Source organism: Maylandia zebra, linkage group LG13 (assembly GCF_041146795.1).
Source record: "Maylandia zebra isolate NMK-2024a linkage group LG13, Mzebra_GT3a, whole genome shotgun sequence".
Taxonomy (NCBI): Eukaryota; Metazoa; Chordata; class Actinopteri; order Cichliformes; family Cichlidae; genus Maylandia; species Maylandia zebra.
The window spans coordinates 32,309,431-32,597,788 of NC_135179.1; the positions used below are offsets into that span (position 1 = coordinate 32,309,431).

Genomic DNA, 288,358 nt, shown 5'->3' on the forward strand with positions numbered 1-288,358 from the left:
CACGCCCAGTTTCACACCTTGGCTCAGGCGATTAGAGGATCATTAGGGGTCCTTTTGTCCCTCTGTGGGGGGAAACTCCCACTGTGTTTAAATCTGGGACTCTCCACCATTTGACCTTAGAACTGAAGAAGCTTCTCGGATGAGAGGTGAAACGTCTTCAAGCAACTTAAAGAAGTCCAGACGCTTTGCTTTGCAAGCTCCTTTGACTACGATGACCTGGATGACTGAGAACCTTCACAGACATATCAGACTGATTCCAGACAGATATGCACAAGGAGGAGGGAAAAAAAAAAAAAAAAAAAAAAAAGAGTCCTGATCTTAATTTTACATATTCAGTCACAAAAGAAATATTGTAAATTTTGAAAATCATATCTGTCATGTGACTTGAATTATATTAAAATTTAATATACCGCTCATTTTTAATTGATGTTTGCTGCAGGGATTGCATTTGCTTCATTCCACTTTGAAAAGATTCAACAAAATAAGCAATTTTCCCAAACCTTTGTGTGCAGTTGTTTTACTGCTCAAACTCCTTATTTAGCTTCCTATTCGTACAGGTTTTGGGCCCCACTATAGTCGAAAGAGTCTAGGTTTTAAAGGGTTTATACATGAAGTACTGCACTTTTTTGGTCAACACATCCATTCCATTTGTAAGAACATTTGTATCCTTAGAGATGTGCTTTCAGCTGCTTCACAGTGTCGTACTATATTTCTTACTATTTCTGTGCAATGAAAACTAGCACCACAAATTCTCTCATCATGTTTATTCATATTTAAAGTAAAGCTAAGATATGCTTGCAGAAATAATTACATAAATAAAAATCCCAAGATGCAATTTCATGTATTATTTTAAATAATCAGACAAATGAATTCCTAAATTACTAAAACAAAATAAAACATTTACCAAGCGAAAATTGTTTAGTTGAGGTGCCTCTGATGACAGTGGCACATCATCAAGATACATGACATCAAATGGCATGGTGTTCTTTCTTCAGTTACAGATATTCTGTACTTAAGTGGAAGTACAAATACTAATATTAAGTTAAAATACTCAATTAACTTCTTTACTCAAGTAAAAAATTACAGGCTCTGAAATGCACTCAAAGTATGAAAGTAGGATCTCTTTGGAGGACGCCTCTATTTTTGTGTAAAGCTAACTGAACCTTTTACTATATTAACATAACAATAAAATAATATCAGTATATGCGACTACAACTTTAGTCTAACTTTTTAAAAATTCTAATTATGCTAAGCTTGCCTCCGAAGAAAAAGAGGAAAATAAACATCTATTTTCTGTTGCCTACGTTGTAGAGGGTAACTGCCTCAAACGGGTGGGATTCAGCACGTGGGGAACACTAAACTGGTTGTAATGGCTCAGTGTGAGGAAAAGAATCATAACCCCGAACCCCAGTAGATTTTCTTAGTGTACAGGCTGTGATCAACTGACCTGTTGCTCTTTGTCGATGTACACAGCTTAATTCAACCAGATATCAGCAGATGTTTCAGGAGTTGTCCTGGTCAATGGTCCTAATCTAATAATCATCATTAAAGGTCCAAATGAATCTCTGCAACACTTGATGTAACCTTACTCTCACCATGAAACCAAAGCCACTGTGTACCAATGTACTGTAAATCCATCACAGTGCAGCAAACTAACCTGCTCATCCTGCACTAACCTGCAGAGGATTTTCATGCAGCCTTTAAATAACAGTTAGCCTACCTCGGTCTGATTTGCAGCACGTTTTACTATATGAAAAAAAATCCCATAATGTCACATGTAATTTAAAAACATAAGGACCTACACACTGAACACTCCTTACCTTTAAATCTGGATATGGTAAAACTCTTCGTTGGATGTTGGCTTCATTTTGTGTTGACATGATTCCATACTGCTTTAATAAATTTGAGGTGTGGACTGCTGGTGTTGCATTGTGTTTTTCTACAGCATTGACAGCGTTTGGCATTACTTTCATGCTGAAGAATGGAGCCCTCGTTAATCAAATGCTTTCCTTTTGATGGATCAAAACCCGACAGTACTTTTTAACATTCATAATTTCATTAATGTTGACAAGATCTCCAACATCACCGGCTGAAATGGAGCCTCAAAACATGACAGAACCTCCGGTGTTTTACAGATGGCTGCAGACACTCACTGCTGGATCTCTCTCTGAACATATTGTTAATGGACTGAACCAAAATTCTTACATTTGGATTCATCACTCCATAATACCCGTTGCCCCTGATTTTCAGTCCAGATCACATGTAATTGGGAGGATAAATGGCCTGTTCTCCAATGGTCCACCTAGAGTGACTCTCATAAGTGAACAAAAGACATAAGTGAACAGTACACTTGCTTGGCACCCACTATAACTATTTTTTCCCAGTAACACTACTACTACTGATAAAAATAACAAGTTTAATATTTTTTGCATGTGAGAGTGTCAATTCTTGATTATTCATATCAAAGATAAATTACTGTACAAAAACAGTTTCATGTGAACTGGGCACTGATGACAGGGCATTTTAACAGTGTTCAGGCTGGCCTGAAGGACACTACTCAGGCTCTGAACATGGCAGCACACAAACACATCCCAAGCACCAGATCCACAGAGGCAGGAGTCTACCATAGCCAACAGATGTGCAGACTGTGCCCTGGAGACTGCTCAACACATAGTAGCAGCATGTAAGAACCAAGCTGGGCCCATATACAGAGTGCCACAACAGAGTACAGGAAATGTATGTATGTACGTAAATGGTAAATGGACTGGTTCTTAAATAGCACTTTACACAACTTCCTCCATTGGCACAAGCATTTTTTTCTGTGCTTGAGTGCTTTCCATTTTTTATTCACACTCCAATTGATGCATTTGGGAGCAACTTGGGGTTACCCAAGAATATTTGACATGTAGACTAGTACCCAGGGATTGTACCACCAACCTTGCAATTAGTAGATGACCTGCTCTACGTCCTACGCTACAGCCACGTTATATACATACATATATACAAACTTTCTTTTTTCTCCCAGGGATTTTTTCATCACTTTGTACTGTTATTAAAAACAGCATTAACGTGCAACAGTGGAGGTCAGGAAGAGAAAACTGCTTACAGAATTGCTAATAAAGTAAATCAGAAACCACAGTGATGGTGATTCTACCATACAGCCATACCTGAACAATATGACTTTAATGTAAGAACCAGCAGAAGAAAACTTTATGGTCTGATGCATTTTTGGTCCTAGAGTTACTGAGCTGAAACAGAAATTTATGCTTCTCAACATATCAGTGATGGACCGAAGAATATGTTTGATAAAACAGCAGCAAATTTTGGAAACATACTTTGTAAGACCTGGAATACTGAAGATGGAAGAGAATAATGATCTTAAACAATAGGTTTCACCTTGATCCTCACATCGTTCAAACGAAACATCACTGAATATCTGTGGAAAGACCTTAGAAGTACAGGCACACAAGGAGCTCCAATTTCTTATCAGCCAGTGCTAGCAAAGAGGATGGACCAAAATCCTCCAAACAGGACCTGAAAGAGTCTCAGAGGTGCTTCACGAACCATTTGCAAGCTAGTTGCCAAACTTGGTATTATTAATTGTTGAGCACACAAGGTGTGTTGCTCAGATAAGATGTAGGCAGTATCAGGTTCTATATCAGGGGTCTTAAACTCCAGTCCTCGAAGGCTGGAGGCCTGAAACTTTTCCATGTGTCCCTGTTGCAACACATCTAAATACAATTAAGTCATTAGGAAGACTCTATCGAACTTGAGTGCATGCTGAGGTGGCCATTCAGCTATTTGATTCATGTTACAGCAGCTCATGAGTGAATGAACATAGTGCAATAAAGTACTTTTAGAAGTAGATTTTTCCAAACACTTACATTTACTAGAGTGGGGTTAGGGGTTGCCACTTCAGCATGCACTCAAGTTCTATACTCTTGCCAATGACCTAATTTTCCCAGGGGTTGCACCATAGCTTTATAGCACATACAGCAGGGAGTTGTGCACCCCTGGCGTAGGTGCTATTAAGAGCTGGACTTGCCCAGATCACCACAGAGCAGTGTCAAAACCAGCCAGTAACATAAGCTACACCCTTGCATGTGCTGCAGTCAGTTCTTTTTTCCATTTGATTTTTCAAACTTCTCTCTTCAATGACTTTTCAGTCAAACTCATCAACAAGTCTGCATACCAACCTGTAATTGTTAACTAAATTAGGCAAAGATACCCTAGTAGAGAAGAACTGGAGGTTTCATTTGAAAATTCTTCTCTAAATTCCTGCTTTTTGGATCTCAGCCCAGGTTTTCCTGAGTAAGCTACTCAAATCCCCAAGTTTTCATAAAATGTTCTGAGAATCTCAGTCTCCCTGTTCGACATGGTCTCCAGTTGTTTTCCCCCAACACGCTTTCTAAATCAGGCGCTGGGAAATACAGAGGAAAAAAAAAAAAAGCATTCAGTCAGTCACATACTTTCAAGCTCCATTTAATGTCCTAGCAAAAGGAGAATGTGACTGCCCTAAAGAGTGAGTAAAATAGAAAGTGCATTTTTTGTTCACTGGAGTTCAACATAAAAAAGATCAAAGAAGTTTCTTTTATGTCAATGGAGCAGAATATTCTTAATTTTGTAGAAATAGCAAAAGAAATCAGTAAAATCAGTTGGGAGCATTTGGTGGTATGGTGTAGATCAAAGGCACATCACAGCTTTGTATCTCACTGGGGATTGTTGCACACGCACAGAAAACACACATACACATGCAAAAGCCTTCAAAGTACATTGCCCCTGTGGCTCTGACGCAGTCTTGCTGTGATCTACAGTCATGTCGATGGAAAGCGGTCATGGAGGAGTTCTGAGAGGCAACAAATGTTTATCCAGAGCATGGTGCTTTTAATTTGGAGCCTGTAAAAGTGATAACATAGCATTTAAGAATGTCCATCTGAACCTTATTCAAGTGGATATGATCCTAGAGAACGCAGACGAGCATGAGCAGAGGGGCTTTTTTAAAAATCTCGGATTGTGTTACCTGTGTGTGCGTTTTTTTGTGTTTTTTTAGGATCCTTAAAGACCAGTACATCCTTGGTTACAACTGTTCTTGCTCTAACAGTCCAAAAAAAAAGGAAACGAACATTCAGTAAACATTCTTCTCTTAAGGTAGTTCCCTTATATAATCTGTAATCTTCCTCTGCCGTGTATACATAAACAAGTTTAATAACATACCAATCAGTGGTTATTTCACAATTGGAAAAAGCACAAAATGTTTACACTCCTTTACAGGTAAATAAAAGTTTCTGTCAACTCTTTAATAAAGGCGTAGCATAGATCAGAGTTCCTCTTGTCGCCTTCGCGTCCCCTCGTTCTCTGCTATTCTAGTTAGACCTTTACATACAAATATGGACAAAGTGATGGCTCGTGCTCTGAAGCCACCAAGTCTATGAAAGAGGAGGAAGATGATAAGGAAGAGGAGGGTAAGGGCTGGAGATGCTGGAAGGGTAAGGAAGGGGGCAGGTGGGAAGGGCTCATAGCTGGCCCTCACTGCAGTGGCTGTCCTGACTGCCACCGGGCTTTTCTGTGTCCTGACTGGGTAGCTCTTTGAGGATGAGGGCGCTGCTCTTCTCTGTAAACTCATCACCGTCGGGCTCCAGTCCGTCAGGGCAGGGCAGCTTCAGGAGCTCCTCTCTGAGCTGAGCTGTGTGTCTCTGCACAAGAGATGAATTAGTGTTAGAATCCTGGTTACTTCTTTGGCCTTAATTTGTTTTCCCACGTCTCACGTGAAGAGTTCAAAGGTGGCTATTGTAACAATTTTGAAACCATTTGGGACAAAATTTAACAGCGAAACAAACCCGAACAACAAATCGTGACATTCCTATTTACGTTGAAAGAGGACAATGATGAAAAAATGATACCCGAGTCTTGGTACTGAAAATATTGAGAAGGAGACTTTTCCAATAAACTGCCACTAAAGTTGTACACCAGGGAGGGACCAATGTTCTAATGGGTTTTTGCCATGCTAGTATCTGTGGGGACACAGAAAACTGCAGTACCACTCCTTACGGCATCAGCTGCTCTGAGTTGGTGCTAGTTGGCTAACATGGTAAATATCTGCAAATCAGTATTTTCAAGTGGGCTGAGACTGTGCCTCTCATTGTTAAACATCTGTCTTAGTTTCTGGAAAGGTTAAGTACCACCAGACACTATCAACAGACTCCTTCTCTAACCATCTGGGTGGGCAAACAAACATTTAACCTGCTGAACAGTTTTTAAAAACTATGTTCACATCAGAGTTTTTTGCTACCATTTTGCTTTCACTTGGAAACAAATAACTCGCATCTTTCAACAGACAAATATTTTTGTGTTTAGGGAAAGCTGGGTATTCTTGTCATCGTGAAAATGACAAACTCATTACCACCACTGACGGGCCTGAAGTCAGGCCATTATGCTCCAGCTGGCGCACCGGAGCAGCAGACGGCTCAGAATGGGGTTTCGGGAAGCAGATTTCAAGATATTACTATAATTCTGTGGTGGTTATAGCAAAAGTACCACAGAGGAAGAACAGCAAATGCAAATGCAAATGCAAAAAAAAAAAAAAACAAAAAAAAACGAGCAACAGCTTTACTTGTGTCAATGATGAAGTGGATTGCTCACGCCAAGTAAAAGATAAGCATAATGACCCGTTTATGCTCACTGCTGTCACCACATTACAATTGCTGGTCTGCAGCATGATCTGCTGTCATTTCGACTTGCCATGGACCTTTTATAACTACCTCTTGTAACTTGTGGCACATAGAGTGAATGGGCTGGGGAGGCAAAAGTGTGATTTGGCTGGTCCTTTCTGTTATTTTAGTGATATATCAAATCGGAGCTCAGAGATTCACAAAATACAGAGTGGGAGATGCTTTGTCTGAGCTATGACACCCAGACCAAGTGTGCAGCAAGTCTGGCTGGAGTGAATCTGATCACCGTGAACTAAGCTCCATGTACATTTTATAGTTTACATGTCTGCGAGTCAGCTAGGGTCCACTTGGGTCTGACTTACATAAATTTTGTCTTTAGAAATTGAGCAATCGTCTCTGAACCGGCCAGTGTTTCTGTGACCGCAGAGAATTTAGATTATATTGCACCAACTCCACACGGGTACTTAAAGCAGACTTCAACTGCCTATATTAGTAACAAGTACCCATGCTTTGTGTCACCACCTGTCCGTGACCTCAACAGAGTATAATCCCGGTTTAACAGTCATTATGGCAGAAAACAAGTTGCGAAGGAAAAATAGTAATTGTTACAGCAGTACAGGAAACAGTATTCAACAAAGGAGGAAGCCACAGCAATAGAGAAGGACAAATGAAGACAAAGAAATGTGAAAAAAGGAAACAAAAATGAGTGGAAATGCACAAAAAGCATGATCAATGACTGTAGTAAGGACTTTATTACTTTCGAATATCTTTTAAAATCTATTTCACTACAAAGAAGCTCTGACTTGTGTCCTCTCTGCAGCAGGGGCTAAGCTATAGAATCAACAAGTACATAAATGTACTTGTTGCCAGTGGCGGAGGGCTTTCGCTTTGGTGGCCTCAGAATCTCATCTCTGATTTTTGCGGATGATGTGGTTCTGTTGGCTTCATCGGGTGAGGGCCTCCAGCTCGCACTGGAGCGGTTCGCAGCCGAGTGTAACGCAGCGGGAATGAGGATCAGCACCTCCAAATCTGAGGCCATGGTTCTCAGCCGGAAAAGGGTGGAGTGCCCACTCCGGGTCGGGGATGAGTTCCTGCCCCAAGTGGAGGAGTTCAAGTATCTCGGGGTCTTGTTCGCGAGTGATGGGAGAAGGGAGCTGGAGATCGACAGACGGATTGGGGCTGCGGCTGCAGTAATGCGGACGCTGCACCGGTCCGTCGTGGTGAAGAGGGAGCTGAGTGTAAAAGCGAAGCTCTCAATTTACCGGTCGATCTACGTCCCTACCCTCACCTATGGCCACGAGCTGTGGGTAGTGACCGAAAGAACGAGATCGCGGATACAAGCGGCGGAAATGAGCTTCCTCCGAAGGGTGGCTGGCCTCTCCCTTAGAGATAGGGTGAGAAGTTCGGCCATCCGGGAGGGGCTTAGAGTAGAGCAGCTGCTGCTCCACATCGAAAGGAGCCAGCTGAGGTGGTTCGGGCATCTGGCAAGGATGCCCCCTGGGCGCCTCCTGGGCGAGGTGTTCCAGGCATGTCCCACCGGGAGGAGGCCCCGGGGCAGACCCAGGACACGCTGGAGAGATTATATCTCTCGGCTGGCCTGGGAACGCCTTGGTATTCCCCCGGACAAGCTGGAGGAGGTGGCTGGGGAGAGGGAGGTCTGGACCTCTTTGCTTAGGCTGCTACCCCCGCGACCCGACCTCGGATAAGCGGATGAAGATGGATGGATGGAAGTACATAAATGATAAGCAGCTCAAAACATATTTGTAACACTGCCCCTAAACAAAGCTTTAACATATAGATGTATCTGTAAATCTAAACAATACATAATGCCAATTCAATATCAGTCAGTTTTCAGATAACAGTGTATTAGTGTTGCTGTAACCTTTCTTTTCTTGCTATACTACAAAATAAAGGCAGAAAATGAAGCAGAACCTGTCATTTTCAGCCATGGAAGCTTCTTATTAAATAGAGCTCATTGTTATTTAGAGAAAGGACTTGTTATGTGCAGCCTCAGTTTGCGGGTGGGGGTTACAGTGTTACTTTGTGTGTGTTAGAAACTCCTGTTTGTCTCAAAAGGAAGTCAGGTGGGGACAGGAATTAGGCCGGCCGAGTCCCTGTCCCCTGCAGGTAGCTCACTGCTTATTAGTGCGACATGCAGGAGAGCGCTTACATGCACTGCTGCTGGCTAGCTAACTCTGTAAAGCTTCATATCTGAAACACAAGGCCTGGCATCATCCAACAGAGTGTGAAGTCAGTGTACAACAGCAAAAAAGTGGTCAAAAAAATCTGTAACCAGGATGTTTGTCAGTCTCTTATTATATCAGGATTCTCCTTCTGAATGTAAAGTCACAAAATCATACTGTTCCTTGATCGACCCTAGATTTCAGGGGAGCGCAAAAGGAAGTGTATATATGTGGCGGACATATTGTCATCATGATGTACGGAGAAACTCAAGCATACAATTGAAGTGAAAGTGAAGATCTTTATCATTTTAAACATTTTGAGGTTTGGGTGTTTATTAGCAGCAATTTCCTCACTGACATCATTACTGTTCTGCTGGATTATCATGTTCTGATAGGTCACTTGCCAAAGTTTGCAGTGTTAAAAGGTGAACTAAACCAAAGTGGATGAGACTAAATTCAGTAACTGACAGCAAAATTAAACAAATATTGTATTAAACGTCAACACACTTCAGGATTCACATAAAAAGAGCTGGCCATCCACAAATTAAAGAGCTGCTGCTCTTCCACTAGTCTGCATATCCAAGCGCCCTTGGGACACTTAAAGGCATGGAATAAAGTCTTGCATGGATGGATTATAGTAGAAACGATAGATGTTTTGAGTACCCAAAGTAGAAAAGAACTATGTAAGTACTGGCAATATCTTTACCTTTAAAGCAGCAGCATGATGGGACATGGTGCGGCCGACCCTCTTGTCGCTGCTGTACTGCTGGATGTCAGCGATCCACTCCTCACACTGAGACATGATCTCTGTTCTCTTCAGGTAGAAGTGTTTATGGATCACCTGCAAACACACAACAACACCATTTATTCAAAAGAGAATAAACTTTGTTATGAAACTGTCACTGGCTCTGCCGTGTATGTTTACAGAAACATTAAAAACATTTAGCACATTAAGAAATAAAAAACAAAAACAAACAGGACTCCAACCTACTGATAGCTACCCAGGTTCTAACACATAACTGAAACAACGCATTCCTCCACAAACGAGGCACACTCTAGTCTCAAGAGTCAGGCTGATATTATTTGTGCAACACTGCTTGATGTCAGCCATCTACACCCAAGTCTCTTGCTTCCCTGCCCCTACAGTCAACTTCCTAGCAACAGTCGCCATGGCTGTGCTATCAGTATGCAGGGAGTGCGGTGCTAGATGTGTCTGTAGCTGCTATTTGTTGCTATTGGAGGGAGGGGATGAGTTATCATGGTGGCTGCTGATTTGCTGTTTATTAGAAACAAAAAGCAGAACAGGCAGCAGAGGGGGTTTAGGGAATGCTTTAATCCATCTTTCCTTTCTACAACTCCCTCCTCTCCATCTCAATTCCATCTTTTCCGCTCAAATGGTATAACTTTAGTATTTCTTCTCTTATCTGTTTTAGGCAAACCAAATACCAAATATCAAGAATATTGTTGGAAAATGTATATATTCCATATAGATACAATTTCTAATAGTTTTCTAATCAAGTACTTTCTAATAGTACTTCACCCTATTTTTGATGCAGCTAATGTACTTTGCCATAATTTAGTGATTCTTTTTAAAATTGTAAATTTAACATATGCTGTAATATTATACATCTACACAAGCATACTTCACAGGCATTCTCTTTGTCCTCAACAGACACACATCAATGTTTTAACATCCAACCCCATGTTAACTACACCTGACAACCTGCTGCTCCATAATTCAAGCATGTACTCTATAAATAGTAAGTCACAACACTGGACTCTCAAACATTCTTGTGCCAAAAATCAAATATTACCTATGCCATTAGAACTTTTACATTTACACAGCTCAACAAAATTGGTGGTAGGAGAGTGACGACAGTATTACCTCCAAAACCACAATATGCAGATTTTTACTGGTTTACTGGTTATGTGGTGAATGAGATGCTATCAATATGAACTCCATGCAAATAAACACCGCACAAGCTTTAAATATTCAAGACATTTGTAGATGGGAGATTATAGTTTTCTCACAAGGTCACAAAAAAACATTTCCCATTGAATATGTTCAAATGATTCTCACCCAGTGTTCACTGTCTTTATTGGCTAACTGACTAAAATGTCCAGAGTATGAGCTACTGTGATTCAGCCCCATGATAAGAAATATAATGTTCTTGGTAGAAGAAACCCTAAATTAATAGATTGTGCTGTCTCAGTCACTGATACTGGCAGCACAAACAACATTTTTTGGTAAGATAAGTATACTATTAGTACAAATACACCAACTGCTGGCAAGGAGGTCTACAGCACGCAGGCAACTTTCTCAACTAAGCAAATCAATTGTTTCCATAAAATCAAATGTAGAGAGAATTTTTCAGAGACTCTGGCTCAAGCAGTATTTGATTGACATGCTGAGCTCATATGGTAATCACAGCTTTAGAAGACATTTTCTGTGATGAGGAGGCAGCAGTGTTCAAAACAAGGCCAAGATGCTTGATACATGCAAGAAGCTGATGACAGGGCTGGAGAATAGTGGAGCTGTTTCTAGCTTAGTCAGAACAGCAAACGTGGATACAGTGAGGCAGAAAAGTATTTAGTCAGCCACCGATTGTGCAAGTTCCCCCACTTAAAATGATGACAGTGGTCAGTAATTTGCACCAGAGGTACACTTCAACTGTGAGAGACAGAATGTGAAAAAAAATCCATGAATCCACATAGTAGGATTTGTAAAGAATTTATTCGTAAATCAGGGTGGAAAATAAGTATTTGGTCAATAACAAAAATACAACTCAATACTTTGTAACATAACCTTTGTTGGCAATAACAGAGGTCAAACGTTTACTATAGGTCTTTACCAGGTTTGCACACACAGTAGCTGGTATTTTGGCCCATTCCTCCATGCAGATCTTAATAATAATAATAATGGATATTTTATTGATCCCCATGGGGAAATTACTTGTTTTTCTCTGCATTTGACCCATTCACTCAGTGAAGCAGTGGGCAGCCCACTAAGCAGGCGCCCGGGGAGCAGTGTGTAGGGACGGTACCTTGCTCAGGGGTACCTCAGGGTAGCCGTTAAGTGGATTCGAACCGCCGACCTGCCGATCATGGGGCGACCACTTTACCTACTGAGCTATCCCTGCCCCTATCTTCTCGAGAGCAGTGATGTTTTGGGGCTGTCGCCGAGCAACACGGACTTTCAACTCCCGCCACAGATTTTCTATGGGGTTGAGGTCTGGAGACTGGCTAGGCCACTCCAGGACTTTCAAATGCTTCTTACGGAGCCACTCCTTTGTTGCCCGGGCGGTGTGTTTTGGATCATTGTCATGTTGGAAGACCCAGCCTCGTTTCATCTTCAAAGTTCTCACTGATGGAAGGAGGTTTTGGCTCAAAATCTCACGATACATGGCCCCATTCATTCTGTCCTTAACACGGATCAGTCGTCCTGTCCCCTTGGCAGAAAAACAGCCCCATAGCATGATGTTTCCACCCCCATGCTTCACAGTAGGTATGGTGTTCTTGGGATGCAACTCAGTATTCTTCTTCCTCCAAACACGACGAGTTGAGTTTATACCAAAAAGTTCTACTTTGGTTTCATCTGACCACATGACATTCTCCCAATCCTCTGCTGTATCATCCATGTGCTCTCTGGCAAACTTCAGACGGGCCTGGACATGCACTGGCTTCAGCAGCGGAACACGTCTGGCACTGCGGGATTTGATTCCCTGCCGTTGTAGTGTGTTACTGATGGTGACCTTTGTTACTTTGGTCCCAGCTCTCTGCAGGTCATTCACCAGGTCCCCCCGTGTGGTTCTGGGATCTTTGCTCACCGTTCTCATGATCATTTTGACCCCACGGGATGAGATCTTGCGTGGAGCCCCAGATCGAGGGAGATTATCAGTGGTCTTGTATGTCTTCCATTTTCTGATGATTGCTCCCACAGTTGATTTTTTCACACCAAGCTGCTTGCCTATTGTAGATTCACTCTTCCCAGTCTGGTGCAGGTCTACAATACTTTTCCTGGTGTCCTTCGAAAGCTCTTTGGTGTTGGCCATGGCGGCGTTTGGAGTCTGACTGTTTGAGGCTGTGGACAGGTGTCTTTTATACAGATGATGAGTTCAAACAGGTGCCATTCATACAGGTAACGAGTGGGGGACAGAAAAGCTTCTTACAGAAGACGTTACAGGTCTGTGAGAGCCAGAGATTTTCCTTGTTTGAGGTGACCAAATACTTATTTTCCACCCTGATTTACGAATAAATTCTTTACAAATCCTACCATATGAATTCATGGATTTTTTTTTCACATTCTGTCTCTCACAGTTGAAGTGTACCTCTGGTGCAAATTACTGACCTCTGTCATCATTTTAAGTGGGGGAACTTGCACAATCGGTGGCTGACTAAATACTTTTCTGCCCCACTGTATGTAGCAATATGTAGGCTTCTGATGAATCTGTAGGGCAAACACCACAACACTTCACATGCATGTGAAATATATCGCTACTATTTAGACAAAAATAATGCAACAAGGAAGGTTTCCAGTAATTATATCTGTGCTCAACCATGAAGGCAGTTGATTGTGAGGATTCCTCTCATCCCACTCATCAAAGTGTCACCTTCCTATGTCAGGAATCTAGGTGCTGAAGGTTATCCTGTACGAGAAATGACATGTTGTACTTAGGCAAGTTAGAGACGCGACAGAATCTGTCTCAAGACAGATCAGCTGAGCTGCAGCTGAGACCACCGTGTCAGAATACACTACTGCATCTTCAGCACCAAAGAGGAGTTTTACAAGGTCGCTAGTCAATGACTGACACGAGTCTCGCTCTTCAATTCACATATGGTTGTCCTCTTTTCACATAAATGGACTCGACTCCCTGCTCAAATGAGCATTCCTCCCTGTTCAGAATGTGCACATCATCACTGAAACAATGACCACTGGCCTGTAAGGTGTAAACAGATTATGGTACGCTTGCGTGGTGAGGTAGCTCATCTGAGTTGTGCCACCTGCTTAGCCAGAGGTTGTTTGGTTCCTGCATGTTTAATTCACTATATTACTTTGTGCTGGAGCACCAGATCCTTGGGTTGGACTAAAGTTTGGTGATGTGTGCTTTAGGGTTTAAAAGCCACAGAGATGTGTTTTGAAGAGAAAAAAAAAAAGACATCCCAATATTCCTGACACATAAGGGATCGCTAATAGTCTTGGTTTAGGCAGTGGTTGTCGTTCTCCTGTCCTGGATTGCCTGGATTATTTTTAGGTATCGTCATAGCTGTGACAAAGGTGGAATAACAACCTTTACTCAGGGCTTTTTTGATAAGATATTCTTCTGTTAGCCTGGGGATAGTGTTAACTCTGTGTTGTAGCATTCTGATAAATCCCAGTTTGTGCTTCAATGCATGAGAGTCAAACCTCCAGTCAACCAGCTGGAACACTCTGTGTCAATGTCTGCCTCAGCTGAGGACATGAAGGTGCTAAAAGGCCAGTGGTGAGAAAAGCACATGGGAGTACCTCACCAAGCTTCATTAAATTTCCTTGCGCCTAACGTGTGTTATTGCTCAGCTGGGTGGCATTGTCAAGTCCTACTTATGTCTCCTCAATATCTTTTGCTCCAATACTCCATTTCACCTACTAGATGTCACAGATTCATTTTTTACATTTAATTTGAGCATTTACTTCTGTATAAAGGCCAGAGGGGTTTCTACTGTTTCGCCTTTAAATGTCACTAGAATACAAGCAACATTGATTGTGGATACATGCCAATTATGTCCTGCAACATAATTTCCTGATTTCCTGGGACTCTGTGAAGAACATGGAGAGGAAAGGCAGTTGGTCATAGTGATATACCTGTGCAGGAATGAAGAGGTCTAGGAACAAAACGCAGAAGATTTTTTAAACCATACTGTTTAACAATTTTGGAGACTGAGAAGATACCTGTGGAATGGAGAAGAAGTATGATGATGCTGACTTTCAAGAATGAGGGTGATGTGCAGAGTTGTAGTAACTAGAATGATAAAATTGATGAGCCATACCAAGAAGGTATGGGAAAGAGTTGGTGAAGCTAGGTTGAGAAGATAAGTAACAACTGGTGAGCAAAAGTATGGCTTCATGCAGAGAACACGTTAAACATGGTATTTGAGAGTTTTGATGGAGAAGTACAGAGAAGGTGGAAGTAAACAGAATGTCAGAAGGGGTTGCACTGGGTCTGTGGAAAGAATGCCAAGAGAGGAACTTGGGGATTACATCAGAGATGGGTCTCCTCTTGTTTGCAGTGATGATAAATGAGGTCTGCCTGAGCAGAGTGTCTGTGGACAATTATGTTTGCAGATGACATTGTGATCTGTAGTGGACATAGGGAGCAAGTGCATGAGACCCTAGAGAGGAATGAAAGTCAGCAGAAACACAACAGAATACACTGTGAATAAGTGTCAGGGGTGATTTGTGACAGGAGGACAGACTGTAGTGAGACCTACATGGTCTATGGCTTAGAAACCGTGGCACTAACAAAAAGACAGGAGGCCAAGCTGGAGGTGGCAGAAGTGAAGAGCCTAAGATTTCCATCTGGAGTGACCAGGATGTACAAGATTAAAGATGAGCATATCAGAGGCATATCAGGTTGAGTGTGTTGGAGACAAAGCCAAGGGTGAGATTATAGTGATGGTTTGGACATGTATAGACGAGAGACAGTGGATATACTGGACAAAGGATGTAGAAGACAGAGCTGCGAGCAGGAAGAAAAGAGGAATGTATGGATTATTGTATTGTAGGAGGACATTCAGAGGGTTGATGTGACAGAGGATGTTGTCAGGGATAAAAATAAATAAACAAACAAACATAACAACAACAAAAAAACATCATTGATTTTATACAGTACAGTTTTCTAAAAGTCAAATCTTTGGGCATGTTTGCTGGATGACTGTGTACATAAGCATTTCCATAGTCATAAGTGTTACTTTATGTGAGTACAAGGTATTTTCTGTCTTTCTGGCCATTTGATTAAAAAAAAAAAAAAGATGAGTACTGGGTACTGGTACAGCTCACCCAGTTGAGAAGACGACTCATTTACTAAAATGCCGGTGAAGGGTCCCACGTTGGTCTTTTTGGCATGTCTTCTACTCTCTTTCCTGTGCACTCTCAAACCGAAACATGTTTTTCTTGTAGCAGATGTATTCTATGGTAATGTTACTCAAATTGGGCTTGAACAACTTTTTCTAAATTAAAATTTCAATATGACAAAGAGTTTTGTAAACCTGCACTGAGTCTATTAACAATGTGAAACTTCAAACCAGGGTGATGCTGACTCCACCAGATATGCCACAGGTAATTAACATTAATTTAGCAAGTTAGTCAAACCAATCAGTGGTGGTTGTTATGCCTACTGCATACTGATTAGTGGTGTAATATTCATCTAGAGGGTCTGCCAGATTAAGCCATTACAATCCAAATAGCCTTAAGTGGTAGGATGGTAATAAAACCCTCCAACACTAAGCTTGTACTTAAAACCTACACTCTGAAGATGGAACACATCTTTTATGGAAGAAACATATGGAATAAACTACTTGGTTAGAAAGCTTTAGCTCGTGCATGTTGTTAAGAAATGCCTGAAAATCTTCTTTTTATTGTTATAAATTCTAATGATAAAAGAAGAAGAAAGAACAACGTCAAAAGAATATTAGGCAATTGAAGCATATTGGAAACACCTGAATGAAAATGACAAGGAACATATGATGGATACAATCTCAATAGATCCAACTGATGGCAGTATAAATTATTTGAGATGTTGAATTTGAAGATTGTATTTCTGCCAGAGAAATGGCTAGTGTGTCCCAAAGCTTGCCACTTCTATACAATTTTTTGGCACCTGGCAAGTGTGACTTCACACACAGTGACACTCTTGACAGAGCAGAGGGCACAAGGGATGGATGGAATTGGTTTACTGTGTGGTATGTAATTTTTGTATGATGCATTAACAGGCAGAATGTGTGATTTCTCAACTCATACTGCTCAGGTTAATGGACCCGCCAAACGATGAATAAACACCAAGCCTCTGGTCTGTCCAATGATGTCCAATTATCCTGAACATTTACCAAAGGAGAGAAATGCATCTTTAAAGCTGAAAGCTCATTGCTAGCTCTAATCATTCTTACTAGAAGGGCATTCAGAGGATGTCCTTTTAACATCAACAACAAAATGTAATGTGTTCTCTCTTCATCATGCTCTGCCTCTCTAAACCATTTAGTGAAATTGGTCCAGGTATTTTTTTAAAAACAAATTCAACTGGAGACAATTTGGCTTTTACTCGAATGAAGAAATTCTGAATATGTTTAATGCATTTTTTGTATGAACTTCAACTTGAATATACAGGTCAGGGACATTTCTAACAGTTTTCATTCTTTATAAAGCAGAAAAAAAGCACAAACATCATTTCTGAATTTCTTATATTTCTTCTCCTGAGACGGGAAAATAAAACAGGATTCCAATCCTAACATTCTGAACAGATTGTTCATTATCAGTATCGTTATGTCCATCCCATTCATGACTAACATTTACTCCACATTTCCTCAAGCAAGAAATTTTTATGTTAGTAAAGTATAAGGTAAAATGTGTGGTCGCCTGCCATATATTTATTTAGATTTGTTCCATTTAGTCTGTTTTTCTCATGTAGTGTCATCATGATGATGGGATTTTTTTCCTTTTCTCCCTCTGTTCATTTCTCCCTTTCTCATTTTCATCTCTAAAGCACTCCTCTTCCTTCATTTTGCTTTCCTGACATTTCTGAATGAGCCTGCTTTGGATGAGCAGGTTGAAAGATTGTTATCCTCCCCTGCACTGTCTGTCTCACCACAGGCCATTTAAAACATTGCAAGGAAATCAAAAAACTGTGAGGGAGAGAGGGGGGAGGAGAGGCAGGCCCACCTCCAGATGCTGCGATCCACCAAGAAATTCTTGTGAAAGGAATTTATTTACTTATTTGTTTTTAAATGGCTCTTGGGGAAGAGAGGTTTTGTTTTCGGTTTTCAAATGTGATGCTGAGAGGCATGTAACCAATCTACTACGAGGATGAATCATCCAAAATGTTGTATTGACTACAGAAGTATAAAGGAAAAATAAGATTTAGTATAAAAATACATAATAATAAATAGAAGCACGAGATCAAAAAGTAAATTAAGCTGTCTGGGTTAAAGTAGTTGCTCAGTACATTGATGTGAATACCAGGGTTAATACTCAAACTGAGTCCAAGTCTACAAACGTTAAGGGGCCTGGGTCTGGGGAGAAATCTTTGGATCTGGTGTCAGCCAGCAGTTTTCACGTTATTCAATATTAGCGGCTAGAACTGGGTTCAGGGTAAAGTTAGGTTTTGAGAATTAGTTGTGATTTTTAGCTTGGTGTTAAAAACAAGAAAATATGACAACTGATCATCCAAACAACATCAAAGTCGACACTCACCTGGGTCCAGTTTTTGTGTTGTTTTCTACCAGAAGGATTTTTTTTTTTTTTTTTTTTTTTTAAAAGCAAATTGAAGAACAAGGTTTAAGTGTAAAAAACAATGGTCCCTACCTCTTTAAAGCATGGAGAAGGGTTGCGCATTTGCTCCAGCATGGCCCACTTGACAGTGGCCTGTCGGATGTTGCCGTCGTATTCCCGAGAGCTCTGGGTGCCACTGGGAGTTCCTCTAGATCGTTCATACCCTGGCTCATTGAAGTAAGGCTCAGCCACCAGGATAAGGGACTGCACTGACACTAGCACCTGGTTTGCAAATTAAAGGAAATATGGGAAAAATGGAAAATGTGATTCAGGATTTCAATTGCAGGCATTATTATCATTATCATTATTATTATTATTATTATTATTATCATCATCATCATCATCATCATCATCATCATCATCATCACCACAATAATAATAATAATAATAATAATAATAATAATAATAACAACAATAACAGTAATAATAGCTTAGTGCAGCTTCCAGATAAGCTAGGAAGAAAAAAAACCAAAAAACAAACAAACACATTTTAAGACTTACAACCAAGTTAGGTATAATCCTGATACACTGACAAAATGAGCCTGAAATCCCCTCAGTGTCCTCAACATATGAATTGATCTTGGCAATGGTGTACACTTAAGAGTCTGACAAAAGCAAGGGATGTTTTGGCCCCATAAAAATACAGCCTTCAATATATCTTTATTAACAGCTCCATTAATGACTCGGCCTGTCTCAAGGAGACTAAGGACATCTTCCTGCATTGCTCTGTCTGTTCCAAGCCACTACATAACCAACAATGACGATGTTGTGATTGGAGGCCTGCCTGCTGGCCTGAGCCACTGTGGAGCTGGATGAACTTGAAAATGCTCCATCAAGTTGATACCAATGACCTTCAATTGATACAGTCTGCTCCTCTTAAACTGGGCTGCCTAATTTCAGAGCCAAAATCCACTCCAGATGATGACCACTTTATTCTAGCCAACTCCGGTCTCCTTTTCAACATATTTTCCAATATTGATCACACATTATAATCAAAAGACATCATCCATTCATCGATTCATTCTCTTCCACTTATCTTTGTCTCAGTCAAATAATGATCTGAGGGATGTGTTAACATTTCATGTTTAGGGACATATGTATTTATCCATAGACAATGTAGCAGACTGAATTTAACACAAGAAATTACAAGAGTAAGATAATTATTTAGCTTGAAATAAACAAAATCTAGGCTTCAGCAAAGTCCAGACAACTGTACTGACACACACACTGTAATAACATGGGAATGGTTGGTCATATTAAAGTCCTGTTTGTGGCACATTAGTATATGTGAGGGGGCAAACTCCTCAAGATGGGTGGTGACCATGGTGGCCATTTAGAAGTCGGCCATCTTGGATCTTGGAGCGGATCGAAATTGTGTTGATATCTGGTGAACGCAGTAACCGGGTCATTGCAGCAGATTTCAATGCAAGACACCCTACGAGACCATCCATCTCCCACGATCCCTCAAAGACTGTTGGAACAACAAAAGTGATGGTTTGGTGTGGGTCCATTCTTCATCAATGGAAACCTCAAGGCCACTGGATATTTGAAATCGCTACATGATGATGTGTTTCCCTCTTTATGCACTGAAGCTGGCACGTTCCCTGAGTTTTTCCAGCAAGATGGTGCACCACCACATTATGGGTGCCAGGTCCGAGCATTCCTAGATGAACAGTTTCCTGGAAAGTGGATTGGTCGTCGTGGGCCAGTTGAATGGCCCCCAAGGTCTCCCGATCTGACCCCCTTAGACTTTCATCTTTGGGGTCATCTGAAGGCAATTGTCTATGGTGTGAAGATGCGAGATGTGCAGCATCTGAAACTACAGATACTGGATGCCTGTGCTGGCATTTCTCCTGCGGTGTTGCTATCAGTGTGTGACGAGTGGGAGAAGAGGGTTGCATTGACAATCCAACACAATGGGCAGCACATTGAACACATTTTATGAGTGGTCAGAAACTTGTAAATAACTCATGAAAGAATAAAGTTACATTGAAACCAAGCACACCATTGTTTTTCTTGTGACGTTACCAATAAGTTTGATGTGTCACATGGCCCTCTTCCTATTGAAAAAAAAGGTTGTATCCAAGATGGCCGACTTCTAAATGGCCACCATGGTCACCACCCATCTTGAGGAGTTTGCCCCCTCACATATACTAATGTGCCACAAACAGGACTTTAATATCACCAACCATTCCCATTTTATCACGGTGCATCCATATAAATGGCCCACCCTGTACAATGAGATTCAAGTCCAAATACGTTTTTCCTAAATAGAAACTAATGGTTCCAATTGAGAAATATTAATTTTATACATTTTGGGACATCGGTGGCAAACAATATACAGTTAAAGAAAAGTGAAAAATGTTTAATGATACATCACTAGGAGGGCTAATAATAACTATGCTAGGTTTGAGACTTAAAATAAGTCTTTATGTGGATTACTCATCATTGTATTTTCTTGAATAACAGCTTTAAAACACACTTTGTTTCAATACAGATCCTTTAGGATATAACATTTCTGGGCCAAATCTTGCAAAGGTACCTGGCCTGGGCTACTTGATCATAAATCAACAAAATAGTGTGTATGTGTATTTTCACAGTTTATATGGAGCCCATATATAGTCGTATGTATACATGACCCCCTGTAAAACCCCCTGAGCACATACTTTTTTGTTTTTGTTTCTTCCGGTAATCACACTGTTCTTAGTTGCTAAAGTTCAGCTTGTGGAACACTGCTGCGCCTGTCAATGCCAGTTCTCTCAGAGAGACCAGTAAAAGGGCATTGGATGACACCACTGGCAGGAAAATTTTCAATAATCAGTTTGGTACCATACCATTTTAATTTTCAGATTTATTACTGCTCTATGAACTTTATGCTGAAAGAGGAGTACTGGAAACAATACTGTCACTGGTATATGCACACACATGAAAGAAACACCAGTAAATTCTTCTAGCAAGCAAACACATCAAGAAATAAAGACATGCAGACCATCAACCTTTATTACTAATCCTATTTCAAAATGAATGATATCGAATTTTCAGTTCATCTACATCTGATTTTAGAGAGGCATCTTTATGTCTACATCCAAAGAAAGGTTTAACGAAAAGGGGAAAAAAAGAAATAAAATTAAAATTAGAAACATTTCAGATTAAGAGTCTACAAAATCAAGTCTAATGACAGATGGCATCTTGGGCATACATGCCAACTGATTGCAACTTCCAGATGAGTGATGTGTGTAAGCAGGCATAACCCAGAGGCTGAAATGATAGTGGTTTGTGTTTGGTTTATCAACACCCACACAGTCATAAAGAAAAATAATAACAGAACTTTAAAAAGAATCCTTCATGGTAGCTGTCAGAACCCCAGGGCCATTAATACAAGGTTCCTAATAAACTATAGCCTATGACACAAAGACTGAGACAGAAGCCTGCTGATCCATTGATACAGGTGATTGTTATGATGGAAAACCATCTTACCTGTAAAAAGCTTGAGGTCTGTGGGTTCCATTTCTCTTCTGGTCTCCCGTGCCATGTGTTGAGGATACTTAAACAAACCTGATTAATAAAAGACAAACAAAACATTATGTGCCAAAATCCATGTGTATTACCAATGTTAAACATACATTGTCTGATCTATAGAGTGGTTCAGATATTCATTGAAGCTTGTTTCAGTGAACACACACACACACACACACACACACACACACACACACACACACACACACACACAGCAAAGTGCTCAACCATCTAATCAGATTATCTGCACAGCTTGTTTCTTCTACTTACAGTACCAAAATTCTGAGAATTCAGTGAATTGGTTGGCAGATTTTGCAATTAATACACATTTTAAAAAGAAGAAAAAAAATACATTTACTTTGCCATCATTGTAGAGGTTTGGGTTAAAGCGCACACTGTGTCCGCCAGTGGTCTCCAGATTGACCAGAGGTGGTGAGTTGGGATAGTCTTGGGGAAAATAAACATCAAATTCGAAACAGCCATTGGCATATGGTGTGTCAGCTGGACCAGTGATGAGAACCTATGAAAACAAACAAAAGGGAAAGCTTAAATATAAACAAAGATTAGTTATCAGCTTAGTCATTATCACGCTGAAAGAGGGTTAATTGGAGAAAGGTACTGATAACAGTAAATTTAGATTTTAACAAAAGTGCAAATGGCAAAAGTTTTAATGGAGAAATGGCGCAGACACAGCTAATGCTGTTTCACAGCTGCAACAAAGTAATTACAAACAGGCCAAAGGGTAAAATTAGAGGAGAATTCTAACTACAGTACTCACTGCTGAGCATTTGTGGCAAAATCTGATTTATTTCCTAAATATAACAAACATAAATATAATGTCTAATTGATATTGAGTAGACTTGCTGTTTAACTAGAGTTGCTTCACACAGCACAGTTCATAAACACAGACGAGGGCAGGGACATTGACTGCCCAATAAATGAACAACCCTGCCTTCATGTTTAAAGCTCTCTTTACCACAACAACAAGGATATTGGCTGATAACACTGACAAACAACGGGGACAACTAAGCAGTCACTATGCAATATACTGTGCCATAGACCATTTGGCTGCTACATCTCATTAATGAGTATATTTCATTGCTAGCTTGCCTGCACTCAGTGGATCTGCGTTCGACTACTCCGCCTAGGCTGCACTGTCGAGCACAGATCCACTGAGCGCTCAACACAGACAGCATCGTCAGAAGGAAAGTTGATAAAATAAATTGAAACATTTGTATTGTTCGATACATATGTGTACCGAACCGAAAGCACTGTATCAATCGGTTCAATATCGATACGAATATCGTTGCACCCCTAATATATGCATGCACACACACACACACACACACACTTACTTTTTCACCAATTTTGTTTTATTCTGATTTCTTACTGTGCAATTTCTGTCAGTGTTCTGCTACTGGAAACTGAATTTCCCAGAGAAACCTACCCGAGGGATTAATAAAGTTCTATCTAAACAACATCACTGGCAAAAAGCAATGACATGACTCCCAGACCACTGAATCTTTTTCCCTTGTCTAAAGTTCACAAATTAAGTCCAAAAGTTTACAAACAGAATCGGCAACCAAGGGCACCTCTAGCAGTCTAAAACCCACTGGGTTAACGTCCTACTTAATACTGGCTACTTGAACAACACAAGTCACTACAGTAGTACGTATAGGGACCAAATAGTCTACAACAATGGGCCAGATAAAAGATTTAAATATTCTATTGAAATCAAGGACTTCAGAACAACTTTGGGTTCAATGACCTCAAGTCATCTTAGGAATGAATTTTCAACCTTGGCACATCTTTCTTTTATGAGTTTCTATCATTCCTCTTGGAAAATTATTCAACCTCACTATCAAGTGCTTGAATTAATGCCTCAATTAAAGGTAGGTGTATGGTGCTGCTGGACCAAGTCTGGACTAAGAACTTCTAAATACCTCTAGTGAACATATCTATGCAGGTGCATTGCATAAGATATTCTATTCACATACTGAAGTGCTCACTGAATTTATATCGGGCATATTCTAGTCCAAAGTAAGGTAGACGTGTTTTCCTTTCATAATGCGAACATCCTGACCCTTGTGCAAACGACCACATTGGTCTTGAGTAGTGTTAGGGGTTTTGTAACACTGAGATTACGTAGCAGCTACACTAAGATTTCTGGAGGGCACTGGGTGCCACTCATGCATTAAGGTTATTTTGACATGAACATTCAGGCACATCACTTTCATTGCACTTTCCACCAAAGTCAAGTAAATCTGGTGTGGAAGCATTTTGAGACTGAAACTGACTGTGCCACCTGGAGAGTGCTGAATAAATGCAGTTGGCTGTTTGGTTATTAATTTAAGGATGTGGGGTGAGCTACTAGGATGTACTGACCCCTCACAGATCTTGATGTTTCCACCTCATCAGCCACTGTCCCTCTCTGCTCATGCTATTCCTTGGGCCATGCTATTATAGGGGGAAGTTAATTTTGGTAAATTCTGAACATGTTTGCATAACAGGGGCGTTAACTGAGGTCAAAGATATTTTCTTACTTCAGTTTGTGATTACAGATAAGAATATACATCCATCCATTGCATTTCTTGACTAATCAATGTCAATGTTGCACTGTTGTGTGCAGTGTTTTAATCATATGTCAGCTTTGTTGTTAGTATGCTGCGTCTTTATTTGGAATATTTTCCTGCCAAAATGGAGCTAAACAGATGAGAATTTTGACATTTAGCAAAGGAGACTTTGCCATTAATCAACTTGCGGTGTAAGAGCCATTTATCAAATGTCACTAGGGGAATGACTAAGAGCTGCTGATGACAACTCATATGGCAGGAGCACCACAGAAAAACAGCACACAAAAATCCTGGGAGTGTTGATTCACTCACCCACTTCTCACACGAGTGGATTCTACTAAACCCAGAGTGCATTCTCAATCAAAACAGTTACTACAACACACAATGTATCCTCTGTATTCTTATCATGCAGTGTGAAGTCATCGTAGCCTGCTATAAATCTGTAGCCCTAAGCCTAAAATAGCGGATAAGCTCTATTACCTTCATGATATCCAGCCTCTCCTCATCGCAACGGACAAAGACACTCGAAGAAGCAGACAGAGGCAGAGAGGTGGACAGAGTGACAGCCTCTTGGGCAAGGCGGCGAGATCTGGCTGCGCTGTTTGTATCACTGGCGTTCTTCACCTGAGACATGTAGTGGTAGTTCACCTTGAACATCAGCTTTCCATCCTCATCTTCTGATACCATTTCAAAGGTGTCTGGACAGAGAACAGACACACAGGTCAGGATAAGTTCAGCGCATTACTGTGCTCAACCCAATTATAAACACAAGTGAAAATGGAGTTTTTTTCTTTTATAAGCCATATTCAAACAGATAAAATGCGATCTAAATTCACGGTAATAATTAAAGCAATAAAGGGAGATGAAATACTGTTTGTGGTCGTGGTATGTTACCCGTTACAGGAAGATCGACCTGCTGTTCTGAGTTTATGAACCTCATACTCCATTCCAGAATTAATCAGATCTTTTATATTCATTTTTATTCACTTACATATACAACACACACACACACACACACACACACACACACACACACACACACACACACACACAGAAAGATGGACACTATAGAACCATGACAAAAAAAGATAAATAAATAAAATAAAATGGACACAGCAGCCCTGCTAGCACTAAAAACTCTGGACTCTTCCAGAGAAAAGGCTAATGAATTCTGTGTGTCCCAGGTTAGCTCACTGTCAGCATACTTGTAACAAGTACTTGTAACAAGTCTCATAGCGAATATATTTATTATTTTTTTTAAGATCTCAGATCCAACTGATCTGACATCGATGTTTGTGCTTTATGGCCAGGAATGTGAACTTCTTGTGAATAAACTGGTAATAACAGGGATTAGTAACAAAACAAAATTTAAAAGAAAAACTGTTTTTTAGTTAAATGCTAGAATGACACATACTGCACACAATTTTTATTAACATCCTTATGCAACAAGTCTCTTGTACCTTCATTGAATTTATTTTTAACTCCCGATCTGACTGTACTTTTTTACCACAAAAAACAAAAGTGTGTAAGTTACTGAACAAGTGCAATATCTTTTATAGCTAAAATGCTACAAAAAAAGCTCAGATATTGCTGTATATTGTTTAAACAATATACAGCTTGAGTCATAACGTGAGAAACATTCAGATGAAACAGCCACCCTGTCTTGAGTTGTCTATTTCTATGCTGTCTGCATACCCAAACACTGTTTACAGTCAAGTCACTTACAATGACCTCAGACATCAACCTGCTTACAAAATCAATTGCAAGACAGCAAAAACAGTGTAATTAATCATGACATGGCTGAGTGGAGAGTGATGGACAAGACAAAAGAGATCAGCTGGATGGGAAAGTAGCCTGATTCTGCTTCCCTTTCAGAATACTGGTGTGAAGACATTAGTAAGCATGTCAGACATGAGATAGAACAAGAAGATTTATAGCAGAATGGTGCATCACTTTTTGTGTGTATATATTTACTGATTGATAGAAACTCACCAAACTGTAGTTTTTTCATGGCAGCTACATATTTTTCCTCCAGAGAGCGGAGTACGGACAGGGGCTTCGGCCGGCTTGACACCTTCCTTGAAGACTCCACTAGTTTCTTCTCTGGTAAAGAAAAGGTTGAGAGTAGGGAGCAAAAATATCAAAGCCCAGAATAAGGAAAAAGACCTAGGAATGTGTTTTATGTTTAGGTGTTTCTCACTGTGCTCATCTTTACCAAAACCTCCCACATGCCCAACAGGTTTGTTATATACTGAGAGTTAATAATAAAAGTCAACTCTACCTCTCACTTATCACATCTGGTTTCAAAACACCAAGACGACAATGACAAATACTCAGCTAGAGGCTTCAAAATGGGATTTCAGAAACCAATGCAACTAAATCCATTTGGTGCACAGTTTGTGTGTGTCTGACCAATGTAGCCAGGACCACTGAACAAAGGGATATTTTCTGTGCATCTAAGAGTCCCTTTAGAAATGAAGTGTCCTTTAACTCAAATGAAGACTGAGGAAGTGCAATATAAATTATGTCCTGCTACATTCACAAATGGAAATTGATGAGGTACAAACTAAAACCAATACATTCAAACATAAAGGTTCTGTAATAAATTCTTGCTTCATTAAGGTTCTAGTCAATATTCAGTTTTAGTTTGAAGTGTTAAGTCAATTCAGTTTGGAGGCTTCAATTTTAGATGTCACTGACCTACATTGCATTATATACAGTTATTCAGCCTTGTTTATTTAATTCAAGGCGCTATAAAGGGATGAGTTATTTCTAAGACTTTTGGATAAATACTGAATTTCAATCAGCATACATTACGTCTATTAGTGTTACATTTAGTAACTGTATTTTCTGAGATTAATTAATAATAATACTGTCTTCACCTAGCTACCAAGACATATAAGCAACAAGGCAATTAAATAGTATTGTGACAAAATATTTTACAATTCAGCGGCAGGCTCATAGTTGCTGGCCCACTGAGGTGATCTCAGCAGCTTTCACAAACACAGGAAAAATGATAGAAGTGATAAAACTTACGAGAAAAACAAGAATGGGTCAAAGGCTATGCTCTCCATTTCCACTGCTGAGATTAAGTGTAAAAAGGAAATAGTGGCAACAGCAGCAATATAATTACAATATAAGACTCAAATTTTTTTTGTCTGCCTACTCTATAGAGCAAAGGCACAGCTAATTGTCCTGGAAGATTTCAAAGGCGAAGACCAACTTAATGGATGAATATGCAGATCTTTTACAGAATGTAAAAGATAATCTAGACAACCTATTCCACAGAAAATGTTGCCCTCTTACTTAAAAGATCTATGATTGGCCAATGTTTTCTGTGGAATAGATTATCTAAAGCTTTAAAATAGAACCTAGAATTCAGGGTTTCTGCAGGTGTGCTAACAGACATGAACCCTATAATTGCAATATGCTCAAAAGTACTCTACTCCTCCACCATTAAATCAAATTCACAGTTTTTTCCTGCTCTCAAGCACATCAACAGTCATCAATTGCGAGACAATTATTTACAAGCTCAAGAAAGAATATTATACAATTTTTCCATAAGGATATGTTTAACAAACAGAACTGCAATTGAATCTTGGAGGAATACAAACTGTAGAGAGCAGTGGCTGATATCATTATCTGGCCTGTTCAGATAACTGAACACTTCAAAGGGACTTTTTCTCTTCTCAGTCAATATAATCAAAACAGAGGAGGATGGTAACTCATGTCAGAGACATTTCTTAAAGCCTCTACACTAATTAAAAGATTATTCATGTATTGTGCACTAATGCTGCAAAGCTATACACTGGACAACTCTGCATAACTGGTAATCATAGAGCCCTTTGCTATATGGATTTCTTTACATGAAATGACAGAACATTAATCTTTATCTATAGCCCCCTACCTCACATGCACACTTCCATCAAGTCTAATAGCCAGCTCCCCACGTAAGTGCTCAGTTAGATGACCAATTTATGTAGACAGAGCATAAAAACTTAATGCAGGGAGTAGCAAGAAATGGATGGGTGGGAGAAACCTAATATTGTAATACTGTGAAGCAGCAGAAACAGGAAATGTGTCATGCTTCATCATGACACAGACATTTTACTGATGGCACTGCTACCTTAAGATGGCTAATGACTTGTCTCTCTTTATTTTTCGATGTCTTATACATGTTAGGTCATATGTACTTTGGCCTTTTCTATTCTTCAGTCTGAATCTTGTGTTACAATTTTAACTGACTGTTTATCTTTGTAGGGCTCATACGACATTTCAGAACCCACCTTGGAGGAGGGAGAAAAAAAACCCCCAAAACAAAACATAGGCCAAGGAATGTGGAGCAAATTTAAACAAGACAAATTTCCCACGTGTGGGACTAATAAAGGTTATCTTATCTTATCTTAGTAGCATATAGTCCATCATCCACCACAAAAGCTACAGGGTAACATTAGAAGCAGATTTAGATAACAGTGAATGTGACCTGCAGTTTCAGACAGTTTGGTCAAGTTCAAATTTTCAATAACAGTCCAATGGTGTCCTTGATTGAAATTAAATTGTCGGGCTGCAGTCAGTCATTTAGACTTTGATAAGCTAAAGACAATAGATCTGGCACCTGCTAAAATCATTCAGCTCAAGTTGTGACACGGGAAATTTGGAGGGAGGGAGGGGCGTCTCAGAGCTTCACATTTTTTTAAAAATATTTGATTTCCAAACTTGTTTTTATACAAATCTGGGTATGTGGTGTGTTCACTTAAATGTACTGAACAGTGTGACCTGAGAGCCTTCAGATTTAGAGCAAACAGTGCAGAGAATGAGAACTCGGCAAACACAGTTGTTTTTTAGGTAATAAAGCCTCATGTTAGGCTGTGTATACATACCCTGGTTGGCCTGCCGTAGGTTTGTAGTAGCAGCGTAGACTATCTCAGCTGTCCTCTGGATGTCAGGCACCAGCAGAGTCAAACCCTCGGGCTCTGGGTCTGAGCTCTCTGATTTTGCCACACCTTTACTTTTATCTTTCTTTGACCTGGAACACACACAGATTGTGCTGTTTAATAACTTGTTGTTTTTTTTTAGAAATTTTTCTGAAACAAAAGATGATTATATGGATGCAGGTTTTATTGCTATAAATTATTATTATTGTTATTATTATTAAGATCTGTTGCCTGTTATTTAAATTATCCACTTCTCTGGGAATATAACCACGTCAGTAATCTAGATAACAATCCCCATCCCCAGTTTACACATTTTTACCCTGAAAGAAAATAAAATTGCTATATAAGATAACAATGTGTTTGTGTGGTGCTTCTCTTCCATGGCCACTCTTAGAACTTTGCTCTGCACATTTTAAAACAGTATTTTACATTCTGCCAAATATATGGGCTCAACAGCTGCTTTCATCAACCCAGAATTGTGACTTAAAAATGAAGACAAGTCCCTAGGAAACACAGCTGACAGTTCAAGTGATCACTCTCAGTGCCTGGGTATTTTTCTTCAGTTTTTAAAAAAAAATAAAATTAAAGTCCCTATTTTGTGTGTGGACCTGGAATGTGAGTACTGTGCTTGTATAATGTCCTATGGCCATCAAAATGATGCTCCACACAAGAAAGGCAACGCAATGCAATAAAGGTCTGTCATTTTAAATGACATCTGTCCCTTAGGTTATATCACAGACATTCCCATTACACCTGACATGGATTCTAAACTCCTGTGGCTCAAAATCTTACCTGCACCAACCACTATATGCCTTCAATAAGCTATCTTGCTCTCACTAACCTGTTATGAACTACAAGGTTTGCTGCCCCTTGGTATGTTAAATAAACTATGCTGGCAGCATGACAGCTACTGCAACATTCATGGCAGGCATTTTCTAAAAATACCTTCAAATGCATCATTCATAACAAGGCACTGTGACATGTATGTACACAGTGTGTGTGTGTGTGTGTGTGTCAATCTCACTACAGTATGTTGTCAAAAAGCTTACAGCAGCAGTGGTTGAGCTGAGCGTGCTGGATATAATAAAAAATGCACATACATTTTTTTTTTTTTTACAGAGCACAGGCAGTGTCCCTTTTGGGGTACATTTTAATGGTAAGTGTGAATACAGCTTGAGAGATAAAGAGCCCATCTTCAGCAGTATTGTTTGTTAATGATAATGAAGAACTGGGATAGTAAGGTCTTGGCTACATCCAATATTCAACTTAAATTTGTGGTGACATAAAGGATCTGATTTTTGTAATCTAAAATGCAATGAAAAAAAAGAAAAAACAAAACAAAACAAATAAACAAAAGAAGCCCATAAATGGTTTAAATAATTGAGATCACTTAAAAATTTAAAACCTTAAACTCATTAAAGCTTTCTCTTAAGGTGAAAAGAGTTATTCCCACTTGATTTTATTTGTGTCACCTGAGGCGATTGGTGTATGTGTCAACGCATGTTTTCATCTTTGCCAGCAGCATCCCAACAGAGGTTTGGCCCTCAGCATGCTCTTCGTCCTCTTCTTCCTCATCCTGGCCTGGGTCTCCAGTCAGAGGCAGCAGCAGAGGAACCAGTGCCGTGCAGGTAGAAATGGCCCTCAGCAGCTCCAGTAGTGCTCGATAGAGGGGGACGTGGCGTGCCATATCTAGAACTGTAGAGACAACGTGGATACAGCGTTACATGTTTGCTGGTAGATATAACCTAATCTAGGGTCACCATTCCCAACATCATGGTCCAGAAAACTGATTGCTGTGAAGTTGCTCACCATCTGTTCAGTGCTGCCACTATTGACATGATTCAATATTTCAGCAGAACCTATGAACAAAGTAGTGGAGTCCTTTCTGCAGCTTCCAGACACTTGTGAAGGCAAACTAATGACTAAAGACTTCTGCCCTGTAGCCTAAAGGAGATGGAGGTTTTCCAACAACATAACAAAGACTTGCATTACACTTTGTTTTGTATAACAATTTAAAAAAAAAAAAAAAGTAGAATTTCACAAGAAGGCAGCACGGTGGTTAGCACTGTTGCCGCACAGCAAGAAGGTCCTGAGTTCAATTCCACCATCAGGCCGGGGTCTTTCTGTGTGGAGTTTGCATGTTCTCCCCGTGTTTGCGTGGATTCTCCCTGGGTACTCCGGCTTCCTCCCACAGTCCAAAGGAACTCTAAACTGCCCATAGGTGTGGATGTGGGTGTGAACGTGAGCGCGAATGGTTATCTCTGTCTATGTGTTCACGCTGCGACAGACTGGTGACCTGTCCAGGGTGTACCCCCCTCTCGCCCTAAGATGATAAAGGCTCCAGCCCCCCGCAACCCTGAAAAGGATAAGCACAAGTGGATGGATGGATGTGGAATCTGGTTTAGCTGTCAGGGCCTCTTCTAGCTCAGCTTAGTAAGCCATTACCATGGAGATGTTGTGGGCTCTTACCGACAGAGCTGCTGCCTTGTAGCACTTATCCATAAGGCTAGACTAAAAACGGTCTGTCTTGGAGGGGAGGGATGGAGCCGATGAGGGTAGAGACGTCTTCGGGTGAAGATGGCTTACTACCATTGGCTCCACTTGCGGCATCTGGCGGAGGCTGACTGACTCCATCCCCCTTACAATCCAGCAGGGAGCTCCCCACGATGGGGTGTTTTCTCACTGTATGGCTTTGCTTTCCACGTCACCGCTATCTCATTGAGTAGCTCGGGGAAAACAGGCAACATATACTTCCCTGGGTTTTTTTTTTGCATTTGGCAATTTCTTACCATCAAAACAAGATTTTACAACCCCAGTTTGCACAGCGGGCCACAGATTGTAGACCCTCGCATCTTCGGACTTGTACATTTTCCTGCACGTCGGCATCCAGGGGAGACGGCGGTGACAATTTTTCAACCTCGCTGGTAGCTGAGGGCTTTGCAGCTCAGCGGCCACACAAACCCAGAGACCTCATGGAGCCGCAACCCACAGTGCTCAAGATCAAGCTGCAGTCCACACCACTGCGTAGTGCCAGAAAACATAAAGGCCTCTATCAGAGCCCAAAACACCCTGAAGAATGTCTTCGGTAAGAATATATGTACGACCATAAATAACAGTGAACTTGCCTAGATGCTTAGCTACTTAACAAAAAAGCTCTTTCGCCCAGTGTGAAGTCAGTCTTGTAGTTTTATTTCAAGATGTTTGAAGATATTCCAGTCTGGCTACAAGGAGCACAGTGTTTGACAATGTCTCTTTTTCAAGGTTTGGCTGCCTTCGGTAAAAGTCTGATGACAAGTAGCCACAGGAATGGAGAAAGGGATTCCGAAAGTGTTTGAAAGAGGTCGCTTGTTTTTTTGTTTTGTTTGTTTAGAAAATAAACTATTTGGCAAATGTGATTTATGACTCAGTGTTGGGCTCATTTTCAGTTATTGTTTGCATGAAGCAGCACCTTACAGAAGCCATCGAATACAAGGGTCTGTTGAGACAGTGTCAGCCTCCGCTCTTGTTTGTGGCTCCCAGACTGTTTTACATTTATATTGAAATTTCCAAGTCCTTTCTGTTCTACTCCTAGCATCTGCACAACACTGAGCTTTAATCCTTTAACCACTGTCTGTGGATGACACCTTGCAAGAAATCTCAATCCCCTTTTGATACATCTATGTAATTACTGGGGGCAATCGAATCCGAATTCCTCCTATGAATTGTCAATGTCCGGTTGTTTTCTCCAACCTTAAAAGGAAGAGGAAACCAATTTAAGCAGGCTCTACTGAATGGGGGAAAAAAAGAATATTCGAGCATCTTTTAAGCACATAAGCAAAACACAAGATTAAAATCAGACAGTTTCAGAAGGAACATAGGCAGTTAGTTTTAAAAATTTTACTGCTTTAAAGACACAGCAAAAACCTCTGTTTGAGCAAATCACATAATTTGTTTTGACACTTTCTATAAGCAAAAGTAATATTTCTATCCTTTTTTAACATGGCAAATTGTAAATAGACTGGTTCTTATACAGGGAGTGCAGAATTATTAGGCAAGTTGTATTTTTGAGGAATAATGTTATTATTCCTCAAAAATTCCTGACAGTGCGCCCCAGGGTGGCTGTGGCTACAATATAGCTTGCCATCACCAGTGTGTGAATGGGTGGATGACTGGATATGTAAAGCGCTTTGGGGTCCTTAGGGACTAGTAAAGCGCTATACAAATACAGGCCATTTACCATTTATTGAACAACAACCATGTTCTCAATGAACCCAAAAAACTCATTAATGTCAAAGCTGAATGTTTGTGGAATTAGTTTTTAGTTTGTTTTTAGTTTTAGCTATTTTAGGGGGATATCTGTGTGTGCAGGTGACTATTACTGTGCATAATTATTATGCAACTTAACAAAAAACAAATATATACCCATTTCAATTATTTATTTTCACCAGTGAAACCAATATAACATCTCCACATTCACAAATATACATTTCTGACATTCAAAACAAAACAAAAACAAATCAGCGACCAATATAGCCACCTTTCTTTGCAAGGACACTCAAAAGCCTGCCATCCATGGATTCTGTCAGTGTTTTGATCTGTTCACCATCAACATTGCGTGCAGCAGCAACCACAGCCTCCCAGACACTGTTCAGAGAGGTGTACTGTTTTCCCTCCTTGTAAATCTCACATTTGATGATGGACCACAGGTTCTCAATGGGGTTCAGATCAGGTGAACAAGGAGGCCATGTCATTAGTTTTTCTTCTTTTATACCCTTTCTTGCCAGCCACGCTGTGGAGTACTTGGACGCGTGTGATGGAGCATTGTCCTGCATGAAAATCATGTTTTTCTTGAAGGATGCAGACTTCTTCCTGTACCACTGCTTGAAGAAGGTGTCTTCCAGAAACTGGCAGTAGGACTGGGAGTTGAGCTTGACTCCATCCTCGACCCGAAAAGGCCCCACAAGCTCATCTTTGATGATACCAGCCCAAACCAGTACTCCACCTCCACCTTGCTGGCGTCTGAGTCGGACTGGAGCTCTCTGCCCTTTACCAATCCAGCCACGGGCCCATCCATCTGGCCCATCAAGACTCACTCTCATTTCATCAGTCCATAAAACCTTAGAAAAACCAGTCTTGAGATATTTCTTGGCCCAGTCTTGACGTTTCAGCTTGTGTGTCTTGTTCAGTGGTGGTCGTCTTTCAGCCTTTCTTACCTTGGCCATGTCTCTGAGTATTGCACACCTTGTGCTTTTGGGCACTCCAGTGATGTTGCAGCTCTGAAATATGGCCAAACTGGTGGCAAGTGGCATCTTGGCAGCTGCATGCTTGACTTTTCTCAGTTCATGGGCCGTTATTTTGCGCCTTGGTTTTTCCACACGGTTCTTGCGACCCTGTTGACTATTTTGAATGAAACGCTTGATTGTTCGATGATCACGCTTCAGAAGCTTTGCAATTTTGAGACTGCTGCATCCCTCTGCAAGATATCTGACTATTTTTGACTTTTCTGAGCCTGTCAAGTCCTTCTTTTGACCCATTTTGCCAAAGGAAAGGACGCTGCCTAATAATTATGCACACCTGATGTAGGGTGTTGATGTCATTAGACCACACCCCTTCTCATTACAGAGATGCACATCACCTAATATGCTTAATTGGTAGTAGGCTTTCGAGCCTATACAGCTTGGAGTAAGACGACATGCATGAAGAGGATGATGTGGACAAAATACTCATTTGCCTAATAATTCTGCACTCCCTGTATCGTGCTTCTTCATACCACCTGGCTGATTCAACTATGCACACACTCATACTTCAACGGACTCCTCAACTTGGGGTTTCTGAGCTACAAGCAGCGCTTTGAGACCTAAAGGGGACCCATTAACCTGATTTATTATTAGGGTTCAGATTAGCTTTGCAAATTTCAGTGTAAAATAATTTAATTTAAAATTCTTTGGAAACCACTCTTTGCAAAGTCACAGGTCCTGTAATCAGTAACCTTTTTCCCCACAGAAAACACCAAGCTCAGCTATGAAATGCTTGGTTCCAACATTTGTTGAAATATGAGCTTAATCTTAATCCACAGAAATGTGTCATGGGCAAAAGATGTACTTGGAAATATTGACATTTATAATATTTAAACTAGCGTGACAGAGATTTTAGTTTCAAAGTGAAACGACTCAACAACTACTGGATGGAACATCCATATTACACACAGACGGATTCTAACAATTTCTGCCAATCCAAAATGTGCAGAACACTCATTTGGATATCACAGCTCTCTCTGAATAAATTAATATCCATGATATCTGTAGTCTCCATCACCAAATGGAAAACTGAACAATGATGTAGAGCAAACGGCAAAGACAAGAATCTGACCTTTTGTGCTCAGCCACAAGATGAGCTGCAACCCAAAGAGGATGAACATCCATCAAAACTATGACCATTCTGGTAGTGCTGACCTGCAGTCATTGCAGCACTGAGAACAGACAATCTCCACTCTGTGTGATTTAAGGCCTTCAGAGGGCAATATGGAGACAGGTGTTTGGCGCAGCAATTCTGGATGTTCAGCCTGATTAATAGTTATCAGGCCTATAGACCTGTAGGAAAGCACCTGTGATGAATTAGTGTGGCATGTATTAGAGCTGCTTGAAACAAAAGTATTACTGCTGGATCCTGTTCACCCATTTAATCTCCACTAGTTTTAAATCAATCGTCTTACTGAAATTATGCATCCATATGTTGCATACCTCCAGAAACACAGTGATGTTAAGATGTAGATATTAAAGGCAGTCTTCGATTAAAGTCTCTTTAGTAGACAGAAGCAGTAATTTTCTCCCCTAACTTTTCAATTAACCACTGTGTTAATTTAATGCCGTACTGACAATTTTTGGTATCAAAAAACAGTGTCCACAGTGAAATACTCATTTAGATTCAGTGTTGGCTGATGCTCCTGTCTGCTTGGGGATGTGGAGTAATTTAGGGTTGGTCACATACTATGGATCAGAACAGTTATTTCAGGGAAACAGTAAAATACTGTGAGCTGTAGGACCCCTTTCTTTATTTAAAAGTCCAACATTTGTCTGCTCATTATAACAAAGCTTACTTCTTGTGAACGAAGAATTTTAAAAACCAGAGTGCTCATCAATCCAAAACAAGACAAATGATCTAAAGGAGAAAATTCATGACTATTGCTTCTTTCCATAGAAGGGGGAGTCCTGCTAAAATGACACAGAATCTAAGAATTCGAGCCAAACATAATTAGAACTGTTAATTAGCCACTGTAAGAAAAACACCTAATAGGAAAGACGACATAAGAAGAAACACCTGCTCTCAAAATGTTAAAATGCAAGTACACACGCTTTCAATTTGAAGGTTTTATGCATCAAGATAATTCACAAGTAGAATAGATTTGAGACAGTTGAAAATCTTCCCAGAAGCAGACATCCCAGTAAATTCACTGCATGACCAGACTGTGCAATGGTCAGAGAAACTGGGAGGAGAAAAAAAAGCTCAGCTCAGCACATTAAATGTTACAATTCGTCACGACCTCGTGGATGGTTTGCTTAGAAGGGTTGCCATAAGAATGCCTCATCCTTCTAAAAAGAACACAGCAGCAGATCTTAGATTTGCAAAGCAGCATTTGAATAAATCACAAGACTTCTGAAACAACACTCCCTTCTTACTCTGTGAGGAAACGCGTTAGTGTAGCATGTTCAGTCAACCGTTCACACCCGGCCATACAAGAACTTCTTTCAATGCTTCTTCTACAGAAAGGCTTTCTATCTATCATTCACATTCATAATGATGGATATACTTTAGAGACTAACTGCCGATTAGAGTGACTGCCCCGGATGACCTGCTCTTCCTCCTGAGCTACAACCACCTCAGATGCTTTATTAATCATTAATGCAGAATTCCAAAGGACTCAACTTCTTTCTTGCAAGTATACGCTCATTAATCATAACATTATGACCACTGAAGTGAAGATGAAGTGTTGTGAACTGATGTAAACAGTTTTTGATCTAGCAGTGAGTTATTGTAAACAATGGTTGGGGAAAAACAAAAGACTTAAACCGCTAACTGCTACTTTAAAGTTCTAAGTTTGCTAGTTGTTCAAGTGACTAAAAAGATATCTGACATTTGCTGATCTCTTTGTAACAACATGCTCTTCTTAATGTTAGCACCCAAGGAGACAACAGATTTTGACACCTTTCATCATGAACTTTACATACCACCACAATTAGTAATTAAAACGGTCAATAACACCAAGTTAAATAACATTAAACAAGTGTTCACTGAGTCCGCTTTAATGGGGAAACAGGAGAGTTGATGCGTAGGCAGGTTGCTGCTACAAGGGACGGGTGTTGAGCACACGGGTCACACTGAGTGGGTGGCAAATACTGTGACTCAAGCACGGCTGGACAGTGTCAGGTCTTCCTGACCCCTATAGGGCAAAGGAATAGAGCGGGGAGTAGCTGAAATAGTAAGACTGTGACATGCCTCCGCCAACACACAGTCTGCCTGAGTGGACACCGTAGATAATGTGCATCAAGGAAAGTCTGTGTGGAACAACCAGAAAAAAGTAGCCTGGAGCTCTGTACCATTTTAAAGCACAGAAGAAATAGTGGCTGCATTTTTGTGCAAAAAGAATCCCTTTACAATCCAAGCTACTCAGGTTACTTAGTTTTGGGTTGGCACACACTGTGAACACAGTAACTGGGTTAGAATAAGTAGGAAAACAAAGTGCCTACCAAGAAATAAATAAATAAACACAATTCCTCGCTTCTATTTCTAACTATTGGGGCCAAGAAAAAACAGCCTCTTTTGGGTTTATGTTTTATTATTGCCATTTATGCATAGAAATTTATAATCATTTATGCTTAGAAAGTATATAAATGTTTGTAGACTGATAGAGGTTTGATCCTTAGCAGTCTGTAAAGACTGTGTGTGCCTTCCAGAGTGTTCTGGCATGCACATACACACCCTAAGGTCATGAGAGAGGTCATACCTTCTCTTCTTGATTTATACTATAGGAGGACACCTACTCTGTATCTGCATCTGCGTAAGTATAAGTGCCTTTTGTTTAGGTGGACCGCTGGACTCCTGGCACCAGCTTTGGGGACTCTTCACAGGGTCACATGTTGATCCCACACACACGCATGCCTATACGTACACACGGATAAGGTACTCTTTGTTCACATGTATGCCTGTGTAAAACGTCATATGTTAATGAACTTGTGCATAGACGTGTAACCACAATAAAGAGCAGTGCTACGAGGGAGCAGACGAGAGCAACTGGGGTCAAGCGAAGGAACGACGCTCATCACAGTTTTCTCCGTCGTGCACGAGCAATACAAAGAACTTTGCCGACTCGTGTCTTTGCTGTTGCAGTAGAATTGTCTCGTTCCAGCGGTGGGTCTGTGCTAGACAGACCCACCAGCCTCCTTAGATAAACACTGTTTCTGCCATGTATGCAAAAATTTTAATTCATCAAAGTTAGTTACATGAATAAATTAGCAATGATTTCCAAACTATGACTAAAATGACAACTAAAAGAAATTCATAATTATCCCAGTTCATCATGTAATTATCCTACATCCCACCTCATAAATAAGACAAAAGATTCTTAATCAGACATGATACCAAAATAAATAAATAAATAAATAAAACCCAGCAGAAACTCCTTATTTGTTACAAAAATTCACCTTTTTGATGTTGATGAAGTATATTGAGATAGACTCTTTTACTTATAACATTCTGTTGTACCTGGTTACCAGGTAAATTAAATACTGCTGAAGCCAAATTAATTCAGTCTTAAATTTAAGGTCTGATAACTAAAATTAATTAATTTAACGTTAATGTATCAACTAATGTTTAAGCAAACATATCCCATACATAGATGCAATAAATGTGTGCATATGAACAGAAATGAAACAAGAGCTTAAGAGAGGATTGAAGCAGAAAAAGCCTTAACAAAGCAGACTCCTCTAGTCTGCATGCCTACACATTCCTTGGGCAAGATCCTGAACTCCAAGCTGCTCCAATCCATCCACTAGACTGAGTGTGTGCACAAATGTTCAAAAGTGCTTAGATAAAAGTACTCTATAAATGAGTGTGACTGGATTAACAAGAAAGCACCTTGAGTGCTCAATTATGTACCAGTCACTTTACCATTTAGTACAAGCTAACTAACTGAACACATAGTAATTGAGCCCAACAACACTGACCTTCTTTTCCTTTATTAAAAAAAATATCACTAATGGTTTTCAATGGTGCTACAGGAGGACTGGAAGATGACACATAAAAAAAACGTATCAACATCAAGTTTGTTTTAAGGTAGTAAAATATTTCATAGAAGCATAGAAAAAGGTTACAGCAGAGTGAGGAGGTTCTATCACAAAATAAAGGGGGAAGTTAGAAAGACAAAATAGGCAGGCTTGGTGTCCGTTTCAGAAGCCACTGGTTAGAGATGAATATATCTAACTGCGTGCAGACCCCCACATCTTTTCACGGCCTCATCCTCTTTGTCCTCCAACCAGTCACATCCATCCTTTATTTCCCCACCGCCTTTTATTGCTGCCTCCTCCTCCTCAACTCCTCCCCTCTCTGCAGGTCTTCCAGAATAACAACAGCTGATGACGGGCACGACTGAACTCAGCCGAGAGCAGCGCAGAGAGGCTGAATTTGCCTCCTTTTTGGATATTTGTCTTGTGTTTTGCTAGGTGGTAAATGAGCGAGTGTGTGCATGAGTATATGTACTCCACCAGCACCCACAGCAGTGGAGGGAGGAGACAACTCTAAGCGTGAGCGATGTCGTCTCCCCCCTTCCTCCTCCTGCTCCTCCTCACTTCCTCCCTCCCCCCTTCTCTCGTTCTCATGCTTCTTCCAATTCATTGCCATGGACATCAGGATCCGTTCTCGCTCTCTTGCCATCATTCTGCTTGATTATGCAATGCATAGTCCTCCCACGATGACTAACTGGTGTTGGAGAACCGCCGTAACAGTGCTGTCACTGGTGGTAGGCGCGCATCCATAGTGTCATATCGATTGTCTGACACCCCGACTGCTTTTGGTTTTCTACAGAAATCTGCTCCATGGGAATTTACAGCTTCTCCTGCTCCTCTGGAATATCACCTGCCACAGACTGCTAATTTGGGGAGCTGCATGTTCTTACCAAGCTCAGAGGAAGCTTGGTGACAGAGAGACTTATCAGTTCATTCAGAAAAAATAATCACATTGCTTGCAAGGCTTTTTTTTTGTTTTGTTTTTTTAAAGGCATTCATTTCTAATAGAGGCCAGTAGAAAATTGGGGAGAGTGTGTTACAGCATAAGGTGTAGGCAGGCAGGGGGGTTTCAGCAAAGCCGTTACAGGGAAATCAAGAGAAGGAGCAGACGGTCAGTATAGGAGTAATTCAGGGGAGGTGGGAGGGAACAAATGAGGAGAACCCCTCTCCTCTCCACTACGCAGAGGCTGCTGGTGCTTTAGCAGCAGCAAGGCAAACCTGCTGATGAAAAAAAGGAGAAAAAAAAAACTGGCAAGACAAAGGGGGAACTTAATCAGAAGGGAAGTTTGTGGGTAGGGTTGTTGAACTTGACAGGTGGCGCTATAAACAGGAGAAGGAGACAAGTGTCACAAGGAGGTTTTCATTGGAAGCGTCGCTGAGCACCGAGAAGCTGTCGTGGCATCGCCGTCTCTCTCCGCCACTTGGTCTGTCGCTTATAGGCACTGGAACAGTCTCTACCCAGCCTCCCCACCTCTTTTTTTTTCTCCACATGTAGAATGCCCTTAAAGCCATGGTTTTTCTGTGAGGACCCAAAAAGCATGCCGGATGATGATGTCTTACACCTAAGGCGCTTTAGGGTAAGCCACTTTCCCCTTCCTACCCTATTGCTTTTGACTTATCTGAATTTAAGAATAATTTTCCAGACTTGAAGGGAAAGAGTGTGAATGTTATTCTATTATAAACCCAAGGATAGCAATATCCTGTTCATCTTTCAGACAACATCGTTAGCTCCTAATTTTTACCTTCTAAGACTTATCCATAGGGAAAATGGGAATTATGCTCAGAACAACTACTTCAAGGAGCCTGGGATAGGGGGGATTATTAATTTAAGACCTATACAGAGGAGGTGGGTGTAGCATGCTCAATCTTTAAATCAAACTTATTTTAACATGGAGAATGCCAATGAGCATCATTGCTAACAATTTAAAAGCTTCATTCCAAGTAATCCTAAAATGAGGCTGACTAAGTGCTGGCTCCTAGCTCACAACTGAGGAGCTCAGCTACAATCTGTAGCAGGTTGTAAGAAGCAGTCTTCAAAGACTAATCTCCATTCCACTCTATGCAGCCATTGTTGTATTTGATTCATGATTAATTTTCCTGTGGCTGGTGGGGTGGGAGAGATTATGTTGGCACTGCCTGAACCAGGGCTGTTTGAATGTGTTTTTTGAGCAAAAACTAGCAGATTAGTAGTACAGTAAAAAGGATGCAGCTGAGCAATGAAAAGACACCCAATTATGATTTGATGTTACTTTCAGTTCTTGTCTGACACAGTCCCCTTCACTTCCTTTCATTCCAGATAAGTGCACCCTTGCCAGGTTAGGTGAATAACAGCACCATGGGTACTACAGTCATCACCCTTGATGACGTGCGGGCACTGGAGCTCAAGGAGGAGCAGGAGGAGTCCATACTGGCCATGCTAGGCATCATTGGCACATTTCTTAACCTGTTTGTAATCGTTTTTGTTTATATCTACACCACACTGTGACATACCAAAACTGAAGAAAAGGATTTCTAAATCAGAGAAAATATGCCAGAAAAGCTGAAGTGAGCAGTAGTGAAGGACGGGGTTAATTAGAAAGCCACACATGTTGGAGAAAAAAGTTTGAAATGAAAGTCTATCCCAGAGAGAGGAGAAGGGAAATCAACAGACTGGTTAAAGATGTAAACAAACAAGCCATATTGCCAAGCCACAGCCATGAGCCGACAAGATAACAAAGGGCTGGGAGACATGGCAGGAACAGGACTAGGCTGGAACCAGGGTATGCCAGATGGACATCATCAAGCTCCCAGCCAGGACTGACTCCCCCGTGTGGCCCAAGAGGAAAAACAAAATTTCCCTAGATCAGATTTTTTTTGGACTGTTGTACTTACTGGAAAGAAGTGTTGTAGAAACCCGATATATTTTCTCTCTTTTTAAATTCAAAACTTTGGGGAGCATAATTGCTACTTGTCTGGAAGGAGTTCTCAACAATATGATTAAAGGCAAAGTCTATAAAGTGACAACTGGAAGCTGCTTCTGGAAACACTGCTGGTCACCTGTAAGTCTTCAGGGCCACAAAATGTGTTTGATTCAGGGCCCTTACAGTAATACAAATACAGCACTCTTCCTAAGCAATGTGGCTATACAACAACTTCCGACAGACCTGCAACTTCACATCATGTGTACCACAAATTCACACTATACTGAGGTGTTCTAGAAGTGCTTCCCAAACCCCAAAAGTGTGAAACTATTTTTGATAATACACAGGTCTTACACAGAAGTCACAGTTGCAAGACATTAAGGAATGGGATCAACTTGTAATTAAACTATGTAGTTTCCATTTGAAATGGGGCTTATGCTCTATATTCTTTCTTCATCTCTGTCCATCTTTGAAAGTCGGTGAGTGTGAGTAAAATGTGTCAGGTGCAGAGGGATCGCAGAGGTCTCTTCATTTATTTGCTCATATTCATTTAAGGGTAGTGTCAGCAATCATTTTCCTGTATTAAAAAGCTTTTGATAAATATCTGAATAACGTCTAGATGTATTGTGGAATTGGGGGACATTTGAACAATAAACACCCAAGAATAACAATAAGAATGAGTTTCCAGCCTCATCTGTGAAAACCCCCAAGGTGTTTGCGTAGAAGGATTCGTGTATATAACTTTACATGAATGGGATCTAATTACAACAATGATCACTGGTGGTGGCATCTTACGTCTCACCTTTGCCCTGATCCACTTCAAAGTGCTCATCTACCCATTTTAACTGCAAGGAGGGAAGCGTGTGGTAATAGAATCTACAATTCCACGGGTGAGCAGTGATAAACTGCAAATTCACAAATCCACAGGGACATTGTGGTAATGAATGATGGTGGTGCTGTGGCGTATTTAGCTTTCACCTTGTACTGATGTCAATAATATGCCTTGTGATGTAGGAAATCCTTGAAGTGTGTACGGGTTTGTATAGGGAACAAAAGACTTTCTGTGCACAAGGTCAAGCATTTCATTCAAAAACATAGTTTTCCTTAGCCTGCTGTGAAAAAACAGTTAAAACAAATGAGTGGACAAACTGTGAGGCCTATGCATTTGGAAAACACAAAGGAACTGCTTTCTTTGCCACATGATGAATCACTACCGACCATTACTCTCCTACATTATGCTAATGTTTAATCAGCAGGAATGATGTACCAAAATGGCCATTAACTGCATACAACATATTTTAACTTTAAATCATATCTGTTTGAGACAAAGCAAAACTGGAATTAAGTAGTAAGGTGGAGGGGACATGTGTCATTTCTATTTATGAAATGGATTCCAGATTACTTAATTCCAGTTTTGAGATGTATGCAGAGATGGCAAGGGGGGCAGACATATTTTAGTTCAGGGGAGTTATAAAAAAAACAAAACAAAACCTCGTAAAAGTTGACAGACCAATTTAATGTCTTTAGTCAAGTAAAAGTCAAAAACCTATGACCTACAGAAGATTATCTTGATGGACAGGCTGTGATTAGTTGACCTGTGCTGCTGCTGCTCTGAGATTTACTGCTCATTAAGGATATACAGTGGGGCAAAAAAAGTATTTAGTCAGCCACCGATTGTGCAAGTTCCCCCACCTAAAATGATGACAGAGGTCAGTAATTTGCACCAGAGGTACACTTCAACTGTGAGAGACAGAATGTGAAAAAAAAAAAAATCCATGAATCCACATGGTAGGATTTGTAAAGAATTTATTCGTAAATCAGGGTGGAAAATAAGTATTTGGTCAATAACAAAAATACAACTCAATACTTTGTAACATAACCTTTGTTGGCAATAACAGAGGTCAAACGTTTACTATAGGTCTTTACCAGGTTTGCACACACAGTAGCTGGTATTTTGGCCCATTCCTCCATGCAGATCTTCTCGAGAGCAGTGATGTTTTGGGGCTGTCGCCGAGCAACACGGACTTTCAACTCCCGCCACAGATTTTCTATGGGGTTGAGGTCTGGAGACTGGCTAGGCCACTCCAGGACTTTCAAATGCTTCTTACGGAGCCACTCCTTTGTTGCCCGGGCGGTGTGTTTTGGATCATTGTCATGTTGGAAGACCCAGCCTCGTTTCATCTTCAAAGTTCTCACTGATGGAAGGAGGTTTTGGCTCAAAATCTCACGATACATGGCCCCATTCATTCTGTCCTTAACACGGATCAGTCGTCCTGTCCCCTTGGCAGAAAAACAGCCCCATAGCATGATGTTTCCACCCCCATGCTTCACAGTAGGTATGGTGTTCTTGGGATGCAACTCAGTATTCTTCTTCCTCCAAACACGACGAGTTGAGTTTATACCAAAAAGTTCTACTTTGGTTTCATCTGACCACATGACATTCTCCCAATCCTCTGCTGTATCATCCATGTGCTCTCTGGCAAACTTCAGACGGGCCTGGACATGCACTGGCTTCAGCAGCCGAACACGTCTGGGACTGCGGGATTTGATTCCCTGCCGTTGTAGTGTGTTACTGATGGTGACCTTTGTTACTTTGGTCCCAGCTCTCTGCAGGTCATTCACCAGGTCCCCCCGTGTGGTTCTGGGATCTTTGCTCACCGTTCTCATGATCATTTTGACCCCACGGGATGAGATCTTGCGTGGAGCCCCAGATCGAGGGAGATTATCAGTGGTCTTGTATGTCTTCCATTTTCTGATGATTGCTCCCACAGTTGATTTTTTCACACCAAGCTGCTTGCCTATTGTAGATTCACTCTTCCCAGTCTGGTGCAGGTCTACAATACTTTTCCTGGTGTCCTTCGAAAGCTCTTTGGTCTTGGCCATGGCGGAGTTTGGAGTCTGACTGTTTGAGGCTGTGGACAGGTGTCTTTTATACAGATGATGAGTTCAAACAGGTGCCATTCATACAGGTAACGAGTGGGGGACAGAAAAGCTTCTTACAGAAGACGTTACAGGTCTGTGAGAGCCAGAGATTTTCCTTGTTTGAGGTGACCAAATACTTATTTTCCACCCTGATTTACGAATAAATTCTTTACAAATCCTACCATGTGGATTCATGGATTTTTTTTTCACATTCTGTCTCTCACAGTTGAAGTGTACCTCTGGTGCAAATTACTGACCTCTGTCATCATTTTAAGTGGGGGAACTTGCACAATCGGTGGCTGACTAAATACTTTTTTGCCCCACTGTACATAAGATGTAAACAGATGTTTCACGAGCCATCTTTGCTTAGACTCCAGCCATTATCAGTATACTGTTTACACTGCCCTTAAACTAGATCATATCAAGTTGCATAAAGTTAGAATTAAGTGAATTAAAAAAGAAATCTAAGTATCATCTAACCACCTAACAGTAACCATTAGCAACACAGCCATTGTGCACCAATTCAGAACAGTGCTTTACTATAAACTCACCACAGTATGACAAGCTAATCAATTTATCCTGCACATCCTCCAGATGTTGGATCTTCACGATCTAATACACAATCTAAATTGGCACCATGACCACAATTATGGACATTTTCAACCAAAACACTGTTCCAAATCGTTTCAACCTAGTTAACCTCAACTCCTCAGTATAGCACTATAAATGATGAATAAATTATGTATTTGCATCTTTAATGTTTTTGTATGTGATAATCCAGTGATACACAAATAATATCGTATTTTGTGTGCTATTGTTCATCCATTTAGGATCAAATCAGTTTAAAGGTCTGAAGGCTCACACTGATGCCAAAAATCTTTCCTCAAATGTGTTAAACCCTAAAGTTACAAGCCTGTTTTGAAAATATGAGGAGTAAAAAGAACAGATTTGTGTAAATACTCGAGTACAATTAACAAGGTACATTGTCAGTTCCCACCTTTGGATATTTAAAACAAATCTTCCTCTTACTCATTGCAGTGGTAGGCACTGTAGGACTGCAATCTTCTGGACAGATACCTCTAATGTTAAGCCTGGAATTACACTTCCAGTTTGGGAGTTATAGGTCCTAATGCTCCTAATCCCACTGGGACCACTTAGAACTTAACTTTCTAAACCTGTTCCAGTGGTTCCCGCAGTCCTTGATGCTTCTCTATTTTCTCGTGCTCCTCCTTCCTGATGTTGTTGTCTCATCTATCAAACCTACAGTCTTCTGCATCTTCTCAACCACAACTATGTCTGGTTGGTTGGTCACAGCTGCTTCTCTGTGTGAAGGTAGAAATTCCACTGACCGTCGCCCTGTTTTTAATTCATCATCACCTTTAGTGGTGTCCCATATTGGTTCGATTGGGGCTTGAGGACTTCTAATCTCTATGCATCACAGATGTTCTTGGACACTATAAGCCACTTGGTTGTGCCTCTCAGTGTACATAGTCCCAGCTCACATCTTCCATCTTGCTACTATGTGTTTGATAGTCTCTGGGGCAGTCTTGTAGCAGTCTTCCTTTCTACCATGCTCAGAACACCTCTGTTCTGTCCTTCCTAGCCACTGGTAAGATTGATGTCAGCCACTTCCCTGTGTAAGTCAATGGTACATCCCATGTGGCAGATTAAAACCAACCAAGGCCCTGAAACCAACTAATCTTCACCCTCAACCTTTCAGGTACTCGCATAGCAGCGCCCTTATTTGTGCAGTCAAGCAATCAAGGAGTGCTGTTAGCTTCCTCAGCTAGTACGAGTCATTTTGGGTTCTGGTGCTGTTCAGGTCTTTATTCTGGAGACTCGTTGTTTCTGCTCTGGAAGATTGCTATGGTACGCTCAATTTCAGTTCTGGCTGTGTCTTCCATTGTGAAATTGCTCCCTTGTAGCTGAACATATACTCTGAATGGATCTTTGGCAAGCAGGCCATTCATTCTCTTGGGCTCTGCTTCTCTGGCATTTCTTCAGCCTAGTGGGCAGAGTTTCGCAGTTTTTGGTTCTTCAGTTATCGAAAACTTGTTGTGTCTCTTTTATATTCAAGACATGACCCAATTTGAGCAAGCATTTGGCAATAGTGGGAAGGGAAAACTCCATTTAACAGGAAGAAACCTCAGATAGAACCGAGATTAGGGAGGGGCACAATCTCCAGAGAGACAGAACAAAAGACACTGCAGAAGAGAGCCAGAGATGAAAAGTAACTAATGATTAAATGCAGACAGGTGTATAAACATACAGTAAATGAAATAGGTGAGTGAAGAAGCAGGATAGTCCAGAATGGGAAGCTCCCAGTAGCCTATTGCAGGGCAACAAAAGGAGGATAAAAGTTCAAGACCCCAAGATCCCTCACATTGTTACTTGAGGCCAAGGTAAGGCAATGCAAGTATCTTTTTTGACACCAGGAGCAAAAAAAACAAACAGCTGAATTATGTTAGTGTTAAAAATTCTGAAACAAAGTATGTTTTAGCCGAAAATATGAAAAATCTTACAAATATTTCAGCTATATTTAATAAATTGTCTTATTGAAAAAAAAAAAGGTTTTATTTTTCAAAAAGACATATTTTGTGTTTTGGACCATGCTGTATTTAAAAATGAGATGACAATGAATTAAGTGCTCCATCTCTCGATGTGTGTCAAAGTGCCCGTTATAAATGTTACCTCGAGCCAGTTATCAGATTTGAAAGAGGCAATGAAGGCTAAGGTGTAGAATGAAGAAACTTAAACTGCCAGTTAAGGATACTACAGAACATGGCTAAAAAAAGAAACAAAAATAGCAACATTTTACTAAAAGCTTCACAGACTAGAGTATATTAAAAAAGGACGCAAAATTTCTATGGGACTGTATTTTTTCTTGTGCGCGTGCAGTCAATGTGATGCTAAATTAAATAAGCAGAGCATAGACAATAATGTTAGAGAAGCAGAGAAAACCAGTGTTCACTACAGTCAGCTCTGGTCAGTCATTTATTCACACCTTGGACCTCCTGGCCACCTGGCTTTCATGTAAAAGGTGGTCCAGCTGCTCCCAGCTTCTATTTGGCAGGACACACCATGATTTCAATTAACTCTAATCAATGTCTACTCAACACATGACATTATACCTATGTGCTATTAAGCTGGGTGATAAATATATCAGTTTTAAAAGTATTACAAAGGACATGCTTTAACACAGCATGTGGAAACACTTGGATTTAAACACACGTCAGAGGCTTTTACCAGATAATGAGGAGTAATTACAACACTCACAATGCTATTTATCAGCTGTTATTTAATTATGAGACCAGGGGCACATTAATACAAGCCAGCATGCATGCTTACATACTCCTGCAAAGTTAAACAACCAGCAGCATTAGGCACACACAGGTAGCATACACTCACTGTAACAGGCTCTGGGATGATACTAGCGCTTTACCAGTCCCTAAGGACCCCAAAGCGCTTTACACATCCAGTCATCCACCCATTCACACATGATGTGTCGCCATCACCAGATGCCCAGGTGATGGCAAGCTACATTGTAGCCACAGCCACCCTGGGGCGCACTGACAGAGGCGAGGCTGCCGGACACTGGCGCCACCGGGCCCTCTGACCACCACCCGTAGGCAACAGGTGAAGTGTCTTGCCCAAGGACACAACGACCGAGACTGTCCAAGCCGGGGCTCGAACCAGCAACCTTCCCATTACAAGGCGAACTCCCAACTCTTGAGCCACGATCGAGGATATAAGCAGTGGGCTGACCTAACCTTAACTGTGCAGCACCGTCTACATTCACTTGCATTCATGTATATATTTATCTGCTTAGCACTTTTACTTTTTGAAATTGGAGTTCTCTCTTTGCTATACAATATAAAATTACTCTAAAGTCCCTGGAATCCAAGATTTCATGCCAAAGCTGTAGCTTTGTCTTCTTCTTTGCAAGCTCCTTTGACTTTGTCTTCAACAGTATCCCTGCTAGACTCTTAGGTATAAACAACAACGAACACGTTTAGCCAGTGAGCATACAGCTATGGTTAATTGTGTAAACAAAAACTTTAAAGTGGCATATAGGTGTTACTTTCTCTCTGTGTCCACAGAACACCGAGTGTTAAGTAGCAGACTGCTTTTCTGATTTTTGCTTCCCAGGTTGATAGCAATCAGTTAAATTTATCATTTTTGAAAATTGGTCTTTTTTTTTCTTTTTTTTTTAAAAATCTGCCCACAAACACAAATGCCAGAAACCCTTCAGGAAATTGATTTCATGATGTTTTCGAGTATGTAGAATCTAAATAATGAAACATGGAGCGGTAAGACTTCTTAATGACAGATTTCTAAACACATACTATAGGAGCAATGATAACCACAAACTTATCAAGCCTATTGGAAGTATGCAGCTTTCTGCATTTTTATAGTGGGCAAGCTAGATTCAATTACAGGATATTACATTGTGCTTGTCACAGACTTACTTGAGTTGATCAATATTCTCAGTGAAAAATGTAAGTTACTATCAAGCAGACAGTAACTTACATGTTACTTTTGGTAAGATGCATACCAGGTCTCAGCAAACAGACTGTAAATAAAGATGTTATGAAGACTCAAGGTGACTTGAGCCGTAAACTATCCCCATCTTGATGCCTAATAAAAAGTGAAATGTTTATTTTCATTCTCGTGATTGCATTCTCAGTTGTTCTATAGTTCTGTGTCATTAATCTCTTACAAACTCAGCTACCATCACTTATCAGCAGTCTCTCCTTAGAGAATTTAACATGTTGCCTAAAGGTCTGTGTCATGTTTGATGTAAACCACAAAAGTCCTATTTCCTTTGTGTGGGTAAGCACTATTCATTTCAGTGAATAGAACGAAAGATCTAAGGGATACAACATTATTTTTACAGATAACCCTTTCATGTCCACTTCAGTGTGACAGGAGAGTCATCTTTCTTGCTTAGTGTTTATGGTAGAAATTCCTACGTGATCACTCTGTTGAGCTGAAATATACAGAGGTTCAAATCACTTCTCCTCAGCCAACCGGTGGGGCCTAGGAATCAAGGCGCACAGAGGCTAGATCCGTCTCTCTGTTGGTCATACTCATCACTTGCAAAGACATGGGCCCTACCTGAGTCGTTGCGTAGGTAGGAGGACATGGCGGGAATGAGGCAGGACTGGCTCAGCAGCTCTAGCAGCACTGCTGGCAGTGCTGAGCTGTTGTGAGCTCTGCTGGCTGTTGAAGAGGCATCAGCAATGTGGCAGCCACTTGAGCCTGCTGGGTTGATATAGCTTGCCAAGACCTAGTAAAGAAAAACAAATGCAGAATTAAAATTTACCCTTTATGAAGAAAAGCGTTCATGTGACCTGCTCTGGATGAGGGAGAATCCATGTTTTTGATCACTGTGTGTCTTCAGATGTCCCTTCCTACACACCACAACTGCCAGGATGATAAGCATACCTCTTTATTGGGAATCAAATATATGCACCAACTGTATTGTTGGGTGCTCATCTCTCACTATGACAAGGCACAGTAAGTAACATCAAAAGAAATTAAACATAGCTAGATATGATACCTTTGCGTGGTTCATGGTTCAAATGAATCCTTACTCATCTTAAATTGAGCATTGCTGCAGCCCTTTTTTTATCCCCTGCCCGAAACAAGCCGTTTTAGTTCCCTGCCCTCCATTTAACCCAGCTGTCTGCTCATTATTTGCGTCTTGTAGTTTGGTCAGTCTGTTGAATTTGAATACTATAGTGCAAGTTCACAAAAAAATTAATGGGTTCATTTATGGCCCATGTTTCATAGGGAATACCAGGCAAAAATAACCCACCTTAAAAAAAAAATGCTCATTTGCACTTACCTGGAGTAGACAAGTGACATGCTCTTCCTCTAGCCTTTGCTTGGTGAGGGCCTGCTCTACGTCCCAGCCTGACGCTGTAGATCCAGTACCAAAACCTGTTCCTTTAGCCCAGTACAGCTGTTGCTCCTCACTGGTCCCCCCACCATGACAGCTGGATATCTGTGGCTGCCCCACACACACACACACACACACACACACACACACAAATCAAAGATTTTGCATTTTTACTTCCCTTTAACAATTATTAATGAAATTCAGGCGTAAACACTGTTGCTGCTTTTTCATCACGTTTTATCATGTATTCAAAAAGGTCAGAGTTGGTTGTGGCCTACATAGAAAGCTGCCATAAAACATTTGTGATGGTCACATGGAGTCAAACAAGAAATGAGTCAAAGGAGCAGACAGAAAATTGGTCCCTGAAGTTTAAAGTTAATGTTTTGTTCAATTGTCTCTCATGTTTAAAACACAGTGTCTTATCTCACACCAGTGCTACCACTCCAGAACATGGGTCTCAGGAGATCAAGGTCAACCACTGCCAGTGTGATGCGTTTGGCTCAGATTTGTGTATTCACACAGTCCCTGAACAAGCATGAGACCGGACACATCACCACCACAACAAAAACAAGGCAGGTCTGCTTCAGGAACCCAGTGACAACACCTCCACTCAGGGGGTGAAAAACTCATAAGCTCATATGCTTTAGCTAGATATGTTTTAATTTTTTCAGTTTGGTGTTTGAAACATGATAAGAAAACAGGTCTAACTGGTTTATTCTTTTTCTGGGATACCAAACCATTGTTGACTCTGTTCTTACGCCTCTCTTTGAGGCCCCTTTAATTTATAAAAATTAAAAAAAAAAAAAAAAAAAAAAAAAAAAAAAGCGCTGAAGACCACCTGAGATCACAGTAACTATGATTTCAGATGTGACCTCTGCCATTCACACTAGGAAATCAATCATTGATTTTTCCTACACATTAACACAAGCTGCCATTAAATGCATACAAACACAAACCAGGCTCTCTCTTCCCGACTTTATTTAAAAGCCCATTGATGCTATATTGCTGTCAGAATGGTTTGTAAATTGCTCTACATTTGTATGTAAAGCACATCCTTAATTTTTTTGTTTCAAGAGCTAAACGTCCATATACTTTGCACTTAGGGCTGTGCGATATGACCAAAATCTCATATCCCTATATAAGACATCTATCGTCCCGATAACGATATAAATCACAAAAATGTAACATTTTCTGTAAATTCTGTCAATCTCGGGCAGCTCGACTTGTGTGAAGTGTTTCCAGCTGGGCGTCGTGTACCTGGAGTTGAGTGTTTTAACAGAGGCATGAAACTATACATTTTTAGACATAAGTTGTAAAGGCTGCAGTTTTCTTTGAGTATTTATTACACAGCGTGCTGCGGGGAAAGCCTGTTCTAACGTTTGAGTCTAAGGTTTATTTTTTAGCACCTGGTGGCTCTTTTTTAATTCTCATCTGTAAACAATCTGCTCTTTCACGTGATTCAGTTTATTTTGAAAAGTCTCAACAGGATCTTAAGCTTTATTTTGAAAGATTTATGCGGAAAATAAACAAGCCAACACGTGATGGTTTTACTGTCGTTGTTGCTGACGACAACACATAAAAACCAATGACTGCGATCAAAACAATGAAAAAAATATTGCCATAAACGGTTTCTTTTGCGACACCACGAAACAATAGCGTAAAATGAAACGATAGACGTTTTTATATCGTCATCTGATATATATTGTTATATCGAACAGCCCTATCTGCACTTCTTCAGGTCATAGAAGATGTGCAGTTAGCAGAGTCAGGCAAGTCGAGGTGAGGTACTACCCGTTTCTCCCCCTGCAGACATCAATTATACAAAAGACATCTCGGATGCACAGCCTTTTCTCCCTGCAGCTGTTTGTTTTTTATCATTCACTATGAACAATTAAGCCATTTGCCAGGCAAAGGTACGCTAAGGAAGCCGTAAGTAAAGCAGCAAGACAGAGGGTCATTAATAACGGCAATCGTTTTTATCCTCAGTTTCTCCATTACTGCCAACAGCAAAACACTCAGGCAAAGTGAGAGTAGCCAGTGGCATGAAGCTGGGTTAGTCTGACAGAAGTAAGAAAATGACAAGAGCTGGACAGGACTCTCTTTTCTTAGACATCTCACAGGCTGGTGAAAGGTTCAAGAAATAATTCACAATGCAACACCGACAGGAAGCTGTCATCAGCCACAAATTTAAAAGAAAGAGCCAAAATGTATCGTCAGGTAGGGCTGGGCTATATCATACCGTTCACGGTAATACCGGTAACTTTGGGCAACGATAGGAAAATGACATATCGTGATAGAATATGGGTAAAACGCGCATGCGCAGTGCCTTTGTTTACATACGCACATGGCGGCGACGCCGAATGAGAAGAGCGAAAGCGGATCGTTGAATGAAACAGATGAAGCTGAACTGGTTTGTAAAAATGCTGCAGCTTCAGTGGTGTGGAACTGGTTTAGCTTTCATCCGTCAGATACACAACAAAGCACTATTTTTGGTAGAGCATGCTAGCGGGCCGTCGTTATTACCGTGTTGTTTGGAAAATACGGCACACTTAAAATCAATCCTTTGATTTTTCTGAAAGTCGACAGAGCCCCTTATAATCCCGTGTGCCTTATGTTTGAATCCTGGTTGTGTTTACTGACCTCGAAACGATTTTATGTACACGGTGCTCGAAAATCTGTCAAATGTTTTAGTACGACTTTGCTAAGCTACGAAGCCGCACCACTTGATAGATTGTCGGAGCATTACGGCTTTCATAGGCAGGAGCCTCGCGGAGTGATACGTACTGTGCTCCAACATAATATTACCGTATTGTGTGTGTATAACTTCTTTGAAGTTTTGTGGATATTATACATGGTTATGCTGAGGATATGTCGGCCAGTTTCCACTGGAAATGCCTTTTGGTTAAACTGTCAAGGAATTTGCACTGTTACGTTTTTATATAACTTTAATGCACATAAAACAGCTGCTTGTTTAAGTGAAAATACATAGATGTTTTTTTTGCACTAATAAAGTTGTGGAGTTGTAAAGTGTTTTGTCTAGTGTCAATTATATCGTCAGTTATATCGTTATCGCAAAATTTCAAATGTATATCGTGATAAATCTTTTTGGTCACATCGCCCTGCTCTATCGTCAGGGACAATTGACGATTAGAAACAGAATGTATGTGTGATATGGGTCATACCTCAGAGACGCTGGTATTGGCATTGGGGTTGCGAGGGGCGTGGTGGCTCAGAGCTGACAGACAGGCTAGAATGAGGTGGATGGCACCGATTTCCAGAGCCATGCGACGCAGAAGCACACCGTCGTCTGTGGTCAGAGGGGTGCTGCTGAACAGTGCTCGCAGGACATGGAATGGTAGTGTGGGGAGCACGTTGGCTGATGGAGATTGCAGGATGTGACCTAAGAAGATGTCAAAGCAGACACTCAAAATAAGAAGGTTTTGATGCTGCTTTTATATTTGTTGTTTAGATTTGTGTTTTAGTCGATTAAATCACACATGAACAATCCATTTTTATTTTACTTTTCTTGAAGGGGGGGGCAAAAAGGAAAATAAGACACCGTGCTGACAAACTCTCGCTGGTTAGAAAACACAGTAAATTTTATATTTTAGTCAATTGGGGACAGACAGGAGAAATAGCTGTGTGCAAAGGATCTTTGCAAGAGCTTTCTTTCAAATAGCTTAGCAATTCTCAAACTTTTTCTGGCATTAAATACTTCCCAAGCTAAAAGTTCAAAGCCCAAGGTGAATTTCAGTGCGGACAGCTGTGACGTGTTTTCAGACTTACTGCCTTCTCCATCGTCTGTGACACCCAGTACCAGCCGCAGCAGACACTGGGCATGTTTCCTCTCCTTTAGCAACACCTCTGCGTAACCTGGCAGGCGCAGGAAGAGGCCAAAAGCTGCCAGTGAGTGGGCAGGGATGGGCGACATGGTCTGCACTGAGGATGATGACGATGAGGATGTCTGGGACTGTTGTTTGTTGATGGGCGGTGGCTCCGCTGCAATGGACTCTGGTGCCTCATACACCAGCTCACCCGACTGCTCTATGGTCACCCACTCAAACTGGTCGCTGTCCTTGGGCTTCTCCTGTGTGCTGGAGGGAACCACAGGAGCGCTGACCTGTGAACAACCGCAACGACGAGTAAAGGCTCAGCGAAGGTGTGAAATGCAAGACAATGCTGACAGGTGAATTTAGGAGACACACAAGGCTCTTTATCAGGGCAGGTAAGCTCAAAACATTTGTTGTGAAATAAAAAGTTAATACTAAAGAACTGCTGTATGTATGCAAGTTGTTCAATTTCTAATTTTCTGTGCCTCTTGAAAGCTGAGTTTTACCTGCTGAATGACATCGGGGTATAGCATGGGCAGCCTCTCCGCTATCAGGGCCAGGCCCCCCATGCCAGCAAAGACTTGCAGAGGTGACTGAATGGGACTCGTCTCCAGCAGGGACTCATCAGCTGCGGCATCCAGACATTCTTCATTAGGCATCATTGGTTCATCCTCAGGGCAGCTATTCAGGATGTCACAGTGATCCACTGCAAGTAGAGCAAAGAGAGGACCTTGTACGTTCATCCACTGGCTGAGACTGAAAACAATTACAAGCCTTTTGTTTGTTTCAGCAAACTCTTAACAGTTCAGTAATCTCCTGTAAATCCACTTGCTATGTTTGTCTTAATTCTGTCCATAATAAATATTTTTACACACATTATTATGTGATATGTTCTGAGGTTCAACCACACTATACACAGAGAAGGTAAGGTTCCCTGCAGGGTTCCTTAAGCTAAATCTGGAGAATCTAACGCCTTTCTGCAGGTCTAACTGGTTTAAGCATTAAATAATTTAACTAAAAATGTTTATGTTTAATTACTAAAACTAAAATGTTTACAAATACATTTTTGATGACAGAACTAACGAAAATATCTACAAATTTTAACAATTACTAAGATCTTTTTGGAAGAAAAGTGAATTCAGTGCTTTATAAAAGAGATTGATTGAATTACAGGTTATTCTGAACTGCAAATCACAAAAAGTTTAATTGTCTTAAAAAAAAGCAGCAGGCAATAGCAGGTTATATCTACTTTGAGAAAACTCCTTGGTCATTGTGAATAAAGATGTGACGTTACTTGTGATGAACTTGATTAACTGGGCTGATTGCTATGCATTGTTGCATTGTGTCAACTCATGGTTAAATAGAATCAACAGAATCTTTTAACCATATTTAACTCTTTCCCAGAGTTTCATCACTCTTGCAATCCTTATCCAACGTCTGTATTAATCCTGAGGATTCTAACTGAAGACAACACTGTGTGTCACAGTTGTGCACTGTCACAAACTGGTAAGTTTAATTCTGTAATAATAAGGTTTGTGGAAGTGAAGCCTGACAAGGTCCTTTCTCTCAAAAGAAAACCAACTGGTTTACAAAATATGTAAAGAATTTCCCTTAATGAAATTAAATCCCTGATGCAAAGTCTGAATCAGAGAGAGATTTCACCGAGCCACAAATCCCTGTCATCGGTAAGCTGTCCTGTACTGCAGGTGTCTAATCTCTACAGGTTATAGAATGACACAGTGAATCAGGATCCACAGAGAGGATGAATCTATTGGTTAAATGAAGATAATGACAGACCCCGTCAAGCAGTTAGTGTCTGGGCAGTGGGCACATTTGGGTAGTTTATTCGAGTTCATTGGAAGGAAGTGATGAGTCAGTACCCATTCGTTATGTGAAGGTAATGGCTAAAGAAAAACTGAGCTGCTCAGTTACATACTCAAGGTATGTAACTGGGGTGAAAACCGTTAACAGTTTTCCTTTTCTTAAATATCTGAATTGTCTGTATTTGCAGGCAGTGAGTATTCACAAAAAATTTGTGGATAGAAAAGACTCAAAAGGTGTACAATTCATCCAGATGATGGAGCAAAAAAAAAAAAACAAGAAAAAAGAAAAGAGCAAGCATAAAAGAAAAATATCTTATAAAATAAAGTAAAAGTTAATAAACAATGATTTCTTTAAAATATTTCTTGAAGGTATGTCCTCCTGGGATTTTACTTTTTGTTCTATATCTTTTGACTTATTTGAGCTCCACTACTAAGTCCTGATGTGCTCAACTAAGGGCATCCTGGCCTTATCGATGACATCTCATGTGTTTGGGTGGCCTCATTTAGCTCCAGAAGATCCAAAGCTGGTGTGTGCTTTACATTACTGCATCCGGCACTTTGCATTGAGTTGTGGGGAAGTAAGGTTTGGATGCAGGTGCTAAACATGGATACACATTCCATGAACCTCTTTGTACACTGTTCTTCAATTAATCTGAAGTTCACCTGAAGTTTGGAGGTCTGAAGCGATCGGACGTTGGTGACCTCTGCAATGGACCCTGCTCTGATTTTGTGGCCTATCACTTCGTAGCTGAGTTGATACTGTTCCCAGTCACTTACACTTTATTACAATACCACAGTTTACTGTGGAATATTTAGCAGTAGTGGATAAATTTTACGTGCAGGTGGCATTATGGTTCGCTGTAATTCACAAAGCTCATGAGAGCAACTCAATGTGTGCAGAATTAGTCTGCACTCCTAGCTGCTGATTTCATACACTTCTGGCAATGACTGGACCAGTTGAATCCTTTATTTGGATGGAGGAGTGAATACTTTTAGAAATACAGTGTATTTTGATTTAAAGAATGGTTCACCCAAGTCACCCAAATTCTATATTGCCTTTTTCTCAAGTTATGCCATTCACATGATTTTCAGAAAACATTATTTCTGACATTGAGGTCAAGGTCACCAGGATCCAAAAACTTCCAAGATTTTTAGTACATGTACCTATGATATCAATTTGAAGCTCGTAAGTCACTTTATTCTATAGCTTTCACATTCACAAACTCGGGTATCTACGCCGCCCGCTCACCTGACAACATCTGCCCATCAGCCTTTACAGCCGAAGGGTAAAAATGGTAGTTATAAAAGTCTCATTTCACATACCCTATGATTTCTTAAACAGTGACACATGAGTGTTAAGATGGAAAATATGGATTGTGGATAGGACATGTCGCATGGATAAAGGGAATATGAGCATATCTGCAGATTCACCAGTGCTGACATTGACATTAAAAATTAATTTGACCGAGTACTGACCCATGAGTCTGCAGAATCAAAACGCTAAATATAACCAGCCTGAAAGTCACCACTTCTACAGAATGACAGCATAGTTTTGAATGGGATATCAGCAGTTGGATTCAAGCAACAACCTGTCCTGACTGAATGAAATTCAATAGCAATTTACAATGTGAGTCAATAGGTAAGACTCTCACAGTAAGTGGGCACAAATTCAAATATACCATCTTTCAGCCATAAAAAAAACCTCATGTTCACAATCGTTTAGAGACACAAATGCAACACTAACGTCCCTATAAATGTTGTACCAAAGCAACATATAAGGATGAAAAGGCTTAACTCCCAAATGAATGCAAAGGTAAGCAGGAAAGTGTTTGAACAGTTTGTGCTAAAAAAAAAAAAACACTCTGCAAGCTTTTAGACTTCAAAGCCTCTCAGTACAGCCTGAGAAGCAGCCAAGGTGATGTGAACTGAGTTCAGACCAAAGTACAATTCCATTAAATCTTGATGTGAGAGTAGAGTGGAAAAAAACAGGTCTGGATTTTTACTACATTTTAAAAACTCCATTTCTATTTACTTGATCATAGTTACTGAAGTGGTCTTGAAATAATAATAAAAATGAGAAGAATCTTAGTTTCTTCCATTTCTATTTGATAAGTTAACCTTCATTTCATATTTAGATATGTGAATTTGACACAGAGGCACCACTGAATAGACTAGCTGACCGTGCCAAAATCCCAAATGTGACATAATCTGAAAGATACTGTTTGCACAGTTGAGAAAAAACACCAGAACAGGTGCAGGACTCATTACAAATTAAGAGTTTGTTCAGCCTCTAACCAGGACTAGCGTGGTCTTTGGTTTGGGACAGCTGAGGGAGAGCCTGATGTGGGTAGTCAGGGGTGTGAATTCAAAGTAGCCAATCACAACATCATGTGATGACAAAGTGAGAGGATCAACTTAAGCACACTGTAACTAAGGTCCTGTGAGTTTTTCAGCAGGCAGAGCCTTTTTCGTTTGTTGGTCCTTTGGCTTTACTTCTATAATATTGCTGCATTTTAGCTGCAGTATCTCAATTATTTGGTATGTAGACATCCTAGAAAATGCTGCATATATGGCTGGGTGTCTGCATTTTAGTTTAGAAATGACTGGATGTTTGGTGCTGTTCATATGTCTGACTTCACGTATTGGGTGCAGCTTGATGCATCTTTCACAAAGATTTGGCTTGTTTATGTTTTGCGCTCATGTGCAAAAGAGAAATCTCTAAATTATCAGTGAAGGAATTTAGACTGCTTACAAAAAGTTAAAATTGTAATTAATCATCAAAAGTTTTACAGTTAAAGTAATAAATAAGTCAGCTGTATTGATTTTTTAAAGCATATTTTTAGTGGGACATCAGTATAATATCTGAACTGACTCCTCCTTAGGAGCTGTGTGTTTTATTACCTTTCTCAGTGCGGAGTCTCTTGAACGAGTCAGTCTTTGAAAGGCCGGGGTCAGAGATGACCTTGGAGCCCAGTTTCACTGTCAGGCTGATGGACTGGTAGCCCTGCGGTAGCTTGCGGTCATACAGAAGTGTGAGTAGCTGGGCCAGGGTCATCTCAGGTGGGAGTGGCTGACCTGGATAAGAGGACAGAGTACACACCGTTTCTCTTCGGTAATATGTGAACATTTTACATTTTACTCAAAGACCTGCGCTTGTTGCTGTCTGATATGAATCGGTTGTGTATGTGGCACCTGGAAGCAGCTTGTGGTAGAGGTGGAAGACAGGGACACTGATGGTTTTAGCTGAAGGATCCACACTGGATGAAGCAGTTAACTTGTCACTCATGACACGGCCTCTCCTTGATGGAGGCCGGGGAGGGGTGGAAAGAGCTCGCTTTGATTGGGACTTTAAGCCTGAAGGCAGAGAAGAAAATAAAAATACAGAAATACAGAACAATATTTGTTTTTCAACAAAATGCATCATAGCTTATATACTGTGTCATTATTAGGTGTGTAAATGACACAAGACACACATACTGTACCTGAGGCTACTACAACACTGTAGTTGTCCTGGAAGCCGTTGTCTGCCTTCATCTTCTCTTTCTCTTCATGATTCTTCTTCTCCTTATCCTCTTTCTGCTCGTTGATCAGTTTGGCAGTAATGCTGGGTGTATCTGGATAAACAGACACAGAAAATTAAATATATATTTTGTCACACTTCTTGGTTTTTTTTATTGCTTTGGTTTAAATAACATTAGCAAGCTAAAAGAAAGAAGGAAAGAAAAGATGCATCAGATGCAAAATTTGTTCACCCACACAAGAACAGCCAGAAGATGATATGTCTTATAGACATGCATACTGCCCTGTAACAGCAGCAGTGTATCAGGTTTTTCAAGGTCCCAGGGGGTGAGCTATTCATCATAGCTGCCTTGTACTTAACAGGTAATACCGAAGCTCACAGCATCAGCGCTGCACAGCTGACCTTGATAGCCAGAGAATGCCAAGTGAATTAAACTGCAAGGACAGAGCTGACTGCTGGGATATTTTGTTAATAATTTAGGCTGTAATTAAAACTGCAGCTCTTATAACTGAAAAACATGACTTCTCCAGTTCTTAATTAATCAAATTTTGCTTGGAATTTGAGAAAGGGCTGCCCCCTTGTGTCCTTACTTTACAAAGCCAGTTAAAGTTGAAAAGCGTGAGTTGATCACCTCTCCCTTCTTTCTCCGAACATAAACAGGATCTCTATGCTCAAAGAGCTCTAGTTTTTTGTCTCAACTGATTAAAGGACCTACTTGTAGCATACATATTCTTTTTCCCAATTGCATCAGCATACTTCAGATTGGATTTGTGTTCTTCAGAAGTGTTTTTTCGTGGTCTTTAACGTTGCAGTTCGTTCCTGTACAGCTTTCTAGTAATGGTCTTCTTTGAGACTACAATTCCTGACTTGGCTAAGTCATGCACTAATGTCTTGGCAGTGGTTCTGTAGCCTTTAGACCTCACTAGTCTCATTTACAAAATCTGAAATTTTCCACTTCCTACTTCTGCCAGGCTACCGTGTAGCTCTCTTAGATTTTTTTTTTTGATCCCTCCCCACATCAAAGTCAAACGACTCACCAAAGTTTAAATATCGTAACACTGATGAGAAACTATGAGCTCAGACCCCAAGTGGCTACAATCCTCAGTGAAGCCAATAGCGTGCAAGCACGATAAGCCAGACAAAATATTCTCCACCAGTATTTGGGGTTACTCTTTAACCCAACTGAGGCCAGGGTGTATATCCTGCTCCCGCCCAGGCAGCACAGACATTCAGGACGCGGAGTCCATAGCACTGCACAAGCAAAGAGACAATAATCAGATGCAGAAGGACACCAGCGAGCACAATCATGGTACTAGGGCAGCCCTGCAGTCTCAAAGGGCAGCCACCCAACTCACCGACTGCTGACGGGAAGCCCGTTGCGCAATGTGACTCCCAACCACCATTTCAGCCTGCCCCCAACATCAGTAGTACATCTCTATGTAAATGAAGCTATTCTAAATCTTGCATGTGCCAAGCTACTGCTGCACATTAAAAGAACAGAGATAGTTAAGGTCCAATTCCACTTTGTAAAGGACCGGGGGGCAAAGGACACCAGCCAGCATAAGTCCCAACCAACCCACCCAACCCAAACTTTACAATTGCATTTCATCCATCCATTCTCTTCCGCTTATCCAGCCTATCCCAACTACCATAAGGCAAGAGGCAGGGTGCAGGTTGCCAGTCTGTCGCAGGGCCAACACATAGGCTACGTTCACACTGCAGGTCTTAATGCTCAATTCAGATTTTTTGATCAAATCTGATTTTTTTGTCTGCTCGTTCACACTACAAATAAAATGCGACAGCAAACGCACTCTAGTGTGAACGCTCAAAGCGGCCCGCATGCACAAAAGAAGACGTCACACACACAACGGCTCTGTTTAGACCCAGAGCAAACAGTATTGTTTGACTGATGGCCCTTAATATAAAGACTTCGGACTTTACATTTCCCAAATTTTGCTTTAAGTTATTTGTTATTTACATAATAATGTAGATAACCTAATAATGATCCTTATTGCTGTTTTAGAGGAGCTGTGCTTCCAAGGATAGCTGCAGATTTCTGTCAGAATCTGCAGATTATACAGAACATATAAAATGTTCACGTTTCTCCAACGTTGTCTTCCCAACAGTTTCACTGGATGGACAGGAAGCGTTCACGATGTCTTCTCCGGAGCTGATAATTGGCGTCTGTCTTGTGTCAGTGATGTAAAAGACGGATTTAATGCGACATGACCATTCACACAGCAGTCGCTTTCTGAAACATCGGATATGTATCGGATTCAGCACCACATACGAAAGTGACCCAGATTGGATTTGAAAATATCGGATTTGTGCCGTTCACACTGTCACACCATGATCGGATATGAGTCGCATAGGGTCAAAAAAATCGGATTTGATGCGCTTTCACCTGCAGTGTGAACGTAGCCATAGAGACAAAAACAACGATTCATATTGACAACTAGATTCACCAATTAACCTAATCCCACCAACTGCATCTGTCTTTGGACTGTGGAAGAAAGCCAGAGAACCCATGCAAACACAGAGAGAACTTGCAAATATGCAAACTCCCCATCACTGTGCCACTATGCTGCCCTCAATTGCCTTTTATACTTGTATAATTCAATCCATAAGACTCTATTTTAAACAAAAGTGGCAGAATACTTAAGAGAGAGTGCCCATCTGAATATTACTACATACTACGATGCTTTTGAATCAACTTTTGGGGTTCCTCTAGTAGAGCATTTCTAAGTGTTTTATACAACATGCTTCATTCACAGAGTCACATGATCACTTTTTTCCTACGCCCACGTGCTTTCTATCCAACATAAAAGCCCTTTGAGTGCTCAAGAGTAGAAAAGCACTATATAAAGAACCAGTCCATTTACCATTCACATAGGTTTTTACTCCACCGGATTATGAATCTAAGGGTTAAGTAACTCCCAAAGCAGTACCTTGCCAAAGGATATGTTTGCATGCAGCAGCCACGATCAAACAACAAAACTTCCAGCTGGTAGATGACCTGTTCGACCTCCTGAGCACAGCCACCCAAAAGGTTTCACATTTCAGTCTTAGAATGGACCTATTAGCATACCTTAAAAACTAGAGGCAGGGACCAATTTTAAGTATCTTTTTCACTTTCAGTGATACAAAATTAGCAAAGTCTGACTGTTCGGTAGCATTTTGGTTATGGACCAATGTTAAGTCTAAATGAATGTTTAATGTCTCTTATCCAGGGTAATGTAACGATTGCTCATTGGATAACCACGGCCAGAAGACTGAAAGAGAAGTGTATTTTTGGACTTAAGTATCAACTCCCAAATTCTGTGTTGGTGGTAAGAATGTAATTTCTGCCATTTATTTTATCACTACTGTTGATACTACCTTTAATGAGCACACATCTCTGGGAATAAACTTACTTCTGAAATTAAGAGAAGGATTACTACGTTTCACATTCACTGAACAAAGAATTGTAAACAAGATACTTTGATAAATATGCAATAGGAATCAGACAGTAAACTAACACTGACAATACAGTGTTCAGCGGGATATGCTGTAATTTGTGTTTGCTGTGCTACAAACTTGTTACAACATATTTACTTCAAGATGGTGTTTAAAATTCAAAGAGAGACCAAAGGAGGAATGCTCCAATGGGAAGCTTAACCGAAGCAGTTGCCTTGTCCTGTTTAACACAGTGCAAGTTTGTACAGGACAGTGAAGTACACATTTGCGAGCTGTGAGGCAAGACAATATTATTGAAGCTAGTTTAGAGGCTTCAAAACATTATTTGACAATAATTTAGTGTGAAACTTTTATGGTCTAACATATTTAGAGCACACAAAAACATAATTTGATTTTCCTATTACAATTTGCAAACATATTCCCCGTACATCAGCTTCCTTCATCTGTCAAATGCTTACATTCAAACAGTTTCTATTGGCACAACAATTGTGTATTTCTCCTCCAAACTCTTCCAAAATGGCCTCCTGGCTTCATGAGTTTGCAAATATGAAAACAGCCACTGTTACTGCAAGACATAGCTGGACTGGCCATCGCCCGGTATGCCCGATGGTGATTTTTCGTTTTTATGGGCAGATGATTTTTTTTTAATAATAATAATAATAATAATAATAATGGATTGCATTTATATAGTGCTTTTCAAGGCACCCAAAGTGCTTTTTTTTTTTTTTTTAATTTGTAACGGCATGAACAATGAGAGGTGGTGGATTGGCTAGATGTTGGCCGATGTGTAAAAATAACTCAGTTGTTTGGTGGTGGCTATGGCGGGGCTTCCACAGAGGCCAGTGGGTAGATGAGGGAAGGTGAGGCAGGAGGAGGAGAGACCCGAGGCGGCCGCCGGTCTGAGTGTCAGGTGAACTGAACTTCAGGTAAGAAGTTATGACTGCAGTCTATCTGGTCAGATATAAACCAAGTTTAGGTGGAGTTTATTTTCGTTATGCTGACTTTTTACAGTCAGTTACAATAACTCGTACTGCGTGCTAGCTAGCATGACGGAGTTTCTATACAGCATTCTCAAAAGCTAAAAGAAATGTTTTATTACACCAAGAAAGATTTCCAATCGATACTGGTAGGAGAAAATTTATGCTATAGTAGGACATTTTCATGTGAGTGTAAGAATGAGCATCTTTTCTTCAAGGAAAAGAATAACTGGAAGAAGAAAAAAAAATAGAAAGATGTTTCACTGACAAAGCTTTACATAAGGACTTGATGGAGGCAAAAACAAAGACTTCTAAAAGATGTCTGAACAAGCAAGAGCTTAAATTTTCTGAAATCTTGTAACTCTCAAAACTGATTTTAAAAAAAAGAAAAAATATTTAATCAAACGTTGATGGAAAAGTAGATTTGTTGAAAAAATTAATTGGACTGTAGAGTCCTGGAACAGTTTTGTGTTTTGGAATGACTTGAGAAAGCTTGGAACTGAGCTTTTGCTTATTTGCACTGAAAGGAGCCAGCTGAGGTGGTCAAGATGACTCCATTACACCTCCCCTCTCAAGCTTTCTGGAGCTAAGAGGAGATGCACAGGGAATTTTTTTTTTTTTTTTTATGGACCACCCAGGACGGGAAAAAAAGGTGCGAGGGGAAAGAAGAAAAGGAGGTCAAAAAAGGTCAGTGAATACTATACAGTGTTGTGGTTCCCAAACAAAGAGCATGCAATCTCATTCAAGTCAAGAGCAGAGAAGACATTTTCCATCAGTTACAATACAAGTGTAACCTGAAGGCAGGAACATCTACATGTTCTGGTACATACTATGAGCAGTGAAGTCTTTATGTGGTTGTTGTTGTTGTTGTAATGAGAAATTTTCTGTCTTGAAACATACCAGAAACCCGGTCCAAGACTTCAGCCAATGTGGTGGAAATTGGTAGATGAAGGGTGCGGTACTTGTGGCCTGCTCCATACATGGGATGCTGGATCATGTGGCTGGTTGCATTGATCCGTCCTTTGTATAACTGAGGAGGAGGAAAGGAAAAAAGAAAACACCACAATCAGGTTAGCTGCAGAAACTAAACATAAAGAGTATATTGTACTTGCTGTCAATATGGGACTATTTAGCTGTTTTCTGGTCTACAGCCAAATAGTCCATTGCTCTGTAACATACAAAGCACTGTGTGTTCTGACATCTTTCTATCATCTTGGCCACCCCCAAGGTTTTCTTAATTTTGTAGTTTTTGGGACTTCACTGCATGGTGCAGGCTGTACGCCTCATGCGAATCACTGAAACAGCTGCCCTAGTCTGAGCATCTTTTGTTAAGTAGGTGTCGCAATTTGGCCCTAAACAAAGTTGCCCAGAACTTTATGCCTTTTTCAAATCACATCACCTTTAGTACCTGGAATCCATAAATGTTTGCACTAAATTTACTCAATTATTGAGATATTTCAGCTAGATGAATGAAAAATGACTTGCTTTGGGTAATTAACCAATTTCTCCATACAATGCTTCCAGGCACTCATGTCTCCAAAGCTTTTGTAACAGTCAGCAACTGAGCAGTAGAAAGTATAAACCATTAGGGTGTAACTGAGAACACATAATGCCAGGCATGAATCAGTGTGAAGGGACCGTTGTGATACAGAAAAAAACAAACAAACATATGCTTCATACTGCTGCACTGCCACCTTAAGCTCACAGCAAGTACTTCATCAGGCATTTGCTGTATGTCACATCCTCATTTCAAAGTCTTTAATGAAATAACATTTATTTAAGAAAAAGCACAATAGTTTGTGTAAAACTTCTGAGCAACGCTGTTGACCACATAATTGAGTTACCCACCGGACAGGGAGACTGTAGGAAGACTGTGACCTTCTCATCCTCCAGCATGAGCTGCAGAAACAGTCTTCGAATGAAGCCTGAGATGTTTCCAGAGACGGGTACATTGCCTCGCTGAGGTGCTGATTGGAAGAGTTCACAGAGAACCTGCAGCCAAAGACAGAAGTCTTAAAAACCAAGACCGAAACCAATGAATATCTACATTTGAATTTCAATTTATAAATAAATTAGCTTACCAACTAGCAATCATTAAATAACACGTTTGTCTAATTATGTGTGCAAATCTACATCTAACAAGTTAAAAGAAAAACATTATTATTTTAATTTTTATTATTATTTCATCTATAATAACTAGTAAGAGGACCTGTGCCATAAGGCGCTGGTTGTTAGGGTGGCAGGAGATACACTGGAGAAAGAAGGCCACAGTGGCATTCTCCAGTGCTGTCCTCTGCTGGGTGGTGAGTCCTCCTGTCTGCCCTGAGGAGGCCAAGGAGAAGCGTGAGCCTAAAGGCTGAGGTTGGGATGGAGGAGAACCTGCAGCAAATCCAGGCTGACAGCCAGCATTGGCCCCAGCACTGGCACTGGAGTGGCACAGTAGGAACAGCAGTGCCGTCCACAGTGGGTTGACCTCTGGTCCTCCCAGCCAGTCCTTCATGGTGTGACTGTTGCCTACTTCTGTGAGAAACCGGAGCACTGGAGCAGCCAGCTCTGCCGAGAGAGGCGGGCGATTGTGTGAGGACGAGTGAAAGTGGTGATGATGGTGTCGTCTCTCGGCCTGACCAGCGGGCAAAGGCAGGTCTGCACTGGCCAGGAGGCTGAAACAGAACTGAGCCAAGCTGCGAACCAACAGCGAGGGCAAGCCTGAATCCAGCAGCTGCTCTATTGCTCCTGGTGACTGGGAGGCAGCCGCTAGTGTGGTTAGCTGGGATTCTGACAGATTAATGTGTGGCCTGGCATGCTTGGAGTCGTCGGTAAGTCCCGCCGCAGTGGTGTTAGCATCATGCTGCTTTTTGCCATCATCAGTCATGGCAAGACGTCGCTGCTGAGCCTGAGAGTGAGTGGCGATGGGTGGTGAGACAATCCCCATCCAGGACATTAGCAAGGAGAAGTAGCTGGGATGGATGTGACACATGGAACACAACAAGCTGTCCACGGCCTTCTTCAGCACAATGTTGCATGGCAGCGACATGGACCAGTTATACAGCAACCTGAAGGGAACAGCAAAGAAAAGAATGGAATCAGTAATAAATCTGCTAAGAAGAATATTGTTTAAACCCACTAATGAATCCAACTACATGCATGTGTAATAACTACAAGACACTGGACTGACTCAAAGAGCTCTCTGTTGAGCAGTGTAGGCAGGTCATAGTCGACAGGCAACTCATAGCTGTGCCAGAGGATGGCTGCCACACAGTGCAGGTGGGAGGGCGATGGCATAAGGAGACCATACTCCCTTGATGAAGCAGAGGAAGAGCCAGCAGCATGCCCAATGTATCCCATTGGACCACTCATCTTATGGGCTGCCACATGGGAAGAGTCATGGACCCACTGCAGAAGAGCCTGGATCCTGGAGGTTTAGAATTCAGAGATTTGACAAATAAGTCAAATGGCTCAAGTGCTGGGCACGGTAATGTTTTTTCTGTTTGTTTGTTTTTTTTACATAAAAAAGGTCCTCAATTTCTTAGTGAGAACCACCTTGGGGCAGAATTTATATGCAACAAACAATGAGATGACAGTAAAAAGACAAAAAAAAAAAATGAAAAGGAGAGTGAAAGGACACTTTTTACTATCAGCTTATGAGTCTGTCCGGAATATCACCTTGACGGGAGACTGTTTCTCATCAGTTGATGCACTTTATGCACTTTGAGAGAACCTAAAGGGGGAGTGTTGAGTCGTGGCAAAGACGGAGGAGTACCTGTCTTTGGTCCCTGCGTCCTGTGTGGTGCCCAGCTGGTATAGAATGTCTATGGTGGAATCTGAGGAAAGGCCGTTTAGTCGTCCAAACAGCAGAGGACTGTTCAAATCTTTAAAGAAACAGTACATTTTTTGATGATGTTAAATTATTGAAACATTTTTAAAAATAAAAATGCTGACAAAGTCATGCTGCCTGCCCAGAACATGATGCACATGTGTCAGAAAATTCTTCCACAGTCCAAATATTAACAGGTTTACTGGGAAGTGGTTAGTTTAACATTGCACTGTGTATTGTGTAATGTCTTGTTAAATCCATTGCTTTACACAACAATTTCAACACTTTACTAAGGCTAAGAATCACAAGTGGTCTGTAATTAATAATCAGACCACTAACAAATATTTTGTATTTTTGCCCCATAAAATGTAGTTAAACCAAATGTATTTGGATAATGCAATATCAGATAAATATTTACAAAAAAAATTCAAGACAAAACACCAGACAGATAAGATAATAAGATAAGATCACATTTACAGCTATATGTATTGCAATCACACAGCGCAAAAACAATACAGCACCAGATTCATTAATGCTAGAAAAAACCTTTCTAAATGGCAAAACAACATGTGAAACTTGACCTTGTTAATCTTTCAAACCGCCACATCATTTAATAATCTCTCATTGTAATAAATGTGGCTATTTTCAATGGGGGTTTTTTATGCTTTTTAAGGACATATAGTCACGTCTCAGTAGTGACTCAGCTATGAGTGACTCACTGGCAGGGTCGGTGCCAGACGCAGCACAGTTTCTCAGCAGAATGTCGATGAGTTTGAGTCCAATGCGTGTGGATTGCAAGCCGATCTTGACCAGCACAGCCTCAATGTTGGGTGAGTGCATGCCACAGTAAGGTGACATGAGCAGTGCGGCGCAGGTCTGCAGCAGGTTGGCAGTGGGTGCTGCAGCACTGGCCATCATGGCTTCCAAGTCACTGACGTGGGTCAGGCAGTGGTGGAGAAGACGCAGCCAACCAATGCTGTACAGGGAGATGGAGAAGTTCACACCAACAGCCAAATATAGACACACACTGCATACAGGATGCATCATGATTACCTTGTTTTGGAGACCTGGTCCTCAGAAGGCAGAAAGGGGTTATTGACTGTTGCAGAGGAGGTGTTACCAAATGCTGTCAGACCCAAGAGTTTGATCTGAGAGAGACCCAGGTTGCTGGCATCACGAGGCCGATGTAACCTCAGACAAACAGCCGACGCCACCTCTGCTTTCACCAGCTGGATCTTAATGTACGTCAAGCCACTGGTGATGACTGGCGTGGACAGCGGCAACATGTTGACCCCATCAGCACTGATCTCCACTGAGACCGAGGAAGGACAGGCTGGTTGGTAAGACGAAAGGCAGAAAATGAATGGGTGAACTCCTGAAGTGAAACGAAGATTACTGAATAAACACCATAATGTCTGCCACTGTTTTTTTTTTTTAATTAACAGGAATTTAGCTCAATGTGAAGGGAAAAGCAGTGTCCTCTTGACCAACATTTTAGTATAGTTTATTTACAGTAGGGAAAATAATTACTTTATCCCAGGCTGAATTTCTAAGTTTGCTTACTAACTAGAAATGAACAGTTGTTGGTAGTTTCATTTTAATTGAGACAGAATATCAACCAAAATTCCAGAAAAAACAAATTACATAAAAGTTTGTAATTTTTATGTAATTACAAAAAATTACAACTCAACTCAATGACATGTCAACTCAATGACACTGACATGTCATTGAGTTGAGTATTCAATCACAAAGCAAAAAATGGCTTAGTAGTTGATTGAGAAACCCTTGTGGCAAGCACAGCTGTTAGACATTTATTGGTCACCAGGTTTACACAAATCTCAAGAGAGGTTGTGGCCCACTCATCTTTAAAGAAATTCCTACTCACTAGCTAGAGAAGCTAGGTGCGGCTGGATATGAAGCTCCTTCAGCAGCACGGCAGCTGGAAGATGGATAGTGAGATCACACCAGGCCTCCTCTGGCAAGAAGATGTAAGACCAGGCAGCGGAGCGGGCCCGTCGGTGTGGAGGGGTGGCCTGGAGGAGGACCTCTGCAGGCTGTGCTGTTGGGCTGCTGGATGTGATAGTACCTGGGAAGCAACACAGATCATGCAGATTAGAGAAGAGTAGGAATACGATTGTCAATTTTATTCAGGTATTGTCCTATGAGATGGAGTGATGGAATTCAAAATTAGCTGAAAGCACCTAAAGGAGCAAAATTGTGGAGTCCCTCAGCATTGTCCGGCTCCGATGTCATCACTCTGGCTTTGAGGTTTCCATCTGCCGTCTTTCCTGGACCTGTATCTAAGAATTTCATGATAGTGGACACCATGCTGCGTGCAGTGTTCACAATGGCTCTAGTGCTGGTCACCATGTTGTTACAGATCAACTGGACACCTCCTGGTTAAAGACAAAGTTATGCTTTCTTATACATCAAGTACAGCATAAACCATTGACTGCTATTCTTATGCAATGCACCTATGTTCAATTTCTACAAAATTAGAAACGACTGAAAAAATCTGACTTTGCTAAATTTTTCAATTCCTTCCACAATCAGTGGCGTGACAAAGATGTCAGGTGACTCTTCGGGCGCTGATCAACAAAAAGAACCTTTTGTGACTTAAACTCCATGTGGGTTTTAATGGTTATGGAGATATTTTTCCATGACCATTAACACCTAATTGTGCTAAATACTATTCTATTGAACAAGATATGGCTCAATGTGCAAACAAAAGCTGGGAAGATGGAACTGCAAGCTAAGAAACATGGATGAGGGAGTAACTTGTACTTCAAATACTTGGTTTACAAAGAAACTCAACAGCAAAACTTTAAAACCTATTCAAATCTTAAAGCTTGGGGCTCTCTGACATGAATGTTGAAACTATGAGTAAGGTCTTGGTAGTACTATGGACACAATGCTTTGACAATCAAAGAAATATACAGATATTAGGTGTATACACCCACCCATGTCATGGAAGGCCTTAAGAGCCTCACTGGTATCCAACACTCGAAGTATGAACCACAGAAGAGGCTCTGACAGTTGACAGGTGGAGAGCGATCCCTAAAGAATGTGCAATAACAAGATGGAGGAAAATAAATAAATAAATAAATATGCGTCAGCACTGCTCTGTATTTGTTCAGATGATCAAAGGCCAGACCCCAGCAGAATGAAGCTCACCTGTCTGCCCATATAACCACAAGCCATGTAAGTGAGGATGGGCTGTAGCATGACCTGGACTGAGGTGGCTCTCTTGCTCAGAGTGGTAAGGATGGTGAAGAGGCCGTCACCCACTGAGATGGCATCTAGACCACCGTGGAAGTTCTCATGTTTAGTCAGGTGGAGACCGCTGGCTCCTGCAGAACACAGAGCAAGAATAGTCAGCTCATAGTTATAGGCAATGCTTGTCCACATACATTTAAATATGTTTGGTGCTTTGTTAAAGGAACAATTCAGCCACAAGTGAAATTTTATCAGACGCATTCTTACTCTTACAGAGTTTTATGGTAGTGCTGCTAATGTTAGATGGCTACTGGTATACAATTGTCATTACTAATTTAGTTAGTTATAACTCAAGTGTGTATAAAATTAGCTAACCTCACAAATGTATTTTGTGACCAAGAGGCTGCTTCTGCACAAACCGTGCTTAACATCCTAAACATAACACTTAATATTTCTATCCCACTGCAGCTTTACTTAGAGTTTGTGGCCAGGTGATGTAAAAACAACATTTACTGCTAATGTTGCACAATTTTTGGCTGTCATTTACCAAGAAAATATCAGGCTCTCTGCCTGCTAGAAACTCAACTTTGTTCACTGGCTTTTGTTCAAACTATCTTTGTGCACCATTTGGTGCGTTGTGTACTATTTCGGTGATATGTGTGTTTTTAATTCCAGAAGCAAGGTTTATGAGAATGGTTTAAGTCAAACAACAATGAGGCTACAGACCATAAAATCTGAGTGCTGAAATATTTGGTAGATCACATAATTCTTTGTAGAGTTGTCTTACCTATGATCATGGCCATGGCGCTGCTGTTGCACTGGCCCAGCGCAGACAAGATCTGGCTCATTATCTGCTGATTGGCAAGCACCAGATCAGCCACACCTGCAGGAGGGCCCTGATTGGATGCTGATCCACCAGCTACACTTTCTTTGCTGCCACAGACCTTCTCTTCATCAGACACACTGCTATCAGCTGCTCCACTGCCTGATGGTGGCAGCCGCCCGCTGAACTCTCTGTCTCCAGACAAAGGTAGTTGCACCAGCACATTCACCAGCTTGAGAAGATCAAACATTAGCTGGTCACGTGTGGTTTCTCCACAGACTGCCTTTGCGTCTCCTGGCCGGATTATGTTGGCAAACAGACCCCCAAAACAAGCTCTGGCTCCCACTGAGCTGTCTGAGCCACTGCGAGAAACCACTTTATCTGAGCAGGTAATGTAGTGGTGAACCAAGAACGTGATGGACTCAATAACTGAGGTGATAGTGGCCACTGACACCACCTCAAAATTTTGCTCTAGAGTAAACTCAAGCAGCTTCACCTGGGCATCCAATGGACCCTGGCCTGACTGGAATGGACCCCTGAGAGTTTCAGAACCATTAATTAGAACCACTCATACCATTAAACATTATACTTACTGTCAAAATTATTGATTATACCTAATGTACACTAACAACTAAAAAAGTGAAAATGTACCTCTCAGTAGACAAGATGTGCATGAGTTTGAGCAGGAACTCGCTGAACATCTGTGGACATGTGGAGGACAGGTGAACCTGCAGGCGGCTCAGGAACTCGTGCATGGCCTGGGTGGCAGTTGGTCCCACCTGAGAGCTGTGTTGGCTTGTCCCATTGGTGCTGCTGCCAGACAGGAAGCGCACCAAGACATGGATCAGGTTGGGATCAGACACCATCTGCTGAGCTGTGCTTTCCTGAGAGCTCATCCCGTTGTTGGAGACTAGAATTTCAGAAGTTTTTTTTTTTAAACAAAATAGTAATAATAATAATAATAATAAAAGCAGGTTATGGTAATCTAGACAACTGGGGGGTCAGCTGAACTTTTTTTAGGTTTATGAAGACATTTCATGTCTTACTCAAATGATAGAGAGTCACAGGTATTTAATCCCTAGTGAGCTGTTCCCTTTGACATAGTCCTGAGGGTCACTGACCCACTTTTGATCATGCGAGTCAACACATTAGAGCCAAGATGTTAAAAAAACAAAACAAAAAAAAAACGACAAGGGATAGCAAGACTCCATTGCATGCAGGTGGCTGATAGCCGTTGTTGTAAGCCACCTACAATGCAATGGTTCAACAAGGATCATGTTAAGATGTATGTAACCTACTGCGCAAGTGTCGGGGGCATGGCTACGCGCAGGCATGAATGGGGGAGTAGAAGTTTAGAGGGTTGGCTTTTCGGTGGTGGTGCAAAGGAAGGTGACCATTTAAGTTGGAGTTTGAATGTCAACTGTGAGATTATTGGACTAACAGTCATTCACAGTGGACGGCCCCAACGGTTGTGGGACTATTAAGCCACCAGGAATGGCTCGGCAGGAGGTGGACTGACTAAGCCAGCCACTTCCACACCATTCAGCGCCACATACTGTCTATAGCAGGACACAGTGACACAGGTAGACAGTTGCTTGAGCGAACCGTGTCATTAAAATCTGGAAATATGGGTAGGCAGCTTTTGACCATTGTTGGCTCTGAGGGAAAACGCCTGTGAATCATTCCACTTTCTGAGGCGGATGCAGAAAACAGGAAACATGTTGTCATGGCTGGTACAGCTCATCCTCTAACATACCATGCATATTCAGGCCGATGCCCAGCATGTCATCCTGCTGAGTGGTTAACTCAGACTGAGGTTGGCCAGTGCTCTTGCACAGTTCGTCTCTCACTTGGGAAACTCATCAACATACATCATGTGGTCATCTATTTGCTGGGGCATCGACTGGCATCAATTGCTTAATCTGATATCATCTGACTCAGATGAAGCATGTTCCCTAAATTTGGAGAGGAGAGGGTCAATCCATGTTATAGCCATCTTTCAAGCAGTTTATCCACAAACGTCACCCATCTTTTCAGAACCAAATGTGGGACATGGCGGCAAAAGTCACAAACTATGGGCTCAGCCAATCCACCCTAGTGTGGACAATCCCCAGGCAAACAGGGTACACCTTATCATGGAAAGTGAAACCACACACCTGAGGAAAGGGGTGAACACAACATTTTTGCTTTGCTTGCTTGGATTTGATACTCATATCAAAACGCAAAGCAAGAAACAATGCTCAGGAAACCTTCAACATTAGTGCTGCTGAAGGAGCCCACATTCCAACCGGGCAGTGATGGCTAACAACAATGAAGGCTACCTTAAAGTTGGTAGACAACAGAGCTAACTAACAGTAGCTAGCTAGCCCGACTCAGCAGAGGTGTTGTTACCGTGATGAAGAGTGTACAAACTGAGGAATGACTGTGATAGGACTATAGATGTCCAAGAGGGTCGCACATATGTCATTACAGGTCACCTGCCTTGAACGTGTCAACAGAGTTGTCTTAAGCCAGGACATGTGTGGGGTTGATATGTGCTGAACGAGTGAAATGACTGAAAAGAAACGCGGGTGCACTATAAAAAGGTGGATTAGTTTGGATTTTTTAACATTTTTTCATAAACATGAAAACAGAAACATACAAGAATGCTTAAACGGGGGCGACTGTTGTTCAGGTGGTTGGGAAGCTCATCTGTAACCGGAAGGTTGCCGGTTCGATCCACCTCTGTCCTGGTTGTTGTGTCCTTGGGCAAGACACTTTACCCTACCGCCTACTGGTGTTGGCCAGAGGGGCCGATGGTGCGATATGGCTACAACTGTGGTCTGCCTGGACCAGTGTGTGAATGTGAGAGTGAACGAATAGTGGAATTGCACAGCGCTTTGGGTGCCTAGAAAAGCACTATATAAATGCAATCCATTATTAAACAACTTTCTCAATGATACCCCTTGCAGAGTCATTTGAAAATAATGTGAAAAGAAAATCCACTGGTAAACAAACCAGTGAAGAGCCGAGTACTGACCGCAAGCTGGCATATTAGTCATCAGAGTGAGAGAGTGCAGAACCAGACACCATGTTCTCAGGGAAGTGTTGGGGTACCACGCCAGCACGGTTAGGAAACTGCTGATGGATGCTGAACACAGACACAAACACAAAAAAGAACAATATAAAGCAATGTAACCATATATAAACTCCATACAGCTCCAAATTAGAGAGCGGAGTAGAAAAGCCCTAACCTTGGTTGAGCGGGATGGTGGGCACTCGGCTGGCATTGAACAGAAAGATGTCAGACCCGCTCTCCTCGCTGCCCCCAGAACAAGTGTTCAGACTGAGCGTTAGCCAGAGCTGCAGCAGGGATTCCAGCTGAGAGTGGAGAAAATAACATTTAGTGTCTGTGGGTGTTCCCTTACTCTTCTTTATCGAAGTCATACATACAAAATTCTGCAGTGGTCACCACTTATATTTAAAAATAAGTCCTTTCAGAAGAGTCCAACCAATAAAATCACTTTTCTGTCAGTATATTCCAGATGTTCAATTTACAAGGTTTAATAAATACAGCACAGTACAGTGTGGTTGTTCAAGTGCAGACATGTTTCAGAAGGGAAAAAAGAGGTTTGTTTAATCTTTTAAGTTACAAGTTAGATATTATACTTCAAATTTACTCTAAAAGAAGTTAAAGTAGAGCATTGGACTAAACAGCAGGTAAGAGTAATTGATCTTGTGGGTCCAATGACTTTGTACTCCTGAGTACTAAGCATCTGAATCAAAGCATCTTAAACTGTGATTCCAGTTAGTGGCTGTTCTGACCTGTACATGGTGGACCAGCAGCATGGAGAAGAGCTTGTTGAAGCAGGCACTCAGAATTGGGATGGATGAGGGCTGGACTATCAGGCTGCTGTTTGGGGGAGAGCCTCCACTATGGAGAGCTCTGAGCAGGGAGTCATCAGTCCCATTGGAAGACTGGCTCACTATAAGCACAACAGAAAATCAGTATCAGACCATCAGCACAAGTCCAACACTGGAACACTGGAAAGAATGTGTGCTTCACTTCACTTTTAAACTGTTACTTCATTTACCTGTGGATGAACTGGAAGTGAGTGCTTGTAGAATGGAGTCCGCTTGTAGAGTTGCCATCATTTTTAGCATCAGCTCAGCCTGCTGCTCCAGGCCCACTTCTAGTCGGGCATCCAGTGCTGTGAAACAGAGGCAGAAGCTCAAAAAGTGGCATGGAAAGAATGCAGAAAATGTGTTCAGGTCCATATTGGAGAAAAAAAACCCCTAAAAGATAAAATTAGGCCTCTCCTCACCCTGTGACACGGACACTGACAGACCCTGCGACCCTGGCTTTTCAGCAACAACTGGAGGTTTGGACACTGGGATACCAACCCCCCCAATGTATGGGTTGTACCCATATGTGCCATAGTCAGCACCCCAGTAGTCATACCACGTGCTGCTGATGGGCTAAAGATGAACATGAGAAAGGGGATGGTAAATGTAAGGACATCAACTGTCTGCAGACAGAATTCATTTCTACATTTGCTTTTGAATCTTTTTTAGTTTTCCACAGCAAACATAACCTTAATAATTACATCAAGTTCAAAGTAGTCAAATGAAGGCAGAAGAATTACTTTGAAAACGTCATTTGCAATGAGTTCGTTTTCTGTGATGCTTTAGATCACTTAGCTAACAAACATAGCTTGTTACTCTTTTCAGGTTGTTTGATCTTACAGCAACATTAGTTTATAGCTTAACTGTGATTTTAAGCAAGAGAAAAAAGTCCTTTATTTCAGGTTTAACAACAACATGTTTTTCTGAACATAGGCTACTGCCTGTCTTTCTTTCTGGTATGAGTTTGAGTAAATGAATCACTGCATTTGCTTGCAGCTGGAAAAGGGTGCTGCGAAAACGGCGCTTTTAGTTTTTCTGTTGACTGTTTCTCCTAGCTTCAACCAACATTACTAACAAACTTACTCATGGGCAAATAAATAAATAAATAGCTCTTGTAAAAACGATCTGTGAAAGGCCCAGCCTATCATCGATGGCCAATAAATTAGTCCAATCACCCAACCTTAGTGAGTGTCACTGCATTAATTTCCAGTAGAGACATGACAGAAAGAATGAAAGTAGCTTGTTATCATGCACATACCTTAAACACTTTGGCAGCAAGTGGATCTTTTTCCAAATCAATATCTAAAGGATCAATATCAACATCCATCAGGTCTTGTAGCAAGTCAAAGTCTATGTCTTTATCTTTTTCCAAAGATGACAGAGGTGGAGCACCTTTGGATAGTGAAAACAGCTTTAATATTGCCAAGCACGCACATTACAAAAACATACAAGCAAGAAAATCTCTCACATCTGTAGACAATTTTAACCCCAATCCAGCTAAAACTGTAGTCTTGTATGGGAGTAGTTTTTTTTAGCTAGGTCACTGCATTTAGCCTTGCTGAATATAGTTGCCTGCTCACCCTGTGAGGTAAACTGGCACAAGGAAAAATAAAATACACACTGAAATTGTGCAAAAATTAAAGGCCTAAAACTGGCTGGAACTATGCCTGAACTGCTCACTCCAATTCATAATAGCTACAAATAATAACAACACACTGTGAGAAAAAACAATAAACATGTCACTCAAGTCAGTGTAAGTGTGTGTGTGTGTGTGTGTGGGGGGGGGGTGTTATAGAGGGCTACCCACGCACTTTGGAATACTGAGGAGGTCCCGGTAGTACCTGCGATGATATCAGGCACAAGGGCCTCATCAATGCTCTCTACCAGGGGGATGGGTGCTGGCTGGGACAGCGAGTCCTCCGAATCTGCTCCCGCAGAGGAGGACGATGTCCCGGCTTCCTCACACACCACCACCTCATCCATGACATCTAGAGAGCCTGGAGACAGCAGTTCACCTGAGAAGAATACATGTTCAAGTACACCAGACATGCACCGACTTAATGAAGATGAAGTTGTTAAAGGACACCAAACATGAAACAGAAAATCTGAATAACAAGTCTAATTTTTACATCAATAACAATAAGAAAATTTACAATCCATGTGCTTAATGTGCCTCATTATATTCTATATTATTGCTTTGATAAAAGCTTGTGAAATGTGCTCTGTAAACATTGTACAACCACACCAGTGGCTCTGTGAAAATGGTACAATGTCAAAACTAAAGTAAAAAAATGTTACAGTTGGAAAAAGTTAGAGACAAAAAAAGAAAAGGACCCTGTTGAAACAAATATGTGCACCAAAGTCTGCACACCACGTTTTTTGCTCAAGCTAATGTGAGAACATACAAATATAATTCCCCAACTTTCAAAGAGATTAAAAAAACAACAACAATTGGTACAATAATCTGCTCTAAAGCCAAATTGAAACTCCAGCAACAACAATGTGCCAAACTAAATGTTCAGCTTCACACAAGATTTAATATGTCACCCGCTCGCCTCACAAACAGTGCGTTTTAATCAGATTCAAACAAATGTAACGCTAAGCTGAAAACACACCAGCCAGAATGTCCTGTAGCATACACGTGAGGGAATATTGTGCCCAGGCGCCTCCCCAGGAGATGTCCCCCCGGTTAAAATCCGTTCCCACAAGCAAGAGAAGCAGGCGTTCTAGCTGCTGCTCAGACACCACTTCGCACAAGTGGATTGTGGGCCTTGTGGCGTTGGCTATCCTAGCCAGGACCTAAACAAATAAGATAAATATTTGTAGTTTTAGACTGTCAAATTTGTGTATATATATTCCCAGTGTTAGATTAACTCCCAGTGTTAGATAAATACTTTGCAGACAAAGAGCAGCAGATCAGCATGGCAGGTGAAATCCATGGAGAGGAGAAAGAGGGCCAGCTTCTGCACCACAGAGATACAGCGTTCATGAGATAAAGTGAAGGGCAGAGGTTCTACTTCTGGGGCTTCTTTGGCTGTTGTGGACTCTGTATCCAATGTGGAACGGGGCCATTCAGCTGTCCGCCGCAGACGGATCAGGTCTTTAAAGTGCTGAAAAAGGAAAAAATTAACAAGTTGTAGTATTGAAAATTAATCTCCGTGATGCACAGAATTGGGATGAGACAAAAGGGTGATATTCACAGGTGGAGTAGGTACTGGAACAGGAGAACAGGAGGTTTGCCCTCAGCAAGCTACTGAAATAATCACTGACTAATCAACTAATCAAAGAAGAAATGGCAGATTTAGTTGCAGCCCTCCTTCACAGCCTAATCTTTTTGAGTGTGTGGTGAGCTGCTCACCTTGGATGTAGCTTGTTTCAGCTTGGCTTGTTCCACCAACAGTTTGTAGGAGGAGCCTTTGTTGCTCTGGATCTTCTCCTTCTCGATCTGCTCCACCAGAGCCTTCTGTTTTGCTTTCAATAGATTTAGCTGCTGCAATGAAAAGGCCACAATAAGTTTATGTACTGTAAAAGTATCACTCCAGAAATATCTACTTGTTGGATGCATTCCAATATAGGAAACAATCCCTAACCTGATTCTAACAAATGCAAATTTCAAATCAAGTTTTAATTAACCACTTAAAAATTGAGAAAAACAAATATGAAGGTGTGCTGCTTTTGAAATGGGACACATTTACCTGCTTGTGATGGACAAGTTGCTTACGGATTTTGCGTGAGTACAGGCGATCCAGGCTGCTGCTGCCTTTGGCTGACCTGCTGGAGTTCTGAGACTGGAGGCTGTTATTTATGAAACTCCACTGAATACCTGCAGGACAAAAAAATACAGCACATTAATGAAGGTAACACAAGACTGACAAACAACTAAGGAGTATGACGTACAATCAAACAGCTTAATTCCAAATGATTTAGCTGAGTTTGAGGACTGCGACAAACATCTTTAGCATACAGTGCAGTTTGATTGTAACCATTTCCAATCATATGTAAAAGATGTATGTTTGCATTGATGTCATTTAATGTGCAGCTGAGTTAGCAAGATCTTGTTAATCATCATCCATTTGAAGCATAAGCATCAAAGATTTATGGATTTGAGACTTTTTTCAACAAAGTCCAATCACTAAGTAAAGAGTAAAAATCCTGACCACTTTTTCTCTTTAGTTATTCAGATACCATCTTTCTACCTATATTTAGGAACTACCTTAATAAGCAGTCATTGCTAAATGTTTAACCATAATTTTGTTTTGTGCTCTCTTGCAGTTGTAGACTTCTAAATTGGAGAATGAAAAAAAAAGCAATTGCATTGTGTCATCTAATTGCGTAGTGAGTAAAAATGTTGATATTCTGCCAACCACTTCATGCAAGCGTTGTCTGAGCCTTTTATATGTGCAATATTTTATATTCTATTTATATCTATTCAGTTCCTCACTGAGTTGATATTCATAAAGATTACTATTAAGCTTCTGCTGTTTGGTAATTGATACCCTTTCAAAGCTATCAATGAATTAACAGCAAAACTGCAATCAGCAACTGGTCAGTGACAATCAACATCTGTTTATGTTTTGTTTCAATTTCACAATTTCCAGTGCCTATAGATTAAAAAAAGAAAAAGAAAATTAAAAAAAAACAAAAAACATTTACACATATCAGGGAAATGTAGAATGCAGGTATTTTACCTGTTACAGGTCTTTCCCGCTCTTTCCCTCCCAGGTGCTTCTTCCCTCCTGAGGCCTCATCTTCGATACTTGCTACATAGTCCAACAGTCTGGAGACCAACATCACTACCCAGCTGATCATGGGAATATCCAAAACACCTGTTTAATTTTTACAAAAACAAACAAACAAACAAAAAATCAACTTCATTTCAAACACACTCTTGTATCCCACTTTTGAACAAACCAGTCTGTTTAAAAATAAATAAATCTGACTACATAATAATTAACACTGACTTTAACTCTATCTGTAACTTCTACTAACTCAAGTTAACATATCAGGTGCTGCAAAGACGCTATTCTCAGTTGCTTTACCTTCAGTTCTGCGCTGAGCGGCAGCTTGTGGCTGCTGCAGTGGAGACAGGAGGCTGTCCAGGAGATTCAGAAGGCCTTCCAAAACACCGCTGTTACTTAGGGATCTTTGGCCAATGCATGACAGGAGCATGAATACCCTAACATGAATACAGATTAAGCATACTGCAGTTAGTATCCACAGCATCCATAAGACCTGAAAGCTAAGTTTGATGTCTCCAGAAGAACAAGCCAAACGACGTGCTACATAATTTGTGCTTCTGCATCTCCATGTATGAGTAGACAAATCTAAGCAGCCAAAAGACTGAGAGGGCACTTTACTGTGCTGCAGTGAAATACTTTTGCAGTTTTTAGACTTGCCTCAGCATAGTAACCAGAGAAAAGGCAACACTAAAAGCCAAGCATCTATGATCCAAGCTGTGACAATAAATGACATGAAAATTAAGTACAATTCCCTTTAAAAACAAAATACACCTACAAGCATAATAACATGGCTGGAAGAGTTACATGTTCAGGATATGCATGGCTTCATGATAGTCTTTGGTGTATTCCATATTCTTTGCAGTTTGTGCCCTGATGTTGATTGTTTTGAGTGTTCTCTGTTTGTTCACATAGCCATGCAAGTCTTTGTGAGACTGTTCATTGCTTGTATAAATTATTTGATGGCGAACTTCTTACTGGTCCCCATCATCATGTGCGACTCCCTATTGGATATTGTTAGTCTCTGTGCTTCAGGAGCCGAAGTTAGAACTAAACATCAGCTAGTTTGTGGATTTGTTTATTTTAAACAAACAAACAAAAACAAAAAACAAACCCTAAGGTTATGTGTATAACCCCAGTTCTCTGAGTAGCATAGTACAGTGAGTGTCTCACTATGGGAAGGCCTCCTGTGTGACCTCATCAGAAGCTCAAATACCTTTACGTCTTTACAGGCTGGCTAAGTGACGCCCATGTCATGAGGGGCTAGTGCATCAGATGTCATTCAAAGCAAGTCCACCTCTTCCTTGCTTCCATAGAAGGCGGGTGGTCTGGTGAAACACTAACTCATGCTACTCAAGAGAACCGGGGTTATATACATAACCTGAAGTTCTCTTTGATAGCATTTGTTTCGTGTCTCACTATAGGAGGAAGACTAACTCCCAGATTGACAGACATGCCTGCTGAGAAGACAACTGTCACCAATAGCACTTCACAGGGGAGAAGCTCCCACCTGGGAAGACAGAGGACTGAATGCACCAGGTTAGGCGCTGTTACATCTAGCCTGTAAAACCTAGCAAATGTGTGAGGTGAGGCCCACCATGCAGCTGCACACACCTCCTGGATAGAAACTCCCTTAAAGAGAGCCCATGAGGTTGCCAGACCTCTAGTGGGGCAAGAGGCTGAAGACCCCTGCTAGTGAAGGCCAGGGCAATTGCTCCTACTATCCAATAGGAAAGGCGCTGTTTATACACAGGATTTCCCATATGTGGGAATCTGAGGTGAAAGGCGTGGGTAAAAGGCCAGCAGTTCTACAGAGGAACATGTGCCAAGAACCTTTGGGATAAAGGCAAGGTTGACCTTCATATAGAGTTGTCTTCAAGGACAGAAATGTTAACTCAAACCTGTTCCAGGGATTCAAAAGGGAAACAAGAGAATGCAGCTCTAAGCACCACTTTTCAAACACACGCCACGCTCTAGAACAGTGACTAGCGTCGATAACACTGTGGGGAAGCCCCACAGTGTTCAGGTTAAACTACTCACATAGAGCTAGCCTCTCTAGGTGGGGATGGAATATTTCCCCCCATGCAAGAGACAGGAGGTCTCTGCGCAGCAGCTGAAAAATCTCCACCAGCCAGTGCTTCCCTGGGCAGTGTGGGGCTATCAGGATGACAACGTGACCATTCTCTCTCGCTCTGGGCAGAGTTGGAGAAATGAGGGCATAGAGGAGGGTTCTTGGAGATTGTGAGCCACAGCATCCATCCCCAGTGGAGCTTTCTAATCGTGCAGGGGGGAAAAAACAAAACAAAACAAAAAAAAACAAAAAACAAAAAAAACGGGACACTGAGCATTCTCCAAGTCCACAGTCGCCTGATCGAATTGCAGCCAGATCTGCTTCACCACCTCGGGTGAAGCTTCCAGTCTCCACACAGTGAGTTGCCCCTAGAGAGAAGATCTGCTCCAAAGTTCAAGATCCATGGCATGCGAGTTGCTCTCAGAGACAGCAGGTGAACACTGCTCCAGACCATCAGTCTGTGTGCCAGTGTGTGTAACTTGGGGCACTGTCTGTTGATGTAGGCCACAAATGTGGAATTGTCCGATCTCAATGAAACATGATGACCTCTATGCCAAGGCAGAAAATGTTTTAGCGACAGGTGAACTGCCAGCAGTTCCAGACAGTTTATGTGGGTAGAGTACATGTGAGAGCCCCATCCCTCATTCACTGCTCTGCCTTTGTTAGTGCCACCCTAGCCAACTACATACCACATGTTGCCATATACTTTTTTGATTGGTCAACATGGTACACTTTAACACCAATAGGGAAGGGGTGTTTTTTTTCTTTTCCTTTCTTTTTGCTCTGCAAGCGGAGAATTCTTGCTATAGCACTGTAGTTAGAAAACACTGTTTCTACCATTTCTTCCAGGAGTAAATACCACTGTTTTATTCAGAAAAATACACCGCATGTATTTTTTATCATAACTCTGGGTTTACATGGCCGATCAACAATTATAAATTCATATACAGTCCACACATCCACACTTTTGAAATGAAGAATCTGGGTCGTTGCATCTTGTTGCTGTGTCATCTTAAATTGGTCATGTGATTTGGACGTGCCAGCGTATCCATCGACTGCAGAGGGTTAAACAACTCTATGGTGGGAGAGGTTGGTTTTGATTTGGTTTATGTTTCCTTTCCTTTCCTTTCCTTTCCTTCTTTCTTTTTTTTTTTTTAACCGTTCATTAGAAGTCAACATTTTGATACAAACCAATGTGTAATGTCATGATTAGATTTTCCTGTGGGACTGAAAAATTATTTTATTTTTCATTAAAAACCCTACCTTTTTTCATTATTTATTATTATTATTTATTGAATTTCACATTAATCTAAAATGTTGTGACTATATGGAATCTGATAGTTCTTTACCTGTCCTGGGGAAAGATGAGCAGCTGTTCAGAGTTGTAGAGCTCCTGCAGTACATTAGAGAGGAACTGGCCCCACCAGCGCTCGCCTCCACAAAGCTGCACCAGCAGCAGGCCGGCATGAAGTCGGATCTTGGGCGTCCCACTGATGCAAAGATGTTTGAAGAGCTCCTCACAGGCCTTGGCATGGAATGTGCTCTGGAGCACCGAGGGGACAGAATGGCCTAAAAATACCCATAAAAATGAATCAATCATGTGTAACAGCGTTTCAATCCACACGTTACTAACAAAGTCATCTGTGAAATGTACAACTTCACTAAAAAGCAGATCCAGCAGAGTTCAGCTCACCATTATTAGAATGCAGCAGGCTGAGCAGTGTGTCCAGCAAGTAGCGGATGATGGTTCTCAGTTGCTCTGTGGAGGAGTTGTGAACTAGCTCCTTTGCTTCCGGAGCCCCAGCTGCTGAGAGTGACTTGCGGCTGGTACCCAGTGATACACGCAACCGCTGAACCGCATGGTGAGCCAGGTTAAGCTGTAGCTGCAGCTGGATGCAGTCCTGGTAGGCTGAGAAAACACGCTGATCTTCCTCAACAACCTTATCTGGTTTTCTTAAGAAGTACTGGGCATTGTTGGCGCTGTTGAGAGGTGGCAGGTCGATGTTCTGCAGAAGAGTCTCTAGCCGATGGCAAGCTAGATTATACCTGGTAAATAAATACAAAATTGGAAAATTCACAACACCACCAAAAAATTTACAAACTTCTTTTGCAGATGGTAAATGGTAAATGGCCTGTATTTATATAGCGCTTTTCTAGTCCCTAAGGACCCCAAAGCGCTTTACATATCCAGTCATCCACCCATTCACACACACATTCACACACTGGTGATGGCAAGCTACATTGTAGCCACAGCCACCCTGGGGCGCACTGACAGAGGCGAGGCTGCCGGACACTGGCGCCACCGGGCCCTCTGACCACCACCAGTAGGGAACGGGTGAAGTGTCTTGCCCAAGGACACAACGACCGAGACTATCCAAGCCGGGGCTCGAACCGGCAACCTTCCGATTACAAGGCGAACTCCCAACTCTTGAGCCACGATCGCCCCTCAGATGAAATCACTACATTATTTAAGTTATCCCAGGTGGACCTTTGTCAAAACTGGAAAGGCACCTAAAGAAAGCTCCAGCCGATCCAGGAGAGAAGGACAACCGCTGCCCAAGCGAACCCTGTAGTGATCCCATATGTGTCAGGAGTATCGGAGCAATTGAGACACATTTTTTCTAAACACCGGGTCTCTGTGGCTTTTAAACCCCAAAACACGCTGCGCCAAAAATTGGTCCACCCCAAGGATCGGGTCCCCCGAGACAAACAGAGTAACATAGTGTACGCTGTTAAGTGCAGGAGGATTGTCAGGATTTATACATCAGGGAAACCAAACAACCTCTGGCGAAGCGGACGGCACAACACAGAAGAGCTACCTCGTCAGGCTAGTGGACACTCTTTCAAAGATGAGGATGTACACATCCTGGACAGGGAGGAACGCTGGTTTGAGCGCGGAGTCAAGGAGGCCATTTACGTGAAAAGGGAAAGACCATCTCTGAATTGAGGAGGGGGCTTAAGGGTACAGCTTTCGCCATCTTACAATGCTATGATTGCAGCCATTCCCCAACTCTGTGAATGGTACTCATGGCCATTGATCAGTGGTCTTTGATCAGTGGGTTTTGGTCAGTGGTTGTTGATCAATGGTCATGAGAATTTGCATATTAAGATTAAGGAACTGACCTCCCAGCCCATTGTTCCTTCAGTGGGCTGGGTTCAGTCATTGTGTAAATGTACTGTTTATAAGATTGGGGAAACCTGCAGTCAGCTGAGACTGAAGAAGTCACTTGGATGAGTGACGAAACGTTTCTCCCACAAAATGCTACGTCCAGATGAGAAGAATCAACTTTTGGATATTTAAGTTCAGTTTTACTAAACATAGTCAGGCCTAATTACTGGCAGACCTGTTGAATCAAGAAACCACTTAAATAGAACCCATCTGACAAATTGAAGCAGACCATGATCTAATGAAACAAAATCACTGATGTCTATCAGTCTGAAAAGGGCCAAAAGCCATTTCTTAAGCCTTGGAACTTCACTGAACCACAGTCAGATCCATTATACACAAATGGAGAAAACTCTGAACAGTGGTGAAGCTGGTGAGGCTGCTCTGCTGCCTCAGCACCTGGAAGACTTGCTGTGGTAAATGGGACCATGAATTCTGCTGTCTGGTTATGATCTCAAGCTGAAGCGTACTCGGGTTTCACAGCAGGACAATGGTCCAAAAGACACCAGCAAGTCCACCTTTGAATGGCTTAAGAAAAACAAAATGAAGACTTTGGAGTGGACTAGTCAGAGTCTTGACCCAGAATTCAATTGAGATTCTGTGGCATGACCTTAAAAGGGGGGTTCATGCTTGAAAATCCTCCAATGTGGCTGAATTACAACTATTCTGCAAAGATGAGTGGGCCAAAATTCCTCCACAGTGCGGTAAAAGACTCTTTGGGAGTTACTGTGAACACCTGATTGCAGCTGTTGCTGCTAGGGTAACCAACCAGCTCCCCTTAATAATAATAAACTTCATTTGGAAACTGAATTTTGTGTTTATTTGTGTTATCATTATCTAATAATTAAGTTTGTTTGATGATCTGAAACCTTGTGATACACGTAGTGATATAAAAAGTGTGATATACAATATACACAAACATTAGGAGATCAGGAAGAGGTCAAACTCTTTTTCACGACATTGTAGTGCTTTATACATGTCTTGTTTAACCATTTCCATCTAGCATTCACACACATTAACACTGTGATAAACACATCGGGAGCAACTTAAGGTTCAGTATCTTGCTCAAAGATATTTGGCATGCAGGCTGGAGTAGCCAGGAATCAACTCACTGACCTTTCAATTAGGAGATGACCTGCTCAACCTCCTGAGCCACAGACACCACCAAATATCTCAAGTCTGTTCAATGAAGCTATAGTCAAACTCAAATGAGGCATCTGTATCTGCTTTACTTCCTGTCTCACCTGCACTGGATGTCCTCCTGCAAAGCCACCATCATGGTCAGGTGTTGATCCACATCTGGCTGACTGGCAGCTTCGCTCTCTCCCCGAAGAGGATCATGCATCAGCTTCAGTTCACTCTCCCAAGGCAGGATATAAGTGTGGCCATAGTAGAAGCCCAGTGGAATCTTAGCACGAGCATTGGTGCTGCCATAGCGCCCAATCACAGTGATCTGAGAATATGAGGCAGCCCACAATAGCAGTATTACATCCATCATTGCGGCAGATTTTTAACTCAACAAAGAAATTTAAAACATCACGTAAGCCAACCCACAACTCTGCCCCAAAGTAAAACAGAGAGAAACAGACCTTCATGAACCTGCAAACAGGTGGTGGCAGCAGGTCATGCAGAATGAGGGAGTGGGTGCTGATGTCTGTGGCCACCACCAGCCTGCGGCCATCCACCTCCTCACCCAGAGTCCAGATGTCTATGGACAGAGAGGCCAGGTCGCCACAGGTGGGGATCAGAGCATCCGTCAGCAAAACAGGACGGCCAAAGTCCAAAGTTACAAAACGGCGAGCTCCTGGGAGGAAAAACATAGCACACTCATGAGCAAGCTCAGTTTATTTTCCACAAATATTTAATTTGACGGTATTTCCTAACGTAATTAGCAACAAATGAAACATGATTAAAACTTTCAGAAAGTTTCAGAATCTTCCAGTCTTAAAATATTGACATTTAAGCACTAGGTTAGGTGGTCAATATGGAATAGTCCTACATGACATACCCGAGTGCATCCGCTCTATGATGATTGACTGATGTGGAGGAGGCTGCAGGAAGTGAGATGCCTGGGAAATGGCCAAAGCCAGACCACTGCCCATTGGGCTCTGAGGCAGAAAGAGAGACATTTCTCATTTTACTGCAAAGCAATCTATCAAGTTAGATAAATCTATCTAGATCTAAAATCATTTGTTGAAAGTGATATATGCAGCAATAGCTATATAAATATCCCAATGACTCAGGGATAAATAGCCACAAAGCATGGAGCTACTTGTTACTAACTGGTTTGGCTTTCTGTGTGTTCTTGTGTGCAGCCAGGTTGACAGGCCCAGGGTCCATCATGGAACCAGGGAACAGGTGAGCCAGCTCAGCACTGAAGGCTGCAGAAACCACCTCATTGGGGGGTGTGAGAGGAGGGGTCATGAAGAGGGGTGTGGTTTTAGGTGTTGGGGGGATGACGTCAGAAGGATGAATGAAAAAGCCTGGCGCGGAGGAAGAGTTTGAAGGCACAGAGTTGTGTATAGGTCCCACGCCTGAGGCAGCAGCTGCTGCTGCTGAGGTGGTCTGATGCAGCTTAGCCTCCAGCTTGGCCTTCTGTTTACAGCATACAAAGAATATTACAGCCACAGGATAAAAACACTAGATTTGTATTAGAGCAACATGGCAAACTTTAGAGAAATCCAAAACTGGAAAAAGCTTTCAGCATTTCTTGTCTTTTAATTTCTTGGATCTCTTCAGTTTTGTGCAAACATTTAGTGTCCAGTCAGAACATGGTTTCCACAGCCATGAACTGTGGTTAGGTTTTTAAACTGTATCAAGTCCTTGCTACAATAATAGCATTTCTCGGTGGAAGAAATTAACAATCTGTAACATTTGGCTTCATATCCTTTATGAACCTTTGAGACTTTTTCTTACATCATCATGTCATAAAGATTTCTGCTAAATAAGTTTTATAACTTGGTCATTTGGTTCTCAGAAACCAGTGCCAAACAAACTCCTATTTCATCACTTCTCTACCTAGTGTGTGATTATTTACTTTTGAACCATTTCTATTCTGTTCTATTCTATTGTGTTCTAATAGCTAGTCTGTCTTAGGGTAAGAAAATGCTAATATGACCGCACTCCTGTCATTGAGTTTTGTTGAGCTCCTGCAGCTTAAACAGGCCAGATAACTGAACTAGTTCTTCACCTGCTGCTGCAGCTTCAGCAGCTGCTGTTGCTTCTCCTGCAGGACCTGCAGCTGCTGCTCTGCTGACACCATAGCATGAGACAACGACTGGAGAGCCACCTGAGCTGCAGAACTCAGAGCCGTAGAAGCTTCTCCAACCGTTCCCGTTGACAGGCCGCCCACTGTTGGGGTCACACCAAATGTACTCACTGGAAACAAAGAATACAACTTCAAGAAAGGACAGTTCCCATACTAAAACCTCAGCTAAAACCAAGCTAAGATCAAATGGTTACCAGTGAACATGCTGGCGTCATCTCGCTCCACCCGTGTGCCATCACTGGTGGAGATACAAGTAAAGTGCAAAGGTTCCACCTCCAAGAGTCCTGTTAATGCTGTGAAGCTGCCTTCTGCTGCTGCACAGCTGCTCACTTTTCCATTCCCTACGAAACATACAACATTCAAAACTAACTGAAAAAAAATATGCTTAACAAGCATTTGAGTTCCTCCTTTCACCCTTAAAACATAATGCTCTTTTTAATTTTTTCCATAAGCACTTGGTCAGAGTGGGAAAGAAAGATTCCCTTTTAACAAGAAGAAACCCCCAGCAGAACTGGCAAATGGAGGAGCAGCCAGTTGCCGTGGCTTGTTGACGGTGACTGGAGAGGGTGCACACACACACACACACACCAAAAAACCCCACACTTTTTAGTACAGACCTATTGCAGCTTAACTAAGGGAGGACTCAGGGGCACCTTATTCAGCCTCCTTTCAAGTTACCCTGTGGAATTTTATTTCAACAGAAGTGTCTCCACTTGATGGGCTTCAAGGGTTTCTCAGTTTACTAGCTTGCTTTTTTTTGCATAAAGCTTGACTGGAATCTTTCAGGTCCAGTGAAGGTGCAATTTTGGTGTGTGGATGGGTAGACCCACATAAGTTGCAGCTTCAACAGGAAAGGCCAAATCAGAAGTTGCAAAAAGTCTCACTGAAATCTGACAAGCCAAGACAAGTCTGTAGTTTGAAATGATTTATTATATAGTAGATATTATGAAACTGTTCAGTGTATATTTTGCACACTGTACTTTAAAAAGCCCTGCGAGGTAAAAGATGCTTTGAGTTTTTTTCCCCTCTCAACTAGGTGTCAGAGCAGACTTGGTCATTAAAATGTATTTCATTTTCACATTATAGAGCCTTCTTGTGATAAAGGAGAGCAGTGCTTTAAGATCTGCAAGTTCAGGTCAGTGGTCACAGAAAGAAATTCCTGTGAAGTTTTAGTGCTCATACCTGAGAGTATGTCGGAGAGGTCGATCTCATCAGACTGCACTCCGATGCTGCTGTTGAAGGCATTCTTACATGAGGAACCGCTGACCTCCAAGTCAAAGAGCACTGGGTCAAATGGAGAGCTGTACAGTCCGTACCTGGGAACGAATAGATAAACATCCAAGAAAGGGGGATAAAATAAGGTGACGATAAGATGAGAAAAACGTAATTTATGAACCTAGGGTTTAGACTAAAGAGCTATACAGATACCTGGTCTGCAGCAGGGCCTCCAGTGGTGTGAGGCGGTCCTGCAGCTGTCGAGAGATGGCGGTGAGCAGGGAGGCACAAGCAGTGCTGCAGTCTGCCAGGTCCTCCTCCTTCACGTAATTTAACAACACAAAGTACCAGAACACTGAGCCTGGAAGCCCACAGAAGAAAGAGGAGAGGGTAAAACATCAAGTCTGGACAGTCAAGAAACACAGACAAGGGAGAGTGCTAGATGTTGCTCAATCACTCACCACCAGTTGCTGCTGCAGGCAAGTAAGGCATATTGTCCAGCAGAGCCTTCAGAAGGCTCACGCCAAAACCCTGCTGACTTGGTTCTCCTTTCCCATTACTGTAACAAGAAACAAAACTACGTGCTTGTTATTTTATTTAAGTAAACCTAAAAAACAAAACACAAGATACCAAGAGAGAACACATGTCACATTACAAGAAATTAATAACCCCTAATGTAAGCCTTGACTTGTGGTAGAGCCCTCTCACCCTTAAAAACATAATGTTGGCTGACACAACGCATTCAGCAGAGCACCCATTACTTTCTTTTTATGCCGAATGTGAGAAATTAACTGCACACTCTGTCTCTCTTCCCTTTTCAAATAAGTGGACCTGCCTAACAAACAGCATCTTAGCACTCCATCAGTGAACAAGGCCTCTACCTTATGCGTGTTAAGTTGTAAATTTGCCCAATTGTAAAAGAACTGTCTGCATCTTTGGCTCAAACAGGCTTCTTACCTAATGCAAAGTGCAAGAAAGCGAGCACATTTGTGTGCTATACTCCGGCCAGCCTCAAAGAAACACACCCGTACAATATCGGTAAGCCTCGTCCTGGTTTTCACCTGCAGACTCTCCTTTCCTTCTTTTAGGCTAAAAACAGGACACAAAATGCAATATTCCAATTAGTACAATGTGAACGTGATGGTCATGTATAATCTAGAGCCCTTATGGTAATGCTATCTTATATCTGTATGTCTCCAGGTTGACTTCTACCTGCAAGGTCCATTGGAGAAGACCCCAGCCAGCCAGCACAAGATATCTAGGATGAGGCTCTGGGCATGCTCCGTGGCTGGGTCGCCCTCTGTTCGCCGACACAGTGCATCCAGCAGCTTCTCATGGAAGTCTGGGAACTGCAGCATTGCACAGCGTTGGACCCTGAAAACGACAGAGCAGCAGACACAGACCAGCTAACTTGTAAAAAACCACCACAAAAACCATCTAAGCAAAAATGTATCTGTGTTAAATGTTTAACCTGACCACAGTGCCAGCAGCACCTCAGCAGTTATCTGACCTTTCTTTGGGAATTGACGTCTTCTTGAACCTTCTGATTGTGACTGAAACTTCCTGAAGCAGGTCGCATCCTCGCAGGTTTTCTACTTTCTTTGATGGAGCTGAGGTTTCCGTCTTCACTGCGGAGACTTTCTCCTACACACAAAAATAAAAGGTAGCAAATACATGAATGTGGCTTTGTTTGGCATTTGGTAGTTTCACAAAGTCAAGGGTAGACCAGCTGTTCATTTTTTTTGGAATGTTTTTATCTTGGAAAACAAAATGATTGCAAAAACAAGACTTTTCATAGTATAAGAATTATTCAATAGTTCACTTTGGACCAATCAAGTTAACATCTTCTGTTTTTTTCTTTATTTAAAAAATAAATAAACTCTCCACTTTCAGTGGAAACAAATGAGCCGACAGCCTCGGTTGACAAAACATATAGAAACATTACTCTAAACGGGCTGTAACTTGATGAAATCCAACACTTATGTGCCATCTGACTGGCTTAGGAACTGTAATTGTGTACCTTAGAAGCCTGAGCCCTTTGAAGGAGGGTTGACAGTGAGTGCGCTTTGGTGCCCTGAGGCTTGGAACTAGGCATTCTCACCACGGGGCGGGGGTTCTCCTCCGTGCCCTTATCACTTACTGCCTTGATGTGAACCAGGAAAGAGCGGTACTTCCCTCCTGCCATGCCTGCAGCAGAGAGGGATCAACAGGACAATTGTAAAACACTGACACACACCTGTGTAGATGAATATGAACTGCAGGCTATGATCAGGAAGTCATTTCACATCTAACAGTCAGCATTATAACCATCTCACTGAATTGTTTATGTCACGACGATCTAGGAGTTTGACCATGAATTTCCAAATAAAGGGCTTCCAAAGTAGTTTGGAATACTGGTTTGACAAATTAACTTTATTGTCATCATTCCTATATTTACATCAACTTGAAATGAACTGTGTGTTTGGCAGTCTTGATGATCACCAATGCCACTGGAGAAACAAATATTAATTCTAAACCAGTACGAGATTCAGGTGGCTATTGAAACTGCTTTAGTCTGATATACTGAAAATTAAGACCTGGCTATGTGTTTATTACCTTTTACCAGCTTGGGGCTAGTGAGGCTGAGCATACCAGCATGGCCAGAGAGGTCTAGCCCACTGGCCAGCCATACTGGACCACACAGGATGTCCTCCTTGTGGTCTTCCAGGAATGGACACAACATGGAGCCTGCAATAAGCATATGAAACCACAATTTTATGTTTACATACAGTTTATTTACAAAAAGAAAGAAATAATTTCAAAGTCGAATCATCATCTGAAATGAAAGGTTCTAGGTGAGTGATCATCTGCAGGGCAAATAAGTGTTTATAAATTCAAACTGCCTAAAATGTTTGACCTGATGTCTCCTCTATGTCCATGAACTGGATGTCCTCTGTGAAGTCTTGCATTACAGGTTGGCCATTTCTCTCCCCATTTGCATGAAGGACATTGGAAAGAGGGAACGAGATCTGCCTGTCCACAGCTGTTTCTGTTGAAGCGATAAGGAGTAATACTGAGATGTATAAAGTCAGTTCTATCTAGTAAGAATAAAATACATACTAACTGAATGAGAAATGATGAAAACTTCCCCCCAAAAGAAAGCTGCTTTAATCTGAAACACTGCTGGTTAAAAGCAATCATTAATTGTATAAAAACAATGTCCTCACCACTGACTTTGCCCAGCCCAGGTGCTTTGTTTTTAAGCAGAGTGACCTGGATCTGAGGAATGTTGACGATGTTGGCATTCAAGACAAACTTAAAGTCCACATGGCCCACCATGCAGGCCTTGGGCAGCACCAGTTCAAACACATGCTCATCCCAGCTAGAGCTGAAGACAGAACAGAGGTCATCATTATTAAAGAAAGTATTCCTACACGATCACATTATCAACCATTTCAAATATTAAGCATGTCAAGCTACACACTGACTCGTGAGCATACCAGTTGATGGTGAAATGTCTGTAACTCCAGTAGATGAGGAAAGTATGATCAAGATTTCAGATACAAAACAGAAACCAAAAGTAGAATTTGCTGCTCTAGAACTGTTGATTATAGCTGAGATTCAAGTACATATGATTCAAAACATGAGTTATGTCTAAGTGTGACTGGAACATGTGCGAAGACCTGACTAGCAAACAAGACTGACAACTGTTTTGATACATTAGCAGCAGATTCATAAATAAATATTCAAAATGTTGGTTATCAACTGGGAGATGTGTTACTGATACCCGGAACACAGACTGGTGACAACGAGTTGATCCGTACATGTCATTTCTATACGGTTTTGGATTTTCTACCCTGCGTGTCAGCTGGAGTGTACCTGTTGCTAGTGGGCTAGCATACTAAAGCTAAGGGTAAGAGCAAAGGATCTGATGATTTTACACCAACAGCTTCTTTTTTCTGTACATTTTTTTTACTTTAGCACAAACTCAAGTTGACTAAAATTAAAAAGCTTAGCTCGTTAATGCTTTCCCTGTCTGCTTCTCTTGCTCAATCTAACAGTTATCTAAGAGACTAAACTTGGCTCAAATGTTTGCTCCACCTCTCTTGTCTGCTCACTATGTGAGAGGTCCATTTACACTGACAGTAAAAGCAGGGAAGGGAGAAACCAGTACAACAGCACTAGTCGGTACTTAATACATACAAAAAAAGTTAGTATTTTGTTATCTTTGTTGGCAACAGGCAAAGATTTCAAGGAAGAGTGATTCTTAAAGAAAAATCTCCTCACAAACCTGTGGGACTGTGTTTTCTCCTGCAGTCTTTCACTTGTTAGGCAAATTTGCATCCCTACACTATAAAGCCACTAGCTCAGACATAACAGTACAGATAATTAAAACTGCTACCTGTCACTTTGAAGTTTCCAAGTACGTGTGTGCTGGGCTGCATCTCCATGGTGCTGCTGATGAAGGTGCTGTGGGTGGCGTCGCTGTTGTTGCTCCTGCTGCACCTCCACCCAGCACGGGGGAACTGTGGCTGAGAAGCGTGGGGTCAAAGTCTCAAAGCGTGTCAGCTCTACCAGGGACATCAGAATCTCTGTGGTCAGTGGTTGATCTACCAGTAGGTCCACTCCTAAACAAAGGCCAGAACACTTTTTAAGTTACGCATCAAAACTGATGTAGTGAATTACTGACTCAGTGTGTCTAGAGACAGGTCTACCTGTAATCCCGGGGCTAGAAGGGTTAGAGGAGGGTTTGGCCCCCTCAAGCAGCAGTTCAGCCCCTTTAGAAAGGGGGCCATCAATAAACATGTCTCCGTCATCTACATCTTCACACACACCTCCAATTTGAAGGAAATGAAGTTCTCCACCTTCAGGAGAGCAGAAACAAAAAAAACATTAGAAAAAGATACTCTAAAAAGAACCTCCAGTTTTTCAGAAATATTAATCCTTATTCAGGAGATTTTATGTTGTTTCATATAATAAATTCATATTAAATTATTGTTATTTTGTTCTAATAATAAATAAATATAGACACTGGTAGTAATTTCACAGTGAAATTGTTCAGACAAAACAATTCGAAGAACTTCTAAGAAAATTCTAACTGTCATTTAGCAATTTGAAAATTGTCTTAAATAATATGAAAAGGAAACAAAATGGTCTAATTTTTGTCCTGGTAATGCTTCAACTTTTTCATAACATTATGAAAGGCCACATAAGACCTTCTTCTGCTCTCAGACAAACGCCTCTGGTTGTGAGCACATAACCCTAAACCACCAGCAACTCAACCTTCTATTTCCAAGGGGCAGCCAATCAGCAAGTAGATCTTAAAGGATGGACCTTCAAGGGTAAACAGATAAAACAGCTTGCTTCATCCTTTGTTATTATTATGCAAAATGTGTTTAAGTGGCATAAAGATTAAATAAGTTGTTTTTCAATTAAACTCATGGAAGGAATGGTGTCTCAGGTCATTATGGATCACTGAAATCAATCTCGGACACCTATGATCATTAGTTTGCCAGGTGAGCCCAGTTAAAGGAAAAACTACTAAAGAAGGATGTTCCACATTATTAAGCAGACCAGCATTTTCAAGCAATATGGGAAAGAAAAAGGATCTCTCTGCTGCTAAAAAAGTGAAATAGTTGAATGCCTTGGACACGTTAATGTTCATGTAACGTTAGATATTTCACAAAAACATAAGCGTAATCACTATGATGTTAGGAGATTTGTGGCTGAATCAGAGCACACATGGGTTCATGCAGATAAAGGTACAATGAGGAAGGTTTCTGCCAGGCAAATACATCAGATTAAGAGAGCAGCTGCTAAAAGGCCATTACAAAGCAGCAAACAGATATTTTTGAAGCTGCTGCCGCCTCTGGAGCCCCGCAAAAGTCAAGGTGTAGGATCCTCCAGAGACTTGTGAGTTGTGCATAAATCTTCTATTTGGTCAACCCTAACCAATGCTCACAAGCAGAAATGGCTGCAGTGGGGCCCAGAACTACATGAAGACTAGTTTTCAAACAGTCTTGTTCACTGATGGGTGCAGTGCAACCCTGGGTGGTCCAGATGAATGGAGTCGTGGATGGTTGGTGGACAGCCACCATGTCCCAACAAGGCTGCAACATCAGCAAGGATGTGGTGAAGTCATGTTTTGGGTCGGAATCACGAGGAGAGAGCTGGTTGGCCCTTTAGGGTCCCTGAAGGTGTGAAAATGACCTCTGCAAAGTATGTAGAGTTTCTGACTGACCACTTTCTTCCATGGTAGAAAAAGAAGAACCGTGCTTTCCGCAACAAAATCATCCTCATGCAAGACAATGCACCATCTCATGCTGCAAGGAATACCTCTGCATCATTGACTGCTATCAGCCTAAAAGGAGAGAAACTCATGGTGTGGCCCCCATCCTCCTCTAACCGCAATCCTATTGAGAACCTTTGAGGCATTCTCAAGCAAAAAACTATGAGGGTGAGAGGCAGTTCACATCCAAACAGCAGCTCTGGGAGGCTATTCTGACATCCTGCGACGACATTCAAATAGAAACTCTCCAAAAACTCACAAGTTTCATGGATGCAAGAACTGTGAAACTGCTATCAAATAAGGGTTCCTATGTTAATATGTAACTTGCCCTGTTAAGATGTTTTTGATTAAAAAAAAACTTGATTTCTCTAAATATGAACTCCTAATGCTGCAGATTCAACAAATGACCATTTTCAATTCTCTACAATCTTTAAAGTGTTTTGAAACTGTGTGCTTAATAATATGGAACAGTGCATTTTAAGTTTTTTATTTTTGAAAAACATACCGTTCTCATTGGGAGGTTTGTTCAGTAACATTTGAATTACACTAATGGTTGATGACTCAAAAATTATGCTGACTGTCATTTGAATTGACTATTTCAGAAAATCAGAGAAAAATATCATTAGCAAAATAATTTGGAAGACAGTGTACTTATATATATTTTCAAGAACAAGGTCTATGTGCACAACTGTAATGACTACGGGGGGATAAGGGATAAGGAGCTACATCATGAAGAAATAATCATAACTTGCATCTCTCAGGGAGCAAGAACATGAGGGGAAACAGCACCTTTGCATGGTTCTGGCTCATTCTCAGCTAATTCATTAACATACTCCTTGTGGTTAGTCTAGCTCGCTGCAGGTACATTGACAGGTTTCTCCTTGCCTTTGGAGTTGGATGAAGATTACCTGTGAGTCAATCGAGCAATCTGTCTTAAAGATATGAATAGGCATCTTCAGCCAGGACACAGAGGGACATGACATCCCATATTATATTTGCTGCACTGAGTAAGTTCAATGAAAGGGAATTACCTACAACAGATCAACAGTATCTAAAAATCATGTATTTAAGAGATAGGAAAATAAATCAAGATGAGCTGACAGTATAACTGCCTCTTTGTTACACCACCATAACAACCCTCTCAACCCTGCTTCCCCGTGATTTAACACCGCGGGTGTGATTTGCAGATGCCGTGCAGGTGCGTCCATGCGGCACCACAGACCACGCCCCACCACACATACCTACATTCAACACAGAATGGAACACCATGGATTGGCCTACCTACAGATCCTAGACCTCAAATAGTGTGGGATCATCTACATAGACAACAGAACAAAATCAAGCCAACATCCAAAGAAGAGCTTTGGAAAGTACTTCAAGAACCCTGAAGACTACTTAAAGAAATGACAAGAAGGCGTGCCTAAAGAATAAAAGACAACCATACTACAACATACAAATACTGACTTTTAAGCTCTTGAGAATTCTTTTTTATTTTTGTTTCAATAAATCACTGCACCAATGTCCCATTTTCCTTGTAGAATATAACGAAATCATACGTGGCTTAAGACTTTTGCAGTATAGCATTCCATTACACTGTTTAACTTCTTCATGTGTATTCACTGAAGACAAAGGTTTTCACGCAAAGAGCTGGATTTCAACCTAAATCTGTGTTTGCTGGTTCATTAGTCCCACCGTATATATTACACAAGAAAAAGAAAATAAACAAATGCTGGAATCTTTCTAGTCAACAGCTTTTAAACAAACCAATGAGTCACTCGATGACATCTTCCATCATTGTTATGAACACAGTGTTGTTTCACTAGTTATGCAAAATGTCCTTTCATTCAAGAAATAATACTGCATCATGTAGAGAATAAAACATTAAAAAAAATTTATGTTATATTTTTCAAAAATCACAGTCCAATTATTTCATAAAATAATTCAACTACTTAAAATAAAACAAGAGAAACCGAGTAAGGATGTTGGGGTTCTTCCTGGTGGATGAGGGGGTTTCTTCTTTCTTCACTTTAGGGTCAGGGAACGGGTCCTGACTGTCATCTGCGAGTGGCAGTTCAGAGTACCCAGCCTTCTTAGAGTCCCTGGGTGGGATGCTGGAAGGTGCTCAACCTGGAGACTCTGTTGTCCTGCTGGGAGACTTTGATGCTCACGTGGGTAACGACAGCGAGACCTGGAGGGGCGATTAGGAGGAACGGCCTCCCTGATCTGAACCCGAGCGGTGCTTTGTTATTGGACTTCTGTGCAAATCACAATTTGGCGATAACATACACCTTGTTCAAACATAAGAGTGTCCATAAGTGCACATGGCACCAGGACGCTCTAGGCTGCAGATCGATGATTGATTTTTGTAATTGTATCACCATACCTGCGACCATATGTTCTGGACACTCAGGTAAAGAGAGGGGCTGAGCTGTCAGCTGATCACCACCTGGTGTTGAGTTGGATCAGGTGGCAGGGGAGGACGCTGGACAGACCCGGGGCACCTAAACGCGTAGTGAGGGTGTGCTGGGAACGTCTAGCAGTCCCCAGTCCGTGAGATCTTCAACACATACCTCCGGCAGAGCTTCAACAGCATTCCGAGGGAGACTGGGGACATTGAGTCCAAATGGACCATGTTCAGCATCTCCATTGCCGAAGCTGCTGCATTGAGCTGCGGCCGCACGGTGGTTGGTGCCTGTCATAGTGGTAACCCCCGAACCAAATGGTGGACACCAGAGGTGAAGCGAGCCACCAGGCTGAAGAAGTCCTATCGGGCTTGGTTAGCCTGTGGGACTCCGGAGGCAGCAGACAGTTATTGACAGGCAAAGCGGAATGCGGCTCGGGCAGTGGCTGAAGCAAAAACTCGGGTGTGGGAGGAGTTTGGAGAGGCCATGGAAAAAGTGCACTGCACTGTGTATAGTGCTGGTGGAGCGCTGCTGACATCGACTGAGAAAATTGTCAGGCGGTGGAAGGAATACTTCAAGGACCTCCTTAGTCCCATTGACATGTCTTCCGAGGAGGAAGCAGAGTCTGTGGATGAGGGGGGTGACCCACCAATTTCTGGGGGCGAGGTCACTAAGGCAGTTAAACAAGTCCTTGGTGGCAGAGCCCCTGGTGTGGATGAGGTCCGCCCCGAGTTCCTGAAGGCTCTGGACGTTATAGGGCTGTCCTGGTTGACATGCCTCTACAATGTTGCGTGGAGATCAGGGGCAATAACCCTGGACTGGATGGTGGTCCCCATTTTTAAGAAGGGGGACCGGAGGGTGTGTTCCAACTACAGGGGGATCACACTCCTCAGCCTCCCTGGGAAAGTCTATGCCAGGGTGCTGGAAAGGAGAGTTCGTCCGCTAGTTGAACCTCAGATACAGGAGGAACAATGCGGTTTTCGTCCTGGTCGCGGGACACTGGACCAGCTCTTTATACTCCCTAGGATACTTGGGGGGTGTTTTGTGGACTTTGAGAAGGCATTCGACCGTGTCCCTCAGGGTGTCCTGTGGGAGGTGCTACGGGAGTATGGGGTGTCTGGCCCATTGCTACGGGCCATCCGATCCCTATACAACTGTTGCAAGAGCTTGGTTCGCAATGTCAGCAATAAGTCGGACTCGTTCCCGGTGGGTGATGGGCTCCGCCCGGGCTGCCCTTTGTCACTGATTCTGTTCATAATTTTTATGGACAAGATTTCTAGGCGCAGCCAAGTGGCGGAGGGCATTCACTTTGGTGGCCTCAGAATCTCATCTCTGCTTCTCGCAGATGATGTGGTTCTGTTGGCTTCATCGGGTGGGGGCCTCCAGCTTGCACTGGAATAGTTCGCAGCCGAGTGTGAAGCAGCGGGAATGAGGATCAGCACCCCCAAATCTGAGGCCATGGTTCTCAGCCAAAAAAGGGTGGAGTGCCCACTCCGGGTCAGGGATGAGTTCCTGCCCCAAGGGGAGGAGTTCAAGTATCTCGGGGTCTTGTTCGCGAGTGATTGGAGAAGGGAGCCGGAGATCGACAGACGGATTGGTGCTGCGGCCGCAGTGATGCGGCCGCAGTGATGCAGACGCTGCACCGGTCCGTCGTGGTGAAGAGGGAGCTGAGCATAAAAGCGAAGCTCTCAATTTACTGGTCAATCTACATCCCTACCCTCACCTATGGCCACGAGCTGAGTGGATAAGCTACAGGAGGTGCCTGGGGAGAGGGAGGTCTGGGCTTCTCTGCTTAGGCTGCTGCCCCCGCGACCCGGCCCCAGATAAAGTGGAAGAAAGTGGATGGATGGATGGATGGATGGATGAGTAAGGAATTTCCAAAGTACTGACATACACATGGCCCAGATTTTATGTTGAGATTACTAATAAGAATCTAACATAAATCCGACCCTTAATTGTTTTATACAGAACACCCATAAACTTTGTGAACAAAAGGGCACTACTTTTACACTAGACTTAATGAGTTATAACATAAAATACATAATATGATGATATAAGTCTAAGAAAATTTGCACACATGAAAGAAAAACTTTCATAAAAAGATAAAGTCTGTTTATTTATTCCATCAGCAGCAATACTGTCAGCAGGGAAATATGCAGAAACAAAAAGAAGGGAAAAACCTACCTTTGGTGCAGGCACAAAGGCGATCTGTCCCAGAGCAATAGGTAACTGAGACAAATGGGTCCGTCTCCTCTGCTGACCCCTCCTTTTTAGGTGGCTCCACCTTAGCTAGGACCTCTAGTGTGGACAGGTCCAGTATCATAATAAACCCAGCCCGTGTGGTTACCACCAGGTGGCCCAGGCCTGTCACCTCCAGCCGCTTGGAGTCTTTGTGGGTGGAGGCAGAGGTGGAGGGACTGGTAACAGTAGTATTGCTGCTGTTGGTAGCTGCTCCACACACAGTCCCAGTTCCAGATTCAGCAGAGCCTGACGGACCTGTTCCAAGCCCAGAAGAGCTATTTTTTGGAGTTGTTGGGAGAGCCTCCTCAGGAGCCTCTTCACTGTCATCTTCCCTGCTGTCAAGCACATCAGGAGGAAGCAAAATAAGGGAGGTAATGGCATCCCGAGAGTCCCAGATCTGCTGTACTTTGATAGGTTCCTCATCCAAGGTGACAATACGGGTGGAATAGTTGAGCTTGTATAGTGCAAGATATCCACCTCCACTCTCATCACTTGGGGACCTTTGCTGCTGCTGGTCTCCTGGGGGAAGGATGAGCGGTGTCTGTGGTGGCGATCCACCTGGGTGGTGGCCTTCCACCCCATTTGCAACTGGATGTAAGGGGTCTGCTTTTCGTTGGCTGCAGAGTGCAGAGTGCAGGCGGTTGAGATTATTAAGAGCTTCTACTTGGTTTGTAGCACTCAGAGACTCAGAGCCACAGGGCTGCAGGGCAACCAGCAGGTGCACACCATCCCAGCAGGGTGTTATCGAGTCCACATAGAGATTCTCCTCCTCGAGCTGTTTGGGCAGCCTCAAGCACTGTACCAGTGCTCCAGGTCGAGGCGGACTGGAGGCTGTTGCTGCAGCCAGTGTGCTCCATTTTTCCATATGCCCATCCAACCCTGCCAGATTGGCAGCATCAGCAAACTGCTGAATATAAGTGATGGGGGGGTCCTGAAGAAGAAGCTGCTCGTGGGTGTCAAACTCCATCTCAATGATTTGTGGCACAGTGAAGCCCTCCTCATGGAGCCCCTTGCTCATTAGGTTATTCATCTGAGCAAAGACTTGTCCTGAGGACTTGTCATCTACTTCTCTGATACTGTACAGCAGAAGCACAGGTATAGTCCTGCGTACAGCTGGAAGAGAAGAGGGGCTAGCAGGTTGGGAACCTGCTAAATTAGAGAAACCCTGCTCTTGTGCTGCAGTTTGAGGATTACAAGTCTCTATCTCCATAGGACCCTGTTCCTGTAGAGGTCCAGGGTGAAAGGGCTCGGTCCCATGAGTCCTAAGTGGACCATCTGCGGTCCTGCGTGTTGTAGCTGTGGTTGTGGTTGTAGGTCGAACCATGGGAACACTGGATGCTGAGCGATAGCTGAGCAGGCCTCCAGCCAACAAGCAAGGAAAGGGAATGTTGTGGTGGTCAGGGGCCTTGTCCTTTGTTTTGGCCTGGTTATGAATCTTAGTTTGGTTTAATGAGGGGTTGGCACCAAGCTCCTCGAGGTCCTTAACAGTATCCTCCAACACACTGGCTACTACCTCCCATTGAAGCTTCTCAGGCTGTTGGAGCACACTCAGTGCCGTCACTCCTAGGCTCACATCCATGCTCTCCCACTGGGACGGCTGGCCTGAAAGAGAAGGGGGGGAAAAAATGGTCCAAGTTAGTCTTCGCCAAACTATAACAAAATCAGTAATTCAAACAACATTATTTAAATGAGGCTGGGAAATAGGGTTGTAAAAATCTTCCAACCAACAATTGTCAGTCCAATAATCGACGATGGGCAAAATATTCGCAGACTTTTTGATGGGCGGAGCAATGTAATCATGCACGGACTGATTTGTGTGTTAACAATACAGAAGTCCAAACATGGACGAACTAATTTCCCCCAAAAATTAGGGCTGTCAGCGTTAACGCGGTCGTCATGATTAACGCGATTCAAATTTTTAACGCGCTCAACCCATCTAGAGCACAGAATGAATAAACTTTGGACAAACTGCCCGAAATGCGTTGACAGAGACATTTCAGGGATTTTGACTCAGTTTGCACAACAGATGGGTTAACTGATAATTGTGTTAGTCGTGATGATGGCGCGTTAACGCTGACAGCCCTAAAAAAAAAAATATATAAAGTTGCCAATTTGGGATGAAAGAGTTAAACCTAAGGATGTAACCACAGCAGTGTGCCACTTGTGCAGACATATAGTGCGAGCAAAGTACTGAAACACCACAAACTTGCACAGCATGTACGTGTCCACCGCTGAGTATGCTGGGCTATCACCAGCTTCTGCAGCTCCATCAACGAGCATTTCGGTGCACTCTGAGGAGGGCGCATTTGCGCACAGATGAAAGAGGGTGCTGTTAAAACAGCCCTATTATTTTTTCCTGTTGACTGCTCCATCATTATTAGCAAACTCACTCATGGGCAAATGAATAAGTAAATCGCCCTTGTAAAAACGATGGCCGATGGGCTCAGCCTATCGTCGATATATTTGTCCAGTCACCCAACCCTACTGGGAACTTAGTGCACTCATAGTATCTCATGATTGTTATGATTTCAGACTATTAAAACATTCTATTTATTCATTCTATTTATTAAAAAAGAGAAACACTGAACTCCGTGACAATTTTTTGCCCTGAAATATGTACTTTCACTTGGTTTCCCAGCAATTTGCAGAATGTAATAGGCTCCTACTGCCAAAAAATGTACCTAGAAGATGCTTGCTGACAATCATTAAACAACAAAAAGAATATAAAACTTTAAATACCAGATGCTAGACACATGAAATATTTGAAACAAAGTAATATTAGTATCAATGTTAAGTCAAAGTCAAAATAAAAAGAAATATCTAAATGAAACTACAACAATGTCAATAGTTTCTTTGAACTTTTACAAAAAAAAAGGAAGAAAAAAAAAGGAAGTTACAAATGCTTGTACCTGTTACTGACTCTGACCGGGAATGCTCATCACTGTCTGAGTCCTCCAACTGGTCATCACTGGAAAACAACAAGTGAGAAAAATCAAGACTAATATCATAAAACAAAAACTAAGAACCCTGACTGTAAAAACTTACAAATACTAAGTTAAATCCCTCTTTCTTTTTACTTTTATTTTTACATTGTTTATTGTATTTTTTTGGTTTTCTTTATTCTTTTTTTTTTCTCTTTTTTTTTCCCCTTTTAAACACTTTCACCTTTTTTCCTCACATAACAGAAAAGCATTACCTCTTGCTAAACTGTCACATTTTATGTCACAGACAAGTCATTATCATCTACTTAAAGCAGAACAAACCAATCAGTTCAAACCTATGTTCACCACAAAAATCCCAAGAAGCAGATGCCATTATACGCTCAAATTAGTTTCTGATACTGGCTATACATGCTCCCCCCACACTCAACCAGTTAATTTTTGAATATACATTTTGTATAGGGTTTTTATAGATAATTAATTTAATAAATAAACTGTTGAATACAGAATAGAAATGTATGCTGGAGTTTGTCAGGAGAAACATGCTGCAACAAAGAACATTTTCTTCTCAATTTGTATCAGGAACATTCTCTGTACTGGAAATACTATAAAATCCATGAGTCTGAAAGGGCTGGTCAACTCTAAAACATTGTATCCTTATTAATAATTTCAAACACAATATTCCTATAAAATTATCTTTCAAGTTTAAATGAATTAAAATGTGAATGTGTTTTACCTGTCTCCCTCGAGTTTGGGTAAATCGGAGCAGGAGGATGACTCTTCTAACCATGCCAAAGTTGGTCTCCGAGACTCAGTTAGTGCATGCTGGCCCTGCTCACCACTAGACAGGATCAACTGTCTCAGAATGGCTGGGTCATATGGGTTGATGTCAAACTTCAAGTGCACCTGTTGAACACACAGGTACACACTTTTTACCTGGAGTCATAGTCAACAACATAAACAAGACTGCCCTACTCACTCAACTTTTGTCTGCTTATGCTCCAAGCTAAGCAAGTAAGCAATCAAATCATGTAACATGTTGAAAAGAGCCTCAGGAAGTGTATTAGTGTCCTGCTGAGGCTCGTACATAGACTTAGTTATAGTGTGACTTCTTTACAAATCTGATATGGTAACAAAGTAAAACAAAGCTGCTCAACTGTTTCTATGCACCATGTGTATCTGGGAAATTATAACTTAAAAGACGTGCTTTGGGTTGGTAACAAGGATCAGTTACTTTAATCAGCTGCTTTAACCAGACATTTTTGAGTGCCCTTGCTGGCATCATGCCTTTTACCAATAAAGTAGGTCGATGGATTTGTGATATCACTGTTGCATTGCTTTTTGTTCTAAGACCTGGTAGGGCACTATAAAGTGCTGTGTTGTGCATGCATTCCATTGTGCAGGTAAAGAGTCAGCCAGGCAAGGATTGGTTGGTACTCTGACCTTCATCATTTTGGAGACATCCCAGATGCAAATCTTGCCCCTCTTGGTGGCAGCAGCCAGGAACTGTGGGCAGCTGCCAAAACCATAGCAAGCAATCTTGTCTGAACGATCAGGACTGTTTGGAAACTGTGCGGGTGTTGTTGCCAGTGTCACCGACAGTGGGACGTTCTGTGTGTGCTCTCCCTTCACAAATGGACAATTGGGAGAATGCCGCTCATGTTCAGACCTGGGGAGTAATAAAGAAACGCTTGCCATTATAATACAATTATTATGTTGTGAGTAAGATGCATGTGTGTTTATTTAATAATCCACTCACCAAGGTTCGTCTGTTGGTTCCCAACAGACCAGGCACACGCTGCAGGTGAAACACATGGCTCTGTCATCCCCTGATGAGGCAGGCTGCAGGAACACAGTAGGGAGGGGGTTAATTTCACTGACCGCCTACTTTCCCTGCTGATTTTTATTGTAAAGAATGTAGTGTTTGTACAGCACATGTTGTAAAAAATAAATATATATAAAAAATAGTGCTGTCAAAATTATCGCGTTAATTGTTAAGATCAACGCGAAATGTTTAATGCATTAAAAAAATTTAACGCTGATTTTGTTTTTTTATTAATTTCCTGTAATCTAAGACCTTTAAATTCATGAGCACCTCTGGAGGAGGGGGCAACAGTGTGCTATGCTGGCGTTTGGCCTGACAGAAATGATTAGAAGAAGAAGAAGAAGTGACACCATGCTACTATCTAGCTAACACTAGCTAACACACGCAAGCATGGACGAGGGCGGACTTTTGGGTGGAAAGTTTCTCTTTAAGAAGTTGCCTGATGGCTTGTTGGACAAAACGAGAGTAAGATGCACAATTTGCAACGCTGAATTCAAGTACCACAGAAGCAGTTCATCACTGGCGTATCACCTGAGAGCAAAACACCCAACTGAATCCACCTCTACGGGACCTCGCCAGTCTACGCTTCAGGAGTATGGTGCTTGTGGACGAATAACAAAAAATGTGAGAGAAAAGGTAACCAATTCCTTGGTTGTTTGGATAGCTAAAAACTGCCGACCAGTTAGCATAGTAGAAGATGATGGACTGAGAGAAGTCATTCGTGCTGCATCAGGAGATGAGTGTTACAATCTGCCCTCGAGAGGAACCATTGTGTCGAGACTGCACACTTTGTATGGGGACCAGAGGGCTCAGCAGTCCAGCAAGCTTGTGCAAGTAAGGAATGTCGCTCTCACCGGAGACCACTGGACTTCGGTGAACAACGATAATTACTTAAAATATAAAGAATAAAAAAATGTAATTGGAGCCAGGGTATTAATAAAGTAATTGAGATTAATCGCAATTAATAACAGAAAATTGTGAGATTAGTTAGTTAATTTTTTTTAATCTATTGACAGCACTAATAAAAAAACAAACAAACATGAAATCACTACAGATAAAAATGGTGTTAGGTTTTGTATTGTTGATTGTCATTTATGCTTAGAAATATTTAACCATATATGCTTAGAGGTGTATAATCAATTGTGTAGTGATAGGACTGATCTTTAGCAGGCTGCAAAGGCTTGGTGTGTATTCCACACTAGAATGCACACCCACAGTCTAGGAACATCAGAGAGGTCCTATCTTCTCTTTGTTGATATATGGTATAGCAAACACACGTATATCTCTTTAAGTATAAGAGCCTTTTGTTTAGATAGATCTGCTAGACGCCTGGCACCAGCTTTGGGGAGTCTTCACAGGGTCACATCTTGACCTCACACAAATCACACCACACACACACACACACACACACACACACACACACAGGCAAGGTACTCTTTGTTTGTATGTAGACGTCATATGTTAATGAACCTATGCATATTAATGTAACCTCAATAAAAGGGCAGTGTTACGGGAGAACGGACGAGAGCAACTGGGGTCAAGCGAAGGAACGGCGCCTGTCCGGTCTCTCCCGTGCACGAGAAACATGAAGAACTTTGCCTACCCGTGTCTTGCTTTGCTGTGTAATTATATTGTCCTCAACGTTCCAGCGAATAGGTTCGAGCTACAAACCTATCAAATGGTGCACTTAAAGTTGTCATAGCTTTAGCTAGTTTGCATTACAAAGCAAATTAACATGGTTATATGGTTGGATGAGTCCATGTGTGTTCCTTTAACTTCATAATCTTGCAGTCAAGTAGAATGTCAACATTTTCCACTAACCATGCAAATCTTCCCTTTGAGTGCTTGCAAATATTGTGATTCATGTGAACCACATGTGTGCATATAACATTGCTCGTCAGAGCTGACAGATGTAAAGGCAGTTTAGAATTCTCACAGAACCCACCTGGTGGTAAAACCCTGCTTGTGCCATTGGATCAGGCTGAGCCCACCTGTACCCAGCATGTGGCCACGATGTGAATGTTTCCCTCCTGTTGGCCTCGCTGTACATCAGGGATCTGCAGAGAACAAGACCTTTTAGAATAATACAAGGCATTCTTGAAATTACACCTGGTATGCTGTTTTGACTACATCGTTGTTGTAGTTTACACTACACCGCATTCCAAATTATTAAGCAAATTATATTTTTCTTTGATTTTCTGAAATTGTCGATTCAAATGACAGTCAGCATAATGTTTGAGTCATCAACCATTAACCCTCTGGCGATCCTTTAAAAAAAAAAATCACACCTAATACCCTGGGGACCGTTTTCGGCCACGCCCCAAAAAATGCTATATTCGGGGGTTTTAACCCTTTTAATCGCAGTTTAATTACATGAGCGCACCGTTTTTTTAGCCCCAAAAAACAAAAAAACTAAATATTTTCCAAAAAAAACATTTGAAGTAATATTTGTTTGTTATTATAATTAGGCCTTTGGATGGTCCAAAGATTGGCACCAAAATTCATTTCGATCCACTTTTGTTTTTTTTGCAGGAGTGCATTTCATAAAATGCACACACTATCGGTCCTAATCGACCACGCCCAAAAAAGTGCTATAGAAAATTTATATATTAATATTTTATTCCACTTTAAATTAGCCAATCTTTTAGACCTACTTCTCCTTGAAATATTCATGTCAAGTTTTAATTACATTTCGCGGATTTTAACCCTTTATATCCCGGTTTCGTCACATGAGCGCACTGCTTTTTTTGCCCCAAAAAACATAAAACTTGAATATTTTCCCAAAAAAAACATTTGAGGTAATATTCAATTGTTATTATAATTAGGCCTTTAGATGGACTAAAGATTGGCACCAACATTCATTTCGATCGCCTTTTATTTTTTTTTTCAGGACCAGAAAATGGTCTCCAGGCGGCAAATGCTCCTCCTCTAGGCCGAAATAAGTGCATCTTGCCGGGGTAAGTCGCGACGATTACCGGGGCACGATCACCGGGGACCCCTTTTTCCAGCACACACGCCCGATACCACGTGACAACAAATACGTCATTTCCTGTTGACTAAAAAAAAAAAAAAAAGCACCCTCTCACGGTCCTAAGGGCCGAAAATGGTCCCGCCCGATCAGCGGGCGAAGCCGCTGCTGCACGCCGGAAATGAGGCTTCATTTCCCGCAGGTCTCTCTAAGCAGCCCGCTGTTTTCCAGCAGGGGTCAAATGTGGAGCAAGGGCGCCACCTGGTGGACAAATAAAAAAATTACAACTCTAAGGCCTCTTCTACAAAACAAAAACGAAACCTAAGCCGTCACCCAGATGTTAACGGTAATAATTCTGCAGTGAAAAATAGCGTTTATAATGGAAGTCAATGGGCCGAAAACGGTCCCCAGGGTTTGAGGTGTGGGGATTTTTGCTGCTCAGCCATTTTAGGCTGATTTAAGAAATTCACACTGAAATATTAAAATTGACAGAAAAAAACTATCCTTTGGCAAATTTGGTTATATTCCACTGAACACAGTGGAAATGGCATGCATTTAAAACATGAAAGTGGCACAAAAAGGGCCCAGGATAGCCGGAGGGTTAAGAGTATAATTCAAATGTTACTGAACAAAACTCCCAATGAAAACAGTACGTTTTTCAAAAATAAAAAACTTAAAATGCACTGTTCCAAGTTATTACGCACACAGTTTCAAAACATTTTATAGGTTGTAGAGAATTGAAAATGGTCATTTGTTGAATTGGCAGCATTAGTAAATCAATTTTACTGAAATCAAAAGCTATTTCAAACAAAAACATCTTAACAGGTCAAGTTACATATTAAAATAGGACCCCTTATTTGATAGCAGTTTTACAATTCTTGCATCCATGGAACTTGTGAGTTTTTGGAAAGTTTCTACTTGAATGTCTTTGCAGGATGTCAGAATAGCCTCCCAGAGCTGCTGTTTGGATGTGAACTGCCTCTCACCCTCATAGTTTTTTGCTTGAGAATGCCTCAAAGGTTCTCAATAGGATTAAGGTCAGGGAAGAATGGGGGCCATACCATGAGTTTCTCTCCTTTTAGGCTGATAGCAGCCAATGATGCAGAGGTATTCCTTGTAACTTGAGATGGTGCATTGTCTTGCATGAAGATGGTTTTGTTGCGGAAGGCACAGCTCATCTCTTTCTACCATGGAAGAAAGTGGTCAGTCAGAAACTCTACATACTTTGCAGAGGTCATTTTCACACCTTCAGGGACCTTAAAGGGGCCAACCAGCTCTCTCCCCGTGATTCTGACCCAAAACATGACTTCACCACGTCCTTGCTGACGTTGCAGCCTTGTTGGGACATGGTGGCCATCCACCAAGCATCATCCACTGCATCCATCTGGACCATCTAGGGTTCCACTGCACTCATCATTGAACAGGACTGTTTGAAAATTAGTCTTCAAGTAATTCTGGGCCCCACTGCAGCCGTTTCTGCTTGTGAGCATTGGTTAGGGTTGGCCAAATAGAAGGTTTATGCACAACTGCAAGTCTCTGGAGGATCCTACACTTTGATGTTCGCAGGGCTCCAGAGGCGGCAGCAGCTTCAAATATCTGTTTGCTGCTTTGTAATGGCCTTCTAGCAGCTGCCCCCCCTGATGTATTTGTCTGGCAGAAACCTTCATCATTGTACCTTTATCTGCATGAACCCATGTGTGCTCTGATTCAGCCACAAATCTCTTAACATTATGGTGATCATGCTTTCGTGAAATATCTAAGGTTTTCATTACGTGTCCAAGGCATTCAACTATTTCAGGCTTTTCAGCAGCAGCAGAGATCCTTTTTCCTTGCTATATTGCTTGAAAATGCTGATCTGCTTAATAATGTGGAACATCCTTCTTTAGTAGTTTTTCCTTTAGTTGGGCTCAGCTGGCAAACTAATGATCCTAGTTGTCCGAGATTGATTTCAGTGATCCAAAGAGCCCTGACACACTATTCCATCCATGGGTTTAATTGAAAAACAACTTATTTAATTTTAATGAGACTTAAACACAATTTGCATAGTAATTTGGAACGCAGTGTATGTGTGAAAACTTTGTCATATGTTTAAGTCTCAGAGGGTTAAGTTAAGTGGTTAAGTTGAAAGATAGAGCAGGGATAGCTCAGTAGGTAGAGCACTCGCCCCATGATCAGAAAGTCAGGGGTTCAAATCCACCATTTGCAACCCTGCAGTACCCCTGAGCAAGGTACCGTCTCTACACACTACTCCACAAACTCTTTATTGTGTTTAAAAAGCTCAATCAAAAACATACTTGCATTATACCTAAAAAATTTATTCTGATTCAAGTGCAAATGACCTGAATATGCACAATGTGACAAAAAGCTTACTCTCACCTATCTACAGAGCGCCCAGGGCCCACCCCAAGCTCAGGTCTGGCGCTTGACAAGAGGTAGGAGAGCCTGTCCATGATGGATGAGGCCACAGACAAGGCAGCTACGTTCTGGTTTATCTTCTTCAGCTCGCTGACAATGGCACTAGCCACGAGCTTCAGCACATGGTGGGGAAGATGGAAGGTCACTGTTGCCCACTGAGATCAGAAGCATAGGGGAAGAAAGGAAAGGCAGTTATGAGCATAGTCAAAGGAAAGAGTTGGGTCTATATATAATCATATCTGAAACAAAACAACAGTTAAGCAGCATCAAAATAGAACCATGACTTTGGTGGTCCCATTCGCAACTCGGCCTACACTCTTTTTCACTTCACGATAGCTGTGTGTAAAACAAAAACTTCATGACAACCGTATTGTTGAAGTATCTTTATAAAAATAAAAATAACTAAAACCAAACAGGAATCTTCTCAACTTTGTTTATTGTGCGTTGTCTTTTTGGTAAACTGAACTACAAAAATAAGTGCATTGAGGTGATGACTATGTGTAGTGAGATGTTGACAAACTTTGTTATATTCAGGGTGCACAGTGGTATTCAGTGTTGCTTCAGATAGTGCTGGGATTTAAATTTTTTATTGATAAAACGTGCTATACAAATAAATATTACTCAGTTATTAATTTAATATTGAGCTGTCAGGAAAGTATCTCTTGCCACACATGAGAACCTATAGAGAGCTTGGTGCATTCCTAAAATTGCACATGGGTACAAAGAATGGAGCTGTAGCAACAGCTCTTAGTAGTCTGTGGCAGTAGCAGATAGCAATCGGCCTATTTGGGTTTACGGTTTTATGTTTCAGAGTGCTAAACTCAAAGTGTTGTTTAAAGTTCATGTTTGAAATGAGCCATTTCAAATGTTATTGGTGGTTTACATTGATCCTTAAATTTCTATATACCACTGCTGCATTTGGGGATTTAAAAGAAAATAATAGTTTAGTAGACTATAGCGGAGTGTGGTCTCTGGCTCGGCTGCAGGGAAGGAGTGCAGTGGGTTCTGTCGGTAGTTGCCAGGGGAGGTTGGTTAAAACAGATGGTGTTCACTGCCTAATCATGCCTCCCCTATTTCACTAGTGTACCGGCACCTGGAGGTGTGTGGAGTTGGAGACAACGGTGGAGCTGGCGGACGTGGCAGACTGAAAGAGTAAACTGCATCACTGTAAATAAAGAAAACCTACATCCTAAACACAGTGTGTGGCATGCGTCGACAATTTAATGGTCTACCATTAAACCAAGTGGGTTACATAAACAATATGTAATGTAAACAAAATTCTGCACTGCTGTATCTTAGTATAAACTGAACTGGCTGCTTTTTGGGAGTCCTGGGTTTAAAAACAAACAAACAAACAAACAAACAAACACAAAAACGGAGAGAAACACAGGGACAAAATCAAGCGGCCTTATGCGGCCTGGATTTTCCAATGAAATCCAGAATAACATTCACACAAATAGGTATCATCCATACATGCATGCATGCATCATCAAAATTCTTTTACAGATAATTGTTACGGCATCAAAGGAAAAGTGCTGCAGAGCAGCACACCTGCCAGTAGCAGCAGCTTTGTCCTGCTTTGTCCTGTCCTACTACTACAAAACTTATCAGCAGAAATTACACACAGAACACTTAGAATAGAATTCAACTTTATTGTCATTGCACATGTCACCAGTACAAGGCAACGAAATGCAGTTTGCATCTATCCAGAAAGTGCTTTAGCAATAATATAGATATATTACAAAATATATATTAGCAGATACAAAAATATGGGTCTATTATGGGTATGTTACAATGTACACGGTGTACAGTGCTCTTGATGGTGCAGCGGTAGAACTTCACCAGGATGTCTGAGGACAGGTGGTTCTTTCTCAGAGTCCTCCAGCTTGAAGCAGTTGGGATCCTCGGAGATGTAGACACCCAGGAACTTGAAGCTGCTCACACGCTCCACAGCCGATCCATCTCCTCCCTGTAGGCGGCCTCATCGTTGTCATTGATGAGGCTAATCACCATGGTGTCATCTACAAACTTAATGATTGCGTTGGAACCATCGGCAGGTCTGCAGTCATGGGTGAAGAGGGAGTAGAGGAAAGGGCTCATCACACAGCCTTGTGGTACACCAGTGTTCATTGTGATGGTAGATGAGCAGTGGTTATCCAGCTGGACACGTTGGGGCCGGTTGGTCAGGAAGTCCAGTAAGCATTTACACATGTGGGAACTGATGCCCAGGTCTGTTAGCTTCCTGATGAGTTGTGAAGGGAGGATTGTATTGAATGCTGAACTGAAGTCTATAAACAGCATTCTGGCGTGGGTGTTGTTGTTGTCCAGGTGTGAGAGGACAGAGTGCAGCACGATGGAGACTGCATCCTCTGTGCTCCTGTTCTGACTGTATGCGAATTGGTGGGGGTCCAGGGTGGGGGGGAGACAGGCCACAGAACCACAGTCACTTCAAAATGTCCTTCCAACACATTTGGCCTTAATGGCCTAAATTTGCAGTTGCAGCCAAATTTGGGAATAAACTGACCAGCAGAACAATTAAATCCAATGTACTAGCTCAGTGTTCCAGGATTACAGTGACACATTGTGTACACACAGTAACAGTTAACAAAAACCAAGTACTGATTTTGGAAAGCACTACATGGTGTGAACAGGACCTTTTAACATACCATATCCATTAGACAGACCCAGGTGTAAATAACTCCTTGAATCACGAGTAATATTTGCTTTTGGCACCAAAATATAAAAATAAATACAAAAGTAGGGTTTTGTGAGAAGACTATCTATATGCAGGGCTCTAGAGTGCGACCAATTTGGCTGCATATGTCCATCCATCCATCCATCTTCATCCGCTTTGTCCGGGGCCGGGTCGCGGGGGCAGCAGCCTAAGCAAAGAGGCCCAGACCTCCCTCTCCCCAGCCACCTCCTCCAGCTTATCCGGGGGAATACCAAGGCGTTCCCAGGCCAGCCAAGAGATATAATCTCTCCAGCGTGTCCTGGGTCTGCCCCGGGGCCTCCTCCCGGTGGGACATGCCTGGAACACCTCACCCAGGAGGCGCCCAGGGGGCATCCTTGTCAGATGCCCGAACCACCTCAGCTGGCTCCTTTCGATGTGGAGCAGCAGCTGCTCTACTCTGAGCCCCTCCCGGATGGCCGAACTTCTCACCCTATCTCTAAGGGAGAGGCCAGCCACCCTTCGGAGGAAGCTCATTTCTGCCGCTTGTATCCGCGATCTCGTTCTTTCGGTCACTACCCACAGCTCGTGGCCATAGGTGAGGGTAGGGACGTAGATCGACCGGTAAATTGAGAGCTTCGCTTTTACACTCAGCTCCCTCTTCACCACGACGGACCGGTGCAGCGTCCGCATTACTGCAGCTGCAGCCCCAATCCGTCTGTCGATCTCCGGCTCCCTTCTCCCATCACTCGCGAACAAGACCCCGAGATACTTGAACTCCTCCACTTGGGGCAGGAACTCATCCCTGACCCGGAGTGGGCACTCCACCCTTTTCCGGCTGAGAACCATGGCCTCAGATTTGGAGGTGCTGATCCTCATTCCCGCTGCTTCGCACTCGGCTGCGAACCGTTCCAGTGCGAGCTGGAGGCCCTCACCCGATGAAGCCAACAGAACCACATCATCTGCAAAAATCAGAGATGAGATTCTGAGGCCACCAAAGCGAAAGCCCTCCGCCACTTGGCTGCGCCTAGAAATCCTGTCCATAAAAATTATGAACAGAACCGGAGACAAAGGGCAGCCCTGGCGGAGCCCATCACCCACCGGGAACGAGTCCGACTTATTGCCGGCAATGCGAACCAAGCTCTTGCAACGGTTGTATAGGGATCGAATGGCCCGTAGCAATGGGCCAGACACCCCATATTCCCGCAACACCTCCCACAGGACACCCCGAGGGACACGGTTGAATGCCTTCTCCAAGTCCACAAAACACATGTAGACTGGTTGGGCAAACTCCCATGCACCCTCAAGTATCCTGGAGAGGATAAAGGGCTGGTCCAGTGTTCCGCGACCAGGACGAAAACCGCATTGTTCCTCCTGTATCCGAGGTTCGACTAACGGACGAACTCTCCTTTCCAGCACCCTGGCATAGACTTTCCCAGGGAGGCTGAGGAGTGTGATCCCCCTGTAGTTGGAACACACCCTCCGGTCCCCTTTCTTAAAGATGGGGACCACCACCCCGGTCTGCCAGTCGACAGGTACTGCCCCTGATCTCCACGCAACATTGCAGAGGCGTGTCAACCAGGACAGCCCTACAACGTCCAGAGCCTTCAGGAACTCGGGGCGGACCTCATCAACACCAGGGGCTCTGCCACCAAGGAGTTGTTTAACTGCCTCAGTGACCTCGCCCCCGGAAATTGGCGGGTCATTCCCCTCATCCCCAGATTCTGCTTCCTCCTCGGAAGACGTGTCAGTGGGATTAAGGAGGTCCTCGAAGTATTCCTTCCACCGCCTGACTATTTTCTCAGTCGACGTCAGCAGCGCTCCGCCAGCACTATACACAGTGCAGGTAGAGCACCGCTTTCCCCTCCTGAGACGTCTGACGGTTTGCCAGAATCTCTTCGAGGCAGTCCGAAAGTCTTTTTCCATGGCCTCTCCGAACTCCTCCCACACCCGAGTTTTTGCTTCAGCCACTGCCCGAGCCGCATTCTGCTTGGCCTGTCGATGCCCGTCGGCTGCCTCCGGGGTCCCACAGGCTAACCAAGCCCGATAGGACTCCTTCTTCAGCCTGGTGGCTCCCTTCACCTCTGGTGTCCACCATTTGGTTCGGGGATTACCACCACGGCAGGCACCAACCACCTTGCGGCCGCAGCTCAATGCAGCAGCTTCGGCAATGGAGACGCTGAACATGGTCCATTCGGACTCAATGTCCCCAGTCTCCCTCGGAATGCTGTTGAAGCTCTGCCGGAGGTGTGCGTTGAAGATCTCGCGGACTGGGGCCTCTGCTAGACGTTCCCAGCACACTGCATATGTATGCGACTTAATTTCTTAATGGTGCGACAAAAAAAATAAAATAAAAAAAATTATAGGTTGCACCGACCAGCAGTTTGAGTAAAAAACAAAAACAAAAAGAGTCTCCGCAACTCATGTTTTTGTTGTTGACCACACAATTACACCCATATCATGGTCTAAACCAATCATTGATAGTCAGGGGTGGGACCTCTCTGATTGGCCGTTGTCCAGATACTCCTGTAGCCTTTTGTGTGCATGTTTTAAAGTGCTGGCGGATAGATAGAGAGAGATCAGTAACTTGAATAAGTAATATGGATTCATCACTTTATTCCTGAATAAATTTTTAAATATAAATGTACTTTGCCAGAAATGCCAGAATCTCAGGTTAAAGTTCACAAAACTATTTCAACAACAACCAAACAACTAAAACAGTAAATGAGAGCAGGTAAACGGATTCCACACAAAGACATAAACGTAAACCGTGGACCCACCGACGTATCAGAATTAGTGAGATGTCGGCTTTCTCACCAGTTGGCACGTCCACAGACACACCAGGGCTGAAAGCCGACAGCTTCTGATGCGTCGGCGGGTCCACGCTTTGTGTTTACATCTTTTTTTTGTTCTAGATTCTGAAACTGCAGGTTTTGTCTCTCTCTAACCAAAATTGACTGAACCAACAGTCAAAGAACATCAAAACTATGCTTCACATTTGATAAACGCTGTCATGAATTCCCTCATACTTTTGCTGTTTTGCTTCCACCACGATAAAAATCACATTTCCTGCACATCTCTCAGTATACTTCAAGAACAGTTTCCGAACAGTAATTCCAGTACAGAAGCTCAGAGACATACAGTTAGAAAACAAAAGGTTTTTTTAAATTAAACTCACCTTCGCCACTTTGTGATTAGCTGCTGTCTCATGTGAGGTATTCTTCAGGCCTTCTTTCAGCTGGGTGATAAAAAGTTCGTAACCCTCAGTGTTTGACACATCAATCTTTTCCTGGCAGGCTGACAGTATCTGCTGGGCCTGAACAGACACAAACACATATTAGATTTAACACTTACATATTCAGTAAAAAAAAAAAGCTACAACCTCAGTTTGAGGACATTTGTATTGTCTCTGCAGTCCTGTGTTTTAAGCTTTGTGATGCAAAACTAGAACAATTCACTATACTGTCATCTGCTTTGTGGCTGTGGCTCCACTTAGTTACGATGATCTGGGGTCACCGTATTGCTGCTTGTGGTTTGTTACCCTTTTGCTGAATTAGGCATTAGTTCTCCCACTATAATTAATGGATTCCTAGGTTGTTCCTGCCATTTGATGCCATAATGTGGACTGAGTCATAATTACAAACTGCATATCAAACCATTACACAAACCAACCTATTACCCTACAATTTATGAAAGATAAAAACTGTCAAATTTTTTTTTTTAAAGACAAACAAACAATTATATCTAAATTGTGACAAACAGATCCAAGAGTTTCTTACAGATTTGGATCATGTGCACATGTATTACACTTTCTTAAATTAAATATTCTGTGTACTACTGGGTGGATAGTGTAGCAGTTCATTCACGTGAACTTTTCACACAAAAGTGTGAGACCAAAAGAACACACAAACCCCACATCAGACTATCATATTGCTAGTGTACTCCCGAACAGTGTAAGTGGGTTTGCTAGGTTCATCACTGGACAGTGAGCGCAAAGGTCCATGTGGACATCCTTGTGCCAGCCACTTTTGGGACTGTGCGGACTCATGCACAGAGAATTCACATTACACTGCACTAACTACACGTGTCCAGCCAGCAGCCTTCAAGCGGACTTTTAGAAGTACAAGGGCAATCCCAAAATAAGGTGTCCTATTGTTTTAGAAATACAAATAACCGTTTATTTTCTAGAATATTTACATCATTTTAAAGCTTGAAGACTTATTTTCCTACATAATCGCCATTTCGGTCAATGCATTTTTGTAGACACTGTGGCAGTTTTACAATGCCCATGTCATAGTTGCTCGCCGACGCTGCAGAATCGCCTTTCGGACAAATGTTCTTTCAACTTTGGGAACAGGTCGTAGTCACTGTGTGCAAAGTCCAGACTGTAGGTTGGGTGGGTGATGAAGTTCCAACCAAACTAATGCAGGTGAGCGACAGTTTGACGGGCGATGTGTGGACGCGCAGTGTCGTGGAGAATGCTTACGCCCTTGCTCAGCATTCTCTTCTCCGGTTCTGAAATGCCTTTCTGAGTTCTTCCAGTGTTTCACAGTACCTGTCAGCATTTATTGTGGTCCCAACAGGTAGAAAGTCAACCAACAATACCCCCTTTTGGTCCAAAAACACAGTTGCGCACTGTGCGTAAGCATTCTTCACGACACTGCACACGTCCCCCATTAAACTGCCGCTCTCCTGCAAAACTTTGGTTGGAACTTCATCACCCACCAACCCTACAGTAAAGTGAAATCTTTAACAACTTTATTTGCTGTAATTATGCTAACAGCTAAAATTATATCTGTATAACAGAGTATTTCATTTCAGGACTTTCAAGATTTAATTTCTCTTTCTGCCGCCTTATCCTGTGGTGTTTCATAGGATCAGATTTGGGACCTGTAACATTTACCTTGTTAATGTTGCCTCTTGGACAGATAATCATCAATATGAAAAACGCATGTTACGATTTTTATGCAGATGATATCCAGCTGCCCTGTTCTTTCTGACCTAACAAACTTTCTGATCCACAAACCTGTCTGACTGCTATCAAGTCTGGGTTAAATGCTCCTTTTCCTTATGTAAATTATGACAAAACAGAGACTCTTATCATCCGAAGTGTCAAAGAAAGCTCCTCCTCTAAAACTAGCTTGCATGTTCTATTCCTGTAGTGTTTTCCTGGAATGTCATGTCAGAAACCGATTAATTCCTAAATTTTTCCCTCTAAGGAACACTGCTAAGTAAAAACATGTTAATCACCCCAGTATATCTCAGAGCTTATATGAACCAGCTCTTCTAACCAGTCTCTTCGGTCTTCACATTTGAGATTATGGTTGATACCTCATAGTCATTTTAAAAAGTTTTTACACAGAGGTCTTTAGCAAGTGGGTCCAAAACTCTGGAATCAGTGTTCCTCATTCCTTGTTTGACTTATTCTGAGGCAACCTCTAAAAATACCTCTTCCTATTCAGAAAAGCATTAGGCCAATTATGTGTATGACCTTGTGTTGTTCATGGGTCTGTTTTAGTGTTTGCATCTTGGTGTAAGGCACTCTGTGATCTTAATTGTGAAAGGTGTGTTAAAAATAAACCTCACTTATATACTGAAGTATGGCTACAGGTGTATGGACATCCCAAGGACATTACAAATTAAACCAACAGGCTTGAAAGATTTGTCTTTACATGTAATTAACAGAGTTTATGGACATTGACCTTTGTAAATTAAATTATAATCTGCATCCATAGTAACAATTAAGGTGATTTGGTGTGGAAAAGATGTCAAGGCTCAAAGTTTAAAATTGTATTGCATTTCCAAAAGTTGCTTGACAGCATTTAATGAGTGCATTTCTATAACTTTATTGGATCATATTCACTGAGAAATATTCCAGTAATATCCAACATGATCACAGTTATGATTGGAATGTTCTTTGCAGCATGGCCAATCACAACAGGAAGAATAACCATTTTATTTATTTTTTAAAGTGATTGTTTCAGTGCAAGGGAAGAGGCTGACAACTTGACAGATGCCTTACTTTCCACAGTTACAGAATCACAGGCAATACATGTTATTCTGAGCTGATAATAAATCTGTCCAGTCCTGATTAGTTATAAAACTGATCAATATAAATGGTAAATATAAGAAATGGGTAACAAAATAATACCCAAGTGTGATTTCAGGGTTTTTTTTAAATGTAAAACTTCTGCAAACATTATCCGATGTGAGCTTCATTACGCACTCTGTGAATGAGGAAATGAAAGAGTCAGACAAGTGCTTCAAATGCAGCAGGAGGGGAGGAGTCAGACAAAAACTCAATTGAAGAAAAAAAACAAACAAAAAAAAAAAACTCTCATCGAGCAAGTAAGGTTAGAGTCTGCAACCATGGTAACTGAGCCATTACAGTTACAGAAATTGGTTAGTTTCTGTAACAGAAAACCCAAAGTTTAAGCTCAGGCTTAAGCTACTCAGTTTCCACCTAACTTTCTGAAACAGAGACCAGATGTCCATGTACACAGTGAATTGAAGGGCAAATATGTTCTCTCACCTCTGTGACCGGTAGCTCTAGCTGAACCATATCCTCAGGTTTTGCCACTGGTGGCTGGAGGGCTGTGTCCAGGAGCAGGATGCCATTCAGGTCCTTCCTGCATCCAACTGCATAGTCGTCCACGAAGAGCACCTTGTCCACTGCGGGAAAGTACTGACACCTGACACGGCCACCAGGTTTAGCTAGGACAGAGACAGAGGACACACACCACATAATGTGAATGTCTGAAGGCTGTTTATATGTCACTAATGCATTATATGCAAAACATGCTGGAACCAACTTACGTGTCCATTAAAATCAATGCAGTTGATATTTTATTGCCATTCACTGTTGGTAGCAAGCAATTTATCAGATGCAAGAAGAATGGTAAATTTCCACAAACTGATTACTTCAGAGTTTCATCAACAGGGTTGTGAATCTGCAGGTGCTCCTTCAAAATGCAAATCAGAGCTCCTCAAGCAAAATTTCTGCTTCTGCAAACTTTTTCATCAATGTATACATTTCTGTTCAGACAAGGGGCTAAAGAGAGGTTTTCAGTCACTGCACATGAGCTTTTGTGCTGTCCTCCAAAACCCTAACTGCAAATCACTGGACGTGATTAGGGACAGCTGGAACAAGGAAGGGAAAAGCACAAAAAATGTCTACTGCAGTGGACAATTATTGTTTTTAAACAGTTGGATCCACTTGAGCACTTTTTATGTTATAGTTTCACTGTTCTCCATCTGGATGACAGACCAACAACAGTACAAGCAAAACTGTCCCACACAGTGGTTGTACCACATATTGTCTCCATCAACAAAAATAGAGATCACTGCAGGCAGATTGGCCATTCCAATACTTCTGCTTCACACGGCGACCATGACATTACCACAGCTCCATATCATTTATACCAGTACTTACGGTGCGAGTGCCGCTGCAATATTCTTTTGAACAACAATATTCTTCTTCAGACAACATCTCCACATCAGCTGAGGTATAGGAAAAAGTCAAAACTAGAAGCAAAGAATTTGGCGACCTTTTTTTCCCCCAAAGCCTCCTGTTTTTGGTCTCTGAGCTAGCCCGACGTCCCGGAGCTAGCGATTTTTTTCAGTCGGGCTACCAAAATCTATCTCTTCCCTGCCCGTCGGGCTATTGTAGGAAGGAAAAATATATGTCAATGCTTTTGCATTCTTTCAGAAATGTAGCTGGGTAATTATGTCATTGGCATCGGTGAGCCACTGTCAATATGTGACATATTGAAATCACGTTTGAATTTGCGCTTGGTTTTTGCCTTCACTTTGCAATCGTGCGAACTGTTTATAGAGAGCGACAGCACTGATCTGTGAGTGAGTGAGTGAGTGTATGTATGTATGTATGTATGTATGTATGTATGTATGTATGTATGTATATATATATATATATATATATATATATATATATATATATATATATATATATATATATATATTAGTGCTGTCAAAATTATCGCGTTAATTGTTAAGATCAACGCGAAATGTTTAATGCATTAAAAAAATTTAACGCTGATTTTGTTTTTTTATTAATTTCCTGTAATCTAAGACCTTTAAATTCATGAGCACCTCTGGAGGAGGGGGCAACAGTGTGCTATGCTGGCGTTTGGCCTGACAGAAATGATTAGAAGAAGAAGAAGAAGTGACACCATGCTACTATCTAGCTAACACTAGCTAACACACGCAAGCATGGACGAGGGCGGACTTTTGGGTGGAAAGTTTCTCTTTAAGAAGTTGCCTGATGGCTTGTTGGACAAAACGAGAGTAAGATGCACAATTTGCAACGCTGAATTCAAGTACCACAGAAGCAGTTCATCACTGGCGTATCACCTGAGAGCAAAACACCCAACTGAATCCACCTCTACGGGACCTCGCCAGTCTACGCTTCAGGAGTATGGTGCTTGTGGATGAATAACAAAAAATGTGAGAGAAAAGGTAACCAATTCCTTGGTTGTTTGGATAGCTAAAAACTGCCGACCAGTTAGCATAGTAGAAGATGATGGACTGAGAGAAGTCATTCGTGCTGCATCAGGAGATGAGTGTTACAATCTGCCCTCGAGAGGAACCATTGTGTCGAGACTGCACACTTTGTATGGGGACCAGAGGGCTCAGCAGTCCAGCAAGCTTGTGCAAGTAAGGAATGTCGCTCTCACCGGAGACCACTGGACTTCGGTGAACAACGATAATTACTTAAAATATAAAGAATAAAAAAATGTAATTGGAGCCAGGCTATTAATAAAGTAATTGAGATTAATCGCAATTAATAACAGAAAATTGTGAGATTAGTTAGTTAATTTTTTTTAATCTATTGACAGCACTAATATATATATATATATATATACATACACAGCCAAAGCCGCACATGTGTTTGTCTGGGAAGCAGCCAGCGGGTAATGGAGCCAGCGCGTAATGGAAGAAATGAGTGTGCAGACTAGAAAAATCAACCGAACGTGACCGAAGAGAAAACAGATGATGGTTCCAATGCCGGAGAGATTGTCGAACGGAAGAGCCATAGAAGTTCCGTAGTGTGAAGGTATTTCGGCTATTTCAAGTCTGACAAAAAACAAAGTAGCGTGCACTGTAAATTGTGCCGAAAGCAAGTCTGGAAATACAGTAAACTGGTGCATGCGTCACACTGTGCGCCACGTTATTGTTTCGGTGAAATGAATTTCTACAATACTGTTACTGTTAATTCTACTCTCTGCAGTGTTTAAATGCTTACATATACACACAGTTACTGTCCCTCCACACATACAGTGGGGCAAAAAGTATTTAGTCAGCCACCGATTGTGCAAGTTCCCCCACTTAAAATGATGACAGAGGTCAGTAATTTGCACCAGAGGTACACTTCAACTGTGAGAGACAGAATGTGAAAAAAAAATCCATGAATTCACATGGTAGGATTTGTAAAGAATTTATTCGTAAATCAGGGTGGAAAATAAGTATTTGGTCACCTCAAACAAGGAAAATCTCTGGCTCTCACAGACCTGTAACGTCTTCTGTAAGAAGCTTTTCTGTCCCCCACTCGTTACCTGTATGAATGGCACCTGTTTGAACTCATCATCTGTATAAAAGACACCTGTCCACAGCCTCAAACAGTCAGACTCCAAACGCCGCCATGGCCAACACCAAAGAGCTTTCGAAGGACACCAGGAAAAGTATTGTAGACCTGCACCAGACTGGGAAGAGTGAATCTACAATAGGCAAGCAGCTTGGTGTGAAAAAATCAACTGTGGGAGCAATCATCAGAAAATGGAAGACATACAAGACCACTGATAATCTCCCTCGATCTGGGGCTCCACGCAAGATCTCATCCCGTGGGGTCAAAATGATCATGAGAACGGTGAGCAAAGATCCCAGAACCACACGGGGGGACCTGGTGAATGACCTGCAGAAAGCTGGGACCAAAGTAACAAAGGTCACCATCAGTAACACACTACAACGGCAGGGAATCAAATCCCGCAGTGCCAGACGTGTTCCGCTTTTGAGTGCACTCCACGAGCGTCTGGCAGCACAAATGAACCAGCTGCTAGTTAACGAGAGACACCCAGAATGGCTAACCGAAGGTCGAACGGTCCTGATCCCCAAGGACCCCAAGAAGGGACCTGTCCCCTCCAACTACCGACCAATAACCTGCCTCAGTACTACATGGAAGCTCCTGTCAGGCATCATATCGGTTAAGATGAACAGGCACATGGGTCATCACACTCAAAAAAAAAAACCAAGTTGTCCCTTTTTTAAATCACATTTTCTCATCTTCTTTCAGTCTCTGTAAGCTAAAAGTCAACATTGGCTTAATCTCATGTGAGCGGGGCACAGAAAGGGATTGGCAAGAATACCAGAGGCGCAAAACACCAGCTACTGGTAGACAGAACAGTCAGCCGAGACTGCAAGACCAGACTGACCAACCTGTGCACTGCCTGGATTGATTACAAGAAGGCCTATGACTCAATGCCCCACAGCTGGATACTGGAATGCTTAGAATTGTACAAGATCAACAGGACCCTAAGAGCCTTCATCAGGAACTCAATGGGGATGTGGTGTACAACACTAGAGGCCAACTCCAAGCCCATAGCACAAATCACCATCAAGTGCGGGATCTACCAAGGAGATGCTCTGTCCCCACTGCTGTTCTGCATAGGTCTGAACCCCCTCAGTGAGATCATTAACAAGACTGGCTACGGATACCGACTACGGAACGGAGCAGTTGTCAGCCACCTCCTGTACATGGATGACATCAAGCTGTATGCCAAGAGTGAACGAGACATCGATTCACTGATCCACACTACCAGGCTATACAGCAATGACATTGGAATGTCGTTCGGACTGGAGAGGTGTAGTCGGATGGTAACAAAGAGAGGGAAGGTAGTCAGAACTGAGGGGATTGAACTACCAGAAGGCAACATTGCAGACATAGAGGACAGTTACAAGTACTTGGGGATCCCACAGGCGAATGGGAACCATGAAGAGGCCGCTAGAAAAGCTGCAACCACCAAGTACCTGCAGAGGGTCAGGCAAGTCCTGAGGAGTCAGCTGAATGGTAAGAACAAGATCCGGGCCATCAACACGTACGCCCTGCCCGTGATCAGGTACCCTGCTGGGGTAATAGGCTGGCCAAAGGAGGAGATAGAAGCCACTGACATAAAGACAAGAAAGCTCCTTACCATGCATGGAGGGTTTCACCCCAAGTCCAGCACCCTGAGGCTGTACGCTAAGCGGAAGGAAGGGGGCCGGGGACTGGTGAGTGTCAGCACCACAGTCCAGGATGAGACAACGAACATCCAAGAATACATTGGGAAGATGGCCCCAACTGACCGAGTGCTCAGTGAATACCTCAGGCAGCAGAAACCCAAGAAAGAGGAGGGAGACGAGGAACCATCATGGAAGGACAGGCCCCTGCACGGTATGTACCACCGGCAGATAGAGGAGGTGGCTGATATCCAGAAATCCTACCAGTGGCTGGACAAAGCTGGACTGAAAGACAGCACAGAGGCACTAATCATGGCAGCACAAGAACAAGCTCTGAGCACAAGATCCATAGAGGCTGGGGTCTATCACACCAGGCAAGACCCCAGGTGCAGGCTGTGTAAAGATGCCCCAGAGACAATCCAGCACATAACAGCAGGGTGCAAGATGCTAGCAGGCAAGGCATACATGGAACGCCATAACCAAGTGGCCGGCATAGTGTACAGGAACATCTGTGCCGAGTATAACCTGGAAGTCCCGAGGTCAAAATGGGAGATGCCCCCAAGGGTGGTGGAGAATGACCGAGCTAAGATCCTGTGGGACTTCCAGATACAGACGGACAAAATGGTGGTGGCTAACCAACCGGACATAGTGGTGGTAGACAAACAGAAGAAGACGGCCGTAGTGATCGATGTAGCGGTTCCGAATGACAGCAATATCCGGAAGAAGGAACACGAGAAGCTGGAGAAATACCAAGGGCTCAGAGAAGAGCTCGAGAGGATGTGGAGGGTGAAGGTAACGGTGGTCCCCGTGGTAATCGGAGCACTAGGTGCGGTGACTCCCAAGCTAGGCAAGTGGCTCCAGCAGATCCCGGGAACAACATCGGAGATCTCTGTCCAGAAGCGTGCAGTCCTGGGAACAGCTAAGATACTGCGCAGGACCCTCAAGCTCCCAGGCCTCTGGTAGAGGACCCGAGCATGCATGCATATATATATATATATATATATATATATATATATATATATATATATATATATATATATATATATATATATATATATACACACACACACACACACACACACACACACGCGCGCGCATCAGCGTTAACGTGGCTTAAAAAGTTTAATCACGATGACCGCGTTTAACTCTCTCAACCCACCTGATTTTGACTCAGTCTGCGCACCAGATGTGATGACGGCGTGTTAACGCTGGAAGCGCTAAAAAAAAAAAAAAACAAGTCACCAATTTGGGATTTCTTTGGCTTTAAACTAGATGAAAGAGGTAAACCTAAGGATGTAACTAAAGCGGTGTGTCACTTGTGCAGACATATAGTGCGAGCAAAATACTCAAACACGGCTAAATTCCACGACTATCACCAGCTTTTGCAGCTCCATTAACAAGCACTTGGGCGCACTCTGAGGAGGGTGCATTTCGTTCACAGATGAAAGAGGGTGCTGCTAAAACAGCGCTATTTTTTTTTTCTGTTGCCTGTTTCTATTAGCTCCATCATTATTAACAAACTTACTCATGGGCAAATAAATAAATAAACCACCCTTGTAAAAGGTGATTGGTCGATATAATTGTCCAATCGCCCAACCCTAATTCTTAGCAAACATGAACTTTCCAGGGGGGGAAAAAAAAATTCCATCATGTGTGCAAGTGCCTTAAAAACAATTTCAAAAAAAGCATTTAAGTTTAGGATAGAGCCGGGCGATATAAGATTTTTTCATATCACGATATGTTTTTTTCATTTCAGGCGATAACGATATCTATCACGATATAAGCCAAATAACTATATTTGTAAGATTTAAATTTGCCGTTGATCACAAGTAAAATGTGAAATAATCAGCAGCTTGTTTTTATTTAAATATTTATTTCCCATAATAAGTTCAACAGGGTAGATGTACTTAAGGAACATGAGACTTTTTCAGATAAATAAAGGCAAATATTGCAAACTACACAAAAGGCAGCCGCTAAAGCGTTTAAGTTTCAAAATAGAACAAACGAAACAGACTAAATTGTCAATTCCACTTAGAAACAAAATATTAATTCTAAAAATAAATCTTAGTTTGTTTTACAGAAGAACAGACAAAACTGACTAACTTTTGTCAATATCAAATAAACTGAGAACTAAAAGGAAATTCTCAATCTCTCCTTGTTGTATAGCTTAGCTTTTCAAACAGTTTTAACAGTTACTTTAGTCTGACAAAAGCCGAATGACGAATTAGCGCTTCCAGTCAGAGACTGAGGCTACATCCACACGTACACGGGTATTTTTGAAAACGGAGATTTTCCGTTTTCGTTTTAAAAAATAATCCCGTCCACACATAAAGGCAGAAATGAAGGAAAACGCTGCTATGAACATGCCAAAGCAGCAGGTGGCGCTAGATTCCTAACCGTGCAGAAATGTTGGCCAATCAGAAGTCTAGAAGCCTCGGTGGGAAAAAGTAAACAAAGCTGGGGCATAGAAGCAGAACCGAGTCGTATGTGTGGACGGACAGTAACTGTGTGTATATGTAAGCATTTAAACACTGCAGAGAGTAAAATTAACAGTAACAGTATTGTAGAAATTCATTTCACCGAAACAATAACGTGGCGCACAGTGTGACGCATGTATTTCCAGACTTGCTTTTGGCACAATTTACAGTGCACGCTACTCTGTTTTTTGTCAGACTTGAAATAGCCGAAATACCTTCACACTACGGAACTTCTATGGCTCTTCCGTTCGACAATCTCTCCGGCATTGGAACCATCATCTGTTTTCTCTTCGGTCACGCTCGGTTGATTTTTCTAGTTGGCACACTCATTTCCTCCATTACGCGCTGGCTCCATTACCCGCTGGCTGCTTCCCAAACAAGCACACGTGCGGCTTGGCACTTGTGCTGTACGTAACAAGTCACGTGACGTGACGCTGCGGCTGTGATTGGTTCGGCTCTGCGCTACTTAATTTAGATTGGCTGACCTTTTTTTTTTTTTTTTTTTTTTTTTTTAAAGAGGACAAGAGCGGCGAGGTCTATCGCGATAGCTTAATTTCTCTATCGAGTAAAAGTTATATCGCGATACATATCGTTATCGTTCTATCGCCCAGCTCTACTGAGAACTAAAAGGAAATTCTCAATCTCTCCTTGTTGTATAGCTTAGCTTTTCAAACAGTTTTAACAGTTACTTTAGTCTGACAAAAGCCGAATGACGAATTAGCGCTTCCAGTCAGAGACTGAGGCTACGTCCACACGTACACGGGTATTTTTGAAAACGGAGATTTTCCCTTTTAAAAAATAATCCTAGGTTCCTAGGTCCACGGTTAGGAATCGCCAATCAGAAGTCTAGAAGCCTCGGTGGGAAAAAGTAAACTAAGCTGGGGCACAGAAGCAGAACAGAGTCGTATGTGTGGAGGGACAGTAACTGTGTGTATATGTAAGCATTTAAACACTGCAGAGAGTAGAATTAATAGTAACAGTATTGTAGAAATTCATTTCACCGAAACAATAACGTGGCGCACAGTGTGACGTCAAAAAATGCGCACACCTTTGACGCTGCGTTTTCTCCGTTTTTCTAGTCCACACGTAAATGCAAAAACGGAGTTTTCAAAAATATCCACCCTGGTGGGAGTTTTTAAAAATCTTCGTTTTCAGTGACCAAAAACGCCGTTTACGTGTGGACGAAAGGTGCAAACGCATAGAAAAATCTGCGTTTTCAAAAATACCCGGGTACGTGTGGACGTAGCCTGAGCATGCACCAGTTTATTGTATTTCCAGACTTGCTTTCGGCACAATTTACAGTGAACGCTACTCTGTTTTTTGTCAGACTTGAAATAGCCGAAATACCTTCACACTACGGAACTTCTATGGCTCTTCCGTTCGACAATCTCTCCGGCATTGGAACCATCATCTGTTTTCTCTTCGGTCACGCTCGGTTGATTTTTCTAGTCGGCACACTCATTTCCTCCATTACCCGGGCGGTACGGTGGCTGGCTGCTTCCCAAACAAATACACATGTGCAGCTTGGCACTTGTGCTGTACGTAACAAGTCACGTGACATAACGCTGCGGCTGTGATTGGTTCGGCTCTGCACTACTTAATTTGGTTTGGCTGTTCTTTTTTTTTTTTTTTTTTTTAAGAGGACAAGAGCGGCGAGGTCTATCGCAATAGTTTAATTTTTCTATCGAGAAAAAGTTATATCGCGATACATATCGTTATCATTCTATCGCCCAGCTCTAGTTTAGGAGTTGAGATTTTTCATGTCCTTGAGTCTGTAGACATAAATTTCATTTTCAGACAGTGAGCACAAAGGTCTGTGAAGATGTCCACGTGCCTGCCAATTTTTTGTGACTATGAGACTTTATATATTATATATTACATTGTAGAGTATAATGAAGGTTTGAGAGACTGGGTATACTAAAGGAGTCACCTTTACGGTGATATAGGGCTGTTCTATATAGGGTTCTATATAGAACCACTCTATGGTTCTCTATAGGGCTGACCTTTCACAATAAAGTTGAAGATCCTGTTGAGATTTTTCAAAATAAACCAAATCGCAGAGTGTTTTCAGATGAGAAGCTAAAAAGAGCCATCAGCTGCTAAGAAAAAAAAAACAAAACCACGGGGGTAATAAATACTCACAAAGAAAATTGCCTCCGTTTCAACTTATGTAACACTCGATTCTAGGTACACGACGTCCAGCTGAAAAAACTTTGCACAAGTCGAGTTCAAAGAGATTCACAGAATTTACAGAAAATGTAAAATTTTTGTGATAAATATCGTTGTCGGGACAAAAAATGTCTTATATCAGGATATGAGATTTTGGTGATATCGCATAGCCCTACGGTGATATGATATTTACGAGAGGCAAAACAATCAGTATATGAACATTAACACAGTGATAATAAATACACGGCAGCACAGACTGCACGAAAACAAAAGGAAAAGCAGTGCTTTGATTTTTCTAACCTAAAAAAACAAAAACAGAACAAAAAAAAGTTCAGATAGTGAAAAATACATAATACATACAAATAAGCTCTGATATCAAACCACTTGATTTCTCTCATGTTTTACATCTCAATTACTCTTTATACACAGATCAACTTTTTTTTGTCCGAGTATAATACTCATTGACTGTTGTGTTTGCTCTTCTTTAAGGTAAGATAAGGTAGAAAGGTAGGAAGTAAAAAAAACTGGAAAAAACAGACAGGCATCTTCTTAAAGTTCTGACTTTAATCTTTAAAAATCTGTGGTATGAACTGAAGACCAAGGTCCATTTCAGACGACATTAAATCTGCAGGGGTTTGAGAGACTTGTCTGGGAAGTGGAGTTTGGGTTGTTAAAAAACGTGTGAGACATATTGAAAAATCACAACAAACAACTGCAGGATGATAACCAGCAAAAGGGTTATGCAACTGACTATTACCAATGGGGGCTAAAAATTTTAATCGTAGTAATTTTTTGGTTTAAGTCTGACATTTACAAGAGAGACTATGTGTAGTAATAATGTTTATATGTTTACATCAAATCTGATCTATAATTTTATCTACTGTAATAATTTTGACCTTCAGTAATCATTAAAAACAACACAATCAAGATAAGACATCAAGATAAAACTATTAATGTGTTATAAATTCATAATGATGTCGAGATTCATCCCCTTTGTTATAAATCCAAAATGCTTTAGATCCTTTATTTCTGATGTTCTTCGGGGTTCTATAATATGCCTCAGATGTTTGCAAATTGCTGCTAATTGCTGGTATTTAATTCTGGCTCTGAGTTTAACCCTGATTAAGACTTAGACTTGATAGGCATTGGTCTCTTTGTAATCACTCAACATGAAGTCAAAGTGCCTCCAGTGATTTTTACCTACTTGCATCCAACAAGAACCATTGGATAATCATCAACAAAAAATTAAAAAAACTTTACTGATGCTTTTCCAGTTCCCTCATTAGCTGAGCAATACAACTTTCAGTGACCCAGCATACTTGAACAGCTCCACGTGGTCTTTATGGTAAAGTAAGATGGAACAACTGTAAAACAATATGGATTTTTGTATCATGAGTTCAGTCACTTCCCATTTCTTAGCCACAAAACAACACACTTTATAATGCAAGCACCAAGTCATTTATCTCTATAGAGGTTTTGCAGACATGTGATATTAACTTGTTGACCATTTTGGATGTGTAAAACTTCTGAAACAAAATGAAAAACCTGTTAAAAATTATGTAAATGGGACAAACTATAGCAACTATGAGTAAACGAGTCAGTATAGCTCATTTCTGATTAATGACAGTGATACTGAGGTGAATTGTTAGAATTTTCCACTGCTGTGCAGCTGTTAGCTCCTTTTTGCTGCTATTCATGGCTGTTAACGAAACTTCTTTGAAGCCAAATGAACTCTTGTGGTGTGAGAATGTAATCAAACTGGTGATCAGAGTGGAGATAGTTTAAAAGTTTTAGGACACTAGAGTCTAATGTTAGCTGGCATGACGCTAGCTTTTAACATTATGTTGTTGTTTAGCCATCTCATGTCAGCTGTCCAGAGACGACAGCATCGCATGTCTGATCTGCTAAGGATAGCTAATTGCGACAATAACAAAATTAAATTAAATGTGTTTATGTAGAATTTCTTATGTTACAACCCTAAGTTTAGTTGAGGAGAGAGGATGAGGTGGATATGAGAAAGCAAGAGTAGTCCCGGAATAGGCAGCTGAAGAAGATGAGAAAGAAGAAAAAAAAAAAAAAACCTAGAAAGATATCACGAAAATATAAATGTAAAAATTTTAAATGGTCAAATATTGCTTGAAACTGACAATGGTGATTTCACAAGGTCAAATAATGTAAGATTGTTATACTATTAATCTGACCTTTTTCCAATTCTGTTATCTGAAACAACAGGATAGTGTTTTAGAAAAAAAAAATCTCTTTCTGTCCTTGATTTTTAATGTACCTAACCACGCAGCATGATATAGGCCTTGTGAGGAGGGGGGAACAATAATTTCTATGTTAAGTACGCATATTGGCCATACATATAACATGATTGTTACCACACATCACGTCCAATATGGTGGACCTCTATAAGATGAGGAAATCAGAGGTGAACATTATGAGCAAATACCATTTCCAAAGCCAATACTCCTTTCTGATATGATATGAGATTCCTCAGCCAAATCAACAGACCTCTATTCAGATTGCCACCAGAATTCAGTGGGTTCTTCCTTTGCCCATATCAATCCACCTTGGACTGCAAATCATAAAAGCAAGCAGGGTTTTTTGTTTGTTTGTTTACACAATATTGCAGAGTCAAAGAGACCAAGAGCACCAAAAACGTAGCTGTTGTAAGGTTCTACCTATTACCTCTTTAGACAAAGTAATAACAGGTGCCATTATAAGAAACGAATCCTAATAAACAGACATTTCAAAATATGCAAATTTTATTAAATAATAAAAGTCAGGATGAAAGACACGCAACCATTAGCAAACGGGTGCCATTAATATGTTAACAATACCAAAGCTTCCTATGGGGCACCCAAACCAACAATGGTAATGAATTTCTCTTTCACCAGTTCTGTAAAAACTCCATCTATGCACTAATGTTCAAACACCAGGTATAGGAGGAGCACGTCGTGCTCCTCCTATACCTGACTATACAATGCTTTAACATGTTCCGTCAAAAGTAACTTTCTGACAAACTCTCTAAAGCTTTATTAAGTTAACTGATGTGAACAAACACGTCCACACTGTTACACTGGCACAGTGAGTTTACTTTGAACATCACACCAGTACTTCCAAACAACTGACAGTGCACCCGGTGGGTTGTGAAGTAAAGCACCCGGGGAGCCGCTAGCTAGCCTACTGACTATCACAACAATTCAGCGAAGAACATAGTACCACATCCAAGCGGGTGATAGTAATTCTGATACTTCAGATAGCCACCGTGTAAACTGTAGTTTTAACGACACATCATACATGACCACCAATATGACAGAAACTGACCGGGAAGGTTAACCGGCTAACTGGCACTTTCCAGCTATTAGCAGACATGGGAGATATGTCAAGTTGCAGCTATAGTAAACATTAGCAAACGCAGGTGTTCAAGAAGAACTTGAACTTGTTTGATCATAAACACACCAATGTCCAAAGACGATGACCCTGGTTTAGGCAGAAAAGGCTACATAAATCCTAGTTGCCAAATACCCTGACTAGGCCATGCTAGTAAGAGCTAACATTAGCGGGCTGAGGTTACAACTCAGCCAGTGTCGTGTTTAGTGTCTGTTGACAGTCAGTGTTTGGCTTGTCAAAACTGAAACTGCTGGTGAAATGGCTTGACAGAGGACTCCGATATTTACCGTGCAATGCTGAAGCCTGAAGAATAGCCCCCGAAGTGCCGTCAATTACTTTAATACTGCCGCGGCTGGTGACGGCCAAGATAGCGTTGAGGGCCGGGTGGTAGGACAGGCTTAGCAGGCCCTCCTCGTCGCAACGCAGGCAACCGTCTCTCAGCACAATCCAGTCTGAGGAGGTGGACGAGCCCGAGCCCGGCGAGGCCGCGGCCGCCATCTTTCCTTATTTCTCCCTTCCCTTCCCTTTTAGGTTTGTAAAGATCCGATGGTAGACGTAATACTGCTAAATCTATAAGACTAAGTCCAAACTGTCACTCCTCTGCCACTGCTGACTCCTTTTGCGGCTTCTTCTCCTCCGGCCGTCACCGCAGCAGTGGCTATTCACCATCAGCGCCGACAAACTCCAGGCTGGGCTTTCTGTCAGTTACACTCTAGGTAAACGGAGCTAGCGTATCTCGGCACCACATCCCGCGATAACGCCGACACCAAACGAGAACATCGGCTGGACAAATCATTAAGAACAACAAAACAGTGGCTCCGCAACAAAAAGTACATTAAATTGGTTATATTTTGGTTCTATGCGTTAACTGAATTTTTACAGTGATCATCGGCTTCAAACACTAAACACAGATGAATTTGATATTTCAAGTGAAAAATGTAAATTAGGGCATCATGGAAAAGCACTGCCCAGAAAAAGAGTTTCCTGCAATATTTTTTTTCAGTTAGAATTGGAATGCAACCTAAGCAGACCTTTTTTTTAACTGCACAGTAATGTGAGAAAACAATTAAACCCTGAAAACTTGCTGGGGTCAACCCGAGAGGAAACTGATTTTATTTTTAAATTCTATGCAACTCTAATAAGTCGTTTGCCAGTATTAAAATTAATTTATAAGGAAATTCCATCACTTGTGCAAGTGCTAGGGCAGATTTTATATTCATTTCTCAATAACAGAAAATGTACAGGACTGTGTAGAGCATAGTCTTTTAATCAATATAAAGATAAGAACTTATAATAACTATATAAATAACTTTATTATCATGGGAAACTGGCAGCGCTGTTGTAAGGAGTGGGATCCTCTCATAATAACAGAATTAAAACAGATAAAATGAATAAAAGCAAGATCATTTTTTTAAAAAATACATAGAACTTAATTCACCTTTTCTTCTAAAACATCTGCTATAGCCAATGATGCACCCTGAAAACTTGGAATCAAAACTACTACAACACAATGACCAAACTGATAGTACTCTCACCATCTGTTTTTTGGGCCTCAGAGAGAATTCACAGTGGGTTCCTGCTTAAAAAATACATCATGGAATTTGCAGTTTAGTTTTCACATTAAGGTGTTAAGTAAATTAAACATATTAAGTAAATCCCTGGACTGTTTTTCTCCACACAAGATAACTTAAGAGGTTACAGTTCTCAATACTTTGCCAACTGACTGATTACATCAGCTTTGTCTCACCAGTCAGCACCGAGCCTAAAGGTCCTGGGCACTAAGTACTTATACAGAGAACATGGATCATTTTCTTTGTGATTTTTCCTTACATGGTGTAAGTGTATGTGAGTTGATATATGAATAATTCATGTACACAACATTCAAAGTAGTTTTGTCAGACTCAACTCTTCTTTGACTTGGACTGACACACCCATCTCTCCAATCCACTATCCTCTGACTTTCCTTTTTGCAAGGAACTTAATGTCCTAAAGATTAAATGGCAATTTTTAAATTTAAGGGGCATATAGACAGGAACTAGGTTTCTATTCTCACTAACATTGGTAAAATAGCACAAGTTATCTCTATATGTTCAAAGTATTCAGGCCACCAAATTATAAAATATAAAGTCAATCTGCAACAGGCAGTGTTGGTCAAGTTACTTGAAAAAAGTAATCAGTAACTAATTACTGATTACTTCCCCCAAAAAGTAATCCCGTTACTTTACTGATTACTTATTTTCAAAAGTAATTAATTACTTAGTTACTTAGTTACTTTTTAAAAACACGATTTACAACCTGAAGAGGTGATAAAGCGATTGATCTCTCAGCCCAATTCTACTTTTTCTGCATAATCCATCATACAAAATGTAATCAAATGGAAAAGTCTCTTTTTTTTAACTTGTTTTATTAGTTTTAATCTTTTAACTTTATGCATCAAGCAAAAATTTAATTATATGCAACATTCTCTGACTGGAAGAAATTTGTTTAACATTTAAACCTATTTTCTACACATTCCAGCACATAAAATAAAAAAAAAATTTGTGTTTACACTCACTCTTTCAAATAGATGCAAGTAAAACACAGCAGAAAATAAATAAAGTCAAAGACTCAGTGGTCCTGTTGCTCTATTTTCACCTGTAAAGCAGGACTATGGTAGGCGGAGGTTTACCCTGGTGCAGGTGTGCCGTGGTCAGTTGAAGAATCCGCGAGTTTCTCTGTGAATTTCCCATTACGTCGTTGCGCACTCGGTGCTTGTTTGGAAATTTAGGGGGTTTTTTCGCTGTAAAAAGAAGTTTTCTTCCCACGCACGATGGACGCTAATGTTTTTGTCACTTTTTATGGAATCAAACTCAAAGTAACGTCAGTACTTCCACGCTTTAAACGCTGCACGCTCATACTCTCTCCCACAATCGATATGTGATCCATTGTTGATCTGCACACAGCTGTTGTCACGAACAGCGCACTCGCTTACGTCACTGTCGTGAGACATTCTCGCAAAAAATCACGGTTTTAGTAACGCAGTAACGCAGCGTTACTACGGGAAAGTAACGGTAATCTAATTACCGTTTTTGCAATAGTAATCCCTTACTTTACTCGTTACTTGAAAAAAGTAATCAGATTACAGTAACGCGTTACTGCCCATCTCTGGCAACAGGCAAAACTGACCAAAGAACAATTTCAATACGAGACAGATTATCAATCCAAGGAAACTCGATATATAAAACTTAAGCGTCTCGATGAGCTCGAACAACTACTGAAGGTTAGGCGAGCACCTGAAAATGGCCAACCATTATTTGTTAGTCTAATCAAACAGATGTTGGCCATGTTTCTGAGGTCGGTTTTCTCCTTTTTTATGTTGTTATTTCAGTTTTTCTCCTGAAATGAGGTATGAAATGTCTGTGATGCAGCTGATCTGGTCTGTCTTGAGCAGTGTTGGGGAGTAACGGAATACATGTACCGCCGTTACGTATTTAAAATACAAAATATGAGTAACTGTATTCCGTTACAGTTACCGTTTAAAAAGGTGGTATTCAGAATACAGTTACTTTGTTGAAATAAATGGATTACACTGCGGTACTTTCCTGTTTCATTTTGTCGCGGGTCAGGACTGTTTGGGTTTTGTTTGACAGCTACGTTCTGTTGTTCCAGGCGGCAGCATTACGGTTGCCATGGTTACAGGGCGACGCTCTCTCTCTGCGACTGTGTGTTTCCTGGGTGAGAGAGCGCCTTTTCGTTGTTGTTGTTGTTGTGCTAAGCTAACAGGCAGAATGCTACAAGCATAGCTCTAAAGAATGTAGCATCATGGGCAGTGTAGTCCGTGTTGCAGGGAGAATGGACTGCCATACACGTTATGGGTCTGTGAGCGAGGAGGGAGAAAAAGGGGAGTGGAAAGGTACGAGTTGTCATCGAGGAAAAACGGGAGCTGGAAGCATGTAAATATAATAATAACCACTTCAGCCAAGAAGAGAGCCTGACGAGCCCAGTTGTAAGTAAGCTATTAAGACTCGACTGTACACCGTGTTCGTGTTTTCCTCCGAAACAATAAGTTCTGTTGGAGCAGCCTTTCAACGCCTCTCTCTGTCTCTCGCAAGAAAAGTTGACCCACACAACAAAGTAAAGCTATTTTTCGGCTACGAGCCGACAGGGACCCCGCCGTATTAGTCAGAGGTGCCTTTACTACAGTTCGGAGTCGCGGACCTTCAGTAACAGTAATAAATCACACAGCAATAGTACATTCACGTTGTTGTAAAAAGCATGATAATATATTAAGTAATCCAAAGTATTCAGAATACGTTACTGTCATTGAGTAACGTAACGGAATACGTTACAGAATACATTTTGGGGCATGTATTCTGTATTCTGTAATGGAATACATTTTAAAAGTAACCTTCCCAACACTGGTCTTGAGACAGTCCAGGCTGCACTCACCTGCAACAGGTGGAGACTCACCAGAACATTCTCTGAGTGTGTGTGCAGTGTGCGCAAAATTTTCCATGTTTCGATTTCTTTGGGGGAGTGTTTCTCTGGATGTGTGCAGATGTATGTGCATTAATGTGTGCATGCGTGGAGTTCTGACGTTGGCTGGTAGGGTGGACGTCTATGCATAATCACGTGTTTGCAAACATTTCAGTGTTTGGATTTCTTTGGGGCGGTCCATTAATGTAAAGAGCGGTGAGGCGGCCCACTCCCGGTTTTTCCTGCTTTCTTTCTCGCACCTGGAGCGCATCGAAACCTCCTCATGAGGGCTGGCTAGTTTTTGGGAGTGTGTGTGTGTGTATGTGTCTGTACAACTGTGCTTATTGTTTTGTTTATTTCAAACTGATGCGTGTCCTCATCTCTACAGTGCTGCCGTCTCCTGCATCCCGGCATGTTTCTAAGGTACATTTTCTCCTTTTTTATGTTGTTCTTGGGGTTTTTGCCCTCAGATGAGGTCTGAAATTGGGACTATTTAACAGGATTATGACATCACATATATTTAGAATCTTACCACCAATTTGATCCTTTGATCCTTGGATCCATAAATAGGGGTGAGAAGCGATGACTTTTAGTCCATTAATCACAGCATTTATGTTCTCAGAATTGAAACGTTCGCCAGAGAAGTATTTTGAAACATCTGGATCCTTTTGGGAGCAACTGTTTACAGATTCCAACATGTCTCAGAGAAAACCCTACAGATTTTTAAGGTAAGTTTTCTTTCATTTTTCTGTTTTTCTGTTGTTCACTAAAAGAAAAAAGACGCACACAGGCTCACCTCTACACGGCTGCCGTCTCCTCTAACCCTGCATGTTTCTAAGGCAAGTTTTCTCCTTTTTTATGTTGTTCTTTTAGTTTTTGTCCTGAGATGAGGTTTGAAGTGTCTGTGGTGCACCTGGTCTGGTCTGTCTTGAGACAGTCCAGGCGGTAATGGTAAATGGCCTGTATTTATATAGCGCTTTACTAGTCCCTAAGGACCCCAAAGCGCTTTACATATCCAGTCATCCACCCATTCACACACTGGTGATGGCAAGCTACATTGTAGCCACAGCCACCCTGGGGCGCACTGACAGAGGCGAGGCTGCCGGACACTGGCGCCACCGGGCCCTCTGACCACCACCAGTAGGCAACGGGTGAAGTGTCTTGCCCAAGGACACAACAACCGAGACTGTCCAAGCCAGGGCTCGAACCGGCAACCTTCCGATTACAAGGCGAACTCCCAACTCTTGAGCCACGATGCCACAGTAACAGGTGGAGACTCACAAGGACATACAGATCTCACAAGTTTTGTGTTTCTCAACTCTTCTGTTGAGGGTTTCTCTAAGGAGAGGGCAGTGACGCCTGGTGGAGGTCCACCGATATAAAGGGTGGCCATGTGTGTAACAGTTGGTGAAATGTTATTATTTGACCACTAGGCGGAACTCTTGTAATCAGAATCAGAATCAGAATACTTTATTGATCCCTGGGGGAAATTATTTTTTGTTACAGTGCTCCATTTTAAACCAACATTAAGACAAGACAGACAATACGCTAACTAAGAATAGTACAATATATACATATATATACATACATACATACATAAGTCACTTATAAATAAATATTTGGAAAAGAAACATGTGTAGTTGTAGCAGCAAACAGTGTGTTAAGTGGATGCGTTGTACAGGGAGATGGCCACAGGCAGGAATGATTTCCTGTGTCGTTCAGTGGTGCTTTTCGGTAATCTCAGTCTCTCACTGAACGAGCTCCTGTGACTGACCAACATGTCATGGAGTGGGTGGGAGGTGTTATCCAACATTGTCTTTATCTTGGACAGCATCCGCCTCTCCGACACCACCTTGAGGGAGTCCAGCTCCATCCCCACAACATTGCTGGCCTTACGGATCAGTTTATTAAGTCTGTTGGCATCTGCGACCCTCAGCCTGCTCCCCCAGCATGCAACAGCATAGAGGATCGCACTGGCCACCACAGACTCATAGAAAATCCTCAGCATTTTCTGGCAGATGTTGAAGGACCTCAGTCGCCTCAAAAAATACAGATGACTCTGGCCCTTCCTGTAAAGTGCTGTGGTGTTTTTAGCCCAGTCCAGTTTATTGTCAATGTGTACTCCAAGGTATTTATAGTCCTCCACAATGTCAACACTGACCCCCTGGATTGAAACAGGGGTCAAGTGTTTCCTGGTCTTCCTGAAGTCCACGATCAGTTCCTTGGTCTTTGCCACGTTGAGCTGCAGATGATTCTGCTCACACCACGTGACAAAGGAGTCGACCACAGCCCGGTACTCTGTCTCATCATCCCTGCTGATGCATCCAACCACCGCAGAGTCATCAGAAAACTTCTGAAGATGGCAGGTCTCTGTGCAGTGGCTGAAGTCTGTGGTGTAGAGGGTGAAGAGGAAGGGGGAGAGGACAGTCCCCTGTGGTGCCCCTGTGTTGCTAATCACCTTGTCAGACACACACTGTGGGAGACGTACATATTGTGGTCTTCCTGTCAGGTAATCAACAATCCAGGACACCAGAGAAGCATCCACCTGCATCGCTGCTAACTTATCACCCAGGAGGGTCCGCCTGATGGTGTTGAAAGCACTGGAAAAGTCAAAAAACATGACCCTCACAGTGCTCGCCGGCTGGTCCAGATGGGTGTAGACACGATTGAGCAGGTAGATGATGGCGTCCTCTGTTCCGAGACGAGGCTGATAAGCGAACTGAAGGGGATCCAGATGTGGTCTTACTATGGGTCGCAGCTGGTCCAGGATGAGCCTTTCCAGGGTCTTCATGATGTGGGAGGTCAGTGCCACGGGCCTGTAATCCTGGGGGCCACTGGGACGAGGCGTCTTTGGTACAGGGACGAGGCATGATGTCTTCCACATCACCGGGACCCTCTGCAGACTCAGACTCAGCATAAACAGTTTATGAAAGACTCCACACAGCTGGGGGGCACAGGCCTTGAGGACAAGGGGACTCACTCCGTCTGGTCCAGCAGACTTGCCTGAGTCAAGTCTCCTCATTTGCATCTCAACCTGGTATTGAGTGAAGGTGATGGGTAGGGGAGGGGTGTCAGGAATCTCACAGGAGGCAACATGTGAAGAGAGAGGCTGGCACAGTGGTGTGGCTCTGGATTCCAGGCTGACTGCAGGTGAGGTTGTGGGGGTGGGAGCAGACACTGTGGTGTCGAATCTATTGAAAAACAGATTCAACTCGTCGGCTCTATTCTCACCTCCCTCAGCTCCCCTGCTGTTGGTTGGCCTGAATCCAGTGATGGTCTTCATGCCCCTCCACACCTCTCTCATGCTGTTCTGCTGGAGTTTCCACTCCAGCTTCCTCCTGTAATTGTCCTTAGCCTCTCTGATCTTGTCCTTTAGTAATGTAATTAACGCATTTTATTTTGTATGTTTTATTTTTGTGTTGAGCATGTTAACATTTTCCTTTTTTGCCTACCAGATTGGTGTACAGTTAATTTGATACATGGAAAATAACCGGTTAATTTTGTAAGTATAAGGTAAGGGCAGAGGTCACTTCCTGTTTTGGGAAGTAAGGTCAGAGAAGCTGCTCATGGTGACGGTCTAGCCGTGTGAATGTTAAAGAAGAAATGCCTAAGTTCCAATTATACCGGTTTGTCTACTTGCAGGCCAAAGTGGTATGTTTGTTTATATTTTGTGAATTTTATATTGTAATATGTTTTAATGCTGAAATACAATTTTCTTGTACATTTGTATTCACCAGTTCTACGGTGTACCTGTGTATGTTAAGAGAAGCACAGTAAACATCAGTAAAGAAGAACTCTCGTGTCTCTCGTGTATGTGTACAAGCCGGCATAGTAGAACACTACACTGCTCCGGAGAAGGCAATGAGATGGTTGGACCGAAGCTACTAGCAAGAGAAGCTACTAGCAAGAGACGCTACTAGCAAGAGAAGCTTGTCACTACCCGATCCGTACCGGAAACCCGATCGGTACCCCGCATGCGCGAAAGGTTTCTACTTCCGGTCGTAGCGTTTTACGATAGTTATGGGTCAGAGTATCTGTTAAGATGTTAAGAATTTGTTATTCTTAACATCATTATTGCAAACATCTTAAAATGTTTGCAATAATGAAGCATTTCAGTACAATGTAGACAAAAACGAAAAATAAAAAGAAAGTTACGGATCAGGACTCTCCGATCCTTACTGTGCGTGTGTAAAGTCTGAACGTACAAATCGGGTCTACCTGATCCGTACCGCGCATGTGCAGATGTTTTCTTCTTCTTCTGTTCGTTTAATGGCAGTTTACTCCCCAGTGTACGAGGATACCGCCACCTGCTGACCGAGCGAATAAACCCTATTATAAACTGAATTATCGTCATTACAAACGTGTGTTAAATCTGATTTAGCGATAGTCGAGTGTGTTTATGCTTGTCTGTGAGGAGAGGATTGTTGGAATAGTGATGATGATGTGCGCTATCACTGTCAATTGTCAGTAAACACTTAATCTGGCTGATGAATCTACACGTAAGATATTACAAAGTCTGCATTATTAACTCTGTAATTAGGCGCCATTCTTCTTATTTTACGGCGCTGTTGCTCAATCGGGGGACGCTCTCTGTTGAGGAGAAAAGCATGAATTTCTTTGTATACGGATTATCCATTGTTTAAATGTCCCGGGGAGTCGAAAAGGAGGCAGAGCTGTTGAGAAATGCTAGGAGCTAACTGGGCGCTAACGGTATCATTCAAATATATTGAATGTCGCAATGTTGGCAAAGAGAGGAAGTGACGTAAGATTTGCGCATGCGGGGTACCGATCGGGTTTCCGGTACGGATCGGGTAGTGACAAAGCTACTAGCAAGAGACGCTACTAGCAAGAGAAGCTACTAGCAAGAGAAGTATCACATGCTCCAGCAAATGCATTGGATACGTAAAGAAGCAAGCTAACAAGTGAAAGATAATCAAGCAAGCACAAAAGTCCGTGTTTTGGAAGTAACAAAGCACTTGTAAATTGTTATCAAGCCTCAGTTCCATTTGAAATTCAAAGTGACCTTTCATATTAAGGAGCAGCTAAAATCAAGATTTATCAAGTAAATGTTAAAGTCAAGTGAAAATACTATTAAGACAACATGGCAGATGAAAAAGAAGATGCAATACAGCCCACTGAAGAAGAAAGTGCTGATGAAAATTTTCAAAATGATGAAAGTAAAGAGCAGACAAATGGAGAAGAAACTCCACAGTGCTCAGTATTTACTGAAGGCACACAGTCAGAAAGCTTACGCAGAAGCCAGCGCAGACGCACTCTCACTGAAAAAGGACAATCCTTACAAGAAGCCAAGTTTGGTTTTTTTTTGTTTTTTGTTTTTTTTGCCTGTCCCGTTTGGCTCTTTTGCCATCAGAATTGTTGTCTAATAGGCAAAGAAAGATGCCCAACGGATTTACTTTACCAAATTGACCATCCCAGCCTTGCCGTAATGGTCCATTTGATTCACCTTTTATTGTTTCTTTTATTTTCACTTACTGAATACGGGACAGACTTGACTGGGGGAAAGAAGGGGAGAAAGAAAGAGGGAAAGAGAAACAGCTGAGAAGAGGGACGGGGGAGAAGGGCAAAAGACAAAAACCAACAGAACGGGCAGAGAAGAAAAAAATGCATATATCAATCACCTGGGTCACCTGCTGACAAAGAAAAAAGAAAACAAGCAGAAGAGAACAAGAGCAACAGAACAAACAACACCACAATGATACATGGGAATACGACAGCAAATACCAAACACTAAACACTACTGTGCAGCACACAAGATCAACAGAACACAGTGCGCCCCGAGGCAGGAGCCAAAAAGGGTGCAGTTTGTGGGTGTGATCACCCGTGTGTACACCTGTGAGCATGGACGCGCTTGTTTTTTGTTTTTTAAAAGGTTCCTTCTTGTAATAATCTGCTAGAGGGTGTGGGGGGGCCACAGCCCCGTCCTCCAGGGCATGAAGCAGGTATGGAGGAGATCAAAACTCCAGACATCCAGAGGCCCCCAGAACACAAGAGACCAAGGAAGACCAACAGAGGGGCAGCCGCGCCACTGTCCCAGAAAGAGCTGAGGAGAGTCCCAGATGAGGGCTCACTCAGCAGCCGCGGAGCAGAAGCCAGGGGCAGTTGCAGTGACGCACCCGTGAGCTCCGCCGGCAGCCAGCCGCGCCTGAGTGACCGAGCCTCAGGCCGAGAGGCCGGGGGCACCCCACCTCCGAAGTGGCCCGAGCGAGCCCCAGGCTCCAGGCCCCGATAAGCGGCCGCCAAGGAGTGAGCCGGTGTGTACCTGGACGCCCATCCCCGGACACAGAGAACCACCAACGCACCGATGTCTGAGGGGGTCCGCCACTGGCAGGGGAAGTGGTGGTAGGGGGAGATAGGCCTCCAAACCTTGGAGGGCCTGAGATGTCCCCAGAGAGGTGGCGCCTGACACCCAACCTGACATATAGACACAAGAAGCCAAGTTAAATGACTTGACAAACAATTTTGAGTGAGTTTACAAGAAGTGGAAATACCACATAAACTTATTTAAAAGAATGGTGAAGAGTAAAGACATTGAGTTAATACCTGAAGCTGTAAGTGTTATAGACGCTAGTATGACTGACATCTGTAACATTCATGATGAGAAAATACAGGAAAATACAAAGTCCTGTTATTGAAATGCGCAGAAGATGTGATGTGTGCATGGCTATCAGTGAAACTGCCAGAGCAAAGGCTCGGTGCCTTTTAGAAGAAGATGGTGATCCAAATAGTATACCCTGGCCTGATTCAGAGCCCGTGTATGACAGCAGTTCAACCAGCACTTCTTCAAGGATCACATATAAGTCAAGGTCTATCTCTGGGATGTCAAAGCAATCATCTCTGGTCACACTACAACAAAGACAAGAAGCTGCAGCTGAAGTAGCAGCTACGGAAGAAGTCATTAAAATAATGAAAACACAGCATGAGTGTGAGGAAGAAATCGGAGAACTTGAAGTTGAGGATGCAAGGAAAAGAGCTCAATTTCTAACTGAGAGCACCTCAATAAAGACAAGGTTAAATGAAAAGAGAAAGGAAGTGGAACTATTGAAAGCATTGCAAAAGCGTAATGCAGCACAAGCAAGACTGAAGGTGTATGCTGAAAGTGTGAACAGTGAGGATGAAGACAAGTCTCCTGTTCATTCCCAAGTAAGACAAGATAGTTCCTCCCCGCTAGACTTGTAGTCAAGACCGCCTAATCCGAGACCAAGACAAGACCAAGACCAGAGGGTATCGAGACCAAGACAAGACCAAGACCAGAGGGTATCGAGACAAAGACAAGACCAAGACCAAGTTGAGACGAGACCAAGACCGAGACCGAGTCGAGACCGAGACAAAAAAAGTCTTTAAACAAAGTCGAGCCTGTATCAAGACACAGGGACTAAACCCCAATTCAACCAGACCCAGAACTGATCCGGAATTAAAACAGGACTACAACAGTAACCAAGACAGAACCAGAATCAGAACTAGATGATAGTAGCACTAAAAATCATCATAGACCTGCACTACACTTATTTTTTAATTCTACCAAAGTACAATATTTAGATTGAGAAAAGTTTATATAATTATTTAGCCTTGTTGTGCAAACAAGCCTGCATAACTTAATAAACATAGAATTTGAAAAGTAACAAATGGTATCTAAAAAGAAACACTAGGTACTAGATACATGTTCTGATGAGTTTTGGCAAACAACCATTTGACTAACATGTGTGTCTCACCTGCTCTTGTTCCATCTCTGTTCTGTCGTCATTCTCTCTCTCCCTCTCTGCTCCTCTCTCTCCCTCTCTGCTCCTCTCTCTCCCTCTCTGTTCCTCTCTCTCCCTCTTTGTGCTGACAATCAAGCCAAACACCAACATCATCAAATATACAGTTGAAACCAGATATTTATGTACTCTTCAGATAAAAACACAAACACGTTTTTAATTGTAACATCAAATCAGACTAAACGTTTATTTTTTTAGATTGATAAATATAAAAAACATATTTGTTAACTTTAAGAGTAAAGAGAGAAACTGTCTGTATTTCTTATTGCAAATGGCACCAAATTGTATTCAAATTGAGCCACACTTATGGAGCTCCACAGTTCTTTTCCTGGTGTTTTGGTTGACATCTCTTGATTTTCCCATGTCAAAGAAACAGGCTCTGTGTTTTGCCTTATATGCATCCACAGGTGTGCCACCAATTTACTCACATGGACTCTACTAACCTATCAGAAGCTTCTTCAGCTCAGAATGGAATCGTCTGGAGTTTTCTTATTAATTAACAATAAACTTTAGTGTACATGTACTCCTAAATTTGATGAAAGTGATTAAAATAGACAGCTCCCTCTTTTTATTCTGACATTTAACTAATTCAAAAGATATTTCAACATTTATTTATCTAAAACAGAAGTTTACTCTAAATTGATGTTTAACAGTAAAAAAAAGTTTTTATGTTTTCTCCATAAAGTGTATGTAATATCTGGTTTCAACTGTGAATATACTGCTGTGTATTGAAATTCCTCTTGTTTTGCATAGATATACTAAACAACATCCAAAGCATAATATATAAAATAACATCTACCAGAGTTTTTTCTTTGAAAGAAGCTCCTTATGTCCATTGTTGTGTACATCAGTACAATTTAGAGAGTTTGTTTATCCGTGGAGGGAAACAACTGAAAATATGAAATGTAAGCTAAGACTCTCTAAAAAATCAGCATTGCTGTTCGGCTTTTTATTTATCCATTTGTTGATTCACTCGAAGAGCAAGTAACGCAACCAAGTGATCAGTTTGATATCAATCTTTTGTGATACACCGTCATATATACATTATTAGTTCAGTACGAATGATTTGCTTTGGTACCTGGTCAAACTTAAGCTCTCCTCTGTCTGCAGCAAACTCGCAGGCAGCAGCTTCTCCCCCCTCGCTCACATGGGTGCTGTGCTCAGTCGCCTAGTGCCTGAGCTCGGATCATACCAAAATTAGGGGGAATTTACGACGGTGCGCTCTGTGCTTCGTGTGTTGTTTTTGTTTTATACAGTTGTCAGTCAGGCATCTAACTAACAAATTACGCTCCAAAAGACCCCATGCTTCTGAAAAAATGACCTGGGCTTAAGCCCAGTAAGCCACCCCCCCGCTCCGCTGATGGTTGACTCCAAATCTCCCGAACACTATGTCGATTTGAGAACTCAAGACCGAAACAGCGAGACCAAGACCGAGACCAAGACAAAAGTCCGTCGAGACCAAGACGAGACCAAGACCACGTAAAAGTGGTCTCGAGACTGGTCTCGAGACCAAGACCGGTCTCGAGACATCCAACTCTACTCCCCGCAACCAAGCTTTCCAAATGTGAACTCGAAACCATTCATCCCCTCTCAAGTTAGAGCTCCGCAACAAACTGCACCTCTCCAAGCCTCTGTTCCTCAAACAGCAATTCGTAGTGCAAATGAAACGCCCTCTACTGATCTTGTAAGGATGCTCGCTGAAGCTATCACTGCAAACAGAATCCCAATCCCAGAGCCTCCAGTCTTCACAGGTGATCCGCTGCAGTATAACGACTGGAAGTTGTCTTTTCAAACATTAGTTGACCGCAAGAATCTGCCAATTCAAGAAAAGCTTTTCTTCCTGAGAAAGTATGTTGGAGGTCCAGCGAAGAAGGCTATTGAAGGACATTTTCTGGTTGGAACAGACACCGCTTATCATGCTGCCTGGGAGATACTCAACGACAGGTTTGGAGATCCCTTTGTGATAGGTAAATCAAATCGTGACAAGATTCAGTCATGGCCAAAAATTAACAACAAAGACACTAAAGATCTACGTGAGTTTGCAGATTTTCTAAGCAGTGTTGAGTCAGCCATACCTTATATTCAAGGTTTACAAGTTTTGCATGATTGCGTGGAAAATCAGAGGATAGCTGCAAAGCTGCCTGATTGGCTAAGTGCACGATGGAACAGAACGGTGACAGAGTTTCAAGATGAACACAGAATGTTCCCAGATTTTAGTCATTTTGTCAAATTCCTGAATAAAGAAGCAAGAATTGCATGTAATACTATTACTTCTCTGCCTGCAATAAAGCCAACTGAACAAGAAAAGCATGCATTCAAAGACAAGCCCAAAAGAAACTACATGCTGAATGCTAAGTCACTTAGTACTACCTCTAGTGAAAGGACAAAGCTCACATGTCTCTTTTGTAAGAAACCTGGTCACACGCTTCAGAAATGTCGCAAGATAATGGACAAACCAGTTGAAGAGAGAGTAAAGTTCGTGCAGTCTGAAAAACTGTGATTTGGTTGCCTCAAGACTGGTCATAACTCTAAGAACTGTACTTCCAGAAGTGTGTGTGACAAATGCCAAAAGCCTCACCCAACTTGTCTACATCAAGACAGAGAGAAAAGAGACAAGGAACAAAGAAAGAATAGCCAACAACAATCAAAGACTAACCAGGAGGACTTCCGGTGTGGCGGTAGAGCAGTATGGTTGCATAAGTACAGAGCTCCCGTAAGCCAAGTAGATAAACTCCGCTAAAACACGAATTGAAGCGTGAGACAGAACAACTTTGGAAGATGAGCGGAGGGACAACAAAAGCAAAGAGTAAAAAAACTACGGACACCCAAGGTAAAGACATAAAACATCTGAACAATGAGGACAAGCTAGCACCTGAAGCTAATATGGCCGGGCTTCAAAACGGACTGGATTGTATTAGCAAACAAATTCAATCACTCCAAAATGAATTGAAATCAGACTTCACGACGTTCAAAGAAGAAATTACTGGCCAAATGAGACACGAACTGGCTAAATTCAAAGAAGATATCGACCAGAAGTTTAAGAGCATGACTACAGAACTTAAAGAACAAGAAGGGAAATTAGAAGCTGCGCTGACGCGCACGGAAGAAATGGAGACATGGAGCCACGAGGCCAATCAAACCCTGACAGAACTAATGAGAGAACAAAAAGCAATGATGACCAAATTGGATGACTTGGAACTGCGATCCAGACGTAACAATCTGCGGATCTACGGAATACAAGAGGGAGCCGAATCTAAGGCAGAATCGCTGACCCAGTTTCTGGAAGCCTGGCTCAGAGAGGAGCTTAATATTTACATCACCCTCCAGATTCAACGCGCACACCGAGCATTAACCCCGAAACCGGCAGCGGGTCTCCCCCCAAGGTCAGTCGTTGTCAATTTCCAACAATTCACAACTAAAGAGATGATACTTAAAAAGGCATGGGAAAAGAAAATAGTCACTCTGGACGGAAGCAGGGTTTATTTTGACCACGACTACTCGGCGAGAATGGTGCAAGAACGTAAAGCGTACGTGAATATCAAAAAGATATTAAAGAAAGAAGGCATCCGCTTCCAGACTCCTCTCAGCAAGATGCGAATCCACTGGCCAAATGGAGTGAAAACTTATGGCAACGCGGAGGAGGCTGCTAACGACCTGCAAGCGAGAGGGTACAACGTGGAAAAAGGGATAAACAGCCGGGAGAGAGAGAGCACCGAGGGACGTCTGTCAAGATGAGGACCAAGCAGGTTTTGTCAAAAATAGACAGGCACAAGACAATATTAGAAGGACCCTACACATCATACACCAAATACATAAAGACAAGATACCGGCTGCATTGATAAGTTTAGACGCAGAAAAAGCCTTCGATCGAGTCAGCTGGGACTTCCTGTACCTAACCATGGCAAAGTTCGGGTTCACTACGAAATCAATCCAATGTATTAAATCTCTCTATGACAAACCGACTGCAAGACTAAAAGTTAACGGCTCATTGACAAAGACATTCCAACTAGAGAGAGGAACTAGACAGGGTTGCTGTTTAAGTCCAACCTTATTTGCCTTGTATATTGAGCCATTGGCACAAATGATTAGACAAGACGCCCTAATAACAGGAATAGAAATCAATAGACAAGAGCATGTAATTAGTCTATTTGCTGATGACGTGTTGATAGCCCTCAAAAACCCCACAAACTCTTTTATGCAGCTTACAGAAATGTTAGGAAAATTTGGTACGCTTTCTGGCTACAAAGTAAATATACTTAAAACTCAAGTTCTAATGTTTAATTGTATACCAACTCAAAATCTTAAGGAATGGGAAATAAAGTGGGAGGCAAAAACCCTTAAATATTTAGGTATAAATATAACCAAAAACTATGACAAACTATATCAAAGTAACTATGGACATATAAATAACAGGATAAGGCAGGATATGGAAAGATGGAATACATATCCGTTAGGATTTAGTGACAGGATAAATGTGATAAAGATGAATATCTTACCACGATTGCTATATTTATTCCTCTCTCTTCCGATAAGCATACCTCAAACCCAATTCTCAGAATGGGATAAGTATATATCTAGATTTGTCTGGGAAGGCAAGCGGCCAAGGGTACGATACACTACTTTACAGCTTACTAAGGAGAAAGGAGGAATGTCGCTTCCTAATTTAAAAGAATATTTTCGTGCTGCACAGATACGCCAGATAACATATTGGTGTAGTGATGATTACGGGGCTCGCTGGAAGGATGTGGAGCTCTCCACACTCAATGTCCCAATCCAAACAAACATGGGTATGAAAAAGACCCCTGAATACGTAACTAAAGACCAAGATAGGAACCCGATAATATCCTTTACATTAAATGTATGGTATGATACAGTAAGGGAGTTCAGGATTGGCAAAGAGCTTGGTTTGCTAAAATGGATAGCCTTCGATGAAGAATTTAGACCAGGAAAATTGGATCTTGGTTTTAAAAATTGGAATGAAAAGGGAATCACAGCAATTTGTTTATTAATCAAAAAAGGAGAAATTAAAAGTTTTGAAGAATTAAAACGGGAATACAACTTAAAAAACAAGGATTTTTTCAGATACTTACAGGTGAGAGATTACTTTAATAAAAACATAAAAATAGAGGAAGACAAAATCCATCCTATTATAAAAATAATTATACTGGCATATAAAAGTGTTATTCCAAAAACAGTGTCTACCCTATACAAATGTTTGATGGAATCAAGACAGGAATCAACTGTATATGTTAAAGTAAAATGGGAAAGAGAGCTGAGTGAAGAAATCACTGAGGGGGTGTGGTATGAAACATGGAAAGAACATAAGAATACAACTCACTCATTGAGGTGGAGAGAATTCATCTGGAAAAATCAAATTCGCTATTTTATTACACCTAAGATTAAAAATAAACAAACCAATACACAACAACAATGTTGGAGGCTGTGTGGATGGGATGAACCAGACCATACACACATTTTCTGGAAATGCAGAAAAATTCACACTTTCTGGGTTAAAATTCACTCAGCTCTCTGTGATATATTAGGTTATATTATTCCTAGAACCTGCCTTGTTTTGTATCTAGGGTACTTGGAAGGTACTGTAGATGTAAAGGATCGTTACCTGGCTAAGATTCTCCTTTTGGCAGCAAAGAAGGCCATCACCAAAAACTGGCTTAAGACAGAAACACCAGGAAAGCAGCAGTGGGTAGCAATTGTGGAGGACATTATGGAGATGGAGAACCTTACATATAAACTGAAATTAAAGGAAGACCGCTTTTTGAAGGACTGGGGAAAATGGTTGACGTACAACGGAAGGGGAAAAAAGACTGAACTGAATGAAGATGAGCATACAAGAAGAAAAAAAAAAGTGAAATGAACGATGGAAATGTTTGACACCACAGGCATGTTTCCTTTTTTTTTTCTTTTGTTTTACTTTATCTTATTTTTCTAATTATTATTCTATATGTATCTATATTTTTATACATATATATTTGTTTGTTTCTTTTTCTTTCTAATTTCACTGTCTTGAGTTTGTGACTCTCTTTGTATTCTGTTATTCTGAAGAAACTGTATGCGTAATGGACAGGTGAGTTGTTCAAATAAATAAAATAAAAAGTAAAAAAATAAATAAATAAAAAAGACTAACCAGGAAACAGAGGTTTCTGAAGTACAAGAGCAAGTATCTAACCAAGTTACATCCAACAGAGTTGTGCAACAAAAGTCAGAAGGTTGTACTTCCTCAGTTATCCCAGTTTATGTATCAACTGTGGATGAACCAGAGAATGAAAAGTTGGTGTATGCTTTGCTCGATACTCAAAGTGACACCACTTTCATCTTGAAAGACACAGCTCAGTCGCTCAACGCCATGTTAGAGCCAGTTAAACTCAAGATTTCCACTATAACGTCCAAAACAAAAGTTGTTCCAAGCAGCAAGTTAAAGGACTTACAAGTAAGAGGCATTTACTCTGAAACGAGAATCAAACTACCAACAAGCTATAGCAGAGACTACATTCCTGCTAACAGATCACATATTCCCACAAACAAAACAGCAGAGAACTGGTCACATTTGAAACATTTATCAAAGGAGATGGTTCCCAAGCTTGATTGTGAAGTTGGACTACTGATCGAATATAACTGTCCTCAAGCATTGCTCCCTCTAGCGGTGGTCAGTGGTGATCGAGACCAGCCATTTGCACAGAAATCTCTGCTTGGCTGGAGCATCATTGGCTACAGTGACTCTGAAGGTGATTGTGAAGATGAAATAGGAGTAAGCCATCGTGTTATTGTTAGACAAGTCTTGCCAGCTGTAGGACCAGCTCACAAGCTCAAAACAGAAGTTCACTTTGTAAGCAGAAACAAAGTCAAAGAAATACTTACTCCAGCCGAGACACTTAATGTGCTAGAGATGGACTTTGTTGAAAAAAGTGTTGAAGAAGAGTCAATACCAAAAGAAGATGCTAAAGTGAAAGAGATCAGTATCGAAGATCCAGAACTCAAAGTCACAACAGTATTCGCAGTTAAGGCAAAAGAAGAGAAATCCATTTTAGAATGACTGGAAAAATTCTCAGATTGGACGAGAGTTGTGAAAGCAATAGCAAGATTAAGACGACGTGTAAAGTATGCAAAGAACTCAAAGGAAATGTCCAATGAAAGTACTACATTGGAAGAAAGGAAAGAAGCCGAGGAGTTCATCATACGGACAGTTCAAGGAGAAGCATTTGGAAAAGAAATTAAGATCTTAAAGGATAAGGAGGAAGTCAGACCATCTCACTCAAAGCTACTTCAGTTAAGTCCATTCCTTGATCAACACAATATCTTGAGGGTAGGAGGAAGACTTACAACAGCGTCAATCCATCCCAACATCAAACACCCAGCCATTCTGCCAAAGAAACATCATGTGTCGCTCTTGCTCATCAAACATTTTCATGAGAAGACGCATCATCAAGGCCGAGGGATGACAGTAAATGAGATACGCTCCAATGGCATATGGGTAATTGGCTGCAGTACTGAAGTATCGTTATTTATATACAAATGTGTCAAATGTAGAAAGTACAGGAAAGGCAATCAAGAACAAAGGATGGGCAACCAGCCACCAGAAAGACTGGAAGCTACCCCTCCATTAACATACAGCGGTATGGACTGCTTCGGACCATTCTGTGTAAAAGAAGGGGGGAAAGACTTGAAGAGATATGGACTCTTGTTTACATGTATGTGCTCGAGAGCTATACATATAGAAGTTCTAGATGATCTCAGTGCAGACTGTTTTCTCAATGCACTCCATTGTTTCATAGCAATACGGGGCAACGTAGGTCAGCTGCATTGTGATCAAGGTACCAATTTTATCGGTGCAAGAAACGAGCTTCTAACGTAAGCAACTCAAGTGAAGGTCAAAAAGCTGGGAATAACTTTCGTTTTCAACCCACCTGCTTCTAGCCACATGGGAGGAGTCTGGGAGAGGCAGATTCGGACAATAAGAAATGTTCTGAAATCCATTCTTGACCAGTCAGTGTCAGGTTGTTAAAGAGTGGACTCAGGCGCGGAGCTCAGAAATAATGACAGTGCATTTATTTACAGTGCAGCAAGGTGACAACAGTTCAAATGTGCAACAATGGTGATAGTGCGTCCCTCCTTCCGCGTAAGCCCGTGCGTGGTAGTAAGTGCCCGTCTCTCCTCCAAGTGCTTCCTTAGTGTCCGTAAATCCTCTGTCAATCTCTGGGTGAACACACACACACGACAGCAGAATGAGTACGAAGATCAGACAGCACTTCAATAACGTTAGCGACTCGAAAACACTACCAGGCTTAGTGCAATACTCCAGCGCTGTCTGTCGCTCAGCCACACCATTAAGTAGCCCTGCTGAAGATGGTAGTTGATTGGCAGCAGCTGGTGGATTGACTGCAGGTGCGGCAGCTCCGGGCTACAGCACTTCCGGGTCGGAGGTAGCCTGTTGCTAGGTTACCTCCTAACACATCATAGCGGAGCCGGAGGGGAAGACAGGGCGATAGGAGAGACACATACACACGCACACAGATATACACACACTGGCAGGTCGACCGGTCAGGGCGCCGTCAGATCCTGACAGTCAGCTTCAAGATTAGACACTTCATCATTGAGAACATTCATGTATGAACCTATGGCAATAGTGAACAGTCGACCACTGACTGTACAGTCTATAGGACTGGAGCCGTTGACACCCAACCATATTTTGATGATGAAATCAGCAGTGATCTCACCACCACCTGGAGAATTCGCTAAAGATCTCTACCTCCAGAAAAGATGGAAACGAGTACAATATTTGGCGAATGTATTTTGGACAAGGTGGAGAAAGGAATATCTGTTTAAACCTGCAACAGAGAAGCAAATGGAATAAAAACAGAAGAAATGCAAAAATAAATAACATTGTGTTATTACAAGAAGACTGTCTTCCTTTTTTTTTTTTTTTGGCCTGTCCCGTTTGGCTCTTTTGCCATCAGAATTGTTGTCTAAAGGCAAAGAAAGATGCCCAATGGATTTACTTTACCAAATTGACCATCCCAGCCTTGCCGTAATGGTCCATTTGATTCACCTTTTATTGTTTCTTTTATTTTCACTTACTGAATACGGGACAGACTTGACTGGGGGAAAGAAGGGGAGAAAGAAAGAGGGAAAGAGAAACAGCTGAGAAGAGGGACGGGGGAGAAGGGCAAAAAACAAAAACCAACAGAACGGGCAGAAAAAAAAATGCAGATATCAATCACTTGGATCACCTGCTGAGAAAGAAAAAAGAAAACAAGCAGAAGAGAACAAGAGTAATAGAATAAACAGCATCACAATGATATATGGGAATATGACAGTAAATACTAAATATTAAACATTATTGTGCAGCACATAAGATCAACAGAACACAGTGTGCTTTGAGGTAGGAGCCGAAAAGGGTGTAGTTTGTGGGTGTGATCACCCGTGTGTACACCTGTGAGCATGGACACGCTTGTTTTTTTGTTTTTTTTAAAAGGTTCCTTCATGTAATGATCTGCTAGAGGGTGTGGGGGGGCCACAGCCCCGTCCTCCAGGGCATGAAGCAGGTATGGAGGAGATCAAAACTCCAGACATCCAGAGGCCCCCAGAACACAAGAGACCAAGGAAGACCAACAGAGGGGCAGCCGCGCCACTGTCCCAGAAAGAGCTGAGGAGAGTCCCAGATGAGGGCTCACTCAGCAGCCGCGGAGTAGAAGCCAGGGGCAGTTGCAGTGACGCGCCCGTGAGCTCCGCCGACAGCCAGCCGTGCCTGAGTGACCGAGCCCCAGGCCTAGAGGCCAGGGGCACCCCACCTCCGAAGTGGCCCGAGCGAGCCCCAGGCTCCAGGCCCCGATAAGCGGCCGCCAAGGAGTGAGCCAGTGTGTACCTGGACGCCCATCCCCGGACACAAAAAACCACCAACGCACCGATATCTGAGGGAGTCCGCCACTGGCAGGGGAAGTGGTGGTAGGGGGAGATAGGCCTCCAAACCTTGGAGGGCCTAAGATGTCCCCAGAGAGGTGGCGCCTGACACTCAACCTGACATATAGACACAGAAATACAGGCACACACATATACAAACATCCATTCCCACCCTCATGCTCTCATATGCACTTACTCCACACTCAACCAACGTGGAGACAGAAAAAAAAAACGAGACGCTGTACACACGATCACACTCCCCAAGTGTACTCTACAAACCGGGTCTAGGTACCCTTGCCCCTGGAGGGGGAACTGCACCCAGACCCAGGTGGTGTTACCCTTTTCCCTGCGGTGGGGGGAGGCAGACCGCCCCGACTCCGCAGCAGCAGGGAGGCCCCACACTCCAGACCGCAGTCGGACGGCCAACTCCTCCTCCTAGCCCCCCCGCACCAGCAGGTCGCAGAGAATGGGGGTGAGAGAAGACTCCAAACCTCCCTCCACCCGCTCATTGTAGTGTTGATGCATGTGTGTTCTAAGGTGCAATTAAAACACAGGAGGGCATGGAGCTACCTGCCAGAGAGCAGCAGGTAAGCGCATGGTCCCTCCTGCTAGCCCTCAATGTCTACGTGTATTTAACCTTGAGAGGTGGGCAACGACGCCAGGGGTGGGGTGTACACCCTGATGGTACTTTGGATTCCGTGTATCGTGCCCACCCCCAAGATCCTATATGTATGTGTAATGAGAGTGTGAGTAATGTGAATGTCTAAGTTGTGGGATAAAATTGAGGCAGAGGCAGCCAGAAGGGGACAGAGGGGGGGGGGGGGGGGGGGGGGGGGGGTAGCCTCCTCTGCACCCTGGTGACATACCCCTACTCCAAGGTCCTGCATGTGTGGGTGGTTGTGGTGGAGCGGGAAGAGGGAGGCAGCTGGAGATGGGGAGGGAAGGAAGGGAGGGGCAAGTGACCCCTCCCTGGGGCCAGCTCCCCCGCTGACCCCAGTAGGCACCCCCATACTCCGCGACCCGCCAGGGAAAGGGGGCCCAGGCCCATCCAGACCGGGGCCCAGTGCAGCAGTGCCCCCCGGCCCCACAGAGCCCGGGACAGTCCACCCAACCCCACCACAGAGAAAACTGCACCCACCCCACCATCCACTCATCTTCCAGACTACATAAGACAATAAACACCCAGGCTGAGATCTTCCTCCACCTCTCCTGTATCTCCCCCTCCTGCAGAGAGAGCTCCCGAGGAGAGGAAAGCTCCTGCAAGATGTGACAATCTCCCCCACCAGTTGAAGAGCCCCCCAGGTGGCTCGATGTACCGGCGGCAACCTGCTCCAGGGCTGGGCCCCCATGCACCCACCCGCCCACAACCCCGGCAACACACCAACCAGGACCCAAGCCCCCGAGGCCCGGCCCGGGCCCCAGCCCAGAGACGGAGCGCCCCCAGAACCTCACGCCCATCCACCCAGGGGCAGCCAGGCTACCAGGTCAGTAACCCACGTCCGTCAGCACAGACCCTCCCCTAGCCCCGCTGCACGCAGCCGCGAGGAAACAGTCACCTGAGAGCCAACAGAGCCCCTAACCGGACATGACCGCTACCCCGGGTTGAGCCCCCCAAGGAAGATGCCTCCGGGGAACCCCCCGACGCCCTAAGCCTGTCCCTACCCCCACACCAATCACAACAGTGAAGGCGGGACCAAACTATGACCCCCCACCCCCACTAGGTGATGGAGCTGATCAAAGGAGCCCAGAGCAATTGATCTGATGTGGTGGCAGAGGCTGTATCAAGACTAATGTAATCTAATAGATAATTTCTATATTGGTTAGAATTAAGATTATTTTTATTTTTCCAGTTCATGAGGACTGTTTTCTTGGCTATGCATAGGGCAGTGAAAACCATATGGGCGATATTCTTTTCTGAAGTGACATTATCTAAGCTGCCCAACAAACACACTAAGGGGGAAGTTGGAATGTTACATTTCAGACAATTCGATAAGTCTTCACATATCTCGCGCCAAAACTTCTGAACTGGTGGACAGAACCAAAGAGCGTGGATATAATTGTCCGGTGAATTGGTTTGGCAGTGTGAGCAGTTGTTGGTAGACGTAGAAGAAGACTGTCTTCCAAGAAATCAATGGAAACTCGCCAAAGTTGTGGAAGTCACTCCAGGAGCTGACGGCAGAGTCAGAAAAGTTAAGCTTCTCGTTGGTGACTCTACTAGAGACAATAAGGGGAAGCACACAACTAAGACGATTTTAGAGAGACCCATACATAAGACTATACTTTTACTTGAAGCAGAGTAAAAACTAAACATAATGTTTATTGGTTAACCTTCGCTAAGTTCATTGTTGGGTCAAATTCCTTTAGGATCACACATGCTGTTGCGATAGTGTGATGGTGGGAGTGTAACAGTTGGTGAAATGTTATTATTTGACCACTAGGCGGAACTCTTGTAATGATAATGTAATTAACACATTTTATTTTGTATGTTTTATTTTTGTGTTGAGCATGTTAACATTTTCCTTTTTTGCCTACCAGATTGGTGTACAGTTAATTTGATACATGGAAAATAACCGGTTAATTTTGTAAGTATAAGGTAAGGGCAGAGGTCACTTCCTGTTTTGGGAAGTAAGGTCAGAGAAGCTGCTCATGGTGACGGTCTAGCCGTGTGAATGTTAAAGAAGAAATAAGTCCTAAGTTCCAATTACACCGGTTTGTCTACTTGCAGGCCAAAGTGGTATGTTTGTTTATATTTTGTGAATTTTATATTCTAATATGCTGAAATATAATTTTCTTGTACATTTGTATTCACCAGTTCTACGGTGTACCTGTGTATGTTAAGAGAAGCACAGTAAACATCAGTAAAGAAGAACTCTCGTGTCTCTCGTGTATGTGTACAAGCCGGCATAATGTGTGTGTATCTGTTAATATCTGGATGTGTGCAGACTTATGTACCTTAGTTTGTACATGTGTGGAGATCTGAGGTTGGCTGGTAGGGTGGACCTCTGCACATAATCACAAGTGTGTGCAAGCATTTCCATCTTAGGATTTCTTGGAATTTGGTTTCTTTGGGGGAGTTTGTCAGAGTTTTACCCCTAATACTGCTGGAGAAACAGAAGCTCACTCAGGAACAAAGTCACACAGAGCTCAGGTTTTCACTCGCGAGAGGGAAGCAGTTGTCTCCAACCCACTTCAACTTGCTTTCCCCCTTCAAGTTGTTTTTATTGGTTACACACATGAACGCACATAAAGCATGTTGCTGTATTACCTATATCTGGTTACAAAGTGTAATTGTGCTGTGAAAGCATGGTTATACAATGTGTGGTTATATGATGGGAGTGCAGCTCTCCCAGATTGTTGTCGGTAGAATCTGTGGTTCTCAGTCACCCAGGTCATTGTAGTTTAACAGTAGCACTGCCAGGCTTCTACCTTTCTACCTTTAAAACCCGGAGAGCAGCCAAATGGCTGGTAGGCTTTTAGCTAAGCTTTAGCTTCAGCCAAGTGGAAGCTAAATTGGCTAGTCATTCATATGTAAATTAGGTTGTTACCTGGGAATTCTGGAGGGAGGGGAGTGGGGGGGTGTGATTGAGGGGGTGGGGGAGCTGCTAAAAGCTGTGAACTTCCTTTTGTGTTCGTCTTGATGCATTCTCAATCATCCAGGGAAATAAATCTCCAAAAGTCACCAACTTGGAGTGTTTCAGTTTGCCATCTTAGGGAGAAATCAACACACATGGGTGTATGTCCTTTGTTGCTGAGATTTATTGATAAAAACAGTACAAAAAACCAACCATTTGTACACATATTTACAAATGGCCTGCTGAGTGGTGCACGGAGCATGTTCATTGGTTCATGGACCTCCCTGAACTAATGGCATTTATTGCAATTGTCATCTTGCGGGGGGTTAACAGGGTTCCATCTCTAAATGACTGCTGGTCAGCAAACCTGGGAAACCCACAGATAATTGGAACTATGGCACGAAACCGCTTCCAAGACATCATGCAACACCTACGCTTTGATGACAAGTCCACCCGCAGTGATCGAGCAAAGACTGATAAGTTCGCTGCAATTTCCAGTGTGTGGGGATCATTTGTCACCAACTGCATCACGTGCTACAACCCTGGTCTACATATCACCGTTGATGAACAGCTTTTCCCATCAAAGACTCGGTGCTGTTTCCTGCAGTATATTGCAAGTAAACCTGACAAGTTTGGGATCAAGTTTTGGGTGGCTTGCGACCTAAAATCCAAGTACATTTGCAATGTCTTCCCATATCTTGGCAAGGACCCCAATCGTCCCACTGGGGAGAGACTTTCTGAAAATGTAGTAATGAGGCTGATGGAACCATCCCTAGACAAGGGCAGAAATGTTACCAAGGACAATTTTTTCACATCACTTTCACTTGCGCAAAAACTTCTTAGACGGAAAACTACCATCCTCGGCACAGTCAACAAGATTCGCAGGAAAATTCCTCAATCCACTAGACAGACATCTAGACAGACACTCCCTCCAGAATTCCCAGGTAACAACCTAATTTACATATGAATGACTAGCCAATTTAGCTTCCACTTCGCTGAAGCTAAAGCCTAGCTAAAAGCCATTTGGCTGCTCTCCGGGTTTTAAAGGTAGAAAAGCCAAATGGCTGCTCTCCGGGAGTTTAAGTGTTGTTAAGGAGCTTGGAAAGAAAAGCGTCTGGACTTCTTTGAGTTGCCTGAAGACGTTTCACCTCTCACCCGAGAAGCTTCTTCAGTTCTAAGGTCAAATGGTGGAGAGTCCCAAATTTAAACCCAGTGGGAGTTTCCCCCCAGAGAAGGACAAAGGACCCCCTGGTGATCCTCTAATCACATGGGCTGAGGTGTGAAAGTGGGTGTGGGTCCCAATCAGCCGATTGTGAAACCTGGCCCCACCCTATCATGTGATTTCCTGAGGTCAGATGGCCCAGGATGTGAGTGGGCGTTAAAGCGTCTGGGAAGGGATCTCAAAACTGGATTATAGATGGCAGACAGTTGGTGTCGTAAACCACCGCCTCTGTTCAAAGATGGTCGCTCACAGTGGACGTAAATGGCTTCTTTCACTTCAAACCATCTGTCCTCTCTGTCCAAAATGTGAACATTGGCATCCTCGAAATAATGACCTTTGTCCTTTAGATGCAGATGAACTGCTGAGTCTTGTCCCGTGGAGGTGGCTCTTCTATGTTGTGCCATGCGCTTGTGAAGTGGCTGTTTGGTCTCTCCGATGTAGAGGTCTGGGCATTCTCGCCCATGGCTCCCCCGTGTCACCTTTGGCTCTCGGAGGAGGCGGATGCACTTTTTCTCCTCTCCCTTATCTTCCCTGCTTATGTCCTTGTCTAGTCTCGTGGTTTTTTTTGTATTTTTCCTGGAACATTCTCTCACAGTCTGTTCTCTAAAACCCAAAAGAGGAATTATGGATTGGATCAACTGGTCCCTAAATGCAATTGACACCCCTTTCTCAACGAGAAGTTTGGGCTTGGGTGAGCCTGAGTGCTGAAGATATCTACCTGTTCGAAACCATGGTAACAGGTTTCTGGCTGATCGGAGCTGGCTTGGCCCTGACTTATTGAAGAATTAAGAAATGGGGGTTTGAACCGGCTGTTCAAACCCCCACAAGGCTGCCCGCTGGGATTGGAACGATGGGAGAGGCGTGAGTTTCTCAAAATGGGCTCATTGAGTCAGCACGGATAAGATCTTGGAGAGGCCTCCCTACCCCGGATCCAACGCCACCTCCAACGCTTACCTCCCCTCTGATGTGGACATTGGGTCAGTTGGAGGCGCAGTCGAAGATTGCAGCGGTCCCAGATCAGATGTACACACTGGAACTCTTTCCCATGTTGCTGTCTGTGTTTATTGTGCTATGGTGTGTTGATATCTGTGCATTCCTGTATTATCCTTCTGTGTTACACATTTCGATGTTTTTTCCCTCACTACCTAGCTTGACCTGTCTCCCCAATGTGATGTTTGTGTATTGTATGTACAGTCGGCAAGGTCTGTCATCTCGGTTGTGGGCAAAAGACCTGCAACTGACAAATAAAGGCTATCTCATCATCTCATCTCATCTCATGTTTTTGTCTGTAGAAACCCTCGTTGTATTTGAAATATGTAGTGGTGAGGCAGAGGTCTAACAGTGTGCAAATCTGATCGGGTGTGAGGTTGGTCCTGTCTTCCAAGGAGCTGTCTTCTTGTAGTCGTTTTCTGACAGTCTCCACTGCCTCCGTAGTGGGTATGCAAGTGAAGAGGGAGACTACATCAAAGGACACCATGGTTTCACCTGGGTCCAGGGTAAGTTTCTGGACCTTGTCGGTGAAGTCGGTGGAGTTCTTGATGTGATGTGGGGTGTTCCCCACAAGAGGTGCTAGGACGGTAGCAAGGTGTTTCGAGATGTTGTAAGTGGCTGAGTTTATGCTACTGACAATGGGTCTGAGTGGGACACCTTCCTTGTGGATCTTAGGAAGTCCGTAAATGCAGGGTATGGCATCCCCTGGGTAGAGGCGGTGATATGTAAGTAGAATCTGTTCTTCTCAAGGCTGCTTGTTCCCCTTATCAAGGTCCTGCACGTAGTCATATGCGTAGGTTACCTCGATAGCAAACAGAAGCATTCTAGCTTTTTAAATGGCAACCTACAACACATACATTAAACCTAACAGTGTACAACACTAGAGGCCAACTTCATGTCCATAGCACAAGTGACCATCAAGTACGGGATCTACCAAGGAGATGCTCTGTCCCCACTGCTTCTGCATAGGCCCAAACCCCCTCAGTGAGATCATTGACAAGACTGGCTACGGATACCGACTACGGAATGGAGCAGTTGTCAGCCACCTCCTGTACATGGATGACATCAAGCTGTATACCAAGAGTGAACGAGACATCAATTCACTGATCCACACTACCAGGATATACAGCAATGACATCAGAATGTCGTTCGGACTGGAGAAGTGTAGTCAGATGTTAACAAAGAGAGGGAAGGTAGTGGGAACTGAGGGGATTGAACTACCAAAGGGCAACATTGCAGACATTGAGGACAGGTACAAGTACCTGGGGATCCCACAGGCAAATGGAAACCATGAAGAGGCCGCTAAGAAAGCTGCAACCACCAAGTACCTGCAGAGGGTCAGACAAGTCCTGAGGAGTCAGCTGAACAGTAAGAACAAGATCCGGGCTATCAACACCTATGCCCTGCCCGTGATCAGGCTGGGATAATAAACATCAAGACAAGAAAGCCCCTTACCATGCATGCAGGGTTTCACCCCAAGTCTAACACTCTGAGGCTGTACGCTAAGCGGAAGGAAGGAGGCCAGGGACTGGTGAGTGTCAGCACCACAATCCAGGATGAGACAAGGAACATCCACATCTATCTATCTAACTAACTGACTATATATATAAGATAAGATAAGATAAGATAACCTTTATTAGTCCCACACGTGGGAAATTTGTTTTGTCACAGCAGGAGTGGACAGTGCAAAAGTTATGAGGCAAAAATTAGAATATATATATATATATATATATATATATATATATATATATGAACTGCATTGCATGCTACTTTTGATGTTTAGCAAAGGACAGAAATCACAGAAACATTGTGTTTTCATACTTTTCTCCATTTTTTTTAAAACCACTTCTCTCTGAGCAAAGCACACTAACTGTTAGCTAACATCAGATTTGACTCCACCATAAACCAAATGTTCACAGTAATTAAAAACAAATCAAACAAACAACAGTTTTCACATTACCTTTCCTCATAAAGCGCGGTTGTTCTATCATGCAGGTGTTTTACGCTGGTATCCAACTCATGATTTTGCAACAGACTTGCTGGGTTTTTTGCTCTTCGTACACGGGGCTGCAGTTTGCCTTTACAAAGTTCTTTTGTTACTTGTGCCCACACACTTCTGGAAAAGGCCAGTGTGCATGGATTCATCTGTGTTTGCCATTACACACTTCAGCACCTTTGGCCAGTGAATTTCAGCTTCCTTTTCACATGTAATATACAGCTGGCCAATACGCTCCTCCTCTGATATTTATGAAACAAAACACAGTTGTGGGTACACCTTGGCTTTCTTTCGAGGTTCCCTGGTTTACTACATGAGTCCATGTACCTGGCTTCAAAATGGTGTATTCCCCCTCTTTTTGTGTGTGACTTTATCTGGAATCGCATGTATCAAATGTATCACTGTTCAAATGGGATCCACATTTAAAGTCTTGCAGTCTTCGTTTTGTGAAGGAGAGTCCTTGGTTCAAAAGCATTGTCATTGTCACTGCTGTCTGTGTCAGTGGTTCTGTTTTCATTACTGTAATCCAGAGCAGCCCAAACATTGTGTCTGTTTAATTTGACAGAGGTTTAAAGGGCTTTTGGTGTCATCTTTTCACCAAGTTGTTTGCACAGATTTTGCCACATGTCATCCCATGTTGGAATGTTTCCATTTTTTATGACTGCTTGTTTTGAAGAACAGGGGACTTCAAATACTGCAGTTTTGTCTGCCACTGATTTCTTTGGCATCTGTTAAGCAAAAATAAAAACTGCAATCTAGCACTGCTACAATTTGGTTTTTAACTGTAATTCAGCATCTTTATATAATAAAAATGACTTATTTTAATACACTGCTTTGAAGTAGTGATTTGAAGTATTGATGATTGCTGCCGTTCGTTAAATCTAACTTAAAAATGCTGATTAGATAGCTAGCATATGTTTTCTTCAACTCTTTTTTTCTCTCAAAAGTGAATGCGTGTGATAGCACCCACTGGTGATCACAAACCAAAGACAGGTCGCTATCTTTGTTTTTTGGTTGTGTTGTACCAATTTTTTCTAAACAAGATCTAGTTCAAAATTCATTTCATCCATGTTAAAATGAATTTAGTCAATATCCACACCTCAACATCTAGTATTTGTAGATAAATCCATGATCTGTACAGATAAATGTGTAACTGTGTCAATCTCACACGTGCCAGTCTATTATTGCCCTATGTGACAATGGCAACAGAAGTGTTACTCTTGCAATACAGCTTGGCCCTTTCAGGTAATATAAGATATGATAAGATAAGACAACCTTTATTAGTCCCACACGTGGGAAATTTGTTTTGTTACAGCAGTGGACAGTGCAAAGTTGCATAGAAAAATTAGAGAAATAAACTGGAATAAGATATCAATAAGATACTGTACACAATAGAATAGAATAAAATAAAATACTATATACAATTGAATGAAATACAGGGTGGGCCATTTATATGGATACACTGTAATAAAATGGGAATGGTTGGTGATATTAAAGTCCTGTTTGTGGCAGATTAGTATATGTGAGGGGGCAAACTCCTCAAGATGGGTGGTGACCATGGTGGCCATTTAGAAGTCGGCCATCTTGGATACAACTTTTGTTTTTTCAATAGGAAGAGGGCCATGTGACACATCAAACTTATTGGTAATGTCACAAGAAAAACAATGGTGTGCTTGGTTTCAACGTAACTTTATTCATTCATGAGTTATTTACAAGTTTCTCTTTGTTCACAGCCATTGACATGTCGAAGAGGTTAACACGTGAGGAGCGGATCGAAATTGTGTTGATATCTGGTGAACGCAGTAATTCATTGCAGCAGATTTCAATGCAACACACCCTACGAGACCACCCATCTCCCATGCTACAGTTAGCAAACTGCTTGCTAAGTTTCATGACAGTTACACAATTACACAGCTGAATTCGCGTTTATTATTATATTTAGAAAATACCACAGTTTTTATCTTTGTCTGTATCATTTTCTTTTCTTGTATTTATCCACAACACCTTAAAGGCCAGTCCATCTGACATTAAACTGGTCCGTGATGCAAAAAATGTTAGAGACCGCTGCTGTACAGTACATAATGCGTTTAGCTTGTCGAATTCATATAAATCTTCGATCGCTAGCTGTGTGACTCTGAAGTGCTGTACTGATAGGTTTGTAGCTTGAACCTATTCGCTGGAACGTTGAAGGCAATATAATTACACAGCAAGCAAGACCCGAAGTAGGCAAAGTTCTTCATGTTACTCATGCATGAGGGAGACCTGCCTGGAGCTAAGTGTCGTTCCACCACTTGACCTCCGTCAGACTCTCAGCCAGGTCCCCCATAGCACTCCTTTTATTGTGGTTACATGAATATGGGTCATTAACATATAACATCTTACATAGGTATACATGTGAACAAAGAATACTGTGTATGTGTGTGTGTGTGTGTGTGCCATACACTTTACACCAGGGACAGTGCTTCCTGTGAGGCCATCTTCACCACACCAGTGAGTGTGCTTTTGGCTGATGCGATCCACAATATACAAGGTCTTGTGCTACTGGCCAATACATCCAGATTTCAGCAGTGCCAGTCTTGTTGGATGAGGGAATCCACATTACACCAGGGCCTGTGCTGCTGGCCAATACCATCCACATTTCACCAGGGCCAGTGTCTTTGGATGAGGCCATCCAAATTACACCAGGGCCTGTGCTACTCGCTGATACCATCCAAATTTCACCAGGGCTTGTGTTGTTGGCTGATGGGTTCCACAATACACAAGGGCCTGTGCTACTGGCTGAGGACATTCACATTACACCAGGGCCTGTGGTGCTGGCCAATACCATCCACATTTCACCAGGGCCAGTGCTTCCTGTGATTCCATCATCACCACACCAGGGCCTGTGGGGCTGGCCAATACATCCACATTTAACCAGGGCCTGTACTGTTGGCTTTTTACCATCCACATTACACCAGCGACAGTGCTTCCTGTGAGTTCATCATCACCACTCCAGGGCCTGTGCTACTTGCTGATGCCATCCACATTACACCAGGGCCTGTGGTGCTGACAAATACCATGCACATTTCACCAGGGCCACTGTTCTTGGCTGAGGCCATACACTTTACACCAGCGACAGTGCTTCCTGTGAGGCCATCATCACCACTCCAGGGCATATGCTACTTGCTGATGCCATCCACATTACAATATGGCCTGTGGTGCTGACAAATATCATGCACAATTCACCATGGCCAGTGGTGTTGGCTAAGGCCATGCACAATACACCAGGGCCTGTGGTGCTGGCCAATACCATCCACATTTCACCAGGGCCACTGTTCTTAGTTGAGGCCATACACATTATACCAGGGACAGTGCTTCCTGTGAGGCCATCTTCACCACACCAGGGCCTGTGCTACTGGCTGATGCCATCCACAATACACAATCAATCAATCAATCAATCAATCAATCAATCAATCAATCTTTATTTATAAAGCACTTTTCATACAGAAAAAATGTAGCACAAAGTGCTTTACATAGTTAAAAGCAGCCCACCCCACCCTCCAACTCACTCCCCACACTCTCAATACACATATATCCCCCCACCCCCACCCACACACACATACACACACGCGCACACTTAAAGAGTAAAAATTGGGCTGGGCTCGCATGAGCCAAGTGAGGAAACACTTTGGCTGATGCCATCCACATTACACCAGGGCCAGTGGTTTTGGTTGAGGACATTCTCATTACACCTGGGCCTGTGGTGCTGAACGATATCATGCACATTTCACCAGATCAAGTGGTGTTGGCTATGGCCATTCACATTACACCAGGGTGTGTTGTGCTGACCAATACCATCCATATTTCACCAGGGACAGTGTTGTTAGAACAGGCCATCCACATTACATCACGGCCTGTGATGCCGCCTTCTACCATCCACATCACACCAGAGACAGTGCTTCCTGTGAGGCCACATTCACCCCATCGGGGCCTCTGCTGCTCGTTGATGTCATCCACATTACACCTGGGCCTTTGGTGCTGACCGATATCATGCACATTTCACCAGGGCCAGTGGTGTTTGTTATAGCCATTCACATTACACCAGGGTGTGTGGTGCTGACCAATACCATCCATATTTCACCAGGGACAGTGTTGTTAGATGAGGCCATCCACATTACAACAGGGCCTGTGCTACTGGCTGAGGATATTTACATTTCACCAGGGCCTGTGGTCATGGCTGAGGCCAATTACATTTCACCAGGGCCTGTGGTGGTGGCTGATCCCATCCACAATATACAAAGGCCTGTGCTACTGGCTGATGCCATCAACATTACACCAGGGACAGTGCTCCCCATGAAGCCATCTTCACCACACCACTGCCTGCGTTGCTGGCAGAGAGCATCCACATTGCACCAGGGCCTGTGGTGTTGCTGGATGAGGCCATCCACATTACACCAGGGCCTGTGCTACTGGCTGAGGACATTTACATTTCACCAGGGAGTGTTGTCATGGCTGAGGCCAACAACATTTCATCAGGGCCTGTGGTCATGGCTGAGGACATTGACATTACACCAGGGCCTGTGGTGCTGGCCAATACCATCGACATTTCACCAGGGCCAGTGTTGTTGGCTGAGGAAATTCACATTTCACCAGGGACAGTGCTTCCTGTGAGGCCATCATCACCACACCAGGGCCTGTGCTACTGGCTGATACCATCCACATTACACAAGGGCCTGTGCTGCTAGCCTTCCACATTACCCAAGGGCCTGTGTTGCTGGCTGATGCCATCTACATTACAGAAGGGCCTGTGGTGCTGGCCAATAACATCGACATTTCACCAAGGCCAGTGTTTTTTGCTGAGGCCATCCACATTACACCAGGGACAGTGCTTCCTGTAAGGCCATCTTCACAACACGAGGGCCTGTGCTGCTGGCTGAAGCCATTCAAATTACACCAGGGCCTCTGGTGCTGGCCAATACCATCCACATTTCACCAGGGCCACTGTTGTTGGCTTAAGCCATCCACATTACACCAGGGCCTGTGCTTCCTGTGAGGCCATCTTTACCCCACCAGGGCCTTTGATGCTCGTTGATGCCATCCACATTAGGGCCTGTGATGCTGGCTGATATCATGCACATTACACTAGGGCCAGTGGTGTAAGCTAAGGCTATCCAGATTACACCTGGGTGTGTGGTGCTTACCAATACCATCCATATTTCACAAGGGCCAGTGTTGTTAGATTATGCCATTCACATTACACCAGGTCCTGTGCTGCTGGCTGAGGCCATTCACATTGCAGTAGGGCCTGTGCTGCTGGCTGAGGCCACCTATATTTCACGAGGGCCTGTGTTGATGGCTGATGCGATCCACAGTACACAAGGGCCTGTGCTACTGGCTGAGGACATTCACATTACAACATGGCCTGTTGTGCTGGCCAATATCATCCACATTTCAACAGGTCCAGTAGTGTTGGCTGAGGCCATCCACATTACACAATGGCCTGTGGTGCTGGCCAATACCATCCACATTTCACCGGGGCCTGTGGTGCTGGATGATGCCATAAACATTACACCAGGGCCTGTGCTATTCGTTGATGCCATCCACATTACACCAGGGCCTGTGGTGCTGGCCAATACCATCCACATTTCACCAGGGCCACTGTTGTTGGCTGAGGCCATACACATAACACCAGGGACAGTGCTTTTGGCTGAGGCCATCATCACCACACCAGGGCGTGTGGTGCTGGATGAGGCCATCCACATTACACCAGGGCCTGTGTTACTCGTTGATGCCATCCACATTACACCAGGGCCTGTGGTGCTGGCCAATACGATCCATATTTCACCAGGGCCACTGTTGTTGGCTGAGGCCATTCACATTAGACCTGGGCCTGTGGTGCTGAACGATATCATGCACATTTCACCAGATCAAGTGGTGTTGGCTATGGCCATTCACATTACACCAGGGTGTGTGGTGCTGAGCAATACGATCCATATTTCACCAGGGCCACTGTTGCTGGCTGAGGCCATACACATAACACTAGGGACAGTGCTGTTGGCTAGGCCATCATCACCACACCAGGGACTGTGGTGCTGGCCAATACCATCCATATTACACCAGGTCCTGTGCTACTGGCTGATGCCATCCACAATACACAAGGGCCTGTGCTACTGGCTGATGCCATCCACATTACACCAGGGCCAGTGGTGTTGGCTGAGGACATTCACAATACTCAAGGGCCTGTGCTACTGGCTGATGCCATCTACATTACAGAAGGGCCTGTGGTGCTGGCCAATACCATCGACATTTCACCAAGGCCAGTGTTTTTTGCTGAGGCCATCCACATTACACCAGGGACAGTGCTTCCTGTGAGGCCATCTTCACAACACGAGGGCCTGTGCTGCTGGCTGAAGCCATTCAAATTACACCAGGGCCTCTGGTGCTGGCCAATACCATCCACATTTCACCAGGGCCACTGTTGTTGGCTTAAGCCATCCACATTACACCAGAGACTGTGATGCCGGCTTCTACCATCCACATTACACCAGGGCCTGTGCTTCCTGTGAGGCCATCTTTACCCCACCAGGGCCTTTGATGCTCGTTGATGCCATCCACAATAGGGCCTGTGATGCTGGCCGATATCATGCACATTACACTAGGGCCAGTGGTGTAAGCTAAGGCTATCCACATTACACCAGGGTGTGTGGTGCTTACCAATACCATCCATATTTCACAAGGGCCAGTGTTGTTAGATTATGCCATTCACATTACACCAGGTCCTGTACTGCTGGCTGAGGCCATTCACATTGCAGTAGGGCCTGTGCTGCTGGCTGAGGCCACCTATATTTCACGAGGGCCTGTGTTGATGGCTGATGCGATCCACAGTACACAAGGGCCTGTGCTACTGGCTGAGGACATTCACATTACAACATGGCCTGTTGTGCTGGCCAATATCATCCACATTTCAACAGGTCCAGTGGTGTTGGCTGAGGCCATCCACATTACACAATGGCCTGTGGTGCTGGCCAATACCATCCACATTTCACCGGGGCCTGTGGTGCTGGATGATGCCATAAACATTACACCAGGGCCTGTGCTATTCGTTGATGCCATCCACATTACACCAGGGCCTGTGGTGCTGGCCAATACCATCCACATTTCACCAGGGCCACTGTTTTTGGCTGAGGCCATACACTTTACATCAGGAACAGTGCTTCCTGTGAGGCCATCTTCACCACACCAGGGCCTGTACTTTTGGCTGAGGCCATCCACATTACACCAGGCCCTTTGGTGCTGGCCAATACCATCCACATTACACCAGGGCCAGTGGTGTTGGCTGAGGACATTAACATTACACCAGGGCCTGTGGTGCTGGCTAATACCATCCACATTTCACCAGGGCCAGTGTTGTTGGATGAGGCCATCCAAATTACACCAGGGACAGTGCTTCCTGTGAGGCCATCATCACCACACCAGGGCCTGTGGTGCTTGCTGATACCATCCACATTACACAAGGGCCAGTGCTGCTAGCCTTCCACATAACCCAAGGGCCTGTGTTGCTGGCCGAAACCATCCACATTTCACAAGGGCCAGTGGTGTTGCTGGATGAGGCCAGCCACATTACACCAGTGCATGTGCTACTCGTTGATACCATCCACATTTCACCAGGGCCTGTGTTGCTGGCTGATGCCGTTCACAATACTCAAGGGCCTGTGCTACTGGCTAATGCCATCTACATTACAGCAGGGCCTGTGGTGTTGGCCAATACCATCGACATTTCACCAAGGCCAGTGTTGTTTGCTGAGGCCATCCACATTACACAAGGGTGTGTGGTGCTTACCAATACCATTCATATTTCACAAGGGCCAGTGTTGTTAGATTATGCCATCCACATTACACCAGGTCATGTGCTGCTGGCTGAGGCCATCTACATTGCACCGGGGCCATGGGGTTGGATGAGGACATTAACATTACACCAGGGACTGTGTTGCTGGCTGAGGCCATTCACATTGCAGTAGGGCCTGTGCTGCTGGTTGAGGCCACCTATATTTCACGAGGGCCTGTGTTGATGGCTGATGCCATCCACAATACACCAGGGCCAGTGATTTCTGTGAGGCCATCTTCACTAGACAAGGGTCTGTGCTGCTTGCTGATGCCATCGAAAATACACCAGGGCCAGTGATTCCTGTGAGGCCATCTTCACCAGTCAAGGGCCTGTGCTGCTAGCCATCCAAATTACCCAAGGGCCTGTGGTGCTGGCCGAAAACAACCACATTTAACCACGGCCTGTGGTGTTACTGGATGAGGCCATCCACATTACACCAGGGCCTGTGCTACTCGTTGATACCATCCACATTTCACCAGGGCTTGTGTTGCTAGCTGATGCGATCCACAGTACACAAGGGCCTGTGCTACTGGCTGAGGACATTCACATTACAACATGGCCTGTTGTGCTGGCCAATACCATCCACATTTCACCCGGGCCACTGTTGTTGGCTGTTGCCATCCACATTACACCACTACCAGTGCTTCATGTTAGGCCATCATCACCACACCAGGGCCTGTGGTTCTGGATGAGGCCATCCACATTACACCAGGGCCTGTGCTACTCGTTGATACCATCCACATTTCACCAGGGCTTGTGTTGCTGGCTGATGACATCCACAACACAGAAGGGCCTGTGATACTGGCCAATACAATCCACATTTCACCAGGGCCACTGTTGTTGGCTGAGGCCATACACATAACACCAGGGACAGTGCTTTTGGCTGAGGCCATCATCACCACACCAGGGCCTGTATTGCTGGCTTAGGGCATCCAGATTGCACCAGGGCTAGTGCTCCCTCTGAGGCCAACTTCACGACAGCAGGGCCTGCGCTGCTGTCTGAGGTCATCTACATTTCACCAGGGCCTGTGTTGCTGGCTGATGCAATCCACAATCCACAATGGCCTGTGTTACTGGCTGATGCCATCCCCATTACACCAGGGCAAGTGGTGTCGGCTGAGAACATTCACATTACGCCAGGGCCTGTGGTGTTGGCCAATACCATCCACATTTCACCAGGGCCAGTGTTGTTGGATGAGGCCATTCACATTACACCAGTGCCTGTGGTGCTGGCCAATACCATCCACATTACACCAGGCCCAGTGGTGTTGGCTGAGGACATTCACATTACACCAGGGCCTGTGGTGCTGGCCAATACCATTCACATTTCACCAGGGCCAGTGTTGTTGGATGAGGCCATCCAAATTACACCAGGGACAGTGCTTCCTGTGAGGCCATCATCACCACACAAGGGCCAGTGGTGCTGGCTGATACCATCCACATTACACAAGGGCCAGTGCTGCTAGCCTTCCACATAACCCAAGGGCCTGTGTTGCTGGCCGAAACCATCCACATTTCACAAGGGCCAGTGGTGTTGCTGGCTGATGCCGTTCACAATACTCAAGGGCCTTTGCTACTGGCTGATTCCATCTACATTACAGCAGGGCTTTTGGTGCTGGCCAAAACCATCGACATTTCACCAAGGCCAGTGTTGTTTGCTGAGGCCATGCACATTACACCAGGGACAGTGCTTCCTGTGAGGCCATCTTCACCACACGACGGCCTCTGCTGCTGGCTGAAGCCATTCAAATTACACCAGCACCTCTGGTGCTGGCCAATACCATCCACATTTCACCAGGGCCAGTGTTGTTGGATGAGGCCATCCGCATTACACCAGGGACAGTGCTTCCTGTAAGGCCATCATTCAATTCAATTCAATTCAATTTTATTTATATAGCGCCAAATCACAACAAAAGTCGCCTCAAGGCGCTTCATAGATACAGAGAAAAACCCAACAATCATATGACCCCCTATGAGCAAGCACTTTGGCGACAGTGGGAAGGAAAAACTCCCTTTTAACAGGAAGAAACCTCCGGCAGAACCAGGCTCAGGGAGGGGCGGCCATCTGCTGCGACCGGTTGGGGTGAGAGAAGGAAGACAGGATAAAAGACATGCTGTGGAAGAGAGACAGAGGTTAATAACAGATATGATTCAATGCAGAGAGGTCTGTTAATACATAGTGAGTGAGAAAGGTGACTGGAAAGGAAAAACTCAATGCATCATGGGAATCCCCCGGCAGCCTACGTCTATTGCAGCATAACTAAGGGAGGATTCAGGATCACCTGGTCCAGCCCTAACTATATGCTTTAGCAAAAAGGAAAACTTTTAAGCCTAATCTTGAAAGTAGAGATAGTGTCTGTCTCCCGAATCCAAACTGGAAGCTGGTTCCACAGAAGAGGGGCCTGAAAACTGAAGGCTCTGCCTCCCATTCTACTTTTAAATACTCTAGGAACAACAAGTAGGCCTGCAGAGCGAGAGCGAAGTGCTCTAATAGGGTGATATGGTACTACAAGGTCATTAAGATAAGATGGGGCCTGATTATTTAAGACCTTGTATGTGAGGAGCAGGATTTTGAATTCAATTCTGGATTTAACAGGAAGCCAATGAAGGGAAGCCAAAACAGGAGAAATATGCTCTCTCTTTCTAAAAAGTTCTAGTCCCTGTCAGTACTCTTGCTGCAGCATTTTGGATTAGCTGAAGGCTTTTCAGTGAGTTTTTTGGACATCCTGATAATAATGAATTACAGTAGTCCAGCCTGGAAGTAATAAATGCATGAACTAGTTTTTCAGCGTCACTCTGAGACAGGATATTTCTAATTTTAGTGATGTTGCGCAAATGGAAGAAAGCAGTCTTACATATTTGTTTAATATGTGCATTGAAGGACATGTCCTGGTCAAAAATGACTCCAAGGTTCCTCACAGTGTTACTGGAGGCCAAGGTAATGCCATCCAGAGTAAGAATCTGGTTAGATACCATATTTCTAAGATTTTCAGGGCCGAGTACAATAACCTCAGTTTTATCTGAATTAAGAAGCAGAAAGTTAGCGGCCATCCAGGTCTTTATGTCTTTAAGACATTCCTGCAGTTTAACTAATTGGTGTGTGTTATCTGGCTTCATGGACAGATAGAGCTGGGTGTCATCGGCATAGCAGTGAAAATGTATGCTATGTCTTCTAATGATGCTGCCTAAGGGAAGCATGTATAATGTAAACAGAATTGGTCCTAGCACTGAACCCTGTGGAACTCCATAATTAACCTCAGTGTGTGAAGAGGACTCTCCATTTACATGCACAAATTGGAGTCTATTAGATAGATATGATACAAACCACTGCAGTGCAGTACCTGTAATACCTACAGCATGTTCTAATCGCTCTAATAGGATATTATGGTCAACAGTATCGAATGCTGCGCTAAGGTCTAGCAGGACAAGCACAGAGATGAGTCCACTGTCAGAGGCCATAAGAAGATCATTTGTAACCCTCACTAAAGCTGTTTCTGTGCTGTGATGAGCTCTGAAACCTGACTGAAACTCTTCAAATAAACCATTCCTCTGCAGATGATCTGTTAGCTGTTTGACAACTACTCTTTCAAGGATTTTTGATATGAAAGGAAGGTTGGAGATTGGCCTATAATTAGCTAAGACTGCTGGGTCTAGAGATGGCTTTTTGAGTAAAGGTTTAACTACAGCCAGCTTGAAGGCCTGTGGTACATAGCCGATTATTAGAGATAGGTTGATCATATTTAAGATTGAAGAATTAATTAATGGCAGGACTTCTTTGAGCAGTTTTGTAGGAATGGGGTCTAAAAGACACGTTGAAGGTTTGGAGGAAGTAATTATTGAAGTTAACTCAGAAAGATCAATTGGAGAAAAAGAGTCTAACTTAACATCAATGGTACTAAGAGTAGCTGTAGATAATATTACATCTGTGGGATGATTACTGGTAATTTTTTCTCTAATGATAAAAATTTTATTTGTGAAGAAGTTCATGAAGTCATTACTAGTTAACGTTAAAGGGATGGTTGGCTCAAAAGAGCTCTGACTTTTTGTCAGCCTGGCTACAGTGCTGAAGAGAAACCTGGGGTTGTTCTTATTTTCTTCAATCAGTGATGAATAGTAAGATGTTCTGGCTTTGCGGAGGGCTTTCTTATAAAGCAGCAAACTATTTCTCCAGGCTAAATGATGATCCTCTAAATTTGTGACACGCCATTTCCTCTCCAGATTACGAGTCATCTGCTTTAGGCTACGTGTTTGAGAATTATACCACGGAGTCAAATACTTCTGATTAGAGACCTTAGTTTTCACAGGACTTAGTTTTCACATCATCACCACACCAGGGCCTGTGGTGCTGGATGATGCCATCCACATTACACCAGGGCCTATGGTGCTGGCCAATACCATCCACATTTCACCAGAGCCAGTGTTGTTTGCTCAGGCCATCCACATTACACCACTGCCAGTGCTTCATGTGATGCCATCATCACCAAACCAGGGCCTGTTGTGCTGGCTGAGGCCATCCACATTACACCAGGGCCTGTGCTACTCGTTGATACCAACCACATTTCAGCAGGGCTTGTGTTGCTGGCTGATGCGATCCACAATACACAAGGGCCTGTGCTTCTGGCTGAGGACATTCACATTACACCAGGGCCTGTGGTGCTGGCCAATACCATCCATATTTCACCAAGGCCACTGTTGTTGGCTGAGGCCATACACTTTACACTAGGGACACTGCTTCCTGTGAGGCGATCTTCACCACACCAGGGACTGTAATGTTGGATGAGGCAATCCACATTACACCAGAGCCTGTGCTACTCGATGATACCATCCACATTTCTCCAGGGCTTGTGTTGCTGGCCGATGCGATCCACAGTACACAAGGGCCTGTGCTACTGGCTGAGGACATTCACATTACAACATGGCCTGTTGTGCTGGCCAATACCATCCACATTTCACCAGGGCCACTGTTGTTGGCTGAGGCCATACACTTTACATCAGGGACAGTGCTTCCTGTGAGGCGATCTTCACCACACCAGGGACTGTACTGTTGGATGAGGCCATCCACATTACACCAGGGCCTGTGCTAATCGATGATACCATCCATATTTCACCAGGGATTGTGTTGCCGGCTGATGCGTTCCAGAAAACACAATGGCCCTGAGGATATTCACATTACACCAGGGCCTGTGGTGCTGGCCAATATAATCCACATTTCACCAGGGCCAGTGTTGTTGGCTGAGGCCATACACATTACACCAGGGACAGTGCTTCCTGTGAGACCATCTTCACCACACCAGGGCCTGTACTGTTGGATGAGGCCATCCACATTACACCAGGGCCTGTGGTGCTGGCCAATACCATCCACATTTCACCAGGGCCACTGTTCTTAGCTGAGGCCATACACATTACACCCGGGACAGTGCTGCTCGTTGATGCCATCTACATTACACCTGAGCCTGTGCTGCTGACCAATATCATGCACATTTCACCAGGGCCAGTTGTGTTGGCTGAGGCTATTCACATTACACCAGGGTGTGTGGTGTTGACCAATACCATCCATATTTCACCAGGGCCACTGTTGTTGGCTGAGGCCATACACATTACACCAGGGACAGTGCTTCCTGTGAGGCCATCTTCACCCAAACAGGGCCTCTGCTGCTCGTTGATGCCATCCACATTACACCTGGGCCTCTGGTGCTGACCGATATCATGCACATTTCACCAGAGCCAGTGGTTTTGGCTAAGGCCATTCACATTACACCAGGGTGTGTAGTGCTGACCAATACCATCCATATTTCACCAGCGACAGAGTTGTTAGATGAGGCCATCCACATTACTACAGGGCCTTTGCTACTGGCTGAGAACATTTACATTTCACCAGGTCCTGTGGTCATGGCTGAGGACAACTACATTTGATCAGGGCCTGTGGTCATGGCTGAGGACATTCACATTACATCAGGGCCTGTGCTACTGGCTGAGGCCATCCACATTATACCATGGCATGTGCTCTCTGTGAGGCTATCGTCACCACACCAGGGCCTGTATTGCTGGCTTAGGGCATCCACATTGCACCAGGGCTAGTGCTCCCTCTGAGGCCAACTTCACGACAGCAGGGCCTGCGCTGAGGTCTGAGGTCATCTACATTTCACCAGAGCCTGTGTTGCTGGCTGATGTGATCCACATTACACAAGAGCCTGTGCTACGTGCTGTTGCCATCCACAATACACAAGGGCCTGTGCTACTGGCTGATGCCATCCACATTGCACCAGGGCCAGTCTTGTTGGCTGAGGACATTCACATTACACCTGGGCCTGTGGTGCTGAACGATATCATGCACATTTCACCAGATCAAGTGGTGTTGGCTATCGCCATTCACATTACAGCACGGTTTGTGGTCCTGACCGATACCATCCATATTTCACCAGGGATAGTGTTGTTAGATGAGGCCATCCACATTACAACAGGGCCTGTGATACTGGCTGAGGACATTTACATTTCACCAGGGCCTGTGTTGGTAGCTGATCCCATTCACAACATACAAAGGTCTGTGCTACTGGCTGATGCCATCCACATTACACAAGGGCCATTGATCCCTGTGAGGCCATCTTCACCACACCAGGGCCTGTGGTGCTGGCTGATGTGATCCACAATTCACAAGGGCCTGTGGTGTTTGCTAAGGCCATTCACATTACACCAGGGTGTGTGGTGCTGACCAATACCATCCATATTTCACCAGGGACAGTGTTGTCTGCTGAGGCCATGCACATTACAACAGGGCCTCTGCTACTGGCTGAGGATATTTACATTACACCTGGGCCTATGGTGCTGACCAATATCATCCACATTTCACCAGGGCCAGTGGTGTTGGCTAAGGCTATTCACATTACACCAGGGTGTGTGGTGCTGACCAATACCATCCATATTTCACAAGGGCCAGTGTTCTTGGCTGAGTCCATACACTTTACACCAGCGACAGTGCTTCCTGTGAGGCCATCTTCACCACACCAGGGCCTGTACTGTTGGATGAGGCCATCCACATTACACCAGGGACAGTTCTTCCTGTGAGGCCATCATCACCACACCAGGGCCTGTACTGTTGGATGAGGCCATCCACATTACACCAGGTACAGTTCTTCCTGTGAGGCCATCTTCATCACACCACTGCCTGCGTTGCTGGCAGAGGCCATCCACATTGCACCTGGGCCAATGCTCCCTGTGAGGCCATATTCACCACACCGGGGCCTGTGCTGCTGCCTGATACCATACACATTTTACCAGGGCCTGTGTTACTGGGTCATGCCATCCACATTACACCAGGGCCTCTGCTGCTCGTTGATGCCATCCACAATGCACCAGGGTGTGTGGTGCTGACCGATACCATCCACATTTCACCAGGACCACTGTTGTTGGCTGAGGCCATAAACTTTACATCAAGGACAGTGATTCCTGTGAGTTCATCTTCACCACACCAGGGCCTGTACTGTTGGATGAGGCCATCCACATTACACCAGGGCCTGTGGTGGGCTCTTTTATCAAGATGGCGCCGAGTATGGCAGCCTCGTCGCGAGCTCTCCCAAGCAACAGCTTTTTTCTGTGTTTAATTTTACCTTTCCTTCATTTTTTCGCGAGTAGCACATGTCTCCTTGTGTACGACCGACAAACCTTACTGGACATAAAAGACGGTCTTTCTTATAACTTTCCGGATTTCAAGTTTTGCAACACGGACGCTCCGTTTGCAGACCCCCCATTCATCTCACCTGAGACGCCTTTGTTCTCTGGCCCTGGAGGCCGCAAACGCCGACGCAGAGGGAGAAGATCTGGCGTTCTGGTTCGACTGGGACGGCGCACTAACAGACCACCGTTACCCAGTTTATTACTGGCTAATGTGCAGTCTCTGGAGAACAAGCTGTGCGAGCTTCGGGCACGGATCTCATTCCAGCGAGAGATGCGGGACTGCTGCGTGATCTGCCTCACAGAAACCTGGCTATCGGACAAGGTACCGGACTCCGCAATACAACTACCGGGGTTCTCCGTGCATCGCGCGGACAGGTCACAGGATCTTACTGGGAAAAGCAGAGGCGGTGGTGTGTGTTTCATGATCAACAACAGCTGGTGTGATTATGCGAACGTGCTCCCGGTCAAATCCTTCTGCTCACCGGACCTGGAGTACCTGATGATTAAGTGCCGGCCATTCTGGCTACCGAGGGAATTTACAGCAGTGATTATTACGGCTGTTTACATTCCCCCACAAGCCGACACTGACCGAGCACTCAGGGAACTGTACAGCGCGATCAGCAGCGAGGAAACCGCACACCCAGAGGCAGCGTTTATCACGACCGGGGACTTTAATAAGGGAAACCTGAAGAAAGTCTCACCCAAACTCCACCAACACATCCATTTTAACACGCGTGGAGACCGGCTACTCGACCACTGCTACACCTCTTTCCGGGATGCGTACAAAGCCCTCCCCCGCGCTCCATTCGGCCAATCAGATCACCGCTCCATCCTGCTCCTGCCCGCCTACAGGCAGAAGCTGAAACAGGAAGCTCCAACCCGGAGGGCGGTGCACTGTTGGACGGACCAATCGGAGTCTGCGCTGCGGGACTGTTTTGATCACGCGGACTGGGAAATGTTTCACGTGGCTGCTAGGGACATTGATGAATACACAGACTCAGTCTGCGGATTTATCAGGAAATGCGTGGAAGATGTCGTCCCATCCAGAACAGTTAAATCCTTCCCAAATCAAAAACCCTGGATTAACGGAGATGTTCGTGCGGCACTGGCGGCACGGAGCACCGCCTTTGCCTCCGCGAACACATCGGACTACAAACACGCACATTACCAACTCCGGAAGACGATCAAAGCAGCCAAACGTGAGTACAGGGACAGGGTGGAGCAACAGTTTGACAACCCTTGGAGTATGTGGCAGGGACTAAACACGATCACAGACTTTAGAGGGAAAACCAGCACACCGCAGACCACGGCCTCTCTGTGTGAGGATCTAAACGTATTCTACGCTAGATTCGACACAGCGAACACCATGAGACCGGACAGTGTGCGCACCGCGGATGACGTCAGTGCGCACACTGTGTCTGAGGAGGATGTGCGGAAGTGACCCCCATCATAAGCAAATGCTTCGAGAAGCTGGTCAGGGACTTCATCTGCTCTGCACTACCCGACTCTTTCGCCAAGACAATGCGTTTCTCACTGTTACATGCATTTGAATGGGGAACTCGACCGAAACAAAGTATAGGTTTTCATTATGTGAATAACTTGGAAATCTTAGCTCAAACAGCTGCAAAACCTGTTTTCCCAGCACGGAGACCTTGAGTTCTATAATATAAGGCCATAAACATGTTTGTCTGAGTCTTCTATCAAAAGTTACAGCTATTTATATGAAGTTGTACAAAAACGCTTTCTTTCGCCAAGACAGTGCGTTTCTGCCTGTTACATGCTTTTGAATGGGGAACTCGACCGAAACAAAGTATAGGTTTTCATTATGTGAATAACTTGGAAATCTTAGCTCAAACAGCTGCAAAACCTATTTGCCCAGCACGGAGACCTTGAGTTCTATAAGATAAAGCCATAAACATGTTTGTCTGAGTCTTCTATCAAAAGTTACAGCTATTTATATGAAGTTGTACAAAATAGCTTTCTTTCGCCAAGACAGTGCGTTTCTCACTGTTACATGCATTTGAATGGGGAACTCGACCGAAACAAAGTATAGGTTTTCATTATGTGAATAACTTGGAAATCTTAGCTCAAACAGCTGCAAAACCTGTTTTCCCAGCACGGAGACCTTGAGTTCTATAATATAAGGCCATAAACATGTTTGTCTGAGTCTTCTATCAAAAGTTACAGCTATTTATATGAAGTTGTACAAAAACGCTTTCTTTCGCCAAGACAGTGCGTTTCTCACTGTTACATGCATTTGAAGTGGGATCTCGACCAAAACAAAGTATAGGTTTTCATTATGTGAATAACTTGGAAATCTTAGCTCAAACAGCTGCAAAACCTATTTGCCCAGCACGGAGACCTTGAGTTCTATAAGATAAAGCCATAAACATGTGTATCCGAGTCTTCTATCAAAAGTTACAGCTATTTATATGAAGTTGTACAAAAACGCTTTCTTTCGCCAAGACAGTGCGTTTCTCACTGTTACATGCATTTGAATGGGGAACTCGACCGAAACAAAGTATAAGTTTTCATTATGTGAATAACTTGGAAATCTTAGCTCAAACAGCTGCAAAACCTGTTTTCCCAGCACGGAGACCTTGAGTTCTATAATATAAGGCCATAAACATGTGTATCCGAGTCTTCTATCAAAAGTTACAGCTATTTCTATGAAGTTGTACAAAAACGCTTTCTTTCGCCAAGACAGTGCGTTTCTCACTGTTACATGCATTTGAATGGGGAACTCGACCGAAAAAAAGTATAAGTTTTCATTATGTGAATAACTTGGAAATCTTAGCTCAAACAGCTGCAAAACCTGTTTGCCCAGCACGGAGACCTTGAGTTCTATAAGATAAAGCCATAAACATGTGTATCCGAGTCTTCTATCAAAAGTTACAGCTATTTATATGAAGTTGTACAAAAACGCTTTCTTTCGCCAAGACAGTGCGTTTCTCACTGTTACATGCATTTGAATGGGGAACTCGACCGAAACAAAGTATAAGTTTTCATTATGTGAATAACTTGGAAATCTTAGCTCAAACAGCTGCAAAACCTGTTTTCCCAGCACGGAGACCTTGAGTTCTATAATATAAGGCCATAAACATGTTTGTCTGAGTCTTCTATCAAAAGTTACAGCTATTTATATGAAGTTGTACAAAATAGCTTTCTTTCGCCAAGACAGTGCGTTTCTCACTGTTACATGCATTTGAATGGGGAACTCGACCGAAACAAAGTATAGGTTTTCATTATGTGAATAACTTGGAAATCTTAGCTCAAACAGCTGCAAAACCTGTTTTCCCAGCACGGAGACCTTGAGTTCTATAATATAAGGCCATAAACATGTTTGTCTGAGTCTTCTATCAAAAGTTACAGCTATTTATATGAAGTTGTACAAAAACGCTTTCTTTCGCCAAGACAGTGCGTTTCTCACTGTTACATGCATTTGAAGTGGGAACTCGACCGAAACAAAGTATAGGTTTTCATTATGTGAATAACTTGGAAATCTTAGCTCAAACAGCTGCAAAACCTGTTTTCCCAGCACGGAGACCTTGAGTTCTATAAGATAAAGCCATAAACATGTGTATCCGAGTCTTCTATCAAAAGTTACAGCTATTCATATGAAGTTGTACAAAAACGCTTTCTTTCGCCAAGACAGTGCGTTTCTCACTGTTACATGCATTTTGAATGGGGAACTCGACCGAAACAAAGTATAGGTTTTCATTATGTGAATAACTTGGAAATCTTAGCTCAAACAGCTGCAAAACCTGTTTGCCCAGCACGGGATCCTTGAGTTCTATAAGATAAAGCCATAAACATGTGTATCCGAGTCTTCTATCAAAAGTTACAGCTATTCATATGAAGTTGTACAAAAACGCTTTCTTTCGCCAAGACAGTAGGTTTCTCACTGTTACATGCATTTGAATGGGGAACTCGACCGAAACAAAGTATAAGTTTTCATTATGTGAATAACTTGGAAATCTTAGCTCAAACAGCTGCAAAACCTGTTTTCCCAGCACGGAGACCTTGAGTTCTATAAGATAAAGCCATAAACATGTGTATCCGAGTCTTCTATCAAAAGTTACAGCTATTCATATGAAGTTGTACAAAAACGCTTTCTTTCGCCAAGACAGTGCGTTTCTCACTGTTACATGCATTTGAATGGGGAACTCGACCGAAACAAAGTATAAGTTTTCATTATGTGAATAACTTGGAAATCTTAGCTCAAACAGCTGCAAAACCTGTTTTCCCAGCACGGAGACCTTGAGTTCTATAATATAAGGCCATAAACATGTTTGTCTGAGTCTTCTATCAAAAGTTACAGCTATTTCTATGAAGTTGTACAAAATAGCTTTCTTTCGCCAAGACAGTGCGTTTCTCACTGTTACATGCATTTGAATGGGGAACTCGACCGAAACAAAGTATAAGTTTTCATTATGTGAATAACTTGGAAATCTTAGCTCAAACAGCTGCAAAACCTGTTTTCCCAGCACGGAGACCTTGAGTTCTATAAGATAAAGCCATAAACATGTGTATCCGAGTCTTCTATCAAAAGTTACAGCTATTTCTATGAAGTTGTACAAAAACGCTTTCTTTCGCCAAGACAGTGCGTTTCTCACTGTTACATGCATTTGAATGGGGAACTCGACCGAAACAAAGTATAAGTTTTCATTATGTGAATAACTTGGAAATCTTAGCTCAAACAGCTGCAAAACCTGTTTTCCCAGCACGGAGACCTTGAGTTCTATAATATAAGGCCATAAACATGTTTGTCTGAGTCTTCTATCAAAAGTTACAGCTATTTCTATGAAGTTGTACAAAAACGTTTTCTTTCGCCAAGACAGTGCGTTTCTCACTGTTACATGCATTTTGAATGGGGAACTCGACCGAAACAAAGTATAGGTTTTCATTATGTGAATAACTTGGAAATCTTAGCTCAAACAGCTGCAAAACCTGTTTTCCCAGCACGGAGACCTTGAGTTCTATAAGATAAAGCCATAAACATGTTTGTCTGAGTCTTCTATCAAAAGTTACAGCTATTTATATGAAGTTGTACAAAAACGCTTTCTTTCGCCAAGACAGTGCGTTTCTCACTGTTACATGCATTTGAATGGGGAACTCGACCGAAACAAAGTATAAGTTTTCATTATGTGAATAACTTGGAAATCTTAGCTCAAACAGCTGCAAAACCTGTTTTCCCAGCACGGGAACCTTGAGTTCTATAAGATAAAGCCATAAACATGTGTATCCGAGTCTTCTATCAAAAGTTACAGCTATTTCTATGAAGTTGTACAAAAACGCTTTCTTTCGCCAAGACAGTGCGTTTCTCACTGTTACATGCATTTGAATGGGGAACTCGACCGAAACAAAGTATAAGTTTTCATTATGTGAATAACTTGGAAATCTTAGCTCAAACAGCTGCAAAACCTGTTTTCCCAGCACGGAGACCTTGAGTTCTATAATATAAGGCCATAAACATGTTTGTCTGAGTCTTCTATCAAAAGTTACAGCTATTTCTATGAAGTTGTACAAAAACGTTTTCTTTCGCCAAGACAGTGCGTTTCTCACTGTTACATGCATTTTGAATGGGGAACTCGACCGAAACAAAGTATAGGTTTTCATTATGTGAATAACTTGGAAATCTTAGCTCAAACAGCTGCAAAACCTGTTTGCCCAGCACGGGAACCTTGAGTTCTATAAGATAAAGCCATAAACATGTGTATCCGAGTCTTCTATCAAAAGTTACAGCTATTCATATGAAGTTGTACAAAAACGCTTTCTTTCGCCAAGACAGTGCGTTTCTCACTGTTACATGCATTTGAATGGGGAACTCGACCGAAACAAAGTATAAGTTTTCATTATGTGAATAACTTGGAAATCTTAGCTCAAACAGCTGCAAAACCTGTTTTCCCAGCACGGAGACCTTGAGTTCTATAAGATAAAGCCATAAACATGTTTGTCTGAGTCTTCTATCAAAAGTTACAGCTATTTATATGAAGTTGTACAAAAACGCTTTCTTTCGCCAAGACAGTGTGTTTCTCACTGTTACATGCATTTGAATGGGGAACTCGACCGAAACAAAGTATAAGTTTTCATTATGTGAATAACTTGGAAATCTTAGCTCAAACAGCTGCAAAACCTGTTTTCCCAGCACGGGAACCTTGAGTTCTATAAGATAAAGCCATAAACATGTGTATCCGAGTCTTCTATCAAAAGTTACAGCTATTCATATGAAGTTGTACAAAAACGCTTTCTTTCGCCAAGACAGTGCGTTTCTCACTGTTACATGCATTTGAATGGGGAACTCGACCGAAACAAAGTATAAGTTTTCATTATGTGAATAACTTGGAAATCTTAGCTCAAACAGCTGCAAAACCTGTTTTCCCAGCACGGGAACCTTGAGTTCTATAAGATAAAGCCATAAACATGTGTATCCGAGTCTTCTATCAAAAGTTACAGCTATTCATATGAAGTTGTACAAAAACGCTTTCTTTCGCCAAGACAGTGCGTTTCTCACTGTTACATGCATTTGAATGGGGAACTCGACCGAAACAAAGTATAAGTTTTCATTATGTGAATAACTTGGAAATCTTAGCTCAAACAGCTGCAAAACCTGTTTGCCCAGCACGGAGACCTTGAGTTCTATAAGATAAAGCCATAAACATGTGTATCCGAGTCTTCTATCAAAAGTTCCAGGTATTTCTATGAAGTTGTACAAAAACGCTTTCTTTCGCCAAGACAGTGCGTTTCTCACTGTTACATGCATTTGAATGGGGAACTCGACCGAAACAAAGTATAAGTTTTCATTATGTGAATAACTTGGAAATCTTAGCTCAAACAGCTGCAAAACCTGTTTTCCCAGCACGGAGACCTTGAGTTCTATAATATAAGGCCATAAACATGTTTGTCTGAGTCTTCTATCAAAAGTTACAGCTATTTCTATGAAGTTGTACAAAAACGTTTTCTTTCGCCAAGACAGTGTGTTTCTCACTGTTACATGCATTTTGAATGGGGAACTCGACCGAAACAAAGTATAGGTTTTCATTATGTGAATAACTTGGAAATCTTAGCTCAAACAGCTGCAAAACCCGTTTTCCCAGCACGTAGACCTTGAGTTCTATAAGATAAAGCCATAAACATGTTTGTCTGAGTCTTCTATCAAAAGTTACAGCTATTTCTATGAAGTTGTACAAAAACGCTTTCTTTCGCCAAGACAGTGCGTTTCTCACTGTTACATGCATTTGAATGGGGAACTCGACCGAAACAAAGTATAAGTTTTCATTATGTGAATAACTTGGAAATCTTAGCTCAAACAGCTGCAAAACCTGTTTTCCCAGCACGGAGACCTTGAGTTCTATAAGATAAAGCCATAAACATGTTTGTCTGAGTCTTCTATCAAAAGTTACAGCTATTTATATGAAGTTGTACAAAAACGCTTTCTTTCGCCAAGACAGTGTGTTTCTCACTGTTACATGCATTTGAATGGGGAACTCGACCGAAACAAAGTATAAGTTTTCATTATGTGAATAACTTGGAAATCTTAGCTCAAACAGCTGCAAAACCTGTTTTCCCAGCACGGGAACCTTGAGTTCTATAAGATAAAGCCATAAACATGTGTATCCGAGTCTTCTATCAAAAGTTACAGCTATTCATATGAAGTTGTACAAAAACGCTTTCTTTCGCCAAGACAGTGCGTTTCTCACTGTTACATGCATTTGAATGGGGAACTCGACCGAAACAAAGTATAAGTTTTCATTATGTGAATAACTTGGAAATCTTAGCTCAAACAGCTGCAAAACCTGTTTTCCCAGCACGGGAACCTTGAGTTCTATAAGATAAAGCCATAAACATGTGTATCCGAGTCTTCTATCAAAAGTTACAGCTATTCATATGAAGTTGTACAAAAACGCTTTCTTTCGCCAAGACAGTGCGTTTCTCACTGTTACATGCATTTGAATGGGGAACTCGACCGAAACAAAGTATAAGTTTTCATTATGTGAATAACTTGGAAATCTTAGCTCAAACAGCTGCAAAACCTGTTTGCCCAGCACGGAGACCTTGAGTTCTATAAGATAAAGCCATAAACATGTGTATCCGAGTCTTCTATCAAAAGTTCCAGGTATTTCTATGAAGTTGTACAAAAACGCTTTCTTTCGCCAAGACAGTGCGTTTCTCACTGTTACATGCATTTGAATGGGGAACTCGACCGAAACAAAGTATAAGTTTTCATTATGTGAATAACTTGGAAATCTTAGCTCAAACAGCTGCAAAACCTGTTTTCCCAGCACGGAGACCTTGAGTTCTATAATATAAGGCCATAAACATGTTTGTCTGAGTCTTCTATCAAAAGTTACAGCTATTTCTATGAAGTTGTACAAAAACGTTTTCTTTCGCCAAGACAGTGTGTTTCTCACTGTTACATGCATTTTGAATGGGGAACTCGACCGAAACAAAGTATAGGTTTTCATTATGTGAATAACTTGGAAATCTTAGCTCAAACAGCTGCAAAACCCGTTTTCCCAGCACGTAGACCTTGAGTTCTATAAGATAAAGCCATAAACATGTTTGTCTGAGTCTTCTATCAAAAGTTACAGCTATTTCTATGAAGTTGTACAAAAACGCTTTCTTTCGCCAAGACAGTGCGTTTCTCACTGTTACATGCATTTGAATGGGGAACTCGACCGAAACAAAGTATAAGTTTTCATTATGTGAATAACTTGGAAATCTTAGCTCAAACAGCTGCAAAACCTGTTTTCCCAGCACAGAGACCTTGAGTTCTATAATATAAGGCCATAAACATGTTTGTCTGAGTCTTCCATCAAAAGTTACAGCTATTTATATGAAGTTGTACAAAAACGCTTTCTTTCGCCAAGACAGTGCGTTTCTCACTGTTACATGCATTTGAATGGGGAACTCGACCGAAACAAAGTATAAGTTTTCATTATGTGAATAACTTGGAAATCTTAGCTCAAACAGCTGCAAAACCTGTTTTCCCAGCACGGGAACCTTGAGTTCTATAAGATAAAGCCATAAACATGTGTATCCGAGTCTTCTATCAAAAGTTACAGCTATTTCTATGAAGTTGTACAAAAACGCTTTCTTTCGCCAAGACAGTGCGTTTCTCACTGTTACATGCATTTGAATGGGGAACTCGACCGAAACAAAGTATAAGTTTTCATTATGTGAATAACTTGGAAATCTTAGCTCAAACAGCTGCAAAACCTGTTTTCCCAGCACGGAGACCTTGAGTTCTATAATATAAGGCCATAAACATGTTTGTCTGAGTCTTCTATCAAAAGTTACAGCTATTTCTATGAAGTTGTACAAAAACGTTTTCTTTCGCCAAGACAGTGCGTTTCTCACTGTTACATGCATTTTGAATGGGGAACTCGACCGAAACAAAGTATAGGTTTTCATTATGTGAATAACTTGGAAATCTTAGCTCAAACAGCTGCAAAACCTGTTTGCCCAGCACGGGAACCTTGAGTTCTATAAGATAAAGCCATAAACATGTGTATCCGAGTCTTCTATCAAAAGTTACAGCTATTCATATGAAGTTGTACAAAAACGCTTTCTTTCGCCAAGACAGTGCGTTTCTCACTGTTACATGCATTTGAATGGGGAACTCGACCGAAACAAAGTATAAGTTTTCATTATGTGAATAACTTGGAAATCTTAGCTCAAACAGCTGCAAAACCTGTTTTCCCAGCACGGAGACCTTGAGTTCTATAAGATAAAGCCATAAACATGTTTGTCTGAGTCTTCTATCAAAAGTTACAGCTATTTATATGAAGTTGTACAAAAACGCTTTCTTTCGCCAAGACAGTGTGTTTCTCACTGTTACATGCATTTGAATGGGGAACTCGACCGAAACAAAGTATAAGTTTTCATTATGTGAATAACTTGGAAATCTTAGCTCAAACAGCTGCAAAACCTGTTTTCCCAGCACGGGAACCTTGAGTTCTATAAGATAAAGCCATAAACATGTGTATCCGAGTCTTCTATCAAAAGTTACAGCTATTCATATGAAGTTGTACAAAAACGCTTTCTTTCGCCAAGACAGTGCGTTTCTCACTGTTACATGCATTTGAATGGGGAACTCGACCGAAACAAAGTATAAGTTTTCATTATGTGAATAACTTGGAAATCTTAGCTCAAACAGCTGCAAAACCTGTTTGCCCAGCACGGAGACCTTGAGTTCTATAAGATAAAGCCATAAACATGTGTATCCGAGTCTTCTATCAAAAGTTCCAGGTATTTCTATGAAGTTGTACAAAAACGCTTTCTTTCGCCAAGACAGTGCGTTTCTCACTGTTACATGCATTTGAATGGGGAACTCGACCGAAACAAAGTATAAGTTTTCATTATGTGAATAACTTGGAAATCTTAGCTCAAACAGCTGCAAAACCTGTTTTCCCAGCACGGAGACCTTGAGTTCTATAATATAAGGCCATAAACATGTTTGTCTGAGTCTTCTATCAAAAGTTACAGCTATTTCTATGAAGTTGTACAAAAACGTTTTCTTTCGCCAAGACAGTGTGTTTCTCACTGTTACATGCATTTTGAATGGGGAACTCGACCGAAACAAAGTATAGGTTTTCATTATGTGAATAACTTGGAAATCTTAGCTCAAACAGCTGCAAAACCCGTTTTCCCAGCACGTAGACCTTGAGTTCTATAAGATAAAGCCATAAACATGTTTGTCTGAGTCTTCTATCAAAAGTTACAGCTATTTCTATGAAGTTGTACAAAAACGCTTTCTTTCGCCAAGACAGTGCGTTTCTCACTGTTACATGCATTTGAATGGGGAACTCGACCGAAACAAAGTATAAGTTTTCATTATGTGAATAACTTGGAAATATTAGCTAAAACAGCTGCAAAACCTGTTTTCCCAGCACAGAGACCTTGAGTTCTATAATATAAGGCCATAAACATGTTTGTCTGAGTCTTCCATTAAAAGTTACAGCTATTTCTATGAAGTTGTACAAAAACGTTTTCTTTCGCCAAGACAGTGTGTTTCTCACTGTTACATGCATTTTGAATGGGGAACTCGACCGAAACAAAGTATAGGTTTTCATTATGTGAATAACTTGGAAATCTTAGCTCAAACATCTGCAAAACCTGTTTTCCCAGCACGTAGACCTTGAGTTCTATAAAATAAAGCCATAAACATGTTTGTCTGAGTCTTCTATCAAAAGTTACAGCTATTTCTATGAAGTTGTACAAAAACGCTTTCTTTCGCCAAGACAGTGCATTTCTCACTGTTACATGCATTTTGAATGGGGAACTCGACCGAAACAAAGTATAGGTTTTCATTATGTGAATAACTTGGAAATCTTAGCTCAAACAGCTGCAAAACCTGTTTGCCCAGCACGGGAACCTTGAGTTCTATAAGATAAAGCCATAAACATGTGTATCCGAGTCTTCTATCAAAAGTTACAGCTATTTATATGAAGTTGTACAAAAACGCTTTCTTTCGCCAAGACAGTGCGTTTCTCACTGTTACATGCATTTGAATGGGGAACTCGACCGAAACAAAGTATAAGTTTTCATTATGTGAATAACTTGGAAATCTTAGCTCAAACAGCTGCAAAACCTGTTTTCCCAGCACGGAGACCTTGAGTTCTATAAGATAAAGCCATAAACATGTGTATCCGAGTCTTCTATCAAAAGTTACAGCTATTCATATGAAGTTGTACAAAAACGCTTTCTTTCGCCAAGACAGTGCGTTTCTCACTGTTACATGCATTTGAATGGGGAACTCGACCGAAACAAAGTATAAGTTTTCATTATGTGAATAACTTGGAAATCTTAGCTCAAACATCTGCAAAACCTGTTTTCCCAGCACGTAGACCTTGAGTTCTATAAGATAAAGCCATAAACATGTTTGTCTGAGTCTTCTATCAAAAGTTACAGCTATTCATATGAAGTTGTACAAAAACGCTTTCTTTCGCCAAGACAGTGCGTTTCTCACTGTTACATGCATTTTGAATGGGGAACTCGACCGAAACAAAGTATAGGTTTTCATTATGTGAATAACTTGGAAATCTTAGCTCAAACAGCTGCAAAACCTGTTTGCCCAGCACGGAGACCTTGAGTTCTATAAGATAAAGCCATAAACATGTGTATCCGAGTCTTCTATCAAAAGTTACAGCTATTTCTATGAAGTTGTACAAAAACGCTTTCTTTCGCCAAGACAGTGCGTTTCTCACTGTTACATGCATTTTGAATGGGGAACTCGACCGAAACAAAGTATAAGTTTTCATTATGTGAATAACTTGGAAATCTTAGCTCAAACAGCTGCAAAACCTGTTTGCCCAGCACGGAGACCTTGAGTTCTATAAGATAAAGCCATAAACATGTGTATCCGAGTCTTCTATCAAAAGTTACAGCTATTTCTATGAAGTTGTACAAAAACGCTTTCTTTCGCCAAGACAGTGCATTTCTCACTGTTACATGCATTTTGAATGGGGAACTCGACCGAAACAAAGTATAGGTTTTCATTATGTGAATAACTTGGAAATCTTAGCTCAAACAGCTGCAAAACCTGTTTTCCCAGCACGGAGACCTTGAGTTCTATAAGATAAAGCCATAAACATGTTTGTCTGAGTCTTCTATCAAAAGTTACAGCTATTTATATGAAGTTGTACAAAAACGCTTTCTTTCGCCAAGACAGTGCGTTTCTCACTGTTACATGCATTTGAATGGGGAACTCGACCGAAACAAAGTATAAGTTTTCATTATGTGAATAACTTGGAAATCTTAGCTCAAACAGCTGCAAAACCTGTTTTCCCAGCACGGAGACCTTGAGTTCTATAAGATAAAGCCATAAACATGTTTGTCTGAGTCTTCTATCAAAAGTTACAGCTATTTATATGAAGTTGTACAAAAACGCTTTCTTTCGCCAAGACAGTGCGTTTCTCACTGTTACATGCATTTGAATGGGGAACTCGACCGAAACAAATTATAAGTTTTCATTATGTGAATAACTTGGAAATCTTAGCTCAAACAGCTGCAAAACCTGTTTTCCCAGCACGGGAACCTTGAGTTCTATAAGATAAAGCCATAAACATGTGTATCCGAGTCTTCTATCAAAAGTTACAGCTATTTCATATGAAGTTGTACAAAAACGCTTTCTTTCGCCAAGACAGTGCATTTCTCACTGTTACATGCATTTTGAATGGGGAACTCGACCGAAACAAAGTATAGGTTTTCATTATGTGAATAACTTGGAAATCTTAGCTCAAACAGCTGCAAAACCTGTTTTCCCAGCACCGGAACCTTGAGTTCTATAAGATAAAGCCATAAACATGTGTATCCGAGTCTTCTATCAAAAGTTACAGCTATTCATATGAAGTTGTACAAAAACGCTTTCTTTCGCCAAGACAGTGCGTTTCTCACTGTTACATGCATTTGAATGGGGAACTCGACCGAAACAAAGTATAAGTTTTCATTATGTGAATAACTTGGAAATCTTAGCTCAAACAGCTGCAAAACCTGTTTTCCCAGCACGGAGACCTTGAGTTCTATAAGATAAAGCCATAAACATGTTTGTCTGAGTCTTCTATCAAAAGTTACAGCTATTTATATGAAGTTGTACAAAAACGCTTTCTTTCGCCAAGACAGTGCGTTTCTCACTGTTACATGCATTTGAATGGGGAACTCGACCGAAACAAAGTATAAGTTTTCATTATGTGAATAACTTGGAAATCTTAGCTCAAACAGCTGCAAAACCTGTTTGCCCAGCACGGAGACCTTGAGTTCTATAAGATAAAGCCATAAACATGTGTATCCGAGTCTTCTATCAAAAGTTACAGCTATTTCTATGAAGTTGTACAAAAACGCTTTCTTTCGCCAAGACAGTGCGTTTCTCACTGTTACATGCATTTGAATGGGGAACTCGACCGAAACAAAGTATAAGTTTTCATTATGTGAATAACTTGGAAATCTTAGCTCAAACAGCTGCAAAACCTGTTTTCCCAGCACGGAGACCTTGAGTTCTATAATATAAGGCCATAAACATGTTTGTCTGAGTCTTCTATCAAAAGTTACAGCTATTTCTATGAAGTTGTACAAAATAGCTTTCTTTCGCCAAGACAGTGCGTTTCTCACTGTTACATGCATTTTGAATGGGGAACTTGACCGAAACAAAGTATAGGTTTTCATTATGTGAATAACTTGGAAATCTTAGCTCAAACAGCTGCAAAACCTGTTTGCCCAGCACGGGAACCTTGAGTTCTATAAGATAAAGCCATAAACATGTTTGTCTGAGTCTTCTATCAAAAGTTACAGCTATTTCTATGAAGTTGTACAAAAACGCTTTCTTTCGCCAAGACAGTGCGTTTCTCACTGTTACATGCATTTGAATGGGGAACTCGACCGAAACAAAGTATAAGTTTTCATTATGTGAATAACTTGGAAATCTTAGCTCAAACAGCTGCAAAACCTGTTTGCCCAGCACGGAGACCTTGAGTTCTATAAGATAAAGCCATAAACATGTTTGTCTGAGTCTTCTATCAAAAGTTACAGCTATTTATATGAAGTTGTACAAAATAGCTTTCTTTCGCCAAGACAGTGCGTTTCTCACTGTTACATGCATTTGAATGGGGAACTCGACCGAAACAATGTATAAGTTTTCATTATGTGAATAACTTGGAAATCTTAGCTCAAACAGCTGCAAAACCTGTTTTCCCAGCACGGGAACCTTGAGTTCTATAAGATAAAGCCATAAACATGTGTATCCGAGTCTTCTATCAAAAGTTACAGCTATTCATATGAAGTTGTACAAAAACGCTTTCTTTCGCCAAGACAGTGCGTTTCTCACTGTTACATGCATTTGAATGGGGAACTCGACCGAAACAAAGTATAAGTTTTCAATATGTGAATAACTTGGAAATCTTAGCTCAAACAGCTGCAAAACCTGTTTTCCCAGCACGGGAACCTTGAGTTCTATAAGATAAAGCCATAAACATGTGTATCCGAGTCTTCTATCAAAAGTTACAGCTATTCATATGAAGTTGTACAAAAACGCTTTCTTTCGCCAAGACAGTGCGTTTCTCACTGTTACATGCATTTGAATGGGGAACTCGACCGAAACAAAGTATAAGTTTTCAATATGTGAATAACTTGGAAATCTTAGCTCAAACAGCTGCAAAACCTGTTTTCCCAGCACAGAGACCTTGAGTTCTATAAGATAAAGCCATAAACATGTTTGTCTGAGTCTTCTATCAAAAGTTACAGCTATTTCTATGAAGTTGTACAAAAACGTTTTCTTTCGCCAAGACAGTGCGTTTCTCACTGTTACATGCATTTTGAATGGGGAACTCGACCGAAACAAAGTATAGGTTTTCATTATGTGAATAACTTGGAAATCTTAGCTCAAACAGCTGCAAAACCTGTTTGCCCAGCACGGAGACCTTGAGTTCTATAAGATAAAGCCATAAACATGTGTATCCGAGTCTTCTATCAAAAGTTACAGCTATTTCTATGAAGTTGTACAAAAACGCTTTCTTTCGCCAAGACAGTGCGTTTCTCACTGTTACATGCATTTTGAATGGGGAACTCGACCGAAACAAAGTATAGGTTTTCATTATGTGAATAACTTGGAAATCTTAGCTCAAACAGCTGCAAAACCTGTTTGCCCAGCACGGGATCCTTGAGTTCTATAAGATAAAGCCATAAACATGTGTATCCGAGTCTTCTATCAAAAGTTACAGCTATTCATATGAAGTTGTACAAAAACGCTTTCTTTCGCCAAGACAGTGCGTTTCTCACTGTTACATGCATTTGAATGGGGAACTCGACCGAAACAAAGTATAAGTTTTCATTATGTGAATAACTTGGAAATCTTAGCTCAAACAGCTGCAAAACCTGTTTTCCCAGCACGGAGACCTTGAGTTCTATAAGATAAAGCCATAAACATGTGTATCCGAGTCTTCTATCAAAAGTTACAGCTATTCATATGAAGTTGTACAAAAACGCTTTCTTTCGCCAAGACAGTGCGTTTCTCACTGTTACATGCATTTGAATGGGGAACTCGACCGAAACAAAGTATAAGTTTTCATTATGTGAATAACTTGGAAATCTTAGCTCAAACAGCTGCAAAACCTGTTTTCCCAGCACGGGAACCTTGAGTTCTATAAGATAAAGCCATAAACATGTGTATCCGAGTCTTCTATCAAAAGTTACAGCTATTCATATGAAGTTGTACAAAAACGCTTTCTTTCGCCAAGACAGTGCGTTTCTCACTGTTACATGCATTTGAATGGGGAACTCGACCGAAACAAAGTATAAGTTTTCATTATGTGAATAACTTGGAAATCTTAGCTCAAACAGCTGCAAAACCTGTTTGCCCAGCACAGAGACCTTGAGTTCTATAAGATAAAGCCATAAACATGTGTATCCGAGTCTTCTATCAAAAGTTACAGCTATTTCTATGAAGTTGTACAAAAACGCTTTCTTTCGCCAAGACAGTGCGTTTCTCACTGTTACATGCATTTGAATGGGGAACTCGACCGAAACAAAGTATAAGTTTTCAATATGTGAATAACTTGGAAATCTTAGCTCAAACAGCTGCAAAACCTGTTTTCCCAGCACGGGAACCTTGAGTTCTATAAGATAAAGCCATAAACATGTGTATCCGAGTCTTCTATCAAAAGTTACAGCTATTCATATGAAGTTGTACAAAAACGCTTTCTTTCGCCAAGACAGTGCGTTTCTCACTGTTACATGCATTTGAATGGGGAACTCGACCGAAACAAAGTATAAGTTTTCATTATGTGAATAACTTGGAAATCTTAGCTCAAACAGCTGCAAAACCTGTTTTCCCAGCACGGAGACCTTGAGTTCTATAAGATAAAGCCATAAACATGTTTGTGTGAGTCTTCTATCAAAAGTTACAGCTATTTATATGAAGTTGTACAAAAACGCTTTCTTTCGCCAAGACAGTGCGTTTCTCACTGTTACATGCATTTGAATGGGGAACTCGACCGAAACAAAGTATACGTTTTCATTATGTGAATAACTTGGAAATCTTAGCTCAAACAGCTGCAAAACCTGTTTTCCCAGCACGGGAACCTTGAGTTCTATAAGATAAAGCCATAAACATGTGTATCCGAGTCTTCTATCAAAAGTTACAGCTATTCATATGAAGTTGTACAAAAACGCTTTCTTTCGCCAAGACAGTGCGTTTCTCACTGTTACATGCATTTGAATGGGGAACTCGACCGAAACAAAGTATAAGTTTTCATTATGTGAATAACTTGGAAATCTTAGCTCAAACAGCTGCAAAACCTGTTTGCCCAGCACGGAGACCTTGAGTTCTATAATATAAGGCCATAAACATGTTTGTCTGAGTCTTCTATCAAAAGTTACAGGTATTTCTATGAAGTTGTACAAAAACGTTTTCTTTCGCCAAGACAGTGTGTTTCTCACTGTTACATGCATTTTGAATGGGGAACTCGACCGAAACAAAGTATAGGTTTTCATTATGTGAATAACTTGGAAATCTTAGCTCAAACAGCTGCAAAACCTGTTTGCCCAGCACGGAGACCTTGAGTTCTATAAGATAAAGCCATAAACATGTTTGTCTGAGTCTTCTATCAAAAGTTACAGCTATTTATATGAAGTTGTACAAAAACGCTTTCTTTCGCCAAGACAGTGCGTTTCTCACTGTTACATGCATTTGAATGGGGAACTCGACCGAAACAAAGTATAAGTTTTCATTATGTGAATAACTTGGAAATCTTAGCTCAAACAGCTGCAAAACCTGTTTGCCCAGCACGGAGACCTTGAGTTCTATAAGATAAAGCCATAAACATGTTTGTCTGAGTCTTCTATCAAAAGTTACAGCTATTTATATGAAGTTGTACAAAAACGCTTTCTTTCGCCAAGACAGTGCGTTTCTCACTGTTACATGCATTTGAATGGGGAACTCGACCGAAACAAAGTATAAGTTTTCATTATGTGAATAACTTGGAAATCTTAGCTCAAACAGCTGCAAAACCTGTTTTCCCAGCACGGGAACCTTGAGTTCTATAAGATAAAGCCATAAACATGTGTATCCGAGTCTTCTATCAAAAGTTACAGCTATTCATATGAAGTTGTACAAAAACGCTTTCTTTCGCCAAGACAGTGCGTTTCTCACTGTTACATGCATTTGAATGGGGAACTCGACCGAAACAAAGTATAAGTTTTCAATATGTGAATAACTTGGAAATCTTAGCTCAAACAGCTGCAAAACCTGTTTTCCCAGCACGGGAACCTTGAGTTCTATAAGATAAAGCCATAAACATGTGTATCCGAGTCTTCTATCAAAAGTTACAGCTATTTCTATGAAGTTGTACAAAAACGTTTTCTTTCGCCAAGACAGTGCGTTTCTCACTGTTACATGCATTTTGAATGGGGAACTCGACCGAAACAAAGTATAGGTTTTCATTATGTGAATAACTTGGAAATCTTAGCTCAAACAGCTGCAAAACCTGTATGCCCCGCACGGAGATCTTGATTTCTATAAGATAAAGCCATAAACATGTGTATCCGAGTCTTCTATCAAAAGTTACAGCTATTTCTATGAAGTTGTACAAAAACGCTTTCTTTCGCCAAGACAGTGCGTTTCTCACTGTTACATGCATTTGAATGGGGAACTCGACCGAAACAAAGTATAAGTTTTCATTATGTGAATAACTTGGAAATCTTAGCTCAAACAGCTGCAAAACCTGTTTTCCCAGCACGGAGACCTTGAGTTCTAAAAGATAAAGCCATAAACATGTGTATCCGAGTCTTCTATCAAAAGTTACAGCTATTTCTATGAAGTTGTACAAAATAGCTTTCTTTCGCCAAGACAGTGCGTTTCTCACTGTTACATGCATTTTGAATGGGGAACTTGACCGAAACAAAGTATAGGTTTTCATTATGTGAATAACTTGGAAATCTTAGCTCAAACAGCTGCAAAACCTGTTTGCCCAGCACGGAGACCTTGAGTTCTATAATATAAGGCCATAAACATGTGTATCCGAGTCTTCTATCAAAAGTTACAGCTATTTCTATGAAGTTGTACAAAAACGCTTTCTTTCGCCAAGACAGTGCGTTTCTCACTGTTACATGCATTTTGAATGGGGAACTCGACCGAAACAAAGTATAGGTTTTCATTATGTGAATAACTTGGAAATCTTAGCTCAAACAGCTGCAAAACCTGTTTGCCCAGCACGGGAACCTTGAGTTCTATAAGATAAAGCCATAAACATGTGTATCCGAGTCTTCTATCAAAAGTTACAGCTATTCATATGAAGTTGTACAAAAACGCTTTCTTTCGCCAAGACAGTGCGTTTCTCACTGTTACATGCATTTGAATGGGGAACTCGACCGAAACAAAGTATAAGTTTTCATTATGTGAATAACTTGGAAATCTTAGCTCAAACAGCTGCAAAACCTGTTTTCCCAGCACGGGAACCTTGAGTTCTATAAGATAAAGCCATAAACATGTGTATCCGAGTCTTCTATCAAAAGTTACAGCTATTCATATGAAGTTGTACAAAAACGCTTTCTTTCGCCAAGACAGTGCGTTTCTCACTGTTACATGCATTTGAATGGGGAACTCGACCGAAACAAAGTATAAGTTTTCATTATGTGAATAACTTGGAAATCTTAGCTCAAACAGCTGCAAAACCTGTTTGCCCAGCACGGAGACCTTGAGTTCTATAATATAAGGCCATAAACATGTTTGTCTGAGTCTTCTATCAAAAGTTACAGCTATTTCTATGAAGTTGTACAAAAACGTTTTCTTTCGCCAAGACAGTGTGTTTCTCACTGTTACATGCATTTTGAATGGGGAACTCGACCGAAACAAAGTATAGGTTTTCATTATGTGAATAACTTGGAAATCTTAGCTCAAACAGCTGCAAAACCTGTTTGCCCAGCACGGAGACCTTGAGTTCTATAAGATAAAGCCATAAACATGTTTGTCTGAGTCTTCTATCAAAAGTTACAGCTATTTATATGAAGTTGTACAAAATAGCTTTCTTTCGCCAAGACAGTGCGTTTCTCACTGTTACATGCATTTGAATGGGGAACTCGACCGAAACAAAGTATAAGTTTTCATTATGTGAATAACTTGGAAATCTTAGCTCAAACAGCTGCAAAACCTGTTTGCCCAGCACGGAGATCTTGATTTCTATAAGATAAAGCCATAAACATGTGTATCCGAGTCTTCTATCAAAAGTTACAGCTATTTCTATGAAGTTGTACAAAAACGCTTTCTTTCGCCAAGACAGTGCGTTTCTCACTGTTACATGCATTTGAATGGGGAACTCGACCGAAACAAAGTATAAGTTTTCATTATGTGAATAACTTGGAAATCTTAGCTCAAACAGCTGCAAAACCTGTTTGACCAGCACGGAGACCTTGAGTTCTATAATATAAGGCCATAAACATGTTTGTCTGAGTCTTCTATCAAAAGTTACAGCTATTTATATGAAGTTGTACAAAATAGCTTTCTTTCGCCAAGACAGTGCGTTTCTCACTGTTACATGCATTTGAATGGGGAACTCGACCGAAACAAAGTATAAGTTTTCATTATGTGAATAACTTGGAAATCTTAGCTCAAACAGCTGCAAAACCTGTTTTCCCAGCACGGGAACCTTGAGTTCTATAAGATAAAGCCATAAACATGTGTATCCGAGTCTTCTATCAAAAGTTACAGCTATTCATATGAAGTTGTACAAAAACGCTTTCTTTCGCCAAGACAGTGCGTTTCTCACTGTTACATGCATTTGAATGGGGAACTCGACCGAAACAAAGTATAAGTTTTCAATATGTGAATAACTTGGAAATCTTAGCTCAAACAGCTGCAAAACCTGTTTTCCCAGCACGGAGACCTTGAGTTCTATAATATAAGGCCATAAACATGTTTGTCTGAGTCTTCTATCAAAAGTTACAGCTATTTCTATGAAGTTGTACAAAAACGTTTTCTTTCGCCAAGACAGTGCGTTTCTCACTGTTACATGCATTTTGAATGGGGAACTCGACCGAAACAAAGTATAGGTTTTCATTATGTGAATAACTTGGAAATCTTAGCTCAAACAGCTGCAAAACCTGTTTGCCCAGCACGGAGACCTTGAGTTCTATAAGATAAAGCCATAAACATGTGTATCCGAGTCTTCTATCAAAAGTTACAGCTATTTATATGAAGTTGTACAAAAACGCTTTCTTTCGCCAAGACAGTGCGTTTCTCACTGTTACATGCATTTTGAATGGGGAACTCGACCGAAACAAAGTATAGGTTTTCATTATGTGAATAACTTGGAAATCTTAGCTCAAACAGCTGCAAAACCTGTTTGCCCAGCACGGGATCCTTGAGTTCTATAATATAAGGCCATAAACATGTTTGTCTGAGTCTTCTATCAAAAGTTACAGCTATTTCTATGAAGTTGTACAAAAACGTTTTCTTTCGCCAAGACAGTGCGTTTCTCACTGTTACATGCATTTTGAATGGGGAACTCGACCGAAACAAAGTATAGGTTTTCATTATGTGAATAACTTGGAAATCTTAGCTCAAACAGCTGCAAAACCTGTATGCCCCGCACGGAGATCTTGATTTCTATAAGATAAAGCCATAAACATGTGTATCCGAGTCTTCTATCAAAAGTTACAGCTATTTCTATGAAGTTGTACAAAAACGCTTTCTTTCGCCAAGACAGTGCGTTTCTCACTGTTACATGCATTTGAATGGGGAACTCGACCGAAACAAAGTATAAGTTTTCATTATGTGAATAACTTGGAAATCTTAGCTCAAACAGCTGCAAAACCTGTTTTCCCAGCACGGAGACCTTGAGTTCTAAAAGATAAAGCCATAAACATGTGTATCCGAGTCTTCTATCAAAAGTTACAGCTATTTCTATGAAGTTGTACAAAATAGCTTTCTTTCGCCAAGACAGTGCGTTTCTCACTGTTACATGCATTTTGAATGGGGAACTCGACCGAAACAAAGTATAGGTTTTCATTATGTGAATAACTTGGTAATCTTAGCTCAAACAGCTGCAAAACCTGTTTGCCCAGCACGGAGACCTTGAGTTCTATAATATAAGGCCATAAACATGTGTATCCGAGTCTTCTATCAAAAGTTACAGCTATTTCTATGAAGTTGTACAAAAACGCTTTCTTTCGCCAAGACAGTGCGTTTCTCACTGTTACATGCATTTTGAATGGGGAACTCGACCGAAACAAAGTATAGGTTTTCATTATGTGAATAACTTGGAAATCTTAGCTCAAACAGCTGCAAAACCTGTTTGCCCAGCACGGGAACCTTGAGTTCTATAAGATAAAGCCATAAACATGTGTATCCGAGTCTTCTATCAAAAGTTACAGCTATTCATATGAAGTTGTACAAAAACGCTTTCTTTCGCCAAGACAGTGCGTTTCTCACTGTTACATGCATTTGAATGGGGAACTCGACCGAAACAAAGTATAAGTTTTCATTATGTGAATAACTTGGAAATCTTAGCTCAAACAGCTGCAAAACCTGTTTTCCCAGCACGGAGACCTTGAGTTCTATAAGATAAAGCCATAAACATGTGTATCCGAGTCTTCTATCAAAAGTTACAGCTATTCATATGAAGTTGTACAAAAACGCTTTCTTTCGCCAAGACAGTGCGTTTCTCACTGTTACATGCATTTGAATGGGGAACTCGACCGAAACAAAGTATAAGTTTTCATTATGTGAATAACTTGGAAATCTTAGCTCAAACAGCTGCAAAACCTGTTTGCCCAGCACGGAGACCTTGAGTTCTATAAGATAAAGCCATAAACATGTGTATCCGAGTCTTCTATCAAAAGTTACAGCTATTTCTATGAAGTTGTACAAAAACGCTTTCTTTCGCCAAGACAGTGCGTTTCTCACTGTTACATGCATTTGAATGGGGAACTCGACCGAAACAAAGTATAAGTTTTCATTATGTGAATAACTTGGAAATATTAGCTCAAACAGCTGCAAAACCTGTTTTCCCAGCACGGAGACCTTGAGTTCTATAATATAAGGCCATAAACATGTTTGTGTGAGTCTTCTATCAAAAGTTACAGCTATTTCTATGAAGTTGTACAAAAACGTTTTATTTCGCCAAGACAGTGCGTTTCTCACTGTTACATGCATTTTGAATGGGGAACTCGACCGAAACAAAGTATAGGTTTTCATTATGTGAATAACTTGGAAATCTTAGCTCAAACAGCTGCAAAACCTGTTTGCCCAGCACGGGAACCTTGAGTTCTATAAGATAAAGCCATAAACATGTGTATCCGAGTCTTCTATCAAAAGTTACAGCTATTCATATGAAGTTGTACAAAAACGCTTTCTTTCGCCAAGACAGTGCGTTTCTCACTGTTACATGCATTTGAATGGGGAACTCGACCGAAACAAAGTATAAGTTTTCATTATGTGAATAACTTGGAAATCTTAGCTCAAACAGCTGCAAAACCTGTTTTCCCAGCACGGAGACCTTGAGTTCTATAAGATAAAGCCATAAACATGTGTATCCGAGTCTTCTATCAAAAGTTACAGCTATTCATATGAAGTTGTACAAAAACGCTTTCTTTCGCCAAGACAGTGCGTTTCTCACTGTTACATGCATTTGAATGGGGAACTCGACCGAAACAAAGTATAAGTTTTCATTATGTGAATAACTTGGAAATCTTAGCTCAAACAGCTGCAAAACCTGTTTGCCCAGCACGGAGACCTTGAGTTCTATAAGATAAAGCCATAAACATGTGTATCCGAGTCTTCTATCAAAAGTTACAGCTATTTCTATGAAGTTGTACAAAAACGCTTTCTTTCGCCAAGACAGTGCGTTTCTCACTGTTACATGCATTTGAATGGGGAACTCGACCGAAACAAAGTATAAGTTTTCATTATGTGAATAACTTGGAAATATTAGCTCAAACAGCTGCAAAACCTGTTTTCCCAGCACGGAGACCTTGAGTTCTATAAGATAAAGCCATAAACATGTGTATCCGAGTCTTCTATCAAAAGTTACAGCTATTTCTATGAAGTTGTACAAAAACGCTTTCTTTCGCCAAGACAGTGCGTTTCTCACTGTTACATGCATTTGAATGGGGAACTCGACCGAAACAAAGTATAGGTTTTCATTATGTGAATAACTTGGAAATCTTAGCTCAAACAGCTGCAAAACCTGTTTTCCCAGCACGTAGACCTTGAGTTCTATAAGATAAAGCCATAAACATGTTTGTCTGAGTCTTCTATCAAAAGTTACAGCTATTTATATGAAGTTGTACAAAAACGCTTTCTTTCGCCAAGACAGTGCGTTTCTCACTGTTACATGCATTTTGAATGGGGAACTCGACCGAAACAAAGTATAGGTTTTCATTATGTGAATAACTTGGAAATCTTAGCTCAAACAGCTGCAAAACCTGTTTGCCCAGCACGGAGACCTTGAGTTCTATAAGATAAAGCCATAAACATGTGTATCCGAGTCTTCTATCAAAAGTTACAGCTATTTCTATGAAGTTGTACAAAAACGCTTTCTTTCGCCAAGACAGTGCATTTCTCACTGTTACATGCATTTTGAATGGGGAACTCGACCGAAACAAAGTATAGGTTTTCATTATGTGAATAACTTGGAAATCTTAGCTCAAACAGCTGCAAAACCTGTTTGCCCAGCACGGAGACCTTGAGTTCTATAAGATAAAGCCATAAACATGTGTATCCGAGTCTTCTATCAAAAGTTACAGCTATTCATATGAAGTTGTACAAAAACGCTTTCTTTCGCCAAGACAGTGCGTTTCTCACTGTTACATGCATTTGAATGGGGAACTCGACCGAAACAAAGTATAAGTTTTCATTATGTGAATAACTTGGAAATATTAGCTCAAACAGCTGCAAAACCTGTTTTCCCAGCACGTAGACCTTGAGTTCTATAAGATAAAGCCATAAACATGTTTGTCTGAGTCTTCTATCAAAAGTTACAGCTATTTATATGAAGTTGTACAAAAACGCTTTCTTTCGCCAAGACAGTGCGTTTCTCACTGTTACATGCATTTGAATGGGGAACTCGACCGAAAAAAAGTATAAGTTTTCATTATGTGAATAACTTGGAAATCTTAGCTCAAACAGCTGCAAAACCTGTTTTCCCAGCACGGGAACCTTGAGTTCTATAAGATAAAGCCATAAACATGTGTATCCGAGTCTTCTATCAAAAGTTACAGCTATTCATATGAAGTTGTACAAAAACGCTTTCTTTCGCCAAGACAGTGCGTTTCTCACTGTTACATGCATTTGAATGGGGAACTCGACCGAAACAAAGTATAAGTTTTCATTATGTGAATAACTTGGAAATCTTAGCTCAAACAGCTGCAAAACCTGTTTGCCCAGCACGGAGACCTTGAGTTCTATAATATAAGGCCATAAACATGTTTGTCTGAGTCTTCTATCAAAAGTTACAGCTATTTCTATGAAGTTGTACAAAAACGTTTTCTTTCGCCAAGACAGTGTGTTTCTCACTGTTACATGCATTTTGAATGGGGAACTCGACCGAAACAAAGTATAGGTTTTCATTATGTGAATAACTTGGAAATCTTAGCTCAAACAGCTGCAAAACCTGTTTGCCCAGCACGGAGACCTTGAGTTCTATAAGATAAAGCCATAAACATGTTTGTCTGAGTCTTCTATCAAAAGTTACAGCTATTTATATGAAGTTGTACAAAATAGCTTTCTTTCGCCAAGACAGTGCGTTTCTCACTGTTACATGCATTTGAATGGGGAACTCGACCGAAACAAAGTATAAGTTTTCATTATGTGAATAACTTGGAAATCTTAGCTCAAACAGCTGCAAAACCTGTTTGCCCAGCACGGAGATCTTGATTTCTATAAGATAAAGCCATAAACATGTGTATCCGAGTCTTCTATCAAAAGTTACAGCTATTTCTATGAAGTTGTACAAAAACGCTTTCTTTCGCCAAGACAGTGCGTTTCTCACTGTTACATGCATTTGAATGGGGAACTCGACCGAAACAAAGTATAAGTTTTCATTATGTGAATAACTTGGAAATCTTAGCTCAAACAGCTGCAAAACCTGTTTGACCAGCACGGAGACCTTGAGTTCTATAATATAAGGCCATAAACATGTTTGTCTGAGTCTTCTATCAAAAGTTACAGCTATTTCTATGAAGTTGTACAAAAACGCTTTCTTTCGCCAAGACAGTGCGTTTCTCACTGTTACATGCATTTTGAATGGGGAACTTGACCGAAACAAAGTATAAGTTTTCATTATGTGAATAACTTGGAAATCTTAGCTCAAACAGCTGCAAAACCTGTTTGCCCAGCACGGAGACCTTGAGTTCTATAAGATAAAGCCATAAACATGTTTGTCTGAGTCTTCTATCAAAAGTTACAGCTATTTATATGAAGTTGTACAAAATAGCTTTCTTTCGCCAAGACAGTGCGTTTCTCACTGTTACATGCATTTGAATGGGGAACTCGACCGAAACAAAGTATAAGTTTTCATTATGTGAATAACTTGGAAATCTTAGCTCAAACAGCTGCAAAACCTGTTTTCCCAGCACGGGAACCTTGAGTTCTATAAGATAAAGCCATAAACATGTGTATCCGAGTCTTCTATCAAAAGTTACAGCTATTCATATGAAGTTGTACAAAAACGCTTTCTTTCGCCAAGACAGTGCGTTTCTCACTGTTACATGCATTTGAATGGGGAACTCGACCGAAACAAAGTATAAGTTTTCAATATGTGAATAACTTGGAAATCTTAGCTCAAACAGCTGCAAAACCTGTTTTCCCAGCACGGAGACCTTGAGTTCTATAATATAAGGCCATAAACATGTTTGTCTGAGTCTTCTATCAAAAGTTACAGCTATTTCTATGAAGTTGTACAAAAACGTTTTCTTTCGCCAAGACAGTGCGTTTCTCACTGTTACATGCATTTTGAATGGGGAACTCGACCGAAACAAAGTATAGGTTTTCATTATGTGAATAACTTGGAAATCTTAGCTCAAACAGCTGCAAAACCTGTTTGCCCAGCACGGAGACCTTGAGTTCTATAAGATAAAGCCATAAACATGTGTATCCGAGTCTTCTATCAAAAGTTACAGCTATTTATATGAAGTTGTACAAAAACGCTTTCTTTCGCCAAGACAGTGCGTTTCTCACTGTTACATGCATTTTGAATGGGGAACTCGACCGAAACAAAGTATAGGTTTTCATTATGTGAATAACTTGGAAATCTTAGCTCAAACAGCTGCAAAACCTGTTTGCCCAGCACGGGATCCTTGAGTTCTATAAGATAAAGCCATAAACATGTGTATCCGAGTCTTCTATCAAAAGTTACAGCTATTCATATGAAGTTGTACAAAAACGCTTTCTTTCGCCAAGACAGTGCGTTTCTCACTGTTACATGCATTTGAATGGGGAACTCGACCGAAACAAAGTATAAGTTTTCATTATGTGAATAACTTGGAAATCTTAGCTCAAACAGCTGCAAAACCTGTTTTCCCAGCACGGAGACCTTGAGTTCTATAAGATAAAGCCATAAACATGTGTATCCGAGTCTTCTATCAAAAGTTACAGCTATTCATATGAAGTTGTACAAAAACGCTTTCTTTCGCCAAGACAGTGCGTTTCTCACTGTTACATGCATTTGAATGGGGAACTCGACCGAAACAAAGTATAAGTTTTCAATATGTGAATAACTTGGAAATCTTAGCTCAAACAGCTGCAAAACCTGTTTTCCCAGCACGGAGACCTTGAGTTCTATAAGAGAAAGCCATAAACATGTTTGTCTGAGTCTTCTATCAAAAGTTACAGCTATTTATATGAAGTTGTACAAAATAGCTTTCTTTCGCCAAGACAGTGCGTTTCTCACTGTTACATGCATTTGAATGGGGAACTCGACCGAAACAAAGTATAAGTTTTCATTATGTGAATAACTTGGAAATCTTAGCTCAAACAGCTGCAAAACCTGTTTTCCCAGCACGGGAACCTTGAGTTCTATAAGATAAAGCCATAAACATGTGTATCCGAGTCTTCTATCAAAAGTTACAGCTATTCATATGAAGTTGTACAAAAACGCTTTCTTTCGCCAAGACAGTGCGTTTCTCACTGTTACATGCATTTGAATGGGGAACTCGACCGAAACAAAGTATAAGTTTTCAATATGTGAATAACTTGGAAATCTTAGCTCAAACAGCTGCAAAACCTGTTTTCCCAGCACGGAGACCTTGAGTTCTATAATATAAGGCCATAAACATGTTTGTCTGAGTCTTCTATCAAAAGTTACAGCTATTTCTATGAAGTTGTACAAAAACGTTTTCTTTCGCCAAGACAGTGCGTTTCTCACTGTTACATGCATTTTGAATGGGGAACTCGACCGAAACAAAGTATAGGTTTTCATTATGTGAATAACTTGGAAATCTTAGCTCAAACAGCTGCAAAACCTGTTTGCCCAGCACGGAGACCTTGAGTTCTATAAGATAAAGCCATAAACATGTGTATCCGAGTCTTCTATCAAAAGTTACAGCTATTTATATGAAGTTGTACAAAAACGCTTTCTTTCGCCAAGACAGTGCGTTTCTCACTGTTACATGCATTTGAATGGGGAACTCGACCGAAACAAAGTATAAGTTTTCATTATGTGAATAACTTGGAAATCTTAGCTCAAACAGCTGCAAAACCTGTTTGCCCAGCACGGAGACCTTGAGTTCTATAAGATAAAGCCATAAACATGTGTATCCGAGTCTTCTATCAAAAGTTACAGCTATTTCTATGAAGTTGTACAAAAACGCTTTCTTTCGCCAAGACAGTGCGTTTCTCACTGTTACATGCATTTGAATGGGGAACTCGACCGAAACAAAGTATAAGTTTTCATTATGTGAATAACTTGGAAATATTAGCTCAAACAGCTGCAAAACCTGTTTTCCCAGCACGGAGACCTTGAGTTCTATAATATAAGGCCATAAACATGTTTGTGTGAGTCTTCTATCAAAAGTTACAGCTATTTCTATGAAGTTGTACAAAAACGTTTTCTTTCGCCAAGACAGTGCGTTTCTCACTGTTACATGCATTTTGAATGGGGAACTCGACCGAAACAAAGTATAGGTTTTCATTATGTGAATAACTTGGAAATCTTAGCTCAAACAGCTGCAAAACCTGTTTGCCCAGCACGGGAACCTTGAGTTCTATAAGATAAAGCCATAAACATGTGTATCCGAGTCTTCTATCAAAAGTTACAGCTATTCATATGAAGTTGTACAAAAACGCTTTCTTTCGCCAAGACAGTGCGTTTCTCACTGTTACATGCATTTGAATGGGGAACTCGACCGAAACAAAGTATAAGTTTTCAATATGTGAATAACTTGGAAATCTTAGCTCAAACAGCTGCAAAACCTGTTTTCCCAGCACGGAGACCTTGAGTTCTATAATATAAGGCCATAAACATGTTTGTCTGAGTCTTCTATCAAAAGTTACAGCTATTTCTATGAAGTTGTACAAAAACGTTTTCTTTCGCCAAGACAGTGCGTTTCTCACTGTTACATGCATTTTGAATGGGGAACTCGACCGAAACAAAGTATAGGTTTTCATTATGTGAATAACTTGGAAATCTTAGCTCAAACAGCTGCAAAACCTGTTTGCCCAGCACGGAGACCTTGAGTTCTATAAGATAAAGCCATAAACATGTGTATCCGAGTCTTCTATCAAAAGTTACAGCTATTTATATGAAGTTGTACAAAAACGCTTTCTTTCGCCAAGACAGTGCGTTTCTCACTGTTACATGCATTTGAATGGGGAACTCGACCGAAACAAAGTATAAGTTTTCATTATGTGAATAACTTGGAAATCTTAGCTCAAACAGCTGCAAAACCTGTTTGCCCAGCACGGAGACCTTGAGTTCTATAAGATAAAGCCATAAACATGTGTATCCGAGTCTTCTATCAAAAGTTACAGCTATTTCTATGAAGTTGTACAAAAACGCTTTCTTTCGCCAAGACAGTGCGTTTCTCACTGTTACATGCATTTGAATGGGGAACTCGACCGAAACAAAGTATAAGTTTTCATTATGTGAATAACTTGGAAATATTAGCTCAAACAGCTGCAAAACCTGTTTTCCCAGCACGGAGACCTTGAGTTCTATAATATAAGGCCATAAACATGTTTGTGTGAGTCTTCTATCAAAAGTTACAGCTATTTCTATGAAGTTGTACAAAAACGTTTTCTTTCGCCAAGACAGTGCGTTTCTCACTGTTACATGCATTTTGAATGGGGAACTCGACCGAAACAAAGTATAGGTTTTCATTATGTGAATAACTTGGAAATCTTAGCTCAAACAGCTGCAAAACCTGTTTGCCCAGCACGGGAACCTTGAGTTCTATAAGATAAAGCCATAAACATGTGTATCCGAGTCTTCTATCAAAAGTTACAGCTATTCATATGAAGTTGTACAAAAACGCTTTCTTTCGCCAAGACAGTGCGTTTCTCACTGTTACATGCATTTGAATGGGGAACTCGACCGAAACAAAGTATAAGTTTTCAATATGTGAATAACTTGGAAATCTTAGCTCAAACAGCTGCAAAACCTGTTTTCCCAGCACGGAGACCTTGAGTTCTATAAGATAAAGCCATAAACATGTGTATCCGAGTCTTCTATCAAAAGTTACAGCTATTTATATGAAGTTGTACAAAAACGCTTTCTTTCGCCAAGACAGTGCGTTTCTCACTGTTACATGCATTTGAATGGGGAACTCGACCGAAACAAAGTATAAGTTTTCATTATGTGAATAACTTGGAAATCTTAGCTCAAACAGCTGCAAAACCTGTTTGCCCAGCACGGAGACCTTGAGTTCTATAAGATAAAGCCATAAACATGTGTATCCGAGTCTTCTATCAAAAGTTACAGCTATTTCTATGAAGTTGTACAAAAACGCTTTCTTTCGCCAAGACAGTGCGTTTCTCACTGTTACATGCATTTGAATGGGGAACTCGACCGAAACAAAGTATAAGTTTTCATTATGTGAATAACTTGGAAATATTAGCTCAAACAGCTGCAAAACCTGTTTTCCCAGCACGGAGACCTTGAGTTCTATAATATAAGGCCATAAACATGTTTGTGTGAGTCTTCTATCAAAAGTTACAGCTATTTCTATGAAGTTGTACAAAAACGTTTTCTTTCGCCAAGACAGTGCGTTTCTCACTGTTACATGCATTTTGAATGGGGAACTCGACCGAAACAAAGTATAGGTTTTCATTATGTGAATAACTTGGAAATCTTAGCTCAAACAGCTGCAAAACCTGTTTGCCCAGCACGGGAACCTTGAGTTCTATAAGATAAAGCCATAAACATGTGTATCCGAGTCTTCTATCAAAAGTTACAGCTATTCATATGAAGTTGTACAAAAACGCTTTCTTTCGCCAAGACAGTGCGTTTCTCACTGTTACATGCATTTGAATGGGGAACTCGACCGAAACAAAGTATAAGTTTTCATTATGTGAATAACTTGGAAATCTTAGCTCAAACAGCTGCAAAACCTGTTTTCCCAGCACGGAGACCTTGAGTTCTATAAGATAAAGCCATAAACATGTGTATCCGAGTCTTCTATCAAAAGTTACAGCTATTCATATGAAGTTGTACAAAAACGCTTTCTTTCGCCAAGACAGTGCGTTTCTCACTGTTACATGCATTTGAATGGGGAACTCGACCGAAACAAAGTATAAGTTTTCATTATGTGAATAACTTGGAAATCTTAGCTCAAACAGCTGCAAAACCTGTTTGCCCAGCACGGAGACCTTGAGTTCTATAAGATAAAGCCATAAACATGTGTATCCGAGTCTTCTATCAAAAGTTACAGCTATTTCTATGAAGTTGTACAAAAACGCTTTCTTTCGCCAAGACAGTGCGTTTCTCACTGTTACATGCATTTGAATGGGGAACTCGACCGAAACAAAGTATAAGTTTTCAATATGTGAATAACTTGGAAATCTTAGCTCAAACAGCTGCAAAACCTGTTTTCCCAGCACGGAGACCTTGAGTTCTATAAGATAAAGCCATAAACATGTGTATCCGAGTCTTCTATCAAAAGTTACAGCTATTTATATGAAGTTGTACAAAAACGCTTTCTTTCGCCAAGACAGTGCGTTTCTCACTGTTACATGCATTTGAATGGGGAACTCGACCGAAACAAAGTATAAGTTTTCATTATGTGAATAACTTGGAAATCTTAGCTCAAACAGCTGCAAAACCTGTTTGCCCAGCACGGAGACCTTGAGTTCTATAAGATAAAGCCATAAACATGTGTATCCGAGTCTTCTATCAAAAGTTACAGCTATTTCTATGAAGTTGTACAAAAACGCTTTCTTTCGCCAAGACAGTGCGTTTCTCACTGTTACATGCATTTGAATGGGGAACTCGACCGAAACAAAGTATAAGTTTTCATTATGTGAATAACTTGGAAATATTAGCTCAAACAGCTGCAAAACCTGTTTTCCCAGCACGGAGACCTTGAGTTCTATAATATAAGGCCATAAACATGTTTGTGTGAGTCTTCTATCAAAAGTTACAGCTATTTCTATGAAGTTGTACAAAAACGTTTTCTTTCGCCAAGACAGTGCGTTTCTCACTGTTACATGCATTTTGAATGGGGAACTCGACCGAAACAAAGTATAGGTTTTCATTATGTGAATAACTTGGAAATCTTAGCTCAAACAGCTGCAAAACCTGTTTGCCCAGCACGGGAACCTTGAGTTCTATAAGATAAAGCCATAAACATGTGTATCCGAGTCTTCTATCAAAAGTTACAGCTATTCATATGAAGTTGTACAAAAACGCTTTCTTTCGCCAAGACAGTGCGTTTCTCACTGTTACATGCATTTGAATGGGGAACTCGACCGAAACAAAGTATAAGTTTTCATTATGTGAATAACTTGGAAATCTTAGCTCAAACAGCTGCAAAACCTGTTTTCCCAGCACGGAGACCTTGAGTTCTATAAGATAAAGCCATAAACATGTGTATCCGAGTCTTCTATCAAAAGTTACAGCTATTCATATGAAGTTGTACAAAAACGCTTTCTTTCGCCAAGACAGTGCGTTTCTCACTGTTACATGCATTTGAATGGGGAACTCGACCGAAACAAAGTATAAGTTTTCATTATGTGAATAACTTGGAAATCTTAGCTCAAACAGCTGCAAAACCTGTTTGCCCAGCACGGAGACCTTGAGTTCTATAAGATAAAGCCATAAACATGTGTATCCGAGTCTTCTATCAAAAGTTACAGCTATTTCTATGAAGTTGTACAAAAACGCTTTCTTTCGCCAAGACAGTGCGTTTCTCACTGTTACATGCATTTGAATGGGGAACTCGACCGAAACAAAGTATAAGTTTTCATTATGTGAATAACTTGGAAATCTTAGCTCAAACAGCTGCAAAACCTGTTTTCCCAGCACGGAGACCTTGAGTTCTATAAGATAAAGCCATAAACATGTGTATCCGAGTCTTCTATCAAAAGTTACAGCTATTCATATGAAGTTGTACAAAAACGCTTTCTTTCGCCAAGACAGTGCGTTTCTCACTGTTACATGCATTTGAATGGGGAACTCGACCGAAACAAAGTATAAGTTTTCAATATGTGAATAACTTGGAAATCTTAGCTCAAACAGCTGCAAAACCTGTTTTCCCAGCACGGAGACCTTGAGTTCTATAAGATAAAGCCATAAACATGTTTGTCTGAGTCTTCTATCAAAAGTTACAGCTATTTATATGAAGTTGTACAAAATAGCTTTCTTTCGCCAAGACAGTGCGTTTCTCACTGTTACATGCATTTGAATGGGGAACTCGACCGAAACAAAGTATAAGTTTTCATTATGTGAATAACTTGGAAATCTTAGCTCAAACAGCTGCAAAACCTGTTTTCCCAGCACGGGAACCTTGAGTTCTATAAGATAAAGCCATAAACATGTGTATCCGAGTCTTCTATCAAAAGTTACAGCTATTCATATGAAGTTGTACAAAAACGCTTTCTTTCGCCAAGACAGTGCGTTTCTCACTGTTACATGCATTTGAATGGGGAACTCGACCGAAACAAAGTATAAGTTTTCAATATGTGAATAACTTGGAAATCTTAGCTCAAACAGCTGCAAAACCTGTTTTCCCAGCACGGAGACCTTGAGTTCTATAATATAAGGCCATAAACATGTTTGTCTGAGTCTTCTATCAAAAGTTACAGCTATTTCTATGAAGTTGTACAAAAACGTTTTCTTTCGCCAAGACAGTGCGTTTCTCACTGTTACATGCATTTTGAATGGGGAACTCGACCGAAACAAAGTATAGGTTTTCATTATGTGAATAACTTGGAAATCTTAGCTCAAACAGCTGCAAAACCTGTTTGCCCAGCACGGAGACCTTGAGTTCTATAAGATAAAGCCATAAACATGTGTATCCGAGTCTTCTATCAAAAGTTACAGCTATTTATATGAAGTTGTACAAAAACGCTTTCTTTCGCCAAGACAGTGCGTTTCTCACTGTTACATGCATTTGAATGGGGAACTCGACCGAAACAAAGTATAAGTTTTCATTATGTGAATAACTTGGAAATCTTAGCTCAAACAGCTGCAAAACCTGTTTGCCCAGCACGGAGACCTTGAGTTCTATAAGATAAAGCCATAAACATGTGTATCCGAGTCTTCTATCAAAAGTTACAGCTATTTCTATGAAGTTGTACAAAAACGCTTTCTTTCGCCAAGACAGTGCGTTTCTCACTGTTACATGCATTTGAATGGGGAACTCGACCGAAACAAAGTATAAGTTTTCATTATGTGAATAACTTGGAAATATTAGCTCAAACAGCTGCAAAACCTGTTTTCCCAGCACGGAGACCTTGAGTTCTATAATATAAGGCCATAAACATGTTTGTGTGAGTCTTCTATCAAAAGTTACAGCTATTTCTATGAAGTTGTACAAAAACGTTTTCTTTCGCCAAGACAGTGCGTTTCTCACTGTTACATGCATTTTGAATGGGGAACTCGACCGAAACAAAGTATAGGTTTTCATTATGTGAATAACTTGGAAATCTTAGCTCAAACAGCTGCAAAACCTGTTTGCCCAGCACGGGAACCTTGAGTTCTATAAGATAAAGCCATAAACATGTGTATCCGAGTCTTCTATCAAAAGTTACAGCTATTCATATGAAGTTGTACAAAAACGCTTTCTTTCGCCAAGACAGTGCGTTTCTCACTGTTACATGCATTTGAATGGGGAACTCGACCGAAACAAAGTATAAGTTTTCAATATGTGAATAACTTGGAAATCTTAGCTCAAACAGCTGCAAAACCTGTTTTCCCAGCACGGAGACCTTGAGTTCTATAATATAAGGCCATAAACATGTTTGTCTGAGTCTTCTATCAAAAGTTACAGCTATTTCTATGAAGTTGTACAAAAACGTTTTCTTTCGCCAAGACAGTGCGTTTCTCACTGTTACATGCATTTTGAATGGGGAACTCGACCGAAACAAAGTATAGGTTTTCATTATGTGAATAACTTGGAAATCTTAGCTCAAACAGCTGCAAAACCTGTTTGCCCAGCACGGAGACCTTGAGTTCTATAAGATAAAGCCATAAACATGTGTATCCGAGTCTTCTATCAAAAGTTACAGCTATTTATATGAAGTTGTACAAAAACGCTTTCTTTCGCCAAGACAGTGCGTTTCTCACTGTTACATGCATTTGAATGGGGAACTCGACCGAAACAAAGTATAAGTTTTCATTATGTGAATAACTTGGAAATCTTAGCTCAAACAGCTGCAAAACCTGTTTGCCCAGCACGGAGACCTTGAGTTCTATAAGATAAAGCCATAAACATGTGTATCCGAGTCTTCTATCAAAAGTTACAGCTATTTCTATGAAGTTGTACAAAAACGCTTTCTTTCGCCAAGACAGTGCGTTTCTCACTGTTACATGCATTTGAATGGGGAACTCGACCGAAACAAAGTATAAGTTTTCATTATGTGAATAACTTGGAAATATTAGCTCAAACAGCTGCAAAACCTGTTTTCCCAGCACGGAGACCTTGAGTTCTATAATATAAGGCCATAAACATGTTTGTGTGAGTCTTCTATCAAAAGTTACAGCTATTTCTATGAAGTTGTACAAAAACGTTTTCTTTCGCCAAGACAGTGCGTTTCTCACTGTTACATGCATTTTGAATGGGGAACTCGACCGAAACAAAGTATAGGTTTTCATTATGTGAATAACTTGGAAATCTTAGCTCAAACAGCTGCAAAACCTGTTTGCCCAGCACGGGAACCTTGAGTTCTATAAGATAAAGCCATAAACATGTGTATCCGAGTCTTCTATCAAAAGTTACAGCTATTCATATGAAGTTGTACAAAAACGCTTTCTTTCGCCAAGACAGTGCGTTTCTCACTGTTACATGCATTTGAATGGGGAACTCGACCGAAACAAAGTATAAGTTTTCATTATGTGAATAACTTGGAAATCTTAGCTCAAACAGCTGCAAAACCTGTTTTCCCAGCACGGAGACCTTGAGTTCTATAAGATAAAGCCATAAACATGTGTATCCGAGTCTTCTATCAAAAGTTACAGCTATTCATATGAAGTTGTACAAAAACGCTTTCTTTCGCCAAGACAGTGCGTTTCTCACTGTTACATGCATTTGAATGGGGAACTCGACCGAAACAAAGTATAAGTTTTCATTATGTGAATAACTTGGAAATCTTAGCTCAAACAGCTGCAAAACCTGTTTGCCCAGCACGGAGACCTTGAGTTCTATAAGATAAAGCCATAAACATGTGTATCCGAGTCTTCTATCAAAAGTTACAGCTATTTCTATGAAGTTGTACAAAAACGCTTTCTTTCGCCAAGACAGTGCGTTTCTCACTGTTACATGCATTTGAATGGGGAACTCGACCGAAACAAAGTATAAGTTTTCAATATGTGAATAACTTGGAAATCTTAGCTCAAACAGCTGCAAAACCTGTTTTCCCAGCACGGAGACCTTGAGTTCTATAAGATAAAGCCATAAACATGTGTATCCGAGTCTTCTATCAAAAGTTACAGCTATTTATATGAAGTTGTACAAAAACGCTTTCTTTCGCCAAGACAGTGCGTTTCTCACTGTTACATGCATTTGAATGGGGAACTCGACCGAAACAAAGTATAAGTTTTCATTATGTGAATAACTTGGAAATCTTAGCTCAAACAGCTGCAAAACCTGTTTGCCCAGCACGGAGACCTTGAGTTCTATAAGATAAAGCCATAAACATGTGTATCCGAGTCTTCTATCAAAAGTTACAGCTATTTCTATGAAGTTGTACAAAAACGCTTTCTTTCGCCAAGACAGTGCGTTTCTCACTGTTACATGCATTTGAATGGGGAACTCGACCGAAACAAAGTATAAGTTTTCATTATGTGAATAACTTGGAAATATTAGCTCAAACAGCTGCAAAACCTGTTTTCCCAGCACGGAGACCTTGAGTTCTATAATATAAGGCCATAAACATGTTTGTGTGAGTCTTCTATCAAAAGTTACAGCTATTTCTATGAAGTTGTACAAAAACGTTTTCTTTCGCCAAGACAGTGCGTTTCTCACTGTTACATGCATTTTGAATGGGGAACTCGACCGAAACAAAGTATAGGTTTTCATTATGTGAATAACTTGGAAATCTTAGCTCAAACAGCTGCAAAACCTGTTTGCCCAGCACGGGAACCTTGAGTTCTATAAGATAAAGCCATAAACATGTGTATCCGAGTCTTCTATCAAAAGTTACAGCTATTCATATGAAGTTGTACAAAAACGCTTTCTTTCGCCAAGACAGTGCGTTTCTCACTGTTACATGCATTTGAATGGGGAACTCGACCGAAACAAAGTATAAGTTTTCATTATGTGAATAACTTGGAAATCTTAGCTCAAACAGCTGCAAAACCTGTTTTCCCAGCACGGAGACCTTGAGTTCTATAAGATAAAGCCATAAACATGTGTATCCGAGTCTTCTATCAAAAGTTACAGCTATTCATATGAAGTTGTACAAAAACGCTTTCTTTCGCCAAGACAGTGCGTTTCTCACTGTTACATGCATTTGAATGGGGAACTCGACCGAAACAAAGTATAAGTTTTCATTATGTGAATAACTTGGAAATCTTAGCTCAAACAGCTGCAAAACCTGTTTGCCCAGCACGGAGACCTTGAGTTCTATAAGATAAAGCCATAAACATGTGTATCCGAGTCTTCTATCAAAAGTTACAGCTATTTCTATGAAGTTGTACAAAAACGCTTTCTTTCGCCAAGACAGTGCGTTTCTCACTGTTACATGCATTTGAATGGGGAACTCGACCGAAACAAAGTATAAGTTTTCATTATGTGAATAACTTGGAAATCTTAGCTCAAACAGCTGCAAAACCTGTTTTCCCAGCACGGAGACCTTGAGTTCTATAAGATAAAGCCATAAACATGTGTATCCGAGTCTTCTATCAAAAGTTACAGCTATTCATATGAAGTTGTACAAAAACGCTTTCTTTCGCCAAGACAGTGCGTTTCTCACTGTTACATGCATTTGAATGGGGAACTCGACCGAAACAAAGTATAAGTTTTCAATATGTGAATAACTTGGAAATCTTAGCTCAAACAGCTGCAAAACCTGTTTTCCCAGCACGGAGACCTTGAGTTCTATAAGATAAAGCCATAAACATGTTTGTCTGAGTCTTCTATCAAAAGTTACAGCTATTTATATGAAGTTGTACAAAATAGCTTTCTTTCGCCAAGACAGTGCGTTTCTCACTGTTACATGCATTTGAATGGGGAACTCGACCGAAACAAAGTATAAGTTTTCATTATGTGAATAACTTGGAAATCTTAGCTCAAACAGCTGCAAAACCTGTTTTCCCAGCACGGGAACCTTGAGTTCTATAAGATAAAGCCATAAACATGTGTATCCGAGTCTTCTATCAAAAGTTACAGCTATTCATATGAAGTTGTACAAAAACGCTTTCTTTCGCCAAGACAGTGCGTTTCTCACTGTTACATGCATTTGAATGGGGAACTCGACCGAAACAAAGTATAAGTTTTCAATATGTGAATAACTTGGAAATCTTAGCTCAAACAGCTGCAAAACCTGTTTTCCCAGCACGGAGACCTTGAGTTCTATAATATAAGGCCATAAACATGTTTGTCTGAGTCTTCTATCAAAAGTTACAGCTATTTCTATGAAGTTGTACAAAAACGTTTTCTTTCGCCAAGACAGTGCGTTTCTCACTGTTACATGCATTTTGAATGGGGAACTCGACCGAAACAAAGTATAGGTTTTCATTATGTGAATAACTTGGAAATCTTAGCTCAAACAGCTGCAAAACCTGTTTGCCCAGCACGGAGACCTTGAGTTCTATAAGATAAAGCCATAAACATGTGTATCCGAGTCTTCTATCAAAAGTTACAGCTATTTATATGAAGTTGTACAAAAACGCTTTCTTTCGCCAAGACAGTGCGTTTCTCACTGTTACATGCATTTGAATGGGGAACTCGACCGAAACAAAGTATAAGTTTTCATTATGTGAATAACTTGGAAATCTTAGCTCAAACAGCTGCAAAACCTGTTTGCCCAGCACGGAGACCTTGAGTTCTATAAGATAAAGCCATAAACATGTGTATCCGAGTCTTCTATCAAAAGTTACAGCTATTTCTATGAAGTTGTACAAAAACGCTTTCTTTCGCCAAGACAGTGCGTTTCTCACTGTTACATGCATTTGAATGGGGAACTCGACCGAAACAAAGTATAAGTTTTCATTATGTGAATAACTTGGAAATATTAGCTCAAACAGCTGCAAAACCTGTTTTCCCAGCACGGAGACCTTGAGTTCTATAATATAAGGCCATAAACATGTTTGTGTGAGTCTTCTATCAAAAGTTACAGCTATTTCTATGAAGTTGTACAAAAACGTTTTCTTTCGCCAAGACAGTGCGTTTCTCACTGTTACATGCATTTTGAATGGGGAACTCGACCGAAACAAAGTATAGGTTTTCATTATGTGAATAACTTGGAAATCTTAGCTCAAACAGCTGCAAAACCTGTTTGCCCAGCACGGGAACCTTGAGTTCTATAAGATAAAGCCATAAACATGTGTATCCGAGTCTTCTATCAAAAGTTACAGCTATTCATATGAAGTTGTACAAAAACGCTTTCTTTCGCCAAGACAGTGCGTTTCTCACTGTTACATGCATTTGAATGGGGAACTCGACCGAAACAAAGTATAAGTTTTCAATATGTGAATAACTTGGAAATCTTAGCTCAAACAGCTGCAAAACCTGTTTTCCCAGCACGGAGACCTTGAGTTCTATAATATAAGGCCATAAACATGTTTGTCTGAGTCTTCTATCAAAAGTTACAGCTATTTCTATGAAGTTGTACAAAAACGTTTTCTTTCGCCAAGACAGTGCGTTTCTCACTGTTACATGCATTTTGAATGGGGAACTCGACCGAAACAAAGTATAGGTTTTCATTATGTGAATAACTTGGAAATCTTAGCTCAAACAGCTGCAAAACCTGTTTGCCCAGCACGGAGACCTTGAGTTCTATAAGATAAAGCCATAAACATGTGTATCCGAGTCTTCTATCAAAAGTTACAGCTATTTATATGAAGTTGTACAAAAACGCTTTCTTTCGCCAAGACAGTGCGTTTCTCACTGTTACATGCATTTGAATGGGGAACTCGACCGAAACAAAGTATAAGTTTTCATTATGTGAATAACTTGGAAATCTTAGCTCAAACAGCTGCAAAACCTGTTTGCCCAGCACGGAGACCTTGAGTTCTATAAGATAAAGCCATAAACATGTGTATCCGAGTCTTCTATCAAAAGTTACAGCTATTTCTATGAAGTTGTACAAAAACGCTTTCTTTCGCCAAGACAGTGCGTTTCTCACTGTTACATGCATTTGAATGGGGAACTCGACCGAAACAAAGTATAAGTTTTCATTATGTGAATAACTTGGAAATATTAGCTCAAACAGCTGCAAAACCTGTTTTCCCAGCACGGAGACCTTGAGTTCTATAATATAAGGCCATAAACATGTTTGTGTGAGTCTTCTATCAAAAGTTACAGCTATTTCTATGAAGTTGTACAAAAACGTTTTCTTTCGCCAAGACAGTGCGTTTCTCACTGTTACATGCATTTTGAATGGGGAACTCGACCGAAACAAAGTATAGGTTTTCATTATGTGAATAACTTGGAAATCTTAGCTCAAACAGCTGCAAAACCTGTTTGCCCAGCACGGGAACCTTGAGTTCTATAAGATAAAGCCATAAACATGTGTATCCGAGTCTTCTATCAAAAGTTACAGCTATTCATATGAAGTTGTACAAAAACGCTTTCTTTCGCCAAGACAGTGCGTTTCTCACTGTTACATGCATTTGAATGGGGAACTCGACCGAAACAAAGTATAAGTTTTCATTATGTGAATAACTTGGAAATCTTAGCTCAAACAGCTGCAAAACCTGTTTTCCCAGCACGGAGACCTTGAGTTCTATAAGATAAAGCCATAAACATGTGTATCCGAGTCTTCTATCAAAAGTTACAGCTATTCATATGAAGTTGTACAAAAACGCTTTCTTTCGCCAAGACAGTGCGTTTCTCACTGTTACATGCATTTGAATGGGGAACTCGACCGAAACAAAGTATAAGTTTTCATTATGTGAATAACTTGGAAATCTTAGCTCAAACAGCTGCAAAACCTGTTTGCCCAGCACGGAGACCTTGAGTTCTATAAGATAAAGCCATAAACATGTGTATCCGAGTCTTCTATCAAAAGTTACAGCTATTTCTATGAAGTTGTACAAAAACGCTTTCTTTCGCCAAGACAGTGCGTTTCTCACTGTTACATGCATTTGAATGGGGAACTCGACCGAAACAAAGTATAAGTTTTCATTATGTGAATAACTTGGAAATATTAGCTCAAACAGCTGCAAAACCTGTTTTCCCAGCACGGAGACCTTGAGTTCTATAAGATAAAGCCATAAACATGTGTATCCGAGTCTTCTATCAAAAGTTACAGCTATTTCTATGAAGTTGTACAAAAACGTTTTCTTTCGCCAAGACAGTGTGTTTCTCACTGTTACATGCATTTTGAATGGGGAACTCGACCGAAACAAAGTATAGGTTTTCATTATGTGAATAACTTGGAAATCTTAGCTCAAACAGCTGCAAAACCTGTTTTCCCAGCACGTAGACCTTGAGTTCTATAAGATAAAGCCATAAACATGTTTGTCTGAGTCTTCTATCAAAAGTTACAGCTATTTATATGAAGTTGTACAAAAACGCTTTCTTTCGCCAAGACAGTGCGTTTCTCACTGTTACATGCATTTTGAATGGGGAACTCGACCGAAACAAAGTATAGGTTTTCATTATGTGAATAACTTGGAAATCTTAGCTCAAACAGCTGCAAAACCTGTTTGCCCAGCACGGAGACCTTGAGTTCTATAAGATAAAGCCATAAACATGTGTATCCGAGTCTTCTATCAAAAGTTACAGCTATTTCTATGAAGTTGTACAAAATAGCTTTCTTTCGCCAAGACAGTGCGTTTCTCACTGTTACATGCATTTGAATGGGGAACTCGACCGAAACAAAGTATAAGTTTTCATTATGTGAATAACTTGGAAATCTTAGCTCAAACAGCTGCAAAACCTGTTTTCCCAGCACGGGAACCTTGAGTTCTATAAGATAAAGCCATAAACATGTGTATCCGAGTCTTCTATCAAAAGTTACAGCTATTCATATGAAGTTGTACAAAAACGCTTTCTTTCGCCAAGACAGTGCGTTTCTCACTGTTACATGCATTTGAATGGGGAACTCGACCGAAACAAAGTATAAGTTTTCAATATGTGAATAACTTGGAAATCTTAGCTCAAACAGCTGCAAAACCTGTTTTCCCAGCACGGAGACCTTGAGTTCTATAATATAAGGCCATAAACATGTTTGTCTGAGTCTTCTATCAAAAGTTACAGCTATTTCTATGAAGTTGTACAAAAACGTTTTCTTTCGCCAAGACAGTGCGTTTCTCACTGTTACATGCATTTTGAATGGGGAACTCGACCGAAACAAAGTATAGGTTTTCATTATGTGAATAACTTGGAAATCTTAGCTCAAACAGCTGCAAAACCTGTTTGCCCAGCACGGAGACCTTGAGTTCTATAATATAAGGCCATAAACATGTTTGTCTGAGTCTTCTATCAAAAGTTACAGCTATTTCTATGAAGTTGTACAAAAACGTTTTCTTTCGCCAAGACAGTGCGTTTCTCACTGTTACATGCATTTTGAATGGGGAACTCGACCGAAACAAAGTATAGGTTTTCATTATGTGAATAACTTGGAAATCTTAGCTCAAACAGCTGCAAAACCTGTTTGCCCAGCACGGGAACCTTGAGTTCTATAAGATAAAGCCATAAACATGTGTATCCGAGTCTTCTATCAAAAGTTACAGCTATTCATATGAAGTTGTACAAAAACGCTTTCTTTCGCCAAGACAGTGCGTTTCTCACTGTTACATGCATTTGAATGGGGAACTCGACCGAAACAAAGTATAAGTTTTCATTATGTGAATAACTTGGAAATCTTAGCTCAAACAGCTGCAAAACCTGTTTTCCCAGCACGGAGACCTTGAGTTCTATAAGATAAAGCCATAAACATGTGTATCCGAGTCTTCTATCAAAAGTTACAGCTATTCATATGAAGTTGTACAAAAACGCTTTCTTTCGCCAAGACAGTGCGTTTCTCACTGTTACATGCATTTGAATGGGGAACTCGACCGAAACAAAGTATAAGTTTTCATTATGTGAATAACTTGGAAATCTTAGCTCAAACAGCTGCAAAACCTGTTTGCCCAGCACGGAGACCTTGAGTTCTATAAGATAAAGCCATAAACATGTGTATCCGAGTCTTCTATCAAAAGTTACAGCTATTTCTATGAAGTTGTACAAAAACGCTTTCTTTCGCCAAGACAGTGCGTTTCTCACTGTTACATGCATTTGAATGGGGAACTCGACCGAAACAAAGTATAAGTTTTCATTATGTGAATAACTTGGAAATATTAGCTCAAACAGCTGCAAAACCTGTTTTCCCAGCACGGAGACCTTGAGTTCTATAAGATAAAGCCATAAACATGTGTATCCGAGTCTTCTATCAAAAGTTACAGCTATTTCTATGAAGTTGTACAAAAACGTTTTCTTTCGCCAAGACAGTGTGTTTCTCACTGTTACATGCATTTTGAATGGGGAACTCGACCGAAACAAAGTATAGGTTTTCATTATGTGAATAACTTGGAAATCTTAGCTCAAACAGCTGCAAAACCTGTTTTCCCAGCACGTAGACCTTGAGTTCTATAAGATAAAGCCATAAACATGTTTGTCTGAGTCTTCTATCAAAAGTTACAGCTATTTATATGAAGTTGTACAAAAACGCTTTCTTTCGCCAAGACAGTGCGTTTCTCACTGTTACATGCATTTTGAATGGGGAACTCGACCGAAACAAAGTATAGGTTTTCATTATGTGAATAACTTGGAAATCTTAGCTCAAACAGCTGCAAAACCTGTTTGCCCAGCACGGAGACCTTGAGTTCTATAAGATAAAGCCATAAACATGTGTATCCGAGTCTTCTATCAAAAGTTACAGCTATTTCTATGAAGTTGTACAAAATAGCTTTCTTTCGCCAAGACAGTGCGTTTCTCACTGTTACATGCATTTGAATGGGGAACTCGACCGAAACAAAGTATAAGTTTTCATTATGTGAATAACTTGGAAATCTTAGCTCAAACAGCTGCAAAACCTGTTTTCCCAGCACGGGAACCTTGAGTTCTATAAGATAAAGCCATAAACATGTGTATCCGAGTCTTCTATCAAAAGTTACAGCTATTCATATGAAGTTGTACAAAAACGCTTTCTTTCGCCAAGACAGTGCGTTTCTCACTGTTACATGCATTTGAATGGGGAACTCGACCGAAACAAAGTATAAGTTTTCAATATGTGAATAACTTGGAAATCTTAGCTCAAACAGCTGCAAAACCTGTTTTCCCAGCACGGAGACCTTGAGTTCTATAATATAAGGCCATAAACATGTTTGTCTGAGTCTTCTATCAAAAGTTACAGCTATTTCTATGAAGTTGTACAAAAACGTTTTCTTTCGCCAAGACAGTGCGTTTCTCACTGTTACATGCATTTTGAATGGGGAACTCGACCGAAACAAAGTATAGGTTTTCATTATGTGAATAACTTGGAAATCTTAGCTCAAACAGCTGCAAAACCTGTTTGCCCAGCACGGAGACCTTGAGTTCTATAAGATAAAGCCATAAACATGTGTATCCGAGTCTTCTATCAAAAGTTACAGCTATTTATATGAAGTTGTACAAAAACGCTTTCTTTCGCCAAGACAGTGCGTTTCTCACTGTTACATGCATTTTGAATGGGGAACTCGACCGAAACAAAGTATAAGTTTTCATTATGTGAATAACTTGGAAATCTTAGCTCAAACAGCTGCAAAACCTGTTTGCCCAGCACGGAGACCTTGAGTTCTATAATATAAGGCCATAAACATGTTTGTCTGAGTCTTCTATCAAAAGTTACAGCTATTTCTATGAAGTTGTACAAAAACGTTTTCTTTCGCCAAGACAGTGTGTTTCTCACTGTTACATGCATTTTGAATGGGGAACTCGACCGAAACAAAGTATAAGTTTTCATTATGTGAATAACTTGGAAATATTAGCTCAAACAGCTGCAAAACCTGTTTTCCCAGCACGGAGACCTTGAGTTCTATAAGATAAAGCCATAAACATGTGTATCCGAGTCTTCTATCAAAAGTTACAGCTATTTCTATGAAGTTGTACAAAAACGTTTTCTTTCGCCAAGACAGTGTGTTTCTCACTGTTACATGCATTTTGAATGGGGAACTCGACCGAAACAAAGTATAAGTTTTCATTATGTGAATAACTTGGAAATCTTAGCTCAAACAGCTGCAAAACCTGTTTGCCCAGCACGGAGACCTTGAGTTCTATAATATAAGGCCATAAACATGTTTGTCTGAGTCTTCTATCAAAAGTTACAGCTATTTCTATGAAGTTGTACAAAAACGTTTTCTTTCGCCAAGACAGTGTGTTTCTCACTGTTACATGCATTTTGAATGGGGAACTCGACCGAAACAAAGTATAAGTTTTCATTATGTGAATAACTTGGAAATATTAGCTCAAACAGCTGCAAAACCTGTTTTCCCAGCACGGAGACCTTGAGTTCTATAAGATAAAGCCATAAACATGTGTATCCGAGTCTTCTATCAAAAGTTACAGCTATTTCTATGAAGTTGTACAAAAACGTTTTCTTTCGCCAAGACAGTGTGTTTCTCACTGTTACATGCATTTTGAATGGGGAACTCGACCGAAACAAAGTATAGGTTTTCATTATGTGAATAACTTGGAAATCTTAGCTCAAACAGCTGCAAAACCTGTTTTCCCAGCACGTAGACCTTGAGTTCTATAAGATAAAGCCATAAACATGTTTGTCTGAGTCTTCTATCAAAAGTTACAGCTATTTATATGAAGTTGTACAAAAACGCTTTCTTTCGCCAAGACAGTGCGTTTCTCACTGTTACATGCATTTTGAATGGGGAACTCGACCGAAACAAAGTATAGGTTTTCATTATGTGAATAACTTGGAAATCTTAGCTCAAACAGCTGCAAAACCTGTTTGCCCAGCACGGAGACCTTGAGTTCTATAAGATAAAGCCATAAACATGTGTATCCGAGTCTTCTATCAAAAGTTACAGCTATTTCTATGAAGTTGTACAAAAACGCTTTCTTTCGCCAAGACAGTGCATTTCTCACTGTTACATGCATTTTGAATGGGGAACTCGACCGAAACAAAGTATAGGTTTTCATTATGTGAATAACTTGGAAATCTTAGCTCAAACAGCTGCAAAACCTGTTTGCCCAGCACGGAGACCTTGAGTTCTATAAGATAAAGCCATAAACATGTGTATCCGAGTCTTCTATCAAAAGTTACAGCTATTCATATGAAGTTGTACAAAAACGCTTTCTTTCGCCAAGACAGTGCGTTTCTCACTGTTACATGCATTTGAATGGGGAACTCGACCGAAACAAAGTATAAGTTTTCATTATGTGAATAACTTGGAAATATTAGCTCAAACAGCTGCAAAACCTGTTTTCCCAGCACGTAGACCTTGAGTTCTATAAGATAAAGCCATAAACATGTTTGTCTGAGTCTTCTATCAAAAGTTACAGCTATTTATATGAAGTTGTACAAAAACGCTTTCTTTCGCCAAGACAGTGCGTTTCTCACTGTTACATGCATTTGAATGGGGAACTCGACCGAAAAAAAGTATAAGTTTTCATTATGTGAATAACTTGGAAATCTTAGCTCAAACAGCTGCAAAACCTGTTTTCCCAGCACGGGAACCTTGAGTTCTATAAGATAAAGCCATAAACATGTTTGTCTGAGTCTTCTATCAAAAGTTACAGCTATTTCTATGAAGTTGTACAAAAACGTTTTCTTTCGCCAAGACAGTGTGTTTCTCACTGTTACATGCATTTTGAATGGGGAACTCGACCGAAACAAAGTATAGGTTTTCATTATGTGAATAACTTGGAAATCTTAGCTCAAACAGCTGCAAAACCTGTTTGCCCAGCACGGAGACCTTGAGTTCTATAAGATAAAGCCATAAACATGTTTGTCTGAGTCTTCTATCAAAAGTTACAGCTATTTATATGAAGTTGTACAAAATAGCTTTCTTTCGCCAAGACAGTGCGTTTCTCACTGTTACATGCATTTGAATGGGGAACTCGACCGAAACAAAGTATAAGTTTTCATTATGTGAATAACTTGGAAATCTTAGCTCAAACAGCTGCAAAACCTGTTTGCCCAGCACGGAGATCTTGATTTCTATAAGATAAAGCCATAAACATGTGTATCCGAGTCTTCTATCAAAAGTTACAGCTATTTCTATGAAGTTGTACAAAAACGCTTTCTTTCGCCAAGACAGTGCGTTTCTCACTGTTACATGCATTTGAATGGGGAACTCGACCGAAACAAAGTATAAGTTTTCATTATGTGAATAACTTGGAAATCTTAGCTCAAACAGCTGCAAAACCTGTTTTCCCAGCACGTAGACCTTGAGTTCTATAAGATAAAGCCATAAACATGTTTGTCTGAGTCTTCTATCAAAAGTTACAGCTATTTATATGAAGTTGTACAAAAACGCTTTCTTTCGCCAAGACAGTGCGTTTCTCACTGTTACATGCATTTTGAATGGGGAACTCGACCGAAACAAAGTATAGGTTTTCATTATGTGAATAACTTGGAAATCTTAGCTCAAACAGCTGCAAAACCTGTTTGCCCAGCACGGAGACCTTGAGTTCTATAAGATAAAGCCATAAACATGTGTATCCGAGTCTTCTATCAAAAGTTACAGCTATTTCTATGAAGTTGTACAAAAACGCTTTCTTTCGCCAAGACAGTGCATTTCTCACTGTTACATGCATTTTGAATGGGGAACTCGACCGAAACAAAGTATAGGTTTTCATTATGTGAATAACTTGGAAATCTTAGCTCAAACAGCTGCAAAACCTGTTTGCCCAGCACGGAGACCTTGAGTTCTATAAGATAAAGCCATAAACATGTGTATCCGAGTCTTCTATCAAAAGTTACAGCTATTCATATGAAGTTGTACAAAAACGCTTTCTTTCGCCAAGACAGTGCGTTTCTCACTGTTACATGCATTTGAATGGGGAACTCGACCGAAACAAAGTATAAGTTTTCATTATGTGAATAACTTGGAAATATTAGCTCAAACAGCTGCAAAACCTGTTTTCCCAGCACGTAGACCTTGAGTTCTATAAGATAAAGCCATAAACATGTTTGTCTGAGTCTTCTATCAAAAGTTACAGCTATTTATATGAAGTTGTACAAAAACGCTTTCTTTCGCCAAGACAGTGCGTTTCTCACTGTTACATGCATTTGAATGGGGAACTCGACCGAAAAAAAGTATAAGTTTTCATTATGTGAATAACTTGGAAATCTTAGCTCAAACAGCTGCAAAACCTGTTTTCCCAGCACGGGAACCTTGAGTTCTATAAGATAAAGCCATAAACATGTGTATCCGAGTCTTCTATCAAAAGTTACAGCTATTCATATGAAGTTGTACAAAAACGCTTTCTTTCGCCAAGACAGTGCGTTTCTCACTGTTACATGCATTTGAATGGGGAACTCGACCGAAACAAAGTATAAGTTTTCATTATGTGAATAACTTGGAAATCTTAGCTCAAACAGCTGCAAAACCTGTTTGCCCAGCACGGAGACCTTGAGTTCTATAATATAAGGCCATAAACATGTTTGTCTGAGTCTTCTATCAAAAGTTACAGCTATTTCTATGAAGTTGTACAAAAACGTTTTCTTTCGCCAAGACAGTGTGTTTCTCACTGTTACATGCATTTTGAATGGGGAACTCGACCGAAACAAAGTATAGGTTTTCATTATGTGAATAACTTGGAAATCTTAGCTCAAACAGCTGCAAAACCTGTTTGCCCAGCACGGAGACCTTGAGTTCTATAAGATAAAGCCATAAACATGTTTGTCTGAGTCTTCTATCAAAAGTTACAGCTATTTATATGAAGTTGTACAAAATAGCTTTCTTTCGCCAAGACAGTGCGTTTCTCACTGTTACATGCATTTGAATGGGGAACTCGACCGAAACAAAGTATAAGTTTTCATTATGTGAATAACTTGGAAATCTTAGCTCAAACAGCTGCAAAACCTGTTTGCCCAGCACGGAGATCTTGATTTCTATAAGATAAAGCCATAAACATGTGTATCCGAGTCTTCTATCAAAAGTTACAGCTATTTCTATGAAGTTGTACAAAAACGCTTTCTTTCGCCAAGACAGTGCGTTTCTCACTGTTACATGCATTTGAATGGGGAACTCGACCGAAACAAAGTATAAGTTTTCATTATGTGAATAACTTGGAAATCTTAGCTCAAACAGCTGCAAAACCTGTTTGACCAGCACGGAGACCTTGAGTTCTATAATATAAGGCCATAAACATGTTTGTCTGAGTCTTCTATCAAAAGTTACAGCTATTTCTATGAAGTTGTACAAAATAGCTTTCTTTCGCCAAGACAGTGCGTTTCTCACTGTTACATGCATTTTGAATGGGGAACTTGACCGAAACAAAGTATAAGTTTTCATTATGTGAATAACTTGGAAATCTTAGCTCAAACAGCTGCAAAACCTGTTTGCCCAGCACGGAGACCTTGAGTTCTATAAGATAAAGCCATAAACATGTTTGTCTGAGTCTTCTATCAAAAGTTACAGCTATTTATATGAAGTTGTACAAAATAGCTTTCTTTCGCCAAGACAGTGCGTTTCTCACTGTTACATGCATTTGAATGGGGAACTCGACCGAAACAAAGTATAAGTTTTCATTATGTGAATAACTTGGAAATCTTAGCTCAAACAGCTGCAAAACCTGTTTTCCCAGCACGGGAACCTTGAGTTCTATAAGATAAAGCCATAAACATGTGTATCCGAGTCTTCTATCAAAAGTTACAGCTATTCATATGAAGTTGTACAAAAACGCTTTCTTTCGCCAAGACAGTGCGTTTCTCACTGTTACATGCATTTGAATGGGGAACTCGACCGAAACAAAGTATAAGTTTTCAATATGTGAATAACTTGGAAATCTTAGCTCAAACAGCTGCAAAACCTGTTTTCCCAGCACGGAGACCTTGAGTTCTATAATATAAGGCCATAAACATGTTTGTCTGAGTCTTCTATCAAAAGTTACAGCTATTTCTATGAAGTTGTACAAAAACGTTTTCTTTCGCCAAGACAGTGCGTTTCTCACTGTTACATGCATTTTGAATGGGGAACTCGACCGAAACAAAGTATAGGTTTTCATTATGTGAATAACTTGGAAATCTTAGCTCAAACAGCTGCAAAACCTGTTTGCCCAGCACGGAGACCTTGAGTTCTATAAGATAAAGCCATAAACATGTGTATCCGAGTCTTCTATCAAAAGTTACAGCTATTTATATGAAGTTGTACAAAAACGCTTTCTTTCGCCAAGACAGTGCGTTTCTCACTGTTACATGCATTTTGAATGGGGAACTCGACCGAAACAAAGTATAGGTTTTCATTATGTGAATAACTTGGAAATCTTAGCTCAAACAGCTGCAAAACCTGTTTGCCCAGCACGGGATCCTTGAGTTCTATAAGATAAAGCCATAAACATGTGTATCCGAGTCTTCTATCAAAAGTTACAGCTATTCATATGAAGTTGTACAAAAACGCTTTCTTTCGCCAAGACAGTGCGTTTCTCACTGTTACATGCATTTGAATGGGGAACTCGACCGAAACAAAGTATAAGTTTTCATTATGTGAATAACTTGGAAATCTTAGCTCAAACAGCTGCAAAACCTGTTTTCCCAGCACGGAGACCTTGAGTTCTATAAGATAAAGCCATAAACATGTGTATCCGAGTCTTCTATCAAAAGTTACAGCTATTCATATGAAGTTGTACAAAAACGCTTTCTTTCGCCAAGACAGTGCGTTTCTCACTGTTACATGCATTTGAATGGGGAACTCGACCGAAACAAAGTATAAGTTTTCAATATGTGAATAACTTGGAAATCTTAGCTCAAACAGCTGCAAAACCTGTTTTCCCAGCACGGAGACCTTGAGTTCTATAAGATAAAGCCATAAACATGTTTGTCTGAGTCTTCTATCAAAAGTTACAGCTATTTATATGAAGTTGTACAAAATAGCTTTCTTTCGCCAAGACAGTGCGTTTCTCACTGTTACATGCATTTGAATGGGGAACTCGACCGAAACAAAGTATAAGTTTTCATTATGTGAATAACTTGGAAATCTTAGCTCAAACAGCTGCAAAACCTGTTTTCCCAGCACGGGAACCTTGAGTTCTATAAGATAAAGCCATAAACATGTGTATCCGAGTCTTCTATCAAAAGTTACAGCTATTCATATGAAGTTGTACAAAAACGCTTTCTTTCGCCAAGACAGTGCGTTTCTCACTGTTACATGCATTTGAATGGGGAACTCGACCGAAACAAAGTATAAGTTTTCAATATGTGAATAACTTGGAAATCTTAGCTCAAACAGCTGCAAAACCTGTTTTCCCAGCACGGAGACCTTGAGTTCTATAATATAAGGCCATAAACATGTTTGTCTGAGTCTTCTATCAAAAGTTACAGCTATTTCTATGAAGTTGTACAAAAACGTTTTCTTTCGCCAAGACAGTGCGTTTCTCACTGTTACATGCATTTTGAATGGGGAACTCGACCGAAACAAAGTATAGGTTTTCATTATGTGAATAACTTGGAAATCTTAGCTCAAACAGCTGCAAAACCTGTTTGCCCAGCACGGAGACCTTGAGTTCTATAAGATAAAGCCATAAACATGTGTATCCGAGTCTTCTATCAAAAGTTACAGCTATTTCTATGAAGTTGTACAAAAACGCTTTCTTTCGCCAAGACAGTGCGTTTCTCACTGTTACATGCATTTGAATGGGGAACTCGACCGAAACAAAGTATAAGTTTTCATTATGTGAATAACTTGGAAATATTAGCTCAAACAGCTGCAAAACCTGTTTTCCCAGCACGGAGACCTTGAGTTCTATAATATAAGGCCATAAACATGTTTGTGTGAGTCTTCTATCAAAAGTTACAGCTATTTCTATGAAGTTGTACAAAAACGTTTTCTTTCGCCAAGACAGTGCGTTTCTCACTGTTACATGCATTTTGAATGGGGAACTCGACCGAAACAAAGTATAGGTTTTCATTATGTGAATAACTTGGAAATCTTAGCTCAAACAGCTGCAAAACCTGTTTGCCCAGCACGGGAACCTTGAGTTCTATAAGATAAAGCCATAAACATGTGTATCCGAGTCTTCTATCAAAAGTTACAGCTATTCATATGAAGTTGTACAAAAACGCTTTCTTTCGCCAAGACAGTGCGTTTCTCACTGTTACATGCATTTGAATGGGGAACTCGACCGAAACAAAGTATAAGTTTTCAATATGTGAATAACTTGGAAATCTTAGCTCAAACAGCTGCAAAACCTGTTTTCCCAGCACGGAGACCTTGAGTTCTATAATATAAGGCCATAAACATGTTTGTCTGAGTCTTCTATCAAAAGTTACAGCTATTTCTATGAAGTTGTACAAAAACGCTTTCTTTCGCCAAGACAGTGCGTTTCTCACTGTTACATGCATTTGAATGGGGAACTCGACCGAAAAAAAGTATAAGTTTTCATTATGTGAATAACTTGGAAATCTTAGCTCAAACAGCTGCAAAACCTGTTTTCCCAGCACGGAGACCTTGAGTTCTATAAGATAAAGCCATAAACATGTGTATCCGAGTCTTCTATCAAAAGTTACAGCTATTCATATGAAGTTGTACAAAAACGCTTTCTTTCGCCAAGACAGTGCGTTTCTCACTGTTACATGCATTTGAATGGGGAACTCGACCGAAACAAAGTATAAGTTTTCAATATGTGAATAACTTGGAAATCTTAGCTCAAACAGCTGCAAAACCTGTTTTCCCAGCACGGAGACCTTGAGTTCTATAAGATAAAGCCATAAACATGTTTGTCTGAGTCTTCTATCAAAAGTTACAGCTATTTATATGAAGTTGTACAAAATAGCTTTCTTTCGCCAAGACAGTGCGTTTCTCACTGTTACATGCATTTGAATGGGGAACTCGACCGAAACAAAGTATAAGTTTTCATTATGTGAATAACTTGGAAATCTTAGCTCAAACAGCTGCAAAACCTGTTTTCCCAGCACGGGAACCTTGAGTTCTATAAGATAAAGCCATAAACATGTGTATCCGAGTCTTCTATCAAAAGTTACAGCTATTCATATGAAGTTGTACAAAAACGCTTTCTTTCGCCAAGACAGTGCGTTTCTCACTGTTACATGCATTTGAATGGGGAACTCGACCGAAACAAAGTATAAGTTTTCAATATGTGAATAACTTGGAAATCTTAGCTCAAACAGCTGCAAAACCTGTTTTCCCAGCACGGAGACCTTGAGTTCTATAATATAAGGCCATAAACATGTGTATCCGAGTCTTCTATCAAAAGTTACAGCTATTTCTATGAAGTTGTACAAAAACGCTTTCTTTCGCCAAGACAGTGCGTTTCTCACTGTTACATGCATTTGAATGGGGAACTCGACCGAAACAAAGTATAAGTTTTCATTATGTGAATAACTTGGAAATATTAGCTCAAACAGCTGCAAAACCTGTTTTCCCAGCACGGAGACCTTGAGTTCTATAATATAAGGCCATAAACATGTTTGTGTGAGTCTTCTATCAAAAGTTACAGCTATTTCTATGAAGTTGTACAAAAACGTTTTCTTTCGCCAAGACAGTGCGTTTCTCACTGTTACATGCATTTTGAATGGGGAACTCGACCGAAACAAAGTATAGGTTTTCATTATGTGAATAACTTGGAAATCTTAGCTCAAACAGCTGCAAAACCTGTTTTCCCAGCACGGGAACCTTGAGTTCTATAAGATAAAGCCATAAACATGTGTATCCGAGTCTTCTATCAAAAGTTACAGCTATTCATATGAAGTTGTACAAAAACGCTTTCTTTCGCCAAGACAGTGCGTTTCTCACTGTTACATGCATTTGAATGGGGAACTCGACCGAAACAAAGTATAAGTTTTCAATATGTGAATAACTTGGAAATCTTAGCTCAAACAGCTGCAAAACCTGTTTTCCCAGCACGGAGACCTTGAGTTCTATAATATAAGGCCATAAACATGTTTGTCTGAGTCTTCTATCAAAAGTTACAGCTATTTCTATGAAGTTGTACAAAAACGTTTTCTTTCGCCAAGACAGTGCGTTTCTCACTGTTACATGCATTTTGAATGGGGAACTCGACCGAAACAAAGTATAGGTTTTCATTATGTGAATAACTTGGAAATCTTAGCTCAAACAGCTGCAAAACCTGTTTGCCCAGCACGGAGACCTTGAGTTCTATAAGATAAAGCCATAAACATGTGTATCCGAGTCTTCTATCAAAAGTTACAGCTATTTATATGAAGTTGTACAAAAACGCTTTCTTTCGCCAAGACAGTGCGTTTCTCACTGTTACATGCATTTGAATGGGGAACTCGACCGAAACAAAGTATAAGTTTTCATTATGTGAATAACTTGGAAATCTTAGCTCAAACAGCTGCAAAACCTGTTTGCCCAGCACGGAGACCTTGAGTTCTATAAGATAAAGCCATAAACATGTGTATCCGAGTCTTCTATCAAAAGTTACAGCTATTTCTATGAAGTTGTACAAAAACGCTTTCTTTCGCCAAGACAGTGCGTTTCTCACTGTTACATGCATTTGAATGGGGAACTCGACCGAAACAAAGTATAAGTTTTCATTATGTGAATAACTTGGAAATATTAGCTCAAACAGCTGCAAAACCTGTTTTCCCAGCACGGAGACCTTGAGTTCTATAATATAAGGCCATAAACATGTTTGTGTGAGTCTTCTATCAAAAGTTACAGCTATTTCTATGAAGTTGTAACTTCATATAAATAGCTGTAACTTTTGATAGAAGACTCAGACAAACATGTTTATGGCTTTATCTTATAGAACTCAAGGTCTACGTGCTGGGAAAACAGGTTTTGCAGCTGTTTGAGCTAAGATTTCCAAGTTATTCACATAATGAAAACCTATACTTTGTTTCGGTCGAGTTCCCCATTCAATATGCATGTAACAGTGAGAAACACACTGTCTTGGCGAAAGAAAACGTTTTTGTACAACTTCATAGAAATAGCTGTAACTTTTGATAGAAGACTCGGATACACATGTTTATGGCCTTATATTATAGAACTCAAGGTCTCCGTGCTGGGAAAACAGGTTTTGCAGCTGTTTGAGCTAATATTTCCAAGTTATTCACATAATGAAAACTTATACTTTGTTTCGGTCGAGTTCCCCATTCAAATGCATGTAACAGTGAGAAACGCACTGTCTTGGCGAAAGAAAGCGTTTTTGTACAACTTCATAGAAATAGCTGTAACTTTTGATAGAAGACTCGGATACACATGTTTATGGCTTTATCTTATAGAACTCAAGGTCTCCGTGCTGGGCAAACAGGTTTTGCAGCTGTTTGAGCTAAGATTTCCAAGTTATTCACATAATGAAAACTTATACTTTGTTTCGGTCGAGTTCCCCATTCAAATGCATGTAACAGTGAGAAACGCACTGTCTTGGCGAAAGAAAGCCTTTTTGTACAACTTCATATGAATAGCTGTAACTTTTGATAGAAGACTCGGATACACATGTTTATGGCTTTATCTTATAGAACTCAAGGTCTCCGTGCTGGGAAAACAGGTTTTGCAGCTGTTTGAGCTAAGATTTCCAAGTTATTCACATAATGAAAACTTATACTTTGTTTCGGTCGAGTTCCCCATTCAAATGCATGTAACAGTGAGAAACGCACTGTCTTGGCGAAAGAAAGCGTTTTTGTACAACTTCATATGAATAGCTGTAACTTTTGATAGAAGACTCGGATACACATGTTTATGGCTTTATCTTATAGAACTCAAGGTTCCCGTGCTGGGCAAACAGGTTTTGCAGCTGTTTGAGCTAAGATTTCCAAGTTATTCACATAATGAAAACCTATACTTTGTTTCGGTCGAGTTCCCCATTCAAAATGCATGTAACAGTGAGAAATGCACTGTCTTGGCGAAAGAAAGCGTTTTTGTACAACTTCATAGAAATAGCTGTAACTTTTGATAGAAGACTCGGATACACATGTTTATGGCTTTATCTTATAGAACTCAAGGTCTCCGTGCTGGGCAAACAGGTTTTGCAGCTGTTTGAGCTAAGATTTCCAAGTTATTCACATAATGAAAACCTATACTTTGTTTCGGTCGAGTTCCCCATTCAAAATGCATGTAACAGTGAGAAACGCACTGTCTTGGCGAAAGAAAGCGTTTTTGTACAACTTCATATAAATAGCTGTAACTTTTGATAGAAGACTCAGACAAACATGTTTATGGCTTTATTTTATAGAACTCAAGGTCTACGTGCTGGGAAAACAGGTTTTGCAGATGTTTGAGCTAAGATTTCCAAGTTATTCACATAATGAAAACCTATACTTTGTTTCGGTCGAGTTCCCCATTCAAAATGCATGTAACAGTGAGAAACACACTGTCTTGGCGAAAGAAAACGTTTTTGTACAACTTCATAGAAACAGCTGTAACTTTTGATGGAAGACTCAGACAAACATGTTTATGGCCTTATATTATAGAACTCAAGGTCTCTGTGCTGGGAAAACAGGTTTTGCAGCTGTTTGAGCTAAGATTTCCAAGTTATTCACATAATGAAAACTTATACTTTGTTTCGGTCGAGTTCCCCATTCAAATGCATGTAACAGTGAGAAACGCACTGTCTTGGCGAAAGAAAGCGTTTTTGTACAACTTCATAGAAATAGCTGTAACTTTTGATAGAAGACTCAGACAAACATGTTTATGGCTTTATCTTATAGAACTCAAGGTCTACGTGCTGGGAAAACAGGTTTTGCAGCTGTTTGAGCTAAGATTTCCAAGTTATTCACATAATGAAAACCTATACTTTGTTTCGGTCGAGTTCCCCATTCAAAATGCATGTAACAGTGAGAAACGCACTGTCTTGGCGAAAGAAAGCGTTTTTGTACAACTTCATATAAATAGCTGTAACTTGTGATAGAAGACTCGGATACACATGTTTATGGCTTTATCTTATAGAACTCAAGGTCTCCGTGCTGGGAAAACAGGTTTTGCAGCTGTTTGAGCTAAGATTTCCAAGTTATTCACATAATGAAAACCTATACTTTGTTTCGGTCGAGTTCCCCATTCAAAATGCATGTAACAGTGAGAAACGCACTGTCTTGGCGAAAGAAAGCGTTTTTGTACAACTTCATAGAAATAGCTGTAACTTTTGATAGAAGACTCGGATACACATGTTTATGGCTTTATCTTATAGAACTCAAGGTCTCCGTGCTGGGAAAACAGGTTTTGCAGCTGTTTGAGCTAAGATTTCCAAGTTATTCACATAATGAAAACCTATACTTTGTTTCGGTCGAGTTCCCCATTCAAAATGCATGTAACAGTGAGAAATGCACTGTCTTGGCGAAAGAAAGCGTTTTTGTACAACTTCATAGAAATAGCTGTAACTTTTGATAGAAGACTCGGATACACATGTTTATGGCTTTATCTTATAGAACTCAAGGTCTCCGTGCTGGGCAAACAGGTTTTGCAGCTGTTTGAGCTAAGATTTCCAAGTTATTCACATAATGAAAACCTATACTTTGTTTCGGTCGAGTTCCCCATTCAAAATGCATGTAACAGTGAGAAACACACTGTCTTGGCGAAAGAAAACGTTTTTGTACAACTTCATAGAAATAGCTGTAACTTTTGATAGAAGACTCGGATACACATGTTTATGGCCTTATATTATAGAACTCAAGGTCTCCGTGCTGGGAAAACAGGTTTTGCAGCTGTTTGAGCTAATATTTCCAAGTTATTCACATAATGAAAACTTATACTTTGTTTCGGTCGAGTTCCCCATTCAAATGCATGTAACAGTGAGAAACGCACTGTCTTGGCGAAAGAAAGCGTTTTTGTACAACTTCATAGAAATAGCTGTAACTTTTGATAGAAGACTCGGATACACATGTTTATGGCTTTATCTTATAGAACTCAAGGTCTCCGTGCTGGGCAAACAGGTTTTGCAGCTGTTTGAGCTAAGATTTCCAAGTTATTCACATAATGAAAACTTATACTTTGTTTCGGTCGAGTTCCCCATTCAAATGCATGTAACAGTGAGAAACGCACTGTCTTGGCGAAAGAAAGCGTTTTTGTACAACTTCATATGAATAGCTGTAACTTTTGATAGAAGACTCGGATACACATGTTTATGGCTTTATCTTATAGAACTCAAGGTTCCCGTGCTGGGCAAACAGGTTTTGCAGCTGTTTGAGCTAAGATTTCCAAGTTATTCACATAATGAAAACCTATACTTTGTTTCGGTCGAGTTCCCCATTCAAAATGCATGTAACAGTGAGAAACGCACTGTCTTGGCGAAAGAAAACGTTTTTGTACAACTTCATAGAAATAGCTGTAACTTTTGATAGAAGACTCACACAAACATGTTTATGGCTTTATATTATAGAACTCAAGGTCTCCGTGCTGGGAAAACAGGTTTTGCAGCTGTTTGAGCTAATATTTCCAAGTTATTCACATAATGAAAACTTATACTTTGTTTCGGTCGAGTTCCCCATTCAAATGCATGTAACAGTGAGAAACGCACTGTCTTGGCGAAAGAAAGCGTTTTTGTACAACTTCATATGAATAGCTGTAACTTTTGATAGAAGACTCGGATACACATGTTTATGGCTTTATCTTATAGAACTCAAGGTCTCCGTGCTGGGAAAACAGGTTTTGCAGCTGTTTGAGCTAAGATTTCCAAGTTATTCACATAATGAAAACTTATACTTTGTTTCGGTCGAGTTCCCCATTCAAATGCATGTAACAGTGAGAAACGCACTGTCTTGGCGAAAGAAAGCGTTTTTGTACAACTTCATATAAATAGCTGTAACTTTTGATAGAAGACTCGGATACACATGTTTATGGCTTTATCTTATAGAACTCAAGGTTCCCGTGCTGGGCAAACAGGTTTTGCAGCTGTTTGAGCTAAGATTTCCAAGTTATTCACATAATGAAAACCTATACTTTGTTTCGGTCGAGTTCCCCATTCAAAATGCATGTAACAGTGAGAAATGCACTGTCTTGGCGAAAGAAAGCGTTTTTGTACAACTTCATAGAAATAGCTGTAACTTTTGATAGAAGACTCGGATACACATGTTTATGGCTTTATCTTATAGAACTCAAGGTCTCCGTGCTGGGCAAACAGGTTTTGCAGCTGTTTGAGCTAAGATTTCCAAGTTATTCACATAATGAAAACCTATACTTTGTTTCGGTCGAGTTCCCCATTCAAAATGCATGTAACAGTGAGAAACGCACTGTCTTGGCGAAAGAAAGCGTTTTTGTACAACTTCATAGAAATAGCTGTAACTTTTGATAGAAGACTCAGACAAACATGTTTATGGCTTTATCTTATAGAACTCAAGGTCTACGTGCTGGGAAAACGGGTTTTGCAGCTGTTTGAGCTAAGATTTCCAAGTTATTCACATAATGAAAACCTATACTTTGTTTCGGTCGAGTTCCCCATTCAAAATGCATGTAACAGTGAGAAACACACTGTCTTGGCGAAAGAAAACGTTTTTGTACAACTTCATAGAAATAGCTGTAACTTTTGATAGAAGACTCAGACAAACATGTTTATGGCTTTATCTTATAGAACTCAAGGTCTCCGTGCTGGGAAAACAGGTTTTGCAGCTGTTTGAGCTAAGATTTCCAAGTTATTCACATAATGAAAACCTATACTTTGTTTCGGTCGAGTTCCCCATTCAAAATGCATGTAACAGTGAGAAATGCACTGTCTTGGCGAAAGAAAGCGTTTTTGTACAACTTCATAGAAATAGCTGTAACTTTTGATAGAAGACTCGGATACACATGTTTATGGCTTTATCTTATAGAACTCAAGGTCTCCGTGCTGGGCAAACAGGTTTTGCAGCTGTTTGAGCTAAGATTTCCAAGTTATTCACATAATGAAAACCTATACTTTGTTTCGGTCGAGTTCCCCATTCAAAATGCATGTAACAGTGAGAAACACACTGTCTTGGCGAAAGAAAACGTTTTTGTACAACTTCATAGAAATAGCTGTAACTTTTGATAGAAGACTCGGATACACATGTTTATGGCCTTATATTATAGAACTCAAGGTCTCCGTGCTGGGAAAACAGGTTTTGCAGCTGTTTGAGCTAATATTTCCAAGTTATTCACATAATGAAAACTTATACTTTGTTTCGGTCGAGTTCCCCATTCAAATGCATGTAACAGTGAGAAACGCACTGTCTTGGCGAAAGAAAGCGTTTTTGTACAACTTCATAGAAATAGCTGTAACTTTTGATAGAAGACTCGGATACACATGTTTATGGCTTTATCTTATAGAACTCAAGGTCTCCGTGCTGGGCAAACAGGTTTTGCAGCTGTTTGAGCTAAGATTTCCAAGTTATTCACATAATGAAAACTTATACTTTGTTTCGGTCGAGTTCCCCATTCAAATGCATGTAACAGTGAGAAACGCACTGTCTTGGCGAAAGAAAGCGTTTTTGTACAACTTCATATGAATAGCTGTAACTTTTGATAGAAGACTCGGATACACATGTTTATGGCTTTATCTTATAGAACTCAAGGTTCCCGTGCTGGGCAAACAGGTTTTGCAGCTGTTTGAGCTAAGATTTCCAAGTTATTCACATAATGAAAACCTATACTTTGTTTCGGTCGAGTTCCCCATTCAAAATGCATGTAACAGTGAGAAACGCACTGTCTTGGCGAAAGAAAACGTTTTTGTACAACTTCATAGAAATAGCTGTAACTTTTGATAGAAGACTCACACAAACATGTTTATGGCCTTATATTATAGAACTCAAGGTCTCCGTGCTGGGAAAACAGGTTTTGCAGCTGTTTGAGCTAATATTTCCAAGTTATTCACATAATGAAAACTTATACTTTGTTTCGGTCGAGTTCCCCATTCAAATGCATGTAACAGTGAGAAACGCACTGTCTTGGCGAAAGAAAGCGTTTTTGTACAACTTCATATGAATAGCTGTAACTTTTGATAGAAGACTCGGATACACATGTTTATGGCTTTATCTTATAGAACTCAAGGTCTCCGTGCTGGGCAAACAGGTTTTGCAGCTGTTTGAGCTAAGATTTCCAAGTTATTCACATAATGAAAACTTATACTTTGTTTCGGTCGAGTTCCCCATTCAAATGCATGTAACAGTGAGAAACGCACTGTCTTGGCGAAAGAAAGCGTTTTTGTACAACTTCATATAAATAGCTGTAACTTTTGATAGAAGACTCGGATACACATGTTTATGGCTTTATCTTATAGAACTCAAGGTTCCCGTGCTGGGCAAACAGGTTTTGCAGCTGTTTGAGCTAAGATTTCCAAGTTATTCACATAATGAAAACCTATACTTTGTTTCGGTCGAGTTCCCCATTCAAAATGCATGTAACAGTGAGAAATGCACTGTCTTGGCGAAAGAAAGCGTTTTTGTACAACTTCATAGAAATAGCTGTAACTTTTGATAGAAGACTCGGATACACATGTTTATGGCTTTATCTTATAGAACTCAAGGTCTCCGTGCTGGGCAAACAGGTTTTGCAGCTGTTTGAGCTAAGATTTCCAAGTTATTCACATAATGAAAACCTATACTTTGTTTCGGTCGAGTTCCCCATTCAAAATGCATGTAACAGTGAGAAACGCACTGTCTTGGCGAAAGAAAGCGTTTTTGTACAACTTCATATAAATAGCTGTAACTTTTGATAGAAGACTCAGACAAACATGTTTATGGCTTTATTTTATAGAACTCAAGGTCTACGTGCTGGGAAAACAGGTTTTGCAGATGTTTGAGCTAAGATTTCCAAGTTATTCACATAATGAAAACCTATACTTTGTTTCGGTCGAGTTCCCCATTCAAAATGCATGTAACAGTGAGAAACACACTGTCTTGGCGAAAGAAAACGTTTTTGTACAACTTCATAGAAATAGCTGTAACTTTTGATGGAAGACTCAGACAAACATGTTTATGGCCTTATATTATAGAACTCAAGGTCTCTGTGCTGGGAAAACAGGTTTTGCAGCTGTTTGAGCTAAGATTTCCAAGTTATTCACATAATGAAAACTTATACTTTGTTTCGGTCGAGTTCCCCATTCAAATGCATGTAACAGTGAGAAACGCACTGTCTTGGCGAAAGAAAGCGTTTTTGTACAACTTCATAGAAATAGCTGTAACTTTTGATAGAAGACTCAGACAAACATGTTTATGGCTTTATCTTATAGAACTCAAGGTCTACGTGCTGGGAAAACGGGTTTTGCAGCTGTTTGAGCTAAGATTTCCAAGTTATTCACATAATGAAAACCTATACTTTGTTTCGGTCGAGTTCCCCATTCAAAATGCATGTAACAGTGAGAAACACACTGTCTTGTTGAAAGAAAACGTTTTTGTACAACTTCATAGAAATAGCTGTAACTTTTGATAGAAGACTCAGACAAACATGTTTATGGCTTTATCTTATAGAACTCAAGGTCTCCGTGCTGGGAAAACAGGTTTTGCAGCTGTTTGAGCTAATATTTCCAAGTTATTCACATAATGAAAACTTATACTTTGTTTCGGTCGAGTTCCCCATTCAAATGCATGTAACAGTGAGAAACGCACTGTCTTGGCGAAAGAAAGCGTTTTTGTACAACTTCATAGAAATACCTGGAACTTTTGATAGAAGACTCGGATACACATGTTTATGGCTTTATCTTATAGAACTCAAGGTCTCCGTGCTGGGCAAACAGGTTTTGCAGCTGTTTGAGCTAAGATTTCCAAGTTATTCACATAATGAAAACCTATACTTTGTTTCGGTCGAGTTCCCCATTCAAAATGCATGTAACAGTGAGAAACGCACTGTCTTGGCGAAAGAAAGCGTTTTTGTACAACTTCATATGAATAGCTGTAACTTTTGATAGAAGACTCGGATACACATGTTTATGGCTTTATCTTATAGAACTCAAGGTTCCCGTGCTGGGAAAACAGGTTTTGCAGCTGTTTGAGCTAAGATTTCCAAGTTATTCACATAATGAAAACTTATACTTTGTTTCGGTCGAGTTCCCCATTCAAATGCATGTAACAGTGAGAAACGCACTGTCTTGGCGAAAGAAAGCGTTTTTGTACAACTTCATATAAATAGCTGTAACTGTTGATAGAAGACTCAGACAAACATGTTTATGGCTTTATCTTATAGAACTCAAGGTCTACGTGCTGGGAAAACAGGTTTTGCAGCTGTTTGAGCTAAGATTTCCAAGTTATTCACATAATGAAAACCTATACTTTGTTTCGGTCGAGTTCCCCATTCAAAATGCATGTAACAGTGAGAAACACACTGTCTTGGCGAAAGAAAACGTTTTTGTACAACTTCATAGAAATAGCTGTAACTTTTGATAGAAGACTCAGACAAACATGTTTATGGCTTTATCTTATAGAACTCAAGGTCTCCGTGCTGGGAAAACAGGTTTTGCAGCTGTTTGAGCTAATATTTCCAAGTTATTCACATAATGAAAACTTATACTTTGTTTCGGTCGAGTTCCCCATTCAAATGCATGTAACAGTGAGAAACGCACTGTCTTGGCGAAAGAAAGCGTTTTTGTACAACTTCATAGAAATAGCTGTAACTTTTGATAGAAGACTCGGATACACATGTTTATGGCTTTATCTTATAGAACTCAAGGTCTCCGTGCTGGGCAAACAGGTTTTGCAGCTGTTTGAGCTAAGATTTCCAAGTTATTCACATAATGAAAACTTATACTTTGTTTCGGTCGAGTTCCCCATTCAAATGCATGTAACAGTGAGAAACGCACTGTCTTGGCGAAAGAAAGCGTTTTTGTACAACTTCATATGAATAGCTGTAACTTTTGATAGAAGACTCGGATACACATGTTTATGGCTTTATCTTATAGAACTCAAGGTTCCCGTGCTGGGAAAACAGGTTTTGCAGCTGTTTGAGCTAAGATTTCCAAGTTATTCACATAATGAAAACTTATACTTTGTTTCGGTCGAGTTCCCCATTCAAATGCATGTAACAGTGAGAAACGCACTGTCTTGGCGAAAGAAAGCGTTTTTGTACAACTTCATATAAATAGCTGTAACTTTTGATAGAAGACTCAGACAAACATGTTTATGGCTTTATCTTATAGAACTCAAGGTCTCCGTGCTGGGAAAACAGGTTTTGCAGCTGTTTGAGCTAAGATTTCCAAGTTATTCACATAATGAAAACTTATACTTTGTTTCGGTCGAGTTCCCCATTCAAATGCATGTAACAGTGAGAAACGCACTGTCTTGGCGAAAGAAAGCGTTTTTGTACAACTTCATATAAATAGCTGTAACTTTTGATAGAAGACTCAGACAAACATGTTTATGGCTTTATCTTATAGAACTCAAGGTCTCCGTGCTGGGAAAACAGGTTTTGCAGCTGTTTGAGCTAAGATTTCCAAGTTATTCACATAATGAAAACTTATACTTTGTTTCGGTCGAGTTCCCCATTCAAATGCATGTAACAGTGAGAAACGCACTGTCTTGGCGAAAGAAAGCGTTTTTGTACAACTTCATATAAATAGCTGTAACTTTTGATAGAAGACTCAGACAAACATGTTTATGGCTTTATCTTATAGAACTCAAGGTCTCCGTGCTGGGAAAACAGGTTTTGCAGCTGTTTGAGCTAAGATTTCCAAGTTATTCACATAATGAAAACTTATACTTTGTTTCGGTCGAGTTCCCCATTCAAATGCATGTAACAGTGAGAAACGCACTGTCTTGGCGAAAGAAAGCGTTTTTGTACAACTTCATATGAATAGCTGTAACTTTTGATAGAAGACTCGGATACACATGTTTATGGCTTTATCTTATAGAACTCAAGGTTCCGGTGCTGGGAAAACAGGTTTTGCAGCTGTTTGAGCTAAGATTTCCAAGTTATTCACATAATGAAAACCTATACTTTGTTTCGGTCGAGTTCCCCATTCAAAATGCATGTAACAGTGAGAAATGCACTGTCTTGGCGAAAGAAAGCGTTTTTGTACAACTTCATATGAAATAGCTGTAACTTTTGATAGAAGACTCGGATACACATGTTTATGGCTTTATCTTATAGAACTCAAGGTTCCCGTGCTGGGAAAACAGGTTTTGCAGCTGTTTGAGCTAAGATTTCCAAGTTATTCACATAATGAAAACTTATACTTTGTTTCGGTCGAGTTCCCCATTCAAATGCATGTAACAGTGAGAAACGCACTGTCTTGGCGAAAGAAAGCGTTTTTGTACAACTTCATATAAATAGCTGTAACTTTTGATAGAAGACTCGGATACACATGTTTATGGCTTTATCTTATAGAACTCAAGGTTCCCGTGCTGGGAAAACAGGTTTTGCAGCTGTTTGAGCTAAGATTTCCAAGTTATTCACATAATGAAAACTTATACTTTGTTTCGGTCGAGTTCCCCATTCAAATGCATGTAACAGTGAGAAACGCACTGTCTTGGCGAAAGAAAGCGTTTTTGTACAACTTCATAGAAATAGCTGTAACTTTTGATAGAAGACTCAGACAAACATGTTTATGGCTTTATCTTATAGAACTCAAGGTCTCCGTGCTGGGAAAACAGGTTTTGCAGCTGTTTGAGCTAAGATTTCCAAGTTATTCACATAATGAAAACTTATACTTTGTTTCGGTCGAGTTCCCCATTCAAATGCATGTAACAGTGAGAAACGCACTGTCTTGGCGAAAGAAAGCGTTTTTGTACAACTTCATATAAATAGCTGTAACTTTTGATAGAAGACTCAGACAAACATGTTTATGGCTTTATCTTATAGAACTCAAGGTCTCCGTGCTGGGAAAACAGGTTTTGCAGCTGTTTGAGCTAAGATTTCCAAGTTATTCACATAATGAAAACTTATACTTTGTTTCGGTCGAGTTCCCCATTCAAATGCATGTAACAGTGAGAAACGCACTGTCTTGGCGAAAGAAAGCGTTTTTGTACAACTTCATATGAATAGCTGTAACTTTTGATAGAAGACTCGGATACACATGTTTATGGCTTTATCTTATAGAACTCAAGGTTCCGGTGCTGGGAAAACAGGTTTTGCAGCTGTTTGAGCTAAGATTTCCAAGTTATTCACATAATGAAAACTTATACTTTGTTTCGGTCGAGTTCCCCATTCAAATGCATGTAACAGTGAGAAACGCACTGTCTTGGCGAAAGAAAGCGTTTTTGTACAACTTCATATAAATAGCTGTAACTTTTGATAGAAGACTCGGATACACATGTTTATGGCTTTATCTTATAGAACTCAAGGTTCCCGTGCTGGGCAAACAGGTTTTGCAGCTGTTTGAGCTAAGATTTCCAAGTTATTCACATAATGAAAACCTATACTTTGTTTCGGTCGAGTTCCCCATTCAAAATGCATGTAACAGTGAGAAACACACTGTCTTGGCGAAAGAAAGCGTTTTTGTACAACTTCATAGAAATAGCTGTAACTTTTGATAGAAGACTCGGATACACATGTTTATGGCTTTATCTTATAGAACTCAAGGTCTCCGTGCTGGGCAAACAGGTTTTGCAGCTGTTTGAGCTAAGATTTCCAAGTTATTCACATAATGAAAACCTATACTTTGTTTCGGTCGAGTTCCCCATTCAAAATGCATGTAACAGTGAGAAACGCACTGTCTTGGCGAAAGAAAGCGTTTTTGTACAACTTCATATAAATAGCTGTAACTTTTGATAGAAGACTCAGACAAACATGTTTATGGCTTTATTTTATAGAACTCAAGGTCTACGTGCTGGGAAAACAGGTTTTGCACATGTTTGAGCTAAGATTTCCAAGTTATTCACATAATGAAAACCTATACTTTGTTTCGGTCGAGTTCCCCATTCAAAATGCATGTAACAGTGAGAAAGACACTGTCTTGGCGAAAGAAAACGTTTTTGTACAACTTCATAGAAATAGCTGTAACTTTTGATGGAAGACTCAGACAAACATGTTTATGGCCTTATATTATAGAACTCAAGGTCTCTGTGCTGGGAAAACAGGTTTTGCAGCTGTTTGAGCTAATATTTCCAAGTTATTCACATAATGAAAACTTATACTTTGTTTCGGTCGAGTTCCCCATTCAAATGCATGTAACAGTGAGAAACGCACTGTCTTGGCGAAAGAAAGCGTTTTTGTACAACTTCATAGAAATAGCTGTAACTTTTGATAGAAGACTCGGATACACATGTTTATGGCTTTATCTTATAGAACTCAAGGTCTCCGTGCTGGGCAAACAGGTTTTGCAGCTGTTTGAGCTAAGATTTCCAAGTTATTCACATAATGAAAACCTATACTTTGTTTCGGTCGAGTTCCCCATTCAAAATGCATGTAACAGTGAGAAACGCACTGTCTTGGCGAAAGAAAGCGTTTTTGTACAACTTCATATGAATAGCTGTAACTTTTGATAGAAGACTCAGACAAACATGTTTATGGCTTTATCTTATAGAACTCAAGGTCTACGTGCTGGGAAAACAGGTTTTGCAGATGTTTGAGCTAAGATTTCCAAGTTATTCACATAATGAAAACTTATACTTTGTTTCGGTCGAGTTCCCCATTCAAATGCATGTAACAGTGAGAAACGCACTGTCTTGGCGAAAGAAAGCGTTTTTGTACAACTTCATATGAATAGCTGTAACTTTTGATAGAAGACTCGAATACACATGTTTATGGCTTTATCTTATAGAACTCAAGGTCTCCGTGCTGGGAAAACAGGTTTTGCAGCTGTTTGAGCTAAGATTTCCAAGTTATTCACATAATGAAAACTTATACTTTGTTTCGGTCGAGTTCCCCATTCAAATGCATGTAACAGTGAGAAACGCACTGTCTTGGCGAAAGAAAGCGTTTTTGTACAACTTCATATAAATAGCTGTAACTTTTGATAGAAGACTCGGATACACATGTTTATGGCTTTATCTTATAGAACTCAAGGTTCCCGTGCTGGGCAAACAGGTTTTGCAGCTGTTTGAGCTAAGATTTCCAAGTTATTCACATAATGAAAACCTATACTTTGTTTCGGTCGAGTTCCCCATTCAAAATGCATGTAACAGTGAGAAATGCACTGTCTTGGCGAAAGAAAGCGTTTTTGTACAACTTCATAGAAATAGCTGTAACTTTTGATAGAAGACTCGGATACACATGTTTATGGCTTTATCTTATAGAACTCAAGGTCTCCGTGCTGGGCAAACAGGTTTTGCAGCTGTTTGAGCTAAGATTTCCAAGTTATTCACATAATGAAAACCTATACTTTGTTTCGGTCGAGTTCCCCATTCAAAATGCATGTAACAGTGAGAAACGCACTGTCTTGGCGAAAGAAAGCGTTTTTGTACAACTTCATATAAATAGCTGTAACTTTTGATAGAAGACTCAGACAAACATGTTTATGGCTTTATTTTATAGAACTCAAGGTCTACGTGCTGGGAAAACAGGTTTTGCAGATGTTTGAGCTAAGATTTCCAAGTTATTCACATAATGAAAACCTATACTTTGTTTCGGTCGAGTTCCCCATTCAAAATGCATGTAACAGTGAGAAACACACTGTCTTGGCGAAAGAAAACGTTTTTGTACAACTTCATAGAAATAGCTGTAACTTTTGATGGAAGACTCAGACAAACATGTTTATGGCCTTATATTATAGAACTCAAGGTCTCTGTGCTGGGAAAACAGGTTTTGCAGCTGTTTGAGCTAATATTTCCAAGTTATTCACATAATGAAAACTTATACTTTGTTTCGGTCGAGTTCCCCATTCAAATGCATGTAACAGTGAGAAACGCACTGTCTTGGCGAAAGAAAGCGTTTTTGTACAACTTCATAGAAATAGCTGTAACTTTTGATAGAAGACTCAGACAAACATGTTTATGGCTTTATCTTATAGAACTCAAGGTCTCCGTGCTGGGAAAACAGGTTTTGCAGCTGTTTGAGCTAAGATTTCCAAGTTATTCACATAATGAAAACTTATACTTTGTTTCGGTCGAGTTCCCCATTCAAATGCATGTAACAGTGAGAAACGCACTGTCTTGGCGAAAGAAAGCGTTTTTGTACAACTTCATATAAATAGCTGTAACTTTTGATAGAAGACTCAGACAAACATGTTTATGGCTTTATCTTATAGAACTCAAGGTCTCCGTGCTGGGAAAACAGGTTTTGCAGCTGTTTGAGCTAAGATTTCCAAGTTATTCACATAATGAAAACTTATACTTTGTTTCGGTCGAGTTCCCCATTCAAATGCATGTAACAGTGAGAAACGCACTGTCTTGGCGAAAGAAAGCGTTTTTGTACAACTTCATATGAATAGCTGTAACTTTTGATAGAAGACTCGGATACACATGTTTATGGCTTTATCTTATAGAACTCAAGGTTCCGGTGCTGGGCAAACAGGTTTTGCAGCTGTTTGAGCTAAGATTTCCAAGTTATTCACATAATGAAAACCTATACTTTGTTTCGGTCGAGTTCCCCATTCAAAATGCATGTAACAGTGAGAAATGCACTGTCTTGGCGAAAGAAAGCGTTTTTGTACAACTTCATAGAAATAGCTGTAACTTTTGATAGAAGACTCGGATACACATGTTTATGGCTTTATCTTATAGAACTCAAGGTCTCCGTGCTGGGCAAACAGGTTTTGCAGCTGTTTGAGCTAAGATTTCCAAGTTATTCACATAATGAAAACCTATACTTTGTTTCGGTCGAGTTCCCCATTCAAAATGCATGTAACAGTGAGAAACGCACTGTCTTGGCGAAAGAAAGCGTTTTTGTACAACTTCATATAAATAGCTGTAACTTTTGATAGAAGACTCAGACAAACATGTTTATGGCTTTATTTTATAGAACTCAAGGTCTACGTGCTGGGAAAACAGGTTTTGCAGATGTTTGAGCTAAGATTTCCAAGTTATTCACATAATGAAAACCTATACTTTGTTTCGGTCGAGTTCCCCATTCAAAATGCATGTAACAGTGAGAAACACACTGTCTTGGCGAAAGAAAACGTTTTTGTACAACTTCATAGAAATAGCTGTAACTTTTGATGGAAGACTCAGACAAACATGTTTATGGCCTTATATTATAGAACTCAAGGTCTCTGTGCTGGGAAAACAGGTTTTGCAGCTGTTTGAGCTAATATTTCCAAGTTATTCACATAATGAAAACTTATACTTTGTTTCGGTCGAGTTCCCCATTCAAATGCATGTAACAGTGAGAAACGCACTGTCTTGGCGAAAGAAAGCGTTTTTGTACAACTTCATAGAAATAGCTGTAACTTTTGATAGAAGACTCGGATACACATGTTTATGGCTTTATCTTATAGAACTCAAGGTCTCCGTGCTGGGCAAACAGGTTTTGCAGCTGTTTGAGCTAAGATTTCCAAGTTATTCACATAATGAAAACCTATACTTTGTTTCGGTCGAGTTCCCCATTCAAATGCATGTAACAGTGAGAAACGCACTGTCTTGGCGAAAGAAAGCGTTTTTGTACAACTTCATATGAATAGCTGTAACTTTTGATAGAAGACTCGGATACACATGTTTATGGCTTTATCTTATAGAACTCAAGGTCTCCGTGCTGGGAAAACAGGTTTTGCAGCTGTTTGAGCTAAGATTTCCAAGTTATTCACATAATGAAAACTTATACTTTGTTTCGGTCGAGTTCCCCATTCAAATGCATGTAACAGTGAGAAACGCACTGTCTTGGCGAAAGAAAGCGTTTTTGTACAACTTCATATAAATAGCTGTAACTTTTGATAGAAGACTCGGATACACATGTTTATGGCTTTATCTTATAGAACTCAAGGTTCCCGTGCTGGGCAAACAGGTTTTGCAGCTGTTTGAGCTAATATTTCCAAGTTATTCACATAATGAAAACTTATACTTTGTTTTGGTCGAGTTCCCCATTCAAATGCATGTAACAGTGAGAAACGCACTGTCTTGGCGAAAGAAAGCGTTTTTGTACAACTTCATATAAATAGCTGTAACTTTTGATAGAAGACTCGGATACACATGTTTATGGCTTTATCTTATAGAACTCAAGGTTCCCGTGCTGGGCAAACAGGTTTTGCAGCTGTTTGAGCTAAGATTTCCAAGTTATTCACATAATGAAAACTTATACTTTGTTTCGGTCGAGTTCCCCATTCAAATGCATGTAACAGTGAGAAACGCACTGTCTTGGCGAAAGAAAACGTTTTTGTACAACTTCATAGAAATAGCTGTAACTTTTGATAGCTGTAACTTTCTTTCGCCAAGACAGTGCGTTTCTCACTGTTACATGCATTTTGAATGGGGAACTCGACCGAAACAAAGTATAGGTTTTCATTATGTGAATAACTTGGAAATCTTAGCTCAAACAGCTGCAAAACCTGTTTGCCCAGCACGGAGACCTTGAGTTCTATAAGATAAAGCCATAAACATGTGTATCCGAGTCTTCTATCAAAAGTTACAGCTATTTATATGAAGTTGTACAAAAACGCTTTCTTTCGCCAAGACAGTGCGTTTCTCACTGTTACATGCATTTGAATGGGGAACTCGACCGAAACAAAGTATAAGTTTTCATTATGTGAATAACTTGGAAATCTTAGCTCAAACAGCTGCAAAACCTGTTTGCCCAGCACGGAGACCTTGAGTTCTATAAGATAAAGCCATAAACATGTGTATCCGAGTCTTCTATCAAAAGTTACAGCTATTTCTATGAAGTTGTACAAAAACGCTTTCTTTCGCCAAGACAGTGCGTTTCTCACTGTTACATGCATTTGAATGGGGAACTCGACCGAAACAAAGTATAAGTTTTCATTATGTGAATAACTTGGAAATATTAGCTCAAACAGCTGCAAAACCTGTTTTCCCAGCACGGAGACCTTGAGTTCTATAATATAAGGCCATAAACATGTTTGTGTGAGTCTTCTATCAAAAGTTACAGCTATTTCTATGAAGTTGTACAAAAACGTTTTCTTTCGCCAAGACAGTGCGTTTCTCACTGTTACATGCATTTTGAATGGGGAACTCGACCGAAACAAAGTATAGGTTTTCATTATGTGAATAACTTGGAAATCTTAGCTCAAACAGCTGCAAAACCTGTTTGCCCAGCACGGGAACCTTGAGTTCTATAAGATAAAGCCATAAACATGTGTATCCGAGTCTTCTATCAAAAGTTACAGCTATTCATATGAAGTTGTACAAAAACGCTTTCTTTCGCCAAGACAGTGCGTTTCTCACTGTTACATGCATTTGAATGGGGAACTCGACCGAAACAAAGTATAAGTTTTCATTATGTGAATAACTTGGAAATCTTAGCTCAAACAGCTGCAAAACCTGTTTGCCCAGCACGGAGACCTTGAGTTCTATAAGATAAAGCCATAAACATGTGTATCCGAGTCTTCTATCAAAAGTTACAGCTATTTCTATGAAGTTGTACAAAAACGCTTTCTTTCGCCAAGACAGTGCGTTTCTCACTGTTACATGCATTTGAATGGGGAACTCGACCGAAACAAAGTATAAGTTTTCATTATGTGAATAACTTGGAAATATTAGCTCAAACAGCTGCAAAACCTGTTTTCCCAGCACGGAGACCTTGAGTTCTATAATATAAGGCCATAAACATGTGTATCCGAGTCTTCTATCAAAAGTTACAGCTATTTCTATGAAGTTGTACAAAAACGTTTTCTTTCGCCAAGACAGTGTGTTTCTCACTGTTACATGCATATTGAATGGGGAACTCGACCGAAACAAAGTATAGGTTTTCATTATGTGAATAACTTGGAAATCTTAGCTCAAACAGCTGCAAAACCTGTTTTCCCAGCACGTAGACCTTGAGTTCTATAAGATAAAGCCATAAACATGTTTGTCTGAGTCTTCTATCAAAAGTTACAGCTATTTATATGAAGTTGTACAAAAACGCTTTCTTTCACCAAGACAGTGCGTTTCTCACTGTTACATGCATTTTGAATGGGGAACTCGACCGAAACAAAGTATAGGTTTTCATTATGTGAATAACTTGGAAATCTTAGCTCAAACAGCTGCAAAACCTGTTTGCCCAGCACGGAGACCTTGAGTTCTATAAGATAAAGCCATAAACATGTGTATCCGAGTCTTCTATCAAAAGTTACAGCTATTTCTATGAAGTTGTACAAAAACGCTTTCTTTCGCCAAGACAGTGCATTTCTCACTGTTACATGCATTTTGAATGGGGAACTCGACCGAAACAAAGTATAGGTTTTCATTATGTGAATAACTTGGAAATCTTAGCTCAAACAGCTGCAAAACCTGTTTGCCCAGCACGGAGACCTTGAGTTCTATAAGATAAAGCCATAAACATGTGTATCCGAGTCTTCTATCAAAAGTTACAGCTATTCATATGAAGTTGTACAAAAACGCTTTCTTTCGCCAAGACAGTGCGTTTCTCACTGTTACATGCATTTGAATGGGGAACTCGACCGAAACAAAGTATAAGTTTTCATTATGTGAATAACTTGGAAATATTAGCTCAAACAGCTGCAAAACCTGTTTTCCCAGCACGTAGACCTTGAGTTCTATAAGATAAAGCCATAAACATGTTTGTCTGAGTCTTCTATCAAAAGTTACAGCTATTTATATGAAGTTGTACAAAAACGCTTTCTTTCGCCAAGACAGTGCGTTTCTCACTGTTACATGCATTTGAATGGGGAACTCGACCGAAAAAAAGTATAAGTTTTCATTATGTGAATAACTTGGAAATCTTAGCTCAAACAGCTGCAAAACCTGTTTGCCCAGCACGGAGATCTTGATTTCTATAAGATAAAGCCATAAACATGTGTATCCGAGTCTTCTATCAAAAGTTACAGCTATTCATATGAAGTTGTACAAAAACGCTTTCTTTCGCCAAGACAGTGCGTTTCTCACTGTTACATGCATTTGAATGGGGAACTCGACCGAAACAAAGTATAAGTTTTCATTATGTGAATAACTTGGAAATCTTAGCTCAAACAGCTGCAAAACCTGTTTTCCCAGCACGGAGACCTTGAGTTCTATAATATAAGGCCATAAACATGTTTGTCTGAGTCTTCTATCAAAAGTTACAGCTATTTCTATGAAGTTGTACAAAATAGCTTTCTTTCGCCAAGACAGTGCGTTTCTCACTGTTACATGCATTTTGAATGGGGAACTTGACCGAAACAAAGTATAAGTTTTCATTATGTGAATAACTTGGAAATCTTAGCTCAAACAGCTGCAAAACCTGTTTGCCCAGCACGGGAACCTTGAGTTCTATAAGATAAAGCCATAAACATGTTTGTCTGAGTCTTCTATCAAAAGTTACAGCTATTTATATGAAGTTGTACAAAAACGCTTTCTTTCGCCAAGACAGTGCGTTTCTCACTGTTACATGCATTTGAATGGGGAACTCGACCGAAACAAAGTATAAGTTTTCATTATGTGAATAACTTGGAAATCTTAGCTCAAACAGCTGCAAAACCTGTTTGCCCAGCACGGAGACCTTGAGTTCTATAAGATAAAGCCATAAACATGTGTATCTGAGTCTTCTATCAAAAGTTACAGCTATTTATATGAAGTTGTACAAAATAGCTTTCTTTCGCCAAGACAGTGCGTTTCTCACTGTTACATGCATTTGAATGGGGAACTCGACCGAAACAAAGTATAAGTTTTCATTATGTGAATAACTTGGAAATCTTAGCTCAAACAGCTGCAAAACCTGTTTTCCCAGCACGGGAACCTTGAGTTCTATAAGATAAAGCCATAAACATGTGTATCCGAGTCTTCTATCAAAAGTTACAGCTATTCATATGAAGTTGTACAAAAACGCTTTCTTTCGCCAAGACAGTGCGTTTCTCACTGTTACATGCATTTGAATGGGGAACTCGACCGAAACAAAGTATAGGTTTTCATTATGTGAATAACTTGGAAATCTTAGCTCAAACAGCTGCAAAACCTGTTTTCCCAGCACGGAGACCTTGAGTTCTATAATATAAGGCCATAAACATGTTTGTCTGAGTCTTCTATCAAAAGTTACAGCTATTTCTATGAAGTTGTACAAAAACGTTTTCTTTCGCCAAGACAGTGCGTTTCTCACTGTTACATGCATTTTGAATGGGGAACTCGACCGAAACAAAGTATAGGTTTTCATTATGTGAATAACTTGGAAATCTTAGCTCAAACAGCTGCAAAACCTGTTTGCCCAGCACGGAGACCTTGAGTTCTATAAGATAAAGCCATAAACATGTGTATCCGAGTCTTCTATCAAAAGTTACAGCTATTTATATGAAGTTGTACAAAAACGCTTTCTTTTGCCAAGACAGTGCGTTAATCACTGTTACATGCATTTTGAATGGGGAACTCGACCGAAACAAAGTATAGGTTTTCATTATGTGAATAACTTGGAAATCTTAGCTCAAACAGCTGCAAAACCTGTTTGCCCAGCACGGGAACCTTGAGTTCTATAAGATAAAGCCATAAACATGTGTATCCGAGTCTTCTATCAAAAGTTACAGCTATTTATATGAAGTTGTACAAAAACGCTTTCTTTTGCCAAGACAGTGCGTTAATCACTGTTACATGCATTTTGAATGGGGAACTCGACCGAAACAAAGTATAGGTTTTCATTATGTGAATAACTTGGAAATCTTAGCTCAAACAGCTGCAAAACCCGTTTTCCCAGCACGTAGACCTTGAGTTCTATAAGATAAAGCCATAAACATGTTTGTCTGAGTCTTCTATCAAAAGTTACAGCTATTTCTATGAAGTTGTACAAAAACGCTTTCTTTCGCCAAGACAGTGTGTTTCTCACTGTTACATGCATTTTGAATGGGGAACTCGACCGAAACAAAGTATAGGTTTTCATTATGTGAATAACTTGGAAATCTTAGCTCAAACATCTGCAAAACCTGTTTTCCCAGCACGTAGACCTTGAGTTCTATAAAATAAAGCCATAAACATGTTTGTCTGAGTCTTCTATCAAAAGTTACAGCTATTTATATGAAGTTGTACAAAAACGCTTTCTTTCGCCAAGACAGTGCGTTTCTCACTGTTACATGCATTTTGAATGGGGAACTCGACCGAAACAAAGTATAGGTTTTCATTATGTGAATAACTTGGAAATCTTAGCTCAAACAGCTGCAAAACCTGTTTGCCCAGCACGGAGACCTTGAGTTCTATAAGATAAAGCCATAAACATGTGTATCCGAGTCTTCTATCAAAAGTTACAGCTATTTATATGAAGTTGTACAAAAACGCTTTCTTTTGCCAAGACAGTGCGTTAATCACTGTTACATGCATTTTGAATGGGGAACTCGACCGAAACAAAGTATAGGTTTTCATTATGTGAATAACTTGGAAATCTTAGCTCAAACAGCTGCAAAACCCGTTTTCCCAGCACGTAGACCTTGAGTTCTATAAGATAAAGCCATAAACATGTTTGTCTGAGTCTTCTATCAAAAGTTACAGCTATTTCTATGAAGTTGTACAAAAACGCTTTCTTTCGCCAAGACAGTGCGTTTCTCACTGTTACATGCATTTGAATGGGGAACTCGACCGAAACAAAGTATAAGTTTTCATTATGTGAATAACTTGGAAATCTTAGCTCAAACAGCTGCAAAACCTGTTTTCCCAGCACAGAGACCTTGAGTTCTATAATATAAGGCCATAAACATGTTTGTCTGAGTCTTCCATCAAAAGTTACAGCTATTTCTATGAAGTTGTACAAAAACGTTTTCTTTCGCCAAGACAGTGTGTTTCTCACTGTTACATGCATTTTGAATGGGGAACTCGACCGAAACAAAGTATAGGTTTTCATTATGTGAATAACTTGGAAATCTTAGCTCAAACATCTGCAAAACCTGTTTTCCCAGCACGTAGACCTTGAGTTCTATAAAATAAAGCCATAAACATGTTTGTCTGAGTCTTCTATCAAAAGTTACAGCTATTTATATGAAGTTGTACAAAAACGCTTTCTTTCGCCAAGACAGTGCGTTTCTCACTGTTACATGCATTTTGAATGGGGAACTCGACCGAAACAAAGTATAGGTTTTCATTATGTGAATAACTTGGAAATCTTAGCTCAAACAGCTGCAAAACCTGTTTGCCCAGCACGGAGACCTTGAGTTCTATAAGATAAAGCCATAAACATGTGTATCCGAGTCTTCTATCAAAAGTTACAGCTATTTCTATGAAGTTGTACAAAAACGCTTTCTTTCGCCAAGACAGTGCATTTCTCACTGTTACATGCATTTTGAATGGGGAACTCGACCGAAACAAAGTATAGGTTTTCATTATGTGAATAACTTGGAAATCTTAGCTCAAACAGCTGCAAAACCTGTTTGCCCAGCACGGGAACCTTGAGTTCTATAAGATAAAGCCATAAACATGTGTATCCGAGTCTTCTATCAAAAGTTACAGCTATTTATATGAAGTTGTACAAAAACGCTTTCTTTCGCCAAGACAGTGCGTTTCTCACTGTTACATGCATTTGAATGGGGAACTCGACCGAAACAAAGTATAAGTTTTCATTATGTGAATAACTTGGAAATCTTAGCTCAAACAGCTGCAAAACCTGTTTTCCCAGCACGGAGACCTTGAGTTCTATAAGATAAAGCCATAAACATGTGTATCCGAGTCTTCTATCAAAAGTTACAGCTATTCATATGAAGTTGTACAAAAACGCTTTCTTTCGCCAAGACAGTGCGTTTCTCACTGTTACATGCATTTGAATGGGGAACTCGACCGAAACAAAGTATAAGTTTTCATTATGTGAATAACTTGGAAATCTTAGCTCAAACATCTGCAAAACCTGTTTTCCCAGCACGTAGACCTTGAGTTCTATAAGATAAAGCCATAAACATGTTTGTCTGAGTCTTCTATCAAAAGTTACAGCTATTCATATGAAGTTGTACAAAAACGCTTTCTTTCGCCAAGACAGTGCGTTTCTCACTGTTACATGCATTTTGAATGGGGAACTCGACCGAAACAAAGTATAGGTTTTCATTATGTGAATAACTTGGAAATCTTAGCTCAAACAGCTGCAAAACCTGTTTGCCCAGCACGGAGACCTTGAGTTCTATAAGATAAAGCCATAAACATGTGTATCCGAGTCTTCTATCAAAAGTTACAGCTATTTCTATGAAGTTGTACAAAAACGCTTTCTTTCGCCAAGACAGTGCGTTTCTCACTGTTACATGCATTTGAATGGGGAACTCGACCGAAACAAAGTATAAGTTTTCATTATGTGAATAACTTGGAAATCTTAGCTCAAACAGCTGCAAAACCTGTTTTCCCAGCACAGAGACCTTGAGTTCTATAATATAAGGCCATAAACATGTTTGTCTGAGTCTTCCATCAAAAGTTACAGCTATTTCTATGAAGTTGTACAAAAACGTTTTCTTTCGCCAAGACAGTGTGTTTCTCACTGTTACATGCATTTTGAATGGGGAACTCGACCGAAACAAAGTATAGGTTTTCATTATGTGAATAACTTGGAAATCTTAGCTCAAACATCTGCAAAACCTGTTTTCCCAGCACGTAGACCTTGAGTTCTATAAAATAAAGCCATAAACATGTTTGTCTGAGTCTTCTATCAAAAGTTACAGCTATTTATATGAAGTTGTACAAAAACGCTTTCTTTCGCCAAGACAGTGCGTTTCTCACTGTTACATGCATTTTGAATGGGGAACTCGACCGAAACAAAGTATAGGTTTTCATTATGTGAATAACTTGGAAATCTTAGCTCAAACAGCTGCAAAACCTGTTTGCCCAGCACGGAGACCTTGAGTTCTATAAGATAAAGCCATAAACATGTGTATCCGAGTCTTCTATCAAAAGTTACAGCTATTTCTATGAAGTTGTACAAAAACGCTTTCTTTCGCCAAGACAGTGCATTTCTCACTGTTACATGCATTTTGAATGGGGAACTCGACCGAAACAAAGTATAAGTTTTCATTATGTGAATAACTTGGAAATCTTAGCTCAAACAGCTGCAAAACCTGTTTTCCCAGCACGGGAACCTTGAGTTCTATAAGATAAAGCCATAAACATGTGTATCCGAGTCTTCTATCAAAAGTTACAGCTATTCATATGAAGTTGTACAAAAACGCTTTCTTTCGCCAAGACAGTGCGTTTCTCACTGTTACATGCATTTGAATGGGGAACTTGACCGAAACAAAGTATAAGTTTTCATTATGTGAATAACTTGGAAATCTTAGCTCAAACAGCTGCAAAACCTGTTTTCCCAGCACGGAGACCTTGAGTTCTATAAGATAAAGCCATAAACATGTTTGTCCGAGTCTTCTATCAAAAGTTACAGCTATTTATATGAAGTTGTACAAAAACGCTTTCTTTCGCCAAGACAGTGCGTTTCTCACTGTTACATGCATTTGAATGGGGAACTCGACCGAAACAAAGTATAAGTTTTCATTATGTGAATAACTTGGAAATCTTAGCTCAAACAGCTGCAAAACCTGTTTTCCCAGCACGGGAACCTTGAGTTCTATAAGATAAAGCCATAAACATGTGTATCCGAGTCTTCTATCAAAAGTTACAGCTATTTCTATGAAGTTGTACAAAAACGCTTTCTTTCGCCAAGACAGTGCGTTTCTCACTGTTACATGCATTTGAATGGGGAACTCGACCGAAACAAAGTATAAGTTTTCATTATGTGAATAACTTGGAAATATTAGCTCAAACAGCTGCAAAACCTGTTTTCCCAGCACAGAGACCTTGAGTTCTATAATATAAGGCCATAAACATGTTTGTCTGAGTCTTCCATCAAAAGTTACAGCTATTTCTATGAAGTTGTACAAAAACGTTTTCTTTCGCCAAGACAGTGTGTTTCTCACTGTTACATGCATTTTGAATGGGGAACTCGACCGAAACAAAGTATAGGTTTTCATTATGTGAATAACTTGGAAATCTTAGCTCAAACATCTGCAAAACCTGTTTTCCCAGCACGTAGACCTTGAGTTCTATAAAATAAAGCCATAAACATGTTTGTCTGAGTCTTCTATCAAAAGTTACAGCTATTTCTATGAAGTTGTACAAAAACGTTTTCTTTCGCCAAGACAGTGCGTTTCTCACTGTTACATGCATTTTGAATGGGGAACTCGACCGAAACAAAGTATAGGTTTTCATTATGTGAATAACTTGGAAATCTTAGCTCAAACAGCTGCAAAACCTGTTTGCCCAGCACGGAGACCTTGAGTTCTATAAGATAAAGCCATAAACATGTGTATCCGAGTCTTCTATCAAAAGTTACAGCTATTTCTATGAAGTTGTACAAAAACGCTTTCTTTCGCCAAGACAGTGCATTTCTCACTGTTACATGCATTTTGAATGGGGAACTCGACCGAAACAAAGTATAAGTTTTCATTATGTGAATAACTTGGAAATCTTAGCTCAAACAGCTGCAAAACCTGTTTTCCCAGCACGGGAACCTTGAGTTCTATAAGATAAAGCCATAAACATGTGTATCCGAGTCTTCTATCAAAAGTTACAGCTATTCATATGAAGTTGTACAAAAACGCTTTCTTTCGCCAAGACAGTGCGTTTCTCACTGTTACATGCATTTGAATGGGGAACTCGACCGAAACAAAGTATAAGTTTTCATTATGTGAATAACTTGGAAATCTTAGCTCAAACAGCTGCAAAACCTGTTTTCCCAGCACGGAGACCTTGAGTTCTATAAGATAAAGCCATAAACATGTTTGTCTGAGTCTTCTATCAAAAGTTACAGCTATTTATATGAAGTTGTACAAAAACGCTTTCTTTCGCCAAGACAGTGCGTTTCTCACTGTTACATGCATTTGAATGGGGAACTCGACCGAAACAAAGTATAAGTTTTCATTATGTGAATAACTTGGAAATCTTAGCTCAAACAGCTGCAAAACCTGTTTTCCCAGCACGGGAACCTTGAGTTCTATAAGATAAAGCCATAAACATGTGTATCCAAGTCTTCTATCAAAAGTTACAGCTATTTCATATGAAGTTGTACAAAAACGCTTTCTTTCGCCAAGACAGTGCATTTCTCACTGTTACATGCATTTTGAATGGGGAACTCGACCGAAACAAAGTATAGGTTTTCATTATGTGAATAACTTGGAAATCTTAGCTCAAACAGCTGCAAAACCTGTTTGCCCAGCACGGGAACCTTGAGTTCTATAAGATAAAGCCATAAACATGTGTATCCGAGTCTTCTATCAAAAGTTACAGCTATTTATATGAAGTTGTACAAAAACGCTTTCTTTCGCCAAGACAGTGCGTTTCTCACTGTTACATGCATTTGAATGGGGAACTCGACCGAAACAAAGTATAAGTTTTCATTATGTGAATAACTTGGAAATCTTAGCTCAAACAGCTGCAAAACCTGTTTTCCCAGCACCGGAACCTTGAGTTCTATAAGATAAAGCCATAAACATGTGTATCCGAGTCTTCTATCAAAAGTTACAGCTATTCATATGAAGTTGTACAAAAAGGCTTTCTTTCGCCAAGACAGTGCGTTTCTCACTGTTACATGCATTTGAATGGGGAACTCGACCGAAACAAAGTATAAGTTTTCATTATGTGAATAACTTGGAAATCTTAGCTCAAACAGCTGCAAAACCTGTTTGCCCAGCACGGGAACCTTGAGTTCTATAATATAAGGCCATAAACATGTTTGTCTGAGTCTTCTATCAAAAGTTACAGCTATTTCTATGAAGTTGTACAAAAACGTTTTCTTTCGCCAAGACAGTGTGTTTCTCACTGTTACATGCATTTTGAATGGGGAACTCGACCGAAACAAAGTATAAGTTTTCATTATGTGAATAACTTGGAAATCTTAGCTCAAACAGCTGCAAAACCTGTTTTCCCAGCACGGAGACCTTGAGTTCTATAAGATAAAGCCATAAACATGTTTGTCTGAGTCTTCTATCAAAAGTTACAGCTATTTATATGAAGTTGTACAAAAACGCTTTCTTTCGCCAAGACAGTGCGTTTCTCACTGTTACATGCATTTGAATGGGGAACTCGACCGAAACAAAGTATAAGTTTTCATTATGTGAATAACTTGGAAATCTTAGCTCAAACAGCTGCAAAACCTGTTTTCCCAGCACGGAGACCTTGAGTTCTATAAGATAAAGCCATAAACATGTTTGTCTGAGTCTTCTATCAAAAGTTACAGCTATTTATATGAAGTTGTACAAAAACGCTTTCTTTCGCCAAGACAGTGCGTTTCTCACTGTTACATGCATTTGAATGGGGAACTCGACCGAAACAAAGTATAAGTTTTCATTATGTGAATAACTTGGAAATCTTAGCTCAAACAGCTGCAAAACCTGTTTTCCCAGCACGGGAACCTTGAGTTCTATAAGATAAAGCCATAAACATGTGTATCCGAGTCTTCTATCAAAAGTTACAGCTATTCATATGAAGTTGTACAAAAACGCTTTCTTTCGCCAAGACAGTGCGTTTCTCACTGTTACATGCATTTGAATGGGGAACTCGACCGAAACAAAGTATAAGTTTTCATTATGTGAATAACTTGGAAATCTTAGCTCAAACAGCTGCAAAACCTGTTTGCCCAGCACGGAGACCTTGAGTTCTATAAGATAAAGCCATAAACATGTGTATCCGAGTCTTCTATCAAAAGTTACAGCTATTTCTATGAAGTTGTACAAAAACGCTTTCTTTCGCCAAGACAGTGCGTTTCTCACTGTTACATGCATTTGAATGGGGAACTCGACCGAAACAAAGTATAAGTTTTCATTATGTGAATAACTTGGAAATCTTAGCTCAAACAGCTGCAAAACCTGTTTTCCCAGCATGGAGACCTTGAGTTCTATAAGATAAAGCCATAAACATGTTTGTCTGAGTCTTCTATCAAAAGTTACAGCTATTTATATGAAGTTGTACAAAAACGCTTTCTTTCGCCAAGACAGTGCGTTTCTCACTGTTACATGCATTTGAATGGGGAACTCGACCGAAACAAAGTATAAGTTTTCATTATGTGAATAACTTGGAAATCTTAGCTCAAACAGCTGCAAAACCTGTTTTCCCAGCACGGAGACCTTGAGTTCTATAAGATAAAGCCATAAACATGTTTGTCTGAGTCTTCTATCAAAAGTTACAGCTATTTATATGAAGTTGTACAAAAACGCTTTCTTTCGCCAAGACAGTGCGTTTCTCACTGTTACATGCATTTGAATGGGGAACTCGACCGAAACAAAGTATAAGTTTTCATTATGTGAATAACTTGGAAATCTTAGCTCAAACAGCTGCAAAACCTGTTTTCCCAGCACGGAGACCTTGAGTTCTATAAGATAAAGCCATAAACATGTTTGTCTGAGTCTTCTATCAAAAGTTACAGCTATTTATATGAAGTTGTACAAAAACGCTTTCTTTCGCCAAGACAGTGCGTTTCTCACTGTTACATGCATTTGAATGGGGAACTCGACCGAAACAAAGTATAAGTTTTCATTATGTGAATAACTTGGAAATCTTAGCTCAAACAGCTGCAAAACCTGTTTTCCCAGCACGGGAACCTTGAGTTCTATAAGATAAAGCCATAAACATGTGTATCCGAGTCTTCTATCAAAAGTTACAGCTATTCATATGAAGTTGTACAAAAACGCTTTCTTTCGCCAAGACAGTGCGTTTCTCACTGTTACATGCATTTGAATGGGGAACTCGACCGAAACAAAGTATAAGTTTTCATTATGTGAATAACTTGGAAATCTTAGCTCAAACAGCTGCAAAACCTGTTTGCCCAGCACGGAGACCTTGAGTTCTATAAGATAAAGCCATAAACATGTGTATCCGAGTCTTCTATCAAAAGTTACAGCTATTTCTATGAAGTTGTACAAAAACGCTTTCTTTCGCCAAGACAGTGCGTTTCTCACTGTTACATGCATTTGAATGGGGAACTCGACCGAAACAAAGTATAAGTTTTCATTATGTGAATAACTTGGAAATCTTAGCTCAAACAGCTGCAAAACCTGTTTTCCCAGCATGGAGACCTTGAGTTCTATAAGATAAAGCCATAAACATGTTTGTCTGAGTCTTCTATCAAAAGTTACAGCTATTTATATGAAGTTGTACAAAAACGCTTTCTTTCGCCAAGACAGTGCGTTTCTCACTGTTACATGCATTTGAATGGGGAACTCGACCGAAACAAAGTATAAGTTTTCATTATGTGAATAACTTGGAAATCTTAGCTCAAACAGCTGCAAAACCTGTTTTCCCAGCACGGAGACCTTGAGTTCTATAAGATAAAGCCATAAACATGTTTGTCTGAGTCTTCTATCAAAAGTTACAGCTATTTATATGAAGTTGTACAAAAACGCTTTCTTTCGCCAAGACAGTGCGTTTCTCACTGTTACATGCATTTGAATGGGGAACTCGACCGAAACAAAGTATAAGTTTTCATTATGTGAATAACTTGGAAATCTTAGCTCAAACAGCTGCAAAACCTGTTTTCCCAGCACGGAGACCTTGAGTTCTATAAGATAAAGCCATAAACATGTTTGTCTGAGTCTTCTATCAAAAGTTACAGCTATTTATATGAAGTTGTACAAAAACGCTTTCTTTCGCCAAGACAGTGCGTTTCTCACTGTTACATGCATTTGAATGGGGAACTCGACCGAAACAAAGTATAAGTTTTCATTATGTGAATAACTTGGAAATCTTAGCTCAAACAGCTGCAAAACCTGTTTTCCCAGCACGGGAACCTTGAGTTCTATAAGATAAAGCCATAAACATGTGTATCCGAGTCTTCTATCAAAAGTTACAGCTATTTCATATGAAGTTGTACAAAAACGCTTTCTTTCGCCAAGACAGTGCATTTCTCACTGTTACATGCATTTTGAATGGGGAACTCGACCGAAACAAAGTATAGGTTTTCATTATGTGAATAACTTGGAAATCTTAGCTCAAACAGCTGCAAAACCTGTTTGCCCAGCACGGGAACCTTGAGTTCTATAAGATAAAGCCATAAACATGTGTATCCGAGTCTTCTATCAAAAGTTACAGCTATTTATATGAAGTTGTACAAAAACGCTTTCTTTCGCCAAGACAGTGCGTTTCTCACTGTTACATGCATTTGAATGGGGAACTCGACCGAAACAAAGTATAAGTTTTCATTATGTGAATAACTTGGAAATCTTAGCTCAAACAGCTGCAAAACCTGTTTTCCCAGCACCGGAACCTTGAGTTCTATAAGATAAAGCCATAAACATGTGTATCCGAGTCTTCTATCAAAAGTTACAGCTATTCATATGAAGTTGTACAAAAACGCTTTCTTTCGCCAAGACAGTGCGTTTCTCACTGTTACATGCATTTGAATGGGGAACTCGACCGAAACAAAGTATAAGTTTTCATTATGTGAATAACTTGGAAATCTTAGCTCAAACAGCTGCAAAACCTGTTTTCCCAGCACGGAGACCTTGAGTTCTATAAGATAAAGCCATAAACATGTTTGTCTGAGTCTTCTATCAAAAGTTACAGCTATTTATATGAAGTTGTACAAAAACGCTTTCTTTCGCCAAGACAGTGCGTTTCTCACTGTTACATGCATTTGAATGGGGAACTCGACCGAAACAAAGTATAAGTTTTCATTATGTGAATAACTTGGAAATCTTAGCTCAAACAGCTGCAAAACCTGTTTTCCCAGCACGGAGACCTTGAGTTCTATAAGATAAAGCCATAAACATGTTTGTCTGAGTCTTCTATCAAAAGTTACAGCTATTTATATGAAGTTGTACAAAAACGCTTTCTTTCGCCAAGACAGTGCGTTTCTCACTGTTACATGCATTTGAATGGGGAACTCGACCGAAACAAAGTATAAGTTTTCATTATGTGAATAACTTGGAAATCTTAGCTCAAACAGCTGCAAAACCTGTTTTCCCAGCACGGAGACCTTGAGTTCTATAAGATAAAGCCATAAACATGTTTGTCTGAGTCTTCTATCAAAAGTTACAGCTATTTATATGAAGTTGTACAAAAACGCTTTCTTTCGCCAAGACAGTGCGTTTCTCACTGTTACATGCATTTGAATGGGGAACTCGACCGAAACAAAGTATAAGTTTTCATTATGTGAATAACTTGGAAATCTTAGCTCAAACAGCTGCAAAACCTGTTTTCCCAGCACGGGAACCTTGAGTTCTATAAGATAAAGCCATAAACGTGTATCCGAGTCTTCTATCAAAAGTTACAGCTATTCATATGAAGTTGTACAAAAACGCTTTCTTTCGCCAAGACAGTGCGTTTCTCACTGTTACATGCATTTGAATGGGGAACTCGACCGAAACAAAGTATAAGTTTTCATTATGTGAATAACTTGGAAATCTTAGCTCAAACAGCTGCAAAACCTGTTTGCCCAGCACGGAGACCTTGAGTTCTATAAGATAAAGCCATAAACATGTGTATCCGAGTCTTCTATCAAAAGTTACAGCTATTTCTATGAAGTTGTACAAAAACGCTTTCTTTCGCCAAGACAGTGCGTTTCTCACTGTTACATGCATTTGAATGGGGAACTCGACCGAAACAAAGTATAAGTTTTCATTATGTGAATAACTTGGAAATCTTAGCTCAAACAGCTGCAAAACCTGTTTTCCCAGCACGGAGACCTTGAGTTCTATAAGATAAAGCCATAAACATGTTTGTCTGAGTCTTCTATCAAAAGTTACAGCTATTTATATGAAGTTGTACAAAAACGCTTTCTTTCGCCAAGACAGTGCGTTTCTCACTGTTACATGCATTTGAATGGGGAACTCGACCGAAACAAAGTATAAGTTTTCATTATGTGAATAACTTGGAAATCTTAGCTCAAACAGCTGCAAAACCTGTTTTCCCAGCACGGAGACCTTGAGTTCTATAAGATAAAGCCATAAACATGTTTGTCTGAGTCTTCTATCAAAAGTTACAGCTATTTATATGAAGTTGTACAAAAACGCTTTCTTTCGCCAAGACAGTGCGTTTCTCACTGTTACATGCATTTGAATGGGGAACTCGACCGAAACAAAGTATAGGTTTTCATTATGTGAATAACTTGGAAATCTTAGCTCAAACAGCTGCAAAACCTGTTTGCCCAGCACGGGAACCTTGAGTTCTATAAGATAAAGCCATAAACATGTGTATCCGAGTCTTCTATCAAAAGTTACAGCTATTTATATGAAGTTGTACAAAAACGCTTTCTTTCGCCAAGACAGTGCGTTTCTCACTGTTACATGCATTTGAATGGGGAACTCGACCGAAACAAAGTATAAGTTTTCATTATGTGAATAACTTGGAAATCTTAGCTCAAACAGCTGCAAAACCTGTTTTCCCAGCACGGGAACCTTGAGTTCTATAAGATAAAGCCATAAACATGTGTATCCGAGTCTTCTATCAAAAGTTACAGCTATTCATATGAAGTTGTACAAAAACGCTTTCTTTCGCCAAGACAGTGCGTTTCTCACTGTTACATGCATTTGAATGGGGAACTCGACCGAAACAAAGTATAAGTTTTCATTATGTGAATAACTTGGAAATCTTAGCTCAAACAGCTGCAAAACCTGTTTTCCCAGCACGGAGACCTTGAGTTCTATAAGATAAAGCCATAAACATGTTTGTCTGAGTCTTCTATCAAAAGTTACAGCTATTTATATGAAGTTGTACAAAAACGCTTTCTTTCGCCAAGACAGTGCGTTTCTCACTGTTACATGCATTTGAATGGGGAACTCGACCGAAACAAAGTATAAGTTTTCATTATGTGAATAACTTGGAAATCTTAGCTCAAACAGCTGCAAAACCTGTTTTCCCAGCACGGAGACCTTGAGTTCTATAAGATAAAGCCATAAACATGTTTGTCTGAGTCTTCTATCAAAAGTTACAGCTATTTATATGAAGTTGTACAAAAACGCTTTCTTTCGCCAAGACAGTGCGTTTCTCACTGTTACATGCATTTGAATGGGGAACTCGACCGAAACAAAGTATAAGTTTTCATTATGTGAATAACTTGGAAATCTTAGCTCAAACAGCTGCAAAACCTGTTTTCCCAGCACGGAGACCTTGAGTTCTATAAGATAAAGCCATAAACATGTTTGTCTGAGTCTTCTATCAAAAGTTACAGCTATTTATATGAAGTTGTACAAAAACGCTTTCTTTCGCCAAGACAGTGCGTTTCTCACTGTTACATGCATTTGAATGGGGAACTCGACCGAAACAAAGTATAAGTTTTCATTATGTGAATAACTTGGAAATCTTAGCTCAAACAGCTGCAAAACCTGTTTTCCCAGCACGGGAACCTTGAGTTCTATAAGATAAAGCCATAAACGTGTATCCGAGTCTTCTATCAAAAGTTACAGCTATTCATATGAAGTTGTACAAAAACGCTTTCTTTCGCCAAGACAGTGCGTTTCTCACTGTTACATGCATTTGAATGGGGAACTCGACCGAAACAAAGTATAAGTTTTCATTATGTGAATAACTTGGAAATCTTAGCTCAAACAGCTGCAAAACCTGTTTGCCCAGCACGGAGACCTTGAGTTCTATAAGATAAAGCCATAAACATGTGTATCCGAGTCTTCTATCAAAAGTTACAGCTATTTCTATGAAGTTGTACAAAAACGCTTTCTTTCGCCAAGACAGTGCGTTTCTCACTGTTACATGCATTTGAATGGGGAACTCGACCGAAACAAAGTATAAGTTTTCATTATGTGAATAACTTGGAAATCTTAGCTCAAACAGCTGCAAAACCTGTTTTCCCAGCACGGAGACCTTGAGTTCTATAAGATAAAGCCATAAACATGTTTGTCTGAGTCTTCTATCAAAAGTTACAGCTATTTATATGAAGTTGTACAAAAACGCTTTCTTTCGCCAAGACAGTGCGTTTCTCACTGTTACATGCATTTGAATGGGGAACTCGACCGAAACAAAGTATAAGTTTTCATTATGTGAATAACTTGGAAATCTTAGCTCAAACAGCTGCAAAACCTGTTTTCCCAGCACGGAGACCTTGAGTTCTATAAGATAAAGCCATAAACATGTTTGCCTGAGTCTTCTATCAAAAGTTACAGCTATTTATATGAAGTTGTACAAAAACGCTTTCTTTCGCCAAGACAGTGCGTTTCTCACTGTTACATGCATTTGAATGGGGAACTCGACCGAAACAAAGTATAAGTTTTCATTATGTGAATAACTTGGAAATCTTAGCTCAAACAGCTGCAAAACCTGTTTTCCCAGCACGGGAACCTTGAGTTCTATAAGATAAAGCCATAAACATGTGTATCCGAGTCTTCTATCAAAAGTTACAGCTATTTCATATGAAGTTGTACAAAAACGCTTTCTTTCGCCAAGACAGTGCATTTCTCACTGTTACATGCATTTTGAATGGGGAACTCGACCGAAACAAAGTATAGGTTTTCATTATGTGAATAACTTGGAAATCTTAGCTCAAACAGCTGCAAAACCTGTTTGCCCAGCACGGGAACCTTGAGTTCTATAAGATAAAGCCATAAACATGTGTATCCGAGTCTTCTATCAAAAGTTACAGCTATTTATATGAAGTTGTACAAAAACGCTTTCTTTCGCCAAGACAGTGCGTTTCTCACTGTTACATGCATTTGAATGGGGAACTCGACCGAAACAAAGTATAAGTTTTCATTATGTGAATAACTTGGAAATCTTAGCTCAAACAGCTGCAAAACCTGTTTTCCCAGCACCGGAACCTTGAGTTCTATAAGATAAAGCCATAAACATGTGTATCCGAGTCTTCTATCAAAAGTTACAGCTATTCATATGAAGTTGTACAAAAACGCTTTCTTTCGCCAAGACAGTGCGTTTCTCACTGTTACATGCATTTGAATGGGGAACTCGACCGAAACAAAGTATAAGTTTTCATTATGTGAATAACTTGGAAATCTTAGCTCAAACAGCTGCAAAACCTGTTTTCCCAGCACGGAGACCTTGAGTTCTATAAGATAAAGCCATAAACATGTTTGTCTGAGTCTTCTATCAAAAGTTACAGCTATTTATATGAAGTTGTACAAAAACGCTTTCTTTCGCCAAGACAGTGCGTTTCTCACTGTTACATGCATTTGAATGGGGAACTCGACCGAAACAAAGTATAAGTTTTCATTATGTGAATAACTTGGAAATCTTAGCTCAAACAGCTGCAAAACCTGTTTTCCCAGCACGGGAACCTTGAGTTCTATAAGATAAAGCCATAAACATGTTTGTCTGAGTCTTCTATCAAAAGTTACAGCTATTTATATGAAGTTGTACAAAAACGCTTTCTTTCGCCAAGACAGTGCGTTTCTCACTGTTACATGCATTTGAATGGGGAACTCGACCGAAACAAAGTATAAGTTTTCATTATGTGAATAACTTGGAAATCTTAGCTCAAACAGCTGCAAAACCTGTTTTCCCAGCACGGGAACCTTGAGTTCTATAAGATAAAGCCATAAACATGTGTATCCGAGTCTTCTATCAAAAGTTACAGCTATTCATATGAAGTTGTACAAAAACGCTTTCTTTCGCCAAGACAGTGCGTTTCTCACTGTTACATGCATTTGAATGGGGAACTCGACCGAAACAAAGTATAAGTTTTCATTATGTGAATAACTTGGAAATCTTAGCTCAAACAGCTGCAAAACCTGTTTGCCCAGCACGGAGACCTTGAGTTCTATAAGATAAAGCCATAAACATGTGTATCCGAGTCTTCTATCAAAAGTTACAGCTATTTCTATGAAGTTGTACAAAAACGCTTTCTTTCGCCAAGACAGTGCGTTTCTCACTGTTACATGCATTTGAATGGGGAACTCGACCGAAACAAAGTATAAGTTTTCATTATGTGAATAACTTGGAAATATTAGCTCAAACAGCTGCAAAACCTGTTTTCCCAGCACGGAGACCTTGAGTTCTATAATATAAGGCCATAAACATGTTTGTCTGAGTCTTCTATCAAAAGTTACAGCTATTTCTATGAAGTTGTACAAAAACGTTTTCTTTCGCCAAGACAGTGTGTTTCTCACTGTTACATGCATTTTGAATGGGGAACTCGACCGAAACAAAGTATAGGTTTTCATTATGTGAATAACTTGGAAATCTTAGCTCAAACAGCTGCAAAACCTGTTTTCCCAGCACGGAGACCTTGAGTTCTATAAGATAAAGCCATAAACATGTTTGTCTGAGTCTTCTATCAAAAGTTACAGCTATTTATATGAAGTTGTACAAAAACGCTTTCTTTCGCCAAGACAGTGCGTTTCTCACTGTTACATGCATTTGAATGGGGAACTCGACCGAAACAAAGTATAAGTTTTCATTATGTGAATAACTTGGAAATCTTAGCTCAAACAGCTGCAAAACCTGTTTTCCCAGCACGGAGACCTTGAGTTCTATAAGATAAAGCCATAAACATGTTTGTCTGAGTCTTCTATCAAAAGTTACAGCTATTTCTATGAAGTTGTACAAAAACGCTTTCTTTCGCCAAGACAGTGCGTTTCTCACTGTTACATGCATTTGAATGGGGAACTCGACCGAAACAAAGTATAAGTTTTCATTATGTGAATAACTTGGAAATCTTAGCTCAAACAGCTGCAAAACCTGTTTTCCCAGCACGGGAACCTTGAGTTCTATAAGATAAAGCCATAAACATGTGTATCCGAGTCTTCTATCAAAAGTTACAGCTATTTCATATGAAGTTGTACAAAAACGCTTTCTTTCGCCAAGACAGTGCATTTCTCACTGTTACATGCATTTTGAATGGGGAACTCGACCGAAACAAAGTATAGGTTTTCATTATGTGAATAACTTGGAAATCTTAGCTCAAACAGCTGCAAAACCTGTTTGCCCAGCACGGGAACCTTGAGTTCTATAAGATAAAGCCATAAACATGTGTATCCGAGTCTTCTATCAAAAGTTACAGCTATTTATATGAAGTTGTACAAAAACGCTTTCTTTCGCCAAGACAGTGCGTTTCTCACTGTTACATGCATTTGAATGGGGAACTCGACCGAAACAAAGTATAAGTTTTCATTATGTGAATAACTTGGAAATCTTAGCTCAAACAGCTGCAAAACCTGTTTTCCCAGCACCGGAACCTTGAGTTCTATAAGATAAAGCCATAAACATGTGTATCCGAGTCTTCTATCAAAAGTTACAGCTATTCATATGAAGTTGTACAAAAACGCTTTCTTTCGCCAAGACAGTGCGTTTCTCACTGTTACATGCATTTGAATGGGGAACTCGACCGAAACAAAGTATAAGTTTTCATTATGTGAATAACTTGGAAATCTTAGCTCAAACAGCTGCAAAACCTGTTTTCCCAGCACGGAGACCTTGAGTTCTATAAGATAAAGCCATAAACATGTTTGTCTGAGTCTTCTATCAAAAGTTACAGCTATTTATATGAAGTTGTACAAAAACGCTTTCTTTCGCCAAGACAGTGCGTTTCTCACTGTTACATGCATTTGAATGGGGAACTCGACCGAAACAAAGTATAAGTTTTCATTATGTGAATAACTTGGAAATCTTAGCTCAAACAGCTGCAAAACCTGTTTTCCCAGCACGGAGACCTTGAGTTCTATAAGATAAAGCCATAAACATGTTTGTCTGAGTCTTCTATCAAAAGTTACAGCTATTTATATGAAGTTGTACAAAAACGCTTTCTTTCGCCAAGACAGTGCGTTTCTCACTGTTACATGCATTTGAATGGGGAACTCGACCGAAACAAAGTATAAGTTTTCATTATGTGAATAACTTGGAAATCTTAGCTCAAACAGCTGCAAAACCTGTTTTCCCAGCACGGAGACCTTGAGTTCTATAAGATAAAGCCATAAACATGTTTGTCTGAGTCTTCTATCAAAAGTTACAGCTATTTATATGAAGTTGTACAAAAACGCTTTCTTTCGCCAAGACAGTGCGTTTCTCACTGTTACATGCATTTGAATGGGGAACTCGACCGAAACAAAGTATAAGTTTTCATTATGTGAATAACTTGGAAATCTTAGCTCAAACAGCTGCAAAACCTGTTTTCCCAGCACGGGAACCTTGAGTTCTATAAGATAAAGCCATAAACATGTGTATCCGAGTCTTCTATCAAAAGTTACAGCTATTCATATGAAGTTGTACAAAAACGCTTTCTTTCGCCAAGACAGTGCGTTTCTCACTGTTACATGCATTTGAATGGGGAACTCGACCGAAACAAAGTATAAGTTTTCATTATGTGAATAACTTGGAAATCTTAGCTCAAACAGCTGCAAAACCTGTTTGCCCAGCACGGAGACCTTGAGTTCTATAAGATAAAGCCATAAACATGTGTATCCGAGTCTTCTATCAAAAGTTACAGCTATTTCTATGAAGTTGTACAAAAACGCTTTCTTTCGCCAAGACAGTGCGTTTCTCACTGTTACATGCATTTGAATGGGGAACTCGACCGAAACAAAGTATAAGTTTTCATTATGTGAATAACTTGGAAATATTAGCTCAAACAGCTGCAAAACCTGTTTTCCCAGCACGGAGACCTTGAGTTCTATAATATAAGGCCATAAACATGTTTGTCTGAGTCTTCTATCAAAAGTTACAGCTATTTCTATGAAGTTGTACAAAAACGTTTTCTTTCGCCAAGACAGTGTGTTTCTCACTGTTACATGCATTTTGAATGGGGAACTCGACCGAAACAAAGTATAGGTTTTCATTATGTGAATAACTTGGAAATCTTAGCTCAAACAGCTGCAAAACCTGTTTTCCCAGCACGTAGACCTTGAGTTCTATAAGATAAAGCCATAAACATGTTTGTCTGAGTCTTCTATCAACAGTTACAGCTATTTATATGAAGTTGTACAAAAACGCTTTCTTTCGCCAAGACAGTGCGTTTCTCACTGTTACATGCATTTGAATGGGGAACTCGACCGAAACAAAGTATAAGTTTTCATTATGTGAATAACTTGGAAATCTTAGCTCAAACAGCTGCAAAACCTGTTTTCCCAGCACAGAGACCTTGAGTTCTATAAGATAAAGCCATAAACATGTTTGTCTGAGTCTTCTATCAAAAGTTACAGCTATTTATATGAAGTTGTACAAAAATGCTTTCTTTCGCCAAGACAGTGCGTTTCTCACTGTTACATGCATTTGAATGGGGAACTCGACCGAAACAAAGTATAAGTTTTCATTATGTGAATAACTTGGAAATCTTAGCTCAAACAGCTGCAAAACCTGTTTGCCCAGCACGGGAACCTTGAGTTCTATAAGATAAAGCCATAAACATGTGTATCCGAGTCTTCTATCAAAAGTTACAGCTATTCATATGAAGTTGTACAAAAACGCTTTCTTTCGCCAAGACAGTGCGTTTCTCACTGTTACATGCATTTGAATGGGGAACTCGACCGAAACAAAGAATAGGTTTTCATTATGTGAATAACTTGGAAATCTTAGCTCAAACAGCTGCAAAACCTGTTTGCCCAGCACGGAGACCTTGAGTTCTATAAGGTAAACCCATAAACATGTGTATCCGAGTCTTCTATCAAAAGTTACAGCTATTTCTATGAAGTTGTACAAAAACGCTTTCTTTCGCCAAGACAGTGCGTTTCTCACTGTTACATGCATTTTGAATGGGGAACTCGACCGAAACAAAGTATAGGTTTTCATTATGTGAATAACTTGGAAATCTTAGCTCAAACAGCTGCAAAACCTGTTTTCCCAGCACGGAGACCTTGAGTTCTATAAGATAAAGCCATAAACATGTGTATCCGAGTCTTCTATCAAAAGTTACAGCTATCTATATGAAGTTGTACAAAAACGCTTTCTTTCGCCAAGACAGTGCGTTTCTCACTGTTACATGCATTTGAATGGGGAACTCGACCGAAACAAAGTATAAGTTTTCATTATGTGAATAACTTGGAAATCTTAGCTCAAACAGCTGCAAAACCTGTTTTCCCAGCACGGAGACCTTCAGTTCTATAATATAAGGCCATAAACATGTTTGTCTGAGTCTTCTATCAAAAGTTACAGCTATTTCTATGAAGTTGTACAAAAACGCTTTCTTTCGCCAAGACAGTGCGTTTCTCACTGTTACATGCATTTGAATGGGGAACTCGACCGAAACAAAGTATAAGTTTTCATTATGTGAATAACTTGGAAATATTAGCTCAAACAGCTGCAAAACCTGTTTTCCCAGCACGGAGACCTTGAGTTCTATAATATAAGGCCATAAACATGTTTGTCTGAGTCTTCTATCAAAAGTTACAGCTATTTCTATGAAGTTGTACAAAAACGCTTTCTTTCGCCAAGACAGTGCGTTTCTCACTGTTACATGCATTTTGAATGGGGAACTCGACCGAAACAAAGTATAGGTTTTCATTATGTGAATAACTTGGAAATCTTAGCTCAAACAGCTGCAAAACCTGTTTTCCCAGCACGGGAACCTTGAGTTCTATAAGATAAAGCCATAAACATGTGTATCCGAGTCTTCTATCAAAAGTTACAGCTATTCATATGAAGTTGTACAAAAACGCTTTCTTTCGCCAAGACAGTGCGTTTCTCACTGTTACATGCATTTTGAATGGGGAACTCGACCGAAACAAAGTATAGGTTTTCATTATGTGAATAACTTGGAAATCTTAGCTCAAACAGCTGCAAAACCTGTTTGCCCAGCACGGAGACCTTGAGTTCTATAAGATAAAGCCATAAACATGTGTATCCGAGTCTTCTATCAAAAGTTACAGCTATTTCTATGAAGTTGTACAAAAACGCTTTCTTTCGCCAAGACAGTGCGTTTCTCACTGTTACATGCATTTGAATGGGGAACTCGACTGAAACAAAGTATACGTTTTCATTATGTGAATAACTTGGAAATATTAGCTCAAACAGCTGCAAAACCTGTTTTCCCAGCACAGAGACCTTGAGTTCTATAATATAAGGCCATAAACATGTTTGTCTGAGTCTTCTATCAAAAGTTACAGCTATTTCTATGAAGTTGTACAAAAACGTTTTCTTTCGCCAAGACAGTGTGTTTCTCACTGTTACATGCATTTTGAATGGGGAACTCGACCGAAACAAAGTATAAGTTTTCATTATGTGAATAACTTGGAAATCTTAGCTCAAACAGCTGCAAAACCTGTTTTCCCAGCACGTAGACCTTGAGTTCTATAAGATAAAGCCATAAACATGTTTGTCTGAGTCTTCTATCAAAAGTTACAGCTATTTATATGAAGTTGTACAAAAACGCTTTCTTTCGCCAAGACAGTGCGTTTCTCACTGTTACATGCATTTTGAATGGGGAACTCGACCGAAACAAAGTATAGGTTTTCATTATGTGAATAACTTGGAAATCTTAGCTCAAACAGCTGCAAAACCTGTTTGCCCAGCACGGAGACCTTGAGTTCTATAAGATAAAACAATAAACATGTGTATCCGAGTCTTCTATCAAAAGTTACAGCTATTTCTATGAAGTTGTACAAAAACGCTTTCTTTCGCCAAGACAGTGCGTTTCTCACTGTTACATGCATTTGAATGGGGAACTCGACCGAAACAAAGTATAGGTTTTCATTATGTGAATAACTTGGAAATCTTAGCTCAAACAGCTGCAAAACCTGTTTTCCCAGCACGGGAACCTTGAGTTCTATAAGATAAAGCCATAAACATGTGTATCCGAGTCTTCTATCAAAAGTTACAGCTATTCATATGAAGTTGTACAAAAACGCTTTCTTTCGCCAAGACAGTGCGTTTCTCACTGTTACATGCATCTTGAATGGGGAACTCGACCGAAACAAAGTATAGGTTTTCATTATGTGAATAACTTGGAAATCTTAGCTCAAACAGCTGCAAAACCTGTTTGCCCAGCACGGAGACCTTGAGTTCTATAAGATAAAGCCATAAACATGTGTATCCGAGTCTTCTATCAAAAGTTACAGCTATTTCTATGAAGTTGTACAAAAACGCTTTCTTTCGCCAAGACAGTGCGTTTCTCACTGTTACATGCATTTGAATGGGGAACTCGACTGAAACAAAGTATACGTTTTCATTATGTGAATAACTTGGAAATATTAGCTCAAACAGCTGCAAAACCTGTTTTCCCAGCACAGAGACCTTGAGTTCTATAATATAAGGCCATAAACATGTTTGTCTGAGTCTTCTATCAAAAGTTACAGCTATTTCTATGAAGTTGTACAAAAACGTTTTCTTTCGCCAAGACAGTGTGTTTCTCACTGTTGCATGCATTTTGAATGGGGAACTCGACCGAAACAAAGTATAGGTTTTCATTATGTGAATAACTTGGAAATCTTAGCTCAAACAGCTGCAAAACCTGTTTTCCCAGCACGTAGACCTTGAGTTCTATAAGATAAAGCCATAAACATGTTTGTCTGAGTCTTCTATCAAAAGTTACAGCTATTTATATGAAGTTGTACAAAAACGCTTTCTTTCGCCAAGACAGTGCGTTTCTCACTGTTACATGCATTTTGAATGGGGAACTCGACCGAAACAAAGTATAGGTTTTCATTATGTGAATAACTTGGAAATCTTAGCTCAAACAGCTGCAAAACCTGTTTGCCCAGCACGGAGACCTTGAGTTCTATAAGATAAAACCATAAACATGTGTATCCGAGTCTTCTATCAAAAGTTACAGCTATTTCTATGAAGTTGTACAAAAACGCTTTCTTTCGCCAAGACAGTGCGTTTCTCACTGTTACATGCATTTGAATGGGGAACTCGACCGAAACAAAGTATAGGTTTTCATTATGTGAATAACTTGGAAATCTTAGCTGAAACAGCTGCAAAACCTGTTTGCCCAGCACGGGAACCTTGAGTTCTATAAGATAAAGCCATAAACATGTGTATCCGAGTCTTCTATCAAAAGTTACAGCTATTCATATGAAGTTGTACAAAAACGCTTTCTTTCGCCAAGTCAGTGCGTTTCTCACTGTTACATGCATTTGAATGGGGAACTCGACCGAAACAAAGTATAAGTTTTCATTATGTGAATAACTTGGAAATCTTAGCTCAAACAGCTGCAAAACCTGTTTTCCCAGCACGGAGACCTTGAGTTCTATAAGATAAAGCCATAAACATGTTTGTCTGAGTCTTCTATCAAAAGTTACAGCTATTTATATGAAGTTGTACAAAAACGCTTTCTTTCGCCAAGACAGTGCGTTTCTCACTGTTACATGCATTTGAATGGGGAACTCGACCGAAACAAAGTATAAGTTTTCATTATGTGAATAACTTGGAAATCTTAGCTCAAACAGCTGCAAAACCTGTTTGCCCAGCACGGAGACCTTGAGTTCTATAAGATAAAGCCATAAACATGTGTATCCGAGTCTTCTATCAAAAGTTACAGCTATTTCTATGAAGTTGTACAAAAACGCTTTCTTTCGCCAAGACAGTGCGTTTCTCACTGTTACATGCATTTGAATGGGGAACTCGACCGAAACAAAGTATAAGTTTTCATTATGTGAATAACTTGGAAATATTAGCTCAAACAGCTGCAAAACCTGTTTTCCCAGCACGGAGACCTTGAGTTCTATAATATAAGGCCATAAACATGTTTGTCTGAGTCTTCTATCAAAAGTTACAGCTATTTCTATGAAGTTGTACAAAAACGTTTTCTTTCGCCAAGACAGTGTGTTTCTCACTGTTACATGCATTTTGAATGGGGAACTCGACCGAAACAAAGTATAGGTTTTCATTATGTGAATAACTTGGAAATCTTAGCTCAAACAGCTGCAAAACCTGTTTTCCCAGCACGGAGACCTTGAGTTCTATAAGATAAAGCCATAAACATGTGTATCCGAGTCTTCTATCAAAAGTTACAGCTATTCATATGAAGTTGTACAAAAACGCTTTCTTTCGCCAAGTCAGTGCGTTTCTCACTGTTACATGCATTTGAATGGGGAACTCGACCGAAACAAAGTATAAGTTTTCATTATGTGAATAACTTGGAAATCTTAGCTCAAACAGCTGCAAAACCTGTTTTCCCAGCACGGAGACCTTGAGTTCTATAAGATAAAGCCATAAACATGTTTGTCTGAGTCTTCTATCAAAAGTTACAGCTATTTCTATGAAGTTGTACAAAAACGCTTTCTTTCGCCAAGACAGTGCGTTTCTCACTGTTACATGCATTTGAATGGGGAACTCGACCGAAACAAAGTATAAGTTTTCATTATGTGAATAACTTGGAAATCTTAGCTCAAACAGCTGCAAAACCTGTTTTCCCAGCACGGGAACCTTGAGTTCTATAAGATAAAGCCATAAACATGTGTATCCGAGTCTTCTATCAAAAGTTACAGCTATTCATATGAAGTTGTACAAAAACGCTTTCTTTCGCCAAGACAGTGCGTTTCTCACTGTTACATGCATTTGAATGGGGAACTCGACCGAAACAAAGTATAAGTTTTCATTATGTGAATAACTTGGAAATCTTAGCTCAAACAGCTGCAAAACCTGTTTGCCCAGCACGGAGACCTTGAGTTCTATAAGATAAAGCCATAAACATGTGTATCCGAGTCTTCTATCAAAAGTTACAGCTATTTCTATGAAGTTGTACAAAAACGCTTTCTTTCGCCAAGACAGTGCGTTTCTCACTGTTACATGCATTTGAATGGGGAACTCGACCGAAACAAAGTATAAGTTTTCATTATGTGAATAACTTGGAAATATTAGCTCAAACAGCTGCAAAACCTGTTTTCCCAGCACGGAGACCTTGAGTTCTATAATATAAGGCCATAAACATGTTTGTCTGAGTCTTCTATCAAAAGTTACAGCTATTTCTATGAAGTTGTACAAAAACGTTTTCTTTCGCCAAGACAGTGTGTTTCTCACTGTTACATGCATTTTGAATGGGGAACTCGACCGAAACAAAGTATAGGTTTTCATTATGTGAATAACTTGGAAATCTTAGCTCAAACAGCTGCAAAACCTGTTTTCCCAGCACGGAGACCTTGAGTTCTATAAGATAAAGCCATAAACATGTGTATCCGAGTCTTCTATCAAAAGTTACAGCTATTCATATGAAGTTGTACAAAAACGCTTTCTTTCGCCAAGTCAGTGCGTTTCTCACTGTTACATGCATTTGAATGGGGAACTCGACCGAAACAAAGTATAAGTTTTCATTATGTGAATAACTTGGAAATCTTAGCTCAAACAGCTGCAAAACCTGTTTTCCCAGCACGGAGACCTTGAGTTCTATAAGATAAAGCCATAAACATGTTTGTCTGAGTCTTCTATCAAAAGTTACAGCTATTTCTATGAAGTTGTACAAAAACGCTTTCTTTCGCCAAGACAGTGCGTTTCTCACTGTTACATGCATTTGAATGGGGAACTCGACCGAAACAAAGTATAAGTTTTCATTATGTGAATAACTTGGAAATCTTAGCTCAAACAGCTGCAAAACCTGTTTTCCCAGCACGGGAACCTTGAGTTCTATAAGATAAAGCCATAAACATGTGTATCCGAGTCTTCTATCAAAAGTTACAGCTATTCATATGAAGTTGTACAAAAACGCTTTCTTTCGCCAAGACAGTGCGTTTCTCACTGTTACATGCATTTGAATGGGGAACTCGACCGAAACAAAGTATAAGTTTTCATTATGTGAAAAACTTGGAAATCTTAGCTCAAACAGCTGCAAAACCTGTTTGCCCAGCACGGAGACCTTGAGTTCTATAAGATAAAGCCATAAACATGTGTATCCGAGTCTTCTATCAAAAGTTACAGCTATTTCTATGAAGTTGTACAAAAACGCTTTCTTTCGCCAAGACAGTGCGTTTCTCACTGTTACATGCATTTGAATGGGGAACTCGACCGAAACAAAGTATAAGTTTTCATTATGTGAATAACTTGGAAATATTAGCTCAAACAGCTGCAAAACCTGTTTTCCCAGCACGGAGACCTTGAGTTCTATAATATAAGGCCATAAACATGTTTGTCTGAGTCTTCTATCAAAAGTTACAGCTATTTCTATGAAGTTGTACAAAAACGTTTTCTTTCGCCAAGACAGTGTGTTTCTCACTGTTACATGCATTTTGAATGGGGAACTCGACCGAAACAAAGTATAGGTTTTCATTATGTGAATAACTTGGAAATCTTAGCTCAAACAGCTGCAAAACCTGTTTTCCCAGCACGGAGACCTTGAGTTCTATAAGATAAACCCATAAACATGTGTATCCGAGTCTTCTATCAAAAGTTACAGCTATTTCTATGAAGTTGTACAAAAACGCTTTCTTTCGCCAAGACAGTGCGTTTCTCACTGTTACATGCATTTTGAATGGGGAACTCGACCGAAAAAAAAGTATAGGTTTTCATTATGTGAATAACTTGGAAATCTTAGCTCAAACAGCTGCAAAACCTGTTTTCCCAGCACGGAGACCTTGAGTTCTATAAGATAAAGCCATAAACATGTGTATCCGAGTCTTCTATCAAAAGTTACAGCTATCTATATGAAGTTGTACAAAAACGCTTTCTTTCGCCAAGACAGTGCGTTTCTCACTGTTACATGCATTTGAATGGGGAACTCGACCGAAACAAAGTATAAGTTTTCATTATGTGAATAACTTGGAAATATTAGCTCAAACAGCTGCAAAACCTGTTTTCCCAGCACGGAGACCTTGAGTTCTATAATATAAGGCCATAAACATGTTTGTCTGAGTCTTCTATCAAAAGTTACAGCTATTTCTATGAAGTTGTACAAAAACGCTTTCTTTCGCCAAGACAGTGCGTTTCTCACTGTTACATGCATTTTGAATGGGGAACTCGACCGAAACAAAGTATAGGTTTTCATTATGTGAATAACTTGGAAATCTTAGCTCAAACAGCTGCAAAACCTGTTTGCCCAGCACGGGAACCTTGAGTTCTATAAGATAAAGCCATAAACATGTGTATCCGAGTCTTCTATCAAAAGTTACAGCTATTCATATGAAGTTGTACAAAAACGCTTTCTTTCGCCAAGTCAGTGCGTTTCTCACTGTTACATGCATTTGAATGGGGAACTCGACCGAAACAAAGTATAAGTTTTCATTATGTGAATAACTTGGAAATCTTAGCTCAAACAGCTGCAAAACCTGTTTTCCCAGCACGTAGACCTTGAGTTCTATAAGATAAAGCCATAAACATGTTTGTCTGAGTCTTCTATCAAAAGTTACAGCTATTTATATGAAGTTGTACAAAAACGCTTTCTTTCGCCAAGACAGTGCGTTTCTCACTGTTACATGCATTTTGAATGGGGAACTCGACCGAAACAAAGTATAGGTTTTCATTATGTGAATAACTTGGAAATCTTAGCTCAAACAGCTGCAAAACCTGTTTGCCCAGCACGGGAACCTTGAGTTCTATAAGATAAAGCCATAAACATGTGTATCCGAGTCTTCTATCAAAAGTTACAGCTATTCATATGAAGTTGTACAAAAACGCTTTCTTTCGCCAAGTCAGTGCGTTTCTCACTGTTACATGCATTTGAATGGGGAACTCGACCGAAACAAAGTATAAGTTTTCATTATGTGAATAACTTGGAAATCTTAGCTCAAACAGCTGCAAAACCTGTTTTCCCAGCACGTAGACCTTGAGTTCTATAAGATAAAGCCATAAACATGTTTGTCTGAGTCTTCTATCAAAAGTTACAGCTATTTATATGAAGTTGTACAAAAACGCTTTCTTTCGCCAAGACAGTGCGTTTCTCACTGTTACATGCATTTTGAATGGGGAACTCGACCGAAACAAAGTATAGGTTTTCATTATGTGAATAACTTGGAAATCTTAGCTCAAACAGCTGCAAAACCTGTTTGCCCAGCACGGAGACCTTGAGTTCTATAAGATAAACCCATAAACATGTGTATCCGAGTCTTCTATCAAAAGTTACAGCTATTTCTATGAAGTTGTACAAAAACGCTTTCTTTCGCCAAGACAGTGCGTTTCTCACTGTTACATGCATTTTGAATGGGGAACTCGACCGAAACAAAGAATAGGTTTTCATTATGTGAATAACTTGGAAATCTTAGCTCAAACAGCTGCAAAACCTGTTTGCCCAGCACGGAGACCTTGAGTTCTATAAGATAAACCCATAAACATGTGTATCAGAGTCTTCTATCAAAAGTTACAGCTATTTCTATGAAGTTGTACAAAAACGCTTTCTTTCGCCAAGACAGTGCGTTTCTCACTGTTACATGCATTTTGAATGGGGAACTCGACCGAAACAAAGTATAGGTTTTCATTATGTGAATAACTTGGAAATCTTAGCTCAAACAGCTGCAAAACCTGTTTTCCCAGCACGGAGACCTTGAGTTCTATAAGATAAAGCCATAAACATGTGTATCCGAGTCTTCTATCAAAAGTTACAGCTATCTATATGAAGTTGTACAAAAACGCTTTCTTTCGCCAAGACAGTGCGTTTCTCACTGTTACATGCATTTGAATGGGGAACTCGACCGAAACAAAGTATAAGTTTTCATTATGTGAATAACTTGGAAATCTTAGCTCAAACAGCTGCAAAACCTGTTTTCCCAGCACGGAGACCTTCAGTTCTATAATATAAGGCCATAAACATGTTTGTCTGAGTCTTCTATCAAAAGTTACAGCTATTTCTATGAAGTTGTACAAAAACGCTTTCTTTCGCCAAGACAGTGCGTTTCTCACTGTTACATGCATTTGAATGGGGAACTCGACCGAAACAAAGTATAAGTTTTCATTATGTGAATAACTTGGAAATATTAGCTCAAACAGCTGCAAAACCTGTTTTCCCAGCACGGAGACCTTGAGTTCTATAATATAAGGCCATAAACATGTTTGTCTGAGTCTTCTATCAAAAGTTACAGCTATTTCTATGAAGTTGTACAAAAACGCTTTCATTCGCCAAGACAGTGCGTTTCTCACTGTTACATGCATTTTGAATGGGGAACTCGACCGAAACAAAGTATAGGTTTTCATTATGTGAATAACTTGGAAATCTTAGCTCAAACAGCTGCAAAACCTGTTTGCCCAGCACGGGAACCTTGAGTTCTATAAGATAAAGCCATAAACATGTGTATCCGAGTCTTCTATCAAAAGTTACAGCTATTCATATGAAGTTGTACAAAAACGCTTTCTTTCGCCAAGTCAGTGCGTTTCTCACTGTTACATGCATTTGAAGTGGGAACTCGACCGAAACAAAGTATAGGTTTTCATTATGTGAATAACTTGGAAATCTTAGCTCAAACAGCTGCAAAACCTGTTTTCCCAGCACGTAGACCTTGAGTTCTATAAGATAAAGCCATAAACATGTTTGTCTGAGTCTTCTATCAAAAGTTACAGCTATTTATATGAAGTTGTACAAAAACGCTTTCTTTCGCCAAGACAGTGCGTTTCTCACTGTTACATGCATTTGAATGGGGAACTCGACCGAAACAAAGAATAGGTTTTCATTATGTGAATAACTTGGAAATCTTAGCTCAAACAGCTGCAAAACCTGTTTGCCCAGCACGGAGACCTTGAGTTCTATAAGATAAACCCATAAACATGTGTATCCGAGTCTTCTATCAAAAGTTACAGCTATTTCTATGAAGTTGTACAAAAACGCTTTCTTTCGCCAAGACAGTGCGTTTCTCACTGTTACATGCATTTTGAATGGGGAACTCGACCGAAACAAAGTATAGGTTTTCATTATGTGAATAACTTGGAAATCTTAGCTCAAACAGCTGCAAAACCTGTTTTCCCAGCACGGAGACCTTGAGTTCTATAAGATAAAGCCATAAACATGTGTATCCGAGTCTTCTATCAAAAGTTACAGCTATCTATATGAAGTTGTACAAAAACGCTTTCTTTCGCCAAGACAGTGCGTTTCTCACTGTTACATGCATTTGAATGGGGAACTCGACCGAAACAAAGTATAAGTTTTCATTATGTGAATAACTTGGAAATATTAGCTCAAACAGCTGCAAAACCTGTTTTCCCAGCACGTAGACCTTGAGTTCTATAATATAAGGCCATAAACATGTTTGTCTGAGTCTTCTATCAAAAGTTACAGCTATTTCTATGAAGTTGTACAAAAACGCTTTCTTTCGCCAAGACAGTGCGTTTCTCACTGTTACATGCATTTTGAATGGGGAACTCGACCGAAACAAAGTATAGGTTTTCATTATGTGAATAACTTGGAAATCTTAGCTCAAACAGCTGCAAAACCTGTTTGCCCAGCACGGGAACCTTGAGTTCTATAAGATAAAGCCATAAACATGTGTATCCGAGTCTTCTATCAAAAGTTACAGCTATTCATATGAAGTTGTACAAAAACGCTTTCTTTCGCCAAGTCAGTGCGTTTCTCACTGTTACATGCATTTGAATGGGGAACTCGACCGAAACAAAGTATAAGTTTTCATTATGTGAATAACTTGGAAATCTTAGCTCAAACAGCTGCAAAACCTGTTTTCCCAGCACGGAGACCTTGAGTTCTATAAGATAAAGCCATAAACATGTTTGTCTGAGTCTTCTATCAAAAGTTACAGCTATTTATATGAAGTTGTACAAAAACGCTTTCTTTCGCCAAGACAGTGCGTTTCTCACTGTTACATGCATTTGAATGGGGAACTCGACCGAAACAAAGTATAAGTTTTCATTATGTGAATAACTTGGAAATCTTAGCTCAAACAGCTGCAAAACCTGTTTTCCCAGCACGGGAACCTTGAGTTCTATAAGATAAAGCCATAAACATGTGTATCCGAGTCTTCTATCAAAAGTTACAGCTATTCATATGAAGTTGTACAAAAACGCTTTCTTTCGCCAAGACAGTGCGTTTCTCACTGTTACATGCATTTGAATGGGGAACTCGACCGAAACAAAGTATAAGTTTTCATTATGTGAATAACTTGGAAATCTTAGCTCAAACAGCTGCAAAACCTGTTTGCCCAGCACGGAGACCTTGAGTTCTATAAGATAAAGCCATAAACATGTGTATCCGAGTCTTCTATCAAAAGTTACAGCTATTTCTATGAAGTTGTACAAAAACGCTTTCTTTCGCCAAGACAGTGCGTTTCTCACTGTTACATGCATTTGAATGGGGAACTCGACCGAAACAAAGTATAAGTTTTCATTATGTGAATAACTTGGAAATATTAGCTCAAACAGCTGCAAAACCTGTTTTCCCAGCACGGAGACCTTGAGTTCTATAATATAAGGCCATAAACATGTTTGTCTGAGTCTTCTATCAAAAGTTACAGCTATTTCTATGAAGTTGTACAAAAACGTTTTCTTTCGCCAAGACAGTGTGTTTCTCACTGTTACATGCATTTTGAATGGGGAACTCGACCGAAACAAAGTATAGGTTTTCATTATGTGAATAACTTGGAAATCTTAGCTCAAACAGCTGCAAAACCTGTTTTCCCAGCACGTAGACCTTGAGTTCTATAAGATAAAGCCATAAACATGTTTGTCTGAGTCTTCTATCAAAAGTTACAGCTATTTATATGAAGTTGTACAAAAACGCTTTCTTTCGCCAAGACAGTGCGTTTCTCACTGTTACATGCATTTTGAATGGGGAACTCGACCGAAACAAAGTATAGGTTTTCATTATGTGAATAACTTGGAAATCTTAGCTCAAACAGCTGCAAAACCTGTTGGCCCAGCACGGAGACCTTGAGTTCTATAAGATAAAGCCATAAACATGTGTATCCGAGTCTTCTATCAAAAGTTACAGCTATTTCTATGAAGTTGTACAAAAACGCTTTCTTTCGCCAAGACAGTGCGTTTCTCACTGTTACATGCATTTGAATGGGGAACTCGACTGAAACAAAGTATACGTTTTCATTATGTGAATAACTTGGAAATATTAGCTCAAACAGCTGCAAAACCTGTTTTCCCAGCACAGAGACCTTGAGTTCTATAATATAAGGCCATAAACATGTTTGTCTGAGTCTTCTATCAAAAGTTACAGCTATTTCTATGAAGTTGTACAAAAACGTTTTCTTTCGCCAAGACAGTGTGTTTCTCACTGTTACATGCATTTTGAATGGGGAACTTGACCGAAACAAAGTATAGGTTTTCATTATGTGAATAACTTGGAAATCTTAGCTCAAACAGCTGCAAAACCTGTTTGCCCAGCACGGAGACCTTGAGTTCTATAAGATAAAGCCATAAACATGTGTATCCGAGTCTTCTATCAAAAGTTACAGCTATTTCTATGAAGTTGTACAAAAACGCTTTCTTTCGCCAAGACAGTGCGTTTCTCACTGTTACATGCATTTGAATGGGGAACTCGACCGAAACAAAGTATAGGTTTTCATTATGTGAATAACTTGGAAATCTTAGCTCAAACAGCTGCAAAACCTGTTTGCCCAGCACGGGAACCTTGAGTTCTATAAGATAAAGCCATAAACATGTGTATCCGAGTCTTCTATCAAAAGTTACAGCTATTCATATGAAGTTGTACAAAACCGCTTTCTTTCGCCAAGACAGTGCGTTTCTCACTGTTACATGCATTTGAATGGGGAACTCGACCGAAACAAAGTATAAGTTTTCATTATGTGAATAACTTGGAAATCTTAGCTCAAACAGCTGCAAAACCTGTTTTCCCAGCACGGAGACCTTGAGTTCTATAAGATAAAGCCATAAACATGTTTGTCTGAGTCTTCTATCAAAAGTTACAGCTATTTATATGAAGTTGTACAAAAACGCTTTCTTTCGCCAAGACAGTGCGTTTCTCACTGTTACATGCATTTGAATGGGGAACTCGACCGAAACAAAGTATAAGTTTTCATTATGTGAATAACTTGGAAATCTTAGCTCAAACAGCTGCAAAACCTGTTTTCCCAGCACGGGAACCTTGAGTTCTATAAGATAAAGCCATAAACATGTGTATCCGAGTCTTCTATCAAAAGTTACAGCTATTCATATGAAGTTGTACAAAAACGCTTTCTTTCGCCAAGACAGTGCGTTTCTCACTGTTACATGCATTTGAATGGGGAACTCGACCGAAACAAAGTATAGGTTTTCATTATGTGAATAACTTGGAAATCTTAGCTCAAACAGCTGCAAAACCTGTTTGCCCAGCACGGA

General features: G+C 40.9%; 1 protein-coding gene across 3 annotated transcripts; it reads right to left on the minus strand.

Moving 5' to 3' along the window:
- Window positions 1-4,466: 4,466 nt before the first annotated feature.
- Window positions 4,467-134,890, minus strand: birc6 (baculoviral IAP repeat containing 6). 3 transcript variants are annotated; one of them, XM_004574403.4, is made up of 73 exons: window positions 134,462-134,890; window positions 121,436-121,617; window positions 118,082-118,219; window positions 112,194-112,387; window positions 108,795-108,906; window positions 106,784-106,866; window positions 106,468-106,693; window positions 105,761-105,930; window positions 104,995-105,053; window positions 102,029-103,687; window positions 95,869-96,018; window positions 95,556-95,781; window positions 94,381-94,541; window positions 94,071-94,202; window positions 93,770-93,901; window positions 93,195-93,361; window positions 92,685-92,818; window positions 92,387-92,548; window positions 92,132-92,263; window positions 91,636-91,733; window positions 91,388-91,535; window positions 91,142-91,275; window positions 90,154-90,300; window positions 89,882-90,069; window positions 88,975-89,286; window positions 88,700-88,799; window positions 88,281-88,495; window positions 87,936-88,144; window positions 85,219-85,571; window positions 84,875-85,094; window positions 81,758-81,894; window positions 81,407-81,544; window positions 80,414-80,541; window positions 80,077-80,205; window positions 79,613-79,828; window positions 79,334-79,517; window positions 78,530-78,733; window positions 77,977-78,110; window positions 77,138-77,291; window positions 76,907-77,023; window positions 76,638-76,798; window positions 76,067-76,193; window positions 75,853-75,963; window positions 73,485-73,743; window positions 72,798-73,369; window positions 71,969-72,144; window positions 71,755-71,851; window positions 70,996-71,190; window positions 70,680-70,880; window positions 69,848-70,127; window positions 69,514-69,770; window positions 68,741-68,849; window positions 68,156-68,392; window positions 67,190-68,033; window positions 66,829-66,972; window positions 65,881-66,010; window positions 60,510-60,641; window positions 60,220-60,381; window positions 59,929-60,102; window positions 55,711-55,910; window positions 55,161-55,494; window positions 54,557-54,774; window positions 51,321-51,485; window positions 50,588-50,759; window positions 30,864-31,086; window positions 29,338-29,483; window positions 26,450-26,560; window positions 24,938-25,155; window positions 22,243-22,404; window positions 21,846-21,923; window positions 18,402-18,590; window positions 9,558-9,692; window positions 4,467-5,693 (listed from the first exon to the last, which is right to left on the minus strand). In XM_004574403.4, exons 1-73 carry the CDS (start codon window positions 134,670-134,672, stop codon window positions 5,514-5,516), a joined length of 14,994 nt encoding a protein of 4,997 aa, XP_004574460.1. In that variant the 5' UTR covers window positions 134,673-134,890; the 3' UTR covers window positions 4,467-5,513. The 3 variants fall into 3 exon arrangements, with proteins under 3 accessions (XP_004574460.1, XP_004574461.1, XP_004574459.1); XM_004574404.4 differs by having other exon boundaries at window positions 78,560-78,733; window positions 80,077-80,208; XM_004574402.4 differs by having other exon boundaries at window positions 80,077-80,208.
- Window positions 134,891-288,358: the final 153,468 nt, after the last annotated feature.

Excerpts from the sequence above, each read along its gene's own strand:
- birc6 (XM_004574402.4), bottom strand. The coding sequence starts at position 134,672 with ATGGCGGCCGCGGCCTCGCCGGGCTCGGGCTCGTCCACCTCCTCAGAC. Across the intron at positions 112,388-118,081 it reads CTAATCACAAAGTGGCGAAG|TGGGCAACAGTGACCTTCCA; the intron begins GTGAGTTTAATT and ends TTCTGATCTCAG. Across the intron at positions 18,591-21,845 it reads AGACCTCAAGCTTTTTACAG|GTGCTAGTGTCAGTGCAGTC; the intron begins GTAAGATGGTTT and ends TTTGCAAACCAG.